The sequence below is a fragment of the Leucoraja erinacea genome, chromosome 4 (assembly GCF_028641065.1).
Source record: "Leucoraja erinacea ecotype New England chromosome 4, Leri_hhj_1, whole genome shotgun sequence".
NCBI classification, from domain to species: Eukaryota; Metazoa; Chordata; class Chondrichthyes; order Rajiformes; family Rajidae; genus Leucoraja; species Leucoraja erinaceus.
This window is the reverse complement of record NC_073380.1, coordinates 97547685-97836042: the sequence shown is the minus strand read 5'-3', so window position 1 is coordinate 97836042 and position 288358 is coordinate 97547685. Positions and strand designations below refer to the sequence as shown.

General features: G+C 42.2%; 1 protein-coding gene across 5 annotated transcripts; it reads left to right on the top strand.

Annotated features, from left to right (window-relative positions):
• Positions 1-81830: 81830 nt before the first annotated feature.
• LOC129696711 (arf-GAP with SH3 domain, ANK repeat and PH domain-containing protein 1-like) lies at positions 81831-277916 on the top strand. Of its 5 annotated transcripts, none has more exons than XM_055634834.1 (30): positions 81831-82202; positions 82734-82839; positions 119651-119777; positions 160564-160636; positions 171325-171470; positions 174857-174931; positions 180408-180457; positions 183597-183726; positions 191353-191438; positions 193384-193459; positions 194451-194537; positions 200541-200641; positions 201609-201678; positions 209659-209746; positions 215079-215127; positions 217030-217193; positions 219758-219891; positions 227288-227379; positions 231820-232006; positions 236267-236352; positions 238375-238490; positions 240046-240113; positions 244277-244384; positions 246315-246540; positions 250656-250832; positions 256687-256756; positions 262341-262399; positions 266655-267436; positions 268905-269027; positions 274595-277916. In XM_055634834.1, the coding sequence occupies exons 2-30, from the start codon at positions 82781-82783 to the stop codon at positions 274667-274669; spliced, it is 3684 nt and encodes a 1227-aa protein (XP_055490809.1). In that variant the 5' UTR covers positions 81831-82202; positions 82734-82780; the 3' UTR covers positions 274670-277916. The 5 variants fall into 5 exon arrangements, with proteins under 5 accessions (XP_055490809.1, XP_055490807.1, XP_055490806.1 ...); XM_055634832.1 differs by lacking the exon at positions 81831-82202 and adding an exon at positions 82248-82334; XM_055634831.1 differs by lacking the exon at positions 81831-82202 and having other exon boundaries at positions 82347-82839; positions 250656-250817.
• Positions 277917-288358: the final 10442 nt, after the last annotated feature.

The following is a 288358-nucleotide window of genomic DNA, read 5'->3' as shown; positions in this document are numbered from 1 at the left end:
CAGTATATGACTGATTCCAGACTGATTCCTGGGATGTCAGGACTTTCATATGAAGAAAGACTGGATAGACTCGGCTTGTACTCGCTAGAATTTAGAAGATTCAGGGGGGATCTTATAGAAACTTACAAAATTCTTAAGGGGTTGGACAGGCTAGATGCAGGAAGATTGTTCCCGATGTTGGGGAAGTCCAGGACAAGGGGTCACAGTTTAAGGATAAGGGGGAAATCTTTTAGGACAGAGATGAAAAAACATTTTTCACACATTTTCTCTGGAATTCTCTGCCACAGAATGTGGTTGAGGCCAGTTCATTGGCTATATTTAAGAGGGCGTTAGATGTGGCCCTTGTGGCTAAAGGGATCAGGGGGCATGGAGAGAAAGCAGGTACAGGATACTGAGTTGGATGATCAGCCATGATCAAATTGAATGGCGGCGCAGGCTCGAAGGGCCGAATGGCCTACTCCTGCACCTATTTTCTATGTTTCTATGTTTTTATGTTTGTATGTGCAGCGGGTGATTTCAATTACCCAATGAGTCCCAGATCTGACAACAGACGGCCAATATTGAAGGGTTAGTGAAGGACAATCCAGGGGTCCATGAATGATCATTCATCATGCATGATTTTTGAAAGAACAAAAGGAAACATTTACTGGACTTGATTTTAGCATAATTCAGAACACCTGGACAAACAAAGTTGAATAAGTAAATGTGGAAATAGTTACATTTTCATGTTGTCACAGAGATTCAACATGGAAATGGGCCGTTTGGCCGACCAATTCCATGCCAACCATCAACCACCCATTCACACTAATCCTGTATTAACTATTTTTGGTTCTCCCCACATTTACATCAACTCCCTCCAGATTCTGCCCCTTACCCACACACTAGGGGCAGTTTATAGTGGACAATTAATCTACCAACCCACATGTCCTTCAGATTTGGGAGAACACAGGAACATCCATATTGTTACAGAAATAATGTGCAGGCTCCACACAGACAGCACCTGAGGTCAGGATTGAACTCAGGTCTCTCGCACTGTGAGGCAGCGATTCTACCAGCTGAACCCCTCTGCTGTCAGTTCCTGTCAAAGGTCAGGAGACTCAAATTTGTGAGAAACTATGAACACTATTAATAATACCCACAGTACTGAAGAGCCAAAGAGCATTGAGAAGTGTACTGAGTAATGAAAAGGCTTGAACAACCCACTCAAGTTAAGTGGCTCATTAATAGTAAAATGATTGATGATAATGTCAGGTAAGGTTGGAAGTTTGCAGATCTCTCTTGGTCAAATTCTCTCATTAGTTACTGGTTGGTTTCTTTGCCACAGATGAAACGTTGTGTCCAAGCTTAACCTGTAAATTCCAGTGCAAAGCTGGTACATTTGTTGCATGGGAAATGTTTTACAGATAATTTTAGTATTGAGCCAATTCCCCAAGATAGAGTATGTCTGTATTCACAAGGGCATTTAATGGGGAAATGGACATGTTCCTGCAAGTTATATCCATTTAAAGTTACAGAATACAGGAGTGGTAGCTGTGATTGCTGACAATTAGTGATACACTTGTATATTAAGGTTTGGAAAGTAATTGTTTAGGGCAGTTTCCTGTTGCTTTATTTAATGACTGTGATTTTGCAATAGTTGTGACACCAAAACTATTGGCATTTGCAATCATTGTACAGTGAGCATGATTGTAATTTTGAGACTTGCTTGTGTGCCTGCTCTAATTTGGAAATCCCATTTGCTGCAGGTGATTCAGCACCACCAAACAGGCTTGTTATGTTGAAGTGTGTTTTTTGTGTTTTTTTAAATGTCTATGTGGGGGAAGAGGGTACGGTAAGGGGGATACCGTCCTTCAGTTGCTTCCTGGAGAGGATGCAACTATTATTCGAATAGTCCCCCCCCCCCAGCGGCCTACCTACAAGATTGGCGCGGCCTTTCCTGCCTGGACCAACCAGAGCTCCAGCAGCAGCGGCGGGACAGCGCTGATACATGGCGGGGCTGGCGATGCCTTACTGGGGATCGCCGTTTGGAACCCCGGGTGCTGGGCCTGCTGCACCGACATCGCGGAGCTGTGTTTCGTGGAGCTCCCAACGCGGGCGGCGCTGATCAACATCGCGGAGTCCTGCGACTCCGCCCGGCTCGGCCTGCGGACTTCGGGAGCCGCGGGCTCCGGTGGGAGGCGGCTGATCTGGAGGTCCGGGCCGCTGAGGATGTTCTCTGTCGGGGTTCGGCGTCGGTGTTCCATCATCCCGGCGCGAGGGCCTGAGCATCGAGCCGCCCGTGGCAACGACTGCGGGTGCTCGGGACTCCCCGACCACGGGTGAACATCTGGGAAGATCGGAGGGGAGGCTGGCTGGGCTATAGTACCTTCCTCAACTTTGGTGCCACTGTGTTGTGTTGTGGTTATGTTGTGTCTGGACCTCTGTGTTTGTGCTTTTTTTGTATTTTAATATGTTTTATTTATTTATTATTTTTTATTTTTTTATGATACTTGACTGTAAGGAAAATTCATTTCGTTGTCTCTAATATGAGATAATGACAATAAATTGAATTTAAAAAAAAATCCACTTTGTAATCTCTTCCCATAACAGAGTTTGGAATAGTCCTTTTCTCAGAGCTTCCCTGCCAGCCACATGAATGATGCGGATTGCCCAAGAGAGCTAAATCTATATAATTTGGTGCATTGGTCCGGGAGAAGACACTGCATTGGTTTGTTTTTCTTGTTCGTGGAGCTGGAGAATTTTGCATTGAGGCATTGGTGATATCGTTCAAGTGCCTTGGGATGGCTGTGAAAGATTGTCCAAGAATCAGAAGCCAATAAATGTCGGCATCCCTGCTTCCCACAAGATCAATATTGAGGTCTTTATCTTCAAACTTTCTTTTCCTCAGATAAATGAATGTTGGGCTAATATACTGAATGTAATGGAACATTTCCTCATTGGTGTTGGCCTTTGCTATGAGGTGACTCCCAAAGTATGGGAAGTGGGTCTCGTCCTTCAAAGGCTTGTCTTTGAGTTTAGTTTAGACAAGATACAGAGCGGAAATAGGGCCTTCAGCACAGCAAGTCCGCATCGACCAGTGATCCCCACACATTAACACTATTTTATCTACACACACTAGGGACAATTTACATTTATTCCAAGCCAATTAACCAACAAACCTATATGTTCTTGGAGTTTAGGAGGAAACCGAAGATCACGGAGGAAACTCATGCGGTCACGGGGAGAACGTACAAACTCTGACAGATAGTTGGGATCAAACTCGGGTCTCTGGCGCTGCAAGCACGGTAAGACAGCAACTCTACCGCTGCGCCATCGTGCCGTCATGGACCTTTATTGTCAGATGGTTATGTTATGAAGCAGGGCCAGGCTGGTAGATGGCCTTTATAACTGCAATGTGATTCAGTCTGCATCACTATATTCCTGGCACCTCGCCTCGCCATTGGAGTGGAGCTAGCCAGCTGGAGAAATTGGACACCATTCAACTTACTGCTCCACATCCACACACCAGGCCCAAGGCCACATCAATCTTAGTAGTCAAGCTTCAGTATATATACACTTAGGTGGAGTACCCAAGTTCTCGGAGGTACACGAGAATGGATCTTATATTCAATTTCCACAAAATAAATGAAGAACAAGTGAATTTCAAATTGCTCCTGGCTTTAATTAAAGTTGTCCAGTTAAAACAAAAACACATATTTAAAATATAAGGCATTTAACAGGTTTGCTTAAGATATTTTATCTTCTACTTTATTCACAAGAAGTATTTCAATATCTCCCCTAAGGGACAATAAAGTCATGGAGTAGGCTCTGTTGTGCAGTAAAATACCATGGCTGGCACTTCTCATGCACAAGACACTTATGTGGTCAGATCTTATAAATACTTACGTTAGCGATCTCCATATGTAGCGTTTGATGAGGTAGGAGTGTACAGAGATTTAGAGTTACAAACCAACAGCTGTTAGCCATTCATGAAGTGGCATCATTATTAAGGAATCACAAGCAGCACAGAGACTCAGCTAGTAGTTCTGCTGCCTCTCAGATACAGCGATTCAGATTCAATCTTGACTTAAAAGTCAAGAGTGTTTCATTATCATATTATTATTATTAATTTCTTGCTTGCTGAAGCTTTACAGTTCCATTAAGGCAACAACACAACACATCTTTGTTAGGGTGGCACAGTGGCGCAGGGCTGGAGTTACCGCCTTACAGCGCTTGCAGCGCCAGAGACCTGGGTTCGATCCCGACTACGGGTGCTGTCTATACAGAGTTTGTAAGTTCTCCCCGTGACTGCGTGGGTTTTCTCCAAGATGTTCAGTTTCCTCCCACACTCCAAAGACGTACAGGTTTGTAGGTTAATTCACTTGGTATAAGTGTAAATTGTCCCTAGTTTGTGTAGAATTGTGTTAATCGCTGGTCTGCGCAGACTCGATGGGCCGAAGGGCCTATGTCCACCATGTATCTCTAACTAAACTAAATTAAATATAGAATAATCAATCTTACAATAAATGATTTGTTTACGAGGTAACCAAAACATAGTAGTGCCAAACAAAGTGGGTATTGAATCCTAAACAAAGTCTAGAGGAGATCATTGTTGAGATAGGTTTAGTCTAGTTGATGGTTTAGTTTAACTTATTTTATTGTCACATTTACCGAGGTACAGCGAAAAGCTTTGAGCGTTGTGCAGTGTGGTTCCAGAGATTGGTGGTTGATGGGAAGCAGCTGTTCTTGAACCCGGAGGTCATGTTTCTCAGGCTCCTGTACCTTCCCGATCTTGATATATTCAAGAGAGAGTTAGATATAGCTCTTCGGACTAATATCTAGACAAGGGATACGGAGAGAAAGTAAGGATAGGTACTGATTCTGGATGATCAGCCATGATCATTTTGAATGGCAGTGCTGGCATGATGGGCCGAATGGCCTTCTCCTGCCCCTATTTTCTATGTTTCTGTTTCCTCTGAATAGTAGCAGCAAGGTAGAACATGGCCAGGGTGGTGTTTTTGCGGTAATGCTTCATGCAGATCTCTTTGATGGAGGTGTCCACCAATGTGGCAATGTCCACCATTTTCTGAAGCTTCCATTCTTGGCCGTTCAAGTTAGAGGAACGGGCCTGAGATGCAAACCATCAGTTTGCATCAACTGTACACCTGTGGAAGTTTGTTAGAGTATTCAGTGACAGTGTCAAGTCTCCTCGATCTTCTGAGGGGGAATGGGGCACTCTGTGACCTGCCAGACACTCAGTGTGTCAAATGGCTTCCTCCAATGTCAAAAGAAAATCTATAAGTCCGTACTTCCTCCAATTTTCTCCAGCTCAACCATTGTAATTCACACAAGTAGATGAGGATGCTTCAGTTTGAGTGGCAAAGTCAGAGCAGTGAAACAAGAAGAACTCTGAGAACATTTTTGGCTCACATTATTTCATCTTCAATGCAATCATCTTCACTTACAATCCAATGTTCAGGAACAGGCCATTCACCCCACATTGTAAGTGCCAAACATAATCTCCTCTGCCAATGTGTCATTCATATCTCTCCATTCCCTACATATCAATGAGTCTCTTAAATGCCACTATAATATCCGTCACCACCACCACCATCTTTTTATCAGTCAAACATTTATCAGTACAATGCTTGGAATTATTCAGTGGAATATTTGCATCCAAATGCTTTCCACATTTGTGTTTAATTCTTCTCTGTGGTTTCAGGGAAGGTAGTAATCTATCTAAAATACACGTGTTAACATCTCCAATAAAATGATAGATGAAGGAATTACAGACAAATATGTGAAGCATCTGTACACCATTACCCCTAAACATAACTCCATGATTATAGCTTCTATTAGAGCAATAGAATACACAAAATGCAAAAATAAAGAACTAAGTGGCAAAAACAGATAGGCAGTAGACAATAGGTGCAGGAGTAGGCCATTCAGCCCTTCAAGGCAGCACCGCCATTCAATGTGATCATTCCCAATCAGTCCCCTGTTCTTGACTTCTCCCCATATTCCCGGACTCCGCTATCTTTAAAAGCCCTATCCCGGTCTCTCTTGAAAGTATCCAAAGAACCGGCCTCCACCTCCCTCTGAGGCAAAGAATTCCACAGACTCACAACTCCCTGTGAGAAAAAGTGTTTCCTCGTCTATGTTCTAAATGGTTTACCCCTTATTCTTAAATTGTGGTCCCTGGTTCTGGACTCCCCCAACATCGGGAACATGTTTCCTGCCTCTAGCGTGTCCAAACCCTTAACAATCTTATATGTTTCCACTGGATTGCTAACCATTTTAACTCCCCTTCCCATAGTGACCTTTCTGACTTGGGCTTCTGCCCATAATTTCATGAGGTTTTGAGTCCAGGAACAAAGCTATCTGACCACACATAGACAGAAGCTTGGTATGGCCCCACCAAGTATTGTGTGCATTTTGGACTCCATAGCTAAGAAACAGTATACTTGCCATGGGGAGAATGCCATGAAGGTTTAGAAACTGATTTCAGGGATGGCAGAATAGTTGTATCGGGAGAGCTTGGGTTGATTAAGCCTGCATATATCAGAATTTAGAAGAATGATATATCATCGAATTATACAAAAATCTGTGAGATCTGACAAGCTAAATGTAGGGAGGATGTTTGCCCTGTCCAGAACAATCTCAAAATACAGAGTAAGAATTTAGAATTTACACAGGAAATATCTTTACTCAGAGAGGGTAGAATGTGTGGAATTCTGGATCATAAAAGGCAGAGGAGATCCTGTCACTGAATATATTTAACAAGGAGATAGAAACATGTCTCAACACAAGGAGCTTTGGGGAGTGGGGAGAAGGTGGCAATATGGTATTGAGATACAGAATCGTATCGAGTAATGGAGCTCGCTCAAAAGGCCAAGGAGCCTGCTCCTGCTCCTGCTCCTGCTCCTGCTCCTGATCCTTTTTAAAAATAATTCTATGCTTTTTCATAGTGTCCATTGAATGCCCAGAGGGCTGAGGGTAAAATAACCTGAACTGTCCATCAAAGCCTGCAGCATCTGGATAATCACTCTCATTTGTGTTGGAATCTGTCCCAGCAAGTTGCTGCCTCCTGTGAAATGGTTTTCCACCATCAGTTGCAGCTGCTACACACCTCCCCTTCAGTAGGTGTAGGCTGCCTTTAATTGGGACGCTCTATAGATTTTGCACATGCTTATGCAATAAGACCAGTGAATGCTGGCTGATTGTTGAGATTATGCTATTGAGGCTGAAGATACATGGGGGGTTGTCTTAATTACTTCTTGTCAAGCCCTCACATCCATTTACAACCAAAGGTAGACAAAAATGCCGGAGAAACTCAGCGGGTAGGGCAGCATCTATGGAGCGAAGGAATGGGTGACGTTTCGGGTCGAGACCCTTCTTCAGGCTGATGAATTTACAGCCATTCTTCAGACTGATGAATTTACCCCGTTTACAGCCAGGTCTTAGACTTCAGACAAATGTCTTACCATTGGAATCAAATTCAAGAAGGATCTCTTTGTTTACAAAGAAGGTTCCAGATTGTTTTTGCTGCTGACATTGATTAAAGGTTGCAGAATGAAATAGGTAAAGCAAAAGGGCAGACAGAGGCAAGTACTGTATCGTTAAATGTGACCATCAGCTGCCTAGCAAATAACAAAGTGGTTTATTGTGAAATCTGCTGAGTGTCGGTAGACAAACAATCCATGCTCCCGACATCAGGATTCCATTGCAAAGCATCTCAGTAAGGCAGAAAGAATGCATTTGTGTGGGCTTGCCTTGCTTTGCAGTGAACACAATTTATATGCATGCTTACTGCAGAAGTTTGAGCTACTCAATTTATCATTGCAGTTTGCCTACACAGAGCCTGATCAAAAATATTAGGCTTCATTTTCTTCTTCTTAGAAACATAGAAAATAGGTGCAGGAGTTGCTATACACCTGACCTATCAAACAAAATAATCATTGCTGGGCACATTCAAATATATGCTGTGTTTCAGCCCGAAACGTTGCCTATTTCCTTTGCTCCATAGATGCTGCTGCACCTGCTGAGTTTCTCCAGCACTTTTGTCTACCATACGCTGGTAAAACCTGGATGTTAATGATCAAGTGTTTTCCTTGCGTTTGCCTGATTCTTAACCCAATCAATGTTTTTTGCATTCTCATTCTTTACCATGATAATGCTATAACCATATAACCATATAACAATTACAGCACGGAAACAGGCCATCTCGACCCTTCTAGTCCGTGCCGAACACATATTCTCCCCTAGTCCCATATACCTGCGCTCAGACCATAACCTTCCATTTCCTTCCCATCCATATAACTATCCAATTTATTTTTAAATGATAAAAACGAACCTGCCTCCACCACCTTCACTGGAAGCTCATTCCACACAGCCACCACTCTCTGAGTAAAGAAGTTCCCCCTCATGTTACCCCTAAACTTCAGTCTCTTAATTCTCAAGTCATGTCCCCTTGTTTGAATCTTCGCTACTCTCAGTGGGAAAAGCTTTTCCACGTCAACTCTGTCTATCCCTCTCATCATTTTAAAAACCTCTATCAAGTCCCCCCTTAACCTTCTGCGCTCCAAAGAATAAAGCCCTAACTTGTTCAACCTTTCTCTGTAACTTAGTTGCTGAAACCCAGGCAACATTCTAGTAAATCTCCTCTGTACTCTCTCTATTTTGTTGACATCCTTCCTACAAGCTATCTTTTATGTACCTATCTCCACTATTTTGGTATCTGCAAACAAATGAAATATGTTTTTTGTGTGCACACACAGTAGATGAAATATTAACATCAAGCCAACCATTCAAGCAATATTCTATACACTTGGCTTTTATTCGGCATTATGTGGGGTGTGGGTGCAAAGACAGCATTTATCGTGCTTGAGAGGGAGCTGCCATTGAATTGCAGTAGTCCTTCTGATATCATCAGCACTCCCACAGTGCTCTTGGGGATGAAATTCCAGGGACAGTGAAAGAACAGAAATGGAATTCCAAATCAGGATGGTGTGCAACTTCAAAGGGAATCTACAATTAGCGGTATCAGCAGTCCTTGTCCCACTTGGTGTAATAGGTCCTGGTGTTTGAGAGGTGTTGTTGAATAGACAAGTTGATAACTGCACAGCAATTAATTTCCAAATCAAGATAGTATTCAGCTTGGAGGGGAATCTGCAATCAGCGTTACTCCCATGTAGCAGCCGTCCTTGTCCTTTGTGGTGTAATAGATCCTGGTGTTTGAGGTGCTATAGACAATAGACAATAGGTGCAGGAGTAGGCCATTCGGCCCGTCGAGCCAGCACCACCATTCACCGTGATCATGGCTGGTCATCCACAATCAGTACCCTGTTCCTGCCTTATATCCCCTGACCGCTATCTTTAAGAACCCTATCTAGCTCTCTCTTGAAAGTATCCAGAGAACCTGCCACCACCACCCTCTGGGGCAGAGAATTCCACAGACTCACAACTGTGTGAAAAATTGTTTCCTCATCTCCATTCTAAATGGCTTACCCCTTATTCTTAAACTGTGACCCCTTGGTTCTGGACTCCACCAACATCGGGAACATGTTTCCTGCCTCGAGCATGTCCAAACCCTTAATAATCTTATATGTTTCAATAAGATTCCCTCTCATCCTTCTAAATTCCAGAGTGTACAAGCCCAACCGCTCCATTCTCTCAGCATATGACTGTCCCGCCATCCTTGGAATTAACCTCGTGAACCTACGCTGCACTCCCTCAATAGCAAGAATGTCCTTCCTCAAATTTGGAGACCAAAACTGCAAACCAACTGTAAACTGGAGACCAAAATATTCCAGGTTGACTCACTAGGGCCCTGTACAACTGCAGAAGGACCTCTTTGCTCCTATACTCAACTCCTCTTGTTATGAAGGCCAACATGCCATTTGCTTTCTTCACTGCCTGCTGTACCTGCATGCTTACTTTCATCGATTGATGAACAAGGAACCCCAGATCCCATCATCCTTCCCCTTTTCCCAACTTGACAGCATTTAGATAATAATCTTCCTTCCTGCTTTTGCTACCAAAGTGGATAAAATGAATAGACAAGTTGATAACAGCACTGCATTTTGTTGTATACCATGTAGCTACAGAGGGCCAGTGGTGCAGGGGTTCTGATGGGACTGCACTCATCTAGGCAAGAGAAAAGTATACTGTCACATTCCTAACTAGCCAATGGTGGAAAGACTGAATGGCATGAAATGGGTCATTCACTGTGGGATAACTTACCTCTTGTCCATTTGAGTTTCTGGTTAATGGTGAGCTGCACAGGATGTGGAATGTTTGGCAGATTTCAAGGGCAATCATTCTCACCTTACTTCTGGAATCCAGCTCTTTGATACATGGTTCAACCAAGACAACAAGCAATGCAGTCGTGGTGAAAACCAAACTTGGGGCAGTGGAGCTTGTTATTGCAGAGAGTGAATGTTACTTGGGAGAGCTCTTACTGATACATTCCATCCCAATGCAGATGATTGAGGAACGACTGCTTGGGCAGCTGGATTGGATTTGTCCTGCTTTTAGTGAACAGTGCATACCTTGGTAATTTTCGACATTGTCAAGTAAAAGCCTTCATTGTAATACATGACTGCTTCTGTCGTGCAGGTCTTCAACATTGATTCAATCAGGATATTTTTTAGTTGAGTTTAACTTAGTTTAGTTTAGAGATACAGTACGGAACCAGGCCCTTCATCCCACCAAGTTTGCACTGACCAGCGATCCCCGCACACTAACGCTGACCTACACACACATATTTACACTTGTATCAAACCATTTATCTAAATACTTTATTTATACATCTTTGGAGTGTGGGAGGAAACCGAAGATCTCGGAGTAAACCCACCTGGTCATGAGAAGAATGTACAAACTCCGTACAGACAGCATCCGTAGTCGGGATTGAACCTGGGTCTCTGGTGCTACAAGCGCTGTAAAGCTGCATTGCTACCGCTGCGCCACCATGCCACCCTGATCACATAGCTTTTTATGGCGTCAGTATTCCCAGCTGTTTCTTGATATGTCAGTTGTATAGGGCTCTGGTGAGACCACATCTGGAGTATTGTGTACAGTTTTGGTTTCCTAATTTGAGGAAGGACATCCGTGTGATTGAGGCAGTGCAGAGACTGTTCACCAGATTGATCCCTGGGATGGCGGGACTGTCATATGAGGAAAGATTGAAAAGACTAGGCTTGTATTCACTGGAGTTTAGAAGGATGAGGGGGGAATCTTATAGAAACATATAAAATTATAAAAGGACTGGACAAGCTAGATGCAGGACAAATGTTCCCAATGTTGGGCGAGTCCAGAACCAGGAGCCACAGTCTTAGAATAAAGGTGAGGTCATTTAAGACTGAGGTGAGAAAAAACTTTTTCACCCAGAGAGTTGTGAACTTGTGGAATTCCCTGCCACAGAGGGCAGTGGAGGCCAAATCACTGGATGGATTTAAGAGAGAGTTAGATAGAGCTCTAGGGGCTAGTGGAGTCAAGGGATAAGGGGAGAAGGCAGGCACGGGTTATCGATAGGGGATGATCAGCCATGATCACAATGAAGGGCCGGATATACTCTTCCTGTACCTATTTTCTATGTTTCTATGTTTATATCATGTGGTGGTTATTGAATTGGCTGAAGGCTGCCTTTGTGATGGTAGGAAGCCCAGAAAGATCATCCACTGGGCATTTCTAGCCCATCGTAGATGTAAACGCTTCAGCCTGGTCTTTATCACTCACATGATTGACCGTGCCAACATTGTTGAAGGTGACATACACAACACTTAAACCTCATGGATATTATTTAATATCCAGTGGTCATTTCCAACAGGCAAGGCATGTTTTACCCCACAGACACAGTCAGGTAATCCCCAATGTGAACTTTTATTCGTCCTCTGCCCAGCAAGGATAATATCACAACATGCAACATCAAATCTGAAAGGTCACTGGGTCATTGAAATATTTCTCCCCTCACTTCATACAGACTATTTTACTCTTTTTCTGAGATCACATTTAACCTCCAAAGTAATTGAATGTGTATAAGAAGGAACTGCAGATGCTGGAGAATCGAAGGTACACAAAGAAAAGCTGGAGAAACTCAGCGGGTGCAGCAGCATCTATGAAGCGAAGGAAATAGGCAACGTTTCGGGCCGAAACCCTTCTTCAGACGTATACTGTGGCATCAGCTGATAGACAGACCACTTATGGTCGAAGCCTCGTCAGTGGTTACAAGGGCTGTCACATGCCGTCACAGGGTTAAGGGGATTGTCCAGCTACATAAGTATATCTCACCTTGAGATCAACCCAGTCGACAGATAGCGGAACTCAAGACAACACCCTCGTATCAGCTACAGCAGCAATGACAATTATGTTAGTGGACCAAACTTGCATGCAACACCTCAATAAAGCAACTGTTTATTTACCACGTTTGGTGCCGCTACAATACAATAGATTTAGATAATGCAACTGAATTTTCTCCCTTTTATCCAACCGAGTCACTTGTCCATCCAGAATCTCTCTGTTGTCTCACCCACAGCTGCGCCTTCACTTATATTTTTTTATATGAGACTCACTTTCCAATTATTTCAAAACCTTCCATGCTTTACCAGGCCGCTCGGAAACACAAGAGATTGCAGATCAGGGATAGAAACATGGAAACATAGAAAATAGGTGCAGGAGTAGGTCATTCGGCCCTTCGAGCCTGCACTGCCATTCGATATGATCATGGCTGATCATCCAACTCAGTATCTCTTCTCTCCATACCCCCTGATCCCTTTAGCCACAAGGGCCACATCTAACTCCCTCAAATATAGCCAATGAACTGGCCTCAACTACCTTCTGTGGCAGAGAATTCCACAGATTCACCACTCTCTGTGTAAAAAATGGTTTTCTCATCTCGATCCTAAAAGACATCCCTCTTATCCTTACTGCCACAGAGGGTAGCTGAGGCCAGTTCATTTAAGAGGGAGTTAGATGTGGCCCTTGTGGCTAAGGGGATTAGGGGGTATGGAGAGAAGGCAGGTATGGGATACTGAGTTGGATGATCAGCCATGATCGTATTGAATGGCGGTGCAGGCTCGAAGGGCCGAATGGCCTACTCCTGCACCTAATTTCTATGTTTCTATGTTTCTAAACTGTGACCCCCTAGTTCTGGACTTCCCCAACATCGGGAATCATCTTTCTGCATCTAGCCTGTCCAACCCCTTAGGAATTTTGTAAGTTTCTATAAGATCCCCCCTCAATCTTCTAAATTCTAGCGTGTACAAGCCGAGTCTATCCAGTCTTTCTTCATTTGAAAGTCCTGCCATCCCAGGAATCAGTCTGGTGAACCTTCTCTGTACTCCCTCTATAGCAAGAATGTCTTTCCTCAGATTAGGAGACCAAAACTGTACGCAATACTCCAGGTGTGGTCTCACCAAGACCCTGTACAACAGCAGTAGAACCTCCCTGCTCTTATACTCAAATCCTTTTGCTGTGAATGCTAACATTCCATTTGGTTTCTTCACTGCCTGCTGCACCTGCATTCCTACTTTCAATGACTGGTGTACCATGACACACAGGTCTCGTTGCATCTCCCCTTTTCCTAATCGGCCACCATTCAGATAACAGTCTACTTTCCTGTTTTTGCCACCAAAATGGATAACCTCACATTTATCCACATTATACTGCATCTGCCATGCATTTGCCCACTCACCCAACCTATCCAAGTCACCTTGCAGCCTCCTAGCATCCTCCTCACAGCTAACACTGCCCCCCCAGCTTCCTGTCATCCGCAATCTATCAGAGACTGCAGAATCTGGAATCTTGAGCAAAAAAAAAGGCACTTTGCTGGAGGAACGTACAGGGTCAAGCAGCATCTGTGGAGGGAGGTGGATATGTGACATTTTGGGGTCAGGACCCTTCTTCAGAATTAAAATTTGTTCCCCAGCAGACTTTGTTCTTCTCCCTATCAAATGTATTATCAATGCCCATTTCCCAAAGTTAATTTTTTTATTGCTAAGAATGCTACATAAAATACATTCATTTTGCAAATAGCTCATTTTACTATATTCAACATGTTTATTTATGAAGAATATCTGTCTAAATTGTATTTGCTTAAATACTGTTTTTGAATCCTCGCTTACAAATCCTTCCACCTCCTCCATTGTTCTGTTAAGCCATCCCACGCCTATATGGGTGAGTGTTCATCAGTCCTTGAAATCTCCCCTTTTATGCACCTCCTTCTCTTGTCCTACTCCATACTTCAAGATTTGTGGCATCTTTCAGTTGTTTTACATTTGCTCTCTAGAATTCCTTCCCATGTTTTTCTGCCTTGCTATTTCGTTATTTTTGAATGGTTCCCTTTAATCCTGTCTTTTTAGTCATGCCCTTTGTTTTTCATTTCTTGTATCCTTCCACAGCTGTTTAGCATTCGTTTACGTGATGTGCGATTTCTATATAGGTTTTCCAGACTAGGGAGTCAGTGAGACCAGTTGTTTATTCTCAGAGATTCAAACATCTATTTTGTGGATGAGGATGTTTTACTTTCCATAGCAACTTCTGAGAGCAGTGTGTTTTAAATAGACTCCAGGAAAATCAAATCCCTAGGAATATTAACAAAATAAAAAAGTTAAGTATTATACAGAATGACAAATGTACAGAGCATCAAAACATATGTCATAGGATGCATCATTCAAGCAAGCAGGGGGCAAGCAGGGGGAAATATAAAATGTTCTTGTGAATATATTATAATTCAATTCCTTGCAACCACTGGCATTCAGTTGTTGTTTTATTGGCTACAATTTCTCAGTTTACTTTAAACCAAACAGCAGATTAAAGATCATTTTTGTAGGCATCATTCATCATTGTGGAATTTGGAATACACAAATAGGGTAAAATCAGACATGCACATTGCTGAAAAAAATCAGGAATTATTATTTTTATTCACACATAACTGACTAGATCAGGTCGAGGGGAGTACCCACTGCCACGGGTACCATGTAATCCTGTGCTACCTGCTCCATGGTCGGATAGTCGGCGACTAAACTGTCTCCCCATCTGGTTTGTCAGGTGAGGAGGGGGCTGTGGACCCCCAGCAGGACCATAAACAAGACCTGTCAAATGGCGGATGAGCTCCGAGCGATCCAACGGCCATCCAGACTTCAGTAGAAGAGTTGATCACTGTCGTACATACGTAGCATTGTAAAGCACCGTGCCCGTTGATGTTTTCGATGATGGTGATGGTGATGGTGGTGATGGTGGTGATGGTGGTGATGGTGATGGTGATGGTGATGATGATGGTGATGGTGGTGTTGATGATGATGTTGATGATGATGGTGATGATGGTGATGATGATGGTGATGATGGTGATGATGATGGTGATGGTGATGGTGATGATGATGGTGATGATGGTGATGATGATGATGATGGTGATGGTGATGGTGATGATGGTGGTGATGGTGATGATGATGATGATGATGATGGTGATGATGATGATGATGATGATGGTGATGATGATGATGATGGTGATGATGATGTGATGGTGTGATGATGGTGATGGTGATGGTGATGGTGATGGTGATGGTGGTGGTGGTGTTGATGATGATGATGATGATGATGATGATGATGATGATGATGATGATGATGATGATGATGATGATGGTGATGATGATGATGGTGTTGATGATGATGATGGTGATGGTGAAGACTTACTATGTTTCTTCATTGCCATTCAGGAGTCATGTTTACGTCAGTGGTCTGAATGATGAACATACTCTCACTTTGTTGTTGGGTGGGGAGTTCCAGGACTTCGGCATTGTGATGATGAAGGAAATGCCATAAGTTTCTAAGTCAGGGTAGTGCGTGACATGAAGTCTGAGTTATAAACCGATACTGCTTTTCTGGGTTTACTGCCATAGCACCTTGATGTGTTGGTGTCAGACAATTACTCAAATCTTAATTCCTGTCACGCTTGTCCTGGAGTTCTGAAATCTGACATTAATTAGATTAGATAGATTAGATTAGATTAGATTAGATTTGATTCAATTCCTTTATTTGTCATTCAGACCTTTCGGTCCGAACGAAATTTCGTTGCCTGCAGTCGTTCACATAATAATAAACAACAAAACACACACTTAACACAGTTTAACATCCACCACAGTGAGTTCACCAGGCACCTCCTCACTGTGATGGAGTCAAAAGTCTTAAAGTCACTGTCTCTTCCCTCCTTGTTCTCCCTCTGCGCTGAGGCGATCCAGGCCACTGATGTTGTTACCCAACTGGGCGATGGTAAGTCAGTCCCGCGGCTCAACTGAGCTCCGCGGCCCGGGGTGGTCGAAGCTACCGAAGCTGCCGCCCTCCAGTCCAGCGGATGCAGCTGTTGCTGCAGGAGCTCCGGCAAGACAGGCACCAACCTGTGACCTGCGAGCTCCCGACGATGTCATCCACTGGCCCGCGGCTGAGCCCCGTAATCAGGGCGCCGCCGCCTGAATGCCGTCTCAGCCACCGGAGCACCGTCTCAGCCCCAAGTTGGGCCGCTGCCACCGGAACGCTGGAACGCCGCCACAGCCCCAAAGTCGGCCAGCCTCGCGTTGTAAGTCCTGGCTGGCTCTGCCTCCGGAGCCTCGAGATCGGTCGCAGTTGGAGGCCTTCAGCTCCGCCATTAGGCCTCAGCGCAGACGGAGGCAGAGAAGGGGGGGGGGGGATACGACAGAAAGAGATGCATTCCCCCGAAGGGAGAGACAGGGATACTGGGGTACACACATTTCCCATTAAATAAAATTGGTAAAATTGGAGAATGTTGGTTGGCACCGAAAATTGAAGGAATGGATGACGTTTCGGGTCGAGACCCTTCTTCAGACTGAAAGACACGGGAAAGGAAAACGAGAGATATAGACGATGATGTAGAGAGATATAGAACAATGAATGAAAGATATGCAAAATAGTAACAATGATAAATGATAAACAGCCGTTATTAGCTGTTTGTTGGGTAAAATCAAGAAGCTGGGTAGGGGAGGGATGGTGTGAGAGGGAATGCTGAGGTAACTTGATGTTAGTAAAATCAATATACCACTGTGCTGTAAGCTGCCCAGCGGAATATGATATTTGTTCCTCAAATTTGCATTTAGCCTCACTCTGACAATGGAGGAGACCCTGGACAGAGACCCTATGTCCTTGACTCTCCCTTTACTCTGTCCAGGGACCTCGACAGTTCTTTCAGGTTAGGCAGTGGTTCACTTGCACCTCCCCCAACCTTATCTACTGTCTCTGTCGTTCAAGATGTGGACTCCTATACATCGGCGAGACCAAACAAAGACTGGGCGATCATTTCGCTGAACACTTTTGCTTAATCCGCCTGGACCTACCTGATATTCCAATTGCTAAACACTTTAATTCAAGCTCATACATCCCTGAATATGGCAACACTGATGGTTAGGCAGTGAAGACCTTATTTGGCATGCTTAAATTCACAGCCCGAAGCACTGAATATAAGAGTAGGGATGTCTTGGTGAGACCACACCTGGAGTATTGCGTACAGTTTTGGTCTCCTAATCTGAGGAAAGACATTCTTGCCATAGAGGGAGTGCAGAGAAGGTTCACCAGACTGATTCCTGGGATGACAGGACTTTCATATGAAGAAAGACTGGATAGACTCGGCTTGTACATGCTAGAATTTAGAAGATTGAGTGGGGATCTTATAGAAACTTACAAAATTCTTAAGAGGTTGGACAGGCTAGATGCAGGAAGATTGTTCCCGATGTTGGGGAAGTCCAGAACAAGGGGTCACAGTTTAAGGATAAGGGGGGAATCTTTTAGGACTGAGATGAGAAAAACATTTTTACCACAGAGAGTGGTGAATCTCTGGAATTCTCTGCCACAGAAGGTAGTTGAGGCCAGTTCATTGGCTATATTTAAGAGGGAGTTAGATGTGGCCCTTGTGGCTAAAGGGATCAGGGGGTATGGAGAGAAGGCAGGTACAGGATACTGAGTTGGATGATCAGCCATGATCATATTGAATGGCAGTGCAGGCTCGAATGGCCTACCCCTGCACCTATTTTCTATGTTTCTATGTTACTATGTCATGTTATAACTGTACAACGTATTGTAGTACAGTATTATGTATGGTCCTGTTCAACACATTACCGGAAGGCTGAAGGGCACTGAAATGGAAGGGGAAACCTTCATCCCAGGCTAGAACGGGATGATATTGATTGATTCCTTGTTTATTCCACTTGGACAGTGTGTATATCTGGATATTGGAATCTGGCCAACTCTGTTCATCAATTCCTCTCTGCACCCTAGTTCACCTCATGTAGGAATGGACACTTAGACAAGGTAGTAGAGATTGATAATTCCCCACAGAGGTATCCAAACCTTCAAGAGCAATGGGGGAAGAAAATAAAGGAGTAAAAAAAAAATACCAGCCAGTTAAATCTGGAAATAATTAGAAGTGAAACATGAATCCTTTGTCCTCATTCTGGTTCACATAAAAAGTATTCGACCTTATGCTTTTGTTTAAAATCAGCGAGATCCATAAAACAGTGATGCTGCAGTGATTTAGTGGTGGTGATCTGATATAACAGAGTTGATGTGGACAAGCTTTTCCCTTTGAGAATAGGGAAGATTCAAACAAGAGGACATGACTTCAGAATTAAGGGACAGAAGTTTAGGGGTAATATGAGGGGGAACTTCTTTACGCAGAGTGGTGGTTGTGTGGAATGAGCTCCCAGTGGAAGTGGTGGAGGCAGGTTCATTGGTATCATTTAAAAATAAATTGGATAGGCATATGGATGAGAAGGGAATGGAGGGTTATGGTACGAGTGCAGGCAGGTGGGACTAAGGGGAAAAAGATTTGTTCGGCATGGACTTGTAGGGCCGAGATGGCCTGTTTCCGTGCTGTAATTGTTATATGGTTATATGGTTATATGGTTATATCACCAAACTTGACATTGCAGATAGCCCACTGTCCGTGATTAGCGACTATTGTTCAGCAGCAGCAGCTCACAGCGGCCTCCATTGTATCAGATTTAACAGTGGCTAATTAAGCACGTATGTAACAACAAGAAAAAGGTAGAACCAACCCTGCCCGTCCACCGTGCAATCAGCCAACTCATTATTACAAAGAAATGCAAGTTATCATTGGCAGTCTATTACCTGTATAATCATAGTCATACTTTACTAGCCAAGTATGTTTTGCAACATACAAGGAATTTGATTTGTCATACAGTCATACCAATAAAAAGCAACAAGACACACAAAATACATTTTAACATAAACATCCACCACAGTGACTCCTCCACATTACTCACTGTGATGGAAGGCGAAAAAAAAGTTAAATCTCTTCCCTTTTTCTCCCGCAGTCGGGGGCCTCGAGCCTTCTGTTGACGGGGCGATCTTGGCTCCCGTAGCCGGCGGTAGGGCCCTCTGCATCGGGGTGATCAAGCTCCAGTATCGGGGGGATTTACGCTCCCTCGCGCCGGGCGATCGAACCCCGGGTCGGGGCTAGTCGAACTTTCTGCGTCGTTGGAGCTTGCCGACTCGGCCTCTACCCAAGACTGCGAGCTCTGCGATGTTGAATTCCGCAGGCCGCGGTTGAAGCGCCGATCTGAGGCAAGGCATCGGCTCCGATTGTAAGTCCACATCCCCGGAGTGGGGCTCAAAGTCAGTCTTGAGTAAGGCCTTCAGCTCCATGATGTTAGGCCGCAGAGCGACCAGAGATACGATCCGGAAAACAATCGCATATCCGACAAGGTAAGAGAGTGAAAATAAACGTTCCCCCAACCCCCTCTCTCACCCCCCACATAAAACAAACCAGAAAACATTAACACAAACTTTTAAAACTCACTAAAAATAACAAAAAAAGATGAAAAGACAGACAGACTGTTGGCGAGGCGCGAGCCCCTGGCACTTACTCACCGATAACCTTTGTCATTGAGTTTAAATTTGTACTCAACCATGATCGCACAGCTCCAGACGTCATTGCATCCTTGGCAAAAAGACCAGAAGGCCAGAAGCAAAGGGAGAATGCCAATGCAAACGCTGGCCTTTTATGCCACCAAGGAATTATGATCAAACTGCAGAAAATGGGATCAGGGGAACCGCCCAACAACTGAATTCAGATTTGGTTGTTGGAACCCCTTCTTCTCAGGAGTTCATCAAGGAAGGGACCTTCAGCTTATTCATCAGTGAAATTTTTTCCATTATATGTGATGCCTGTATGGAATTTCTGCATTCTCCCTGTGACCACATGGATTTTCTCAAATGCTCCCACACTCCAAAGCCGTACAGATTTGTAGGTTAATTGGCTTCTGTATATTGTATTTTTTTAATTCCCTATAGTACAAGATTGTGTAAGTGGTGATCGCTGGTCGGCATGGACGCAGCGGGCCGAAGGGCCTGTTTCCACACTGTATCTCTACAGAGTAGCGATGTTCACTTATGTCAAGATGCTGTTGAGTTCTATTCATAACTCCTAAGACCCAAGGAATCAATGAATGAACTCCACAGCAGCATACTGCACAACAAAGATTATACCCAGCCTTGCAGTTAAGAATTTTCTTATGAAATCCAGATATGCATCTCCAGAAAATGAATATTTCCAATAAGAGGGTCCAGTCTCCTCCAACTAATAGCATCATGTGGGTCAACATCAACTGAAGGGTTAATGAGACCAGCAACATATATAAAGTATGTAAAGAGCCTATCAAAGGCTCAGCATTCTTTGCTGAGAGACTGTCCCTCCGGTATCCCAAATACCTTCCTCCACATAAAAGACACAATTTATAAATGTAATTAAATTCTATACATATGTTTGACAGGGAAAAACGATCTCCTGTGGCGTTCTGTACTGCATCTTGGTGGAACCAATCTGTTGCTGAAGGTGCTCCTCAGGTTGACTAGTGTGTCATTGTATTACTAATGTAATACAATAACCTTTCTACTCTTATTTTCTATGCCCTGGTTAATGATAGTAATAATCCTATTTAGAAAGAACAAACTGTTGGTTTATATAAGTGCTGGACTACCTCAGTGGGTCAGGCAACATCTCTGGAGAACATGGATAGGTGATGTTTCCAGATGGGACCCTCTTCAGATTAATTCTGAGAAGGAGTCCTAACCCAAAACATCACCTAACCATGTTCTCCAAAGATTCTGCCTGACCCACTGAGTTACTCCAGCACTCTGTGTCAATAATTCTGTTTATCTTCCTCGCCATTTCATCTCCCTACGCTGCCAACTTTAGGGATCCTTACTCCCCTGTCCCACTTAGGAAACTTGAACGGAAACCTCTGGAGACTTTTCGCTCCACCCAAGGTTTCCGTGAGGTTCCCGGAGATTTTTGTCAGTCTCCCTAACTGCTTCCACTACCTGCAACCTCCGGCAACCACCTGCAACCTCCGGGAACCGCACGGAAACCTTGCGTGGGGCGCAAAGTCTCCAGAGGTTTCCGTTCAGGTTTCCTAAGTGGGACAGGGGCATTAGACGTACGCATCAAGATCCTTCTGTTCTGAATGCAATAGCAGGTGAACAAGTATGAATAGATAGACTGCATGGTTCAGGAAACTCACAATTATTTTCGCAGGTCTACAAAGGCGGCAGTGAATGCTGGATCTTTCAGCAACGCCACAAACTTGCAAATGAAAAAAAAAGACTCATATTACGGTAACAAATAATGAAAATCTACATGAAACCTAGGTGAAAATTGAAACAAGGTTTGCTACAATATTCAGTGGAATGTTTTTAAACAAATGTGCCCTCTCTGAATTTCAGCTGCTAGCCAGATTTCTTTGCGTGGTGATTAGACTGGTTTGTATGATGAAATAAATCTGTGTGCTGCTAATTACTGAAATGACCTAACTCTGCAAAATTTCAGAGTCAGCAAATGATGTGCTGGCAGGAGCTAGTCACGGAACTGATTTAACCAAAACTACAAAAAATTAAAGCTATGATGCTGAATTAGAATGTCAATGGTGAGAGCATTTTTCTTCCAATATTATCTGTGTTGAATTTAATCATCTTAATACCTGAACAGAAGAAAATACTAATTATAAAGGATATCCCCTCAGAGTGACAGAAGGTGGAAAATGAGGCCCCAGAACACATTCTGGGATCATTCTTATTTATATTGAAAGTCTAAAACTTGGAAACAAAGCACGATTTCTAAACCAGTAGCAAAAACTAAATTGGGAGCAGAGAAAAATAATAAGAGGGTTGCAACACATTTCTTAAATCAATATAGATTTTCAAAATGAGTTTATAATTGAATAATGCAACATTGATGTGCCATTATATTTTACTGGATGTGGTAAGGAGTAAGTACATCTGAGAATAAAAGTACTTAAAGGTTGCCACAGAAGACAATCACTAAAGCAAACCAAACCGTATGGATTATTACCAAAGGACAGAATTAAGTAATAATGTTAAACGTGCATCAAACCTTGGTTACAATGCACTTGGGTTACAATGTACAGCTCTGGTTAACATATTTTTAAAGTGAGATACTATCTCCCACGAGGGTGCAGAAACAACATGAAATAATGACATCAGAACTGAGATTTCCCCTCATCAACAGGATGAACAGGCTGGGGTCTCCTTTATTGAAGAAGGATAAGTGAAGAACCCAAGAGAGGTCACTTAAATTTGATTTGATGGTCTCAGTAAACACTTGTGCTTGCATTTGAGAGGAAGAGAAAACTGAATGTGCATTAATCGTGATCTTTGCCAATAAATCAATTGAGGAACTTAAAAAAAAACATCTACCTGGTGAGTGGTGAGAATGTGAAACTCACTCTTTTAGGGAGCCATTGAGCCAAGTGGTAGAGATACATTGAAGAGGAAGCAGGCTAACTGAATGAAGGAGAATAGAGGGGATGATAGTAATGAAAGAAAGGAGACTCAGGAGTTGTATACTGTAGACACCAACATCAACAGGTCGGACTGAGAGGCCTGTACCAATTCTATACTCCATGCAATTTTAAAGGTTGCTACTATTCCTTCCTTTGTTCCCCTGTCCAAACAAAACTGGTACCAGTAGCAATTAAAATGAGCAAGTAGAACTTACCAGTGGAAGACAAGGCACAAACATGTGTGAAAAGAAACAATCTGGAAGTTAGAACATTTTCAAAGAGCTCAATGTTGCAAGACGTGATCCAATTACCTGGAGCTGAGTGCCCAGTATCCACTACTTCAGTGGCCGTGAGACCAGTGCTGCTGGGTGTTGTGCTGGATGAAGCTTCAGTGATTTCAAGTGAAGACACGATGGGGGTGATAATTGCACCCGTATGATTCTGATTGTGTATGTCAGGAGACCTATGCCTATCACAATAAAGCTAAGATGAGGGATTAAAATAATGCTGGCAGCAAGACTGTGAGAATGGGGCTCTTCAAACAATGCAATGATTTCAATTGTCTTCATCCCAGTGAATAAATTATCCATTTAATACACAGCCTTGGATCTCAAGATTCAAGATTCAAGTGAGTTTATTGTCATGTGTCCCTGATAGGACAATGAAATTCTTGCTTTGCTTCAGCACAACAGAACATAGTAGGCATTGACTACAAAACAGATCAGTGTGTCCATCTACCATTATATAAATATATACACACATGAATAAATAAACTGATTAAGTGCAAATAACGGATAATGGGCTATTAATGTTCAAAGTTTTGTCCGAGCCAAGTTTAATAGCCTGATGGCTGTGGGGAAGTAGCTATTCCTGAACCTGGTCGTTGCAGTTTACAGGTTCCTGTACCTTCTACCTGAAGGTAGCAGGGAGATGAGTGTGTGGCCAGGATGGTGTGGGTCTTTGATGATACTGCCAGCCTTTTTGAGGCAGCGACTGCGATAGATCCCCTCAATGGAAGGGAGGTCAGAGCCGATGATGGACTGGGCAGTGTTCATTACTTTTTGTAGTCTTTTCCTCACATTTCTAAATTTGGCTTAGATTATTTGTATAATATATCCAAAGTTTCAATGTTTTTAGTATCATACATTTATACAGACATATAGCATGAAAACAGGCCCTTTCATCGACCAAATCTGCACTGGCCAACAACAACCCATTTACACTAATCCTAAATTCACCCCTTATTTTCTTCTCCCCACTTCATCACCAACTGCCCCAGATTCCATCACTTACCTACACAATGTACAGTGGCCAAGAACCTATAATCCGCATATCTTCGGGATATGAGGAAACTGGAACACCTGGAGGAAACTCCAGTCACAAGGAGATATACAAACTCCAGACAGTACCTGCGATCAGGATTAAACCTAAAACGTGTGCTCTGCAGCAGTAGCTCCACAAGCTGTGCCATATAATAGTAAGATTAAATGAGAACTTACCAGTTTGAAGTTTGATCTTTATTTTATGAGGAGTTACGATGAGGGATTACGTGAAGGACTTTCCATGCGCGACATTCTTCAAAGCAGCGGTGTGGAATCACAGAAATAGTAATTGAAATAAACATAGTAAAGATAAGAAGAACTAGGATACCAGTTGACCTTTATAATTGAGGGCGGGAGCGGAGGGCACGTAATCCCTCATCGTAACTCCTCATAAAATAAAGATCAAACTTCAAACTGGTAAGCTCGTTTAATCTTACTATTTTACTTCGGAGTCACGTGAGTGACTATGTGAAGATTTTAAAGCTCTGTGATTTCAAGCCATGTAACAGTCCATGCTTCACTCACTGCCGAAGTCATCCAAGGGAGGAAGTATGTTATCGTAATTAAACATGAATCCATTTTTTAAAAACAATAACAATATTTATTTTTAAACAAAGAAAATAACGCTCCCCGGGCTTAAATTATATATTTGCAGAACTTAAAATTCTTTCTGCAAACAATGCAGGTTTGGCAATCGGCTTGTTATAAAATATTTGGAAAGTCCTTTCCGTGGACCATCCCGCTGTTGCCAGGATATGGTCCATTGGTACCTCCATATTCCTGGCCGCCGATGTTGCTGCTGCCCTGGTGGAGTGAGATTTAAAAATGTCAGTATCCACCCCAGCAGCTCCCAATACCTGTCTGAGCCATCTTGAGATGGTTTGTATCGACACCTGACCATGTGGCTTTTTGAAGCTCACCCATAGTGATTTTTCTCCCTCTTAATGCTTTCGTTGTGCTAAGGTATAGCAGTAGATGCGACATGACACATAAACGGGGGTCAGGTGGGTACACCCGGAATTCCATCGTCAGTCCTGAAGTTCCCGGCCTGCTCTGCTTGACCAGCTCCCAGATTGTGAATGTAATTTGGTCAGCTGATGTGACCATATTGTCCAGTCTTAGATAATGTAGGGACTGGACCCTTTGGGCTGAGATCAAAGCCATCAGCATTACAGTTTTCAGAGTGAGCTGTTCCAGAGACAGGGATCTGACTGGTGACCAACCCCAGTAATGACAGGATGACATTGACATCCCAGATCTGGGTGTACCTTGGTCTAGGGGGGTTGGTATTAAAAATTACTTTGGCCACCATTGGGTATGATCCTATGGACTGCTGTCCTGGTGCCTGCCATAGATAGGCTGACAGAGCAATCCTAGCACTGTTAATTGTGCTGTAACTCAGCCCTTCATCGAAGTGAAGGCTGGATAGGAACTCCAGGACGTTCGTTATTGTAGCTGTTATGTATGCTACCCCAGTCCTCGAGCAGTACGCTTCCCACTTCCGGATGTTGGAGAGGTACTGTTTCTTGGTCGATTGTTGGTAGGCTGCCGTCATCATGTCCATGGTCCTGTTTGACAGTCCCAGATCCAATAGTGGCCTTTTTAAATTCTGCAACCCAACAGATTTATCCTGTCATGGTACGGATGACTTTTGCCCATAACAGGGTGGACCAACAGATCTGGTCTTTTGTGAATGGTCATGGGTGGTTCAGTGACCATGTCGAGGACCACAGGGAACCATGGCTGTGTAGGCCAGTCGGGTACTACCAAAATACCTGAAGCAGAGTCCATTTGTATTTTGCGTAGGACCCGACTGATGAGGCAGAAGGGGGGAAAGGCATAGAAAAACAATTTCCCCAATTCAGCGAGAACGCGTCCATCGCTGCTGCCTCAGGGTCTGGTTCCCAAGCGACATATGTTGATAACTGGTGATTCAGTCGGGATGCAAAGAGATCGATATCAGGTGTTCCATATCGCTTTGCAATTTCAACAAATACTTTAGGGTTCAACATCCTTTCGGTGTTGTCATTGAATTTTCATGACCTGGTGTCTGCCACTGTATTTAGCTTACCTGGTACGTAAGTTGCTGAGAGCCAAATATGTCTGTCGACACACCATTGCCAGATTGTGTTGACCAGATCGTCACATGATATTGATTTTATTCCGCCCATATGGTTAATATAAGCCACCACTGTGGTATTGTCAATTTGTAGGCGGACAAGCAAATGGTGCATAGCTGAACAGTAAGCTTTTAGCCCATAAAACGCACCCAACATTTCTAAATAATTTATACCCAGTAATGTAGTAGTAATGATTCTTGTATGTTCCATCTACCACCAGTACTAGATATAATGTTAGTTGCTCCCCAGCCTTGAGCACTGGCATCTGTTTGTATCGTGATTGCTGGGTTACTGATAATGATGGGGCTGGAACTATGCCAAATGTTTACTTTTCACCATTGTAACTCTGAAATTGCTTTAGCTGGTAATTTCATGGGTCGATCAAAATTACCTGCATGTTGTTTTAGCGCTTGCACCTTTGCTCTTTGTAAATTTTGGTAATGCAAAGGTCCAAATTGAATAGCTGGAAATGCTGCTACTAATTTCCCAATTACTCTTGCCACCTGTCGAATAGTTGGTTGATTGATAATTATCAATTTGTTGCAGGCTTGCACCAATTCTGCTGCTTTTTCTTTTGGCAACGTTACATACATGTGGACCCCGGTTAATTGTGAATCCCAATAGTCCATAGTTGTGGATGATGTCAACTTAGATTTATCTGAATGTATGAAAAACCCCAGAGTTTCAAACAAATGTTTGGTAGCTAATACCGCTGATTTAGCTAATTCCAGGGTTTTGCACACTATCAAAATATCATCAAGATACACCATAACAATATGTTTTTGTTTTCTTAGTATTGCCAAGGCCGGTTTTAATATCTTGGTAAACAGTCTAGGGACTGATGTTAGCTCATTAGGCAACGCTTCATACTGCCATAGTTGCCCCATCCAGTTAAACTTTAGGTATCTACGATGATCCTTATGAATGGGTACTGAATAGTATGCATCTTTTAAATCGATGCATGCCATGAAGTATCCTCTGGAAATCAATTGTTTGGCAGTAACAAATGATTCCAATTTGAAATGTATATACCTGACAAAAGTATTCAGTGTTGTCAAGTCAATGATGATGCGACATCCACCATCTTTCTTGGTTTTTGTAAAAATATTTGATACAAATTCCAAAGAGTCATGTTCCGTTTTCTCTATGACTCCTTTTGTTTGTAACCTCACCAGTTCTGCCTGTCCCTCGTATCTTTTTGTGAGAGTGTAAACTCCCTGTGGGGTACATGTTGAACTGGTGGCATACTTTTTTGGATGAATTCAATTTTGTATCCCTGAATACTTTGTAGTATATATTTATCAAGAGTGATAGTCCTCCATGCTTCCAAAAATAGGTGTAACCTTCCCCCTGTTAGTACAGGCCCTGCACCTTTTATGTTCTGGAAGGAACCAGACCCACCTACCTCCATAGTTACCGGTAGAGTGTTCATTTCCAGGGTTTCTGTTTCTTCATCGGTCGAGGTGTTGCTGTGTGGGGTTGGCGCATCTTCCATGGGGTCCGCTCTGGGCCCTGGCCTAAAAAAGACCTCCCGGGATGATATGTGGGCCCCATGCTTACACCAGCTTGGAGCCCAAATACACGCCTGCTGGTGGATGCATAGGGGTGCTGCCGCCTGGGTTGTGTGGCTTTGCTCGTTCCTAGGCCTGCCCTCATGAGTCTAAGTGCTTTCAACTCTTCATCCAGATCTTTAACCTGTTTCGACAGGTCCTTCCCAAACAGCAAGATTTGAGGTTGTGAGGTCACAGATTTGCACAACCCTGCAAATTTGGGATTGAGGGCAGGTCTGATGGCATCCTTCCGCAGGCTGTTTATCTCGTACTGTGTGTTGCACAGTAGAGCCAGAGTGTCCTGCTGGTTGTTGGTCATTTCGACCCCATCCACTGAACGAGCATAAGACGTGATAGCTGATGTCAGGAGCTTCAAGATTTTCTGGAGCTTCACCTCCTGGGTTCTTATGCCCAACCCAATGTACCCCCAGATTTGGCTGTTAGCGGCCGGTACATTGAGTGAGATGCAGTTCTCCAGAGGCGTGTATCTATCTAACGCCTCATTTACTACCTGTTCTTGTAGTGGGTTGAAGGACAGGTAATCAATACTGGCCGCCAGTTTTGACTGCAACGGCTGTCCCGTTCGTGGTGTTACCGCGTAGCGGTTGACCACTCCCAGCAGCTCTTCCTGGTCCTGCTCCCCCAGCACACTGCTGTTGTCTTCAGCCATGGACTCTCTTCTTGGCCAGCCCTGCCCTGGCCCCCAACGTTCCCCTCTGTCGAGGGAGATGCGATGGACAGTGCCGTGTATGGCGCTGTTGTGGGTGTGCGTGCACTCCCATGGCGGGCTTGCCCCATCTCCCGGAACAAGTCCCACTGGAGCATCTGCTCCATCAACCGCTCCACGTGGGACAAACGGTCACCTTTGCCGCTCTCAGGCAGCGCGTCTTCCTGACCGGACTCATCGGAGTCGATCTTCTGAACCGACTTCTGCTTTGCCTTGCCTCCAACCCGCTGCGGTGGTTCGAGCTGAGCAGCTTGCGGCGTTGGGCTTGGCTCAGCAGAAAATGCGTCGGTGACAGCCCCCCACTGCGGGAACTCTCCTGGGCCATCACAGTCGGAGGGGGTGCAACCTTCTTTGGTTTTCTCCCCTTGTCCATTTGTTCTCTAGAATACAGAGCACAACAAGGGTTTTGATAATAACGACCTCAGAATAAGTTTTACATACCTGGAGGCCCCGTTTTAAACTCTATTGCGGGGACCCTCGTTCCCCCGCCCGTCGCTGTTGCACTGCGTGAGACGCTATGTAGCGCATGCATGCTGGCGGGGTCTTCACGTAGTCACTCACGTGACTCCAAAGTAAAATAGGCTAATACATAAAGATTCACGGCAGCATTCTTCTTGTATACAAAACCCAAGTCAACCAGAAGGGCGATGTAATAATGTTTTAAGCCAAGTTCCTTGGCACAAACCAAGCTCACAGCTTAGTGGGAGGTGCTGTATGGAAACATGCCCTTCAGCTCACTGAATCTGCCTGAGTTGGGAGGGAAAATTCAAGAATTGATTTACAAAGCAAGCCAGTCAAGTGTTGAAGTAAAGGGCCTGTCCCACCAGCATGCGATTGCATGCGTCACGTGGTGGCTTGAGGCGTACGGACTTGCGGGGCCGGTCCCACTTACAACCGCGGAGCCGTCTGGAGTTGTGCGGGGCTGGTCCCGACATCATACTCACCATTCAGCTGGGCAGGAGGCGGGCCGACTGAATTTGGACGTCGCATGGCGTCGGGCGATTACGTCATCACGCAACGGCATGCCAGGCAGTGACGTCATCACGCAATGCCATCAAGATGCTGCATACGGCATCAAGACACTGCGTATGGTGTTGAGACGCTGCGTATGCCCGACGAGACACTGCATACGGCCTCAATGCGGCTGTGGGCCGACAAGCCGTTGCCGCGCGGAATTTTTGGACAGTGTCAGTTTTTCTCAAGCGACCACGTTAGGTCACGCTCGCCGCATGCAGTCGCGTGCTGGTGGGACAGGCCCTTAACGCAACATGTCGGGCAACATCTCTAGAGGACATGAAGAGGTGACATTTCAGGTTAAGACCCTTCTTTGGTCTGAATAAGGGTCCTGACCCAAAACAAGCCTATGACCTGCTGAGTTACTCTATCAATTTGTGTTCTTTTCCCATTTAAATCGCAGATTAAAAAATGAAATGAGATATAGAATAATGTTAACGAGGGATTTGAAGATGTGAAGGTTCCTCAAGAGCCTAGAGTAGCGGCAAGGTGCATGCCACTGATGATATGGCAAAGGGAATTGAGACTCACCAGAGGCCTCATTCGAAAAATTGGAAAGATAACAGTTTGCAACTAGAAATAAACTAGAGCCATGGGGCAGAGGGGGGTATCACGGGGAGGGGACAGAAACCAACGAGGGGCTGGAGCCAGCGAGAGGCTGGAGCTGTGGGGCATTGCGATGGCCGTGGGTTTTGTGACTCACAGCGCGCGCTGGATGCTCTCCTCCGCCGGGATCAGATTGCCCACTTTTCGTTTTGGCGACATCTCTGAACGCGCCGCTTCCAGTCACTCCGAAAATTGTGTCCGGGTGAAGACGTCCGCCGGCCACCAACAGCATCCCTCAGATCCAGTAAAGATGCGATGGCGCAGGAAGGGGCGGACTGGAGAAGAAACATAGAAACATAGAAAATAGGCGCATGAGGAGGCCATTCGGCCCTTCGAGCCTGCACCGCCATTCATTGTGATCATGAAGAGACCAATCCGCGCGACGCTGACTGGCGGAAGAGAAGATCGATCCGCGCACGCGCGTTTTTAAAGATTTTTCAACCTCACTAACTTTTACAATATTCCACCGATTGGAACAAAACTTGTTGTATTCGCATCACAAGCGAACAGTGAGTGAGCTGGTGAAAAATCGTAGCTCTATCGCGTACCGTTTTTGAGCAAATAGAAAAACCGCGCAAACCGGAAGAGCACAAGATGAGAGATTTAGTTACGTACAGATAGACGAGAGGCATACATCGGGAGAAAGTCAGAACCTTTTTCCCAATGTGGAAATTTCAAATACTAGGATGCATAGCTTTAAAGTGAGAGGGGAAGGTTTAAAGGAGGTCTGCAGGGCACGATTTTTACACAGAGACCAGTAGGTTCCTGGAATACGCGTCTTGCAGTGGTGTAGGAAGCCAATACAATAGTGGTATTTAAGAAACCTTTAGATAGGCACATGAATATGCAGCGAATTAATGGATATAGATTCCTAGCAGGCAGAAGAGATTAGATTAATTTGGCATTATGTTTGGCACTGCCTTGGTGAGGTGAAGGCCTGTTCCTGTGCTGTACTGTTAATCCTTTTTTTAAATACCAATGAACTTATTTCATGCATTAATATTTGAAAGGCATTCTGGCACTCATTTGGCTTACAACGTTGCACAGGTCAGATTGACCTTGGTTTCATGCTGAATTGTTAATTAGCTGCCATCACCGAACATTAAATGTTCTTTCATAGTTCAGTATAATGATCTTGACAGCTAGGAAGCTATTATAACTTTAGCTGACTCAAGCTATATTTGAGCAGAAGCACTTAAATATAAAAGGATGTGATATCTTGAAACGCCCGAGTTTGTTTTTACACATCTGAAAAACTAATTTCCTTTGCTGCCTCAAAGACGGTCACACCCTTGGTACTAAAGTTTTGGTGAAGGAAGCTTCATATTTTTTACTGATGGTGAATATTCATGGTGTAAAATTTGTAAATTGTCCTGGAAATGTAAAATCAGATTCAAATGCTTTGATAAAATGTAGGCCTAAATAAACCAATTCACATCGAATCCATATGACAATATGTTTTGCAGGATAAAGCAAGATAAAGTCATTCAATACAAATAGCTGAGTTTTGCCAAAATATTTGCCAAAATATTGGGCAGCAACTGGTGCAGTTGATAGAACTATTGGCTTATGCCAGGGGAGATCCTGGTTCAATCCTGACCTCGGGTGCTGTTTGTGTAGAGTTTGCACATTCTCACTGTGACCATGTGGGTTTACTCCAGGTATACCGGCTTCCTCCCATATCCCAAGGGCATACGGATTTGTAAGTTAATTGGTCTCTGTAAATCATTTTTTGAACAAACGTTGCTCTCTGTTGGTAGAGGAATGGGCCCTCCAACCTCTCAGGCCCTCAAACTGGCTGAGGTTCAGCAAATTACAAGAATGAGGCCAAATGTAAGCTCCACCCTTCCTTCCCCTTGCCTGGGATGAGAAGTTTGGCCTGCATTTGCAGTCTAATAAACCTTATCTGATCTTTCACAAAGGAGCTTATATCTCTTTCACCTGATGGTGAGCAATACTATGCACCATTCCTGAAGCATTTGTGCATTTGCTGACCAGTGTTCCACAGGTTTAAAATAAGCTCTTTGCTTTTCAGTTCTGTGTTTCTGAACAGAATCCCAGTGTTTCATTTGCTCTCTCAATGGCCTCATTAACCTAGATTGCAACTAATATTGATGTGTGTTTCTGTGCTCCAAAATTCCTTCATTCCTCAACCCCATTTACATCCTTGTTTTGTAAGCAGTGTATGACTCCCTATTGTTCCAACTACAGCACTTCTCATATATCTGTGTTGGTGTTCATTTCCTGATTACAATCCAATTCCGTAAGGTTAATGTGCTTCTGCTTTCGATCATAATCTCGTCTGAATTGACTTCTTTATACAATTTGGTGTCATGCTCAAAATTTCAATTTATCCTTCCCATTCCCAGGACCAAATTGATTATATGAAGGATGTGAGGTGTTTGAAGGAGGATTGAATCTGACAATACCAGTGGTCTCTTTGTTGATAGTGTGAAACATAATATTACACGTCAATGCCCAGAACAACAATCTTTAACTGTTGTTGTAGAATAAGAGAGTCATACATCATGGAAACAAGCCCTTCGACCCAAGGGACACAAAAATGCTGGAGAAACTCAGCGGGTGCAGCAGCATCTATGGAGTGAAGGAAATAGGTGACGTTTCGGGCCGAAACCCCCAACTCGGTTTGTACTCGCTAGAATTTAGAAGATTGAGGGGGGATCTTATAGAAACTTACAAAATTCTTAAGGGGTTGGACAGGAAGATTGTTCCCGATGTTAGGGAAGTCCAGAACAAGGGGTCACAGTTTAAGGATAAGGGGGAAAATCTTTTCGGACTGAGATGAGAAAAACATTTTTTACACAGAGAGTGGTGAATCTGTGGAATTCTCTGCCACAGAAGGTAGTTGAGGCCAGTTCATTGGCTATATTTAACAGGGAGTTAGATGTGGCCCTTGTGGCTAAAGGGATCAGGGGGTATGGAGAGAAGGCAGGTACAGGATACTGAGTTGGATGATCAGCCATGATCATATTGAATGGCGGTGCGGACTCGAAGGGCCGAATGGCCTACTCCTGCACCTATTTTCTATGTTAACTCCTTTGTGCCGACCAAGATGCCTCATCTACCGTCACCATACTTGATTTACCTCATAAAATCATTTGGGGAATTGAGAGGGTTAATGCACGGTCTTTTACCAAGGACAGGGCAATCACGAACCAGAGGACAGGTTTAAGGTGAGATGGAAAGATTTAAGAGGAGGCTGAGGGGAAACATTTTGGACAGGGAGGGTAGTGGGTATATGGCATGAGCTACTAGGGGTGGTTGAGACATATATAATAACAACAATTAAAATACATTTGGACAGGGTCATGTATAGGAAAGGTTTAGAGGGCTATGGGCCAAATGCAGGTAAATGGGACTAGCTTAAATGAGGCATCTTGGCGAATACACATGATAAATTTACCCCATCTAAGCCCTTGTTATTGTGGCAGTCCCAGTCTATTTTGGGAATGTTTAAATCCCACACTATGACAACCCTATCAGTAAGGCCATAAGAAAATAAGTGATAGGACAGTTAGGCCACTCGGCCCATCAAGTCTACTCCACCATTCAATCATGGCTGATCTAGCTCTCCCTCCTAACCCCATTCTCCTGCCTTCTCCCCATAACCCCTGACACCCTTAGTCTTGCAGCTATCTGCAGTCCCCCAGCATATTTGTCCCTCTAGTTCCCATTTGGAGGCCTAGAGTTCAATCCCAATATTGATCACCCCCTTTTAATTTCTCATTTCCACCCATGCAATCTCACTTGACAATCCTCTCTTCCCCATTTTTCTACTTGTCTCTTGACTCTATATAGTTCCATCCCTGGCCATGTGTCTATCTTTCTGGAAATCAAATATATCTGCCTGGAGTTTGCAGTCAGTAGCAAGCTCATATTGGCCGATAGTGACCTCAATAAAAGATGCAAACTCGCCCTTAATGAACCTCCTATTGAGAACGTGAGCCAAAATACTCGGACTTTTCCACATAATTTTAAATTGCTTGCCCGGTTGGTCAAGATAATTCCTTGACTTAAGATGATGACTGAAAAACAAAGAAAAGAATGCTGTTTAAACATGTTAAAACTTATTGAAACTATCATGTATGTCAATAAACTTTTTACAACATTCAAAAAATCTAAAGCAAACAAGTCATTGGAGAGATTTTGAAGATATACCAGCCTCTTTGTTTTAATTTCCAAAGCTGTGTTGCACCATTATTAAGAAGTAAAAGCTTGGAAATATGATCTGGTTTCTCTGCCAAGACAAGTACAAGATGTAGAGAAATCCACAAAAGTGAGATGTATGTTTCCAAAATAAAGTATAGGAGGCCCCCTCAGAACAGAAGTACCTACCAAAGTAGCTCTGCAAAAATTCCTCTCCCAAAGAGTGGGTAAAAGAAAGAGAGAAGAGGGAAAATAGATCTTTTCAAAAAAAGATTTGACAAGAATTATTAAACCATAGAAAAAAGAAATCAGTTAAAGAGAAGCTTTTAAAAGTGGTGAAAGATATTATATTTTTTTAAATAGCTGTTTTGAAATCTGCCACCTGGATCTCCCTCAGCTCCTCTCTTCCATTATGCCCCTGTCCCACTTAGGAAACCTGAACGGAAAACTCTGGAGACTTTGCGCCCCGCCCAAGGTTTCCGTGCGGTTCCCGGAGGTTGAGGTGGTTGCCGGAGTTGCAGGGTGAAGCAAGTTGCCGGGAACCGACGGTGGGTGCAAAGTCTCCAGAGGTTTCCGTAGGTTTCCTAAGTGTTTCTAGCTTCAGGTTAGGGAGACCTCTCTTGACCCACAATAAATCAAGAAGGCTCATCACATCTGTCTCCTCAGATCCTGGGAACGCGCATCGGAAACCTTGGGGTGGGGCATCAAAGTCTCCAGAGGTTTCCGTTCAGGTTTCCTAAGTGGGACAGGGGGCATTATAAAATCTTCTTCTGTTGTGTGGAAACACTGTATGTCTCCTCAAACCCAGTGCAAAGTTGTCGGAGGGCGCTCAGCATCGCCCATTTATTGCCTTAGCTACAGGGATGGAACCAGCATAGTTCCGGCGGCTGTCACTCTACTCAACAACGTACCACGGTGACTGCCAATCACCACCCCCCCCCCGGACACCTATTATTATTTATTCCAATCGTTTGCTATGTCGCTCTTCAAGGGAGAGCTAAAGCATTTCGGTCTCTCTGTACTGTACACTGACAATGGAATCTGAATCTGAATCTGAATCTGAGAAACAATTTCAAAAATTCCTCTCCAGAAATTATTATACAAGAGGCAAAGGAATGGGTTATAGTTGCTTCCTGAAGGAGACATTTATCACAAATAGGAGAATATTTTTAATGTAACATGCTGAGGGAAAATGTTTAAAAGATCTTTTCAAATTAATAAGCCATGGGCAAGATTTGACAAGGTCTTTCTAAATTATTAAACCATAGAAAAAGTTTCAGAAGATCACTGTTAAATTGCCACACTATTTTGGAAGGCTTTTAAAAGATTTTTTTAAATTAACAAGTTGTTGGAAAGATATTATATTTTTTAAATAAGCTGTTTTGAAATCTGCCACCTGGATCTCCCTCAGCTCCTCTCTTCCATTATGCCCCTGTCCCACTTAGGAAACCTGAACGGAAAACTCAGGAGACTTTGCGCCCCGCCCAAGGTTTCCGTGCGGTTCCCGGAGGTTGCAGGTGGTTGCCGGAGGTTGCAGGTAGTGGAAGCAGGTAGGGAGACCACCTCCGAGAACCGCACGGAAACCTTGGGTGGGCGCGCAAAGTCTCCAGAGGTTTCCGTTCAGTTTCCTTGGGACTGGGGCATTTAAATCTTTTGTGTTAGTCTCCTCAAATAGTGCAAAGTTTGCAAGCCAATTGCCTCTGCTGGAAGCACATAGTTCTTTCATGCCCCATCATGTTCTTGTTGAGTGGGACTGGGAATGTAAAAGGTGTATGCAAATATCATCCGCGGTTTATAAGTTAGAAGAAATAATAGTTCAGTTTAGAGATACAGTTTAGTTTAGTTTAGATATATATAATGCAGAAACAAGCCTTTTGGCCCACAGTGTTAACGCCGACCAGAGATCCATGCACACTAACACAATCCTACACACACACCAAGGACAATTTACAAGTTTACCAAAGCCAATTAGCAAATCTATACATCTTTGGAGTGTGGGAGGAAACCAGAGCACGCAGTGAAAACGCACACAGGTCACGCGGTGAGTGTACAAACTCCGTACAGACGGCACCCGTGGTCAGGATCAAACTTGGGACTCTGGCTCTGTAAGGCAGCCACTCTACCTCTGCGCCACCATGCTGCCCATCTACACCCATCTACGTTCTATCCTACAGCTAGGGGCAATATACGGAAGCCAATTAGCCTACAAACCTGCATGTCCTTGGAATGTGGTAGGAAATCAGGGCACCCAGAGAAAACCCATGCGGTCACAGAGAGAACGTACAAACTCCACACAGACAGCACCCGTAGTCAGGATCGACCTCGGGTCTCTGGCGCTGTAAGGCAGCAACTCTACCACGGCGCCACTGTGCCACCCTAAATTGTAGATTGAGTGGAAGAGGGTGTGTGGAGGAGGATTGGACACAATGATAGCAGCATCTTCTTCAGCCTTCCTGCTAACAACCAACACCATCTCCTCCAGCCCAGTTAAACCATTCATTCTCCAATTTTGTGTGGCTTCTGCTGCCTTGGGATGTGACACTGTCAGCTGCAAGAGAGGGCAGGCAGGAAGGACATGTGTTTAACTGGCTAATGTGGTAGTCATGGCTGAATATATAACAGTGTGTCCACGCTGCGAGCTGTGGTTGTACGACTTGCAATCATGTCGAAAGTATGAGAGTGATGTGAAACATCTGCATGCCATTTGCAAGTCCTGGTTGAAGCTGAAGGTTAGTAACGGATGAGGCTGGTTCCAAATCTAGTTGCAAAGATACATTCACTGACCACTCACACTGCTCTGCCTTCAGGTCTCTGGAGGTGCCCTCCTAATGCAATACATCTCTGTTTGTGCCCACTCCCATTGCCCTTTCACCAAGCATGTGACAGACCTGATCTTTTGGGCATATAGGATTCACCTCTAATCTGTCTCATCTTTCATAGAAACATAGAAACATAGAAAATAGGTGCAGGAGTAGGCCATTCGGCCCTTCGAGCCTGCACCGCCTACAATATGATCATGGCTGATCATCCAACTCAGTATCCTGTACCTGCCTTCTCTCCAAACCCCCTGATCCCTTTAGCCACAAGGGCCACATCTAACTCCCTCTTAAATATAGCCAATGAACTGGCCTCAATTACCTTCTGCGGCAGAGAATTCCAGAGATTCATCACTCTCTGTGTGAAAAATGTTTTCCTCATCTCGGTCCTAAAAGATTTCCCCCTTATCCTTAAACTGTGACCCCTTGTTCTGGACTTCCCCAACATCGGGAACAATCTTCCTGCATCTAGCCTGTCCAACCCCTTAAGAATTTTGTAAGGTTCTATAAGATCCCCCCTCAATCTTCTAAATTCTAGCGAGTACAAGCGAGTCTATCCAGTCTTTCTTCATATGAAAGTCCTGCCATCGCAGGAATCAGTCTGGTGAACCTTCTCTGTACTCCCTCTATGGCAAGAATGTCTTTCCTCAGATTAGGAGACCAAAACTGCACGCAATACTCAAGGTGTGGTCTCACCAAGACCCTGTACAACTGCAGTAGAACTTCACTGCTCCTATACTCAAATCCTTTTGCTATGAATGCTAACATACCATTCGCTTTCTTCACTGCCTGCTGCACCTGCATGCCTACCTTCAATGACTGATGATTTAAAACCTTGGTATTTAAAGCCTTGAGGAACTCAGTGGGTGCAGGAGCATCTATGGAGCGAAGGAAATAGGCAACGTTTCATCCCGAAACGTTGCCTATTTCCTTCGCTCCATAGATGCTGCTGCACCCGCTGAGTTTCTCCAGCATTTTTGTGTACCTTCGATTTTCCAGCATCTGCAGTTCCTTCTTAAACAAGTATTTAAAGCCTTGGTGCCCAGAACACCCTTCCGTCAGCCATTCTCCTCACCTTTTAGGTCAGATTCACTTCCCAAAGGGTTTCCAACTCTGGGACAGCCATAGTAGAGCTTACTTTCAGATACGTAGACTGTTTTCTCATTGTCTTCAGAGAAGTGGGTGTTTCTGGCAAGGACGGCATTTAACGTCTGTCTAGAATTGCCCTTAGGAAGGCGGTGGTGAGTCAAAGTCCTCGAACTGCAGCAGTCTTTGTGGTGAAGGCACTCCCATGGCTGGGTGGAGAGTTGTGCGATTTAAAGCTCTGTGAAGGGACAGACAGACATTTCCGAATCAGAAGAGTAAGTGGAACGTGCAGGAGATGTTGCAGTTTCCATGCCATTCTGTCCTTATCCTTCTACATTGAAGAGGTCAGAGATTTGTGAGATTGCTAATCAGTTCTACCGAATTCTAAATACCAACTTTGGGCTTCAAGCTGAGACCAGCTACCATTTACAGTCATTGTCATGGAGTCATACACCATGGAAACAGCCCAATTTGCCCATGCCGACCAAGATGTCCCATCTACACTAGTCCTCCTGTCTGCGTTTGGCCCATATCCCTCTAAACATTTCCTATTCATGTACCTGTCCAAAGACTGTACCTTTTAAATGTGTTAAAAGTATCTGCCTCAACGACCTTCTCTGACAGCTCATTTCATGTGTGAAAAAGTTGCCCCTCAGGTACCTGTTAAATCTTTTCCTTCTCATCTTAAATCTATGTTCTCTGGTTATTCCCCTACTCTGGGTAAAAGACTCTTGTGCATTCACCCCATCTATTCATCTTAATATGGTATACACTTCTATAAGATCACCCTCATCCTCCTGTGCTCCAAGGAATAAAGTTCTAGCCTACTCAACCTCTCCCTGTAAAGGGCCTGTCACATGAGCATGCGACTGCATGCGGCAAGCGCGACCAAACCGGAAGCGGGGGCCGCGCGGAGGTCGAGTGATCCCGTACAAGTTGACGTGCAGTTCGAGTGAAGTCCGCGGGAAGTTTGCGCTAAGCGTACACCGTCAAGATGCTGGTAGTCCTGACATCCCAGGACTCAGTCTGGTAGACAGTCCTGACATCCTGGGATGTCAGGACTGTCTACCAGACTGATTCCTGGGATGTCAGGACTGTCTTATGAAGAAAGACTGGATAGACTTGGTTTATACTCTCTAGAATTTAGAAGATTGAGAGGGGATCTTATAGAAACTTACAAAATTCTTAAGGGGTTGGACAGGCTAGATGCAGGAAGATTGTTCCCGATGTTGGGGAGGTCCAGGACAAGGGGTCACAGCTTGGGGATGGGGGGGAAATCCTTTAAAAACCGAGATGAGAAGAACTTTTTTCACACGAGAGTGGTGAATCTCTGGAACTCTCTGCCACAGAGGGTAGTTGAGGCCAGTTCATTGGCTATATTTAAGAGGGAGTTAGATGTGGCCCTTGTGGCTAAGGGGATCAGGGGGTATGGAGAGAAGGCAGGTACGGGATACTGAGTTGGATGATCGCCATGATCATATTGAATGGCGGTGCAGGCTCGAAGGGCCGAATGGCCTACTCCTGCACCTAAGTTCTATGTTTCTATGTTTCTATGTACGGCGTCGAGACGCTGCGTATGCCCGTGTGCGGCCTCAATGCGGTTGCGGGCCGGCAAGCTGTTGCCGCGCTGAATTTTTGGACAGTGTCAGTTTTTCGGAGCCCCGCGCGATGTCGGGACCAGCTCCGCACAACTCCATACGGCTCCGGCGATCGAAGTGCGACCGGCCCCGCGAGGCCGTACGGCTCAAGCGACCACGTTAGGTCGCGCTTGCTGCATGCAGTCGCATGCTGGTGGGACAGGCCCTTCTCAACTTCTCAGGTCCTGACAACATCCTTGTAATTCTCTGCATTCTTTCCAACTTAACGCCATATTTTCTATAGCAGGGTGAACGATACTCCAAATGTATTTGGAGCCACCAACATTTTGTACATCTAATTCATCAGTGTAGTTAGTATGTGCTGCAGGTGGAGATCATACTAAAGACTCAACAAAGATGCAAAGATGCCAAACCACCGGCGCAACAGGCAAGTTGATTGCACTTCAGTCCCACTAGTTTTCGGAGCCTCCTCTATGTCAACGCCTGCTGAGAAAGAAAAAAAAATAGAAATCATGCGCCCATTGTATTCCATAGGTAAAGCAGACTTTATAGGTGAAGAACCTTTTTCCCATTTTAGGAGGAAAAGCAATGAATTCCAACACGGTAAATCAGAGATAGTCTATTTTAATTGAATCTTCTTCTTGCGTATGGTGTGCACAGCCTAAAGTTGTAGAACAACTTGTTCTATTTGATCCTATTTGATTGTGCACGCCGGGTTGATTGCATTCATTGAAACAGGGCGGACCACGTGAAGGTTGCAAGCTCCCACCCCATTTTAATTGAATAATTAACAGTTCCACTCTCTCTTCAGGGTTTGACCATTCCAATGTTATCATCAAAGCATTTTTTATCTCCCGATATTACATTGGCTTGGCAGAAGCACTTCACCTATAGTTTTAGTTGCTTCTCGTGCAGCTGGTTTCTTAGCTCCAGCTCTTTATCAGCTCCTTAGGTGAAATTCAACAAAGTGTTTGATTAAAATTCGATTCTTTCATTACCCTTCAGGATATTGTCCCAGGTATTCCTCAGGGCAATGTCCCTGGTCTAACTACCTTTGGCACCTTCATCAATCATCTTTCCTCCACCATAATTTATTTATTCATTAACATAATATAGGATCTGCTAGCAGGTCCCCTTGTACTGACTGTCACCAGAAACAGGGCTATCACTTGATGATAAACTTACAAAATTCAGGGGTTGCTAGATGCAGGAACCGATGTTTGTCCAGGACAAGGGGACTTAAGGATAGGGGGAAATCCTTTAAAACCGAGATGAGAAGAACTTTTTTCACACAGAGAGTGGTGAATCTCGGAACTCTCTGCCACAGGGTCGTTGAGGGTTCATTGGCTATATTTAAGAGGGAGTTAGATGTGGCCCTTGTGGCTAGGGGATCAGGGGGTATGCAGGTACGGGATACTGAGTTGGATGATCAGCCATGGTCATATTGAATGGCGGTGCAGGCTCGAAGGGCCGAATGGCCTACTCCTGCACCTAATTTCTATGTTTCTATGTTTCTATGATTTCACAGTGTGAGGGCCATTGGCAGCTGCTCAAATAATGAACCAGATTATGCCCACAATCATAACTGCTTCAGGCTTGGAATGGTGAGTGCAGAGGAACATTACCGCCACAAACACAACCTCTGACAAGGGTGAATCCACTCCGCTCCCATCAACATTGGGTGCTTTGACCACCGGGTGGCGCCACGATGGCAGCCTCACCGGCAGCCTGGGTGTCATTTTGACTTTTTTTGTTATTTTTAGTGCGTCTAAAATGTATGTTTTAATGTTTCTCGGTATGTTTTATGTGGGGGGTGGGGGGAATAGGGGGAAACCTTTTTCAGTGACTTATCCCGACAGAGATATGATTTTTCTACGTCGCCCCCTGTGGCCTAATGCATTTCGTTGTCTCTGTACTGTACACTGACAATGACAATTAAAATTGAATCTGAATCTGAATCTGATCTGAACCTAACAACTTGGATTGGTGCGGCCTTTCCTGGAGACCGGCCCGGAACTTCAAGCCACAAGCGCGTCGCGGACTTACCATCGCGGAGCGGGCGATCCTTTGCCGAGGATCACTGTGGAAGTGTTCCGACCGCGGGGCCTGTGGGCTTTAACACCGTGAAGCTGCGGTCTCCGGTAAGAAGAGGCCGACTCGGGAGCTCAGCTTCTTCCCACAGGCAACAAAACTGATTAACGGACTTTGCCCCCTCCCCAAATATCGTTCACCAACACATTCAACCTCGTCCAAAGCCACTGTCGGGCGGAATGTCTGTTTTTATTCTATTGTAAATTTTAGGCCCACTTTCTGCTTTTAGACATGGTAATTTTAATTTATTTTTAAAGCTCTATGTATTTATCCATTTTTATTAACTACACTGAATGGAAACTGATCGAGCAACATTTTCTCGTTTCCTCTGTGTATGCGAGTACTCAGTGAAAATGATATTAAAGAAATACTGAATGCTGAATACTGAAGTGTTCTGATCAGTTCCGATGCCGGATTTTCCATCATCCCAGAACATCGGACCGTCGGCAGAGGCAGTGCTGAGGGTTCAGAAGCCACGACCACCACGGGTGAACAAAGGAGGAAGATGACTGAATTTAAAACCTTCCATCACAGTGAGGAATGTTGATTCCAATGTGGTGGATGTTTATGTTAAATTTTTTATGTGTTGTGTTCTTTTTTACTTGTATGACTATATGGTGACTCAAATATCACTGTACTTAATTGATGCATGTGACAATGAATGGGAACTTGAACATGAACATTAAAGTGCTTTGCCACTGCCAAATGCTCTCCGTCAACATCTTGTTACTATTAGCTAGATTATCTGAACCAACCACACAAATGCTATGGATGCCAAAACAGATCAGAGGCTGGCTATTCAATGACGTTACTCATCCTTCAATTTTCCACAGCCTCTCCCTTACCTCTAAGGAACTTTTCGGAAATATGACAGAAATCCCTACATTTTCCTTCTCAAGCTGAGTCACTCTCTTCTGCCGACCAGCAACACACAGAAGATGCAGTAACTTAGCTTAGTTTGGTTTAGTTTAGTTTAGTTTAAAGGTACAGAGCAATACAGGCCCTTTGGCCTGCCGGATTTATGTCGACCTGTGATTCCCCGCACACTAGCACTATCCTACACACTAGGGACAATTTACAATTTTACCAAAGCCAATGAACCTACAAACCTGTATATCTTTGGAATGTGGGAGCAAACTAGAGCTCCCGGAGTGAACCCATGTGGTCACGGGTAGCACATACAAACTCCACACAGACAGCACCCATAGTCATGATCGAACCCTGGTCCATGGCGCTGTAAAGCAGCAAATCTACCGCTGTGCCACTGTGCCACCCCGATGTTTGCCAAAGCTTTGGATACATACAAACAAAAACACATACAAAATTGGATACCTACAGTAGCATAAGTAACTACTAAAGCCATTTATTTCTTAAGTAGATATTCCTTTACTAATAGATATATATGTAAAAAAATGTAAGAAACCCCCAAGATGAACATCAAGATATATTTTCCATTTCCATCAATGATTATTGTACCTCATCAAATGATTTTTTTTATACTTGGTGATCAGTATGCCGTTGCACTGGCTACTTTCTTTTATGAGGATGCAGTTCCAAAAGAGAATTACATCTCAATAATTGAATAATCCCGTTGTGGATCATCAGCCATTTGGTATCTGCTCTCATAGGGAGAAAAAAACCCGAATGTTTTGAGATTAAAACTGCAGCATGGGAGATACGGAAGTCATAAATAGCAGGAAGGAAGGAAGGAACATTTGCATCTCATAAAATGCTTTTGTTGACAGTCATGGTTTTTAAGACCACTCTGCAATTCGAGGCAAAAATACACACTGTGAACAACACTGTTTAATGCTCCTTTCCTTTGAGAGGAGCATATTCTCAAACTTCATAAATGAGTAAAGATCGGGTAGCATGTTGCCAAGATGCGCTGCATTACAGTCGATCATAAACATGAGTATTTGCTTGAACTATTCAATGCCAGTAAACACAAGGGTAAATATATTTCTCAGTAAGCCTACAGTGTAACCCTTTCACCGCACCCAGAAACAATATGATTACTTTTTTTGAGGTTTACAGACCAGTTTTTGACAAGACATTGGATTTTGTTTCTCAACCATAAGTTTAATTAGACAGTTTTCGGTCATAAGATGTAAAACATAATTGAATGTTCAGTAAACTCAGACCATTTAGGGGATCATACATTACAACACTGTGAAATAAAAGGAACAAAAAAATAACAGGCTAGAAGTTTAAGTGCACACTTGTAAATGTGCCATGTGGTCATAGCAGTGGGATACCAATGAGAGGAGCTGGGTCAAGGGGTCTAGTGGGTGGGTTGGAGATAGGGTTAGTTATTACTGGCCCCAAATAGGGCTTGAGGTTGCATCAGATATGTAGCTGGGTTTCGAGTCAAGGGGTGTGCCAGCAAATAGGTTTAAATGCCAGTAGGAATGTGTGGTATGCTGAGGATCCAGGGGAAGAGTGTTGTCAAGCAAAGAGAGAGACTTCAACAAGGGTGTTGATGAAGGGTGTTGACAAGAGAGATTGGGGCAAGGGGATGTCACGCTGCAAGATCAGGGGCTAGTAGGAGGAAGGCAATGGTGGAGCTAGGATTGGCCAAAGGTTAATAGGCATTGCTGTATGAGATTGGCAGAGGGTGAGTGTCAAATATTCAGGACGTAACCAATAAGTAGGGGCTTTAGTGTTACTTGGGGGGAGTGAGTGGAGAGACTCAAAGAATACAATCCAAGCATGGAGTCCCTTTAGTGGGTCCCAATCAGCACTGCGCTATAATTATAAAAATGAGGACAGTTAAAGTCTGGTCAGAGGAAGCGTACTCCACACTTCAGCAGTGTTTTGGAAACACTGACTGGAAGGCGTTTGCAGCCCAGGCCACCCTTGACTCTCACACGGACATTGATTCCTACACATCCTCTGTTCTGGACTTTATAAAGTCCACCATCAATAGTGTCACCTCCCTCAAACGGGTGACCATATTCCTGAATCAGAAGCCATGGATGAACAGCGAGGTCAGGCTACTGCTGAAAGCACGGGACACCGCTTTCAGGTCAGGCGATGCTCGAGCCTACAGTTCATCCAGGGCTAACCTGAAGAGGGGCATCAAGAAGGTCAAGCACTGCCATACGCCGACCCCCGACGCATGTGGCAAGGCATCCAGGCCATCACGGACTACAGACCCTCCAACATCACCCCCACATCCAGCGACGCCTCCTTCCTGGAGGAGCTTAATAACTTCTATGGCCGCTTCGACAGGGACAATCTAGAGACAGCCATCAAGGCTGTGCTACCTGCCGATCACCAACCCCTCACACTCACCCCCTACGACGTATACGTGGCACTGAGTAGGACTAATGCACGTAAAGCTGCTGGCCCTGACGGCATCCCCGGGCGCGTGCTCAGGGCCTGTGCTGCGCAGCTGACAGACGTCCGGACTGACATCTTCAACCTGTCACTTGCCCAAGCAGTTGTTCCCACGTGCCTTAAAACCACCTCCATCGTGCCAGTGCCAAAACACTCCACTGCGGCAAGCCTCAACGACTTCCGCCCAGTTGCACTTACCCCATCATCACCAAGTGCTTCGAGAGGCTGGTCCTGGCACACCTCAAAAGCTGCCTACCCCCCACATTGGATCCCCTTCTCCTTAAACCTATGTTCTCTGGTCTTCATTTTAACTTACCTTAATACAAGTTTAAAACTTTAATTACTCTCGGGCATTAATGTGGGACACTTGTACAGATGTGATAGAGTATAGAATAATACAGCACAGGAACAGACCTTTCAGCCCACAACGTTCAAGGCAAATGATGCCATGGTTAAACTAATCTCCTCTGCCTGTATGTGATGCATATATCTTTATTCCCTGCATATCTGTGTGCCTATCCAATATCCTCTGCAGTGCCACTCATGTATCTGCCTCCACCAACAACACTGGCAGTGCAATCTAGGCATCTACATCTCACTGTGTGAAAAACCTGCCTCACATATCTCCTTTAAGCTTTGCCCGTCTCATGTTAAAACCATGCTCTCATGTCTTTGACATTTCCACTCTGGGGAAAAAGGTTATGACTGTCTACCCCATCTATGCCTCTCATAATTTAAACTAAACCTAAATTTTAGTAGTTACTTAAGTTATGATGTTGGATGGAAGCTGCATACCCAAATCTCGTTGCAGTTATGTGCAATGACAATAAAATATATTAAATTATTATTATTATTATTATTATTATTATTATTAATGTATTACTTTATTATTCTTCAGCCTTTATTCCAAGTTTGTAACCTCCTTATAAAGCCCTAACAAGTTAGGGCTTTATGGGCTTTATTCTTTGGAGCGCCTTCAGGTTTTTAAAAGATGAGAGGGAAAACGTGGAAAAATCCAAGCTTCCAGTGTGGAGGCAGGTTCGTTTTTATCATTTAAAAATAAATTGGATAGTTTATATGGATGGGAAGGAATGGAGGGTTATGGTCTGAGCGCAGGTATATGGGACTTAGAGCTAATACCTAATCCAGTTATATGGTTAATACCTAATTCCAGGCAGCATTCTGGTAAACCTTTTCTGCATCCTCTGCAATGCCTTGACCTCTTTCCTTTAGTAAGGCAATTAAAACTGCACTCCACACTCCAAACGCTTCCCTCATGCATCAGCCACTCACCTACACCAGGGGCAATTTACAATGGTCAAGTAACAGATCAGGACATCTTTGGTATACGGGAAGAAACTGGAGCACCTCGAGGAAACTGACATGGTCACAGGCAGAATGTGAAAGTTGCACACAGACAGTACTGAGGTTCACCTCACACCAGGTGTACCTGGAGCTCTGGGTCATTGTGCTGTAGGTCCCAATCTGTCCTATATGCAGGGAATCATCAGTTGAAGGAAGAGTCAGAATGAAAAATAATTCTACTGAGGAGGGATTATGGGGAGAAAGCAGGAAAAGGGTACTGATTCTGGATGATCAGCCACGATCATATTGTATGATGGTGTTGACGATGGGCCGAATGGCCTACTCCTGCATCTATTTTCTATGAAGACAAGCCAGGGTGACGTAGTAATGTTTAAAGCAAATTATGTATTAAGGTGACATTGCACTAAGTGATAGATGATATGCAAGGGTTTAAAACTTGAAACGTTGCCTATTTCCTTCGCTACATAGATGCTGCTGCCCCCGCTGAGTTTCTCCAGCTTTTTTGTGTACCGATGATAAGCAATGCCTGTTTCAAAGGATTTATATACAGTTGGCAAGTCAAAGTTTTCACCAAGTTATATCAATCACTTGTATATGGCCAGCTTAGTGTGTCCTAGGAGAATCAACAATGTTTGAAAATTCATATTCTTAAAGGTCATTCCTCCTATATAACCCTATCTTGTCATGTGCAATCAATACCAGAGATCATTTTAAACAGTCATGGATATATGCTATCAGGCATAGATTACTGTATATATAATCTAAAACATTGTACTAACAGCCAGAAGTACCAAAGAAGAAACAATTGTGCAATTGTATAGACAGGAGTAAATTATTTTGGACTAAAAGTAAATGCAAATGGACTAAATGTCAAACTAAAAATGGAAACAATTATGAAGCCATGAGAACCTGAAAACATTGTGGAATTTAGGTCATTCTTAGGCATGTTTACAATACTATGCTAATGTTTAAGAAGGAGCTGCAGATGCCAGTTTACACTGAAGATAGACACAAAATGCTGTAGTAAATCAGCGGGTCAGGCAGCATCTCTGAGGAAAAGGAGAGGGTGACGTTTCAGGTCGAGACCCCTCATCAGACTCAGTCTATTGAAGACTTGATTCTTTTCCTCTACTCTGCGAATGTTTCCTGGATATTGCAATAATACTGAAGACAAGGAAAATGGAATTTTAAGCAAAGTCCAGCAAAATTCACATGTCTTATTCATGAAGGATCTGAGGAGTGAGTCCTTGTTAATTCATTATGTTTGTTTGTTCATTTGCCAGTTTTTGTGAATTAAGATAAAGATCTTGAAGAGCTAATGGATAATTTGATCTGTCAGGATTGCAGGCTAATTGAGCAAAGACACTCAGCTGGTAATGTCCAATGAGGCTGCCGCAAAGAGTATATTTTGATCATTGTGAAAAAATAATCAATGCCTTCTTAATACTCATAACTATTCACTTCAAACTAATTGAAGTATAAAAAACATGCCTGTGCCTATACCACAGAGCATAATCTGACAAAATTAAGACACATTTTCGCTTGCCACTGCTTACCAAAAGACCTCATCTCAGATAATTGTTCTCAGTTTTGATTGCTTTTTGACTGGTTTACAAACATAGAAACATAGAAACACAGAATATAGCTGCAGGAGTAGGCCGTTTGGCCCTTTGAGTCAGCACCACCATTCAATATGATCATAGCTGATCATCCAAAATCAGTACCCCATTCTGCTTTCTTCCCATATCCCTTGATTCCACTAGCCCCAAGAGTTATATATCTAATACATCCAGTGAGTTGGCCACCACTGCTTTCTGTAGCAAAGAATTCCACAGATTCACAACTCTCTGGGTGAAAAGGTTTTTCCTCATCTCAGTCCTAAATGGCCTACTCATTGTTCTTAAACTGTGACCCCTGGTTCTGGACTCCCCCAACATTGGGACCATTTTCCCTGCATCCAGCCTGTCCAACCCCTTAAGAATTTTATATGTTTCTATAAGATCCGCTCACATCCTTCTAAATTCCAGTGAATATAAGCTCAGCCGATCCATTCTTTCATCATATGTCAGTCCCGACATCCCGGGAATTGATCGGATGAACCTACACTGCACTCCCTAAATAGCAAGAATGTCCTTCCTCAAATTTGGAGACCAAAACGGCACACAGTAATCCGGGTGTGGTCTCACCACGGCCCTGTACAACTGCAGTTGGACCTGCTTGCTCCTTTACTCAACCCCCCTGGCTGTGAAGGTCAACATACCATTAGCTTTCTTCACTGCTTGCTGTACTTGCATGCTTACTTTCAGTGACTGATGTACAAGGACACCCAGGTACCATTGCACCCCCCCTTTTCCTAATCTGACACCACTCACATAATAATCTGCATTCTTATTCGTTCCACGAAAGTGGATAACCTCACATTTATCCACATTACACTGCATCTGCCGTGCATCTGCCCACTCACTCAACCTGTCCAAGTCACCCTGCAGCCTCATAGCATCCTCCTCACAGCTCACACCGCCACCCAGCTTTGTGTCATCCGCAAACTTGGAGATGTTACATTTAATTCCCTTGTCCAAATTGTCAATATATATTGTAAATAACTGGGGTCCCACTGACCCCTGCAGCATCCCACTAGTCACTGCCTGCCATTCTGAAAAGGACCCCCCATTAATTCCTACTCTTTGCTTCCTGTCTGCCAACAATACAATACAATGCAATACAATTTATTTGTCGTTTGGACCCCTTGAGGTCCAAACGAAATGTCGTTTCTGCAGCCATACATTACAAAACAAAAAAGACCCGAGACACAACACAATTACACAAACATCCATCACATCGCTGTGATGGAAGGCAAAAAAACTAATCTCTCCACTGCACTCTGCCCCCCCCCCCCCGATGTCAGAGTCAGAGTCAAAGTCAAAGCCCCCGGCTGACAATGGCGATTGTCCCGCGGCCATTAAAGCCACGCCGGGTGATGCGAGGTCGCACACCGGGTTCTTGATGTTAGAGCCCCCGGCGTGCGCTCGCAAAGTCCCGCGGCCATTCCAAGCCGCGCGGGGCGATGCTGTAAGGCCCCGCTCCAGGAGCTCTTCAACCCCGTAACTCGGGCGGGAGAAGTCGCCGTTGCGGAAGCCCCGAAAAGCGGTCTCCCAGCAGGGACACGCGGGCTCCCGGTGCCGCCGTCCGCAAGACCCGCAGTTGCAGCCTCCGAATCTCCGAAGGTCGGGTGGCAGCAGCGTCCACGAACGCTCCACCCGCTCCAGACTCGGCCAGCCCCGTGACGGTGAGTAGTCGGCAGCTCCGCAGCTGGAACTCCAGGTCGTTCCTGTTGGAGGCCGCTCCTCGTTGCAGCCCCAACGACACGGAGACCCGACAAAGAAAAGGTCGGGTCTCCCGTGCAGGGGAAAACCCCTTTTTAAAGTTACCCATGTCCTACCCCCCCCACCCCCCCACACACATACCCCAACCCTAAAATTGTGGAATAGCAAAAAAATACATAGAAAACTCAGACAAAAAAAATCAAATTTTAAAAACACAGAGATTAGAAACGGACTGCAGAGGCCGCTGCTGACGAGAGTCACGCCGGCCAACTATTGTCCCAACCAGTTCTCTATCCATGTCAATACCCTACCTCCAATACCATGTGCTCTAATTTTGCACACTAATCTCACTAAGAGATCAATCACTCCGCCTTGAATCACCCAATCCATGAATAAATCTTCCTGAGAGTACTGAAAGGTAACAATGGCAAATAATGTTCTCCTGAATTGAGTTAAGAAATGAAATCCTCCTTGTCAAGTGCCACAAAGCTAATCTTTCAGAAACTGAAAAGGTGAAAATGTATATATTCAAAGAAACCTGAGAGGGCTATTATTATTAATAATACATACTGTAAATTAGTACATTTCCCTATAAATTGTGGAATAGCAAAACATACTCCTAGCAATAAATAAACTCCTGCTGAGTGCCTAATGTATAGAAAACTCAGATCGATTAAGTGACATTCAGTCAAACTTTAAGGGAAGCGTTGGAGAGAGAGATAGCTGAGATTAGAAACAAAATTATGACTCATAAGAGAGAGAAGTAATTGACACCCAGAAGGAAATCTGATATTCTGAAATGTCTGTTGAAATGATTGATGAAGACACATCTTGAGAACTTGAACATTAGAAGCATATGAATAAATCAACTTAACTCTTGCAAGAGGTATGAAAGGTAATATTGATGGGTTGTGTGATTGTGTGTGTGTGTGTTCCAGAAATCATTCTGTGGAGACTGTAGAACAATGGCAAATAATTCTCCTGAATTGAGTTAAGAAATGAAATCCTCCTTGTCAAGTGGCCACAACGGCAGCTACAAAAGTCCCTTTCAGAAGAACAAATGGTAAAAGGTGAAAATGTATATATTCTGTGTAACTGTATAATTCCTCTAAGGTATGCCCTATGTGCAGTGTTGTTGGAGGTGGCAAATCAGTTAAGGGACTGTCCCACTTACACGACCTTTACACGCGACTGCCGGCACCCGTGATAGGTCACCAAAATTTTATGGCTGGTGCTGAAGGCAGTCCTCTCCTACGCATCTCCTCCTTGTCATCCCTTCCTGTACTCCACCTTTTCCTCCTCTTCCTGTATTTCCTACTGCTGCTACTCTTGCCCGAGGCTGTCAGGCAAAGACTCTGCCCAGTTGTTTTCTAATTTGTGTATAAAAAGCTGCCACTGACAAAGTAAGGGGCCTCATCTGGCGATACTAGCAAGGACTGTAGGAAGGAATCAGGGAATTCCAATCTGGTTTTAAGCATTCTTGTAATACCTCCTTGTTTAGCCACAGCTTTTATTATATTAATGCTCAGCTGCAGTGCTGAATACCAGAAGCCAGCTATGGAAGAGATAGAAATGATCGCTCAATTGTCATCCACTGAATTACTCTCTCCAAATGATGGATTCAAGCAAGCCTCCAGGATACCTTGCATTGACCATAACAAGAGGATTTCAGTCTAGGAGTAAAGAGGTTCTTCTGCAGTTGTATAGGGCTCTGGTGAGACCACATCTAGAGTATTGTGTACAGTTTTGGTCTCCTAATTTGAGGAAGGACATCCTTGTGATTGAGGCAATGCAGCGTAGGTTCACGAGATTGATCCCTGGGATGGCGGGACTGTCGTATGAGGAAAGATTGAAAAGACTAGGCTTGTATTCACTGGAGTTAAGAAGGATGAGGGGAGATCTTACAGAAACATATCAAATTATAAAAGGACTGGACAAACTAGATGCAGGAAAAATGTTCCCAATGTTGGGCGAGTCCAGAACCAGGGTCCACAGTCTTAGAATAAAGGGGAGGTAATTTAAGACTGAGGTGAGAAAAAACTTTTTCACCCAGAGATTTGTGAATTTATGGAATCCCCTGCCACAGTGGAGGCCAAATCACTGGATGGATTTAAGAGAGAGTTAGATAGAGCTCTAGGGGCTAGTGGAGTCAAGGGATATGGGGAGAAGGCAGGCACGGGTTATTGATAGGGGACGATCAGCCATGATCACAATGAATGGCGGTGCTGGCTCGAAGGGAACCGAATGGCCTCCTCCTGCACCTATTTTCTATGTATCTATGTATCTATGACCTTAATAGTGCCTCGCTCATGGTCAACCATGACCGAAACATGGAGGGAACGGAAAACCATGCCGTTCATGAAGAGATCTGAGTTCTGAATAGGATTGTTAATGAATTCATGAACCCAGGGCATACCAAGAGTGCTGGCATTTCCACAGGCTTGCTCTGCCTCAAGATCTCTGCACCAGCAAAAATGGAGGAAGTCATTTGTTCTAGAATGCAGAGCATTATTAATCTCATAAATATTTCTGTGATCCTGAGGCTAGGAGGTTGAGTGTGACAGGTACCTTGATCTTGACTGGCAGATAAAGGTGCGAGCATATAGGTCAGGTGACAAAATGTTTGCAGACTCTGCAATGAATGGCTTTATCAATGGTAATTTGGAACATTACTCTTGAATTGGCACGATAGTAGTGTGAATCCCTGTGGACTGAAAACATCTACAGTAGCGAGGCCTAAACCCTTCAGAACTACAGTCCGTACATGTGGTCCCTCATTCCTGGGCCCCAGTTTAATTAAGTCTTTAGACAAATACTGTGAATCCATCAGGTAAAAGTCATGTATAAGTGTTTCCAGGTTCTGAAGACTCAGTTGTGATTAAGAGTAGATTAGGAATGAGCAGGTAGCCACAAGGAATAGTCTGCAGCAGACTAACAATGTGAGTGGTCGTTTATGTCATATAGCTACTGAGAATGCAGCAGATTTTGAGTGGCCTGTCACATACACACTTCGGAGTTCAGTGCTAAAAATATGTGCTTACTTTACAAATGAGGTTCACGTTCAACAGGAGAACATGCAATCCATGCAACTCGACTTATGCTGCAAATTGCCTCAATGCATTTTGAGAATGATGCAAAACCAGCACAAACAATCATTATCACGCACTAGTCAAGAAAAAAAAAATCAAATTTCCATTTGTATGTCTTGAAATTTACATGTTAAGTAAGTAAGTAAGTAAGTTTATTCGCCAAGTATTCACATACAAGGAATTTGCCTTGGTGCTCCGCCCACAAGTAACAACATGACATGAATTATAGAAACTTACAAAATTCTTAAGGGGTTGGACAGGCTAGATATAGGAAGATTGTTCCCGATGTTGGGGAAGTCCAGGACAAGGGGTCACAGCTTAAGGATAAGGGGGAAGTCCTTTAAAACCGAGATGAGAAGAACTTTTTTCACGCAGAGAGTGGTGAATCTCTGGAACTCTCTGCCACAGAGGGTAGTCGAGGCCAGTTCATTGGCTATATTTAAGAGGGAGTTAGATGTGGCCCTTGTGGCTAAGGGGATCAGGGGGTATGGAGAGAAGGCAGGTACGGGATACTGAGTTGGATGATCAGCCATGATCATATTGAATGGCGGTGCAGGCTCGAAGGGCCGAATGGCCTACTCCTGCACCTAATTTCTATTTTTCTGTTTCTATGTTTCTATATGACAGTGACAGCTACGAATGACTCTAAAAACACTGAACATAAATAATAATAAAACATTAATGATAAAACACCATTGATCAAGCATGTGAACCAACAAAATACCAGATCAAAGGGAGGCTGCAGATTTTTGGCTGTTGAGTAGAGCAACTACTCGTGGATAAAAGCTGTTTTTATGTCTGGCTGCGGCAGCTTTGACAATCCGGAGTCGCCTTCCAGAGGGAAGTGATTCAAAGAGTTTGTGGTCAGGGTGAGAGGGGTCAGAGATGATCTTGCCCGCTCGCTTCCTGGCCCTTGCAGTGTACAGTTCATCGATGGTGGGAAGGTTGCAGCCAATAACCTTCTCTGCTGATCAGGCGATTCGCTGCAGCCTCCAGGTGTCGTGCTTGGTGGCTGAGCCAAACCAGACCATGATGGAGAAGGTGAGAACAGACTCTAGTCAAGTCAAGTCAAGTCACATTTATTTATATAGCACATTTAAAAAACAACTCTCGTTGGCCAAAGTGCTTTACATTTGTTATAAGAATAGTCTAAACAAACAAACTACATACATATATACATTAGCAATGTTACAAAATTTTGAGATTTTAAAAATCAAGTCTGCAATTTATCCCATCAGATAAAGCATAAAAATAAGTTTAATTTGACACCTAATTGACTTTCATATCTCAAGTATTTAAAAAGTTATGGCCATTTTCATACTCGGAAATTAGCATCTTGTTCCCTATTGATTTTCTATGGACATAACAAAAAAGCTGTGATCGTGGACAGTCAAAAGCCCATAACTTTCTTAAAAATTAAGAGAACTAAATGAAATTTTCAGTTATCATAGATTGAAGCATTCTGAAACAAATATAAAATAATCTTACTTGGATAACCTGAAATTAAAGCATATAATTAGTTAGTTACCCAATTGTAGCTAATTTCAAACTTCAATTACTAGATCTAAACGTCTATCCATTTCTTAATAAATGATTAACATTTTTAAATAGCCTAAGTGTCCAAATAATATTCACAAATAATTCACAATAAAACATGATTTTTAAATCTCATTTACATTAATTTATAGGCCAAATGGAAGGAATTTGGTGTTCAATTGCTGTAACTTAAAGTCCATTTAAATCAGCTTTCTTGTGGGATCCTGTGAACGCGCTGGTTTAGAACGTTCACATTGCAGTGGATTTGTGCCTCAAATGCCCAGAAAAATACTGCGGGATATAATGGGCCCCAAATTAGCTACTCGCAACATTAAACTTTGTATAAAGGGATCTTAAGAAGCCCTTTTTAATGTAAAAATAAACAGCCTGCCTTCCGTTTTCCCCTGTATGAGATCCGACCCGTTGTCGGCGGTCGCGGGTTTAGAGGTTAATTTTTAACCTATTATAACAACTAGATAAAGCCTTTAAAACTAAAAATAGCTCCAGCTACGGAATCGTCCAGCGATTTTTCGTTAATAATTAACTAGGCTGAAAAACCTCGATTTGAACAGCCTAGGGAAAATCGCGTTTTAAACCCGCCCCCCTCTAAACGGCGCCAAAATCGCACACACGGGCTGGGACAGATTTTCAGCGATCTTCAGGTAGGCTTTGCAACATACCTATATACATGTAGCCCTCACTCAGAGGACGTCAAGAAAGGCTTGGGAGTATAGATAAGTCTTTAGTCTTGACTTAAAAGAGTCGATGGAGGGGGCAGTTCTGATGGGAAGGGGGATGCTGTTCCACAGTCTAGGGGCTGCAACCGCAAAGGCGCGGTCGCCCCTGAGCTTATGCCTAGACCGCGGGATATTCAGCAGCCCCAAGTCGGCCGATCTGAGGGGCCTGGAGGGTGGAGTGGTGGGTGAGAAGACTTTTTATGTAGGTGGGGGCAAGCCCATTGAGGGCTTTGTAGACATGGAGGAGAATCTTGAAGTTTATACGGAACCGCACAGGGAGCCAGTGGTGAGAGGCCAGGATCGGGGTGATGTGGTCCCTTTTTCAGGTGACCGTCAGGAGTCTCGCTGTGGTGTTTTGGACCAGTTGCAGGCGGGACAGGGAAGATTGGCTGATGCCAGTGTAAAGGGAGTTGCAGTAATCTAGGCGGGAGGAGATGAATGTGTGGATGAAATTTTCCAGATCATCAAACAGGTCATCAAACCAGGTCATCACACTCTATGATGGCCGTTTAGAATTGGACCATCATTGCCTGTGGCAGATTGTGCTTCCTCAGCTGCCACAGGAAGTACATCCTCTGTTGTGCCTTTTTGACTGTGGAGTCGATGGTAGCCCCCCACTTAAGGTCCTTGAAGATGATGGTTCCCAGGAACTTAAAAGACTCCACAGATGTGACTGTGGTGTTGTTGATGGTGAGTGGGGTGAGGGGAGGGGGAGCTCTCCTAAAGTCTACAATCAATTCCACTGTCTTAAGAGCATTGAGCTCCAGGTTGTTGCAATGGCACCAGGACGCCAGCTGTGACACTTCCTGTCTGTAGGCAGATTCCTCCCCATCCTTGATCAGTCCAATCAGGTTGTGTCATCCGCAAACTTGAGAAGCTTGACAGAGGTGTCTGTGGAGGTGCAGTCGTTGGTGTAGAGAGCGTAGAGGAGAGGAGAGAGTACGCAGCCTTGCTGTGATCCTATGCTGAGTGTTTGCGGGTCCCAGATGTGCTTTCCCAGCCTCACATGCTGCTTCTTGCCTGTCAGTTGATAATTATGCAATTACTTTCCGAGGTCAGCATTCCTTTGAAAGTCTAACAATGTATTTGGGTAGGACGCCAATGAAGGTATTCACAGCAATAATGTATTCATGGACAGAACATAAATATTTAGTCTGGCTTTTCATCTCAGTGCACCATGGATAATTAAAGTGGGCATATAGCACTGAATTGTTTTCCACAAATTGGCCCAAGAATGCTTTCCTCCACAATTGGCGAGTAGGTTAATTGGCCTCTGTAACCTTCCCCTGGTGTAGATGGGTGATAGGAGGGAATTTCTTGGGCATGTCAGAGGGAGATGGATGCAGGGAGACAGATGAGATACTGAGATTGTTCTGCGTGGTTGCTTTCTATGGTGTAAGGAAATATGAAGGATGGCATACAAACCAACCACTCCTCAATAGCAGGAATCTGCCATCAAACCATACAAACCAACCACTCCTCAATAGCAGGAACCTGCCATCAGTTAGTTGACTGTTCAGTTTTTAATCTGATGTTCAGTTTTATGTCGACTTATAGTTATTCTACCAATGGTATATTAGAATGTAGGGGGAGATCGATGGGGGTTGGAGGGATGGTCAGAATAGCAGAAGGTATCTGGCAAGTAGGACATATTTGTATGTCGTAAAATAATAAAATGGAGACACAAGAGACTGCAGATGTTGAAATCCAATGAATGGAATCACTAAATCTTCTCTGGATATAGAATTGACTACAAATTAGTTGGGTCACTTGGATAATCCATGGAAAAAAGGTGTATTTTCAACAACAGAATTAGGTGATGAAATTTGTCTTTTACTGTTAGGTGATGAAATTTGTCATTACTCTCCCATGTGAGTGCATTTCTATTTGAGCCTCTGGGCCTTTGAAGTTTAAACACCAACCTGAAATATAGGCAGAAAAAATAAGAAACGTATCAACTGTGTTTGCTAACATCATCGCAAATCAATCACTTTGCAAGCCTTTAAGAGGAAGATCATTGCAGCATTGATTGACAAAGATATTATTTTTCATGAGCCTTTTGTTTAAATTATTCAGAGGGCGGAGGATGTATATTGGCATATAGTACGTCTCAAACTATAATCCTGATATAATAAACATGGATATTTATTTAACTTAAAAGCATTTAAAAAAATTAAGAATTTAATCCTATTTTTAGTGAAAAATCTGGAAGTATATTCACGGGCCACAAATGCAAAATCCCATTGTGACAGAGCCAAGGTGTCATAGGCTTCCGCATATAATTTTATGTTTAAGGATACTACATATATTTAACTCCACACAATAATTGGGGTAAAAATAATAACTACACAAATAAAATCATGATACAGATGGTGGCACAGGAACAGAGTTGCTGAGTTGCAGAGACCCAGGTTCGATCCTGACGACAGGTGCTGTCTGTAGGGAGCTTGTACATTCTCCCTGTGACCGTGTGGGTTTTCTCAGGGTGCTCTGGTTTTCTCTCACTCTCCAAAGACGTACTGGTTTGTGGATTAATTGGCTTCAGTAAAAATTATAAAATTGTCCCTAGTGTGTAGGGTAGTGTTAGTGTGCAGGTGATCACTGGTCAGCACGGATTTAGTGGACGAAGGGCCTCTTTCCACACTGTCTATCTAATGTCTAAATAGTACAAATCAGCAGAGAGAATCCTACATGTTGAAGTTGTGCTTTATTTAGACAACTTGCAATTTATTTTATTGCTTGGACGTTCTTCCTGTGACTCATTCCAGCTGTTTATTCTGCAGTTGCATGATCGTAACTAATGATAAACCATAAGAAGGATTAACAGTAAACAAGGAGGAGCAGCAGAGAACAAATACAGTTGAATGAAAATGTTTTTTTGGCCTGATGCAGATGGTAGTCCTGGAAAGAAGATCAGAATCTAGATATACGAGAATTAGAAACAGGGAATTGCTGATGCTCAGAGTCTTTTACCCAGAGTAGGGGAATCAAGGACCCATGGACATAGGTTCAAGGTGAAGGGGAAAATATTTCATAGGAATCTGAGAGGTAACTTTTTCACACAGAGAGTGGTGGGTGTATGGAACAAACTGCCATCCCATCAACTGTCCCATCATTGAAGAAACAGTTGGACAGGTACACGGATAGGACAGGTTTGGAGGGTTATGGACCAAGTGCAGGCAAGTGGGGCTAGGGTCGCCCAATTATAGGAAGGATGTCAACAAAATAGAGAGAGTACAGAGGAGATTTACTAGAATGTTGCCTGGGTTTCAACAACTAAGTTACAGAGATAGGTTGAATAAGTTAGGTCTTTATTCTCTGGAGCGCAGAAGGTTAAGGGGGGACTTGATAGAGGTCTTTAAAAATGATGAGAGGGATAGACAGAGTTGATGTGGACAAGCTTTTCCCTTTGAGAATAGGGAAGATTCAAACAAGAGGACATGACTTCAGAATTAAGGGACAGAAGTTTAGGGGTAACATGAGGGGGATTTCTTTACTCAGAGAGTGGTAGCGGTGTGGAATGAGCTCCCAGTGGAAGTGGTGGAGGCAGGTTCGTTGGTATCATTTAAAAATAAATTGGATAGGCATATGGATGAGAAGGGAATGGAGGGTTATGGTATGAGTGCAGGCAGGTGGGACTAAGGGGAAAAAAAGTTGTTCGGCATGGACTTGTAGGGCCGAGATGGCCTGTTTCCGTGCTGTAATTGTTATATGGTTATATGGTAGCTGGGTCATTGTTGGCCGGTGTGGGTGAGTTGGGCCTGTTTCCCCACTCCCTTATTCCTTTATTTTAGAAGAGAAATACAGTGAGCCTCACATCAATAGTAGGGAAGCTATGGAGAGGATTCTTTAGAATATACTCCCATTTTGAAGAGAATGGATTAATTAGGGATGGTCAACATAGCTTTGTACACGACAGGTCATGTCTTAATAACTTGATTGAGTTTTTTGAGCAAGTGATGAAGATGATCCATGAGGGATGGACAGTGGATGTTGCCAAGCACGGAAATCACAGTCAAAACATGGGGGGGAGGCGGGGACAATTTCTTGACGGCCACGCGCGCGCATGCGCACACACGTGAGGTCTTGGCCGTGGGCCCTGTGGCCGGTAACATCAGCAACTGACCTGGTTGGTGACCGACTGCGAACTCCGGCAACAGTAGCTTTGTACGCCCCGAATCGTGGGGCTTCAATCGGCCCGTTCACGGGGCCTTTCATCGCCCGGCGGGGCTGCAACATCGGGAGCCTTGATCGCCTCGACGCAGCAATATGACCACGGGGCGGTGGATGATCCCGTGGCCGATTTTAAGCTGCGCTGGGCCAGGTGATTCAAATTCCGCTCCGATCTTTGTTCCACCAGGACATCTCCCTCCTCCAATCATCGCGCTGAATCATCATGGTCGCCCCCCCTACTGCCTGCTGACCCAACGTCTCTCTCGCCCAATCGGTCATCAGTCCCACCCCACCCCCACTGAAAGCGTCAAGAAAGTGGAGATTTTGAAACATGGAAACATAGAAACATAGAAAATAGGTGCAGGAGTAGGCCCATTCGGCCCTTCGAGCCTGCACCGCCATTCAATATGATCATGGCTGATCATCCAACTCAGTATCCCGTACCTGCCTTCTCTCCATACCCCCTGATCCCTTTAGCCACAAGGGCCACATCTAACTCCCTCTTAAAATATAGCCAATGAACTGGCCTGAACTACCCTCTGTGGCAGAGAGTTCCAGAGATTCACCACTCTCTGTGTGAAAAAAGTTCTTCTCATCTCGGTTTTAAAGGATTTCCCCCTTATCCTTAAGCTGTGGCCCCTTGTCCTGGACTTCCCCAACATCGGGAACAATCTTCCTGCATCTAGCCTGTCCAACCCCATAAGAATTTTGTCAGTTTCTATAAGATCCCCCCTCAATCTTCTAAATTCTAGCGAGTACAAACCGAGTCTATCCAGTCTTTCTTCATATGAAAGTCCTGACATCCCAGGAATCAGTCTGGTGTACCTTCTCTGTACTCCCTCTACGGCCAGAATGTCTTTCCTCAGATTTGGAGACCAAACCTGTACACAATATTCCAGGTGTGGTCTCACCAAGACCCTGTACAACTGCAGTAGAACCTCCCTGCTCCTATACTCAAATCCTTGTGCTATGAATGCTAACATGTCATTCGCTTTCTTGACTGCCTGCTGCACCTGCATGCCTACCTTCAATGACTGGTGTACCATGACACCCAGGTCTCGCTGCATCTCCCCTTTTGCTAATCGGCCACCATTTAGATAATATTCTACTTTCCTGTTTTTGCCACCAAAGTGGATAACCTCACATATATCCACATTATACTGAATCTGCCATGCATTTGCCCACACACCCAGCCTATCCAAGTCACCTTGAGGCCTCCTTGCATCCTCCTCACAGCTAACACTGCCCCCCAGCTTCGTGGCATCCGCAAACTTGGAGATGTTGCATTCAATTCCCTCATCCAAATCATTAATATATATTGTAAATAGCTGGGGTCCCAGCACTGAGCCTTGCGGTACCCCACTAGTCACTGCCTGCCATTGTGAAAAGGACCCGTTTACTCCTACTCTTTGCTTCCTGTTTGCCAGCCACTTCTCTATCCACATCAATACTGAACCCCCAATGCTGTGTGCTTTAAGTTTGTATACTAATCTCTTATGTGGGACCTTGTCGAAAGCCTTCTGAAAGTCCAGATATAACACATCCACTGGTTTTCCCTTATCCACTCTACTAGTTACATCCTCGAAAAATGTTATAAGATTCGTCAGACATGATTTACCTTTCGTAAATCCATGCTGACTTTGTCCAATGATTTCACCACTTTCCAAATGTGCTGCTATCCCATCTTTAATAACTGACTCTAGCAGTTTCCCCATTACCGATGTTAGACTAACTGGTCTGTAATTCCCCGTTTTCTCTCTCCCTCCTTTTTTAAAAAGTGAGGTTACATCAGCTACCCTCCAATCCTCAGGAACTACTCCAGAATCTAAAGAGTTTTGAAAAATTATCACTAATGCATCAACTATTTCCTGGGGCTACTTCCTTAAGTACTCTGGGATGCAGCCTATCCGGCCCTGGAGATTTATCGGCCTTTAATCCATTCAATTTACATAACACCACTTCCCGGCTAACCTGGATTTCACTCAGTTCCTCCATCTCATTTGACTCGCGGTCCTCTGCTATTTCGGGCAGATTATTTATGTCTTCCTTAGTGAAGATGGAACCAAAGTAGTTATTCAATTGGTCTGCCATGTCCATGTCCCCCCTGATCAATTCACCTGTTTCTTACTGCAAGGGACCGACATTTGTTTTAACTAATCTCTTTCTGTTCACATATCTATAAAAACATTTGCAGTCAGTTTTTATGTTCCCTGCCAGTTTTATTTCATAATCTATTTTCCCTTTCCTAATTAAGCCTTTGGCCTGCTGTGCTGGACTCTGAATTTCTCCCAGTCCTCTGGTAGGCTGCTTTTTCTGGCTAATTTGTATGCTTCGTCTTTTGTTTTGATACTATCCCTGATTTCCCTTATTATCCATGGATGCACTACCTTCCCTGATTTATTCTTTTGCCAAACTGGGATGAACAATTGTTGTAGTTCATCCATGCAGCCTTTAAATGCCTTCCATTGCATATCCACCGTCAACCCTTTAAGAATCAATTGCCAGTCAATCTTGGCCAGTTCACGTCTCACACCCTCAAAGTTACCTTTCTTTAAGTTCAGGACCCTTGTTTCTGAATTAACAATGTCACTCTCCAATGGATTGAAGTTACCCATTATAATTGTTTTACCTTTGTTGCACGCATTTCTAATTTCCTGTTTGATGCCATCCCCAACTCCACTACCACTGTTAGGTGGCCTGTACACAACTCCCACTAGTGTTTTCTGCCCCTTAGTGTTTTGCAGCTCTACCCATATCGATTCCACATCCTCCAAGCTAATGTCCTTCCTTTCCATTACGTTAATCTGCTCTCTAACCAGCAACGCTACCCCACCTCCTTTTCCTTTCTGTCTATCCCTCCTGAATATTGAATATCCCTGGATGTTGAGCTCCCAGCCTTTGTCACCCTGGAGCTACATGTTGGGTCTGAGTGCTTCCCTCCTCTGCCTCCTGCCTCACACACTGTCTACTAGCTTTCTCTATTTGAGTCCCTCCCCCCAACCGTTCTAGTTTAAAGTCTCCGCAGTAGCCTTTGCAAATCTCCCCGCCAGGATATTGGTCCCCCTCGAGTTCAAGTGCAACCCGTCCTTTCTGTACAGGTCACACCTTCCACAAAAGAGGTCCCAATGATCCAGAAACTTGAATCCCTGCCCTCTGCACCAGTCTTTCAGCCACGCATTTATCCTCCACCTCGTTCCATTCCTACTCTCACTGTCGCGTGGCACAGGCAATAATCCTGAGATTGTTACCTTCTCTATTAATGAGATTGCGGTCCTTCTCCTTAACTCTCCTCCTAACTCCCTAAATTCTCCTTTCAGGACCTCTTCTCTTTTTCTACCTATGTCATTGGTACCTATATGCACCACGACCTCGGCCTCTCGTGCCTAAGATATTCTCTCCCTCCGATTTCAGGATATCTTGGGCACGTTCAGACACACCCCAGACCCTGGCACCAGGGAGGCAAACTACCATCCGGGTCTCCTGACTGCGTCCACAGAATCGCCTATCTGACCCCCTAACTATAGAGTCCCCTATTACTACTGCCCTCCTCTTCTTTTCCTTACCCTTCTGAGCAACAGGACAGGTCTCTGTACCGGAGGCCCGGCCGCTGTCGCTACCCCCAGGTAGGCTGTCCCCCCCAACAGTACTCAAACAGGAGTACTTATTGCCAAGGTGTACAGCCACCGGGGTACTCTCTAGTCCCTGCCTCTGCCCCTTGTCCCTCCTAACCGTGACCCACTTGCCTGCCTCCTGTGGTCTTGGAGTGACCACCTCTCTCTAACTCCTCTCTATGACTTCCTCGCTCTCTCTGACCAGACGGAGGTAATCGAGCTGCTGCTCCAGGTTCATAATACGGTCCCTTAGGAGCCCCATCTCGACGCACCTGGCGCAGATGTGGACGTCTGGAAGGCTGTCAGGTTCCTTGACCTCCCACATCTGACATCCAGGACAGTAAACTGCCCTGGCCCTCATTCTCCCCCCTTACCTAGGATCCAATAGAAAGTACAATAGAAAGTACAATACAGTACAGTACAATTTGCTACAATACAATACAATCAGCAGGGATCTGACTCACAATCAGCTGCTCCCTCTTGTCTGCTTCCACCAATCAGCAGCTTCCTCAAGCCCACTTGTTTTGAAATGCGAATGGAACGTTGGAACGTTACAGCGTTGGTTACTCCTCCCTCTGCGACCGCTCCAACAGCTCTTGGACCTCTGTAAAAAAACAAGCCCCGCGCTCGAGTTTTCACCCTACCACTCGGGTGTTGCTCCTCCCTCTGCGACTGCTCCAATGCCTCTTGGGCCTCTGTACCAAACAGCTTTTTTTCTCACGAGTTTTAAAATCCGGATTACAAAAAATGGGGGGTATCGATCATCCCCCACCTCTCAAAACAGGGGTGAGATGTGTCCGCCCCTGGATGTTTCCTACATGCATCTGGGAGAAATTCCTCTTCATCTCTGTCTAGAATAAGTAGCCTCTTACTTAAATATAAGATCATAAGAAACAGGAGCAGAATTAGGCCATTAAGTCAATTGAGTCCGCTCTGCCATTTGATCATGGCTGATCCATTTATTCCCCTCAACCCCATTCTCCTGCCTTCTCTCCATAACCTTTGATGCTCTAACTAATCAAGAACCTATCAATCTCTGCCTTAAAAAATAGTCAATAACTTGGCCGTAGTAATTTTGGGACCAGATCCCAAAGAGAGAAAATATTCTTTCATTTCTTACATGTCAAGCCCCCCTCAGAATCGTTGTCATTCAAATCCGTAACAGAGTGGACAACAGTGGGCGGACCTTGCGCAGATTCCTGTGGCACACCACTGGTCATAGGTCTCCACACTGAACAGTAATCAGCTCCTACCATGCTCTGACACCTTCATCCGAGACATTTTTGTGTCTTGTGGATGGTGCTCCGCTCGTTCCGCATTAACCAACCTGACCTCCCGGTGGCTCAGCACTTCAACTCCCCCTCCCATTCCGTATCCGACCTCTCTGTCCTGGGCCTCCTCCATGGCCAGAGCGAGCCCCACCAGAAATTGGAGGAACAGCACCTCATATTCCGCTTGGGGAGTCTGCATCCTGGTGGCATGAACATTGAATTTTGTTAGTCCCAATTTTGTTAGTCCTTGCTGTTTCCTCCCCTTCCTATCTCTCCCTCAGCCCTTGGGCTCCTCCTCCTCCTTTTTCCTTTCTTCTCCCCACCCCCCACACATTTTTGTATTCAGTTGTCTCACTCATCCTGGATTCTATGTGATTTAACCATCAAGATCAAGCTACCACATGGGACCTTGTCAAAGGCCTTGCTAAAGTCCATGTAGTCATGTGACAGTCCTGCTCTAGTCAGTCCTCTTAGTCACCTCTTCAAAAATTGGAATCAAATTTGTTTGGCATGATTTTCCATGCACAATGCTTTCCTGACTATGACTAAGACTGTGACTTTCTAAATGCGGGCAGATCCTGCCGTCTGAATTCCCTCCTGTAAATTTCCCATCACTGATGCTAGACAGGGACTCGTCAGTTTGTCTTTGCAGAGCTTCTTAAATTACGGCACATGAAGGTTAATGAGGTATTCATTCCAACAAGCAGGTACTTTATAAGTGATTTTGCAATAATGTCCTATCAGGATCGGTATCAATAGAATTACTGTCATTTTAAGACCGTGGTCAACTTACATTAAGGCTTCCTTTCAAGATATGATTAGGATTATGAATGAAACTGGATCGGTCTGGATAGCCTTGGGTTTAGCCCACTGCCTGCACTCACACCCAGGGTGACCAACCATTTAGTTACCAAAGATTGACACAAAAAGCTGGAGTAGCTCAGCAGGTCAGACAGCATCTCTGGAGAAAAGGAACAGGTGATATTTTGAGGATTTACTTCTCTCTTCGATGAGGGGCTAAACAAAGTGGCTCTCCATACAAAAGACGGGTCCCACCAGGAATGCCCAGGTGGCATTCGAGAGTGCTACACCATCAAAGGCTTTTAAACTATTTTTAAATATCTCTGATGGTCAGAGAAATTCTAAATAATTCAAATAGTAAAATCATTAAAAATATTTCCAAGAAGGAAAATAAATACATTTAAATAGGCATACCATTAAAACCGACAATCACTCAAAACATTCAAACAAATAAAATAAAATCAAGCCAATTAACTCCTTTGCACTGATTTTTTTAATGTCGGCATCTGGGTGCTTGACATTTCCTATGTAAAGAAGTTGGGTAATTCAATGATAATTCAATAATTCAAGGATAATTCCTTTTCCTCAACCCATTGCTACTCTACTATGTACTCAGTGGTGATTCCAGTGGTGGAGCAGAAATGAAAATAGCAGCACCTGACATTGAGATTATCTCAGACTTCTGAATTTGGGTGAGAATGTGTGGGAGAACAAGGTAAGCTTAGTCACCCAAGATTCCTGGGATGTCTGACTGCTCGTTAACGAGCCCCTGGATAGACTTGCTTTATACTCTCTAGAATTTAGGAGATTGAGAGGGGATCTTATAGAAACTTACAAAATTCTTAAGGGGTTGGACAGGCTAGATGCAGGAAGATTGCTCCCGATGTTAGGGAAGTCCAGGACAAGGGGTCACAGCTTAAGGATAAGGGGGAAATACTTTAAAACCGAGATGAGAAGAACCCTTTTCACACAGAGAGTTCTGAATCTCTGGAACTCCCCGGCCACAGAGGGTAGCCCCGGCCCCGGTTCTCTGGCTATATTTAAGGGGGAGGAGATGTGGAGCTTCGCACCCGGATCCGGCAGTATGGAGAGAAGGCAGTTCGTACGGGGGACTGAGTTGGATGATCAGCCATGATCATATTGAATGGCGGTGCAGGCTCGAAGGGACGAATGGCCTACTCCTGCACCCAATTTCTATGTTTCTATGTCATAACATACTGAGAGCCAGTGTTTCCAGGGTGAGTCTGTTTAAGGATCAACGTGCCCTTATTGATGGTCTGCATGGAAAAGCTGCAGTTTTATGAGATTAAATGATGTTTGAATGAAGCTTTGCAAACTATTTTTTTGTTTTAGAAAAGCGAAACAAATTAAATAAATAAATCATATGGCGGATATTTTTCTGTGAATAATATATATGAACATGGACTTTTGTATAAACAGATCTTAATGAGAAAATAATAATGCATGTGATCATTATAAATAGGTACAGAGATAGAGATATTTCACTTAATGGGACCATAGTTAATTTGATCTTGACCTCAGTTTCCCTTTAGTTGTCTTTTTCCCTTCATCTCTCTATTCCCCAAAGACCCGAATTCAGTCTATTCTGTTGTTGTATGTATACAATGACTTACCTATTTTTGGATAGAGGATTACAAAGCTTGTTGAACTTCTGGGAGAAATGTCTCCTCATCCCTCTTGCATAAGTGACCCCTTAGATATCAGATGATCATGACATAGAGGCAGATTAGGCTATTCAGCCCAATGAGTCTGATCTGCCATTTGATCATGGCTGATCTATTTTACCCTCTCAACCCCATTCTCATGCCTTCGTCCTGTATATTAGAGAAGCTGTTTAATTTGATATTAAATAAATATATACAACCCATATATACAACCAAGTCATTACAACCTCTTTTGCTTGTAATCATTATTTATAAATACCAGCTGTTGATGACCTACTTACGCAATGATAGTGACATATTTCTGAGTATTAGGCCATAAGATCTTAACGGTAAATCTAAATCACATATGTAGAATAGAATAGAATAGAATAGAATAGAATAGAATAGAATAGGTTTCTTTATTGTCATTGTAACATGAACCATGTACAACAAAATTTAAAAATGTCAGCCAGTCAGTGCACCATTCAAACATTTCTAAAAGCTAACGATACATACAAGGTAAAATATTAAAAGATAAACAACTAAAATAAATATCACAATGTGAGATTAAAGAACAGAGCGAGCAACTCTATTACAAAATGTAACTTAATTCAGGACCGAAGAATTAATGATTCCAAACGGGTTGACTTTTAATACCGATGGGTCAAATGTAAAAGAATGAGAGGCAGACTTGTTAATAAAGGACATGGTTAACGTAGAAGTGAAGAAACATAGAAAATAGGTGCAGGAGTAGGCCGTTCGGCCCTTCGAGCCTGCAACACCATTCAATATGATCATGGCTGATCATCCAACTCAGTATCCTGTACCTGCCTTCTCTCCATACCCCCTGATCCCTTTAGTCACAAGGGCCACATCTAACTCCCTCTTAAATATAGCCAATGAACTGGCCTCAACTACCTTCTGTGGCAGAGAATTCCAGAGATTCACCACTCTCTGTGTGAAAAATGTTTTTCTCATCTCGGTCGTAAAAGATAAGGTCCCCCTTATCCTTAAACTGTGACCCCTTGTTCTGGACTTCCCCAACATCGGGAACAATCTTTCTGCATCTAGCCTGTCCAACCCCTTAAGAATTTTGTAAGTACAGGTGCACAACCTTTTATCCGAAAGCCTTGGGACCAGACACTTGTCGGATTTCGGACATTTTCGGATTTCAGAATGGAAGATTTTTAGCATAGATTAGGTAGGTAGCGCGGGCGGCTTGAAAAGTCTGGAGCAGCTGCCTCCTCCCCGGAGACCGGGAGAATCATTGCATAAATGTTAGTCAGTTAGTTTGGAGGGATTTTATGTGGTGGTGGTGGTGTAGGGGTGAAGGGGAAACTTTAATTCTTAGTCCCCTACCTACCTGGTCGGCGACTCCCAACCTCGCGGAGCTGGGGGCTCCGTCCGGCCGCGGGCGGCGCCGGTTGTAGCTCCGACCCTGGCAACTCTACCCCTGGCTGCAAGGCGCTCCAAATCCAGCGCCGGCCCGCGGCCGGATGCCTGCAGCCCCAGCTCCACAAATGTTGGGAGTCGGCGGTGTCGCAGCGCTGGGATACCAGCGGGGAGCGAGCAATGCCTTACCGGGTCGCCGTGCGGCAAGCTCCGGAGCGCTGTGGCCGCGTTCTTCAAACATTCGCGGAGCGTCGCTGGATTTGGAACCGCTAAAAGCTGGGGGGCACCATACATACGCGGGCGGCGCCGGTTGGAGCTCCGACCCCGGCAACTCTACCCCTGGCTGCGCGGCTCCAAATCCAGCGACAACTCTATTACAAAATGTAACGGCAGCCACAGCGACCGGAGCTTAATGCATTCGGCGACCCGGTAAGACATTTTTAATACCGATGCTGGTCAAATGTAAAAGAATGAGACGGCCGACTCCCGACATTCGCGGAGCTGGGGTTAATGTAGCCGTGGGCCGCGCTAGAAATTGGAGGTCGCAGAGTAGGGTAGAGTTGCCGGGGTCGGAGCTACAACCGGCGCCGCCCGCAGCCCCACCGGCCACAGCGCTGCGGAGCTTACTGCACAGCGACCCGGTAAGGCATTGACCGCTCCCCGCCTCTCCGACCAGGTAGGGGACTAAGAATTAAAGGGCCCCCTTCAACCCCCTTCACATAAAAGCCCTCCAAACTAACTGACTAACTTTTAAGCAATGATTTCCAGAGATTCACCGTCTCTCTGTGTCCAGGGAGGTTTTTTCTCATCTACAGTCGTACAAACCTGGGGTCCCCCTTATCGTTTTTAAACTGTGGCGCCTTGTTCTGGAGCTTTGGTGCGCAGACAACATCGGAAAAAAAATGGCCTGCATCGGAGCCTCGGTCCTGGAACACCCTTAAAAGGTTGTGCAAGTATCTATAAGATCCCCCCTCAATCTTCTAAATTCTAGCGAGTACAAGCCGAGTCTATCCAGTCTTTCTTCATATGAAAGTCCTGACATCCCAGGAATCAGTCTGGTGAACCTTCTCTGTACTCCCTCTATGGCAAGAATGTCCTTCCTCAGATTAGGATTAGGATTAGATTAGTTTTCTTTTGAAAGAAGACTGTTAAGTCTAAACACCATGCTTAAAATATTTTAAATATAGACATTCTGGAGTAACAAGTTTGGAAGAAATCTGATTTCTTGAATATGAACACTGTGTAAATGACCTTTGCTGTATTTGCCTTGTTAAAATGATACTGATCCCAGCTTGGCATTTTAAAGTTGAATGATTTATAATGAATGGATGTGACTGTTAAATTCAAAATTCAAATAAAAAGATTTAAATTAAATTCTAGCGAAAGACCTTGCCCTGAAATTCAGGAAGCAGAATCCATTTGGATAGAGCAAAAAAAGAGCATGTCAGAAAACCCTAGTGGGAGTTGTCGCTAGGCAGTTGTCGATAGAGATGGGGCAATGCAGGATATAGTATCAATCAGGAAATGAGTGGTGCATGTAACAAGTATAATATTCTAATCATAGAGGACATTAACTGGTAAACTAAATTAACAATAATAGAGGATGAATTCTTGGAACATTTATAAGGTTTTATAATTTAGTATATTAAGGAACCAGCCTATGAATTATGCAATGAAAAAGTGCTAATTAGTAATCTTGTAGTTAATGCACCATTAGGAATAGGTGATCAAAAAGTGATATATTTTTAAAGAATTAAAATAAATTGTTTGAAACTGAAATCAGGCATTTGCATCCAAAACAAGCAAACTGCATAATTATGCGATATAGTAGATTGGGAAACTACATGAAAAGGAATGACAGTAAACAAGCAATGGCTGACATTAAAAAAATAAATTCACAAGTCACAATAAACAGCTGTCCTTTTAGACACTAAAATCCAACAGTAAAAGTCATCCAATTGGCTAACAAGGGACGTTAACAATAGTATTATATCAAAGGACAAGTTTGGAATGTTGCCAAAAAGGACAATAAGTCTGAGAAATATAAAAATTGTAGAATTTAACACAAGAATACAAGATTGAACTCAGGATTAGATGAAAAGTTATACTTTATAATTTACAAACCTATCTCCAATGATGTATTATTAGTAAATCATTCTATTCTTTTTTTATCTTGACATTTGGTTTATTTTCCTTCTTTCTTTCTTACTCTCTATTAAAAAAAAGACTAGAAGCAGAATCAATCCACAATTGATAATATCAATAATGTACGACTGATATACATGAAATGGTTTTACCATAATATGTTTGCTTCTAATAAAAAAAATTAAAAAAGAAAAGAAAAAAGAATGCAACATTGAAATGGAAAGGGAATAGTGAGGACATATAACCAGAAATATAGAAGTACAGTAGATATTCTTCACATATGCAATAAAGATACAATATTGCTTCCTTAAGGAATGACACTGGATAAAATATTTTGGGGCGTAATGAAGAAGCAGAGAACTTGAACAAATATTTGAGGTCTCTCTGTAAGGAAAAAGATGCAAAAAATACCTGGAGAGCATGGGAAACACATCTGGAGACAACGAGTGCCAGAAATAAATTAGCATTCATAAAAAATGTCTAGGAAAAAAAACTGACTGAAAGCCAATGACAAAATGGAACAGAGTCAATGTGGATTTGTGAAAGGGAAATGAAGTTTGTCAAATCTGTTAGTGATTTTTGAGATTGGAACTCGCAGAAGAAGCTAGAGCTAACTGTTGGACGTGTTGCATTTGGACTATCAATAAGCTTTTGTTAAGATGGTGCACATGGGGGTTATTAAATAGAGTAAACGCATTGAGAATGAGTAAATACATTGTCATGAATTGACAAATATACAGAGCAGGAATAAACAGACCGTTATTAGATTGGGATTGGGACTGCAGAAATCAGTGGCCTGGTTCACAATTTATAATCTCGTGATTTTGATGAGGAGATGACTCCAAATGTGCTGACACTAAAAGTTGGGTGGCAGTGGATGTTGCAAATGGAATGGAAAGAGGAATCAGAGGGCTATGGATAAACCAAAGTGAATGGGCAAGGGCATATTAGATGGCCTACAACTTTGACAAATATTAAATCTTTCACTTCAGCAGAAAAAATAGAAAAGCAGAATATATTTGAACTGTGAACGCTGGAAAACTGTTAGTAACAAACAACCTATTGAAAGAACTCAGAGGATTAACCAGCATCTGTGGGTGGAAAGGAATTTCCACAGCCACTCACTCATGTTGCTGAAGTCGTTGAGTTCCTCCATCAAATTGTTTGCTGCTCCAGATCTCAGCATCTGCAGTCGCTTGTGTCAGTTTATCTGGACATGTGTGCCCTTGAGCACTAATCGTTATAAGGTAATATGTATACACAGTTTTCAATTTGGATAGCAAATGGTATAGAGGCATAGAGTCTTACAATGTGGAAACAGGCCCTTTGGTACAGCTTGCCCACACCGGCCAACATGTCACATCTACACTAGTGCCATTTGCCTGCTATTCCAATTAAACCTTTTGCCCCTTACCTTAAACCCATGTCCTCTGATTCCCCTACTCTGGGCAAGAGACTGTGTGCACCAACCTGATCTATTCCTCTCATGATTTTATACACCTCTATAAGATCACCCCTCATCCTTCTGCTGTCCGAGGAATAGAGTCCTCACCTGCTCAACCTCTCCCTATAGCTCAAGCCCTCGAATCCTGGCAACATCCTTGTAAATCCTCTCTGTACCCTTTCCAAGTTGACAACATCTTTCCAATAACATGGTGCCCAAAATTGGACACAATACTCTAAATACAACGTATGCAACTGCAACATAACCTCCCAACTTCTATACTTAATGCTCTGACTGATGAAGGCCAATGTGTCAAAAGCCTTTTTGACCACCCTATCTACCTGTGATGCCACTTTCAACAAACTATGTACCTGTACTCCTAGATGCCTCTCATAAGATCATGTGATAGGAGCTGAATTAGGCCATTCATCCCATCAAGTCTACGCAATTCAATCATGGCTGATCTATCTCTCCCTCCCTCCAAACCCCATTCTCCTGCCTTCTCCCCATAACCTTTGACACCTGTACTAATCAAGAGTCTATCTATCTCTGCCGACCTCCACGGCCTTCTTTGGCAAAGAATTCCATAGATTCACCACTCTCTGACTAAAGACATTTCTCTTCATCTTCCTAAAAGAATGCCCTTTAATTCTGAGCCTCTGCTCTCCAATACTGTTCAGAGCCATACCTTTCATTGTGTAGGTTCTGCCCATGTTAGTGCTTCAGAAATGCAACATATCTCCATTAAATTCCATCAACCATTCCTCAGCCCTCATGCCCAATCGATCAAGATCCTGCTGCAATTTTTGACAATCATCTTCACTATCTATAACACCCACTTTTCAGTATCTGCTTGCTGGATAAACCAACCTAGGCATGGGAACTATAGCAAAACAACATACTGTGTCAGGACAACAACCTCTCCCTCTGGCAGCAAGATGACGGAGCTAGTTATTAACTTCACTAGGTGTGGTTGAGTATATGCCCTGATCAGTATCAATAGTGCTGGTGGAAGTGGTTGAGATCTAAGTGGGATAAGTATTACCAGTGATCTTAGTTTAGTTTAGAGATACAGCGTGGAAACAGGCTCTAGAATGTGGGTGGAAAGGAGAGCACCCGGAGAAAGCCCATGCAATCTCAGGGAGAACATACAAAATCCATACAGACAGCACCCACAGTCAGGATCAAACCCTGACTGTACTGTAATGACCCTGTCCCACTTAGGAAACCTGAACGAAAACCTCTGGAGACTTTGCGCCTCACCCAAGGTTTCCGTGCGGTTCCCGGAGGTTGCAGGTGGTTGCCGGAGGTAGCAGGTAGTGGAAGCGGGTAGGGAGACTGACAAAAACCTCCGGGAACCGCACGGAAACCTTGTGTGGGGCGCAAAGTCTCCAGAGGTTTCCGTTCAGGTTTCCTAAGTGGGACAGGGGCATTAGGCAGCAACCCTATCGCTGCACCACTGTGCTGCCCGCTGCCCAGCGCCACCTTGAAGAGGCAGCCAAAAAAGTATACCAACGCCTCCACTTCCTCAGAAGAGTGAAGAAGTGGAGCAGCTCTCCCAAATCTACAAGAAATTGCAGAGAGTTGTGGGTATAACTCAGTCCATCACACATACCGATGAGGGCCCAGCGTGGGGGAGAACAATGGACAATTGGGGAGGGGGGAGAGAACAAAAAGAGGAGCCAGCGTGCTTTGTAACTTTGTCAGTGCCATAGGTGGCTGCTATTTGTATATATTGGGTATGCAAGCGAAGAATTTCACTGTACCTAGTCACATGTGACAATAAAGTGTTCCATTCCATACCAGACTCCCCACCACTGACTCCATCTACATTTCACTCAGCGTCAGGAAAGCAGCCAACATTATCAAGGACTTTCCACACTTTTCCCAATCATTCCTTCTTCTCTCCGCTCCCATCTGGCAAAAGATACAGAAGCTTGAAAACGGGTACCACCAGACTCAGGAACAGCTTCTTACCCTCTGTTGTCAGATTTCTGACCTGTCCTTCCATAAACTAGGGAACAGTCCAGACTCTCCAACCCACCTCATTGCGGTCAATGGACTTTTTTCTCAAGAACTGTTGCAGTGCATTCAGAAAGTATTCAGACCCCTTCGCTTTTTCCACATTTTGTTACATTACAGCCTTATTTTAAAATGGATTCAATTATTATTTTTTTATCATCAATCTACACACAATACCCCAGAATGAAGAAGCGAAAATATATTAAAAATATATTTAATCTGAGGAATAGAAACATAGAAATTAGGTGCAGGAGTAGGCCATTCGGCCCTTCGAGCCTGCACCGCCATTCAATATTTAACATGCACCAGCACAGCTGCCGAGAATGTTTATCGCGCGCGCCCTATGATCTGGGCATGCGCAGTCGGAATACCGAACTTGCTTATTGGTGATGTGACAACGACTGTCTAAATGGGGGTGCCAGGTAGCGAGAGAGCAGGGTGTAACAGCGAAAGAGAGGGGGGCAGATGCGAGTGAGAGACAGGGGGAGAGACTGGACTGGCGGAGAGACATTCTGGGCAGCTGAGCTGCTGCGGGCACACAGACCCGCACTTCATCTGCAGCCAGGATCGAACCTGGGTCCCCAGCACCGCAAGCGCTGCCGAACCGCCACTGGACTGTCCAGGAGGGATGGGGCCGGCCCAGTAGCAACTCAACAGCGCCCGCAGCGCCGGAGACCCAGGCCCGGCCCCGGCCACGGACGAAACGCAGGCCTGCACACATGCAGCAGCACAGCTGCCAAGAATGTTTATCGCGCACGCCCTATGATCTGGGCATGCGCAGTCGGAATACCGAACTTGCTTATTGGTGATGTGACAACGACTGTCTAAATTTCTCAACAGCTCATTCTCACTCTAATCTACCACCCTTGGTACTTGCTGTACTCTGTTCACTAAAGACCAACCCAAGCATATTTATCAAACATGATGAGAAAGGTGGACTGCTCCCTGCCTCACAAAAACTTTATTTTAGCTCTGAGATACCTCCTCTTCCCTCCAAAAAACTTTTCACGGTATCTCGATACATGTAACAATAATAAACTAAACTACTCTAAACTATACTAAACTAAACTAAAGAAGAGTAACGAGGCGAGACAGACAGCATCTCTGGAGAGAAATGGGTGACGTTTCGGGTCGAGACCCTTCTTCAGACTAGTTAGGGAACAGGGAAATGAGAGATATGGACGATGATGTAGAGAGATAAAGAACAATGAATGAAAGATATGTAAAAAAGTAAAAATGATAACGGAAACAGGCCAATGTTAGCTTTTTGTTGGGTGAAAACAAGAAGCTGGTGCAACTTGGGTGGGGGAGGGATGGCTTCTCTCTACATAGCGTTTGCTATGTCGCTCTTCAAGGGAGATGCTAAATGCATTTTGTTGTCTCTGTACTGTACACTGACAATGACAATTAAAATTGAATCTGAATCTGAATCTGAATCTGAATCTGATGGAGAGAGAGGGATTGCCGGGGTTAATTGAAGTGAGATAAATCAATAATCATACCACTGGGCTGTAAGCTGCCCAAGCGAAATATGAGATGCTGTTCTTCCAATTTGCATTTAGCCTCACTGACAATGGAGGAGACCTAGGACAGAAAGGTCAGTGTCAGAATGGGAAGGAGAATTAATGTGTTTAGCAAATGGGAGCAGGTAGGTTCAGGCAGACTGAACAAAGAAGGGTCTGAAGAAGGGTCTCGACCCAACATCACCCATGCGTTCTCTCCAAAGATGCTGCTTGTCCCGCTGAGTTACTCCAGCATTTTGTGTCTATCTTCGGTGTAAATCAGCATCTGCAGTTCCCTCCAAAACTAAACCCTGGTCTATGACCCCACCACTGAGTATCTTGCCAGCAGTGACAGACTGCAAACCAACATTGGCAAGGTGACAAAAATGCTGTCAATGCCACCTGATCACAAATAATCTGTTCTCAGCAGTAATGCCCACCCCGTACGTCCCACATTGATTTCTCCCTCCAAGGATGCTATATCACACAAAGGGTGGTGGGTGTATGGAACAAGCTGCCAGAGGAGGTAGTTGAGACAGGGACTATCCCAACATTTAAGAAACAGTTAGACAGGCACGTGGATAGGACAGGTTTGGAGGGATATGGACCAAACACGGGTAGGTGGGACTAATGTAGCTGGGATATATTGGCTGGTGTGGGCAAGTTGGGCTGTAGGGCCTGTTTCCACACTATACAGATGCACAACCTTTTATCCGAAAGCCTTGGGACCAGACACTTGTCGGATTTCGGACATTTTCGGATTTCCGAATGGAAGATTTTTAGCATAGATTAGGTAGGTAGCGCGGGCGGCTTGAAAAGTCTGGAGCAGCTGCCTCCTCCCCGGAGACCGGGAGAATCATTGCATAAATGTTAGTCAGTTAGTTTGGAGGGATTTTATGTGGTGGTGGTGGTGGAGTAGGGGTGAAGGGGGAAACTTTAATTCTTAGTCCCCTACCTGGTCGGCGACTCCCAACCTCGCGGAGCTGGGGGCTCCGTCCGGCCGCGGGCGGCGCCGGTTGGAGCTCCGACCCCGGCAACTCTACCCCTGGCTGCGCGGCTCCAAATCCAGCGACGCTCCGCGAATGTTGGGCGTCGGCGGCCACAGCGCTCCGGAGCTTGCCGCACGGCGACCCGATAAGGCATTGCCCGCTCCCAGCTCTGCGACACCGCCGACTCCCAACATTCGCGGAGCTGGGGTGGGGGGCGTCCAGCCACGGGCAGAGCTGGATTTGGAGCGCCTCGCAGCCAGGGGTAGAGTTGCCGGGGTCGGAGCTACAACCAGCGCCGCCCGCAGCCCCACCGGCCACAGCGCTGCGGAGCTTACTGCACGGCGACCCGGTAAGGCATTGACCGCTCCCCGCCTCTCCGACCAGGTAGGGGACTAAGAATTAAAGTTTACCCCTTCACCCCCCCTTCACATAAAAGCCCTCCAAACTAACTGACTAACATTTAAGCAATGATTTACAGATGTTTAAGCGTCTCCCGGTCTCCGGGGAGGAGGCAGCCGCTACAGTAGTACAGACCTGGGTTGACCGTGGGTCGTTTCGGGTCAAGTTTGGCGCCAAACGCGAGCTTTGGTGCGCAGACGACATCTGGAAAAAATGGCCGGTTTTCGGAGTTTTTCGGTTTCCGGAACTCCGGATAAAAGGTTGTATACCTGTATCACTCTATGACTCTATTATCTTTCTGTTTTAATTTGCTTTATTTATTTTCTGTTTTCTTTGAGTTCTGTATGAGAGTTTAGCCTTTAGTTATCTGTGGAGCTGACGAAGGTATTCTAGTGTAGTCAGATACATTTATAACTGTAAAGGCACAATTTCCTGCTCTCATACAGTACTCAAAGGTTTAAATCATTTTTCTGCCAATTTCCATCCTGTTCCCATTTTCACATGATCCATACCTGACTTTTCTCATCTCCATCCCACGGTACTTAAAGAAGTGTCTCTAGAAATTGTGGACACATTGGTGATCATTTTCCAATGTTCTATAGATTCGGGATCTGTTCCTTTGGATTGGAGGGTAGCTAATGTTATCCCAATTTTTAAGATAGGCAGGAGAGAGAAAACAGGGAATTATAGACCAGTTAGCCTGACATCGGTGGTGGGGAAGATGCTGGAGTCCATAAAAGATGAAATAGCAGCACATTTGGGTAGCAGTAACAGGATCTGTCCGAGTCAGCATGGATTTACGAAGGGGAAATCATGCTTGACTAATCTTCTGGAATTTTTTGAGGATGTAACTAGGAAAATGGACAAGAGAGAGCCAGTGGACGTGGTGTACCTGGACTTTCAGAAAGCATTTGGTAAGGTCCCACATAGGAAATTAGTGGGCAAAATTGGGGCACATGGTATTGGGGGTAGAGTGCTGACATGGATAGAAAATTGGTTGGCAGACAGGAAACAGAGAGTAGGGATTAACAAGTTCAATGTGAGGTTATCCACTTTGGTAGCAAAAACGGGAAGGCAGATTATTATCAAAATGGTGACAAGTTGGGAAAAGGGGAAGTACAATGGGATCTGGAGGTCCTTGTTCATCAGTCAATGAAAGTAAGCATGCAGGTACAGCAGGCAGTGAAGAAAGTGAATGGCATGTTGGCCTTCATTACAAGAGGAGTTCAGTATAGGAGCAAAGAAGTCCGTTTGTAGTTGTACAGGGCCCTAGTTAGACCACACCTGGAATATTGTGTGCAGTTTTGGTCCCCTAATTTGAGGAAGGACATTCTTGCTATTGAGGGAATGCAGTATAGGTTTACAAGGTTAATTCCCGGGATGGCGGGACTGACATATTATGAAAGAATGGAGCGGCTGGGCTTGTATACTCTGGAGTTTAGAAGGATGAAACATTTAAGTTTATTAAGGGTTTGGACACTTTAGAGGCAGGAAACATGTTCCCAATGTTGGGGAAGTCCAGAACCAGGGGCCACACTTTAAGAATAAGGGGTAAACCATTTAGAGCGGAGATGAGGAAACGCTTTTGCACACAGAGAGTTGTGAGTATACGGAATTTTCTGCCTCGTGGAATGACGGTGGAGGCTGGTTCTTTGGATACTTTCAAGAGAGAGCTAGATAGGGCTCTTAAAGATAGCAGAGTCAGGGGATATGGAGAGAAGGCAGGAAAGGGGGTACTGATTGTGGACGATCAGCCATGATCACATTGAATGGTGGTGCTGGCTCGAAGGGCTGAATGGCCTAATCCTATACCTATTGTCTATTGTCTATCTCAGCAGATAGGTGGTGACCTATATCCATTACAAGCAGACTCCCACATCTGAAGAAAGGTCTGACCCAAAACGTCACCTATTCTTTTCTCCAGAGTTGCTGCCTAACCCGTTGAGTTACTCCAGCATTTATCTTGACCACATGAAGGATTCTTTTCCCTTCTGATTGCAGATCTACTTTTACTGCAATTCTTTGACACATGCACACTCTTGACCTCTCTCTGCTACAACACAAAACTTACTCAATTTCAAATTTGTCATGGGCTGCATTTCCATTTCATTTGCCACCTCATTTGGTACTGCTCCTGCCAACTTTCCCTTTCCCATACAGCATTAAAACTCACAAACTTTTACAGCTCTTGGCTTCCAATATTCTTCTTGATTACATAGTCCTGCCTTTCGTCTAGCACTGGCTAACCTTCCCTCCCCCACAACACTATTTCCTGTCACGTTTTCACCATCCCTTCTGATCCATTCTGATAAAGGATCCTGGACCTGAAGCATTTTTCTGTTTTTCTTTCCATAGATGTGACTGACCTAACGAGTGTTTCATCCCATTTCTGTTTTTCTCAGATGTTTGTTTCCTCCTATTCTGCTCATGTCCCCCCTCTGCACCTAGCTAGAACAAGGTTTTGTTCCCAAATCTCACATTTTAACCCCCCAACTTTCAATGGATCATCATGATTGAATAGATCATATAGCGAGGCATATTGGTGCAGCTGGTAGTGCTGCTGCCTCACAGTGCCAGTGCCAGGTTTCATCCTGACGCCAGGTGTGTTTGGGAAGAGTTTCCACATTCTCCCTGTAAGTGCAATAATTTCCTACGGCTTAAGCTAAGGCTTTATAAGGCACTGGTCAGATCACATTTGCAGTATTATGAGCAATTTTGGGCCCCGTATCTGAGGAAGGTGTTTAAGAAGGAACTGCAGATGCTGGAAAATCGAAGTTACACAAAAAAACAGCTGGAGAAACTCAGCGGGCGCAGCAGCATCTATGGAGCGAAGAAAAAAGGCAACGTTTCGGGCCGAAATCCTTCTTCAGACTGAGGAAGGATGTGCTTTCGGTGGAGAGGGTCCAGTTTACGAGAATGATCCCAGGAGTGAGTGGGTTAACATATGAGGTGCATTTGACAGTGCTCAGCTTCTACTCGCTGGAGTTTAGAAGGATGAGGGGGCACCTCATTGAAACTTAAAAGGGCCCAACCTGAAACACCCTTCATTCCTTCCACAGATGTTGCCTGGTCCACTGAATGGCCCTGGCACTTTTTTTGCTCAATTTAGCAGATTGGGCACTTAACATGTTCAGATATGGAATATAATTGAGAAACTTCAAATCAATCAGAGACAGTAATGATCTATATCGTTTCATTGATAGGCCACGTAAATGGCAGATGTCATGCTAAAATTGTACAGTATCCGTATTGGAATGTGGCTTAAATAAAGTTCTGTCACTTTCTCAGCCAATTGGGAAACACTCAAGTTCTGATAAGAAGCTCTCAGGTATCAGAAGATTCTTCCATGAGGAGTGACGTTTTGCTGCCTTTTCATTCTTCACGTGAGGCAAGAGAATCATAAAATGCGTACAATATAATTGCTAAATACTCTCTGAATCCATACATTTGAAATAATATAAATTGGAGCATGAGATCAAGGTAATTCATTTTATTCTTGGTATTTTGTTGCAATCTGAGCATTGTTGGCCAAGCCAGCATTTGTTATCCATTCTTAAATGACACAGAGAAAGTGATGGTGAGCTCTTTCTTTGAGTTATTTCAGTCTTTCTAGTGAAGGTGTTCACACAATGCTGTCAGAGAGGAAGGTCTTATATTTAGACACAGCTACAATGAAGGACCAACAACATATTGCCAACTCAGGATGATAACTCAAAGGATAGACATCCCATAGAAAGATGAAATAGGTGTAGGAGTAGGCCATTCGGCCCTTCAAGCCATTCAATATGATCATGGCTGATCATCCTAAATTAGTACCCCGTTCCTGCTTTCTCCCCATATTCCTTGTTTCCGTTAGCCCTTTGAGCTGCACCTAACTCTCTCTTGAATACATCCAGAGAATTGGCCTCCACTGCCTTCTGTGGCAGAGAGTTCCACAGATTCGCAACTCTCTGGGTGAAAACGTTTTTCCTCATCTCAGTCCTAAATGGCCTACCCCTTATTGTTAAACTGTGACCTCTAGTTCTGGACTCCCCCAACATCGGGAACATTTCTTCCTGCATCTAGCCTGTCCAATCCTTTAAGAATTTTATATGTTTCTATAACTCCCCCTTTCATGCTTCTAAATTCCAGTGAATACAAGCCCAGTCGATCCATTCTTTCATAATATGTCAGTCCTGCCATCCCGGGAATTAGCCTGGTGAACCTACGTTGCACTCCCTTTCCCTTGTATTCTTGGTACTGAATATGATGTTTTTTAGGGGTTCTCTCAGGATTTGTTGAATCTTGGTACTGCCTAGGTGACTAACAGCAGAATAATTTGTAGGTTGGTGGAGAGAACAATGGAGGTGAAATAAAAAAGCTTTTCTTCGCAATAGGAATGATTGAGGTATGGATGGCTTTGAAGACAATTAATAAAGGTAAAAATCAAGGGGTCACAGTTTAAGGATAAGGGGGAAATCTTTTAGGACCGAGATGATGAAACCATTTTTCACACAGAGAGTGGTGAATCTCTGGAATTCTCTGCCACAGAAGGTAGTTGAGGCCAGTTCATTGGCTATATTTAAGAGGGAGTTAGATGTGGTCCTTGTGGCTAAAGGGAGTTGGATGATCAGCCATGAGCATATTGAATGACGGTGCATGCTCGAAAGGCCGAATGGCCTACTCCTGCACCTATTTTCCATGTTTCTATCTTGTAATTAATTATGGGAATGTTGGATATTGGGAGGAAAGAAATTCCGCTGATGTCAGCTGTGACTTTTAAATTTAGAAGAGTTGCGAGAGGCTCAGTAATTCCTCTTCACTATCTTTGCCAAATTTCCATTCATCACTAGTTGTAAGATTGGCTACGTTCTTGAGTATGATTTGTCAAATTGCCAAATTGTGTATATTGTCGCCACTTTTTTTTTTAACTGGATGTTTAAAATGTAAAACGACAGTATTTTTCTATGCTGTTGTTTGACTTTTTGAATTGACCAGTTAACTGTGGGTCAAGTCCGAAGATTATAGAGGAACTCTATAATGTGGGTCAGGTCTATTGACACAATATCTTTCACCATCTTTATCCCATATTAGCATATATTAAAACGTAATGGTTTAAATGTGATTATTATATTCATTTAATAATTTGAAATGTGGATTAATCGTGTTGTACAAACAATGAACAGATTCGTGATTAAATCTGAAGATGTGCAGTTTCTTGGCGTGTTTTTACGTTTTTCCGATTTCCGTTGCATTGGTCGATTTCCTGGAGTCCGTCCTGTCAGCCACATCTCTTTCCATTGTATTTCGTGCCGCTCACATGGTGGATTTTCCTTCCGTTTCTGATTCCCAATTTTCCACAGAGCACAAGAAACGGATATGGACACAAATCACAATTCTCGTCTCTCCCGAGCTGGCTTCGGTTCAACAATATTTTTGTAACAGTCGGTTTCACTACTAGAGACCCCGGCGGTCGAACGCGAAGACGAAAATGATATAATGGCAGATAATCTCGTCTACAGACTTTGGTCAATTTTGGAAGAAAATCAGTTTCAATCTTGGTAGGTTGCTGAAAACGATAGGCGTGGTCTGAGAAACTGCTGCATTAGGTTAAGTTGGTGGCGGGGCACTAAGTCTTTTTTTTAATAGTCCTAAATAATGTATATCAAAAAAATGATCCGTAAATATGTATGGTATGTTTTGTTATTTTTTTTCTTTCTCTAGTTGTACCTTGAACTCTTACATTTTCGACTGAATAGACTTCTAAACAGCTATCGACGTCTAAATTGTTTTTTGAAAGTATTTGCTGGAACTTGAAACGTTATAATGTAAATAATTTCGACCAACCTATAAATCTTTAGCGGCTTGCTTACTTTCTCATCCAACATAGGCATTCGATTTTATAGCGTTGCGGGCAGAGCATTTGTTTCCATAGATTTTAACAACTCTCTCCAAAAGACAAACTTTGTTTATGTGGCTGTTATATCTGGATTGCGTTGTTCCCGTTTCTCCCAATCGCCTTATTAAATGGGCAACGAGCCCCTGTGTGATACAAGTAAGCTGCAGTTTACATCTTCACTTCGATATTGCAGAAGCCAACATCGCCGCTTCCATTCACGTATTCGTTGTGAAACAAACCATGAGGTCTTCAACTTCCAGATTATCAACGTTCTCCTCCAGGGATTCCTTATGGAACCGGTAAGGCAAGGGTTAATCACACTAGGGCCGTCTTTCCCGACAACGAGCGTGTGTTATCATTGTTTATCCGTGAACGTTTTCGAAAAGTTGTCCTTGAGTTTTTTTTAACCCCCCCTTTGGGCCAATCCCTGTTAGGCAGGACCCAGTGAATATCCGTCTGTAGGACGAGAGAAAGGGAATTGAGGAAATTGCCTACCGATGGGCAAAGTGACACAAAAGTTGCCGGGAAGTTGACATTTTCTTGACGTTCCTGAAGCTAGTTGACCAAAGACATCCAAATCAGAAATGTTTTAATTTGAGCACTGGCCGTGGCTGCGACACCTCTAGTAGCAATAACAAACACCATGCATAAAATATAATAATGCTATGATTCTGATTCCCTCACTACCTTTTTTTAAAGTTAATTTGATCTGTTGTTTCTCCGATTGAATTTTTGAAAAGATATCATGGATTGTCTGGATTTTTGTTAATCTCCCCCGAACTCAAAACATACACACACACATACACACACACACACACATTTCTTCTGAATTTCTGAAAAATTATGAGCTGCTGGAAGAAAAGATCGCGCGAAAAAGCACTGCTTTAAGTGCGTTTGAAAAATCTAAACCAGATAAATCATGTAGCGAGGTTGATAGCGCGCAAGAAAACCCCAACCTCCCACGGTGCCCTTATCGTATGCAAGCTGGTGAAATGTTTATGTTCAAATGTTATTCTGGGTCAATTTATCTCAGTCAGCTATTTAATTTGTGTGCTTGGTGTTATTCTTCCCTAGAGTGCACTTGAGAGGTCACATTCCATAGAGCTCTGAATGTAAAAGCAGACTTTTCATTTACCGTTTTTTGCACAGCAGATTTCACCCCTCTGTTAAACAATGCTAAAATAACCGTGCAGTTTTTTTTCGGGTGGAGCAGTTCGAACGATTTCTACAAATGCCTAAGTGTACGGGAATTAAAAACTGAAAGGTCGGCGTTGACTACACTTTTAATTCGTGGAAAGGTTTTCTCTTTAGAACAAAATGATGATGTGGCACTATAAGCATATATATTCACCCTTGAATTGCGTACATCCTTAGTTGATTGCTATTGTTCCTGGTTTTACATCCGGAAGGTGGCGCAATAGATTAAATTGTGTATGTGTGTGTGTGTGTGAGAGAGAGGGGGAGATACACAGAATGGGAGTTTGCACGTTGCCTTTACTTGCATGCACCAGTTAAAATAAAAATTAAAATGGTATTTTGCAGTTGTCAGGTAAAGAACGCTTGTAAATAGGGTCCTGCCTAATTTCAGAGATTTTTTTGCACTGCGATTCCTCCCACGCAATTATCATAGACATAGAAAATAGGTGCAGGAGGAGGCCATTCGGCCCTTCGAGCCAGCACCGCCATTCATTGTGATCATGGCTGATTGTACCTATCAATAACCCGTGCCTGCCTGCTCTCCATATCCCTTGACTCCACTAGCCCCCTGAGCTCTATCTAACTCTCCCTTATGTCCATCCAGTGACCTGGCCTCCACTGCCCTCTGTGGCAGGGAATTCCATAAATTCACAACTATCTGGGTGAAAAAGGTTAACCGACCTCTCGTACATCTCGACCCGAAACGCCGCCTATTCCTTCGCTCCATAGATGCTGCCTCGCCCGCTGAGTTTCTCCAGCATTCCCGTTGCATCTCCCCTTTTCCTAATCGCACACCATTTAGATAATAGTCTGCTTTCCTGTTTTTGCCACCAAAATGGATAACCTCACATTTATCCACATTATACTGCATCTGCCAAACATTTGCCCATCCCGTCTCCCTCACCAATCAGGTTGGAGAATTCTTAGCATTGCAGAGTCTGAACCAGGAAGTGTCAGGTAGAATATTTAATGCAATTTCAAATTAGATGTAGAAAGGGATGGAGAATATGACTGGATTGAAATAGGTACATTAAGTAGAAAGTTAAAAAAACATTTAAAAAAAAAACAATACTTAAAATGCAAAGGAGTGAGATAAATAGTTAGTATTGCAAAAATTATTTGGATGAAAATGTACAAGTCATGATTAGTAAGTTAGTAGATGACATTGTAGTAGGTGGTTTGGCAGACAGTGAAAGAAATCGAAGGTAGACACAAAAATGCTGGAGTAACTCAGAAGTCAAACCAGGGCAGGATCTACACAGTGAGTGGCGGGGCCCTGGGGAGGATTATAGAGCAGAGATTTCTGTGAGTACCCTGAAACTCACTTCATCGGTAGATTGGTGGTAAATAAAGTTTTTGCTACAGTGGCCTTCATCAGTCAGGGTGTTGAGCGTAGAAGTTGGGAAGTTGGTAAAGCACACGGCATTGAGGGTTCAGTATTGATGTGGATAGAGAACTGGCTGGCAAACAGGAAGCAAAGAGTAGGAGTAAACGGGTCCTTTTCACAATGGCGGGCAGTGACTAGTGGGGTACCGCAAGGCTCAGTGCTGGGACCCCAGCTATTTACAATATATATTAATGATCTGGATGAGGGAATTGAAGGCAATATCTCCAAGTTTGCGGATGGCACTAAGCTGTGGGGCAGTGTCAGCTGTGAGGAGGATGCTAGGAGACTGCAAGGTGACTTGGATAGGCTGGGTGAGTGGGCAAATGTTTGGCAGATGCAGTATAATGTGGATAAATGTGAGGTTATCCATTTTGGTGGCAAAAACAGGAAGCAGACTATTATCTAAATGGTGGCCGATTAGGAAAAGGGGAGATGCAGCGAGACCTGGGTGTCATGGTACACCAGTCATTGAAAGTAGGCATGCAGGTGCAGCAGGCAGTGAAAAAAGCGAATGGTATGTTAGCTTTCATAGCAAAAGGATTTGAGTATAGGAGCAGGGAGGTTCTACTGCAGTTGTACAGGGTCTTGGTGAGACCACACCTGGAGTATTGCATACAGTTTTGGTCTCCAAATCTGAGGAAGGACATTATTGCCATAGAGGGAGTGCAGAGAAGGTTCACCAGACTGATTCCTGGGATGTCAGGACTGTCTTATGAAGAAAGACTGGATAGACTTGGTTTATACTCTCTAGAATTTAGGAGATTGAGAGGGGATCTTATAGAAACTTACAAAATTCTTAAGGGGTTGGACAGGCTAGATGCAGGAAGATTGTTCCCGATGTTGGGGAAGTCCAGGACAAGGGGCCACAGCTTAAGGATAAGGGGGAAATCCTTTAAAACCGAGATGAGAAGAACTTTTTTCACACAGAGAGTGGTGAATCTCTGGAACTCTCTGCCACAGAGGGTAGTTCATTGGCTATATTTAAGAGGGAGTTAGATGTGGCCCTTGTGGCTAAGGAAATCAGAGGGTATGGAGAGAAGGCAGGTACGGGATACTGAGTTGGATGATCAGCCATGATCATATTGAATGGCGGTGCAGGCTCGAAGGGCCGAATGGCCTTCTCCTGCACCTAATTTCTATGTTTCTATGAAAGACATGTTACAGTTGGACAATACATTGGTGAGGTAGAATTTGGAGTTTAGTGTTGCTCACCCTACTATAGGAGTGATGCCATTAAACTTGAAAGAGTGCAGTGAAGATCTACGAGGATGTTGCCAGTATCGAGGGCCTGTGCTGAAAGGAGAGGTTTGTCAGGCTAGGACTTTATTCCTTGAAGTGCAGGAGGCTGAAGGGTGATCTTACAAAGGTGTATAAAATCATAAAGGGGATAGATCAGGTGAATGCACAGTCTTTTTATCCAGATTAGGTGAACCAAGAAGCAGAGAATAAAGGTTTAAGGTGAGAGGGGAAAGGTTTAATGGGAACTTGAGAGGGGGGCTATTTTCAGAGGGTAATGGGCATATGGACCGAGCTGCCGGTGGAGGTAGTTGAGGCACTTACTATAACATTTAAAATACATTAGGACACATACAAGGATAGAAAAGGCTTAGAGGTATATGGGCCAAATGTGGGAAAATGGGGGTGGTGTAGATGAGACATTATGTTCGTCACGGTCAAGTTGGGCTGAAGGGCCTGTTTCTGTGCTGTATGACTCGAAGTAGGCACTCACGTGACAGCAATGCATCACTCCCAGATGAGCTCAATGCTTTCTCAGCTTGCTTCAAAAGGGAGAACATTGGTATACTCTACCTTCTTGGGCCCCACAGCCTCCGATGACACTGTAATCTCAGTGATCTAAGATAATGTCAGAAGACCCTTCACGAGGGTGAATCCTCGGAAAGTGTCTGACTCCCATGGGTATACCTGGTGCCGGGTTCGGCGGGGCCCACGGCTGGGGGCTGGGCCGTAGCCACGGAGGAGTGCGGAGAGAACCCAGCGGCGATAGTGGAGAGGTCGGAGTGGCGGTCGATGATGGCGCCGGATGAGGACGGACATGTGGAAGTGAGGACGCCGCTGGCGCGGGAAGGAACACAGGAGTACCCAGCGTGGCAGGACCGCCAGAAGGAAGGGGGAAGAACAATGAACAATGGAGGACCCAGCATTGGGGGGACTGCCGTGGGGAGGGGGAGGGGGACCTGTGTAACTTTATACGTGCCTTTTATGGGTGCCTATTTGCATACCTAAGGTATGCAAGCAAAGAACTTCACTGTTCACAATAAAGTATTCAATTCAATTCACATTCTTTAAAAACTGTGAGGACCAACCGGCTGGAGATTTTGTAGATATTTTCAATCTTTCACTACTATGGTCTGAGGTCCAATGTCCCCACCTGTTTTAAAAGGACATCCATAAATATAGCATGTAATCGAAGAAAAGTAAGGTGACATGCCTCAATGACTGCTGACTGGTGGCATTGATATTCCCATTTCAACTCCTGCCGTAGTAAGGAACTGGAGGCATTACCATTTGCCATCACAACAGATCACCAGGGGATGTGATCTCGCTGGCTCTCCACTCTGCACTGGACCACTTGGACAATAGGAAGATGTATGTCAGGCATGACCACAGACCATCATTCAACAACATGATGCAGATTGTTGAATTCAGGAAATGAAAGCCGAGGATCCATGAATCGACCGGACAATTTATCGACCGGACAATTTCAAGTCCCTGGGCGTAGAAATCTGTCCTGGGCTCAGCTCATAAATGCATTCACAAATAAAGTTCATCAGTGTCTCTATTTAGAAGATTGAGGCGATTTGGTATGCCACCGAATACTTGGTGATCGTGGTGAAGAAACAGTTAGACAGGTACATGGATATGTTTAGAGGGATATGGACCAAACGCAGGCAGGAGGGACTAGTGTAGATGGGGCAATAGTGTAGATTGGTTGGCGTGGGCAAGTTGCGCTGAATGGCCTGTTTCCATGCTGTATGACTATAATCTATTGAACCTTTACAAGTGTAAAGTGGAGATTATACTGACAGTTTGTATCATAGTCTGGTTCCATACTCATATGCCCAGGAATGGAGGGGGCTGGAGAAGGAGGATGCTTTTGCCTGGTCCATCATGGATACTGATCTCTCTGCCATCAAAGGGATCTACAGGAGGCGCTACCTCAAAAGGCAGCTAATATCAACCTACACCACCCTGGCCATACTGTCATCTCACAACTACTATTGATAAAAAGGTACAGGAGCCTGAAAACCATGACCTCCAGGGTAAAGAACAATTTCCTCCCACCAACCATGAATACTGCACAGCGCTTACTTATTTCAGAAATTATAATCTATTATGAACTTTGGTTTGGTTGCACTATGATCTTTGGCTTTGCACTATTATGATCTAATATTACCGTTTATTAATTTATTATATGTGACTAATTACCTAATATTACCAGTTATTAATTTATTATATGTGACTAATTACCTAATATTACCAGTTATTAATTTATTATATGTGACTATTATTTGTGTGTTGACAAAAATCTTTGGAGCGAAGGAAATAGGCGACGTTTCGGGTCGAGACCCTTCTTCAGACTGATGTGAGATTTGGGGGGGAAGAAGAAAGGAAGAGGCGGAGACAGTGGGCTGAGGGAGAGCTGGGAAGGGGAGGGGAAAGAAGGAGAAAGCAGGGACTACCTGAAATTGGAGAAGTCAATGTTCATACCGCTGGTGTGTAAACTACCCAAGCAAAATATGAGGTGCTGCTCCTCCAATTTACGGTGGGCCTCACTCTGGCCAAAAGCTACAACAAGTAAGAATTACATATAATTATTTTTACAACAAATGTTGGTCTATCTTTATTTTAATTTGTTTAATTGTTCAGATTTAAATACAACTAGACTAAGTGGGACCTGTTGTGTCCCAGCTTCACACGGGAAGGCTGGTCCCCGAACGCAATATTCCACCTCTCCACCAATTCCCATATACACACACACACTCACACTCCACACTCCACCTCAAACACACTCACACACACACATATACACTCACACTCTCACACACACATACACTCACATACACACACACACACACACACAGACTCACACACACATACACTCACACACAATATATATTACAGTAAACTTTCTTGAATCTACTCACACGGCTGAGCGCAGCCTCTCCACTATGGGGCTTCCGCAGTCAGTGGCACTTCCACAATCAGCATGACCTTTGCACTTACCGGAAATTATGCAATCAGCACGACCTCTGCACTCACCTGAAATTACGCAATCAGCGCAATCTGTCCACTAAGTCACGAAATGAGCGGGACTTTTGGACTAAACACATGCGGACCTAATAAAGCATTTATTCCTTCCAAACACAGTCAGACCTAATAAAGCATTTATTCCTTCCAAACACAGTCAGACCTAATAAAGCAGTGCAGTTTCAAGCACAGGCAGGGCAGCAGGGCAAACAACTCATGGCATTGTTATTTCATTTCATTTCCAATAAAGCATTGCACTTTAAAGCACAGGCAGGGCAGCAGGCCAAACAACTGCCACTGCTACACGGGTGGCTTTAAACTGAATAAGGGGGGTGGGGTGTTGAATGGGACAGTGGAGGATGGAGTTAAAGGGAAAGGGTTTCTTAAATGTGTGAGCGTAGAGACCGAAGGGTGTAAAATGAGGGTAGAAGAAATAGGTAGCAAGGTGAAAAGTAAAAGTGGCAGGCAGACAAAACCAGGGCAAAAATCAAAAAGGGCCACTTTTCAACATAATTGTATAAGGGGTAAGAGTGTTGTAAAAACAAGCCTGAAGGCTTTGTGTCTCAATGCAAGGAGCATTCGTAATAAGGTGGATGAGTTGAATGTGCAGATAGCTATTAATGACTATGATATAGTTGGGATCACAGAGACATGGCTCCAGGGTGACCAAGGCTGGGAGCTGAACATCCAGGGATATTCAATATTCAGGAGGGATAGACAGAAAGGAAAAGGAGGTGGGGTAGCGTTACTGATTAGAGAGGGGATTAATGCAATGGAAAGGAAGGACATTAGTTTGGAGGATGTGGAATCGGTATGGGTAGAGCTGCAAAACACTAAGGGGCAGAAAACGCTGGTGGGTGTTGTGTACAGGCCACCTAACAGTAGTAGTGAAGTTGGAGATGGTATCAAACAGGAAATTAGAAATGCGTGCGACAAACGCAAAACGGTTATAATGGGTGACTTCAATCTACATATAGATTGGGTGAATCAAATTGGCAGGGGTGCTGAGGAAGAGGATTTCTTGGAATGTATGCGGGATAGTTATCTATATCAACATGTAGAGGAACCAACGAGAGAGCAGGCTATTTTAGACTGGGTATTGAGTAATGAGGAAGGGTTAGTTAGCAATCTTGTTGTACATGCCCCCTTGGGCAAGAGTGACCATAATATGGTTGAGTTCTTCATTAGGATGGAGAGTGACATTGTTAATTCAGAAACAATGGTTCTGAACTTAAAGAAAGGTAACTTTGAGGGTATGAGACGTGAATTGGCCAAGATTGACTGGCAATTAATTCTAAAAGGGTTGACGGTGGATATGCAATGGAAGACATTTAAAGACTGCATGGATGAACTACAAAAATTGTTCATCCCAGTTTGGCAAAAGAATAAATCAGGGAAGGTAGTACATCCATGGATAACAAGGGAAATCAGGGATAGTATCAAAGCGAAGGATGATGCGTACAAATTAGCCAGAAAAAGCAGCATACCGGAGGACTGGGAGAAATTCAAAGACCGGCAGAGGAGGACAAAGGGCTTAATTAGGAAAGGAAAAATAGATTATGAAAGAAAACTGGCAGGGAACATAAAAACTGACTGCAAAAGTTGTTATAGATATGTGAAAAGAAAGAGATTAGTTAAAACAAATGTAGATCCCTTGCAGTCAGAAACAGGTGAGTTGATCATGGGGAACAAGGATATGGCGGACCAATTGAATAACTACTTTGGTTCCGTCTTCACTAAGGAAGACATAAATAATTTGCCGGAAATAGCAGGGGACCGCGGGTCAAAGGAGTTGGAGGAATTGAGTGAAATCCAGGTTAGCCGGGAAGTGGTGTTGGGTAAATTGAATGGATTAAAGGCCGATAAATCCCCAGGGCCAGATAGGCTGCATCCCAGAGTACTTAAGGAAGTAGCTCCAGAAATAGTGGATGCATTAGTAATAATCTTTCAAAACTCTTTAGATTCTGGAGTAGTTCCTGAAGATTGGCGGGTAGCAAACGTAACCCCACTTTTTAAGAAGGGAGGGAGAGAGAAAATGGGGAATTACAGACCAGTTAGTCTAACATCGGTAGTGGGGAAACTGCTAGAGTCAGTTATTAAAGATGGGATAGCAGCACATTTGGAAAGTGGTGAAATCATTGGCCAAAGTCAGCATGGATTTACGAAAGGTAAATCATGTCTGACGAATCTTATAGAATTTTTCGAGGATGTAACTAGTAGCGTGGATAGGGGAGAACCAGTGGATGTGGTGTATCTGGACTTCCAGAAGGCTTTCGACAAGGTCCCACATAAGAGATTAGTATACAAACTTAAAGCACAAGGCATTGGGGGTTCAGTATTGATGTGGATAGAGAACTGGCTGGCAAACAGGAAGCAAAGAGTAGGAGTAAACGGGTCCTTTTCACAATGGCAGGCAGTGACTAGTGGGGTACCCCAAGGCTCAGTACTGGGACCCCAGCTATTTACAATATATATTAATGATCTGGATGAGGGAATTGAAGGCAATATCTCCATGTTTGCGGATGACACTAAGCTGGGGGGCAGTGTTAGCTGTGAGGAGGACGCTAGGAGACTGCAGGGTGACTTGGATAGGCTGGGTGAGTGGGCAAATGTTTGGCAGATGCAGTATAATGTGGATAAATGTGAGGTTATCCATTTTGGTGGCAAAAACAGGAAAGCAGACTATTATCTAAATGGTGGCCGATTGGGAAAGGGGGAGATGCAGCGAGACCTGGGTGTCATGGTACACCAGTCATTGAAGGTAGGCATGCAGGTGCAGCAGGCAGTAAAGAAAGCGAATGGTATGTTAGCTTTCATTGCAAAAGGATTTGAGTATAGGAGCAGAGAGGTTCTACTGCAGTTGTACAGGGTCTTGGTGAGACCACACCTGGAGTATTGCGTACAGTTTTGGTCTCCAAATCTGAGTAAGGACATTATTGCCATAGAGGGAGTGCAGAGACAGTTCACCAGACTGATTCTTGGGATGTCAGGACTGTCTTATGAAGAAAGACTGGATAGACTTGGTCTATACTCTCTAGAATTTAGAAGATTGAGAGGGGATCTTATAGAAACTTACAAAATTCTTAAGGGGTTGGACAGGCTAGATGCAGGAAGATTGTTCCCGATGTTAGGGAAGTCCAGGACAAGGGGTCACAGCTTAAGGATAAAGGGGAAATCCTTTAAAACCGAGATGAGAAGAACTTTTTTTCACGCAGAGAGTGGTGAATCTCTGGAACTCTCTGCCACAGAGGGTAGTTGAGGCCAGTTCATTGGCTATATTTAAGAGGGAGTTAGATGTGGCCCTTGTGGCTAAGGGGATCAGGGGGTATGGAGAGAAGGCAGGTACAGGATACTGAGTTGGATGATCATCCATGATCATATTGAATGGCGGTGCAGGCTCGAAGGGCCGAATGGCCTACTCCTGCACCTAATTTCTATGTTTCTAACTCATGGCATTGTCATTAAGGGATAACAAATCATTTATTGCAAATACATTGCAGACTCACAGTTCAGTTGATTTATAGCTTAGAATGACAGTCGTGGCCTCTTCCTCGCGATCTTGCAGAGTGACTGACTCACGTCCAGGCACCCGGGGTTTTATAGTCCTGCACCCCCACCCCCCGGAAGGGGCGTTATCTCCATTGCGGTGATTGACAGGCAAGAGGACCAACCATCTGATCTCAAAGTTTTTTAAACACTTATAACTTATTTATTTTTCATCGATGGGAAAAATCCTCGGGGCTGGAGGAGGACTGTGAGTAAGATGGCCAAAAATCACAGTGATACAGGGTAGCGTTTTTTCTAAAATCAATATACAGCACAGACAGGAAGTGGTCAAGGTGAGACTTTTAATTATATAGATAAAACAGAATAGAACTGCAAAAAAACTTATTTTTTGCAAACTAAGTACAGGCTTATCTCAGAAACTATAATCTATTATGAACTTTGCTTTGGTTGCACTATGATCTTTGGCTTTGCACTATTATGATCTGGTTACCTAGTATTACTGGTTATTAATTTATGATATAAGTGACTATTATTTGTGTGTTGACAAAAATGCTGGAGAAACTTGGCACACCTACAATTAAACACGCTTTTGTGGTCGAATGGGCAACATAAAATTATTATGTAGCATTTGAATGAGAAGGTTCACCAGACTGATACCAGGACTTTCATATGAAGAAAGACTGGATAGACTCGGCTTGTTCTCGCTGGAATTTAGAAGATTGAGGGGGGATCTTATAGAAACGTACAAAACTCTTAAGGGGTTGGACAGGCTAGATGCAAGAAGATTGTTCCCGATGTTGGGGAAGTCCAGAACAAGGGGTCACAGTTTAAGGATAAGTGTGAAGTCTTTTAGGACCGAGATGAGAAAAACATTTTTCACACAGAAAGTAGTGTATCTGTGGAATTCTCTGCCACAGAAGGTAGTTGAGGCCAGTTCATTGGCTATATTTAAGAGGGAGTTAGATGTGACCCTTGTGGCTAAAGGGATCAGGGGGTATGGAGAGAAGGCAGGTACAGGATACTGAGTTGGATGATCAGCCATGATCATATTGAATGGCGGTGCAGGCTCGAAGGGCCGAATGGCCTACTTCTATGTTTCTATAAGGGAATCTTCATTTATAACCTTTTTATATATTAACCAAGCATGTGAAGATTGCAGAAGTTATGGCCCCTGATAGTTCATTAATTAATTTTTCTCTACAGAATAAGGCTCAACAGAGTATGAGAGAAAAAGAGAGAAATTGTATGCGGGAGGAAAATTGAGTTTTTTGCAGTTCTATTCTGCTTCATCGTATTTAAATCAGAATAATGAAACTAATTAGAGTAAAGATAGACCAACATATGTTGTAAAGTGAGACTAGTAATTATAATTATCATGATTTGTGCACAAATATAGTTTAGTTTAGAGGTACAGTGCAGAAACAGGCCCTTCAGTGCACTGACCAGCGAGCCCTGTACACTAACATTATCCTACACACACAAGGGACATTGTACAATTTTACCAGGCCAATCAACCTACAAACCTGTACGTCTTTGTAGCGTGGGAGGAATCCAGAGCTTCCAGAGAAAACCCACGGAGGCCAAAAGGAGATCGTACATACTCAGTATAGACTGCCCGGAGTCAGGATCAAACCCAGTCTCTGTCGCTGTAAGGCAGCAACTCTACCCTTGCACCACCATGTCACCCCCTGGGCCACTGTGCCTTTGTATACAGTGCGTTCAAAAAGTGTTCAGACCCCTTCACTTTTTTCCACATTTGGCAGTGATTACAGTCTCAAGTCTTCTTGGGTACAAGCTTGGCACACCTGTATTTGGGTAATTTATCCCATTCTTCTCTCAAGCTCTGTCAGGTTGGATGTGGAGCGTTGATGCACAGCTATTTTCGGGTCCCTCCAGAGATATTCAACCGGGTTCAAGTCCGGGCTCTGGCTGGGCCACTCAAGGACATTCACAGACTTGTCACAAAGCCACTCCTGTGTTGTCTTGGCTGTGTGCTTAGGGTCGTTGTCCTGTTGGAAGGTGAACCTCCGCTCCAGTCTGAGGTCCAGAACGCTCTGGAGCAGGTTTTCATCAAGGATATCTCTGTACTTCGTTCATCTTTCCCTCGAACCTGACAAGTCTCCTAGTTCCTGCCGCTGAAGAACATTCCCATAGCATGATCTGCCATCACCTCCGTAGGTATGGTATTGGCCAGGTGATGAGCGGTGTCTGGTTTCCTCCAGACGTGACGCTTGGCATTCAGGCCAAAGAGTTCAATCTTGGTTTCATCAGACCAGAGAATCTTGTTTCTCATGGTCTGAGATTCCTTTGGGTGCTTTTTGGCAAACCCCAAGCGGGCTGTCATGTGCCTATTACTGAGGAGTGGCTTCCATCTGGCCACTCAACCATAAAGGCCTGATTGGTGGAGTGCTGCAAATATAGTTGTCCTTCTGGAAGGTTCTTCCATCTCCGCAGAGGAAGTCCAGAGCTCTGTTAGAGTGACCATCGGGTTCTTGGTGACCTCCCTGATCAAGGCCCTTCTCCCCTGATTGCTCAGTTTGGCCGGATGAGTCCTGGTGGTTTTAAAGTTCTTCCATTTAAGAATGACGAGGCCACAGTGCTTTTCGGGACCTGCAATGCTGCAGAAAGTGTTTTATACCCTTCCCCAGATCTGTGTCTCGACACAATCCTGGTACGGAAGTGTACGGACAATTCCTTTGACTTGGTGTTTGCTCTGACATGCAATGTGAACTGTGGGACCTTATATAGACAGGTGTGTGTCTTTCCAAATCATGTCCGATCAATTTAATTTACTACTGGTGGACTCCAATCAAGTTGTAGAAACATCTCAAGGATAATCAATGGAACCAGGATGAACCCAAGCTCAATTTTGAGTGTCACAGCATAGGGTCTGAATACTTATGCAAATGTGATATTTCAGTTATTTCTTTTTAACTACTTTGCAAAAATTTCTAAACACCTGTTTTTGTTTTTTTATTACAGGGTATTCTATGTAGATTGATGATTAAAAAAACGAATTTAATCCATTCTAGAATAAGGCTGTAACATAACAATATATGGAACAAAAAGTGAAGGGGCCTGAATATTTTCTGAATGTACTGTACTTTGGCAATTTTGGCTTTGGACAGATATAGATATCTGAAGGCTGCTGTTTTAGTTAGCTTGGTGGAAATGACACTGATTCATTACTAAAATATATTCAATAATGTGAATTTGCGAGTTTTGTGGAATAGATATAGATACAAACTAAATGCCACAGAATGATAGATTTTGTCAGTTCAAATACCTTTAAAAAAAATATGATCAGAATAAATGGTTGTGAATTGACCTCACTGGCACTGAAAATTAATCATTGGCCAGTAACAATGGTGAAGTGGAACGACATCATTAAATGCAAGGTACTACAATTTGCTAGACAACATACACAATACTGCTAATAGCTTTGTGAAAATGACATCTCACACCATACTTCCCTGTATGTCTCATGGGAAGGTTGCAGTATTTGTAACACCACAGACTTGAAATGATCGTTTAAGTGTCTTTCACGTGATTGTTGTTAATGACTGGAATCACATTTGTAGCCCAGATAATGAACAAATAACACAGTGGAGCCTTAATCCGTTGGGTTTTTGTTGAGGATTTTAACAGTCTGATTTTTTTTTCCTTACTAGCTTTCTTGCTCATTGTTAATTAAAATGATTACATTCTCTCTTTATCTATACAACATTTTTGCAACAAATTCTTCCACATTAATTTACAGTTGCTTCTCAACCCACGCACAGTTAATTTCACAATTCTTCAATTTAATTGCTTGAGGAAATGCAGTGGAGTGTCAGAGTAGGCTCTGCCAGCAATTAATTTATTTCACCTGAAGACTGAAATAATAGTTGATTTGTGACCCAAATTCTTGTGCATGCCTTTTGGTGAATATTGCAATAATAGCTTTAGTTTCAATTGTAGATTTATGACCAAGAATTGACCTAGCATCAGTTGGCATCCCATATATCCATATAACAATTACAGCACGGAAACAGGCCATCTCGGCCCTACAAGTCCGTGCCGAACAACTTTTTTCCCCTTAGTCCCACCTGCCTGCACTCATACCATAACCCTCCATTCCCTTCTCATCCTTATGCCTATCCAATGCCCATATGCCCATCCCAAAAGAGAATTTCAAACTTCCATCAGCTTTTATATGTTGAAGAGTTTCTTGACTTCATCCCTGAAACCTCCTCCTTTCATTTTTAGACCAAGCCTCTTGACCTGAACATACAAAGAATGGAAATTACTTTTCTTCTACGTACTATTATTTCCCCTTAATGGCTTGAACACTACCAAAATCACTCTCAGCCATTACATATCCAGGGAATATAATATCATTAATGTAATCTTGCCAAGCATCTAATCCTTTTGAGTCCAGATATGATTTCAGTAAATCTGTACTGTTCCCCCATCAAGAACACTTCCTTCCAATGATATGATGCCCAGAATTGTTCAAAGCACTCTTGGTATGATCTAATCAGGACTTTAGTAATATATTTTCTACCTTGTTTGGTTCTTGACCTAATTTTTTCCCTTTGTTTTACATTAATGTGTTTGACCACAAAGCTTTAAATGAAGATCTAAGTCTCCTTAGTTACTATTACCCACTAACATCCCCACCAATGACCACCATCCTGCTGTTTACAACTTTTTAACATTTAGCGATTTCACTTTGGCTCTAAATTGGATGACTTCCATCATTGCATCATACGCGGAATCTATTTGCTCCATTGCTCCATCAACTGAGACTATTAACTTATTTCCACTAATAGTGGCACCTACATTTTAGTCATCAGCATCCTTGGATGTATGTCCTTGTATTTCATCATCTAAGTCGACCGGAAGGCATTGCAGAGGGTGGTGAAAATTGCCCAACGCATCACCGGTTCCACGCTCCCCTCCATTGAGTCTGTCCAAAGCAAGCGCTGTCTGCGGAGGGTGCTCAGCATCGCCAAGGACTGCTCTCACCCCAACCATGGACTGTTTACCCTCCTACCATCCGGGAGGCGCTACAGGTCTCTCCGTTGCCGAACCAGCAGGTCGAGGAACAGCTTCTTTCCGGCGGCTGTCACTCTACTCAACAACGTACCTCGGTGACTGCCAATCACCACCCCCCCCCCCCCGGACACTTATTATTTTTTTATTCAAATTGTTTGCTATGTCGCTCTTCAAGGGAGATGCTAAATGCATTTCGTTGTCTCTGTACTGTACACTGACAATGACAATTAAAATTGAATCTGAATCTGAATCTGAATCTGAAGTCATTAATAAATACAGTAAATAGATGAAGACCCAGCACCGATTACTGCCAAAGAACTTTCTGCTACAGCCGAAGAACTTTCAAAGCCAATATTGTTTATAAGCCACGTGAGAGTGCATAAAAACAACAGAACGTAGACCATCATCCTCGACCCCGAGGGATAGCCTCAACGACTGCAGTTAATTAATCAGTCTTGTTATCTATATTACTAAAAGTCTGATCTTGGCCACTTTTGGCTCACTGTGCTGCGATTTCCGAGAGAACGCCGCTACCTACGGCCGTCATATTTGGTCACCTCGTTCAGAGCCCCCCTCCGCCTTCCGGGACCGGAGGATATTTCCTATCAATGAAAAATCAGAGAGATATTAATGGGGTTTTTTTAATTTGCCATTTTCTCTGCTGCCCCTGCTGGAGAGAGGGGGAGGGACTATAAAACCAGGAAGTGGTGTGCCTCATTCAGTCTCTGCAAGATGGAGGAAGCCAGAGGGTCACGTCTCTCTGAGCTGTGAATAACACTGAACACATGTCTACTCAACTGTGAGTGCCCTTAATGTGGTTTGAAAATGAAAATATGGTTGGTTTGAAGTAAAAATGCACTGCAAATGGTTGTTTGGGTTGAGGTAATTGGTGGGGAGGTGGAATTGGTGGAGAGGTGGAATGTTATGTCGGGGGATCAGCCCTCCCGTGTGAACATGGGACCCAAGGGGTCCCACTTAGTCTAGTATCTTTATAAATTTCTGCAAATTCACTCGGCTCAGGTGAAATTTTTTAGTATTCAGTCCTCAATTATAAACTTAGGTTATTTGCTGACAACAGGTTCTATGATAAATAATAGTTGCTTATTCATTTATGCACCAGGTGTTTTAGTCTTCCTCACTTTGCTGTTAACAATTTATCTTTAAAGTACTTAGAAATCTGTTTTTTGCAAGGGCAACTCTAACCAACAGCAGATGGTATTATATGCTTATTATATAAAATTACAGCCCAATGGCTTTGTTTAATGATTTAATACATGTTAAATAATTATAATACAAACCATAGGTAAAAAAGTTATTTAGCAATTTTTAAAGATGCCTTAAAATATTTCCACTTGATGAATTATATTTCATAGAAACATAGAAACATAGAAAATAGGTGCAGGAGTAGGCCATTCGGCCCTTCGAGCCTACACCGCTATTCAATATGATCATGGCTGATCATCTAACTCAGTATCTTGTACCTGCCTTCTCTCCATACCCCCTGATCCCTTTAGCCACAAGGGCCACATCTAACTCTTAAATATAGTCAATAAACTGGCCTCAACTACCTTTTGTGGCAGAGAATTCCAGAGATTCACCACTCTCTGTGTAAAAAATGATTTTCTCATCTCGGTCCTAAAAGACTTCATCTCGGTCCTAAAAGGTCCTAATAATATTATTAATGGTTAATTAAATACATAAATACAAATACATGGGTCCATCTGCATGCAAACACCTACATGATAGTGCTGTTTGATTATTTAGTAGTGGAAAGAGAACCATGAACGCCTGATGACTTATCCCTACCCAAAATCAGGAACAAAATGCAAGACTGTACAGTTATTCCAGCTGCGATCGGTTAACAGGTCAAACAAGCAACAATATTATTGTGTCTTGAAAGCTCAATTTCACCCCATCTAGGCATTTATCAATGGCATTTCCAGGGAAGGGTTTTTTTTTTGAAGATTCATAACAATTCCTTAAAGATTTGAGTGGATTTCCATGAGTTGGCTACCTCGTTTGATTTAATCATAGTAGGACTACCATTTCACTTCATCCAATTAACTTTCAACATACAGAATTAAATCACCTTGACTAGTGAATATTTAGATTGACTAAAATCATGCCAACCATTTGAGAATGTCTCAAGAGTCAAGAGTTTTTAATTGTCATATGTTCCGGATTGGACAATGAAATTCTTACTTGCTGCAGCACAACAGAATATGTGTACATATCAGGGGAAGAGAAAAAAAAAAGAAAATGTTCAATAAATAACAAATACAGTGCAATAATAAAATAGTCTTTTGCAGTTCAGAGCTTAGAGCTTATTCGTTCTTGCGTTTAATAGCCTGATGGCTGCAGGGAAGAAGCTGTTCCTAAACCTGAACGTTGCAAATTGCCAGTGAAATTGCATCCTCCGTTGACCTGTTGTTACGGTATGCAAACTGTAGTGACACCATAACCAACCTATCAAAGCACTTCATCACCACAGACGTTAGTGCCACTGGTCCATAGTCATTGAGGCACGTCACCCAACTCTTCCTGGGCACCGGTATTATTGATGCCCTCTTAAAGCAGGTGGGAACCTCAGACGTGAGAGGTTGAAAATGTCCGCAGAAACTCCCGCCAGTTCGTCTGCGCAGGTCTTAAAAACTTGATCAGGTATACCATCAGGTTCAGGCCCTTTCTGAGGGTTCACCCCCCTAAAGGATCTTCTAACGACCTCTGTGACTGTAATACCTTCAGGGCGAATGGGAGCTCGGGAAGCTACATTAGTGTTCTCCCTATCGAACCGTGCGTAGAACGCATTGACCTCAAGCCCTGACACAGTTGCCGATCATCCGTCTCATCCTCCAGCTTAGAGCAGGTGTCCCTTTTGGCCCTTTTGATGGCCTTACCAAGGTCCGATCTGGACTTCTTATAGACCTCTGCATCGCCAGACCTGAATGCCCGGGATCTGGTCTTCAGAAGAATGCGGATCTCATGGTTCATCCAAGGCTTCTGGTTCGGAAACACTCGGAATGTTTTTGTTGGAACACAGTCCTCCTCCTTCCTTATGAAGTGTGTAACCACTATGTTTGGATTCTTCAAGTATATTGTAAGATGTTTCGCCTGGATTCCTCTTTCTGGTGACACGCATGGCTTCACCTTTGGAAAGGTTGAACTGCATGCCCCATTGTTGTGACCACTCACCCATTGTATCGAGATCCTTTTGGAGAGCATCTTATCATCAGCTGACTTAATTGGATGGTACAGCAAACAATCATCAGCGAATAGTCTGGTCATGCTTGCGACTTTTTCATGGATGTCATTTATATAAAGCAAAAACAGATGTGGGCCAAGTACTGTGCCCTGAGGTATACCACTCAAGTCCTTGAACATTGAACATTGAGTCCTTGAACATTGCCCAGTCTACAGATTCCAAGCAGTCCTGGAGGGGTTGTTCCTCTGCCTACCCCGACCAGCTCTGTACAATCCTCACCTCTGGGGGTGCTTTCTTCAGTTGCTGCCTGTATGCAGGAAGAAGCAGCACCGCTGAATGGTTGGATTTTTCAAAGTGAGGGCAAGGGATAGAGTGATTGGCGTCTCTGATGGTCGTGTAGCAGTGGTCAATGATCCTCTGGTGCTACAGGAGACATGTTGGTGGAAGTTAGGGAGCGATTTCTTCAGGTTGGCTTTGTTGAAGTCCCCGACTATGGTGGTAAATGCCTCGGGGTAAGCCGTCTGGTGCTTGTTGACCTCGGCGTGCAGCTCCTCCAGTGCCAGACGGACGTCTGCCTGGGGTGGGATGTAGACAGCGGTCAGGATAATGGAGGTGAATTCTCTTGGTAGGTAGAAGGGGCAGCACTTCACCGTCAGGTGCTCCAGGTGTGGAGAGCAGGAATTACTGCCATGTCTGAACACCACGAAGAGTTGACCATGAGGCAGATGCCCCCTCCTCCCCCTTTCCCAGATGCCTGCGTAAGGTCCATACCATGGATGGAGAAACCTTCAGGCTGGACTGCTGAGTCTGGGGAGCTGGTGGTGAGCCATGTCTCTGTGAAACAGAACACAGAGCATTCCATCCGCTCCTTTTGGTGAAGCAGCCTCCATCAGCTCCTTTGGTAAAGCAGCCTTGACCTTAAGTCCTCCACTTTGTTTTCTAGTGACTGTACGTTGGCTTTCCAACCATATGACAATGTCTCACTGAAAGCCTAAGGAAATAAGTACCTCCTTATAACATGTATTGTGCCCTATATCCAAAACCATAAACATCAGACATATTAGATTATGGTAACATTACACTAATGCCATTGAATGAGACATTATTCAATAAACCTCACACTGTGCATTTGCTTTTGATTAAAATTCTAATATAATTCTATATTTCATCATAAATATTTAATATGGCCAATCTATGTTCCACAATTAAGTATATTCAAATGATGTGAAAATCTAATGGTAAAATATCATGATGATTTCAATAAAATAGTAGAATTAAAATGCTGATTTATGTAACTAAATTCAGGAGGACATTATAAGTAAGTATCTATTTAACTATTAAAAGTCTGATCTTGTATGTCGATGTATTTGTGTGCGTTCGTTTGTGTGTAATCACATCTATGCGAAAAAAAAACGACGTGGTAACGGTAACATTTTTACATATTCCGGTAGACATTTATCCCGTGGAGTCCAAAATCGCATTACCTGAAAATTTCATGCTTTATTTCTCCAGTTATTACTGAAAATGTTCAAAAATCTGACAAAACTTTTAATTTAAAAATGACTGTCTTTCGCTGATGATGTCACAATGGGTCTGCTCCGCGTGCCATCTTCTACGCGCTGTGAATTACGTCACCTCTCCCCCACCCCTCCCTCCTCCCCCCCGTTATTCAAAAGACGCTGCCGGAGAAGAAATCGGGCCCTGGACTGAAGACCAAAGATCATAGCTGAAGACTGCTGCGGCCCAACTCACGGTCCTTTGGTCGATGCTCGCTCGCTCGCTCGCCGTTTCGCCCCCTCGCCACCGCACTTGAGATCTTCGTGTCAGCGCTTGGTGGGAAGGTTGTTGCCACTCTCTGCCTCTGTCGCTGCCCTCTGTCTCTGCCCTCTGTCATTGCCCTCTGCCCACTGCCTCTCCCTGCTGCCCTCTGCCCTTGCCCTGTCTGCCCTCTGCCTCTGCCCTCTCTACTCCCCCTCCCTCTACCTCTCTAGCCATGCCTGCGAGCTGGGGGCAATGCGTGAGTGGATAGGGCGGGGAATGGTGTAAAAGGAGCAAATTAATAATATTAATGTGATATCGAGGGGGGTGGTTAGTGTGTGTGGGAAGCCGCACGTTGAGGGGACGGGACCCAACGGGTCCCACGTAGTCTAGTAAAATATAAAACTGAACTCCAAATTATAAAGTGAATATTCATAGAAATAACCTATCCTTGATTCTCTTGAAGAAATGACCCTAAGACAAATTATGAAGTAAATTAGTACTAAACAGGTTATTACTGGCAGAAAATACAGATCCAATATTAAATACTTACATTAAAATTTCCTTCATCAATTAAAACATTTGAAAATATTTTGTAGAATGTGCATGTTCTTCAATTCAAGATAATTTCTTTGTTCAGTGCTTCTTTATATGAGATGTGTATTGCTCATATGACCTAGTATTTTCAATTGAACAGTTTCTGCTTAATTGCATCAGTAAATTAAGCACACTGGCACTTCATGGAAGCTTTCAGTCCAGTGTGAATGGAGTGTAGACTCAGAATCAATCAATTATAAGCCTTTAATCCAGTAACTCACTATCTTCTCTGACTGTGTTTCAGCTACAAACTTTGGAAATACATGAGGAAAGGCAAATGAGGTGATAATATGATGTACATGCATGTGTAAGGGAGACAATAAACACTGAAGAAGGAAAAGACCGACACAAAAGATTTTTTTGGGATTAAGCAGAGATAAGAGAAAGAAGGTGCACAGATGATTTATTTTTCTTCGTATTAATTGATTAACACCTGACTATAATTTTATTTTTATTTTTCCCAGTACTTCCTTTTGTTATAATTATTCAATGTTTGAATAATTTAAAAATAATTCCAAAGATATGAGACATTTTTCATTTATTATGTTAAAGAAGAGTGATGGTGTGAATTTTGGAACACAATTTGCTGATGTTTGGCTTAACTATTCAAATATCAAGCGGGGTCTGTTGGTAGCACTCAGTTGACAGAGGGTTCAAGCCCTTCTCTTGAGACTTAATCATAAAGTGTTGGCTTTACACTGCGGAAGGAGCACTGCTTGAGGTGCTAATTAGATGTTTCAGTTTCTAAATTGGATACAAAAGAAGTTGCAGAACTATTTGGTGTAAGAGAGTTACCACCAATGATCTTATAGCAGATAGGATCTTTGGTTACCACAATGTCCAGGTCAATATTTATCGCTCATTTAATATCACAGATATGGATTAACATAGAAACATAGAAACATAGAAATCAGGTGCAGGAGTAGGCCATTCGGCCCTTCGAGCCTGCACCGCCATTCAATATGATCATGGCTGATCATCCAACTCAGTATCCCGTACCTGCCTTCTCTCCACACCCTCTGATCCCCTTGGCCACAAGGGCCACATCTAACTCCCTCTTAAATATAGCCAATGAACTGGCCTCGACTACCCTCTGCGGCAGAGAGTTCCAGAGATTCACCACTCTCTGTGTGAAAAAAGTTCTTCTCATCTCATTAACTGGTCATTATTGCTGACTATCTTTGGGAGCAACAGATTTGCTGTTATTTCTTACAGAATATCTATGGTGCTTGCAAGGAAAATAAAAGGCAATTATATTTAGAAGTTTCCAGGAAAGTGCTTTTGTGAGCTTTACGCAGTAATGGGGATAAACAGTATAAATATTTATTTTTGAACATGAAAGCTCATCTTTTTTCAATTTCATAAAATGTTGTCTTCCTTCCCTCAATATTTTCATTCAAGACCTTTATCTTCAGGCAATGCATTCATTTGAAACAACGAGGCACTCAGTTAAATATTTGTTGGCTACTATTAGAGATCCATCATAGTCAACTAATTGTTTCTGCTGTTGTAAATGGTTGTAAATCAACTGCTGAAATAGTGTGAAGAGAAAGTAATGATGATCATTGTATACATACATATCTTGAAATATTCAATGAATTTTGGTGATTCATTTTTTTTGTAGACTATGATAGAAACATAGAAAATAGGTGCAGGAGTAGGCCATTCGGCCCTTCAAGCCTGCACTGCATTCAATATGATCATGGCTGATCATCCAACTCAGTATCATGTACCTGCCTTCTCTCCATACCCCCTGATCCCTTTAGCCACAGGGGCCACATCTAACACCCTCTTAAATATAGCCAATGAACTGGCCTCAACTACCCTCTGTGGCAGAGAAGGCATAAGAAGGAGAATGCATTCAGTGGCATAAGATGTGAGAAATAAAATAGAATATACAAGTCAGCTGCACATAATGCTGGTGCTTTTTAGGTCAGATATTTCCCCTAGGGATAGTATGGTAGATCTGAAATTCTATGTCCTTTAAATTTTTTATCATAATGCCATAAAGGAAATAAAGAGAATGTCATATTTCTTTTAACCTTTATTAGATATTTCCCAGTGTGCATAAATCATCTGCCTGCAACCTGGTACAGCTTTGTTATAAACCTAGGGCACAGAAGCAAACATGCACTCATTCAGCAAGACAAAGGGTTGTTTTGTTTTGCTATCATTTATCAAACTTACAGATTTTTGGCCTTTTATTGAGAGTAGGTTTGCAGATAGCATTCATAACCAAGTCATTTTTTATACTTTTGGTTTTTAAGAGAGTTCCTTAGTTTTCCTGACAGGAAAATTAAGGCCATCTGCAAATCATTGCGCTTTACATTTTTCAGGTGCAAATTGTGGGGAGAAATTTAAAAGTCTGAAAGTATTCACCAGAAAGACATAGGCATATTATTCGGGTATTCTGATTTTCAGTTCTGGTACAGAATTTCTTGGAAAAGGAGTTCTGCAAATTATGTGATTATCCTCCTTCACTCACCTGCACAAAGCATCACATCAATGAGTTTGAGTTTAATGTCATGTGTACTGAGGTACAGTGAGAGTACAATGAAAAAGCATTTTAAGCATGTTCATGCAGCAGTGGCTTGCACATGTAACCTTCTTTTGAAATATATTGTGTTTTTGACACCTATACATAGCTAAGTTGCTGACTAAAATCTGCAGCAAAATGCAATGGCAAACAAAACAGATAAAAAATGAGCAGGAGCTGTGAAATCTTAAAATTGAGGAAGGGTGGTGAAGGCAATGCTTTTCTTTGACTACTATTGCCTTAACTTTTAGTTATGTTGCAAGTTCACTCTTGTGATGTGAAAAAGAAAGAGACTCCATTTGTAATTTCAACTCCAGAATGTCAATGGATTGAAATTAAGCACATTTTCATTTTGATCAGTAACATTCGGAGAGTGCAACAACCAGGTTCAGGAATAGCTACTTCCCCACAGCCATCAGGCTATTAAACCTGGCTCGGACAAAACTTTGATTATTAATAACCAATTATCTGTTATTTGCACTTTATCATTTTATTTATTCATGTGTGTATATATTTATATTATAGTATATGGACACATTGATCTGTTTTGTAGTAAATGCCTACTATGTTCTGTTGTGCTGAAGCAAAGCAAGAATTTCATTGTCCTATCAGGAACACATGACAATAAACTCACGAACTTGAGAGAAAATCAATGAAATTATTTGGTTATTCAAATGTCTGTATAAAAGGATCATTATTCTCTTCTACTGGCTGTATATGTTTGGTAGTATTTTGTTTGTTTAACTTTTACCTTCATCATTCACAAATTTATATGCTGCGAGACGGCCCAATTGAAGAGAAGATATACAACAGCATACCCCATAATGAATATCTTTTTTCAGACATACTCAACACTTACACCTGAGGGTAGTGTGCTGAAAAATATCATTGTCATACTTGCAAGGAAGGCAACAAATCAGTTAAATAAATGGGACAATTTAATCATCATTCTTTCCCTTGAGATCATAGAAATAAGCAGTTTAGCAAGGTAAAACCTTAGATATAAAAATATTGGAAAAGATTGAAAAGATGGAAGCGAAATGTAGTGACAACGTAGCTGAAAGTACTGTAATAAATTCCAAACATTCCGAAGCTAAGAAACCAAAATAAAAATTGAAAACGCTAGAAATACTCATTGGGTCAGCAAGAAGCTTTGAAAAAGAAATAGCGCCATATAATATGGAGTGCTTTAGTATTGAACAGGCCCTTTGACCTACCAGGTCCATGCTGATGTTTGCACCCATCTACCCAAGTCTCGTTTGCCTGCATTAAAGTTACAGATTTAGGACTGTGACCTTCCACCAAAACTACTCTATGAAAGGTCCAACTACAAATGTTCCCAAGCTTCTCTCTGTACAGATGCTGCCTATTCTATTGAATATTTATAGCATGTGGCGGTTCCTGGTGGTTAGCCACGTGTGGTGTGAACCATCGGCTCGAGGGTTCGCAACAAAAAAAAGGTCAACAAAATAGAGAGAGTACAGAGGAGATTTACTAGAATGTTGCCTGGGTTTCAGCAACTAAGATACAGAGAAAGGTTGAACAAGTTAGGTCTTTATTCTTTAGAGCGCAGAAGGTTAAGGGGGTACTTGATAGAGGTCTTTAAAATGATGAGAGGGATAGATAGAGTTGACGTGGATAATCTTTTCCCATTGAGAGTAGGGAAGATTGAAACAAGAAGACATGACTTGAGAATTAAGGGACTGAAGTTTAGGGGTAACATGAGGGGGAAACGTCTTTACTCAGAGAGTGGTAGCTGTGTGGAATGAGCTTCCAGTGGAAGTGGTGGAGGCAGGTTCATTTTATCATTTAAAAATAAATCGGATAATTATATGGATGGGAAAGGAATGGAGGGTTATGGTCTGAGTGCAGGTAGATGGGACTAGGGGAGAATAAGTGTTCGGCACGGACTAGAAGGGCCGAGATGGCCTGTTTCCGTGCTGTAATTGTTATATGGTTATATGAGGGGTTGGGCCACGTGACTTGGTTTGGCAGTTGGAATTCAAAGGCAGCAGTTGGAGTGGAACTCATGAGGGTTTGTTGAGCTGTTGAGTGTTGGACGAATGAAGAACACTGTTTGACACTCATGTCTCGCTTCAAGCATTCTTTACTTTCCAAGTAGCTGCATTGTTTCGCTTTTCAAAACCGAGGACCAGAACTGAGAAAGGAGAAGATAGTATCTTTCAAAGACTAGAAAATAGAGGTGACAATGTGGTAAACAAGTCCCAAAAATATTGAGTGAAATTATGTCATGGAGGAAATAAAGGAAGAAAGGTGTCCATAACATAACAGCACTGCAGCTGAGATTCGAGAAGTAATATGATTAGACAAGCGGCTTGTTCCAGCGACAAAAAAACGGACTATGGGAAATGGAGAGAAGGGAAAGAAATGGAAATAAGAGGAGGAGGGGTATGATTAGAAAAGGCAATGACAGAGAATCATGTGACTCATATCAATTGCATTAGTTAAAGGACAGGTGGAAGTCCAACGTTAAAAAGCTTAAAGAAACAGTAGTTCGGACAGCATTATTTAAAATTTAAGAATCAGAAATGTCTTCAGTGAACTTTGAAGGAAGATTCAAGGTAGATATCTAGGCACCTATTTTTTTTCATATTTAATTAGACAAAGAAAGATTCCATTCAACCTATTTATGCAGGCTGACAGATCAATCACACCAATCGCATTCCCCCTTTTATTTGCCCGTAACTTAGTATAGTTTAGTTGAGAAATAGTGCGGAAACAGGTAACTGGCCCACCAAGTCTGCAACGACGAGTGATCCCCATACACTAATGGGCCTGTCCCACTGAGGCGACTTTTTAGGCGACTGCAGGAGACTATGCAGTCGCCACGTGTTCGCGGGTGGTTGCCGGGGAGTCGCCTTCATGGTTGTGAGAAGTTCCCGCATTCTGGGAACTAGTCGCGGCCTCATTATGGTCGCCGCAAATTTTTCAACATGTTGTAGGTGGGATGCCAGGAAGTCGAAGGTTCTCGTAGGTTGTAACCGGTGCTGACCGGTGCATTTCATTGGCTCATTGGGGGAAAAAATAGTAAGCAGTAGTTTTCAGAACCAAGGATAACCGACCGGTAATGTTAAATGTTCGCCGAGCTTCACAGCCTTGTATCTCTGGCTTCATAAAAGTTGTCTCATAGACATAGAAACATAGAAATTAGGTGCAGGAGTAGGCCATTCGGCCCTTCGAGCCTGCACCGCCATTCAATATGATCATGGCTGATCATCCAACTCAGTATCCCGTACCTGCCTTCTCTCCATACCCCCTGATCCCCTTAGCCACAAGGGACACATCTAACTCCCTCTTAAATATAGCCAATGAACTGGCCTCAACTACCCTCTGTGGCAGAGAGTTCCAGAGATTCACCACTCTCTGTGTGAAAAAAGTTCTTCTCATCTCGGTTTTAAAGGATTTCCCCCTTATCCTTAAGCTGTGACGACTTGTCCTGGACTTCCCTAACATCGGGAACAATCTTCCTTCATCTAGCCTGTCCAACCCTTAAGAATTTTGTAAGTTTCTATAAGATCCCCTCTCAATCTTCTAAATTCTAGAGAGTATAAACCAAGTCTATCCAGTCTTTCTTCATAAGACAGTCCTGACATCCCAGGAATCAGTCTGGTGAACCGTCTCTGCATTCCCTCTATGGCAATAATGCCCTTCCTCAGATTTGGAGACCAAAACTGTACGCAATACTCCAGGTGTGGTCTCACCAAGACCCTGTACAACTGCAGTAGAACCTCCCTGCTCTTATACTCAAATCCTTTTGCAATGAAAGCTAACATACCATTCGCTTTCTTTACTGCCTGCTGCACCTGCATGCCTACCTTCAATGACTGGTGTACCATGACACCCAGGTCTCGCTGCATGTCTCCCCCTTTCCCAATCGGCCACCACTCCAAGGAGTCTCCACTCCTTCTCCCCCTTCTCTCTCCTCCCTCTCCCCCCTCTTTTAAAGGACTTGCAGTGGCGGATTATTATGTCGTTCAACAGATCGCTCCGTATTCTCTCTAGTCACTAAGGAGACAGCATGGTATTAGGAGAATGTTGTTTTACGCATGTAAGCTATCCATGAGACTTTCAGAGCTTCTCGAAAAAAAACTTCATAACACAGTCTTTTGATTAATAGTTGTTGTTCAATTTATTGTTGAAGAAAAACAGTAAGATACTCATCCAACCTCATTCTTAAACGCGTGCACTTTAATCTTCATCAAACTCTAGCATATCGCTTTTAAACATTAGAAAACTTCTCATGCCTCAGCATAACTCCACATGGTCGAAGGATATTCCTTCCTACCATGTTGAGCTCCAAAACTAAACTAAACTGCCAACAGCTTCTGCGCAAGAAACCCCCGCAAAACACGCCTCTGACTATGTAATAAATCCCACCCACATAATTTCAAGCTGGCAAAATTTAAAGGCAAATGCCATAATTTATGACACATAAAATTAAGCCAAATGGCCACTACAGGACTTACCGTACACTGTGCTTTAGCTATCTTAATTACAGCGCCAACCTTCCTGGTGTGTGTCTGCATCACATTGGCTTTGCACCATGTGAATTTCACTCAGGCAGCGCTCCCCCCCACTTGCCCTGTCCCCCGCCTGCATAACGGGCTGGTGAAGGAAGTGATGTGTGCGTTCCCTCTGACAGGCGCCGTTCCAGTTGCCGGTATTTCAGGCGACTGACGGCAACTTGACAGTCGCCGGCAGTCGCCTTAAAAAAACGCCTAAGTGGGACAGGGCCATAACACTATCCTACACACATTAGAGACAATTTACAATTTTACCGAAGTCAATTAACGTACAAACCTTAGATAGACACAAAATGCTGGAGTAACTCAGCGGAACAGGCAGCATCTCTGGAGAGAAGGAATGGGTGATGTTTCTGGTCGAGACCCTTCTTCAGACTGACCTACAAACTGTACATCTTTGGAATGTGGGAGGAAACCAGAGCACCGGGAGATAACCCACACAGGTCACGGGTAGACATACAAACTCCGTACAGACAGCACCCATAGTCAGAATCGAATCTGGGTCTCTGGGACTGTAAGGCTGCAACTCTACCACTGTGTCACCGTACTGCCCTATAAATGTCCCTTAACTTAATATGACACTAAATTTAATAAATGGCAGGAGCTTGAGGGGCATTGATGTATAGAGATCGTGGAATGCAAGTCCATATTTTCCTGAAAGTGGCCATAAATAGAGTGGCAAAAAAGGCGTGTAATAATGTTTACCTTTATCAGTTGGGGCATTGAAAATAAAAGTTCAGAAACATGTTACAGCTGTATAAAACTTTGGTTAGGCCACAAGTGGAGTATCGTGTGTAGTTCTGGTCATCCCAGTACAGGAAGATATGAATGCTTTGGAAAGGGTGCAGAAGAGGTTCACCACAGCTTTGGTAGAGGACCTGGATTGCCCGGCTAAAGGAGGTGCTGGAAGCAGATACAGTAGCAATGTTTAAGAGGGATTTAGACGGACACATGAACAGGCAGCAAATGGAAGAATATGGACCAAGTGCTGATAGATGGAATTAGTTTAAATTGTATCGTGGGTCTGTTTCTGTTATAAGGGTTTAAAGACGTGTCTCGACCCAAAACATCACCTATTCCTTTTCTCCAGAGATGCTGCCTGACCCGCTGAGTTATGTTCCTATTTTTTTGTGTCGGCATTTTGTGTCTATGATCCTGGTCTATTCTCTCACATGTGCATCAACCTCACCCTGACCCTCCCTCAGCTACTTTCACTAGGGACAGTTTACTGTGGCCAATTACTCTAACAACCATTATATCAATGGGATGTGGGAGGAAACCATAATGCCAAGATCATGGGAGACCTCTTCCTCCCCAGCAACAGGCGTTTGCCTGACAGCAACAGACTGTTCCAGCTGCTGCAGTCAGGCAAACGCCTCCGTTGCCATGCTGTGAAAACTGAGAGGATGAGAAGGAGTTTCTTCCCAGAGGCCATTAGGACTGTAAACTCCTATCTCACCAGGGACTAACATTATTGTACCAATTTACTATTATGTGGTGTCTTTTTAAAATTGCTGTTTTTTCATATTTTTTCTTCCCACAAATATGTAATATGTGAATATGTGATTCTGTTCTATTGTGTTTTGTAGTTTTTTTTTGCACAATCCGCAAGCATTGCCACTTTTCATTTCGCTGCACATCTCGTATGTGTATGTGACGAATAAACTTGACTTGACTTGACCTGACATGCAAATAGACAGCCCCCGAGATCGGAATCAAATCAGGTCACTGGAACTATGCACTATCTGCAATGCAATTGTGTTGCTATCATAATTTCACAGATCGTTACATCATGATGAAGGTTTGCCACATATTTTGAACCACCCAAAATTTCTAGAGTGTGCTGGTAGCCTGTCAATTTATGAAAGGAATCATGGTTTAAGGGAGTTGGTAATTAATCTCATGTTGTTACAGATGGAAATATCCATAGCCCCAGAGTTGTGCAAACTGCGATTGCACCTGTGCTCAGCTGGAGCCAGCTGTCTGAAGTATGTTTTCTCCAGGGCACTTTTTGAACAGGCAATTAGAGTGGGGAAAGAAAGCCAGGAAGAATAACAGTTCCACTAGTAGAAGAGTGGTATTCTCACTGCATGGCTTCTGATGATAATCATATTATTTATTAAAAGTTTCAGCCAAGTATTTCAAGAACAAGTGCAGTGGTTTGAAACCATGGCCAAAGAATAAAAAAGCCAGAAGGTCCATGTCACTTTGAAGGCTAACTTATGCTGTCATTTTGGTGATATTGCATACATAAAATGCAATTTGCGGCAGCTTCCCAGGTTGTGTCCCATATAATGGATCCAACATGATATGAGTGTTTTCAAGGCACCAATGGCCAATATTAACATTGCAAAGCATATTAGCAGCAGTGGATGGATGGAGTGAATGTGTTCGAATAGCTCTATATAAATAATGAGTTAACATCTGAATCTTATAGTCATTGAAATTGAATACATCATGCAGTATCTGAATTATTATGATTTTTCAAAGTATCCATAACTTGGGATAAAAAGGGTAATGGGACATTGGTCTTAAACAAATTTTAGAAAGGATGAATTATTTTAAATCTTAAAACTTTGAACGTTTTAGGAAATAAGGACTTAATTTGCTAGTTGTTGAAAAAAAATGGAAAACAACATCTCAATATAAAGGGTTTTGAACAATTAAATAGAACTTGATCTCGATCTTTTCTCGTACTTAAACTCACAATTTGGGGTAATAGGAAATTACTATGGTTTCTGAAGCTCACCCAGAGGGTTTTTGAGAATTTTAACATGACAAGGTATTGCAATATGTCACAAGTTCTGTTTGTACATATGTTCTTCCACTGTTTGTGATTGGTTCACTGAAGGGAGAACGGCAGTGGTGGAACAAAGTAGAATGTGCTGCTGGCTACACAAAAATGCTGGAGAAACTCAGCGGGTGCAGCAGCATCTATGAAGAACTGAAGAAGGGTCTCGGCCCCAAACGTCGCCTATTTCCTTCGCTCCATAGATGCTACTGCACCCGCTGAGTTTCTCCAGCATTTTTGTGTACCTTCGATCTTCCAGCAACTGCAGTTCCTTCTTGAACACATAGAATGTGCTGCTGTTGTGATGGTAGAGTTGGGATAGGTCATTGGTTTGTCTTCCTCTGACATAGTTGCCTGCTGCTGCCTTCAGCAATGTAAGCATGTCCTTCCATGCAGTTTTGTGTGTGTTTTAGACTCAAAGGGGAAAGTAGAACTGGTTGCAAGCTAGATGTGTTGTAGCAATTAACATGCTATCTAGCCAGCAAGCGGAATGCTCTTTTCTTCACCCTTTCCTTTCAGGTACAGTTGCTCAAGAGCCACTACAGTTCCAGTATTTCAACTGACAGCTGTTTGTTTAACCAAGAGAGAAATGATTAAAGAATGATGGGGGAATAAGAGGAAGTGAGGGCAATGGAAAGTGGTGGTGGGGGGAAAGAGAGGCAAAGGGAATGATTGAGGGAGGAGGAAAGAGGAAGGGCAGGGAGCAGGGAGGTAATTTTTTGACCCACTCACAACCTTTACCCCTTTCCAGATATGTTATGATCTTCTTACTTTCCCACCTATTTATATTAATACAATACACACAGTATTGACTCTCTCTAAATTATTAATGTAAATTGTAAATAGCTGATGCCTTAGCGATTCATTGAATCTTGTGGTTCTCCACCAATTATAATTGGTGGCCTGAAACAGACAGGTTATTCCTACCATGTATTTCTTGTCAGTTAACTAATCCTTTATTTGAACTGTATAACCTTCAAACAGCTACTTTTTTGAAACATATTTTCAAATGCCTTTTGGAAATCCAAATACACTATACTGGTGGTTCTCAATTGTATATCCCAAAAAGATTCTACTAAATTTGTCAAACACTATTTCTATCTTATGGAACCACCTTGACTCTGCCTAATCATATTATATTTTTCTATGTATCTTGTTACCACTTCCTCAGTAATGGATCCCAGCATTTACCTAATAACGGATGTTATTCTTACTCGCCTGCAGTTCCCTATTTTCACTACCTCTCCTTCTTAAATGGCAATGTTACATTTGTGGCTTTCTGATTCACTGAGCCCTTTCCAGACACAAGAGATATTTGAAAGGTTATTATTAATGTATCCTTAAGATCCTTGCAGCCACTTCCTTTGGAACCCAGTATTCAGGCCTTGTCCAGGCTTTAGTTGTCAGCCTGCAGTTCTATTAATTAACCCAGCACCTTCTCTACAGAATGTTTTAACTATTGTAAGTTTCTCTCCTGTTCTGATTTGCGATTAGTTTTGTTATATCATTGTGTCTTCTATTGATAAGCCATAATTTTCTTAACATTGCCTTTATTTCATTATGCACATTATCAATTTCCCTGTCTCAGCTTCTGCAGCATCTCTGGAGAAAAAGGATGAGGGACATTTTGAGTTGGGACACTTTGTCAGACTGAAAGTGGGGGGTGGAGTAGAGCTGGTGAGAAGAGACCAGGAAAAATCAGGGATGGCAACAAATGGCTTCAGACAGGGCGGTGTTCTGGTAGGCCCATTCTTTAAAGGCCTGCAGGATTCCCTGGTTGCTAATTATTTGAACGCCCCTTCCCCATACCAACCTTTCTGACCTGGGCCTCTTCTCTTGCCAAAGTGAGGCCACATGCAAAATGGTGCAACAGCACCTCATATTCCACTTGGGTAGCTTACAACCTATAAGTATGAACATTGAATTCTCCAATATTAGGAACCTATCCACAAATAGCCCCCTTTTTTTCTCTTCCCACCTGACCTCGCGCCCATATCCCCTCTCCCCCCTCCTCTTCCACCTACATTAGAGACATGGAGTAATTCAGCATGGAAACGGGTCCCCTCAGCCCAACTTACCCATGCCAACCAACATAGACCATTTATACTAGACCCACCTGCCCACACTTGACCCCTATCCCTCTAAACCTTTCCTATCCATGTATTTTCAATGTTGTTACAGTAACTGCCTCACCTACCTTCTCCGGCAACTCGTTCCATCTACCCACCACCGTCTGTGTGAAAATGGTGCCCCTCAGGTTCCCATTAAATCTTTCCCCTCTCACCTTAAACCTATGTCCTCTGGTTCTTGATTCCTGTACTTTGGGTAAAAGACTCTGTGCATTCACCCTATCTATTCCTCGTGATCTTACACACATCTCATGACATCACCACCACCACCCCCCTGGGCCGCTTGCACTCTAAGCAATGAAGTCTTAGCCTGCCTACTTCTCCCAATAGCTCCAGTCCTTGCTCTGGCTTCACAATGCACAACCCTTCTATCCTAATTTCACACATTTAGACTTTTCATCACTGGCCTTTTCCAACCATCTACCTATCAGGAATCCTCCTCACCTGTATCCACCTATCACTTGCCAGACATTGTATACACATATTGTCCTTCCCCTCCTCTCTTCCAGATTTCTCCACCACCTCCCCCCTCTCCCTCCCCATAAACACACCACAATCAGTCTGATGAATGGTCCCAAGTTTTTCAGAAAATGTTTTTGTAAAAACTTGGATTGTTTTCTTTGGAGCATCAGTGGTTGAGGTAAGACTTGATAGAAGTATATAAAATTGCGAAAAGTCAGAACCTTTTTCCACAGTGTAGATATCAAAGGCTAAAGGGGATAGTTTTAAAATAAGAGGTGGAAAGTTTAAAGGAGACGTGCAGGGCATGTTTTTCCACACAGAGTGGTGGGACATGCTTTCAGATAGGCACATGCAATCTGCAGTGATAGAGCACGAAAAAGCAGCAGAGATTAGTTTAATTTGGCATCATGTTCAGCAGACATTATGGGAATGAAGGACCTTTTCCTGTGCTGATCTACAACATGTCACCCCCCATTTGAAAATGGTCTCTAGTTCTGGATAATACCACCTTCCAGCATCATCTTTATCAACACCCCCCATAATCTTATGTTTCAATAAGCTCACATTCTGTGCATCCAGATAGACCCTTTAATTTTGTCTTTTAATCATTAATCCTCATTGCGTTCTTATTGTATGCACTGTCCATTCCTCTCACATTCTCAGTTATCTTCTCCTATATGGTTATTATGCAATACCATGCCATTTAGAACTTCGAACTATGTAGCACAGGAACAGGCTCTCTGGCCAACCGTGATGCCAATTAAAACTGCACATCTAACTGAACATATTTTATATCCTCTATTTCTAGCCTGTGTGCATGCCTGTCTCAAAGACTCTTCAAATTTCTGTTGTATGTGATTCTCAATTTCGCAAGCAGTGTTCCAAGCGTCTACTATACTGTGTAAAACACACTTGCCTCGTAAATCTCATTTAAATTTCCCCCTTTCACCTTAAAGTTATCCCCTTATTTTAAAGTACTACATTTCCACTCCACCTGAATCCTACCAACTTGTATTTCAGCTCTTAAATTTGCCAGGATGCTGGTCCCAGCCAATTCAAATTGTCACTCCAGTCACTCTACACCTCCATCCCTCACCAGGTGGGTCTCAAAGCCCTCCGTTTCTTCCTCGACCGGAGAAGCAACCAATCCCCGTCTACTGATACTCTCCTCCGCCTAGCAGAGCTGGTCCTTACCCTTAATAACTTTTCGTTTTGACTCCCATTTCCTCCAAATACAAGGCTTAGCCATGGGCACACGCATGGGCCCCAGCTATGCCTGCCTCTTTGTAGGGTACGTCGAACGATCCTTGTTCAAGACGTACAGTGACCCTATCCCCGAACTCTACCTCCGCTACATCGACGACTGCATTGGTGCTACCTCCTGCACCCACACACAACTCACTGGCTTCCTCCATTTCACCACTAACTTCCATCCGGCACTCAAATGCACCTGGACCATTTCCAACATTTCCCTACCATTTCTTGACCTCACTATCTCCATCGCAGTGGATAGACTCCTGACCGACATACACTATAAACCCACTGACACCCATGGTTATCTGGACTACACTTCTTCCCACCCTGCTTCCTGTAAGGACTCCATCCCCTATTCCCAATTCCTCCGTCTACGCCAAATCTGCACCCAGAATGAGGTGTCCTACACCAGTGCATTGGAGTTGTCCTCATTCTTCAGGGAACTGGGGTTCCCTCCTCCACCATAGATTAGGCTCTCACCAGGGTCTCTTCTATGTCCCGTAACTCTGCTCTCACACCCCATCCCCCCCACTCATAACAAGGGCAGAGACCACTTTTCCTCACCTTCCACCCTACCAGCCGTCACATAAAACAAATAATCCTCCGACATTTTCGCCACCTCCAACGGGATCCCACCTTTGGCCACATCTTCCTATCTCCCCCCGTCTGCTTTCTGCAGAGACTGCTCTCTCCGTAACTCCCTGGTCAATTTGTCCCTTCCCACCCGAACCACCCCCTCTCCGGGCACTTTCCCTTGCAATCGCAAGTAATGTTACACTTGTCGCTTTACCTCCCCCCTTGACTCCATTCAAGGACCTAAGCAGTCTTTCCAGGTGCGGCAGAGGTTCACCTGCACCTCCTCCAACCTCTATTGCATCCGTAGCTCTAGATGTCAGCTGCTCTACATCCGTGAGACCAAGCGTAGGCATAGCGATCGCTTCGCCGAAAACCTCCGCTCGGTTCGCAATAACCAACCTGATCTCCCGGTGGCTCAGCACTTCAACTCCCCCTCCCATTCAGAATCTGACCTTTCTGTCCTTGGCCTCCTCCATGTCCAGAGTGAGGGCCACCGTAAATTGGAGCAGCAGTACCTCATATTTCACTTGGGCAGTTTGCACCCTAGCGGTATGAACATTGACTTCTCTAATTTCTGGTAGTCCTTACTTTCTCCTCCCCTTCTCAGCTCTCCCTCAGCCCACTGGCTCCACCTTTTCCTTTCTTCTTCACGCCCCTACGCTCACATAAGTTTGAAGACGGGTTTCGGCCCGAAATGTTGCCTACTTGCTTCGCTCCGTATATGCTGCCTCACCCTGAGTTTCTCCAGCACTTTTTGTCTAATTTTGTGGAATTCTCTGCCTCAGAGGGCGATGGAAGCAGGTTCTCTGGATGCTTTCAAGAGAGAGCTAGATAGGGGTCTTAAAAATAGCAGTCAGGGGATATGGGGAGAAGGAAGGAACGGGGATGATGAGCCATGATCACATTGAATGGCGGTGCTGGCTCGAAGGGCCAAATGGCCTACTCCTGCACTATTGTCTATTGTCTATTGTCTAATTCAAATTCAGAACCGGTCCGAAACGTCGCTGGTCCATATTCTCCAGAGATGCTGCCTGACCCACTCAGTTACTCCAGCACTTGACTTTGTGTCTTTTTTTCAAATAACTTCCTCGTTAGGGTTAGAGTTAGTGATGGTGGTGACCCCCCAAAAAACAACCCTTTCTCTCACATCATCCTTTAAGCCGCACATTCAATTCTGTCATCTATTTGATCCTCTGCCATTATGCATATGGTACAGGTAGCAATGCAGACATTGAATTAAATAGACTATTAAATAGACAAATTAAATAGACTATTGACTATTATATCTTTAGTGATTCTGACCTTATTGCATCGCAGGGAATGGGGTCATTTGCGGACAATTTTTTTTTACCTTGGCCTTCCAGGAATGATGGGGTGGGAGGGGAGGTGGACCCTCAACTAACAAAGAAAGGTTGGAGGGAGGGAGGGAGGGAGTGGGCATTGATGGTGCTACATTCGACGCGTGCGCACTGCACTTCCTTGTGTTTTTTTTCGCCTCTTTTGGCACGTGACCCGCTACCTCGAGCCGGACCCGGACGGCGAGTGGAAGCGAACGCGTGCGGCGTGACGTGACGTGACGCGACCCGACGCGCGCGCGGGCAACCGCCGGCCGGCCTGAGCAAGCGCGATGCGCGCGCGCGCACGAGCGGCCGACTGCGGGCTTGGAGGAAGAGACGTCGGGCGCGCGTGCGCGAGGTAGCGCAGCAAACTCGGCGGCGGCGGCGGCTGCAACGAGGGGAGCTTGTGATTAATCTGCTCTCGTTATTGTTTCTCTTTTCATGTTCACCCTCCCCTCCCACACCACCACCTGGACCCTTGGCTTTTCCTTGCCGCTCTCCCCGCCCCCCCCGCCACTGTGAAGGATGCCCGATCAAATATCCGTATCGGAGTTCATCGCCGAAACGACGGAAGATTACAACTCGCCGACCACCTCCAGCTTCACCACCAAGCTACTCAACTGTAGGAACACGGCGTCCCTGCTCGAGGAGGTAAGGTCGTGTGGCGCAGTCGAGCTCTTCGGGGTGTTGGGCTAGAGAGAGAGAGCAAGAGCAATTGGGAAGGAAGGAAGGAGGGACAAGCAAAACAAGGGGGGCTGGGACTGAGAAAGGCAGCCATCTGTCTTGCTGTGTTGCAGATGCCGCTGGCTCTACTGCAGGCACGCTGCCGTGTGTGCTTTCGTTCGTTCCTCCCTGCTTTTTCTCTTGGAAGTCTGCGCATTTCGTGGTTGCATAATTCAGGTGCTGGGGGGCGAGCTTTGACCGTCGGTGATGGGGCTGGTTACATCTCTAGTAGCTGTCCAACCTTATTCCGCATCCCCTTTTAATTCCAACCACATTTCCTATTTTTAAAAAAATGTTTGTTCTTGCGGGATATTCCATGATCCCGCTCAGTTTCTGAAGGACGTGCGCGCAGAGGAATTTAGGACATGTGCCCTTTCTCCAATATTGTGTTCTTTTTTGTGTGCATGTGTCAGCAAAAGATAGACAGCACCTTTCTTCCTGTAACCCTCCCCATGTTTGGCAGAGCTTGTGAAAGACAGATTTGTAGCACTGCGTTTGTGGTGTTGTAATATTCTGGCGAAAGACTAATTTTATTATTCCAGTGTTCTGGGTATCGTCAATCTTTCCAGACTGCCCATGTAATTTTTTTCATATTAAACTTTAAAGAGCCAATTGGATTTTCTGTCACTGTCACCGAGCAATCTAAATTGTATTTTCCTTCTTTATAGTTCTTCGCATCCCTTTTTAAAAGATTTAAAGCTTTTTTAAATGGTGGTACGTGGCTGGCCTTGCGTCTTGATTGATGAAGGCTATAAAGTCTTAATTATTGCATTTCTATGATGGATTTTTCATTGTCTCTGACATTTCAGGGTTGCTATTGGTGTAGAATTGAGGTGGTAACTGGGCCTAAGGCTGTACCTTTACTCAATTCATTTCTTGGTTCGCTCAGAAAATTTTAGTATCTGCAATTTATTTTGCGATTCTTTATTTTTAAGATGTTAATTTCTTAAAATATCAAATTGCCCTTGTATTTCTAGAATCTATCATTGAGGAAGATGGGAACTAGGCTGTCAGAGGCGCTTGTGAAATGTTTTAACTGAGTGTTGACTGGATGGCATACTAGAACCCAGCACAGAACAGGCCCTTCAGCCCTCAATATCTGTCCTGAACATTCTGCCAAGGCATAATTTGAATGCTTCTGTGATTATCTTATTGGGAGATGGCATGTTATCACCATCCTTCACTTAATTAGGCTAGGACTAAAACCGCTTGCATGGAATATAATGCCAAGAAAATAACATAATGCTATTATATGTGGATTGTGGAGCAAGATAGTTGTTGCCCTGACAATATTGTTAATATTAAACTTTGTTTTAAGTGCTTTGTTCAGATGGCCATTTTCTAGTTATGTTATTTACCTAAACAGTGAACTACACAGTGAATGGTAGGGCTCTGGGAGTGTTGTAGAGCAGAGGGATCTAGGAGTGCGGGTACATAATAAGAAGGGTCTCGACCCAAAACGTCACCCATTCCTTCTCTCCAGAGATGCTGCCTGTTCTGCTGAGTTACTCCAGCATTTTGTGTCTATCTTTGATTTCAACCAGCATCTGCAGTTCCTTCCTATACATGATTCCTTGAAGCTGGCGTCACAGGAAGATAGGGTGGTCAAACCCGTTTTTGGCCCATTGTCCTTCATTGTTATAGGAAAGATGTCAAATTGGAAAGGGTACAGAGAAGATTTACAGGAATGTTGCCAGGACTTGAGGGTATGAGCTATAGGGAGAAGTTCTTCTTCTTCTTATCGAGTCCACACACAAGATTAGAAGTTGTTCAGCCAGAGCTGAACACACTTCTCGGCATCTGCACAATGATGTCTGTCTTGTCGCTTCTTGTGCGTGGTAGTGGATAGATTGGTGGAAACAGGGCCGCGACGTGACTGCTCTTTCCTTGACCCCTAGGGAGAGATTGAGCTGGCTGGGACACTATTCCTTGACCGCAGGAGGATGAATGAGGGTTGATCTTATAAGAGGTGTATAAAATCAAGAGAGGAATAAATCGGGTAGACATAAAGAGTCTCATCCTCAGAGTGTGGGGAATAGTGAACCAGAGGACAGTTTAAGGTGAAGGATGATACATTTAATAGGAACCCGAGGGGCAACTTTTTCACACAAAGGGTGGTGGGTATATGGGACAAGCTGTCAGCGGAGATAGTTGAGGCAGGGACTATTGCAATGTTTAAGAAACAGTTAGACAGGTACAGGGATAGGACAGGTTTAGAGGGATTTGGACCAAATGGAGCAGCTGGTACGTGTAGATGGGACATATTGGTTGGTGTGGGCAAGTTGGCCTGTTTCCATGATGTATGACTATTTGCATAATGTATTGAGAAATTTGAATGCTTACATTTCATCTCATAATACTTTATAGATGCTGAAATATATTTTGGTTGAACTTGTCAGTGCAAAAAGAATTCTTGATAATACGAGGTAATTGGAAAAGTAAATGAGGACAATGCTTGATGTAATTAATATAGTTTTTGACAAGGTGACTCTTGGCAGACTGGACAAATGTCAAAAGTCTTTGGGATCTAGGAGATAGTGACAGATTTACTTAGCACCAGGAATCAAAAGTGAATTGTTTTGGTGTTATGCCGGGAAGACTGCTACCAGCGGGGTGTCAAAAACACACGGTAGTCAAACCCTTGCTTTTTGTGGTGTTTATTAATTTACAGAAGGTACAAAAATTGACATTGGTTTACAACAAGTAAGTGAGTGCAAGAAAATTGCAGATGCTCAGGTCAGTTGGGCAGAAAGATGACAAATGAAATTGACTCCAGAGTTATAATGCATTTTGGGAGACATAACAAGGCGATGTTAATGCTGAGAATTGTGGAGAAACATGAGTATCTTGGACTGTGTATTTGTTGATGTTGAAAGGATGCAGGATTCATTGGGGTGCTTTATTACATGAGACAGAATATTATGGGCAAGGCTTTTACGATAGAATTGTGCACAACACTAGTTAGACTGCAGGTTTAAGTATTGCATCAAATTCTGATCATCATGTTGTTAGAAAATAAAATTTTGCACTGAAGAGAATGCAATGGATATTCAAGACTAAAATCTTAGCAGTGGAAAAAGTTAGATCAGCTTGGTGTTTTCTTAGAAACAGAGGAAACATAGAAAATAGGTGCAGGAGTAGGCCATTCGGCCCTTCGAGCCTGCACCGCCATTCAATATGATCATGGCTGATATCCAACTCAGTATCCCATCCCTGCCTTCTCTCCATACCCCCTGATCCCTTTAGGCACAAGGGCCACATCTAACTCCCTCGTAAATATAGCCAATGAACTGGCCTCAACTACCTTCTGTGGCAGAGAAACTGAGTAAAATTATAATACTGTAGTGTTCCATAAAATTAATACAGAATAAAAAGCAAGGGCTTATTTCCCTTAGCAGAGAGGCCATGGAGGTCAATGATAAACCCTCTTCATACAGAGGTTTATAAGGATCTAGAACTCACTATCTGAAAGGCTGGTATGTAGAAAAAAGCTGGAGTAACTCAGCAGGACAGGCAGCATCTCCAGAGATGCTGCCTGTCCTGCTGAGTTCTTCCCGTTTTTTGTGTCTACGGTTTAAACCAGCATCTGCAGTTCCTTCTTACACAGGCTGATATATACACATGCTTTTCATATTTAGGAAGGACTTTGATTTTTTTTTGATTGATTAAAAGATAGAGCATTGAAACAGGTCCTTCAGCCTATTGAGTCTATGCCGACCATCAGTAACCAGTTCATATAAGTTCAATGTTACCCCACTTTCACATCCACTCTCTACGCACTAGAGGCAATCTACGGAGGACGATTTGTCCTTGGGACATGGCAGCACCCTGACAAAACTAAATCTAGGATACTCGCCGTAAACCTATGTTTGAGGAAGGGTTTCGGCCCGAAACATTGCCTATTTCCTTAGCTCCATAGATGCCGCCTCACCCACTGAGTTTCTCCAGCATTTTTGTCTACCTTTAATTTTCTGGCATCTGCAGTTCCTTCTTAAACATGAAACCTATGTCCTCTGGTTTTTGACTCCCTTACTATGGGTAAAAGTGTGTATTTACCCTATTAATTTCTCTCATGTTATATTATACATCTATAAGATCACCCCTCATCCTCTTCTGCTCCAAGGAATAAAGTCCTAGGCTACTCAATTTGTCCCTATAATTCAGGCCCTCGAGTCCTGGTAAATCTTCTCTGCGCTCCTTCCAGCTTAACAACATCTTTCCTGTAACAAGGTGACCAAAATGGAACACAATACCCTAAATGTGGTCTAACTAATGTAGTGTACAACTGTCACATGATCTCCCCACTTCTATACTCAATACTTTGACTGATGAAGGTCAATGTGCTGAAAGCCTTCTGGACCATCCTATCTACTTGTGACGCCACTTTTAAGGAACTATGTACCTGCACTGGTAGATCCTCTGCTCTACCACATTCCCCAGAATCCTGTGCAAGTCCTGCTTACCAAATTAGACTTCCCAAATTGCAACACCTCGCACTTCTCTGTATTAAATTTCATCAACCATTCCTCAGCCCAACTGAACAAGATCCTGCTGCAAATTTTGATAATGATCCCCACTATCTACATTACCACCCACTTTAGTGTCATCTGCAAACTTAATGAGGAATTTTAAATTTAGTTTAGTTATTATTGTCACATACTGAGATACAGTGAAAGCTTTTAGTTGCTTGCTATCCAGTAAATGAAAAGACTACATGATTACCACAGAGTAGTTCACAATGTACAGATACAGGATAAATGGCTTAACATTTAGTGCAAAATAAAGTCCCTTAAAGATAGTTTACCTCCAATGAGGTTGATTGGCGGTCAGGACCGCATTCTAGCTGGTGAGAGGATGGTTCAGTTGCCTGATAACATCTGGAATTAAACTGTCTCTAAATCTGGAGGTATGCATTTTCAAACTTCTGTACCTCTTGCCTGATGGGAGAGGAGAAAAGAGGAAGTGTCCAGTCCATAAATGTGCTGGTGACCTTGCCGAAGCAGCATGAAGTGTGGATGAAGTCCATGGAAGGGAGGTTAGTTTGTGAGATGGTCTGGGTTACATCCACGACTGCATATTCTTGCGGTCTTGGAAGGAGCTGTTATCCAACCATGCTGTGATACATACTGATGTGTTTTTTGTGTGATATATAAAATGCTTTCTGTGGCACATCTGTAGAAGTTGATGAGGGTTGTTGACGACAAACACAAAGTGCTGGAGTAACTCAGCCGGACAGGCAGCATCTCTGGAGAGAAGGAATGGAGAGAGTTGTTGAAGATGTCGAACGTCCAAAGTCATCCAAGGAAATAGAAGCATTGATGAGCTTTTTTGACCATTGCTTCAATGTGGCTGGTCTAAGATAAATTCAGTGATATTTATTCCTAAGAACTTGAAACTTTCAACTGTCTCTATTTCGACATTATCAATGTATACCTGTACCAGGGTGTGTGTACTGTTTCGCTTCCTGAAGTCAATTAGTACTGAGTATAATTAGTAGCAATGAATGCTGAAATATTTAATTTCTGTATTAATGTTTTAACATGATAATCCATTAGTTTTCACCAGTGGTAGTGGGTGTACATATTGTCAGAAGGCACCATTTAGCTTTTTAAAAAATCCCGAGTATAGTAAATCTTTGCAATTCTCTATTTAAGATGGTGGTGGGGGCTCAGTTTGTTGTGTATTCAAGAATGGGATTGATTTTTAGATATCAAATGACACGGTTAGTGCAGGAGGGTGACACAGAAGTAAAAATAAAATCAGTTGTGATCTTATTGGCTGGCAGGAGGGGAAGAATGGCATATTATTCTCTTGTGTTTGAAGAGAATATGAGAAATTAATGTTACATTTGATTGAGAAGCATCAATAGCTTTATTGCATACAGATACAAACTTCTCAAAATTCATCACTGTGTAATGTGTACATCAAATTTGAATTGGTCAAGTCTTTTGATCAACAAATTGTGATTTTCATATATCAGCCAATTTTCTGCACAATGCATTGTATACCTGGGCATAACCAATATTCTGTGTTTGGAGGAATATATGGGCAATAAGACAATGTTGGCTTGGATTATTTTGAGGTGAGACATCAGATGTGTAAAATTTAGTGCAATAAGTATGCAGCGAATGCTGAAATTTTTAATTTCTGTATCAATGTTTTGAAGTGCTAAGCCATTAGGTTTGACCAGTGGTTGTGGGTGTATATACAGGGCTCTCACTTAACTTTTTTTCTCTGTTTCCATCCGGGCAACCTAGGTAACGTTTTAGGTTGGCAAATAACAGTTTAGGTGGTCATTTAAGACGGCTTGCATGAGGCGTGCAATAATGTGCTCGGACGAAGTGCGTAGTTACCAGTCGTAATTATGCTCAATGAAGCATTCGCATATTTCTGCTTCAAATAAAGTCACAGACTAAACATGTTCACCAATCAAGACAAGACATGCCACAATGACATGCAGCAAAATTATAATACAGTATCTCAACTCTTTTTACACGTCGCAATGAATGCAATTTCTTCCACTTCCAAACAAAAATGTGGTTGGATAATTCAGCGTATGATCAACCTCGGTGAGACCAAACGCAGCTTGGCGATTGCTTCGCACAACACCTCCACTCAGTTCGCAATAACCAACCTGATCTCCCGGTGGCTCAGCACTTCAACTCCCTCTCCCATTCCGAATCCGACCTTTCTGCCCTGGGCCTCCTCCATGGCCAGAGTGAGGCCCACCGCAAATTGGAGGAACAGCACCTCCTATTTCGCTTGGGTAGTTTACACCCCAGCGGTATGAATTCTCTATGAATTGGCTTCTCCAATTCCAGGTTTGTCCTTGCTTTGTCCTTCCTTCCCCTCCCATTCCTAGCTCTCCCACAGCCTGCTGTCTCCGCCTCTTCCTTTCTTTTTCCTGCCCCCTCCCCCCGACATCAGTCTGAAGAAGGGTCTCGACCCGAAACGTCGCCAATTCCTTTGCTCCATCAAAATTCCTTTGATTTTCTCCAGCTTTTGTGTCTACCACCCATTCACACAAGTTCTGTTATCCCACATTCCTCACTCACTCCCTACACATTAGGGGCAATTTAAGACAAGTTAATCTACAAAGCCAATACGTCTTTGGGATGTGGGAGGAACCCCACAAGCTTGCAGGGAGAATGTGCAAATTCAACACACTGCCCGAGGACAGGATCGAACACAGATCTCTGGCGTGTGAGGCATCAAGTCTACCAGCTGTGCCACTATATTTTGTTTTCCAGCGCACAAAATTATACATTGGTAACATTGGTTACTAAAAAAATAAACTTATCCGTTTTAAGTTTTAAATCTCCAAGTGACGCTTTGTCCCCCTTTACAGCTACTGTATGTTTTATTTCAGTTCAAGACTATGGGGCAATACATTAGCCATAAAGTTGCTGCCTAAAAGTGGCAGAGACCTGGAATTGATCCTGAATATGGGTCCTGTCTGTATGGAGTTTGCTTCTTTTCCCTTTAATCGCATGGGTTTTCTCCGGGTGATCTTGTTTCCTTCCACATTCCATAGGTGTGCAGGAACCTTTTTCAGACCCAACCCAAAACGTAATATTTTCCTTTTGTCCAGAGATTCCGTCTGCCCTTTTGAGTTACGCCAGCTTTTTGTGTCTATCTTCGGTTTAAATCAGCATCTGCAGTTTCTACCTACATACACATACATATACGATAGAACTTTATTAATCCCAGGAGGGAAATTGTGTGTGCGTGTGTGGGAATATATATATATATCACACACACACACAAATATACACTGTTGTCTCATTTATAACATTGTTTACAGAGTACTATGTTTACATATTCTGTTGTGCTGCTGCAAGTAAGGTTTTCATTGTTCTAACTGGGACGTGAGAGAATAAAACACTCTTGACTTACATCGCTAATGTGTGGGATAGAACTAGTGTATGGGTGATCGGTGGTTGGCCTGGACTCGGTGGGCTGAACGGCCTGTTTCCATGCTGTATTTTTAAATTAAACTAAAAACACTAAAACCAGAGGGAGTCTAAAGAAGGTTCTCTACCTGAAACGTCACCCAATTTCTTCTATCCAGAGATGCTGGCTGTTCCATGGAGTTCCCCCGCACAATTAAAGCATGGAATAGTCTTCACCCTACCATAGTTATCCAACCAGACATAACTAAATTTAAGATAGCTCTTTTTTTTCCCAAGAACCCTTTTTTACTTAAGTCCACGTCAAGAGTCAGGACAGTTTTATTGTCATATGTCCCACATGGGACAATTAAATCCTTGCTTGCTGCAGCACAACAGAATATGTAACATAATACAGAACAGGAGATAAAAGTTCAGTGTGTCTATATACCATAGACCATATATATACACAATAAATAAACAGATAAAGTGCAATAGGCTGTTATTGACCAGGACCAGAAAGCCAAGAAGCAAGAGTTACTCCAGGGAGTTACTCCAGCTCCAGGGAGTGATTCTGCGTTGATTTGGCGACCAGACAGCAATGGCGGCCAGATCTCTCACAATGCAAAGGGAGGGAGAAAGTGCCCGGCGCCGTCCAGTTACCGTGGCAGTCGCATGTGCAAGGCGGCCAAACATGTGCTGACCATGGTTGTGCGCATGTGCAGGGGGAGGATGTGCAGGTCGTGGCAGTGCAAGGCGGCTGGGCATGCCGGCGGATGAGGAGCGGATGGACAGCGGAGACCCGGACGCGGATGGTGGGCGGAGACGCAGTGTGACAGATAGAGAGGGGGAGCCCGCTCAGAGTTGAACGGCAGGTGTCCCGGGTGCTTGCCAAGCTGGGCAAAATAGCACGTCAACCAGGCAACCGTTAATTTCGAGCCCCGCTCTACGACAATACCCAGAGGCCTACCATTTACTGTGTAGGTCCTACCCTTATTCGATGTCCCAAAATGCACACCTCACACTTCTCTATTAAATTCCATCAACCATTCCTCTGCCCACCTGGCCAATTGATCCAGATCCTGCTGCAATCTTTCTCAACCATCTTCACGATCTGCAAAACCACTCACTTTTGTATCATCAGCAAACTTGCTAATCTTGCCCTGTATGTTCTCATGCAAATCATTGATGTAAATGACAAGCCATAACGGGCCTAGCACTGAACCCTGTGGCACACCACCAGTCACAGGCCTCCAGTCCGAGAAGCAACCTTCCACCATCACCCTCTGCTTCCTTCCATGGAGCCAATTTTCTATCCATTCAGCTATCTGTCCTTGGATCCCATGCGTCCTAACCTTCCAGAGCAGCCTACCATGCGGAACCTTGTCGAATGCCTTACTGAAATCCATGTGCACAACATCTACAGCTCTGCCCTTATCGACTTTTTTGGTCACGTCTTCAAAAAACTCAAATCAGATTTGTGAGGCATGTACAAAACCATGCTAGTCAGCTCTTTCCCATCCAAATGCCTATATAACCTATCCATCAGAATACTGTAGTAACGTTCCAACTACAGATGTCGTGTACAACTGTAGACAAAAAGTGCTGGCAGCATCTATGGAGTGAGGGAAATAGGCAACGTTTCGGGCCGCAACCATTCTTCAGACTGATGGGGGGGGGGGGGAAGAAGAAAGGAGAAAGGAAGAAGAGGGGCAAGAGGGGGGAGGGGGAGCGCAGAAGGGGACAGCAAGGGCTACCGGAAATTGGAGAAGTCAATGTTTATGCCGCTAGGGTGCAAACTGCCCAAGTGGAATATGAGGTGCTGCTCCTCCAGTTTCCGGTGGTGCTCACTCTGGCCATGGAAGAGGCCCAGGACAGAAAGGTCTGATTCGGAATGGGAGGGGGAGTTGAAGTGCTGAGCCACAGGGAGGTCAAGTTTGTTAATGCGGGCCGAGCGGAGGCGTTTGGCAAAATGATCGCCAAGCCTACGCTTGGTCTCACCGATGTAGATCAGCTAACATCTAGAGCAGCAGATGCAATAGGTGATGGAGGAGGTGCAGGTGAACCTCTGTCACACCTAGAACGGCTGCTTGAGTCCTTGAATGGAGTCGAGGGGGGAGGTAAAGGGACAAGTGTAGCATCTCTTGCAAGGGAAAGTTCCCAGGGAGGGGGTGGTGCGGGAGGGAAGAATTGACAAGGGAGTTATGGAGGGAGCGGTCTTTGCGGAGAGCAGATGGGGTAGATGGGAAGATGTGGCGGGTGGTGGGGTCATGTTGGAGGTGGCGAAAATGACGGAGGACTATTTGTTCTATGTGACAGCTAGTGGGGTGAAAGGTGAGGACTAGGGGGACTCTTCCCTTGTTGCGAGTTGGGGGATGGGGAGAGTGGATTTTGGGGAGAAGGTAAAATCGGGCCGTGTGGGCCTGGGGAACGATGAGGTTGGAGGCTTGGGAGGACAGGGAGCCGGAGTTGATGAGGTCAGTGATGGTTCGAGAGATAGTTGCCCGGTGCTCGTATGTGGGATCATGGTCCAAGGGCAAGTAGGAGGAGGTGTCGAGAGAGACCTCTTTGTAGAGCTTTGTAGAGATCAACGCGCCAGACTACCATGGCACCTCCTGGGTTGTTGCGGAGTGAGTCAATGGCTGTACGGGGGGGGGGGGGGGGGGGGGGGGGGGGGGGGGGCGAGAGGTTGGAGTGAGACAGGGGAGTGGAGAGGTTGAGGCGGTTGATGTCCGGCCGGCAGTTTTGAATAAAAAGGTCTAAAGCCAGAAGATGGCCATGAGAGGGGGGGGTCCAAGAGAAGGGGGTCCCTTGGAAACGGGGGAAGGGATCAGCAATGGAGGGCGGGCGAGGACTCCTTCCCATGGAAGTACGCTGTGAGGCGGAGGCGATGGTAGAAGAGCTTGTGGTGAATGCGGAACTCATTGAGGTGGGGACGGAGGGGGACAAAGGTAAGGCCTCTGTTGAGGACAGACCTTTCGGTGTCAGAGAGGCGGGGGTAAGGGGAGATGGTGAACACACGGCAGGGATGAGCGTTGGGGCCGGAGGACAACAGGTGAGTGGACTGAGGCCGAGGCAATGTCTGGTGGGGAGGGTGGTGGGTGGTCAGGGAGGAGGGGGGTATGAAGACTAGTGTGGGTGGGGAAGAGCTGGGGTCACATGGTTTGAGGTTACCAAGGTTAGGGGGACTAGCACTAGGACGCAGCGCAGTCAAACCCGGGGGAGTGGGAATTTGCAGCGTGGAAGGTTCAGGCCTGGTGCTGAGTCCAGGCTGCAGGTAAGGCGAGGGCGGGGGAGTGGCGAGGGTCGGTGGAATCGATGGTGGGAGTACGTGGGGAGTAGAGTCCGGGTCAGCGGACGGAGCGTGGGAGGTCCCGGTGGGCTGATGGTCGGTGGGACGGCACAGTTTGGCCAGCCCGGTGAGTAGGCCACGGTGCGGAGGCCATGTTCGGTGAGCCCCGGTGTGGCGGCCATGTTCGGTAGGTCTGGTGCAGCGACGATGTTCGATGGGCTGGGTGCGGCGGCAATGTTCGATGGGCCCAGTGCGGCGGCTGTACAACTGTAATAGAATGTCCCAGTTTCTATAATCAATACCCTGACTGATGGGGGCTACTGTACAGAAATCGGCCTTTACCACCCTGCTGATATGTGATGCTATTTTCAAGGAATTGTGCACCTGTACTCCTAGGTCCCTCAGCTCTGCAACACTCCCCAGGGCCATACTCTTCAATGTGAAGTTGCTACCCTCCCCAAAATGCAACAGCATTTGTTATTTTGAAATCTAGTTTTTCTAAATGCAAGATATTTGAAAACTTGGAATTTGTCATTGCAATTAAAGTTTAAATGTGGCTCTTGTAATTGGCGAAGTAATTATCGTTAAAGAAGTATCTCACGCATATCTTGAAGATTAGAAATTCTGGAATGCACATAAATTAGTAGATTCTCAAATTAAGAATCAGAGTATATCTATGGTCCTAATATTTATGTATGTTTACGGTAACTGAATTCTGTGCAGTTCTGTATGGATATTAAATGGAGATGAGTATGGTACGATTATTTTGGGTCTAATGAGTTAATTAATTGCAGAGTGTTTGTCTGTAAGTGATATTGTATTGAGTTAGCCTGCTGCGTTGGCTGATCTTCACATGACCACATTTGGGGGACTATAGAACACGACAACTAGAGCAATGTTGGAAATGCAGGAATGGGGAAGACCAAAGTCATTATATTCCCTCTCTGAAACAACTTGCCTCAAGGCATTTTGTAAAAAGGGTATTTTTAGATTGAAATAACAAGCAATTATTGAATCCTGCTGGCAAAAATGCAGGCAATCTTGTGGCGAAATGCTGGCATTTACATCTGAATTCAAATAAGCATGTGCTTCCAAATGTGGAAACCTTGAACTTATTGACATATTCCAGCTTGTGAATTTGTCAGTGTTATCTTCTGGATTCTGCAACAGCTCATTGACATGGTCCTGCACAGGATTCGTGACCATTTTTTAATTTAGACTTTGCAGCTGCCAAGGGAGAAAAGTTAAAATAAGATATCACTTTTTTTATTATGTTACAATGTCATTATCTGAATCCTTTTGTTTCGCTTTTACTTTCAAGCACTTGTTAACGGTTTTTTTAATTTCACTTTTAATAATTTTTGAATGATTCAAATGGGGAAGTTCAGAAATATTTCAAAAGCTTGACACTAAAGTTAAGGACTTGGCTTGCCATCTTTCCTGTTCATATCATCTGATTACCTTGTTGGACTGGGTCCATGGCTTTCTTCCCAAGCGGTTCCAAGTCAGGGTAAAATGTGTGACACTGGTGACCCACTCAGCAAAATCCAATCCAGTAGCTACATTTTGGGGATTAAATTGAATTACCTGGTGTAAATTCACTATTCAATAATCGGGAATTACATGTAGAGCTTTCTTTGTACTCATTGGTTTCATTAGTTTGTTTGGGGAAGTCCAGAACAAGGGGTCACAGTTTAAGGATAAGGGGGAAATCTTTTAGGACCGAGATGAGAAAAACATTTTTCACACAGAGAGTGGTGAATCTGTGGAATTCTCTGCCACAGAAGGTAGTTGAGGCCAGCTCATTGGCTATATTTAAGAGGGAGTTAGATGTGGCCCTTGTGGCTAAAGGGATCAGGGGGTATGGAGAGAAGGCAGGTACAGGATACTGAGTTGGATGATCAGCCATGATCATATTGAATGGCGGTGCAGGCTCGAAGGGCCGAATGGCCTACACCTGCACCTATTTTCTATGTTTTTATGTTTCCATCTCTTGCTATTTATTAGTTTTAAAAGTTAGGGTGAATATTTTAAATCATCTTCAATTGTGATTATAGCTAATTTTGTGCTGGGTTGGGATTTCTTTGTATAGTCTATTGATGCATAATTACATTTTGTCTATTGCAAAAGCTGTTATGATTGAACTTGAAATTGGAGTTAATCAGTGATAGAAACAGAATTTAGTTGAGATGCTGCAGTTGTCCAAGGGCAAGTGTAGACTTGCTACTCATTGTATTGAGCTAAATCAGAATTATCTAATTATGCACTTTGCAATTGTTGTGACAGCATTGTGAACAATATCTGCAAAAATTAGTGCTTGGTGTAAATAAGATGCAGTACAATGGAATTAAATTACAAACATTTTTTACTGGATTACTAGTGATGGTATAAAACAATATTGCCTTTTCTGGTTAGAGTGGAACAGAATTTTCAAGTGAGCTGTTTCCGTCTAAAGCATTTTGTTAATCTTTCTTTTGTTGAAGCTTTGTTTGAAACTGTTATAATGTTTAATGAATTCCAAAGTATGATCTTTATCATTTACACTTATACATATGCAATATGTATATACACATATACATTGCACTTATGCAATTATAAATATATTTGCACATATGTTCTACGTTTAAAACCAATGTGTTTATCATTATAGCAAACGCATTTAGCTGAGAAAAGTATTTCCATGAGTATGGGCAGAAGTGATGATCAAAGTTGGGTTGATGCAGACCAATTATAATTACCTTTGCCTTTCAAAGGGGATAGGGTGGTTCTAGTACTATACGGGAGTAAATTTGGATTAGAGAGTCGAGTAAATTGAATTTTTGTTCTTATCAATGGATATAAACATCAGTGGCTGAGCCAGTATTTGCTTCTATATCCAATTGTCTTTGTTCTAAACATTCTAAATTAAATTGTTCACTTAAAAAATACACCCCTTAACGATTTTTGTGACTTGCTATTTGTGCAGGTACTTCCAATTTTGTTTTCATTCAGCTGACCCATTGCATGTAAGATAGAGGACATGGGCATGCTGCTTCGCTAAATTATTAGAGGTTGCTAATTTTTTTTATCAGATTGTTCTCTTGATACAAGATTCAACAATACAGTGCCCTCCTTAATGTTTGGGACAAAGGCCCATCATTTATTTAGATGCCTCTGTACTCCATAATTTGAAATTTGTAATAGAAAAAAAATCACATGTGGTTAAAGTGCACGTTGTCAGATTTTAATAAGGGCCATTTTTATACATTTTGGTTTCACCATGTAGAAATCACATCAGTGTTAAAACATAGTCGTCGTCCTCCAAGAAGTACTAAAAGAGCAACCACAGTTCTGGAAAAGGGTCTTGTGGACAGATTGAATTGAATTGAATACATTTTATCAGCCAAGTATGTATACATACAAGGAATTTGTCTTGGTGCTTTGCTCGCAAGTAACAACATGACATTCAGAATCAGATTTTATTTGGCAAGTATGTTTTGCAACATACGAGACAGTAGACCTATCTATCTATTTATTTTTAAAACTCTGTGTGGGTGGGTGGGCGTGTATCATTTTGCCTGTGAAACATCTCCTCAAAAACCAGACGCCGAAACGAGAACATTTTTTTACATATTTGGTACATTATTTTACCGACTTTTTTATTAAAATTGTTGACCAATCTGACCGCTGCCCAGCTGCTGACGTTACAATTACAGTGAAATCTTCTGGTAGAAATTTTCCTTATGATTTCAAAAATCCCAAATTCTATAAAATTGGTCCATTATTTCTGAGATATTTACTAAAATTTATCACCAAACTGACATTTAAAAAAAATAATAAGGTTGCCCCGCTGCTGACCTCACAATGCCCTTCCCCGTGCCCCCCCCCCCCCCCCCCGCTCTGGATTAATGCAGCTGCTGTCAACGTGCATGAGCAGTTTTCCACGAGGTACATTAGCCCACCCACCCTCAGTTCTTCAAAAGGCGCAGAAAGATCGAGAACGTTCTGCAGCAAAGATCCTACAGCTCCGCTCCTCTATAGGATCGTTGTTCTGCTCAATCGTGAGGTCAGAGGCGCTCACGCGCTGAAGCTTCTCCGTTTTGCCCGTGCAGCTTGTGAAGCCCCGCTCCTCCCATCCCCCGCACGCCCGCCCGCTCACTCAGCTGTCGGTTTCCAGAGAATCAAGCCAGTTCTCTCTCCGTTGTTCGCAGCCCACTCACTCGCCCGGCTGCCGCCAAGTAAACCATGAGCTTTCTGCTGGGTTTGAGGTCAAGTGTTTTTTCTCAGATGCCCAAATACTAGGCTGGTGCACCGAAGATCATGGTGAAATTTTTCATTTTTGGTGAAGTTAAATAATTAACTTTGTTTTAAGCTTTTAATTAGGTGTTAGTTGTCATCTTTACTCAGCTGAAGACACGAGTTGACTTCTAAGTCAATTTCAGTTCCATTAACGTTTATCTTTCTGAAGTTCTAATCTATGATTCTCTTACATTAATCATTTTTGATAAATGTACCAATGGTTGATAAAAAGCCATCTTATAAATCCATATCCAGTCAGTTCATTGCCGTTCTCATTTTTAATATGTAATCTTTTCAAACTTCTCATACACATGTTTTATACATGTAAACATTTAGAAGTAAACATTTGGGGTTATTTATGTCCTTATTCCATGAGTCTGAAGATTATGATCTCACAGCCCTCCAAGATTTGAATGTTTAGCAAGGATGTTTAAATGCAGTGCTAAGGGTTTGCTGATAATGGGGATTAAACTAAGGTCTTGTCAGGTGGATGTAAGGTTGTATGCAGGAGTATATTTGGCCTGCCTGGTGATATGAAATATTTATTCCCATCTTTCTCATTGTTGTAATATATACAGTCAGTAAGATCCCATATAAATTAGTCAATAATTTGATTAATCCAATTGACTCTCCATGCTGTTTTACTATGTGGTTTTATGCAGATAGTTTAACTTTTTGCTTTGATCAATAAGCTGCAGTGCTTCGTTGTTTAATGATCAGTTATCTCGCTCGTTTTCCCAGTCTTGCTCTGAAGCCATTGTTTCCATTTGTTCAAGCTGAAAGAGCACAGACTTGTGTGTAGACACAAAATGCTGGACTAACTCAGCGGGACAGGCAGCATCTCTGGAGAGACGGAATAAATGACGTTTCCAGTCCAGAGATGTTGCCTGTCCCGCTGAGTTACTCTAGCATTTTATGCGTACCTTCGATTTAAATCAGCATCTACAGTTCTTTCCTACAGACTTATGTGTATATGGCAACTGAAGGGTGAATGCATGTTGGTTGTGAGGAATTCAGGTTTGGTTGCTTACTTTGGCCACAAGACTACGAAGGCTACTGAATGGGAAACATACCATGATAATAGGTGGGATAGGCTACATGAAAGGAGTGCAACTACATTTATTGATGGCATGGCGAGTTGAAAAACAGCATAACATTTGTAAAGATTAAATGTAGACAGCATTGAGCAGATTGATTATGTTATAAAATTTGATTGCAAAGATAAATTGAAAAACTTAAACTATATATCTAGTGTTTGTTGGTTACAGTAGGAAAAACATATAGCGTATTGCTTTTATGAAAAAGGAAGCATATGTCAGGTTTAAGAAGGTGGGGATTATGAGGAATATAAAGTGAGTAGCAAATAACTCAAGCAGGCGATTAATAGGGCCAGAAGGGGTCACAAAATGTCATTGGCTACTCGGATTAAGGAAAATCCCAAGGCTTTTTCTGTACGATTAAAAATAAGAAGGTGACTAGGGAGAAGGTAGAACCGCTGAAAGATAGAGGGCATCTATGCTTGGAGTAGGATGATATATTTGAGGTGCTATACAAGTACTTTGCATCTGTATTCACTAAGGAGGACTTGGAGGACAGCGGGGTCAGTATGGAGAATAAAAAAAATGCTACGGCAGTTTGAGATCGAGAAGATGATGGTGCTGAGGCTCTTGAAGAACATTAAGGTGGATAAGTCCCCAGGGCCTACTGTGATTTATCTCATGTTATTGAGGGAGGCAAGAGATTGCCATGTCCTTGATGAGGATCTTTGTTTCATCTCAAGTCACAGGCGACATCCTGGAGGAGTGGAGAGTGGCTATTGTTGTTACTTTGTTTAACGGCAGGTAAGAAGGCTATTGTTGTTCCTTTGTTTAACAGCAGGTAAGCTCGGGAAGACTCGTGAAGATTTTTCAACAAGTTGAAAAATGTCCACAAGAGCCCCGAGTACCGACGAATGGCCATTACCGTAAATCTCCGAGTTCGAATCGGGGCAAACTCGGGAGAACTCTTGGAATGAACTCGTACCATGGGACAGGGCCTAGAGGTTGAGGGGAGTCTTGATTGAAGTGTGTACATTTATGAGAGGCATGGGATAGACGGTCAGAATCTTTATCCCAGGGTGGAAATGTCTAACACTAGAGGGCCTAGCTACAAGGTCAGAGGGGGAAAGTTGAATGGAGATGTGTGGGGCAAGTTTGTTTTTTACACAGGGTGGTGTGGGCTTAGAATGCATTGTAAGGGGTGGTGATGGAGGCAGATACGATAGTGGTGTTTAAGAGGCTTTTGGATAGCCACATGGAAATGCAGGGAATGGAGGAATATGGATCTTGTGAAGGTAGATGAGGTTCGTTCAGCTAGGCATGTTCAGCACAAACATTGTGGGCCGAAGTGCCCATTCCTGTGCTGTACTGTTCTATGTTCTGTGTAACAGCAGTAATGTACGCCTTTGCAACAGTTGCCTGGGATATCCCTCATTCTGCAATCCCTGTCAAGCCATGCACACAAATCTGCTTCAATGCAGAAGAAGAAAAACTAACTAGTGCCTAACTAACTAACTAATACCAACTTAGTGCATCTATAACACAGAACTACCTAAAAGGAGCCATGCAATCTTGCAACCAGAGGGTCAAGTTCAAAATTCTGTTGTCCTGCCACATCTACTCTTAAATGATAGTTGCTAATTGAATGGTCAATGATAGGAGGTTCCATGCGCATGTTTATCTGGAAGGACCAGCTTGTGAGTGCCAAAGACAAAACTGGAACATTCACAAAAATATTCATCAAGAAATGTTCAAAAGAATATCCCATGCCACGATTACAGTGGTGTATATTTCTGCTGCTGCTGCACATTACTTCATGTGCTTTTGGTGCTATTTCAAAGTTGTTCAGCATGAATATGCACTGATCCGTGAGCTGAGGGAGGAGATAGTCGGTGGCGATTTCCCTTGCACACTTATCTTAAGTATACTCGATCTCCAGCAAAATTATGGAAGGTGATTTTGACCCATCTAGTGCAGCGGCATTTACTCGGTAAACTGTTCAGTAATGAGTTTTGCCTGGGCCTCTTGCTACCAGAGGCCCAGGCTATCATTACAGCCTTGTTTCAAATACAGATCAAAGAGCTGAATTCCAGAAGTGATGGTAACTACTCTCAATATCATGCATGACCATATTAAGCTCAGCTAATATTAAAGTTAGTAGACATCGGGGGGAAAATAAACCACAATGAATTGAGTCATACAAATGAAAATAGTTGTGGTTGTTGGAGACGACTTATCCCAGATCAAGGGCATCACTGCTTTAGGCCTATCACTCTTCAACATATACTTAATTGGTTGTCTATCTTGCAAAACATAAGAAGTGTAGATTTTTGCTGATTGCCGTGTCAATTGTGTTTGTAACTCCTCAGAAAATGAAGCGGTTCACATTTGCATGCTGCAAAATCTAGACAAATTTCAGGCTAGCATTGAGAAGTGGCAAGTAACATTTGTGCCACAAAAATGCCAGACGATAACCATCTCCCACACATGAAAATTGAGCCAAAGGCATCAACAATCTGCAGGTAGACAAAAGTGCTGGAGAAACTCAGCTGGTGCAGCAGCATCTATGGAGTGAAGGAAATAGGCAACATTTCGGGCCGAAGCCTGAAACGTTGCCCATTTCTTTCGCTCCATAGATGCTGCTGCACCTGCTGAGTTTCTCCAGCATTTTTGTCTATCTTCGATTTTCCATCAGTATTCCAATATCAGTATTTGTAAACTTGATATTGCAGTATACTACAAAACCTATCTTTTCTGGTTGGGTTTGGGATGGGGCGGGGGGACCACCCTTTTATTAACTTGCTTCCAGCAAAGACAAAGTGCTTTTTGAACAAGGGTTCCAAACCAAAACATCTGCATTCATGTTCTTCAGAGTTGGTGCCTGACCCGCTGAGTTATCCCAGTGCTTTGTGTCTTTCATAGTAAACCTGCAACTGCAGGTCTTTGTGTCTACGCTTTGCTTCCAATACTTGTTTTTCTTTGATTTTTTTTTTTGAGAACTTGCTATCAGCTTCCTTTTCTCCCTTTGGACTATTCTTATTGTTTCCATTGTACCAGTCATTTTGAGATAGAATAGAATGCCTTTTATTGTCGTTCAAACAGCTTGGTTGGAACGCAATTGCATTTTCTACAGTCTTAACAATCACAAAAAAACCCAAGACCCACACTTTACATAAACATCCATGACAGTGAATCTTCACCACCTCCCCCCCCCCTCCGAATCCTCCAATATTATGTGTATTCTTCCCTTTTCCCTGTTTTCAGTCACCTTCCCCATGCTTTCCTTTTTACTTGATTTCCCCTGAGGTGAAGGAGTAAAAAACTATTGTCCTAACTTAATTTTACATCTTTACTCTCCAACTTCAATCCACTTGAAAGGGGTTTGATTTATCAGATTTGATCTTTTAGAAATCAAATTAGGGTTGGTATCAAATGCCTGGCTTCCTGATTTTCCTTGTGGGAAATAAATGCATTTGGTATTTTTTTTTGTAAAAGATCTTTTGAATCCTAAAAAAATAATTTTAAAATTAACTTGGCAGAACAAAAACAAAAAAAACAAAATTCACCACTTTAGCTTTTCATCACTTCACTTCATGATTCAGCATTGACAAATTCTACAACCTGAAGTCCCAGAAATGTTATCTTTTAGTTTCTAAAATGTTAAAACCCCTGTCTCACGGTGCGAGTCCACCCACGAGTGATCCCGAGTTTAAAACAAATCAAACTCGTGGTAATCACGTAGAATTAACGTAGCGGGAACGTCGGAACTCGTGGACGTAACTCAGCGACTCGTAATGCTAACGGCAGGTACTTGGGAAACTTGTGAAATTCTTTCAACATGATGAAAGATTTCCACGAGTCAAATTTACTCTTGAGGTAAAAATTTTAAACTTTTAAACTCGTTGTAAGAATGTAGTAGTCCGTGAGTTTACCTTAGTGACTCATGAGTCTACCGTGGGCACACTTTTAACTCAGCGGTACAGGCAGAATCTCTGGAGAGAAGGAATGGGTGACGGGATGACGTTTCTAAAATTCTTCTGCGTCTTTGCGTTACTCCAGCACTGTGTTCACTTTTTGTCAACCAGCATCTGCCCTTTCTTGTGTATGACATTATTTGTATCCGTAGCAGGTTGATTGTCGCTCCCTTCAGTTTCCCAGGGGGTTGGGACGGGACTGGAGTTGGAAGGGAAAGGTGTCTGGGGGGGAGGAGGGAGGGGATGGGTTGGGGTGACTTAGTACGGGAGACAAGTGTAGGAGAGGTGTACTGACTGTGGGCAGACACTTTGGTAGACGCGTGAAAAGTGACCATACTGAGGGAATTCCCACGTATATGAAGCGTGAGTTCTACACGGCTCTGCCGGATGTTTGAGAATGGATTTGGTGGTTTGTACCCACTCCCCCTCCCTGCCCACTCACCCACCCACCAAGCCAGCCAGCCGGACCCCTCCTCGTTACAGCAGTGGATGGGGCAGAGAGCTGGGTCAGGGCTGGGATGGGAGCAGGGCAGATGAGGCGCACCAAAGGAACAAACAAGTTGATGGCTGCAAGGGGCAGGCGGCAGAGGTCTTGTGCCCCAGTGAGGTAGACCGCTCTTCCCCCTGTTAATGCACACACAGAAAGAGAGAGATGAGAGCAGAGAATGATCCCAGCCTAACCCAAGAGCCATGTCACCCCAGACAGATTAATGACGCCTGCGCATCCCCCCCCCACCCCAACCTCCCTCCACCTCAACTCACGCCTGGGCACCAAAGCAGCTCAGGAGGCGAACCCTGAGCTCCGTCTCCCAACAATCTGATGTGCAACTGATGTGAAAGAACAGCGGCTGTGGCCGGCCGGCACCCGGCATGGACTTCTCACACCCTCACACACGAAACGTGTGTGCGAATAAACAAAAACAAGGAATAATACCAAAGCCTGGCTTGAAAGGCAACTAAAAATATATTCCGCTTAGAACGACATCCGTCCACATTCAAAGATTTCATCTCTCGTCTCTCCGCAGTGTGTAGACCTGGCAGTAAATTCAATTAAAATATAGTAAACCTCCGCCCGCTGGCCTTCTAACTACGTGATGCGTGTTTCAAACAAATCATAAGTATAACTGCTCTGGCACTGGATGGTGTGCATTTTCCCCTCTGTAGGTCATATCAATAGATGTGGCCGCGCTGAATTCTATCTTTCACTCAAAGCCGCAGGATGGAGCTGCCTTCTTTAACACTGTTGCTTCACCGCCACCGCCTCTTTGTTGCACAATGGCAGCGAGTGCAGGGCCGAGATCCTGCCTAGTTTTTTTAAGTTCTGAAATTGAATAACTTTCAATACTGAATCAGAATGTACTTACTGTATGAGATGCTGTCCAGCTCCTCTATTTGATACTTAAAACAGGCTTTCATTCACGGTTGGCTCAAGAGTAACTTGGGAGGGGAACTTGGTACATCGCAGAAATGAGAAGTAAAAGACAAACTTAGACATACACGTGGGAACTCGTGTAAACTGATTTTTTTTTCCCCTTTTTTTTTTCTCTTCTTCTTTCACTCGGGATCACTCGTGGGTGGACTCGCACCGTGAGACAGGGCCATAACATTCCATAAAATAAAATCAAACCTATCCTCTTGAATCCATTCATGTAAATTATTGACACACCTGCTTAATTAATGCTGCCATGTAGGTTTTTAATGGATTTGTATTTGAGAGTTTGGACTAAGAATTCAGATTCGAGAATTTGAATTCATTTTTTTGGTTCAGAAAAGGAATAAAAAATTGACACAATTAAATGATTTATAAAACCCCAGCTGTGTAACTTTTCTTCCTATACCATATTTTGTAGCATAGTAAGCCACTGATTAAAATTGTAATAAGCTAAACATGTTAAGGAAAAATGGTGGTCTTGCCAGTAACCCCCCCGAATCCGTGGATGAAGAAACAAACAACATTGTTCAACAATCAGTTTCCTTGTATTTAGCTTTGAGTATCGATAAAAAAAAATCACGACCATTTGGCATTTATGTAATACCAATTAATTTACATAACTGAAATGATACTCAATCTAAAAAGTATTAATTTTCTTGCCAGTGTTATTAATTCTGAAGCACAATATTTTCACCGACGTGGGGAAATATTTTTGCATGCATTTAAGAAGGCTGATGTGAATATGTAAACCACAGGTCTATTTGAAGTTATATATTCTCCTTCAGTGGTATTGTTTTTCACAGCAGAACTCATTTAGTTTTGGGTTTGTAAAGAGTGCATTCTGGTTTGGTTTATAACTTGTTAAACCACATTCTAAACTGTCGAATTTATGAAATTAGGTTATTTACATTTTCTTGCTAGTATCTAAATCAAGAATAATGAGCTGGTTTTTGCACTCAGCAAAGAAATTAAGGAACTTGTCACTTCTACTTCTTCTTCTTGCGTATGGCGTGCACAGCCTAAAGTTGTCGGACAACTTGTTCTATTTGATCTTATTTGATTGTGCACCCCCGGTTGATTGCATTTGTCGAAACAGGGCGGACCACGTGAAGGTTGCAATCTCCCACCCCGAACTTGTCACTGATGATGATAAAAAGCGTACAGTGGAGATCACACTGACAAGCTAGCTGACACGCTGACTCAGGAACGAAAGAAGCTTCTTGTTGTTGAAGAAGCTGGAGGACTTTGCTCAGTCCATCATTGGTACTAACCTCCCCACCATTGAAGGGACTACAGCAAGTGCTGCATCAAGAAGGCAGCTAATATCAGAACAGCATCGGCCTAGCTACACACTTCTCGCTGCTACCCGTCGAGAAGAAGGTGCGACAACCTGAGAACGGTTGCCTCTAGGTTGAACAACAACCTCTTCCCGTCAGCCATCAGGTTCTTGAACCACCCAGCAAAAACCTAACCGCCACCCTTAACCATCTCAACCTTACAGAACTGCAATGGACACTACTGATATTCTATGCACTTTGGGTTTTGTCTAGTTTAAGTAGAATAATACCATTTATTGTTGTTGTTGCATCTAATGTAAACATTTAATTGTCTCGCTTCATATCCAGTGTTCATAACAAATAAATACTCTTGACTTGAGAGCTTGTATTTTGTTTGCTGCTATCTGGTGTTAATTCGAGGGAATTTTTTAAAACATAAAATGTCTTGCAAGTCTCCCGCTCTTCTTTTCACTTTAAGTTGAAGTATTTTAACAAACCTGGACTTGAACACAATTGTAAATGGGTTGATTAGTGACTTTGCAGATGATTGCTCGAGCTACGGACTGTAAGGCAGGGTATACTTTAACTACAGAAATGGGCAGAGTAATGGCAGATGGAGTTTATTCCGAGTCGGTGTGAAGTGTTGCACTTTGGGAGGTCGAATGTAAAGGAAAAGTATATGGTTAATAGCAAAACACGTGACATGATTAGTATAGAGAATGCTGCATGCATTAGGGGGTATTAGCTGAAAGGAGAGGTTGGACATATTTGGATTGGTAGTGGTAGCTGTGTGGAATGAGCTTCCAGTGAAGGTGGTGGAGGCAGGTTTGTTTTTATCATTTAAAAATAAATTGGATAGTTATATGGATGGGAAGGGAATGGAGGGTTATGGTCTGAGCGCAGGTATATGGGACTAGGGGAGATTATGTGTTCGGCACGGACTAGAAGGATCGAGATGGCCTGTTTCCGTGCTGTAATTGTTATATGGTTATATGGATTGTTTTCTCCTGAGCTCTGGAGGCTGAAGGGAGACCTGATAAAATTATGTAAAATTGAATCGTGGATAGGATACAGTCAGAACCTTTTTCCCCAGGGTGGAAATATCAAGAATAGCAGACATAGTTATACGGTGAAAGGGGCAAAGTTTAAAGGACATGTTACACAGAGGGTGGTGGGTGCCGGAAATGTGCTGCTTGGGGTGGTGGTGGAGCTAGATACGATATTGATGTTTAATAGGCTTTTAGATAAGTATGGGTGAGCAGGGAATGGATGGAGGGTTATGGATCACGTGCCCGCTGATGAGATTAGTGTGGCTTGCATCATGTTTGACACAAACATTATGGGTAGAAGGACCTGTTCCTGTGCTGTACTGTTCTGTTTTTGTTTAACCATTTTAAGTTTTTTACATTTTAATTGTTCTTAATTGTGTTTAATGTTTTTTGTAATTTTAGTTAAATAAATATGACGTGGTTTTCAAATGTTGAGTTTTTGTCAGACATTTGGAATCATTCAATTGCAATAACAACTTTCAAGGCTGATGGTGTAACCTTGAAGATAGACACAAAATGCTGGTGTGACTCAGTGGGAGAAGGAATGGGTTACGTTTCGGGTTTGAGATTGTTCTTCTTTCATTCCTTCTCTCCAGAGATGCTGCTTGGCCCGCTTAGTTACTCCAGCATTTTGTGTATCTTTGCTGTAAACCAACCTTATTGCAGTACCTTATTACACATCTGCAGTTCCTTCCTACACAGGGGTATAACCTCACTGGCTGTCAACACTATCCAGATATGAAATGTGCTAATTATTATCAGAGAGCCTGTGTAGAACTCTGAATGTTGCCAGTACATTGGGAACCTGCTTTCCTGAAGAAGACTGTCTGAGACCCTATTCAAAGAAACAGACATGCAACTGCCGAGCTCAAGTGGCTCATTGGTCAGAGCAGATCTGGTTTGTAACTGGCAGAACTGCTGTAGATTTGGGAGGAACAACAGCAGCAGCAGATTAGCAAGAGATACGACTGATTGGCTCTAGCCCAAGTGAAAGGAGAGAAGTGAGTCAGAGGGGTGAAAACCGTTGTAAACTGAGGAATTTGCTTTGTAAATTGGTAAATCAGGCAATTTATCAGTCAATTTAAGCAGGACAGCTCTTAGCGAGCGGCAGTGAGTGAGCGGCCTTGTGAGGGAAGTGCCCTGTGAGTAAAGTGAGAGTCTTCGGCGAGGAGGCTGAGGAGAGGAGACCACGCAATACGCTTGAGAGTGAGAGACGAAAGAAGGAGATGTCAGGCAAGCTGATTCAGTGCGATGCTTGCAGTATGTGGGAGGTCAAGGGCACCGCTGGTGCCTCTGGCTGCTACAAATGCGAAAAGTGCATCCAGGTAGAGCTCCTGAAGGGCCATGTTGGGGAACTGGAGAAGCAAGTGGACGACCTCCGGTTCGTACGAGAAACTGAGTCGTTCCTCGACAAGTCCTACAGTACGATTGTTACACCTAAGGTACTGGAAGAGAGAAGGTGGGAGACAGTGAGAAAGGGAGGGAAGCATGGAATGCCAACGTCCCCGGGTGGTGTACCTCTTGTAAACAGGTTCATCCGCTTAGAAGCTATTGGGACAGAAGACGTGAGCGGCAGACTGGCTTGCGATGCGAATAGGGCTGTTGAGCCAAAACCAAAAAGGCCTAAGGCAGGCAAGGCCATTGTAGTGGGAGACTCCATCGTGAGAGGTATGGACAGGGGTTTCTGCGGCAACAGACGGGATGCGAGGATGGTGTGCTGCCTTCCCGGTGCCAGGATCCAGGATGTCACGGACAGAGTGCAAAAAATCCTCAAGGGCGAAGGTGAACATCCGGAAGTGGTAGTGCATGTCGGCACATACGATGTCGGAAAAAAGGGGATGAATATTCTGCAGCGTGACTTTAGAGAGCTCGGAAAAATGTTGAAAAGCAGGACCTCCAGGGTTGTTATCTCCGGTTTGCTTCCAGTTCCCCGTGCAGGCGAGAGCAGGAACAGGGAGATACTGGACCTGAACGTGTGGCTGAGGAACTGGTGCACGGGGCAGGGATTTAGATTCTTAGATCACTGGGATCTGTTTTGGGGTAAGGGGGAACTGTACAAAAGGGACGGATTGCACCTTAACAGGTGTGGGACCAGCATTCTGGCAGGCAGGTTTGCCACTGCTACACGGGTGGCTTTAAACTGAATAAGGGGGGTGGGGTGTTGAATGGGATAGTGGAGGATGGAGTTAAAGGGAAAGGGTTTCTTAAATGTGTGAGCGTAGAGACCGAGGGGTGTAAAATGAGGGTAGAAGAAATAGGTAGCAAGGTGAAAAGTAAAAGTGGCAGGCAGACAAAACCAGGGCAAAAATCAAAAAGGGCCACTTTTCAACATAATTGCATAAGGGGTAAGAGTGTTGTAAAAACAAGCCTGAAGGCTTTGTGTCTCAATGCAAGGAGCATTCGTAATAAGGTGGATGAGTTTAATGTGCAGATAGCTATTAATGACTATGATATAGTTGGGATCACGGAGATATGGCTCCAGGGTGACCAAGGCTGGGAGCTGAACATCCAGGGATATTCAATATTCAGGAGGGATAGACAGAAAGGAAAAGGAGGTGGGGTAGCGTTACTGATTAGAGAGGGGATTAATGCAATGGAAAGGAAGGACATAAGTTTGGAGGATGTGGAATCGGTATGGGTAGAGCTGCGAAACACTAAGGGGCAGAAAACGCTGGTGGGTGTTGTGTACAGGCCACCTAACAGTAGTAGTGAAGTTGGAGATGGTATCAAACAGGAAATTAGAAATGCGCGCGACAAAGGCAAAACGGTTATAATGGGTGACTTCAATCTACATATAGATTGGGTGAATCAAATTGGCAGGGGTGCTGAGGAAGAGGATTTCTTGGAATGTATGCGGGATAGTTATCTAAATCAACATGTAGAGGAACCAACGAGAGAGCAGGCTATTTTAGACTGGGTATTGAGTAATGAGGAAGGGTTAGTTAGCAATCTTGTTGTACGTGCCACCTTGGGCAAGAGTGACCATAATATGGTTGAGTTCTTCATTAGGATGGAGAGTGACATTGTTAATTCAGAAATAATGGTTCTGAGCTTAAAGAAAGGTAACTTTGAGGGTATGAGACGTGAATTGGCCAAGATTGACTGGCAATTAATTCTAAAAGGGTTGACGGTGGATATGCAATGGAAGACATTTAAAGGCTGCATGGATGAACTACAAAAATTGTTCATACCAGTTTGGCAAAAGAATAAATCAGGGAAGGTAGTACATCCATGGATAACAAGGGAAATCAGGGATAGTATCAAAGCGAAGGATGATGCGTACAAATTAACCAGAAAAAGAAGCATACCGGAGGACTGGGAGAAATTCAAAGACCAGCAGAGGAGGACAAAGGGCTTAATTAGGAAAGGGAAAATAGATTATGAAAGAAACCTGGCAGGGAACATAAAAACTGACTGCAAAAGTTTTTATAGATATGTGAAAAGAAAGAGATTAGTTAAAACAAATGTAGTCAGAAACAGGGGAGTTTATCATGGGGAACAAGGATATGGCGGACCAATTGAATAACTACTTTGGTTCCGTCTTCACTAAGGAAGACATAAATAATTTGCCGGAAATAGCAGGGGACCGCGGGTCAAAGGAGTTGGAGGAATTGAGTGAAATCCAGGTTAGCCGGGAAGTGGTGTTGGGTAAATTGAATGGATTAAAGGCCGATAAATCCCCAGGGCCAGATAGGCTGCATCCCAGAGTACTTAAGGAAGTAGCTCCAGAAATAGTGGATGCATTAGTAATAATCTTTCAAAACTCTTTAGATTCTGGAGTAGTTCCTGAAGATTGGCGGGTAGCAAACGTAACCCCACTTTTTAAGAAGGGAGAGAGAGAGAAAATGGGGAATTACAGACCAGTTAGTCTAACATCGGTAGTGGGGAAACTGCTAGAGTCAGTTATTAAAGATGGGATAGCAGCACATTTGTAAAGTGGTGAAATCATTGGACAAAGTCAGCATGGATTTACGAAAGGTAAATCATGTCTGACGAATCTTATAGAATTTTTCGAGGATGTAACTAGTAGCGTGGATAGGGGAGAACCAGTGGATGTGGTGTATCTGGACTTCCAGAAGGCTTTCGACAAGGTCCCACATAAGAGATTAGTATACAAACTTAAAGCACAAGGCATTGGGGGTTTAGTATTGATGTGGATAGAGAACTGGCTGGCAAACAGGAAACAAAGAGTAGGAGTAAACGGGTCATTTTCACAATGGCAGGCAGTGACTAGTGGGGTACCGCAAGGCTCAGTGCTGGGACCCCAGCTATTTACAATATATATTAATGATCTGGATGAGGGAATTGAAGGCAATATCTCCAAGTTTGCGGATGACACTAAGCTGGGGGGCAGTGTTAGCTGTGAGGAGGATGCTAGGAGACTGCAAGGTGATTTGGATAGGCTGGGTGAGTGGGCAAATGTTTGGCAGATGCAGTATAATGTGGATAAATGTGAGGTTATCCATTTTGGTGGCAAAAATGGGAAAGCAGACTATTATCTAAATGGTGGTCGATTGGGAAAGGGGGAGATGCAGCGAGACCTGGGTGTCATGGTACACCAGTCATTGAAGGTAGGCATGCAGGTGCAGCAGGCAGTAAAGAAAGCGAATGGTATGTTAGCTTTCATTGCAAAAGGATTTGAGTATAGGAGCAGGGAGGTTCTACTGCAGTTGTACAGGGTCTTGGTGAGACCACACCTGGAGTATTGCGTACAGTTTTGGTCTCCAAATCTGAGGAAGGACATTATTGCCATAGAGGGAGTGCAGAGACGGTTCACCAGACTGAATCCTGGGATGTCAGGACTGTCTTATGAAGAAAGACTGGATAGACTTGGTTTACACTCTCTAGAATTTAGGAGATTGAGAGGGGATCTTATAGAAACTTACAAAATTCTTAAGGGGTTGGACAGGCTAGATGCAGGAAGATTGTTCCCGATGTTGGGGAAGTCCAGGAAAGGGGTCACAGCTTAAGGATAAGGGGGAAATCCTCTGTCATATTTATAAGATCCAAGCTCAGTGGACTGCTTAAATTGCCATGGAATGTCCTATGTTGCTTTGTAAAATTTGGATATAATTTGTTTTAGACAAATCTAAGAACCTGAAAAATTATTGGTTGTATGAAAGAGTTCAATTACAGGTTGAACCGATTTTCTGGCACCCCCGGTTCCAGAGCCTTTCTGGATTATCTGTTTTTCAGGACCAACATAGGTCATGTGTTAGTGAGCGGGCAAAATCATCTCTGGCCCCTCTCACCCTGGCCACAAACTCTTTGAATCACTTCCCTCTGGAAGGTGACTCCGGACTATCAAAGCTGTCGCAGCCAGACATTAAAAACAGTTTTTATCCACGAGTAGTTGCTCTACTCAACAGCCAAAAATCTGTAGCCTCTCTTTGATCTGGTATTTTGTTGGTTAACATGCTTGATCAATGGTGTTTTATCATGAATATTTTATTATTATTAATGTTTAGTGTTTTCTGAGTCATTTGTAATTGTTTCTGTATGTCATGTTACTTGTGGGCAGAGCACCAAGGCAAATTCCGTGTATGTGAATACTTGGCCAATAAACTTACTTACTTACTTAAACAACGATACATCCCTGGCCCATGAATGGCACCCCTCCCGTGACGCTAAAGCACCATGGAGTGCCAGAAATTTTAACACAAATATAAAATATAAACTGAATGACCCATCCCCCAGATCCTAATATTTCTCCGGCCATTTAGAGCTCCAGGTTTCGCCACCACCTCCCCCTGCTATGGAAGCGTCAGGTTATGAGAAGGGAGGGGGCTCCACGGTGAGCGAGTGCCTCTTGTCTTTGGCAGCGGCTTGAAGCAAGCACTGTCCCAGAGGCGACAACATGAGTCGCAACAACAGCCAGTGAAGAAGGACTTACTGGTGCAGACCAGTGGCATCGGTGCCTAGTTTTAAAGTGACATTAAGTGCTGGCGAAACTCAGCCAACTGAATCTGTCTGAGGAAGGGTCCGGATGTCACCTATCCATGTTCTCCAGAGATCCTGAATTACTCCAACATTTTGTATCCTTTCATTGTGTGCTGGTGCGCCTTGGGAGAGGGGTCAGAAGTCGGGGCTCCAAATGGCCATGAGACAGTGCGAGCCGAAGATTTGCCTGCTACATTCAATATCTATTATAAGGGAGTGGTTAAAACTAGGTATTACTGTATAGTCTTTGCGAAACTGTTAGAGAGAAGATTGAGAGCATAGTTGACTCTTTCAAGACGGGTACATGACCGGAAAGAACTCTCGCCACTCACAATGCCATCTGTGGCTGTTCAGGAAATTTCAACCGAGCTATTGTAATTTTGTCGGGATTTTTGTGGTGGGCAGACCATCAGTTGCTGGAAAATTGATGTTGAACCTGTAGTCGCTCCTGTATTGCTGCTTTGCATATTGAGTCTAGGTCCTATGATTCATATTTTTGAAATCTTGAGTCCATGTCAATTAACTCCTTTGTTTAAAATTCCTCTCTAATTATATTTGTGTGGGAGCGTTAAAATTGCAAAAATCAAAACTTCATCTTGTGTGGATGTGAATGTTGTGAATTGTCTAACTTCATCCTGGACAAGCCTTCGGAAGTTTGTATGTTCGATGACAGCACACTTTCTAATCTGATTAGTTCACCAGTCAGTAACCTCTGAAGGTTGGCTACCATACTTCTTAAGATTGCACATTTCTCTATAAAGTGTGAAGTCCCCAATAGTGTAGAATAGAACTTGAGTTGGAGCACAGAGAGAGATTTAAATGACTTGACTGATCGGCTTTTGCCATCTTGTCATTAATTGTGGAAGAATTTAAAGGTAATTTCAGGCATGTATATTATAGGCTTCCACTTCAGAAATACTTTTGTTATAATTGTGTTCATAGTCATTATATAATAATGGTACAGGAAAATGACTCATTGCATCCATTCCTAGGTAAAGTAATATTACTTGACGCGCTGTGACTTTGCAAACTTGCCGAGATATTTAGTTGCATAAATCTTTGCTTTTCAGCGTTGTGCAGTTGAAATTTCCTCCCCGCCCCCACCAACAAATTGTGTTGCATTACTTGGTACATTTGATAGAGTACATCCGGGATCATGACAGCCATGTGTTACTGATACATATTTTGCATCAAGGTCATATAACAGAACAACATTCCAAGTCCAATGCTTTTTTGTCTTAATCGTAGTAAAACTCCATAAAGGTTTGATTCTTTCCATTAGCTCAAGCCTATATAGTTTGTGCCATCTTGATGCCACTATCTTGTCCTGGCACCTGTTTTGGAACAGTTACGGGGTGGAGTATTTTGCAGAAGAGGGTTAACAAAAATAATTGATAGGGATTAACGGGTCACTTTCAGAATGACAGGCAGTGACTAGTGGGGCACTGCAAGGCTCGATGCTGGGACGGCAGCTATTTACAATATACATTAATGATTTAGATGAAGGGATTAAAAGTAACATTAGCAAATTTGCAGATGTCACAAAGCTGTGTGGAAGGGTGAACTGTGAGAAGGCTGCTATGAAGACGCAGGGTGACTTGGACAGGTTGGGTGAGTGGGCAGATGCATGGCAGATGCAGTTTAATGTGGATAAATGTGAAGTTATCCATTTTGGTGGCAAAAACAGGAAGGCAGATTATTACCTGAATGGTGGCAAGTTGGGGAAAATAGGAAGTACAATGAGATCTGTGGGTCCTTGTTCATCATTCACTGAAATTAAGCAGGCAGGTACAACAGGCAGGGAAAAAAGCGAATGGCATGTTGGCCTTCATAATACAAGGAGTTGAGTATAGGAGGAAAGAGGCCCTTCTGCAGTTGTACAGGGCCCGAGTGAGACCACACCTGGAGTATTGTGCGCAGTTTTGGTCTCCAAATTTGGGGAAGGACATTCTTGCTATTGAAGGGGTGCAGAGTTGGTTAACAATGTTAATTCCAGGGATGGCATAACTGTCATATGTTGATAGAATGGAGTGGCTGGGCTTGTATACTCTGGAATTTAGAAGGACGAGAGGGGATTTTATTAAAACATTTAAGATTATTAAAGGTTTGGACATGCTAGAGGCAGGAAACATGTTCCCGATGTTGGGAGAGTCCAGAACCTGGGGCACAGTTTTAGAATAAGGGGTAAGCCATTTAGAACCGAGATGAGGAAAAACCTTTTCACACAGTTGTGAATCTGTGGAATTCTCTGTGTCAGAAGGCAGTGGAGGGCAATTCTCTGGAGGCTTTCAAGAGAGTTAGATAGAGCTCTTAAAGATAGCGGAGCCGAGGGATATAGGGAGAAGGCAGGAACGGGATATTGATTGTGGATGATCAGCCATGATCACAGTGAATGGTGGTGCTGGCTCGAATGGCCAAATAGCCTACTCCTGCGTCTATTGTCTATTGTCTATATCCTGATGAAATGTCCACCTGGTGCATTCTTTTGGATACATCAGAATTTCAAGACCAAGTTATCGATACTCTTTATGGTTGGACAAGAAAATGGGGTGAAATGATTTTAGTCTAAATCTAAATTTTATTAGTTATTTAAGTATGACATCGGATGGAAGCTGCAAACCCAAATCTGTTGCACTTATGTGCAATGACAATAACATTTATTATTATTATTAAGAAGGGTGGAGCAGTGGTAGAGTTGCTGCCTTACAGTGCTGGGTTTGATGCCGACTACGGGTGCTGCCTGTACGGAACTTTTACGTTCTCCCTGACCTGGTGTGTTTTCTCCAGGTGCTTAGGTTTGCTCCCACATTCCAAAGACTTGTAGGTTTGTAAGTCAATTACCTTCTGTAAACTATCCCTCGTGTGTAGGAAAGAACTAGTGTATGGGTGATCGTTGGTACGCTGGAGGGCCTGTTTCCATGCTGTATCTCTAAACTAAAAAAAGCCAGTATAATTAAACTGAATTACTCACGCTCTGCTTTGTTTTCTTTGTGTACACAGCAAATCCCCGTTATATCAGACCATGCGGGAAGGGAATCATTATTACCGATTGCCCGCTATAACTGAGTATGGGGTAAATATTAGTTTAACCCAAGGGCGGTTGGGAAGAAATGTGCCCCCATGGTGGGGGGGGGAGGGGGTGAACCAGGTAATTCATTGGCCAGGGAGCCTGGCGCAAACGTGGGTGTGGTGCAATGGGAGACTTGCGCTGCTATGTGGTGACTGAGGCTTGTGTTGCCACTGCGACGCAGGAACATTAGCACATGCTGCATCTGCATACAACACCCCAGAATCTTGATTTGCCCGCTGCAAGCCCATTCCCAATGCAATGCTGTTCCAAGTGTTTTACTGCTCGCTCTCTCCCTGCGGCTGTTGTTTCCCTGGCTTTCGTTGGCTCCACTGTCACCCGACACCGCAAACGTACGTCTCGGTCCGCTATAACCGAAATCCGTGTTCAGAGGTCATAATAACGGGTTGACTGTGTCTAAGCATTCTATCTTCATTTTTACTATCCACCATGGGAAACACAGTTTTTTTAAATCAAAGTTTGTTGAAGGGTGATGTAGTGGAGTGTGGGCCTCTGGATGCTTTCAACAGAGAGTTAGATAGAGCTCTTAGGGATAGCGGAGTTAAGGGATATGGGGAGAAGGCAGGAACGGGGTACTGATTGTGGGTGATCAGCCATGATCATTGAATGGTGGTGCTGGCTTGAAGGGCCGAATGGCCTACTCCTGCACCTATTGTCTATATTGGAACAAATGTACATGAATGGGGTAGTGGAGTAGATAGATAAGTGATCAAGGTGAAGAGAAGGTTACAAGAAGGGATGGTGTTGACCAGGATAAAGCAAGGAAAAGCTATGGAAAAACAAATGCAGTCACTGAGGTATAGGGAGGAATGTGGATTGGATGTGTTAAGTAAAATTCTTGATCAGTGACTGGAGAGTGGCTAAGATATTTTTTTTTGTTAAAAATGATTTGTATTTGTTGACTAGAACCTTCCAATGGATTGATATGTATCCTCGGGTATTTTCTGTACATTTTGAGCAACTATTGGGGGTTAATCATGCGTCTCACAATTTCATGTTTACAGTATTGTTGTGTTTCTTTACAGCATTTCTTAATATCTACAGTATTAGGCTAGGAACCTGATACAGACAAATAATAATTTTTGTTGATGTGTACAATGACCAATGTGGGTGCGGTGAATCGAGGGGCCTATTTCTGAGCTGTATGACTGTGAAATACTTGTTACAATCCTCTAACCAATCATTGCATAATATGAATCATTACAGAACTATTGAAACATTGACTATGAGACAGACATTTATCCAACTGTGCCTGTTGTTTTTTGTTGTTAAAAACACCAGTCATGCTCAGTCTCGACAGAAACCATTCCTTGGCTTTTGCCCATCGGTCCAAGTTCCTTATCCCATATAACTTATTTTCCAAATTATTTGTGGGCACTCCTTCCAATGCCATTTACTAGATTCTGACAAATGAGCAGGAAACAATTCCCCTCTCTTTGGTGCATCTTTTGCCAATGATATTACTGTTTATCAATTCCAAACGTTACTAATGAGTGGACAAGTTATCATCATAGTTTTATATACTTTAGCTTATTTTATCCAGTTTCCAGAATGTGGTTATTGTGGCAAACAATATGGCATGTGATTCTTCATAATGGGGTCTTGTATAAACTGGCCAAATTTTGGGTTGAAACAGTGCTCTTCGATGTAACTGTTACATGGTACCTTCTAAACATTTTTCTTAGATGCATAGTTCTTAAATTCCACTTTATTTACTTGGAAGCTGCTGGATAGATTGGGTTCATAAATCCATGCAACTTTGAAGACATACTCTTTGAGATTCTTTTAATGTCTACTTTGATTAAATTGTCTTGGGCGATCTCAATCTATGCATGTCAGGAAAGTCATCATCCCAGCAAATACAGTTGAGATGGAGAGCTTGGGAGAATGGAGTAAAATCTCTACAGAAGTTAAGATTGAGCATATGACCCTCTTTTTGTTTACTTTTCACCTCGAGCCTTTGTCACCTACTCCACCTGTCTGCCAATCATTCTCCCCTTCCCCGTATATTCCTCCCCCATCTCACCTGTATCCATGTATCCATCTATCATTTGTCAGACTTTGCCCACCCACCTTTTCCAGTTTTTTCCCCTTATATTCTGGTCTGAAGAAGAGCCCTGACCTGAAACGTCATCTATTCATTCCCTCCACAGGTGCTGCCTAACCCAGTCAGTTCCTCCAGCACTTTTTTTGCACTAGATTCCAACATCAGCTGTCTATTGTGTCTTCAAGACATTAATTTTACTGTATAATTATTGTACCTAAGTGGACTTGTACAGATGAGATTTGAGGTCAAATGTGTAATCTAGTTCAATTTTTTAATAAGATTATATAGCCTACTGTCTGACCGCAGTTCAATCAAGCTCTGACAATCTGCTAACCAGTTGTGCAGAAGTCCCAATGATTTGGTATTTGGCTCAGCAGAACCTTCCCTTTCCCTTTTTAAACTCACCCTCGCCCTCGGTTTCCATAATAAAAATCACGCAAAGTGCTGGAGTTGCACAGCGAGTCAGGCAACATCCCTGTAGAATGTGGATAGGTGACCTTTCAGGTGAGTACCCTTCGTCAGACTCTCGTGGTGGGCCTGACACTTGAGCTGTGGGCATAAGGGTACAAAGGTAAAGCTGCTGTTGAGGACTAACTATTCTGCATCAGAAAGAGGGAGGTCAGAAGGGTGAAAATAATAAATGGTGGAAATGGGTTCCATACTCTCCACTGGATTTGTGGAAAGATTGTTATACTACCATGTAACATTTTTGTAAAGTTCATTAAATTTATGTAGTAAACCATGTAAAGTTCATTAAATTTATGTTGGGTTATAAATAGAAGAAGATACAATAGTCTAGAAAACCTGTGTCCCGCCTTACTAAAATTCCACTGGGTTTTTACTGGGGTTTTACTGAGTAAACATGCATTGTGTTCCAAATTAGATTGAAACAAACTTGCACTTTATGGAAAATAATTGAAGTAGGGTTAATAGCTACGCAAAGTTCAATTCCATTTGCTCCTCTGCAGATAAAAAACAACTCCTACCGTGTGTTGAGATCTAAACACCTCGGCCCACGGTCTAAATGGAATAATCAGTACATGGTGGCAACTGCCTGGTAAGAATGGCACATTTTACTTTTTAATTAGCTCTAGTTTACTTTTTAATTAGCTCAATTAAAAAGTAAACTAGAGCTAATTAAAAAGTAAAATGTGCCATTCTTACCAGGCAGTTGCCACCATGTACTGATTATTCCATTTAGACCGTGGGCCGAGGTGCTTTTTCATTTTGTGACCCAAATCACGTATCTACCTGTATTTATAACGTGTTGTGTAAAAATATTTTAGAAATCATACGTGAAACTCGAAGACCAAAACCTGCACATATTTTTTAAATATGAGGAAAAACCTCCAATTTTCCGAGTAGTAATTGTCCAATCATTGCACGTTTGACATTGAGTCGGATGGCAATTGACCAATCACTCGCTTTGTTTCATGGTAGCTAGACAGCAAGCACTCTGGGATCATGGCTGCCTCCTAATTACATCAAAACAATTGCCTGGTTTTGAAGGAATAAAGGTAATGCTGATAATTTTGTTTTACAATTGATTTATAGTTGTACAGTTATGATGTGAACTTTTAAATAAAAATGCAAAATAAAAATGTAGAGCTAGGATTGGGATTCTGGTCAGGGTCAGTGTCAGTCAGTTGGTCGGGCTGTCGGTAGGCTGGTGGATGCTGCGAGGGGTTGGTCGGGTTGACGGCCAGCCGGTGAGTGCTGCGAGCGAGTGGGCGGACTGACGGAGCTGGCGCTATGGGGGGCGCTGAAGGCAGCTCGGGCGGCATGCAGAGCAGTGCTGCTCACCACCATCATCACCATGATGATCCAGAAGGGCATGCTGGCCACACTTACGCAGCCCACAGCCGGTCCCAGCCGTGGGCAGCTCTGGAAGGGTTCCTGTTCCTCACTCTGGCTGATTGTATTCAAGACATCCTTCATGTTCTGGTACCATGCTAAACTGCAAATATAGCCAATCGACATAGCCATTAGTAAATGCCTTGCATCATATTTCAAGCGACCTTCATTTAAATTTTAATGGTTGGCCAGGCTGTCAGTTTTTCTAAAACTGTTAAACTTGTTTTTACTCTGGATTACAGTTCCATTGGAATCTGTGAAACTATCTTTTGAAAGGTCTTAAATTAATCTTGAATGTACTTGTGGGTTAGTTGTCATGGTTGTATTATTGCTTGTGTACTCGCATGTAATTGATATGACTGTCACAACACTGAGTCTTTCTCTATTATATTACCTTTCAAGCAAATAAAATTTCAGCCAGCTCAATGTGTAAACGGAATAGGAAAAATTATTTTCTAAGAATGTTTTTGAAACATTTAAATTTTAATAGTAATCCATGGTAGTTTAGAGCGTGAGCCAGTGCTATGTGTGTGCTTCTATTTCTGAAGGGAAATTACTTGTGAAGGAGGTTTGGAAACGAGGATTATGCACCTTAATTCATTACAATTTGAGAACGATAACTGAAACTCTAACTGTTAATAAATGTGTTGGCATATCAATTGCTGAGTAGCCTGCATCGTGTTGACTGATGAAGGGACCGCAGCCAGATTTGCTGCTGATGCAAAGATAGATGAGTTAACTTGAGATTTAACACTATTTTCTGACTGGGTACTAGGCAGCCTTGCAGAATCATATTATTTTTATTTTTGTGTTAGAGCTGGTCATTTTGTTTTTGCTGTAACTCATTCTCCTATTTTTCCCTATTAATTAGCAAAGCCAGATCTAGTTGGCCATGTCCCATTGCCCCGTATTTTGCAACTTTTACATTCATTTGTTTATGTTCTCACTCTATGAATGTCCATATTGCAACAGTAGTTAATTTTATCTTTCTGTAGTTACTTCCATTTGCATGAGTTCAGATGTCCTTACGTCCCATCCTATCAGTGATGCTCCCATTATCCAATCCATCCTCTCTGTATTTTGAAACACGTTTGTTTTCTCTCTCATAGCCAAAGTAATAGAAACATAGAAATTAGGTGCAGGAGTAGGCCATTCGGCCCTTCGAGCCTGCACCGCCATTCAATATGATCATGGCTGATCATCCAACTCAGTATCCCGTACCTGCCTTCTCTCCATACCCTCTGATCCCCTTAGCCACAAGGGCCACATCTAACTCCCTCTTAAATATAGCCAATGCACTGGCCTCAACTACCCTCTGTGGCAGAGAGTTCCAGAGATTCACCACTCTCTGTGTGAAAAAAGTTCTTCTCATCTCGGTTTTAAAGGATTTCCCCCTTATCCTTAAGCTGTGACCCCTTGTCCTGGACTTCCCTAATATCGGGAACAATCTTCCTGCATCTAGCCTGTCGAACCCCTTAAGAATTTTGTAAGTTTCTATAAGATCCCCTCTCAATCTCCTAAATTCTAGAGAGTATAAACCAAGTCTATCCAGTCTTTCTTCATAAGACAGTCCTGACATCCCAGGAATCAGTCTGGTGAACCTTCTCTGCTCTCCCTCTATGGCAATAATGTCCTTCCTCAGATTTGGAGACCAAAACTGTACGCAATACTCCAGGTGTGGTCTCACCAAGACCCTGTACAACAGCAGTATAACCTCCCTGCTCCTATACTCAAATCCTTTTGCTATGAAAGCTAACATACCATTCGCTTTCTTCACTGCCTGCTGCACCTGCATGCCTACTTTCAATGACTGGTGTACCATGACACCCAGGTCTCGCTGCATCTCCCCTTTTCCTAGTCGGCCACCATTTAGATAATAGTCTGCTTTCCTGTTTTTGCCACCAAAATGGATAACCTCGCATTTATCCACATTATACTGCATCTGCCAAACATTTGCCCACTCACCCAGCCTATCCAAGTCACCTTGCAGTCTCCTAGCATCCTCCTCACAGCTAACACTGCCCCCCAGCTTAGTGTCATCCGCAAACTTGGAGATATTGCCTTCAATTCCCTCATCCAGATCATTAATATATATTGTAAATAGCTGGGGTCCCAGCACTGAGCCTTGCGGTACACCACTAGTCACTGCCTGCCAATGTGAAAAGGACCCGTTTACTCCTACTCTTTGCTTCCTGTTTGCCAGCCAGTTCTCTATCCACATCAATACTGAACCCCCAATGCCGTGTACTTTAAGTTTGTATGCTAATCTCTTATGTGGGACCTTGTCGAAAGCCTTCTGGAAGTCCAGATACACCACATCCACTGGTTCTCCCCTATCCACGCTACTAGTTACATCCTCGAAAAATTCTATAAGATTCGTCGGACATGATTTACCTTTTGTAAATCCATGCTGATTTTGTCCAATGATTTCACCACTTTCCAAATGTGCTGCTATCCCATCTTTAATAACTGACTCTAGCAGTTTCCCCACTACCGATGTTAGACTAACTGGTCTGTAATTCCCCGTTTTCTCTCTCCCACCCATCTTAAAAAGTGGGGTTACGTTCGCTAACCGCCAATCCTCAGGAACCTAATACAGCAGGTCAGGCAGCATCTCTGGAAGACATGGATATGTGACTTTTTGGTTCAGGGCCCTTCTTCAGACCTGCTGAGTTACTCCAGCGCTTTGTGTTCTGCGCAAGTTTCCAGCATTTGCAGTTCCTTTTGTTGACATCTTGTTTTCTTTCTCACCCAGTTCGGAGAGAGGTTCTTTGACCTGATGTATTAACCCTATATCTCTTTACACAAATGCTGTTGACCTGAGTGTTTCCAGCATTTCTGTTCTTATTTTGGCCAGGTTAGCAAATTTTGAGGAGGACACAGTAATGCAGCTAATAGAGCTTCTTCGACCTGGAGATCATTAATTCTTTAGTTTACTACCTTTTAAATTTGGTACTTTCAATATTGCCCTTTTCAAGTTTACTTTTGAAAATACCTAAAGGTAAATTATGGAAATAATTAATTGAAAAGCTTTCATAGTATTTGTCATCTTTTTAATAAAATAGTGTTTCATTTTCAGATAGTTTGGGTTCACCTTGCTTATTAACTTGTTATTTCATTTTGCTGCTGTGCCAGTACATATCTACTGAGTATCTTAGTCATATTTCCCTGCAATCTTTACTTTTGAGATGACCCCATTTCTGATCATGTGATTTGTTCTTCAAACTATTTATTGCATTTGGAGCTTACCTTTGTTCTTTTTAATACGTCACAGTAGATCAGTGAGAAAACAAATACACCATTTTGGCATTTTGTATGGATGTTTTTAAATGTTGCGCTGTTATAAATCTTATTTGATTACCATTTGAATCCCCTTTATTACAGATCCCCTTCAGAATAATAGTTGATAAGTAGCTTTCAATGTTGAATGAAAGTCAGGGTGGAAAATGACATTCTGCAATTGTTTATTATTATTAGGTGGGTATTTCATTATATGTCATAGAAAAGGTGTTGAGATAAGAAACTTACTGTTTCTTCTCCATTGTTTCCTTTTATAGACGTTAGATTTGGACAAAAATGCACTACAAAAAGTAAAGAAATCAGCAAAATCAATAAACACTTCAGGTCAAGGTATGTTTCAGTATTTATTCATTAATAAGCAAATATATATATATATATAAGAAATGTAATTTATATCTGTTACAGCATCTAATTATATTCATTAATCAAAGAATATTGTTAAACTGTTGGATGATCAGTATTCCCCCGGTTAAATGCAGTCCATTGTAATTCACAAGGTGCTTGTTGTAAATGTTTAAAGATGATAGGAATAGTAAAAAAAAAATGAGATTAGACCTTTTAGCATAGAGGTTCTTTGGTGTTTGTGGCCTTTGAATTCTATTTATCATAAACCGATGTAAACATCAAAATATTGTTTTTCAATGTAGTTTTGCTGCAATATCATGGACAACTGGTCTAAGAAATTCTAGCCCATTTTTGATATGGAATTGGTGCAGTCTGTATGTTCGGGCGCAGGATGTTCCAATCAGCTATTAATGATGCAATGTTTGGGGAGTTTTTCAAAATATACCAGTTACTTTCTAACACCATCCCTCTCTTCCACGTCTCTAGTTGAAGACGTTGGCTGCCAAAGTGTCTTGAAATGTACTGACTCAGCCATTGTGAGCAATGCAATATACCCCTTCAATTAATTATCGGTTCCCTAGAATAGATTTATTGGGGGCTCATATCTCATACATTGAGAAATGCATTACAATCGGAAAAGCAGTGAATTGACATGAACTGCAGCAGCAAATGTGTTTCTCACATGCTGTACTTGGGATGGATCCGGTCTATTGTCTATTGAAGCAGTTGAATGGTTCTGAAATTTAATGTCCTAGTCATTCCATAATTGACTGACACTTTAAATCCACGTGACTTCATCCAGACGTGAGGAGAAGGATTCATCACTTGTAGTGTTCAGCAATCTCCCCCCACCCCCCATTTTTTTATTTGAGTGGAGACCTTGGTGAATGCTCATTCTAAGATTAATTGCAATCTTGTTAAGTATCTTTATTTATTCCGCAACATTTTCTTTATCTGGGAGCCAATACATATCTACCAGTCATGGGATGGAAGCTTGAATGAATTGCTGACAGTTCCTTTCCAAACTGCCAGAATTTTTCCTCGGCACTAAGTGTGGTTCAAGATTCCTGTGGGAATGCAGAAGTGCTCAACTTGTTGGCTGATCTCCAATGGCAATTTCGTGACTAGGCTTTGACTTTATACTCCACGTGGAGCCCAGCAGCAGAGCATGATTGCATTGCCATTTATCAGTAGTTGTGCTTGCAAAACTGCACTTGTGCCAGTTCTAATCTGGCCAAGCACAAAGGTAGACACTCATTTGACTGGAGGGGAATAGCTATAAAAAGAAGATATACATGATGTACATTTAAGTGAACGTTTTAATGTTTTCAGTTATGTCAATGTTTTTTAAGTGATTTTTCTTGTAGTAATTGTTTGAAAGTCTCATTCTATATTTAATTTTTTTTAAACATCCAGGAGAGCTATAATCAGCAGCCAAAATGTAGGAGCAAAACTTAGACAACTATCTTGTGATGAGGGTCGGGGAAGGTGGCAACAGTGTTCCAGGTTGCCCAGATAAAGGCATGACGTTGCTTGCAGGCTTGTTGTCATAATGGGGCGAGTATAAAACAGAACAGAGAATCTAGAAATACTCATAACGGGTCAGGCATCACCTGTGGAGAGAGTATCAGGATGATGATCTTTTGTCAGAACTGGGAAAATTTAATGGAGGAGTGGGGAGAAGAAGAATGCCTGTTCTACGGTGGTAATCAAGAGAAAATGGATGGCACGGATAAGTGGTTAAAAAAAGACTGTTAATGGCTGTCTTGAACAGACATAAAGAAGAGATAAACAACCATTCTGGAACTGCTAGGTACATAACATAGCAGTGGCTGGAAATCTGAAACAAAGGAAAATGCTTTGGAAACCCCACAAATGAGGCACCGTATGTGGAGAGAGAAAAACTGAGTTGCATTAGAACTGGTCAGATTGAAAAAACAGCATTTGGCATCCCTGGAGAGAGAAACAGAGCTAATGCCCCACCACCCCTCACAACCTACCCCTCACCCCAGGACCATCACTTGATCTACAGACCTCCCACCCTAGTATTTTGTTTTTACATCTGAATTGACCTGGTCTGACAAAAAACAGAAAGCCATAGCATGCCTTCGGGTAAAATGTGATATTGTTTCTTCATCTTATGCTGGACCTTGTTGGAAAAGCATGGCAGCCAAAGACAGAAGTCAGAGTGGGGTTGGATGACGAATTAAAGTGAGTGGGAACTGGAAGTTCAGATCACTTGAATCTGAACTTTGTGCAAAGTAGTCGTTAAATCTCCATTTGATTTCTCCAGTATATAAAAGATGGCTGGCGTTCTAAGCACTGACTGCTGTATGATAAATTGGAAGAAGTACAACAGAATTACTGTTTCACCTGGGAGTGTTTTGGTCCCTTGATGAGCGTATCTTTCCGTGTCTTACTGAAGGTGAAGCAGAACTAGAGATTACCTGTTGAACATGGAAGTTGGCTGAGTGGGAAGTCAAAGCAAACAAACTCTATTTTTGCTTTGGGTGGGAAGAAAATGGAACAAATCAAGTTTGTTCCTTTTTCTGCACATCTGTTCACAATTCCTCTCTTCCCACCTATTCTTGCTATAGGTGATTGTGAATTGTGAACAGATGTGCAGAAAATGGAACAAACTTGATTTGTTCCATTTTCTTTCCACCCATGGCAAGAATAGGGTTTCATTGCTTTTACTTTCCACTCAGCCAACCTCCGTGTTCAATATGTCATCTCTAGTTTTGCTCCATTGCTCAACATAACTGCTCCTCTCTCCTAATCTTTCAGCTTTTTAAAAAAAGGTGATTCATTCTTCCGTCACTTACATAGGCACTCTGCATCTTGTGTTACCTTGCAGTTGCAACTTAGTCCTTAGACTGTACACTTTCCCCAACAACAAGCCCTGGGTCACCAGTGACAAAGGTCCTTCTCAACCAGAAGAAGAGGGCCTTCAGGATTGGTGACAGGGAGGAGGTGAAACGGGTGCAGAAAGACTAAGACAGGGCAAGAACAACTACAGGCGGAAGCTGGAGAGGAAACTTCAGCAGAACAACATGAGGGATGAGGAGTGGGGTGAAGAGCATTACAGGCTACAAGAAGACCAGTGGTCTGCAGAGGGAAAGCAATCGGGACTGGGCCAATGCGCTAAACCTATTTTAATTTTAATAGATTTTATGTGGGGGTGTGAGCACTGCCCACCCTCCCTCCTGCTCCCCGACAGTCTCTCCCCCTCAATCCCCCTGGTCCATTTCCTCTGCCCTTTGCCAAGCCTGACCATCAAGGTTGAGCAGGTGAGGAAGGAGCTGAGCAGACTCCGCCCAGGCAAAGCTACGGGTCCCGATGGTGTCAGCCCTAGGGTACTCGAGGCGTGTGCCAGCCAGTTGTGTGGAATGTGACGGCATATCTTCATCCTGAGCCTGGAGAGGATTCCTGATATGTGGAAGCCATCCTGTCTGGTTCCCGTACCAAAGAGGACTCGCAACAGCTCCTCCAATGACTACAGGCCGGTGAGGCTGGTGCTCACTCGCCTGCGACCCCTGGTTAAACCCTACCTGGATCCCCTGCAGTGCGCTTACCAAGCAAAGATGGGGTTGAGGACGCCATGATCCACCTGCTCCATCGTTCCTATGCTTACCTGGATAAGCCGGGAAGCATTGTGAAAGTCATGTTTTTTTTTACTTCTCCAGTGCTTTTAACATGATCCGGCCTGCACTGCTAGGGAGCAAACTGACGAAGATGCGGGTGGATGCTCCATTGGTGTCCTGGATCACCAACTACCTGACTGGACGACCACAATATGTCAGGCTACAGAAATGTGTCTCGGACATGGACCCCACAGGGGATGGTCCTCTCTCCCTTCCTATTTACCATCTACATCTCGGACTTCAGATATAACTCCGCCTCCTGCCACTTGCAGAAGTTTTCAGATGACTACAATTGTGGGCTGCATCAGTGATGGGAGGGAAGCTGAATACAGAGATGTAGTCAATTACTTTGTTGAGTGGTGTGGGCTGAATCACCTACAGCTCAACACTGACAAGACTAAGGAGTTGGTGGTGGACTTTAGGAGGAGAGGCACATCCCTGTCTCCTGTCTCTATCAATGGTGTGAATGTGCAGTTTACCAGGGAGTACAGATACCTGGGAGTGCACCTGCACTGGTCCAGGAACGCTGAGGCCCTGTACAAGAAAGGGACAGAGCCGCCTGTATTTTTTGAGAAAGCTCCACTCTTTCCACGTCTGCAGTGAGATGCTGCAGATGTTCTACCAATCGATGGTAGCCAGTGCCATCTTTGTTGCGGTGTGCTGGGGCAACAGGGCGAAGGTCGTGGACGCCAATAGGATCAACAAGTTCATCAGGAAGGCTGGCTCCGTCCTGGGGAAGGAGTTGGATTCTTGGGAGGTGGTCTTGGAGGGGAGAATGCTCCTCAAACTACGGAGTATACAGGACAATGCAGCTCACCCCCTCCATGACACATTGGTCAACCTGAGGGTACCTTCAGCAACAGAATGGGTCCACCAAGATGTAGGACTGAACGCCACAGGAGATCCTACTTCCCTGTGGCTACCAAACTTTACAACTCATCCCCCTTCTACCTTGGGGTAGACTGAGACTGCACCCCGCCCCCCCCGCACCACCTCAATCTTTGCACATCTCCAAAGTCTTTCCACTTGTCACTTTATTTTCCTGTTTCATGTACAGACAGGATGGGTTGCACTTGAACTCGAGGGGGACCAATATCCTGGCGGGGAGATTTGCAAAGGTTTTTGGGTAGGTTTTAAACTAGAACAGTTGGGGGGAAGGACTCAAATAGGGGAAGCTAATAGTCAGTGTGTGAGGCAAGAGGCAGAGAAGGGTAGCACTCGGACCCAAAATGTAGGGGAGAAAGAAGAAAAAGATAATTAACAGAGAATAAGAGGGGGTGGGTTTCTTAAATATGTATATTTTAATGCTAGGAGCATTGTAAGAAAGGTGGATGAGCTTAGAGCCTGGATTGACACATGGAAGTACGATGTTGTGGCGATCAGTGAAACATGGTTGCAGGAGGGCTGTGATTGGAATCTAAATATTCCAGGATTTCGTTGCTTCAGGTGTGATAGAATTGGAGGGGCAAGAGGTGGAGGTGTTGCATTGCTTATCAGGGAATATATTACAGCAGTGCATTGGCAGGATAGATTAGAGTGCTCGTCGAGGGAGGCTATTTGGGTGGAACTGAGAAATGGGAAAGGTGTAGCAACACTTATAGGGGTGCCTATATGTGTTGCATTATAGACCGCCTAATGGGAAGCGAGAATTGGAAGAGTAAATATGTAAGGAGATCACAGATATTAGTATTAAGCACAAGGTTGTGGGAGATTTCAATTTTCCACACATAGACTGGGAAACACATTCTGTAATTGGGCTAGATGGTTTGAAGTTTGTAAAATGTGTGCAGGATAGTTTTTTGCAGCAATACATAGAGGTACCTACTAGAGAAGGGGCAGTGCTGGACCTCCTGTTAGGAAATGAGACGGGTCAGGTGGCGGAGGTATGTGTTGGGGAGCACTTCGGGTCCAGTGATCACAATGCCATTAGTTTCAATATAATTACGGAGAGGGTCAGAACTGGACCTAGGGTTGAGATTTTTGATTGGAGAAAAGCTAACTTTGAGGAGATGCGGAAGTATTTAAAAGGAGTGAATTGGGACATTTTGTTTTATGGGAAGGATGTGGAAGAGAAATGGAAGACATTTAAAGATGAAATTTTAAGAGTACAGGATCTTTATGTCCCTGTTCGGTTGAAAGGAAATAGTAAAAATTGGAAAGAGCCATGGTTTTCAAGGGAAATTGGACACTTGGTTCGGAAAAAGAGAGAGATCTACAATAATTGTAGGCAGCATGGAGTAAATTAGGTGCTTGAGGAGCATAAAGAATGTAAAAAGAATCTTAAGAAAGAAATTAGAAAAGCTAAAAGAAGATATGAGGTTGCTTTGGCAAGTAAGGTGAAAGTAAATCCAAAGGGTTTCTACAGCTATATTAATAGCAAAAGGATAACGAGGGATAAAATTGGTCCATTAGAGAGTCAGAGTGGACAGCTATCTGCAGAGCCAAAAGAGATGGGGGAGATATTGAACAATTTATTTTCTTCGGTATTCACCAAGGAGAAGGATATTGAATTATGTGAGGTAAGGGAAACAAGTAGAGTAGCTATGGAAACTATGAGATTCAAAGAAGATAAAGTACTGACACTTTTGAAAAATATAAAAGTGGATAAGTCTCCAGGTCCTGACAGGATATTCCCTAGGACATTGAGGGAAGTTAGTGTAGAAATAGCAGTGGCTATGACAGAAATATTTCAAATGTCATTAGAAACGGGAATAGTGCCGGAGGATTGACGTACTGCGCATGTTGTTCCATTGTTTAAAAAGGCTTCTAAGAGTAAACCTAGCTATTATAGACCTATTAGTTTGACATCAGTGGTGGGCAAATTAATGGAAAGGATACTTAGAGATAATATAGATAAGCATCTGGATAAACAGGGTCTGATCAGGAACAGTCAACATGGATTTGTGCCTGGAAGGTCATGTTTGACTAATTTTTTGAAGAGGTTACTCGGGAAATTGATGAGGGTAAAGCAGTGGATGTTGTCTGTAAGGACTTTAGTAAGGCCTTTGACAAGGTTCCTCATGGAAGGTTGGTTAAGAAGGTTCAATTGTTGGGTATTAATGATGGAGTAACAAGATGGATTCAACAGTGGCTGAATGGGAGATGCAAGAGAGTAATGGTGGATGGCTGTTTGTCAGGTTGGAGGCCGGTGACTAGTGGGGTGCCACAGGGATCTGTGTTGGGTCCACTGTTGTTTGTAATGCACATCAATGATCTGGATGATGGTGTGGTAAATTGGATTAGTAAGTATGCAGATGATACTAAGATAGGTTGTGTTGTGGATAATGAAGTTGATTTTCAAAGTCTACAGAGAGATTTAGGCCATTTGGAAGAGTGGGCTGAAAGATGGCAGATGGAGTTTAATGCTGATAAGTGTGCGGTGCTACATCTTGGCAGGATAAATCAAAATAGGACGTACATGGTAAATGGTAGTGATTTGAGGAATGCAGTTGAACACAGGGATCTAGGAATAACTGTGCACAGTTCCCTGAAGGTGGAATCTCATGTAGATAGGGTGGTAAAGAAAGCTTTTGGTGTGCTGGCCTTTGTAAATCAGAGCATTGAGTATGGAAGTTGGGATGTAATGTTAAAATTGTACAAGGCATTGGTGAGGCCAATTCTGGAGTAGGGTGTACAATTTTGGTCGCCTAATTATAGGAAGGATGTCAACAAAATAGAGAGTACAGAGGAGATTTACTAGAATGTTGCCTGAGTTTCAGCAACTAAGTTACAGAGAAAGGTTAAACAAGTTAGGTCTTTATTCTTTGGAGCGCAGAAGGTTAAGGGGGGACTTGACAGAGGCCTTTAAAATGATGAGAGGGATAGACAGAGTTGACGCAGATAAGCTTTTCCCATTGCGAGTAGGGAAGATTCAAACAAGAGGACATGACTTGAGAATTAAAGGGACAGAAGTTTAAGGGTAACATGAGGGGGAACTTCTTTACTCAGAGAGTGGTAGCTGTGTGGAATGAGTTTCCAGTGGAGGTGGTGGAGGTAGGTTCGATTTTATCATTTTAAAATAAATTGGATAGGTATATGGACGGGAAAGGAATGGAGGGTTATGGTCTGAGTGCAGGTAGATGGGACTGGGGAGAATAAGTGTTCGGCACGGACTAGAAGGGCCGAGATGGCATGTTTCCGTGCTGTAATTGTTATATGGTTATATGTATTTTGTGTTTTTTATGACTGTTGGCAAATTAATTTCCCTCCTGGGATAAATATCGTATTGTAGCTGCTGGAGATTATACAAACTATTCTTTCACCTCTTTGCTATTGAGGGAGTGCGCAGCGTAGGTTCACAAGGTTAATTCCTGGGATGGCAGGACTGTCATTTGCTAAGAGAATGGAGAGGTTGGGCTTGTATACTCTGGAATTTAGAAGAATGAGAGGGGATCTTATTGAAACATATAAGATTATTAAGGGTTTTGGACATGCTGGAGGCAGGAAACATGTTCCTGATGTTGGAGGAGCCCAGAACCAGGGGCCACAGTTTAAGAATAAAGGGTAAGCCATTTAGAATGGAGATGAGGAAACACTTCTTCACACAGAGAGTTGTGAGTCTGTGGAATTCTCTGCCTCAGAGGGCGGTGGAGGCCAGTTCTCTGGAAACATTCAAGAGAGAGCTAGATAGGGCTCTTGAAGATAATGGAATCAGAGGATGTGGGAAGAAGGCAGGAACGGGGTACTGATTGTGGATGATCAGCCATGATCACATTGAATGGCGGTGCTGGCTTGAAAGGCCGTATGGCCTATAGATAGACAATAGACTACTCCTGCACCTATTGTCTATTGTCTCTTCCCTGTGCTTAGGGACCAGAATACTCCAGGTGAAGTAATTTGCTGCTCACAGTGTGGCCTCCCCTACATTGGAGAAACCAAATGCAGCTTGGGAGACTCCTTTGCTGAAATCCTATATCCTACCCAATTTCGAGTCGCCTGTCTCTTTATTCCCCAATCCACTCCCACTCTGAGCACTGACTTTGGCAACTCATCTTTCTATAGCCCGAGGCTTGTTCAAATTCAGTTGTTTCAGACAATGTATCTTTAAAATAGTGTTAAAACTGAAAATACTAAGGTTGATCACTACATCAGCTGATGACCTTGGTGAGTCAGGGTAGGATTGGGGAATAATCTTAATCTGTATTTCTCTCTGCAGATACCTGGTCAGTTGAATGTTTCCAGCATTCTCCTTTACTTCAGATTCCACTGGATGCTGTGTTCTGTATTACAATAGCAGTTTGTTTTGCTTTGGTTGTTTTTTCTCTATTGCTCTTCTCGACAGATGAACAGTCATTAGTAAGCTGCTTTTGTCCAATCTATTTACGCCACTGTTATCCATTTCCTTGTTCTCTGTCCTTTACATACATTATTTATTCTCCCGTTCCTTCTGTTTCTCTAAATGTTCCCAGTTCTGACAAAAAAAAAATCATCAGCCTGAAAAGTTAACTGTTTCTCTCTCCACAGATGCTGCTTGACTGCTGAGTATTTTCTGTTTTTTATTTCAGAGATTTACAGCATCTGCAGTTACTTGCTTTTGACAAGGTAAGTCTGCACTACTTCCGTCTGTCAGCTGCAAGTGGGGGTGCCTTTGACTCAATGGCAAGTTCTGACCCATTAAATCAAATGACTGTGTGGTATTAATTTCTTTTTTCCAACATTAATACTTCTTTCCAAAACCATGAAGTCTGCATAATGGTGTGGTACAAGTTGTATTTCCTTTTACAAAGGAATGTTAACCCTATATTGCAAATGTTCAACGGAAAGGTAAATCTACCACATAGAAATGTTTTCCTTTCAGGTGGTGTTCTTGCCATATTTTACAAATTTGGACTGTGTTCTCTGTATTGGTGTTTTTATTTGTTTCACTTCTGTTTCGTTATTGAAACGCTCTGCTTTGCAATGGTTCTTGAGGCAGCTCAACACCACCTTCTCAAGGGCAATTAGGGATGGTCAATTAAATGCTGGTTCTGCCCGTGCAGCCCGCATCCCTTGAACAAATTAAAAAGTGCTTTACTTTGAGATTAGCATTTATGTTGGTGAGAGGGAATGTGTAATTTAACTCTAGACTGAATATCGCAGGTATTTTTCCATCGAGAGCTTTCCTCAATCTTCTCCTACTATCAGCAAAGTTTGAATCTTTTAATACACTAATACAAAAATGTGCCAAATAGCTTGACTGGGAAAGCTTGCAATGGTGGGGGATGTTGGCACCCGGGTCTTTCAGTGATGAAGAAAGATCATTCGGTGAGGGAGGAGGTATGGTTCCAATCCTAATTGCTTTTGGAAGGCTTAATAATGGTTGCTTCTAGGACAATATTCCATATCTTGTTCTATAGTGAACTTTGCATGTAGAATGATGCACATCAGACATTATAGTCATGTCAGATGTTCATTTTCGACACAGAAGTCCATGTCTAACTTCCTGGAGTGGAAAGCAGCAATGGAGAAATTCCATTCAATCCATTTTTAGTTTTTTACTGCTGATAGAAACAGCCTTTCGAAGTAAAACAGACGAAACTGCTAGTTAGAATTGTTGAATTTGTATTCCATGCAAGAAAAACTGAAGATTACACAGTTTGAAGGATGACATTTCATCTTTTTTTACTCTTGTAAGGTACTCTAAAACCGTTTTCTATTATTAACCATTTTCATTGGCTTGATTTTAGTACAAAACAGGCAATATATATCAAATTTAATTTGATCATTAATTTAACAAAATGAATGACACTTTCATATGGTAAGGCGTGTTTTTGAATGAGGTATCTAAGCCAAATAATGTCTGCTTTGCATTAATGTATGTATCTTGAGTGGGAAATACCCAAAGTGGAAATGTATTTGAAGGGTGCCATTATTATGATGAGCAAAAAAAGTTACCCAAAATACTTGCTGCATCCTAAATGTTAATAGACTGTTTAACACTTGCATTGTAAAACATATTTGCCTTTGTTTGTGATAAAGGCATAGTTTTTTTTGTGTGCATTTAGAATGTGTAAGATGATTTTGCCATTTGCGTTTCCTCTTCTTTTACAGAACATGTGCAAAATGAAGAGAACTATGCACAGGCACTGGATAAATTTGGGAGTAATTTTTTAAGTCGTGATAATCCGGATCTTGGCACAGCATTTGTTAAATTTTCCACTCTCACGAAGGAGCTTTCTACATTGCTGAAGAATTTGGTAAGATATTAGGGCACATCCTTCCTTATTTTATTAGTACCTGCCTGTTGTAATGCCTACATGTTTTTTCTAAACTTCTGATCTGTTCTTGGTCTATGATGAACCAGTGAAACAATGCTATAAATTCTCGGGGGGAAATTTGATTTCCCTTTTTATAGAATTAAACTCATATTTTCAAAAAGCAGGACTGCTTGTTTGAAATTGAATATGTATGAGCAAACCTAGTAATTACATTTTACTTATTCAGTATTCTGGATGAATGAAAATTTGAATTGGCTACAGGAAATATTCTGATGACTTCCAGGCATGTAATACAATATATGATGGAATAACGAAACCTTTGCTGTGTGGGCTAAGATGTAACATTTATGTTGTAAATTCCGAGATGGGAAATAGCTACTGGTCAGAAACAGTGGATCTTGCACTAATTAGTTAATGTTTTTTGAAGTATAAAGATTATTTTACTGATATTTGAAGCACTGATTTTAAGACTAATTTTATGGAAAAAGTGGAATGAAAGTCTCATTACACTACTTCGGAAATATTGTCCTAGTATTTCCTGCTGCGATTCACATTACCTGGGTGGCATATTTCCACCCTGATGCACATACCAAAGATGCCATTAATGGAACGCCATTAATTAGCTATTTTTGAAATACTGCTTCCAGATATTCTGTCTCATTCCTTGTTGATGCACTGTTACTTTCTGAAGGTTGATTTATGGATAGCTAATCAACCCAAGGAAAGTTCCAAAAAGATTGTTAATAGTCACAAATGGACCAAATAACATTTCAGTCTTGACTTACCCTATTTAAAGGGACATTTGCAGTCAATCTTGACATTTCAGTCGCCTGAGGTTGACTGCTCAATCTAAAACTGGTTTGGACGCAACACTGAGGTTTGACTGACCTCTGCTATTTGAACAGGTTGAAAATGCTTGTAATGGATGATTGCCTATTGGTACCGTTGCTCAATATGATCAGGGGCTTTGCAGGCATACATAAGGTGTTTCTTAGCAATTAATAAACCCTAGATTGCTATGCTCAAATCTGTCCATCTCTTGAAGCAATGCCTCTGCTGTGTCTCCCCACTATGATGATTGTCCATGCAAATATATCGACCTTCATATTTAAGCTCTTGTGCTTGGACTGCTCTGATGGTCTCAAATTAACACATTCAACTTGTTAGCCATGGGATTATTCGAGGCTACTGTTGGTCTATGTTTATCTTGATGTTTGCTGCTCCATTACCATTGTGGAGGTATGATCTTTAGTATAGTTGACTACCTCTATTTTTGCTTCTCCCTGAGGATGTGCCAGAGTGTGCGCAGAAATTTACCTTGCAAAACACCCTACACGATTTCCCAAAGTTCAAGCTTTAAATAGACTGTGCCCATGTAATTTACACTCTACTTAAAGTTCCCAATTGTCTTTATGGTATTCATTTTACGCAATATTCTGGTTGTGGTTGACTCATTGGAACTTCATGATCAGTGCTATGTATAAAGCACACCTAACTCCATTCCAGAGGAGTTAAAACTTTCTATCTTTCAATCAACCTGTGCTCATGCAGTAAAATTGGGGATAAGATCTAACCCCCTTTGAGTTTTCCTTTCCCAGAAACGGCAGCTGAATGTTGCTATGATGAAGTCACTTCAGCACAACTGCTCAGTGAAGCCCACAGTTGGCCTATTCAAGATTTAATGGTATTCTCAGCTTAATTCTGCAGCACCAGAGTTTGTTGCACAATTTTACTGACAAGCACAGGCATTGTCCAGAGGGCGTTCACTCAAGGGCAGAAAAGGAGATTGAGGATGAAGAAGGGAATGATGATGATGATGTTGATGATGATAGGGAAAGGGGTGAGGGCCATCATCAAGGTAAGAACCCCTCAATATCAAGAATGTAGAAAGAAAGTAATTTTTAAAATCCATTTCAGAGTGCTTCTACTATACCAAAGATGTTCCTGCTTCATGGTTTGCCTCTTAAGTGAAATTATGGATTTGCTTAATATGTGAACATGGGATTTATGTTCCAAAGGGTGACTCATGCAGCAGTGATTCACAGATCGTGCAGATCTATGATGAGGTGATCAATGCCAAGATGTCATTAATTGCTAAATTCACTTTGGTTTTACCTCCAGGCACAATGATCTATTTTAATGCCTGCATGAAATGTGAGGTTCCATTATGATGAGCCTGATAAAAGTACAATTTTCTGTGCCTATTTAAATATTTCATGGCCAGCAGCTTCTTTAGTTAAGCATCCTTTTGAGTAATGATCAAAGTGTCTGCTTAAAAACTAGTGCAGTTAACTATGCTAAGGATTTTGCACAAACAAGATCAATAATGCGAAGGAGCAATCAATGAAATTCATGTGATAGCACTGGGAATGTAATGTTATGCTGAGGATTAATGGACAAATCCTAATTGCTTACATGGGTCAATACCTATTTCTGTGTGCATTCATTTAGAAGTGGGAAGTGGATACCAGGTCCTAAAAGCCTTTAGCTATATTTCTCATTTTCTACATTTCGAACAGATGGTTTGCATCTGAGTTTACCTGAATAGCATTGAGTATTTTCCATTGACAATATATCTGACTTTACCTTTGTGAGTAATGCAATATTTTTTGCTGCATATAAAATGCATATAAACTTGAGTGAAATAATTTACCTGTTTTATTTTGCATAAATTAGTGCTGTGTTCTCATTTTTTTTTTTTAATGGCCTACCAGAACTGGACAAATGGAAATGTGGCTCATTAACATAGATCAGCAAAGACACAGGAGACGACAGATGCTGGGATCTTGAGCATACCATAGTGGGCTTGATGAATTTGGTGGGTCAGGTTGGGACCCTGCAGACTGATTGGAGTAGGGGTGAGAAAGCTGGAAAAGAGGGGATAGGGTCTTGCCCAGCAAGACAATGCCTAGTAAGTAATGTGTGAAAGGGGTTTGATTGGCAGATGGAGTAAGTGACAGGCAAGAAGAGACACAAGGTGTCTAGATTATCTACAGGCAGATAGGAGTTGGTCTTGATGTGGCAGAGATATAATGTTGTCCACTGCTATCTTTCTGACTAAGAATTTATGTCTTCTCCAAAACGTAGTTCGGGTATTACATTATACTTCAATAGTTGTGCATACAAAAATCTGAAAATACAAGTGAAATTTTACTTTGATAAGCTTTGTTGTGTTAATGTGAATAAAGAATACCACTATTGGGCTGACAAGAGCTTTAAGAATTTCACTGCTTGAAATTGGTGCAACCAAAGGATTAAAATAATTTTATCTTATCAGGCTAATTGCATAGCTCTCATCGTGAAGGTTGGTGATTGTATTGTAAGACCTTTTCCTAAATTTGTCTTTGTCCACATGTTTTTTTCAGTTGCAGAATCTTAGTCATAATGTCATCTTCACTTTGGATTCACTGTTGAAGGGAGACCTCAAAGATGTCAAGGGGGTAAGTGTTTGCCTCACTGAATGAAATTTCCTGTTGAAACAATTTCAAACTTCACAAAATTGGCTGTGAATCTCGTCAAAAAGTGATAGCATTTTGCGTATCAGTGATATTATTACCCTTTAAATGGTTATCAGACATTAAACAAAAATGTTTAAAAAATATTCTGCAGTGTAATGGTATATGTACAATATTTGGCTTGTTATAAAAAGGAACTGCAGATGTTAGTTTATGACAAAGTGGGACCCGTTGGGTCCCAGCATCACACGGGAGGGCTGGTCACCAACGCAATATTCCAGCTCTCCACCTATACCAATATTGCTCGCCAGTTGGGGGGGGGGGGGGGGGGGGGGGGGGGGGGGGGGGGGTTCTGTTGCGCTAGTATGGGTGTTGCGGGCCGAAGATACTGGTTTCCAGAGGGCTAGTATAGACATTGTGGGCCGAATGGATTCTTGGGCTGGCATCCAACTGTTGCAACAATTTTAAAAGCCAAGCAAAGGCAAACAATTGGGCTGCAGCCACCTGACAACCAAAATTCATTTTGTGAACACAAACTTTTTAAAAAGGCGAGGCAAACAATTGGGCTGCAGCCACTTTACAGCTGCATCGAGGGGACTCACCGTGCAATAGACGTGCATTCAGTGTTATTCGCAGCTCCGAGAGCCGTGACCCTCTCGCTTCCTGGGTCTGGCAGAGACTGAGTGAGGCACTACACTTCCGTGTTTTATAGTCCCTCCCCCTGCCGCCAGCGGGGGCAGCAGAGAGAATGGGGAGTTTTTTTAAAACATTAATATCTCTCTGATTTTTCTTCGATGGGGCAAATCCTCTTGTCCCGGAAGGCGGAGGGGACTCTGAGCGAGGTGGCCAAAAATGACAGCCGTTGGTAGCGGCGTTCTTTCGGAAATCGCACCACAGTGGGCCAAAAGCGGTCAAGATCAGACTTTTAGTAATATAGATATATTCACTAATAACTTGAGAAATATAGGATCAAATCTTAAGTGAACCTGATCACTGTGTGGAGGGGAAAAATGTAAGTCATATGTAAAAATGTAAGCGCTGTCACGTAGCGTTTTGGCGAAAATACACACATGCACACACAAGATGAGGCTTTTATAGGTATAGAGATTATTATCACGTGTACAGACGTACAGTGCAAAGCTCTGTTTTGCATGCTATCCAAACCAGTCAAACCAGATAATACTACATATCAATACAATCATGCCAAACTTGAATAGATTAGATTGACCAAAGATAGAATGCAGAATATAGTTGCTATCATTGTAGTGCATGTGGGAGGGAGGGCTGGTACTGTACCTGCATGCTTACAAAGTAAACATGCAGGCACAGCAAAGTAAGCATGCAGATAGTGCAGGCAGTGAAGAAAGCAAATGGCATGTTGGCCTTTATAACACGAGGAATCGGATATAGGAGCAAAGAGGTCCTTCTGAAATTGTACCGAGCCCTAGTGAGACCACACCTGGAGTATTGTGTGCAGTTTTGGTCCCCTAATTTTGGAAAGGAATGGAGGGTTATGGTCTGAGTGCAGGTAGATGGGACTAGGGGAAAATAATTGTTCGGCATGGACTCGTAGGGCCGAGATGGAATATGTTCGAAGCAAGTTCCAGTGACGTCAGTGAGTTCGCGGAAGCAGTCACGGACTTCATCACAACAGTAACCGACAACATCGTCCCCACGGTAAGGGTAAGCACCTTTCCGAACCAAAAGCCCTGGGTAGACAGGTCTGGTCGTGTGGCCCTGAATGCTCGCACCGCTGCCTACAATTCGGGCCTGGCATCAGAAAACATGGGCGTCTACAAGGCAGAGTCCTACCGACTGCGAAGGGTGGTGAAGGACGCAAAGAGAAGGTACAGAGACAAGATGGAGTTACAGATGGAGCAGCAGGACTCCAGAAGCCTGTGGTAGGGGCTACGGATTGTAACCAACTACCGGAGCACCCCTCCCTCATCCGCAAGTGCCGGCACCTCCCTAGCTGATGACCTGAACTCCTTTTACGCTCGTTTCGAGAGGGGCAACACCACTCCAGGTCTGCCGACTATCGACAATATCGCCAGCGGGCTGGCTACCGAAGCTGAAGGGAGGAATGTGCACACATTCTCGCTGTCCGAGCACGACGCGAGGAGGGCTCTGACACGGGTGAACACGAGAAAAGCTGCAGGCCCCGATGGCATCTCGGGGCGAGTACTGTGCTATGCAGCTAGCTCCAGTGCTCACTACATTATTCAACCTTTCCCTGGAAAAGTCTGTGGTCCCTGCCTGCTTCAAAAAATCCATCATTGTACCGGTACCAAAAAATTCCTCCCCAGCCTGTCTGAATGACTACTGTCCGGTGGCCCTTGCCTCGGTAGTCATGAAATGCTTTGAGAGGCTGGTGAAGAAACACATCTGCGCCTTCCTCCCTTGGAACATGTACCCGTTGCAGTTCGCATACCGTCCGAACAGATCCAAGGATGATGCGGTCTCCCAGGTCTTGCACACCGCTCTCTCCCATCTGGACAGCCAGAAGGGGGGCTACGTGAGGATGCTGTTCATAGACTACAGTTCAGCCTTCAACACGATTGTCCCCACCAGACTGGCCAGGAAGCTAATGGAATTGGGGCTCAACACCTCCCTGTGTGCCTGGGCCCTGGACTTTCTCACCGCCAGGCCCCAGGTAGTCAAGATGGGAGGGAATACATCGAAGTCCCTCACCCTGAGCACAGGATCGGCCCAGGGTTACGCCTCAGCCCCCTTTTGTACTCCCTGTACACACATGACTGTGTGGCTAGGTTCAGCTCCAATTCAATAATTAAGTTTGCTGATGACACTGTGGTGGTGGGCCTGATCTCGGACAACGACGAGAAGGCCTACCGGGAGGAGGTGGCTGGTCTAGCACTCTGGTGCCAGGATAACAGCCTCCTCTTGAACATCAAAAATACGAAGGAGCTGATCATGGACTTTAGGAGGGCACATCATCCGAGGACGTACACTCCATTGAGGATAAATGGGGATCTTGTGGATGGGGTGAACTGTTTTAAATATCTGGGAGTCCACATCTCCGAGGATATGACATGGGCATCACACGCCTCAGCACTCGTGAGTAAGGCAAGGCAGCGCCTTTACCACCTCAGGCAATTGAGGAAATTCAGAGTGTCTCCGAGGATCCTCCAGTGCTTCTACGCAGCGGCGGTGGAAAGCATCTTGTCCGGGAACATTACCATCTGGTTTGCGAATTGCTCTGCCAAGGACAAGAAGGCTCTGCAGATAGTAGTGCATTCGGTCGAACGCACTATGGGAACTTACTTGCCCCCCTGCAGGAACTATACATCAGGAGGTGCAAATCCAGAGCCAACAATATCATGAGAGACCCCTTCCACCCCTGCAACGGACTGTTCCAGCTGCTACGGTCAGGCAAATGCCTCCGTTGCCATGCGGTGAGAACGGAGAGGTTGAGAAGGAGTTTCTTCCCAGAGGCCATTCGGACTGTAAACGCCTATCTTACCAGGGACTAACTCTACTGAACGTTTTTCCTTCCATTATTTATTATGTAAAAGAATATGTGTGTTATGATTGTGTTTATAGTTTGTTTGGTTGTTTGTCTTTTGCACAAAAGTCCGCGAGCATTGCCACTTTCATTTCACTGCACATCTCGTATGTGTATGTGACAAATAAACTTGACTTGACTTGACTTGATGGCCTGTTTCTGTGCTGTAATTGTTATATGGTTATATAATTTGAGGAAGGACATTCTTGCTTTGAGGGAGTGCAGCGTAGGTTTACAAGGTTAATTCCCTGAATGGCAGGACTGTCGTATGCTGAGAGAATGGAGCAGCTGGGCTTGTACACTCTGGAGTTTAGAAGGATGAGAGGGTATCTCATTGAAACATATAAGATTGTTAAGGGCTTGGACACGATAGAGGCAGGAAACATGTTCCCGATGTTGGGGGAGTCCAGAACCAGGGGCCACAGTTTAAGAATAAGGAGTAAGCCATTTAGAACGGAGACGAGGAAACATTTTTTCTCACAGTGGTGGGACTGTGGAATTCTCTGCCTCGGAGGGCAGTGGAGGCAGGTTCTCTGGATGCTTTCAAGAGAGAGCTAGATATGGCTCTTAAAAATAGCGGAGTCAGGGGATATGGGGAGAAGGCAGGAACAGGGTACTGATTGGAGATGATCAGCCATGATCACATTGAATGGCGGTGCTGGCTCGAAGGGCCGAATGGCCTACTGCTGCACCTATTTGCTATGTTTCTATGTCTTTGGGTACTTCAAAGGCACTAAATAAATGATAGGAACACTAGTAAGACATGAGGCTGGGTTAGAACAGATTAAAATATGACAATAAAAACATCTAAATATTTTGAGGAGGAAGATTTTATCGCTTTGTGTGAAACAAATTACAATGAGTTGTATCGCTTGTCCAGTACAATGTTACACTATGGTAAAATTAACATTGCTGTTATACAAACAGCATTAGGATAATCCATGGGGCTATTTTAATGCCATAACAATGGCGTGCTGCAATTTCTAGGCCTAAAGATTTCGTTATCCAGGGTAATGAAGACTCCAGTGGAATTAACTGATCTGAGACACCAATGCACAGAAATACCAAAATGATGCAAAGGTAATGGTTTAAGTGACCTGGTGGATAGTGCTTTGTTGAAGTGGGGCCATGGAAGGAGCTGTTTCAGCTTTGGAAGCAATGTATGGAATATTTTTCAACAATAGGAAGCACAAAAAAAAAACATACTGGAGATAAATCAGTTGGCTACTCTGAAATGTTGCAAAATAAATTTGCACTGAAGGTGGGGATTCTGTGTTGAGAATAACAATAGTCGGTCATAAAAGATAACTGGAAATAATCTTAATGGCAAAAGCTGAACATTCATAATTTTATGTACTAACATATAAACATTATTAAAAATAATAATTCTATGTACTAACATAAGAAAATAGATTATCTGAAGGGCTGGCTCTGAAGTACATCTTTAGGCACGATCCATTTAATTGAAAACAAAAAATAAATACTTCTTCGTGTGTAAGAACTTTTCTTCTTCGTGCATTGATTTAGGTTATCTTAACTCATTCGCGTCATGTTGGAATATATTAAAATAATACATGGGAAAAAATGAAGACAGATCAAAGGAATTTTGTGTCATTGATCTGGCAACTAATTGAGTCATTCATCATGTTACTATATGCCAAGATAATTCTATAATGTTTAGAAGTGTTAGAAAGGCAGGTCTGAATCAAAGTTTGAGTAGGAAATATGCAAATTCCTGGTACATTTTCCCGTCATTTGAATACTATAAAGACTGTTTGGATGAGTTAAGATGACCTGAATATTGTTGCTTATCCATATTTAACTGGACTGCAGAATAAATCTTTCTATTTTCAACTGTACGTTTTTATTTTTCATGACCAGCTGTTACTGTGCTGAATATATTTAATATTTCAGTGAATTATTATTTTCTTTTTACAGGACCTGAAGAAGCCTTTTGACAAGGCATGGAAGGATTATGAAACAAAATTGTAAGTACTTCTCAAAATAATAGAAGAAACAAAGAAATCAATTTTATAGATGACTTAAACCATTGCAAGGCAAATGTCAATAGTTACCTTACTCCCTGAATTAGCCAATAGTTACTTTATTTCCATGTCCGCTGATAATTAAAATTCAAGTCACTAAATCCAGAGTTAAAGGTATCCTCAAAATGGCCATACCGCATTGTTATTAAAAAAATTATCTGATTCATTGACATTTTTGAAGGAAAATAATTATTGCCTGATTTGGCTTATATGATTCCAGACCTGCCAATGTGGTTGACTCTTAACTGACTCTGACTCTTAACTATCTCTACATTTTGGCCCTGACTCTTAACTATTCCTTAACATTTTCTAAGGTGTTTTTTAGAGATAGATAATAAATAATGTGACATCCACTAATTATTTAAAATACAATACATCATGTATGTAGTATCTGCCGCATCCATGAAAAAAACTAATGCGAGAGCCTCAGAAAACCACAGGTAAAAATCAAGTGAACCTTTTAATGAAAAATCATATCCGGTGGGAATTCTGTATAAATATGAATGTGAATTTCCATAGGGCATGCAGTTTTACTGCCTATCTCTTGTTACAAACACCTTTTCTGTTTCAATGAGGATTGTGGAGTTCTTCCACCAAGATTTAGATTTGATGAAACAGTGGGGATGTTCTTCCCATATACTCATACTCGTCTCTTTCTCTCTAATCCCCCTCATTATCTTGGTGCTTTTCAAATTTTGGACCCCTGTATATATCTAATTTGATTACGGAAGTGGCGGGAATCCGGAAATGGCGGCGCTGCCCAAGCAGCTGCGGCTCGCCTGCAGTCCGTCTGTCTTTTCTTTTTTTGTTTTCTTTTGTCCTGCTGGATGTATGTTTTAGTTTGTTTTTTTAGTTGTGTATGTGTGGGGGGCTGGGAGAAACTTGTTTTTAGTCTCTTCTTTCGGGGGGGATGCAACCTTTTCTTGGTCGTATCCCTGTGTCCGTCTGTGCTGAGGCCTAATCGTGGAGCTGGCGGCCTCCAAGTTGGACCGGCCTCGAGGCTCCGGAGGCAGGAGCCAGGACTTACCAATGCGAAGCTGGTCGACTTTGGGGCTGTGGTGGCGCTGCGGCGGCAGCGGCCCGACTTCGGAGCCTCGGAGGATTTGACCGCGGTCCCAGTGGACGACCGCATCGGCAGGTCCCAGGTTGGTGACCGATTCTCGGGAGCTCCCGCAACAACAGCTTCATCCGCTGGACTGGAGGGTGGCAGCTTTGTTCGTCCCGGGCCGCGGTGTTTGAATCGGCCCATTCGCGGAGCTTGGATTCGGCCGCGGGCATCTCTTCGCAGGGGGCCCAACATCGGACGCCTGGATCGCCTCAACACAGATGGAGAACAAGGAAGGAAGAGACAAGGACTTTAAGACTTTTACCTTCCATCACAGTGAGGAGGTGCCTGGTAGATTCACTGTGGTGGATGTTAAACTGTGTTCTTTGTGTGTTCTGTTATTTTATTTTCTGTATGACTGCAAGGTATGCAATTTTGTTCAAACTGGAGACAATTTGAATGACAATAAAGGATGCTTTATACATATACTTTTATACTTTATTTACTCTGCCTTTAGTGACTGTTTTCAGTTGCCTATGTATCAAGCTGGAGATATTTTTCCTCTTCTCACTATTGCTTTCTCTTTCTTTGATGCTATTAAAACTTAGCCTTTCATCAAGCTTCTGGGCATTTGTCCTGATATTTGTTCTGCAAAATTTGGAATATTAATATATTAAATAATAATATGGTTACGTATTTTGCATCAATTCATGGAAAACTCTTTGCTTTATCTGTTGCCTTTATTGCTGATTCTTTGTACCTGTTCCTTTTTTTAAAATATTACTCAGCGAGGAGGCATTGAGAATGAAAATTGACCTAAAATGTAGTTCTCACCAAATTCATTTTGCATCCCACTTAAAAATCATTGAATTTGCACATGCTCATTGGGAATCTTTATTAATCATTGTGCTATCTATTGCATTTTACAATCCCATTTTCACTGAGGTCCTCAAATCTTTTCATGTTTGAATTACTCACTGAATCTTTATCCTGTGCTGCACTGTTGCATTAACTTTAATCCTCATATTTTCCCAGAATGTCAAGGCAATGTATTATTAAGCAAATTATGTCTTCCTTTCTTTGGAATTCCTATTTTCATTCTTGTCACTTAAGGAGGGACAAGGATGTGTCCTTGAACAGTAGGGAAGCACTGGGTGAGTGCTGCACCAATGCAGTTGGGATGCTCCCGGCAAACGCTGTACAGCCGTGCTGGAGCAGACACAGCCAATGGCACGGAGCTATGCTGGAATGAACCCAGCCAAGCAAGCAAGAACGAGCCCAGCAGCTGAAGTGACCAACGAGATCGGGCCGGACAAGGACAGACAAGGACCGCCGAGATCAAGGATGGACCTGGCAGTTGATAAGAACAAAGACCCACACGGTCACGTGCAGCAGAAGCTTGGAAGCCCCCAAGACTGGAGAGTCGAAGAGGGAGCCGCTGGTTTCGACAGATGTGAGGAGTGGACTGATAGGAGAGAGAGAGCGCCCTCGAGAATGGCTGTAGGAGGCCCGCCGCCTGGGTCACATGGGAGGTCGGCAGAGTAGTGGAACCTGATCACAGGCCTGTAGGCTTCCAGGTTCTGGGGGAGCTCCAGGACTTTCAACGTGTGGACTGGACATTGGACTGTTTGTGTTTTGTGTTTGTGTTTAAATGGCGTTTAAATACATTGTGACAACTATGCATATGTGGTTGTGTAAAAGAATTTCTCACTGCTGTGCATAGGGAGAGACAATAAAGAACCTGTGAACCATTTCTTCAGAAACTGATTAATTTCAAAACCCCGTTTCTTTTAAGAAAATATGAAAAATAAATGCTAAACACTACATTTTATAGAGGTACGAATGTAGGCAATGAAAGTCAGTAATGCTCTGCTTTGTGGATGGTGCAATATCTATGTGTGATGTATTATATTTTAAAAACGTATCCAGTGTTCACTGAATCTCCAAATATTTGGAAAATCAGTGATTAGTGGTTTGTTGGGAATTTTCTTCAGGGTTTTCTTAGAAATTAGGAAAAATATCTCGCCTCTGTTTCAGTGCTAAAATAGAAAAGGAGAAACGAGAACACGCAAAGCAGCATGGAATGATTCGGACTGAAATTACAGGAGCTGAAATAGCGGAAGAAATGGAGAAGGAGCGACGGGTGTTTCAGCTGCAGATGTGTGAGGTTAGAGATTATATGTACTCTTGTCTCTAATGCACAATATTTTAGTGACCTTTTCTGATGAGACTGGCAGGTGGGTCTTTTTTTTACAAACCACTACATACACTAGGTCTCTATGTGCTCTTTATACATGGGCTCAAGGTTCTTGATACCATTCCCAATGTTCTCCACAATAGCAACTGTGGGCAAGGGGATTTTAGGAGGGATGCTGCTTTCTTCAAGGAGGTTTTGAGCACATATTTGGATCTTTCCCTCATGAAATTATCATGCACAAGCATTTTCAGTTCACTATTTAATTATTGGTGAAAGTAATGTCTAGGTGACCTTCAAGGCCACTTGGGTTGCAGCCATTGGAGAATCACTGATGTTCTAAATTGCACTGAACCACATAGTCCACCACTGAGTCCATGTTGGAAAGGTAGTGTGGTTTATGGGCAGATGGACTGCATTCTAGGGTTCAGCAAAAATCTTCATTACATAAAAGTCTATGTATCGAATGATTAGTCACCTTTATAAAATCAATGAACTTTCGCATTGAAGAGTGCATATGTGCGGGGCTTTTTCAGAGTGTGCGCATGTGCGAGGTCTCGGGCCGGAGAGACCTGTGGAATTAGCGATATTTTCCAAACGCTTTGAAGTTATGTATTACAGATATGAGTTGCTTAAATAAAGTTTAAGTAAATTGCCAGTAGCATTAAAGTTTCATTTGCATCACAACAATTTAAGCAACTCTATCTCAGAAGTTAAGCAATGTGACATTGAGATGGAGAAACTATTGAAACCACAATGCTTGGATCTGGATCCCAACTCACCTACTGCTGCAAAGGAATGGAAGCACTGGCTTTGTACACTAAATAACTTTGATGAGTGTGGCGATAATGCACCAGACAAATTCAGGACTTTAATAAGCTCTGTCTCTTATGATATATATGATTACATAGAGGAATGTACAACCTATGATTCTGCTATTGCTGTACTAAGCAGACTCTTCATTAAGATGCCCAGCTTAATATTTGCTCGACACCTCCTTGCTATCGTAAAAATCCGATGAGTCACTTGATGAATTTTTACAAGAACTTCAAAGACTTAGTAAAGACTGTACCTTCAAAGCAGTTACAGCTGATCAATATCAACAGGAACTTATTCGAGACTCTTATCAATGATTTGGTATCGCCTTTAATACGATAGACTATTAGAAAACAAAACCTTGGATTTACAGTCAGCTTACAATCAAGCTTACTCATTAGACTTGGCTCAGAAGAATTCAGATGCTTATGGCTCATCTAATGTGTATTCTGCTGCAACTACTACAGAAGAATCTCACCCAAGTACTAATATGGAGCAAGCTGGAACAATTTCTACTGATAAATGTGCCCTTGCTGCAAAAGGAAGTGTTACTTTTGCGGAGGCAATATAATAGAGAGATATGTCCTGCTCAAGAGGCAACGTAATAGTTGTGGCAAAAAGGGACATTATTCTAGAGTATGCAAGTCCACAGCAACTACTAAAAATGTGACTGCTGCCATGTTTTCTGCCTTGTCTCATGCAGCTACAACTGTATCCATCAATGGCCATACACTTAATGTACTATTTGATTCGGGCAGTTCAGAAAGTTTTATAAGTGAACAAGTTGTGTCTCGACTAAATCTAATTCCTTCAAATAGAGAAATCTCGATGGCTCTGACAACTGTCAATACTCAAATTTGTTGAATCTTGTATTGTTGACTTTATTCTGAACAAAACTAGTTATAAATCTGTATGTCTTGGTATTTTGAAAAATTTGTGTAGCAATATAATTCTAGGTCAGGATTTTCAGAAACAGCACAGATCACTTCAAATGTATGAAGGAACTATGCCTGATCTTGTATTGTCAAAGCCACCAGTATTGTGTGGTTTTTCTGCTGCATCTGTTGAATGTCCTTCATTATTCACTAATTTATCCTCCAAGTGCAAGCCAATTGCTACAAAATCAAGACATTTTAGTAAAGATGACAGAAACTTTATCCACACAGAAGTAACAAATCTTTTACGAGAAGGTATCATAGAACCCAGTTCTTCCCCTTGGAGGGCACACATTGTCGTGGTTAAGGACCCCTTGGAGAGACGTAGAAAGAGACTCTGCATTGATTACTCTCAAACTATAAACCAGTTCACGGAGCTTGATGCATATCCATTACCTCGTATAGAAGAGATTATCAATTCATTAGCTAAGTATAAGATATTCTCTACTTTTAACCTAAAAAGTGCTTACTACCAAATTCATTTGTAAGACTCAGAGAAGAAATACACTGCGTTTGAAGCAAATGGGAAATTATACCACTACCGCAGAGTTCCTTTTGGTGTAACTAATGGCTGTTTTTCAGAGAGAGATGGACAAACTTGATCTGGATGAAGGGGTGGTAAATTGGATTAGTAAGTATGCACATGATACCAAGATAGGGGGTGTTGTGGATAATGAACAGGATTTCCAAAGTCTACAGAGTGATTTAGGCCATTTGGAAGAATGGGCTGAAAGATGGCAGATGGAGTTTAATGCTGATAAATGTGAGGTGCTACACCTTGGTAGGACAAATCAAAATATGACGTACATGGTAAATGGTAGGAAATTGAAGAATACAGTTGAACAGAGGGATGTGGGAATAACCGTGCATAGTTCCTTGAAGGTGGAATCTCATATAGATAGGGTGGTAAAGAAAGCTTTTGGTATGCTAGCCTTTATAAATCAGAGCATTGAGTATAGAAGCTGGGATGTAATGTTAAAATTGTACAAGGCATTGGTGAGACCAAATCTGGAGTATGGTGTACAATTTTGGTCGCCCAATTATAGGAAGGATGTCAACAAAATAGAGATAGTACAGAGGAGATTTATTAGAATGTTGCCTGGGTTTCAACAACTAAATTACAGAGATAGGTTGAATAAGTTAGGTCATTATTCTCTGGAGCGCAGAAGGTTAAGGGGGGGACTTGATAGAGGTCTTTAAAATGATGAGAGGGATAGACAGAGTTGATGTGGACAAGCTTTTCCCTTTGAGAATAGGGAAGATTCAAACAAGAGGACATGACTTCAGAATTAAGGGACAGAAGTTTAGGGGTAACATGAGGGGGAACTTCTTTATTCAGAGAGTGGTAGCGGTGTGGAATGAGCTTCCAGTGGAAGTGGTGTCGGCAGGTTCATTGGTATCATTTAAAAATAAATTGGATAGGCATATGGATGAGAAGGGAATAGAGGGTTATGGTATGAGTGCAGGCAGGTGGGACTAAGGGAAAAAAGTTGTTCGGCACGGACTTGTAGGGCCGAGATGACCTGTTTCCGTGCTGTAATTGTTATATGGTTAACTTGTTGAACAGGAAAACCTTAAAGATACTTTCCCTTGATAATATAACTATTGCAGGAAAAGACCAAGCTGAACATGACAAAAATGTACAATGGTTTTTAGAAGTTGTACATTAAAAAAAATCTAACATTAAATGAGGCTAAGTCAATAGCATCGGTGTCATCAATTAATATTCTTGGCTATTGGGTTGGAAATTATATAATCAAGCCTGATTCAGAAAGACTCCGCCCATTCCAAGAGATACCTGTGTAAACAAACTCTCTATGAACGGTTCTTGGTTTGTTTGCATATTATGCTAAATGAATACCAAATTTTTCTGACAAATTTCAATCTTTGATTAGAGCAAAATCTTTCCCCCTTGACTCTACAGCGATTGGTGCCTTTAGTTCTTTAAAGAAACAATTGGAATCTGCGACATTGCACGCCATTGTTTAGGATCTCCCCTTTGTTGTTGAATGTGATGCCTCTGATTTAACAGTATCAGCAACATTAAATGAAGGAGGACGACCAGTGGCTTTCATGTCTCGTACTCTCCAAGGTAGTGAATTGCACTACCCATCCGTCGAAAAGGAAGCTACAGCAATTATTGAAGCAGTGAGAAAATTGAGTCATTTCCTTGCTCGCCAGCACTTCACTTTGATAACAGATCAGCGTTCAGTAGCTTTTATGCTGGATAATGGGAAACGAATGAAGATTAAAAACAGTAAAATTCATGAATGGGGGATTGAATTATCTGCATATAGTTATTCAATTGAGTACCGCCCTGGTAAAGATAAGGTTGCTCCGGGTACATTAACTTGTGCCTCTGTTCATTCTTCTGCACTCACTAATCTTCACAATGGGCTGTGCCATCCTGGAGTCACTCGTATGTTACACTATGTTCGTTTCAAAAACGTACCCTTCTCTACAGAAGATGTGAAGATGACGTGTGCTTCATGTAGAATCTGTGCAGAATTAAAACCAAGGATCTTCTGTCCTGAAGAAGGAAGATTGATTAAAGCTACTCAACCTATGGAATGTTTGAGCATTGACTTCAAAGAGCCTTTACCATCCTCCTCTCAAAATGTTTATATTCTTACCATAGCTGATGAATATTCGAGGTTTCCATTTGCTTTTCCTTGTCTAATTATGTCAGCTGCTACTGTTATCAAATGTTTAGATCATCTGTTTTCATTCTGTGGATTTCCAAGTTACATTCTGATAGGGGCACCTCATTCATGTCAAAAGATTTAAAGGACTACCTTTCTAATAGAGGAATTGCAACAAGTAAAACAACACCATACCATCCTATTGGAAATGGTCAGGTTGAGAGGTATAACGGAATCATTTGGAAAGCAGTGAAACTGGCTTTAAAGTCAAAATGACATACCAAATCGGCAGTGGGAATGTTTTCTACCAGATGCATTATATGCCATCAGATCTCTACTGTCAACTGGTACCAATACTACTCCGCATGAGCGGTTCTCTAACTTTAAACGGCGTTCTTCTACTGGTACTTCTCTGCCGTCATGGTTGACTAGCCCAGGGCCTGTGTTGCTTCGTCGGTATGTCCGATCAAATAAGAATGAGCCTTTTGTTGATGAAGTTGAACTGACTGATGTCAACCCTTCTTATGCAACTATCACGTATCAGGATGGACGTCAGTCAACTGTCTCACTTTGTGACCTTGCACCATGTCCGTCTTCTCCATCAGCCCCATCAATCCTTGATAATATTAATCGAGAGCTTCCTTCAACACTCCCATCATCCCCTATGGAAACTTCTATAAGTAATTCTAAAATTGTAAATGTAAATAACAACTTGAGTGAAGTTGATGACCAAGCAATAAATGTACCACCAGCTATTGAAACAGCATTATCTCCTGATGCTCCAGTGCTGCGACGGTCATCAAGACGTACTAAACCTCTTGACCGTCTCAACTTATAAATAGGAGGGGAGAATGAAGTGTGCGTATTTGCGGGGCTTTTCCAGAGTGTGCGCATGTGCGGGGCTGTTCTAGAGTGTGCGCATGTGCAGGGTGCGGGCCGGCGAGGCCTGCAGTATCAGCGATATTTTCCAGACGCTTTGAAGTTATGTATTACAGGAATAGGTTGCTTAAATAAAGTTTAAGTAAATTACGAGTAGCGTTAGTTTCATTTGCCTCACAACATACATCTTTTTCAATCATTCTTCATAAGGGAGAATCGCTTAATACTCCATTCATGATAAATGGAAAAAACTAAACAAGCAATGGTAGTAAATTCTCTCATGCATTATGTTTAGGTTTATTATTATGACATGTACCAAAGTAGAGTGAAATGCTTTGTTGTGCATGTTATTCAATCAGATCGGATAATACAACTCATAAATACAATCGTCAAACTCGCATACAATAATAGAGCAAAGGAGAAGAAACAAAGTGCAGAATATAGTTCTCGACATTAGTACAGCATACGAACAGGTCTTTCGGCCCACAATTTCTATGCCGAACATGATGCTAAGATCACCTCTTATTCATTCCTTCATTCCCTCCATATTTAATTTATCCAAAAGCCTCTTAAATGCCACTATCCCTTCTGTCTCAACCACAAACCCTGGCAGGCATTCCAGACACTCACCACCCTCTGTGTATATAATTTAAAAGAAAATGTTGCCCCTCTCATCTTAAAGCTATGCTCTCTAGTATTTGACTTTTCCATCCTGGGACTGTCCACACAATGACCGTCATAATTGTATATACTTCTATCAGGTCTTTCCGCAGCCTCTGACATTGCAGAGAAAACAATCCAAGCCTATCCAGCCTCTACAAGTAGCTAATCTTCCCTACTCCAGGCAACACTGGTAAACCTTTCCATATCTTCCTGTAATGGGGCAACCAGAATTCAACGCAATATCCAAATATTGCCTAACCAAAGACCTATAAAGCTGCATCATGACATCCTGGCCCTTATAATCAATATCCCGACCTATGAAGGCAAGCATGTCATATGCCTTCCTTACCATTGTAGTGCCTTAGACAATGTCCGCAATATGATACAAGTAAATCGGACAGTATCCGATCTTATGGAAGGACCATTTAGAAGCCTGATGAGAGGGAAAACCTATTCCTGAGCCAAGTAATGCGCAATTACAAGCTTCTGTACCCAGGCATGAGATTTCTCCGCAGATTTCCGCGGATTTTGAAATTCGTTAAAAAAAAACCTAAATCTCTATAATTCTATAAATGGGTTTCCGCGAGTGATGATCGAGGGCGACGATTGGACGAGATGTACGTTAATCAGCAGGCAATGGGGGGGCGGGGCATGATTGCGCGATGATTGGAGGAGGGAGGCATTGGCCAGGGACAGAAGTGGGGGGGGCGGTGATTGGAGGAGGGAGGCGTCCGGGGGGGGGGAGTGACAAGGCGAGGCCTGGTGGAGCGAGGCGCAGGTAGCGGCTGCTCTGGGGGATGGCAGCAGGACAGTGGGCACTGGGCTGGAAAAGGCCAGGGCGTGGCTGCTGGGCCGGGGCCTTGTCGGTGCCAATAAGTGTTTTAAAGCAAGTAGAGGGAGTGTGTAGGTGAGCGGAAGGGGGAGTCTGTGTGAGTAAAGGTGAGGGGACGTCTCAGTGTGAGCAGTGAGGGGGTCCCTGTGAGTGAGCAAAGGTGAGGGGGTTTCCTGTGAGTGTGAGCAGTCGAGGGGTCCCTGTGAGTGGGGAAACACCCTGTGAGAGATTAAGGGTAAACGGGCAAGAAAACAGTGTCATTGCAAGGTACAATTATCCAAACAGCTGCATAAAGGGGGCTTTTACCTCCGCCAGCGGTGTTGCCCCTTGGAATCCTACCTCGGGGCAATGACCCCTGGACCCCCATCTCTCTTCCTCTTTTTTTCAGCTTTTTCCTGTCTCATACCTGAGTACCTTTTGTCTGACCAGGGCATATTACAGCACATTTCATAGCTCTAGTACACAGCCACAAAGGGGAGTTCTGTTTTGTCATAAGAAAGATTATTTCATGAAAGTGTCGGACGATGTCTTTGATTGATCTTAGCACTATAACAGCTTGATTTTGATTTGAAGTTGTACACCATTTTTGGCTGGCTTATTTCATTAGCATTGAAGCTAGTGCTATCCTGTGAATGTGCTTTGCATTGTACAAACAAATTGTTTCACAAAAGTCACTAATAGGTTAATTAAAACAATATATTTTAATGTATCCTAATTAATATTAACAACTCTAAACAATTGTATGAATTTGTTTGTTAGACAATAATTAACTTAACATTGTAGTTGATAGGAGAAATTATTTGTATTCATTGTTTTTAATTGTCTTGCCTAGTATCTCATTAAAGTGAATGAAATCAAGACAAAAAAAGGAGTGGACCTACTTCAGAATCTAATCAAATATTATCATGCACAATGCAAGTAAGTTTCCGAAATTAAATATTCTCTTATTTTACTGTGTGAATTAATCATCCAGGCTGTTAGTCACAAAAAGCTGGAGTAAGTCAGCGACTGCCGGCGACTTGGCATTCGCCACACGGACGCCGGGGTGTGACCTGTATGATCGTGAGCAGTTTCCTCAGTCGCCCAAAGAGTCATGGCGACTGTCTGGTCGCCGCTGGATTTTGAACTGTTCAAAACTTTTTGGCGCCCGTGAGCTTGTCGTAGATTGTCTTCTCCTGATATAGATGCTGTCGTAGGTTGTCGCCAGGTGACTTAGGTTGTCATCGGTGAAGACTTCGGTGAAGTCCATTGGCGATTACCTAAGTCAACCGGCGACAGGTATCGGTGACTGAATTGTCTTCAGTTGTCGCCGACAGGGTCGTAGTGTGTCGCGGGTAGACGTAGGTTGTTTTCGGTTGTCGGCTGTGGGGTTGACGTAGGTGTGGTCAATGGCGAAAGTCTTAATGGGTTGCTGGTTGTCGTTAGCTTAACGTCGACTAGGTGATAGGTTGTTGTAGCTTGTCATTGACATCGTCGTAGACATTGTCGTAGGTTGCCGGTTTTTCGGCAACCTGCTAGGACAATGACAATCGCCAAAGTGGGACAGGCCCTTAAGTTCACACCACGATCTAAATCAATCAGATTGATGGGCCACGCAAATAGCAAATGGAATTTAACTCTGGTAGTGTGAGGTGTTGCACTTTGGTATGGGCAGGACTCCGCAGTAAATGGAAGAGCCCTGGATTCTGTTGCAGAACAGAGAGATGGAAGTACAGGTGCATGGTTCCCTGAAAGTGGCGAGTCAGGTGGACTGTGTAGTGAAGAAGATGCTTGCGTTCATAAGGAAGGATATTAAGCACAAAAGTTGGGAACGGCATAATGCAGCGAAACAAGTCAATAAAGAGACCACATTTGGAGTACTGAGTGCACTCCCAAGTCATCCAGCAAAAGGAAGGATGTTAATAACTTGGAAAGGGTATAGATGCGATTGACCAGGATATTACCCTGGTTTGCATGCTTAAGTTACAGGGAGAGGTAGGATTGGCTGGTACTTTTTTTTCCTTTAGATTGTAGAAGGCTGAGGGATGCTCTTAATTAGGTAGATAAGATCTTGAGGGGCATGGATAAAGTAAACAATCAGTCTTTTTCACAAGTAGGATTTTAAAACAAGTGGGTTTAGGCTTAAGGTGAGGGGGAGATATTTATGAGGTTCATCGGGCAATTATTTCACTCTGGGATTAGCAATCAGAGGAAGTTATAAAAGTGTGTGCAATTACAATTTTGAATAAACATTTCGACAGATACATGACAGGAAGGGTTTAGAAGGTTATGGGCTAACTGCAAGCAAATGGGACTAGCCCAGTATGCCTACTTGGTTAGCATAGCCAAGGTGGGCTGATGGGCCTATATCCATGCTGTTCGTCTCTGACTCTATTTGGGGGGAAAAAGTTATTTTTAAGAAAAGCACCATTTTCTGTCACCTTTGAATCGATTTTGGGAAACTATTTTTCCATTGGATGTCTTTCCATCGGAATCCCAGACTCGCCTGGTCCCTGGTCCTTCCTGAAGTCTCAGTCATCGAGAGATCCACCATTATTTAATGGTTCAATTATGTCAAAATGATGTCTTAATGTATCAAAATAGCTGAATGTGTGCAAATATGCAAAAGCTTGGAGATTCTATCTCATAACAGTATGTTGAGGGATTGTCTTTGCTGGCACTTTGTCAATTTCAAGCCATTCTGCTGATCTGGCAACGTGGTATTTCCTGTTTAAGTTGGTCAGTTGATGATCTAACTCAAGATAGTTTCAAAGTAAAAAGAGACAAGTGTAAACATTTACATCTAAATAAATACTGTACCAGACAAGTGATAATTTCAACATTTTACTGCTGATTACTGATTTCCAACTGTTTTTTTTTAAAGTTTCTTTCAGGATGGCTTAAAAACAGCAGATAAACTGAAACAATACATTGAGAAACTGGCTGCTGACTTATACAATGTAAGTAATTTACGGAATTGTTTTGTTTATTGTAGAATAATAGTTGAAAGCCATGTTCTATTGAAATGATTGTAATGTATATATTATTATATTAGATTTACACCATCAACAGCGAATAGTTTAAATTTGGGATAATTTACCAAACTGGTGGATTGTTAATAATTCCATAGTTTGAAAAAAAATAGTCTGTTTTGGTAGTCAGAAATTTAATGCATTAGGAAGACAAGAAAAATATTTCTTGCGACAAAACGAATACGGGATTAAAAATGATGGCCTATTAAAATAAAAGTATTTGCATCTCACAAAGCTTTAAATAGCAAAAATTACCCACTGAATTCCACTGATAAAATAAAAAAAATACTGGGAAAAGCTGAGTAAGTCAGGAAGCTTCTGTGAAACAAGAAATGGTTAATGTTTTTGGTCTGCGGTTCTTCATCAGAACTGAGAAAGAAAGAAACTTGGTAGCAGAGATGTTAGGGCAGAACGATGGATGGACTAAAGGGAATTACTCTGGAAGAAAGGCTGGTAGGCAGAAATGGCCAGTGCTACTAACAGAAAATACAATGATCTAAAGTTGGCAAATATGAATACAATTTCTGTGGGATACCGTGTACCCAGTCAGAACCAGTGGGAATGTTCATGTATGGGCATTTGCAGTGGTAACTGTTTCTTGCTGTTTTCAATTTTATTGGCTTGAGTTATTACTTTTAAATGCTATTTTGCTGGTGATGAAGTGGATACATGATTTTACACTGTTATTATACAAAAGCTTTCATGCTTTGATTAAAATTGAACCAGCTCTGAAATCTAGAAATATGTTACAAATCTTGCTAAATATAAATTTCTCTGCAACATTGATGTTACCAAGATGGCTTGTAACAATTTGTTAATTACAAAATTAAAACATTCTAGCAATCGAGACTAGAGGAATTTTCATTAAATGTTTTGATGTTGTCGAAGGAACAATTATTGTAGTGTCCGTCTTCCACAGATTAAGCAAACTCAAGATGAAGAAAAGAAGCAGCTCTGCACACTCCGTGATATGCTCAAATCATCACTGCAGATTGAACTAAAAGAGGTAGGAATATTTGAAATGCATTCCATTGTGGTCAAATATAATAAACTATGTATAATGTTCTACATAATGTTTGGGCAAAGACCCATCCTTTATTTATTTGCCTCTGTACTCCAGAATTTGAGATTTGTAATAGAAAAAAAATCACATGTAGTTAAAGTGAACATTGTCAGATTTTATTAAGGGCCATTTTTATATATTTTGGATGAAATTACAGCTGTGTTTATACATAGCCCCCATTTCTGGGCACCACAATGTTTGGGACACACATTGGAGAAGTCAATGTTCAAGCCGCTGGGGTGCAAACTGCCTTGGGCATGGACTTCTCCAATTTCCGGTAGCCCTTGCTGTCTCCTCCCCTTCTCAGCTCTCCCTCTGCCCTCTGGCTCCTCCTCTTCCTGTCTTCTTACCGCCTCCCCACCCTGCATCAGTCTGAAGAAGGGTTCCTCGCAAAAGTAAACAGAATTCTCCAAGTGCAGTTTAACCAGTGTCTGGTAACATTACATCTTGTCTTCTATACCTAATTTCCTGACAGATGAAGGCAAAAGTGATCTTCACCTTATTTTTCTGCAACCCATTTGTACTTGTACTCCTACATCTCTCTGCACTCCAGGGCCTTACTGTTCACTGTGAAGGTCCTTCCCCGGTTTGACAGCTCATACTTAATCATAATTTAACTTAATTTGCGATCCTTCGATAAACTTGCATAGCTAACCAAGATAGCTAATGCTATCTGCCATGCCACCTATTTTATGGTCCTATGTATACTGACTAATCATACTTTGTACATTCTCATCCAAGTCGTTCTGCAATAAATGCATGCTTGAAATATTTAGTGACTGCATGAATAGCTTTCTTGTAAGCAGAGTTAAGCACTTAACCACATTCGACTCGAAACATCACCCTTTTTCTCCAGAGATGCTGCCTGTCCCACTGAGTTACTCCAGCAGTTTGTATCTACCTAACTACCTACCTACCTAAAGAATAGAAATTTCATTAATTGCAACGTGTAAAAAGAGCTGAGATACTGTATTATAATTTTGCTGCATGTCTTTGTGGTATGCATCATGTCTTGATTGGTGAATATGTTTATTTTGTGACTTATATGTGACTGCTTCATTGAGCATAATTCCTACTGGTAACTACGCACTTCGTCCGAGCACATTATCGCACACGTCATGCAAGCCATCTTAAATGACCACCTAAACTGTCATTTGGCAACCCAAAAGCTGCCTAGGTTGCCCAGCTGGTAACAGAGAAAACAATTTAAATGAGAGCCCTGCATAGCCTCCGAATGAAAGGACATTCCCTTAGAAAGGAAATGAGGAGGAATTTCTTTAGTCTGTCGGTGCTCAATCTGTGGAATTCATTGCCACAGAAGGCTGTGGAGCAGTCAAGAAGGCTGTGGAGGGAGTCAATGGATATTTGTAAGGTGAAGATTACTAGATTCTAGATATGGGGAGATGGCAGGAGAATGGGGTTGAGAGAAAAATATAGATCAGTGATGATGATTGAAGGGCGGAGTAAACTTGATGGGCCAAATTGCCTAATTCTGCTCTGAAAATTTATGAACATCCACTGCCCTGCTGAATAAACCTAATAAACCATTCTCCAAATGGGAGTAAATTCTATCCTGTCGTATCCTCTCCAATAGCTTCTCTATGATTGATGTGAGGCTCAGCAGTCTCTACTTCCCATCTTAAATGCACTCCTTACACTCCAGGACCTCGTCGTTGCCTCCCAAAGATGTAAAGATTTTTGTCAATGCTCCCGCAGTCTACTCTCTTGCCTCATTCAATAATCTACTATAAATCTCATTAGGCCCAAGACCTCCTTAATCTCAAACTGTCCTTGCATATTTGTGTTCTCCACACTTATCTCTCTGTCCTCCATTTCCTTGTTCTTGATGAAAACAGATACAATGTACTTGTTTAGTGTGCAAAGTACTAATGGTACAGAATCATTGTATATCGTAAAAGTACTTAGAATACATTTAGAGACCATCAAAATGAGTACTGTAGGCTCCGAAAATCTTAAATTGAACTCACTAGCATGGCTGCCCGCATGCCACCAGATGGTTGTGTGGAAAACCTGACAAAGTGCAAATTCCCTAATTTCCTCCTGGTTACCTCGTATTTTTAATGAGCCTCTTAATGAGTTATTTCCTTCTCTTCCTCAAAGGCCCTGTCTGATTCCATCTTCTTAAATATTGCATGTGCTCCCTTTTCACTTTTTTGTAAATTTACAATCTCTGGTCTTACAACCTTCCCTTTCTTTGCCACCCTTAACCCTCCTTCCCACTGGAAGATTCAGATTCAATTTAATTGTCATTGTCAGTGTACAGTACAGAGACAACGAAATGCATTGGTTCTGAGCTTCTGAGCTAGATGCAGGAAAAAAGTTCCCATGGTTAGGTGAGTCCAGAACCAGGGGCCACAGTCTTAGAATAAAGGGGAGGTCATTTAAGACTGAGGTGAGAAAAAACTTTTTCACCCAGAGAGTTGTGAATTTGTGGAATTCCCTGCAGTGGAAGCCAAATCACTGGATGGATTTAAGAGAGAGTTAGATGGAGCTCTAGGGGCTAGTGGAGTCAAGGGATATGGGGAGAAGGCAGGCACGGGTTATTGATTGGGGACGATCAGCCATGATCACAATGAATGGCGATGCTGGCTCGAAGGGCCGAATGGCCGCCTCCTGCACCTATTTTCTATGTTTCCTAGTTTCTAAACCTCCCTGCAAGGATATTGGTTTCCCTTCCAGTTCAGATGCAATGTATCTCTGCCCCTGAAATAATCCCAAGGGTCTAAAAATCTGAATCCATGCCCCCTGAAATAGCTCCTGAGCCATGTATTCACCTGTCCCATCTGTTTCTTTCTAACCTCATATGGCGCCAGGCGTAATCTGGAGATGATTATCCCCAAGGTCCTGCTTTTTAATCTTCTGCCGAACTTCCTATATTCACTTTGCCTCGCCTCATCCCTTTCCTATCTATGCCAGTTTTGCCAACGTGCACAATGATTTCTGGCTGCTCACCTTCTCCCTTGAGAATGTTCTGCAATCTGTTGGACATCCTGGACCCTGGCACCAGGGAGACCATCCTTGATTTGAGTTTGCTGCCACAGAATCTTCTGCCTGTGCCCCAAACTAATGAATGGCATATCACAATGTCTATGTCTTTCTTTTGACATAGGCCAGGCCTGACACTGTAGTCTGGATAGCTGCTACTCTCCCCCAGGCAGTATCTAAACAATACTAAAACCTACGAAGAATTGCCCAGAGAAAGATACCATAACTTAACCTGCCGTCTCTCTCTCTCTCTCTCCCCCCTCATTTTTGAAATTCTCTCCTCTCAAAATGGTTGCTCTCCCGTTCTTTCTTCAACTTTTGAAGGTAGAAAAAATGTACATGATGATGAAAGTAAAATTATGTCATGTTAACTTTTTTATGATAGGAGTTCTTTGGGTGTCTTTAGCTTGGATGTTTCTGGTTGAAAGTTTGTATGGTTTTCTTAATTCTTAAGGGGTTGGACAGGCTAGATGCATGAAGATTGTTCCAGATGTTGGGGAAGTCCAGAACAAGGGGTTACAGTTTAAGGATAAAGGGGAAATCTTTTAGGAGAATGAGAAAACATTTTTTTACACAGAGAATGGTGAATCTCTGGAATTTCCTGCCACAGAATGTAGTTGAGGCCAGTTCATTGGCTATATTTAAGAGGGTTAGATGTGGTCCTTGTGGCTAAAGGGATCAGGGGGTATGGCGAGAAAGCAGGTACGGAATACTGAGTTGGATGATCAGCCATGATCATATTGAATAGCGGTGCAGGCTCAAAGGGCCGAATGGCCTACTCCTGCACCTATTTTCTATGTTTCAGCTCTATGTACTGACAAAAATGAAACAAAGGCTTTCCAATGAGGGACATAAAAGATTATCTGATTTTTAAAAAACTGTAGGGACAACTGGAAAGAACATTTGCCACAACAATTTGCAAGGAAAGGTTATTTCAATATAAATTCGAAATAAACTAAACATTTGACAAACTTGTGTAAATGGGAGATTGTAATATATACATTTAGTTTACTGGTATCAACCACATATTTCCAGTGAATTACTTAATTCTGGAGCAGATCTTACATTTCATATTTCTATCTTCCATTCAATCAAATAAACAGATTTGCAATCTATGTCCTAACAAAGATGCATTTAAGAAACAGCTGGGCAAACAAAAGCAAATATGAAATGGGTGGATATGCGTTCATCCACATGGACGAAGATGAGACAAAGCTTATGGAGCATCAAGACTGGTGTCATTCTTTTCAGGACCTTTTCTATGATGTCAATAGTGTTCCAAAGAATGTTTAATGCAGAAACAGCCAATTGGCACAGCTAGTATTTATGCTGTGCCTGAACACATGAAATCAGATAATGTACTTAAAATGGAAATAACATATTGCATGCAGTACTTGTGGTGCTGGCTCGAAGGGCCAAATGGCCTCCTCCTGCACCTATTTTCTATGAATCTTTAATAACAAGAAGCTTTTACAGTTTGGAAATTAAAATTGCTGACTGTTTTCCTATATTTTTTCAAATATATATTTGAAATTCAGTAAGGCCCTTTGCTTTTGTTCATCTTGCATAGACATTGTTATGTTTGTATGTGGAAATTGGCCTTACAAAATATTTTGTTTTGAAAATGTATGGTATTTATATTAACATAATCTTGTTATAACTGAATTATCATTCTAATAATTAAAACAAATTATATTTTGAGTGATACAGATGGAGTACATAGATTTGAAGGCGGTATTATTCTTTTTAGTTGCAATGTCAGTCAAGTTATTTTAATTTGCTTCTGATCAACATAAGTCTGCAACAGTTGAGTTTCAAAATCTAGGTTTAACATTTTCATGTTTCGCTGCTGCTAAATCATTTACCATTATAAATCTGACAACTGACTGTCGGAAGGTAAACCTCTTAACTTGTAATTTATTTCAGCTTATATTTAACTGATGCTTCACTTGCTTTAGCTAAATGTTGTTGATATTTTTACATGTACTTACCACTTTTCACCCTCCTTTAAATGCCTATGCCTTTCCTGAACAAAGTCTAGGAGAGTAAGTTCAAGTTTTAATTAAAATTTGCATGTAGGTTACATTACCTATATCATTTTATGTTTGAAACATATCTACATTATGTTCTCCAATTTCAAATCATTGCATTAGTGTTGCTCGACATATTAAAATAGTATGAATATTCGTGTACATGACATTGGAACTCAAAGTAATATTACAATTTGACAAATAGCTGGAAGCAAAATAATAAACCCTAGAAAAGATTTGCTATTTATTTGTCACTGGTAGATGCATGTATTTAAGCAAAATTACATTCCAAATCAAGGCACGTGACGTTCTAATCCTGGCAAATTAAGATTTTCATGCCATTTTTTTAAACATCAAATTATGCATTAATTGAATGGTCACAAATTCTACAATGTGTTTAAGTACAATTAAAGAGTTGAAAATAAATGGACTCATGATACAATTGGAGTTTTGTATAGTTATTTCTGGAGATACCCAGTATTTGTCTTGTTCCATGCTGTGCTTGATTTGTATATTGGATTTAAACCATAATAGTTGATCAATATTGCTTGCTTATTGAAGCTGAGCATCTATGCTTGATATGCATGTTTCAAGATTTTAATTGCAATTTGTTCATTTTAGCTACTGTCATCTTTGATTTAAATTATTTGAAAAATGAGGCATTGGTTACAACTATTACATTTAACTGTTAGTTGTAAATAAAAACAAACTAATTAACAAACAAGACTGTAAAAATGACTTTTAGTTGGTTAACTGAATAATACTTAAAGCTTTATTCCAGTTGCTGTACCTTGCACCCTCATTATTCTGCATGGCAATACTTTATCGTGTAACATCAGTTTTGTTCTCTTGTTTAAATTGCCATTGTGTATGCTGTTAATAGTTTACAAAACAATTGGTTTATTTTAAGGATTCTCAAAGCAGACAGTCAGGATACAGTATGCACCAGCTTCAAGGCAATAAGGAATATGGTAGTGAGAAGAAGGGCTATCTCCTGAAAAAAAGTGATGGGTATGTCAGCCTTTTTTTGATTAACATGTGTGGACTGTTGATTTCAAAATTAATGTGTATGCATTGCTTTATACTTACATAGGTGCATGGATTTATGTGCCATCTTACTCCATTGACATTTCTAGCATTGAAGCTGAGCATCTGGCACAGAAAATGTGAATATTGTATTGCAAAAATTATAAACTCTACAGATCTAGTGGATTCACAGTTAATTCAAATTTGATTTTTTGGTACAGAACGAAACAGGGATTCTTTCATTTTGGTTCCTAATTTTATTTTTACTTTGGTATTGTATGCCTATTATATAATCCTATAAGCAATGTGAAATATAAATTATTTTAGCAACATATCGTATGTTTTCTGCATCACATATTGAGCTTTAATGTTGAAAATTTAAATGGAGTTAAACGCCACAGCTTTTTAAATAGAAAAGCAGCAGTTTTGATCTTTGGTTTTCCCCTCATAATTTTTGAAATTTGAACCGTGGTAATTGGTGAGTAGAATGCAGGAAGAATCTGAAAAATGATGCAATTAGTTGGTGGAGTCCAAGGGGAATTCTAATGAGAAGCATCGCAGCTGCATGAAGATGCGCATTGGAAAGAGGCAAAGAGAATAGTAGTTCCAGAAACCATTTGAATTATGTATAATCATCGGATATCATGTTGGCCATTTTGTGTTTTGGGTAGATGGATGCTTTATTAACTAATGGTGAAATCTCTAAGAATTGTAAGGAGAAATACTGCTGATTAGAAGGACTAATATCTGAAACATGAATATTTCACTTTTCATTGACACTCACATTGATAAACACATTGATACATTCTCTAGTCTTGATTGATTTCTGGTACTTAAATCAAAAGTAGATGCAGAGTAAAGATGTATCTGTTTCTGGCTGTGGTTAATGAGATATTGTTATTAATTGTACTACATGGAGTGAAACTATTTGATTTTTTTTTTTTAACTTTAGCCTCCGAAAAGTCTGGCAGCGACGAAAATGTACAGTCAAGAATGGCTACCTAACTATATCACATGCAACTGTGAGTAACATTTATTCATATTTTCCCACACTAAAGGATTTTGGGAACTCGTCAGATATTTGGAAGCTAATTAGTTGCGTCATTAGCATATGTATTAATGAGTACTAATAAACATTTTCTGAAAATCTGAGGATCAGTGTGAACACATTACAAAGATATAAATAGAGGAGCACAATTTAATAAATGTATTTTCCTCACCAGTGATGTGATCTTAGAATTAATGAATATCAAAATATATCTGATTCATCTGGCATGCTCTGTAAAATTGTAAAGCTTAGTACACCTTTACATTAAAATCCACCTTAATACTTCCAAGAATAGTGCTACTTGGTTATGTTGTACATGATCAGAGGAAAACAATTGATTAAATATTTAATGCAAAGATACAAAAACGTCTAAACGCTTAAGCTGTTAAACCAGCTTAACTTGCTGCTGAATTGTTTGAACCTGCTTGCTGAATGAACAAAGACAACGACAAAGGACATTTATTATCACATACACCAATTGGTGTAGTGAAATTTGTCTTGCCATGCAGCACACAGATAAAGATAAGGCACAACATTAAAGAATTGAACAATAAACATAAAAAAAATCCCCCCACAATGGTTCCCACTGTGAGGGAAGGCACAAAGTCCAGTCCCCTTCCCCTTGTCCACCCATAGTCGGGCCTATTGAGGCCTCTGCAGTCGGCGCTACGGCGGCCCGATGTTTCAGGCCCTCTCGCCGGTTGATGGTGCTTCGGTGTCGGGAGAACCCTCTCAGCGGCTTGGCACACCTGAAACGGCTGCTTCCTTACTCGAGACCGTGGCTTCCGAAGCCGATAGGCCACGCTGGACGGAGCTCCACCACTGGTGATCTCGCCGAGAGATCCCAGGCTCCCGATGTAAAGTTAAGCGCCGCCGCCTGCGGCTGGCCGCTCCACGGTCCCGCAGCTCCGCGATGTTCACCTGCGTTCTCAGCATTCCGGAGCTCCAGCGCGGCGACCCGGGCAAGGCATCGCCAGCTCCACGATAGCGCTCCAGCGCTGTGCCACCGCCGAAGCCGTGTTTCTGGCCGGTCCTCTCAGGAAACGCCGTTCCAGGCCCGCTGGTAGGCCGCGTGGACGGGTCGAAGATGCAGCCCGGAGAAAAGACGCATCTCCGACCAGGTAGGGACCAGGAAGAGCAATTTCCCCCTTCCCTGGGGGAGGGGGCGGGAAGAAGAAAGAAAGAGGTGGAGACAGTGGGCTTGGAGAAGTCAATGTTCATACCGCTCGGGTGAAAACTACCCAAGCGAGATATGAGGTGCTGCTCCTCCAATTTGCAGTGGGACTCACTTGGGCCATGGATGAGGCCCAGGACAGAAAGGTCGGATTTGGAATGAGAGGGAGAGTTGAAGTGCTGAACCACCGGGAGATCAGGTTGGTTAATGTGAACTGTGCGGAGATGTTGGGCAAAGCGGTCGCCAAGCCTGCGTTTGGTCTCACCGTTGTAGCGCAGTTGACACCTTAAGCAGCGGATGCAATAGATGAGGTTGGAGGAGGTGCTGGTGAACCTCTGCCTCACCTGGAAAGACTGCCTGGGTCCTTGGATGTAGTCGAGGGGGGAAGTAAAGCGACAAGTGTCGCATTTATGAGGTTGCAAGGGAAAGTACCAGGGGATAGGGTGGTTTGGGTGGGAAGGGAGGAATTGACCAGGGTGTTACGGAGGGAGCGGTCTCTGCGGAAATCCAGAAGTGGGGGAGATGGGAAGATGTGGCCAATGGTGGGATCCCATTGGAGGTGGTAAAAATATCGGAGGATTATCTGTTGTATGTGCCGGCTGGTAGAGTGGAAGGCGAGGACAAGGGGGACTCCGTCCTTGTTACAAGTGGGGAGGGGATGGGGAGTGAGTGCGGGGTTACGGGGTATAGAAGAGACCCTGGTGAGAGCCCCGTCTATAATCGAAGAGGGGAACCCCCGTTCCCTAAAGAATGAGGACATCTCCGATGCTCTGGTTTGGAACACTTCATCCTAGATGCAGATGCGGCGTAGACGGAGGAATTGGGAGTAGGGGATTGAGACCTTACAGGAAGCAGGGTGGGAAGAAGTGTAGTCCAAATAGCCATGGGCGTCGGTGGGTTTGTAGTAGATGTCGGTCAGTAGTCTTATCACCTGCGATGGAGATAGCGAGGTCTAGAAACGGTAGGGAGATGTCGGAAATGGTCCAGGTGTATTTGTGTGCCGGATTGAAGTTTGTGGTGAAGTGGATGAAGTCAGTGAGTTCTGCATGGGTGCAGGATGTAGCACCAATGCAACCGTCAATGTAGCAGAGGTAGAGTTCGGGGATAGGGCCACAGTACGCCTCGAACAAGGATTGTTCGACATACCCTACAAAGAGACAGGAATAGCTGGGGCCCATGCGCGTGCCCATAAGTACGCCTTGGATTTGAATGAAATGGGAGGAGTCAAAGGAAAAGCTGTTGAGGGTGAGGACTAGGCGGAGGAGAGTATCGGTCGACAGGGATTGGTTGGCTGTGCAGTCGAATATTTAGGCTAGATCAGATGAACATTGGTTTAAATCACCTGCAATAAAAAAAGAAAACCAAGTTAGGTAATATTTATGGAAAGAGAAATGCAGGTAATGCTTTTATGTGGAGACATTCATCAGAGCTGGGTAAGAGTGATAAAAAGGGTGGTTGTAATTGGATCGGACAAAGGAAAAAGATTGGTTGAGGCCAAGCCAGGTGGATTAATGGGAGCAGTTGAAGGGTGATTATGTTTAAGAGGGAACTGCAGATGCTGGAGAATCGAAGGTTACACAGAAAAGCTGGAGAAACTCAGCGGGTGCAGCAGCATCTATGGAGCGAAGGAAATAGGCAACGTTTCGGGCCGAAACCCTTCTTCAGACTGATCGGGGGTGGGGACAAGAAAGGGAAAAGGAGGAGTAGCCAGAAGGCTGGAGGGTGGGAGGAGACAGCAGGGGAGCTGAGGAAGGGGAGGAGACAGCAAGGACTAACAGAATTGGGAGAATTCGATGTTCATGCCCCGGGGGTGCAGACTCCCCAAACGGAATATGAGGTGCTGTTCCTCCAATTTCCCGTGCTGCTCGCTGTGGCCATGGAGGGGACCCAGGACAGAGAGGTCGGAGGCGGAGTGGGAGGGGGAGTTGAAGTGCTGAGCCACCGGGAGGTCAGCTTGGTTATTGCGGACCGAGCGGAGGTGTTCGGCGAAACGATCGCCCAACCTCCGCTTGGTCTCACCGATATAGATCTGCTGACATCTAGAGCAGCGGACGCAATAGATGAGGTTGGAAGAGATGCAGGTAAACCTCTGTCGCACCTGGAACGATTGCTTGGGTCCTTGAACGGAGTCGAGGGGGGAGGTAAAGGGACAAGTGTTGCATCTCTTGCGGTTGCAAGGGAAAGTGCCCAGGGAGGGGGTGGACCGAGAGGGAAGGGAAGAATTGACAAGGGAGTTATGGAGGGAGCGGTCTTTGCGGAAGGCAGATATGGGGGGAGATGGGAAGATGTGGCGAGTGGTGGGGTCACGTTGGAGGGTGATTATGAAGGGTGATTATGCTTCTTCGCAGGGCAGTGGCACAATTATTGAATGCAGTACACTAGATTGGACAAAATACAAATGAATTGTTGCTTCACTTGGAAGGACTGTTAGGGTCCATAGACAATGGGAAGGGAAGAGGTGAACGGAAAGATGTTGCATCATCTGGGATTACATGGAAAGATGCTATGTATAACCTGGAGAGTCGTTGGTAGTGATGGAGAAGCGATCAGGGAGTGAAATGCTGAAAGATGGTGATGTAATTTCATTGGAATTGATGGAAATTGCAGAGGATTATTTATTGAAAGCATAGCTAGTAGGGTAGAAGGTGAAGGTTAGGGAAAGTCTCTATGCTTTATTGAGGAAATGAGAACAGCAAATAGATGAGATGTAGTCAAGGACTGTCCACTATGATAGAGGGGAAGTCACAGTCAGGAAGATGGACAACATTTTAGAGGCACTTGTGTGGAATGTAATTATTGGAGCAAATACCAACATTATGGCAAATGTTGTAGATTTATAAAAAAATTTCCTGGGAACTCAGCTCAAATGTCTAATCATCAACATTTTATAAGAAATGGAGAAGCAGAACTAGGCCATTTGAAGATGGTCCTACAAGTACGTAACAAAAATAGTGAGGACATGCTAACTGAAGAAATGTTTAATATATTGTTTAAGCACTTATAAGGTAGCAGTTAGCACACAAACACGTCCCGGCTTCCCTTTGTTCGTACCTGTACCATTTTTATTAATTTATGCTGGCAAATTGATAATTGTAATAATTAACTGACTGTTTAATGTTGCATCCTACAATCTACATTTCTGAATAATTGCTAGGCAGCGTGATGTGACTGTATGGGGGCTTGTCTCAGTAATTCTACCGTTTAGTTGAGTGGAAAAATGCATGCTTCTACCAGTAGCATTTACTGAATTCATTTATTGTTTCTCAGCGCATGGTAAATAAAATTATAATTAGTAGGTTCTTCAGTGGTGAAAATACCATTGTGAATATCTAAAATTACTGAAACAAAACCTTTTGATCTAAAACAAAATAACATTCGAGCAGTTCAAGTGAGTTTATTGTCATGTGTCCCTGTATAGGACAATGAAATTCTTGCTTTGCTTCAGCACACAGAACATAGTAGGCATTTACCACAAAACAGATCAGTGTGTCCATATACCATAATATAAATATATACACACATGAATAAATAGACTGATAAAGTGCAAATAACAGAAAATGGGTTATTAATAATCAGTTTTGTCCGAGCCAGGTTTAATAGCCTGATGGCTGTGGGGAAGTAGCTATTCCTGAACCTGGTTGTTGCAGTCTTCAGGCTCCTGTACCTTCTACCTGAAGGTAGCAGGGAGATGAGTGTGTGGCCAGGATGGTGTGGATCTTTTGATGATACTGCCAGCCTTTTTGAGGCAGCGACTGCGATAAATCCCCTCGATGGAAGGAAGGTCAGAGCCGATGATGGACTGGGCAGTGTTTACTACTTTTTGTAGTCTTTTCCTCTCCAGGGCACTCAAGTTGCCGAACCAAGCCACGATGCAACTGGTCAGCATGCTCTCTACTGTGCACCTGTAGAAGTTAGAGAGAGTCTTCCTTGACAAACCGACTCTCCGTAATCTTCTCAGGAAGTAGAGGCGCTGATGAGCTTTCTTGATAATTGCATTAGTGTTCTCGGACCAGGAAAGATCTTCAGAGATGTGCTTCAAATCTCAGTTCACACTTGAGACAAATTAATGTTATGTCCAGTCATGAGCCGAAATGCCCCAAAACACGGATTCTGACTTTTATTGTCTGTATTTAGCTTCATCTTTCTTTGCAGCATATGATGAGCGGAGGGGGTGGGGGGCTGGAGGCTAGATTAGGTGTGATTATGTTAGAGTACAGATAGTTCTGCAATAATGCAACTTTTATCTTCCGAAGAAACTTCACATTTGAGAAAATTACATTATAAACAATGTGGAAAAAGTGGGATTTAGGGTTCGAGAGCGCCAAACTCACAATAATAAAGTTGTTATTCCTGCAGGAATTTCAAAAGTATTTCAATAACCATGGGTTTATTTTTGTTATTGCAAGCTAGAATTACTAAAAACTGTCAATTTAATAGTATCATTGCATAAGTGTCAATGGAAATGATAGCTTTTCGATTTCCCTGGCCGCTTGCAGTGAAACTTACACTGTTCTCTAAGGAGCCAATGGTGTCCGATTCAAATGTAGAAACAAGCAACTGCAGATGCTGGTTGCAAAAAAAAAACTGTTGGAGTAACTAGCAGCATCACTGCAGAATGAAGATAGGTGATATTTTGTGTCAGGGCCCTTCTTCAGACTTATTGTAAAGGTGAGGGGTGAGCTGAAAGAGAAGAGTGGCAGGACAAAGTCTGGCAGATAATATGCGAATCCAGCTGAGGGAGAGTTTAATAGGCAGATGTTTAATAGGCTAGAGATGAAACGACAGAGACGAAAAGGATTGAATAATTCGAAATGTGAAGCCAGAGGAAGGAATGTAGGTGGAAAGGAAGAGGGAGGGGAGAAAAAGGTGCTAGTCCAGGTGGGGCACGGGGGAGAGAGAGAGAGGAGTGAGGAAGAAGGGGCGGGTGGGGAAAGAAGGGGGAGGGGGGTTTACCTAAACCCTCCCCCCTTCTCCCCCTTCTGATTTTGCAGGGAGGTTGCATGTGCTTGTGATGCTGCTGCAAGCAAGCTTTTAATTGTTCCTATATCTGTCCATACTTGTGCATATGACATACAGTGCATTCAGAAAGTTCAGACTCTTTACTCAGTACTTTGTTGAGGCACCTTTGGCAGCGATTACAGCCTCGAGTCTTCTTTGCAGAGCTGCCAAGTAGGTCCGTATTTTGTACGGAAATGCGATTAAAATACGGATGTAAGATTTGGTGTTGTTAAATACGGATTTTAAATACGGAGGTATTTAAAAGTGGGGTGGGGTCCCAGCACCGAGCCTTGCTGCACCCCACTAGTCGCTGCCTGCCATTCTGAAAACAAACCGTTAATTTCTTCCTGTCTGCGAACCAGTTCTCTATCCATGTCAATACCCTACCCCCAATACCATGTGCTATAATTTTGCACACTAATCTCTTGTGTGGGACCTTGTCAAAGGCTTTTTGAAAGTCCAAAAACACCACATCTACTTACTCTCCCTTATCCATTCTTCTTGTTACATTCTAAAAAAACTCCAGAAATTTGGTCAAGCATGATTTCCCCTTCATAAATCCATGCTGAATTTGACCAGTCCTGCCACTGCTTTCCAAATGCACTGCTAATATATCGTTAATAATCGATGCTAATCTTCCCCACTACCGATGTAAGGCTAACTGGTCTATAATTTCCCGTTTTCTCTCTCCCTCTCTTAAAAAGTGGGGTTACATTTGCTATCCTCCAGTCCACAGGAACTGATCCAGAGTCTATAGAACATGGAACATTGGAAAATGACATCATTTCTAAGTATCAGGCATTTGCAAATCTCAGCAAGACCTTGCTCTGCCACTGGAATACATGTGGAGTCCAGTGAAGGGCTGTAGAAGGGCCCCAACCTGAAACATCAGCTGTTCTTGGAGTCTCCTCCACTAAAGGGCATGTCCCACTGCGGGGACCTAATTTGTGAGTTTAGGAGAGTTTAAAAAAGTGTCATGGTCTTGTTGTATTGCCGAAGTAGAACATCTACTGCGACCTCCTTCGACTGTAGAGAACCTCCTACGAATATGTAGAAGACCTCCTTCGACCATGTCGAAGATATCCTTCGATCTCCTTTGACCTCCTTCGACTATGTTGAAGACTAGCTTCGACTAGCTTCGGGAAAATTGGACACCGAATAGTGGAGAGTGAAGACGACCACCTTCGACCTCCTTCGATTACCTTCGATTGCCTTCGATTACCTACGAATAACATGCCACCTACTACGACCTACTTCGACTAAACCTACGTGTAAAAAATTATCTATTTTTTTCCATGCCGACCAATTTTTACTCGCGGACAATTTTCAGCATGCTAAAAAATACTCCTCGACCAAACTGAGGTCTCGAGTATGCGGGAACGTCTCTCGAGCATGAAGGAGAGTTACATAGAACTCCTAGGACCATGTGTCGACCATGCTGTGAGTTTGAGTTGAGCGCAAACTCTTCTAAACTCGCAAATTAGGTCCCCACAGTGGGACAGGCCCTTAATCCACACAAGCTTTATAATGATTGTTAAATTTTGAAATTTTTGATTTTTGCTTGGAAAATGTTCATATTAAATTCAGCTTCAATTATTGAGATTAATAAACAATGCAAGAAAGATGTGTACAAAGCAAAACTGGAAAATAAATACTTTGAAAATACTTATTATTCCCGGTGACTTCCTTTTCAGTCACATTGATTGTCATTAATTTTGAACATTTCTTGTCATCTGAATCATTTTGATATTTTATGCTTTCTGATATATTTTGTCTCTTTAGACCAACAGGCAACCAGCAAGACTAAATTTACTGACATGCCAGGTGAAGCCCACTGCAGATGAGAAAAAATGTTTTGACTTAATATCACGTACGTTTTTTCTTATTAATTGGCATGTGAGTTAAATATTAAAATTATTTGAATGTGTAGTTTTCCTCAGTTTCAACTTTTTCTACAGATTTGCAGAGATTTTTTATAAAATATATATTTCACCGGTTTGTAATAGATATTAGAATATTTTGTCAGTGTACATGAATCTCAATTCTTTCTATGCATTGCAAGTTGTTCATAGCAAGCACAGTTTCAGCATCAGATCTTAGTAAAAAATAATTACCATAAATAATGAAAATATATCTTTGTTCTAAATGAATTGCTCTAGATTTGAAAGTTTCTTTTGAATGATTGTATGAGGTGCATCCGTGATGGACAACTTAAATTAGAGTTGGTACTGATAGAGGGATTAAGTCTAACCTACAGTACTCATCTCAAGAGAAGTACCAATTGTTGTAAAAATACCCCATATCCATAGCCTTGCAATGTGATTTATTGTCAGTATCCTCTCCCAGGCCAACATCCCCTTCCAGGCCATCGAGGTTTTGATTATGATCAACGAACCGTGGTGGGCAGGCCATATTTTCCACATGCCTACAGAACCAAAACTCTACATTGAATACTAGAATCAAGGACATTCTCAAAGTTCTCCTTGAAAAATGTAACGTTTTCACTGACCGATGGAAATCCCCGACTTGGACTGCTCAAACTGGAGAATGAACATGCAGAAAGACAGCCCATCTGATAGGAGAATAAAAGAGGCCAAGTACAAATTGTGGGTACTGATTGTGGATGATCAGCCATGATCACATTGAATGGTGTTGCTGGCTCGAAGGGCCGAATGGCCTACTCCTGCACCTATTGTCCAAAAAAAACCACCTAAAGGAACATTCAACATTCTAAACAACCCACCTCCTGTCCCTGCTGAACGCCATCTGTCTTGGTGAATCGGTGAAATTCTTTGACACAAAATTATTGTGGAAGCCAAGTTAGTGGATATATTTAAGGCAGAGATGGATAGATTCTTGATTAGTACAAGCGTCAGAGATTATGGGGAGAAGACAGGAGAATGGGGTTAGCAGGGAGAGATAGATCAGCCATGATTGAATGGTGTAGATGATGGGCCAAATGGCCTAATTCTGCTGCTATAATTTATGATCTTGGGCTTGGCAGAATCTGTGCATCCCTGTACACATGACATGAACCACCCAGAATTTACAAAAATGGATTCGAACAACTAATCCTTGACCCTGACAGTGCCTAAGAAAGAAAATAAATGCAAATATTAAATACATTTTCTTATAAATAGATATTGTAACTTTTCCTGAATCATACTCTAGTGGTGGTAATGATTTGTGATTTTTTGGAAAATAACTTCCAAAAATGTTTTATGTTGATTGGAATAGTTTGAACTTCTAATTATGTAAGGGAATGCTGTTTGGGTATCTCCTTATGTATAGGGATCATGTCCCATATTTAAATCTATCTCATATCTTTATACATAAAACTCTGATCTGGATGTGTATTTATGTTTGTGTGTGTGTTTGTTTGATGTTCATGTGCGATTCATATTTCCTCAAAAACACAACGCGCTAACGGTGAGATTTTTACATATTCCGATAGAGATTTACGCCATGATGTCAAAAATCACCTCATCTGAAAATTTGATGCATTTTTTCCCCAGTTATTTATTTAAAGTTATAGAGCTGATAACGTCACAATGGCTCTGCTCCTCGCGGCCCACTGCGCACTGTTTTCGACGCGCAGCCTGCTGGGCACTGTTTTCCAAATGCTGCAAGTTACGTCCCCCCCCCCCCCCCCCGACTCGCACTCGGCCGGCCGTCCGCAGCGCCCCGCCCCGCAGCCCAACCCCTCCCCATCCCCCCCCCTCCCGGGCTCTGGATTAAAGCCGCTGAACACACAGTAATTTGGTAGGGCTTCGAGGTCCCGAGCGCTTAGATGAGGGCCCCCCCCCCCCCCCTCTCCTCCCCTCAACCCCCCCCCCCCTCTCTCTCCCCCCCCCCCTTCTTCCCCCCCCCCCCCCCCCCCCTCAACCTCCCCCCTTCAACCTCTCCTATCCCCCCCCACTCCCTCCCTCCATCTCTGCCCCACTCTCCCTGTCTCTGCTCCTCTGTCTCTGCCCCCTCTCTCTCTGTCCTCTCTTTCTCTGACCGTCTCTCCTAACCCCCCCCCCCCCCCCCCCCCCCCCCCCTTCTCTAGATGCACATGCGAGGCGGGGTTCCCCTTGGTCTAGTGTTCTATTAAAATTCAGGACCAGGTCCTGAATTCTATGGAACTGTATTGTTAACATCCTTACAGTTCAGAAACCATCTACCTTTGAGCCAATTTTGAATTCAATTTGCAAATCTTTCCATGGAGTTTGTCTTTATTTTAACCAGACTGTGTGCTAGGCCATGTCAAAAGATTGTTTAAAATCCAGAGCTAGTTTTTTCATTGTTTGCACACTTGACAGTTCAAACCTTTTTAATGTTCAATGTCAGACAAGAGGGCATAGCTTTAAGCTGAAAGGCGCAACATTTTAAGGAGATGTGCCTGTCAAGTTTTTTTTTTTAACAGAGGTTAGTGGGTGTCTGGAAATAGTTGTTTATGGTGAAGGTGTTTAAGATGATTGTATATAGGCACGTGGATATGCAGGGAATGGAGGGGTATGGATCAATTGATGCAGTTAGTGTAGCTTGGCACATACATTGTGAACTGAGGGTGTGTACCTGTGCTATACTTCTCTTCATTCTATGTTCTTTATCCTGGTCTCTACATTTATATCGAAAATTAATATATTTTACTAGAAACAAAATAAGGAATCAGAGTGGCGCATTGTCGTAATGGGTAGAGCTGTTGCCCAGCAGCATTTATAATCCAGGTTCAATCCTGACCTCTGGTGTTGTTGAGTTGAATTTGCACATTCTTCCTTTGCCCGTGTGCGTTTCCTCAGGGTGCTCCAGTTTTCCTCCCATATGCCAAAGACGTGCAGGTTTGTACGTAAATTAGCATGTGTTTTTAAAAAAATGTTCTGTCTCCTTCTCTCTGTCTCTCTCTCTCTCCCCCTCAAACCCTCCCCATCCCTCTTTCGTATCCAACTTTTCTCCCTTGTGAATCTATCCGTAGCTTTCCCTCCTCCTAACAGAGATAGCCACCAGTACATAGTCACCTAGTTGGGTATCTCTGAATTACACAATAAGTTACTTGGCATTCCTTGGAATGACTCTTGATCCTTTCCAGACAAAATTCCTCCCAACGACTATCTTGCACTCCAAAATTACAGATCTAGGGTCATGTAAACCAGGCAAATAAACTACAAGAGTTTAGGTTAGTTTCCTGAACATTTTATTTCACACCAGTTGGATTGTGGGGAAGATGGATGATCAGCCATGATCATCTTGAATGGCGGTGCAGGCTCGAAGGGCCGAATGGCCTACTCCTGCACCTATTTTCTATGTTTCTATGAAATCTTTCAAATTCCCTCTGAGTATGATCGAATCCCTACAAATAATCTATACTATTTTTATCTGTTGCACCAAACAACCTGTGTTGAAATTTTAATTATAGTACACCGTTTAGGTTTTTTGTGTAACCAAACTCAAGGATTGAGACTATGGTGCTTGATTGCAAAGATAAATCAATAAGTAATGTTTGGTTGACATCAGGAACTGATTGCTAAATCAGTGAGAGATGTTTAGGTTTATTATTGTCATGTGTACTGATGTACAGTTTTGCATGGTATCCAATCAGATCAGGTAACTATTTCTAAATATAATTACATCAAACTCAAGTAGAACAAAGGGAACGACATAGACTGCAAAATATGACTCTCGGCATTGTAGCGCAGCAGTTCTATAGACAAAGCCCTATGCCCGCGATGGGGTAGAGATGAATAGGATAGTACCCTATCTTATGGAAGGACCATTCAAAAGCCTGAAAACAGAGGCGAAGAAGCTGTTCTTACATGGTGTGCGCTTTCAGGCTTCTGTTCCTATTGCCCGATGGAAACAGATATGATCTCTTTCGAAGGTGTACATTGACATCCACACAGGCATCTTGAATTTAAACTGTTTCTGTTGTAATACAATCTGTTTTCAAGTTAATATAGTTAAATCATTGAATAGAAAAATACACTTGAATATGCATTGATTTGGAAAAACTGAACTTTACTTTAGCTCACTATCATGTGCACCAAGGTACAGTGAAATGCTTTTGTTGTGTGCTAACCAGTCAGCGGAAAGACAATATATCATTGGGCGACAGATAGCACAATGGGCTAAGAGTTCGGCTGGCGACCGGAAGGTAGCCGGTTCAAATCCCGCTTGGAGTGCATACTGTCGTTGTGTCCTTGGGCAAGACACTTCACCCACCTTTGCCTGTAATGGAATGTAATTACGGCGGCAGGCGCGGGCACACCGCGACGCCCTGTGTCTCCCTTTCAAGGGAGATGCTAAAAATGCATTTCGTTGTCTCTGTACTGTACACTGACAATGACAATAAATTGAATCATTTCATTTTTTTTTTTTTTTTCATTTCATATGATTACAATCGAACCATTCAAAGTGTACAGATACCTGATAAACGAAATAACATTTAATGCAAGATTAAGCCAGTAAAGTCAGATCAAAAGTAGTTTGAAAGTCTCCAGTGAGGTAGATAATAGTTCAGGACTGCGTTCTAGTTGTGGTGGAATGGTTCAGTTGTGTGATAACAGCTGGGAATAAACTCCCTGAATCTAGAGGTGTGCGTTTCCCCACTTCTATACCTTTAGCCCATTGCGAGAGGGGAGAAGAGGAAGTGGCCAGGGTGCGACCCATCTTTGATTATACTGTTGACCTTGCCGAGGCAGCATGAAGTATAAATGGAGTCAATGGAAGGGAGGTTGGTTTGTGTGGTGGTCTGGGCTGCGTTCACAATTCTCTGCGATTACTTGTAATCTTGGATGGATCTGTTCGCAAACCATGCGGTGATGTATTTTGATTAAATGCTTTCTCTGACGCATCTGTAGAAGTTGGTGAGAGTTGTTGCCTAACTTCCTAAGCCATCGAAGGAATTAGAACGTTGGTATGCTTTCTTGGCCATTGCTTCCATATGGGTGGTCCAGGAGACGCTGGTGATATTTACTCCTAGGAATTTGGTTTTCAACATATTAACTTCTTCCGAGTAAATGAACAAGATGTGTGGTACCTAATGTATCACTGTTTCATTTTAAGAATTGAGAAAACTTCACCTGCATCTCCATTTAGAGTTTGACATAGCTATTCAATAGTGTCTAGTGAATGTTAATTTTATTGTTTACTTAACAGTTTTTTGTATTATATATTTTAAGCTACTTTATTCATTTTTCCCCTTCTCTTTACTCTCTCCATAGACAACCGGACCTATCATTTCCAAGCAGATGATGAGCAGGAATGTCAAGTGTAAGTTCTGAGACAAAATGCATTTTAATGCTTTTTAAAGTTATAATGCTTTTTAAAGTTTTTTTATATCTACATGAAATCATATCATTATAATTTTACAATATTAGACAAATATATTGGAAACAGTTCTTAAAACACAGCATCATGTCATTCTCAGTGCAATAAATCCTCTTCAGCACAATCATTCATTGTTCTGGGGTACAGCTAGCAGGAGGTTACGCTACCCCATTGCATAAATGGCTTGTTTCTGCGTTGACAATTCCTGGGAATTTCTAATAACAAAGTTAAATTTTATGATGCTTTATGGAAAATATATATATTTAGTTTTAGGTAGACAAAAATGCTGGAGAAACTCAGCGGGTGAGGCAGCATCTGTGGAGCGAAGGAATAGGTGATGTTTCGGGTCGAGACCCTTCTTCAGACATTATTTACATTTAGTTTTAGATCTGATCTAAATATGAACCTTGAGAACCAGGATCCATGAAATTTCAGAATTCCATCTTCACAGATTAATTTATAAAGTGAAATATAATTGTCATTCTAAAGCACGAGTTGAAGTTCAAAACATTGTTTCATGGTGGAAGCAAGAATGAGGTGTAAATATTTCACCAACAGTCTTATGTCACTATGTGTCACTAAACATTTAAAAATATATATCCTAATGTTATCTTTTACTTCTGCACTTTTTCTTGCAGTCATATCCTAATTAATATATCTTTTGTAATGGTGATTATTACGTAGAGTACGCAGCTGGGGATTGAGAAGGGCAGTTTCTAAAATGTTTAAGTTGATTCCATACAACAATTATTTATTTCCATATCGCAGTGTCAACTTAGAAAAACATGCTAATGCATTTACACAAACATGTTAAATGTAAGAGCAAGATATTAGGAAGAGTGGCCAAAGATTGATCACAAGGTGGATCTTTAAAGTACATAGTAAAATGGAAAAGGTCTGTGTAAGAGAAGGAAATATTAAATGATCTTTTAAAGCATAGGTCTAGATCGCTGAAAGTCTGCTACCAAAGGTGAAATGAAGGATGCCGTAAAGTAGAAGAGACCTTTGTTGAAAGGTCAGAGTTCATAGAAGGTAGTGAGGTGATGGGAAACATTGAAAATAAATGTGCTTGTGGGACTAGAAAAGATCTGAGATGGGATTTGGTACAGTTATAAGAGAATAAAGTTATCAAAAAAGAATTGGCTTTAATGTTCAGCCTTATCAAGTCAAGTGGAACTTGACATGGGAATAGAATACTGACAAGAGTTTTTAGGTGAAACCTGTCTGAGTTTAACTGGAAGACCACTGAAGTGGTCAACTCTGAAGAAAATAAAAGAATGGGTAAATGATGCACCATCCACTTTGCAGAACTCAAGGGAAGAATTATCCAACCTCTGTGTTGTAGGGTATCAGCTTGTGGTTGAATATGGAAGCTGAAGCAGTCCAGATTAATTTGACAAAATACTTGGGAAAGGGAATATAGTTGCTTGCTTGGTTTGGATTTGATAGTATTAAAAATGTTCTCTTATTCTTTAGTTCAACTGAAGCATTTTTACCCATTTGAGAAGAACTGTCTCACAGCACAAAAACAATGGAAGATTCATAACAGATGCTCGAGTTATTCAACTTGTTTATAAAGGCTGACCATGTATCTGCTGTAATGTTGCCATAGGAAATATGTAGGAGATTATTAGGGTCGGATTAAAGTTTTGGGAACTAGACAAGCAGTCGATCGGGATGTGGGGAGAAAACATTGTGAAGAACAGAACAAAACACACAATTTAGTACTGATATTCTCATTAACATATTTCAACTACTTAATTCCAGAAATGTCATTTTGATATGTTTATGCATTTGAGATGACGTCATTCCTGATATTTTAAAATTAGTTACATTTTTAAACAGATGGATATCAGTATTAACCAACAGCAAAGAGGAAGCATTAAACATGGCATTTAGAGGAGAGCAGAGCAGTGGGGAGAACAGCATCGAGGATCTAACCAAAGCCATAATTGAAGATGTGCAGCGGATGCCTGGCAATGATATCTGTTGTGACTGTGGAGCTTCAGGTCTTTACTCTTTTTATATTTTAGCAAATGTTGTTTTAATTAGTATTGTTATTGGAATTGTTCTGTAATTTTCAAATGTTCACAAATCTTACCAGGTAAAATGAGTAATTGTTTGATTTCATCCAGATTGATATCCAAAACAATGTTGGCTTGCAGTTCCCTTGCAATATTTTGCTTTTTGTAGCTGGCTCTTTGGTGTGAAAGCCAAGCAGGATGTATTCTACCATGCCCCCCTTCTAAACAAACATTAACACCATATTTGGATGCTCAAAACTGGTAAACAGTTCTTTCCTGTTGTATAAGGAACACTAAAAAACAGTTGCTTTAATGCTCAATCTACAAAGCAGCTCTGTTGAACTTCTGCTCCGAAAAGAATTTGCAATCCTCCCATGGATAATATAAATTTTTACCATATTTTAAAATATTACTACAAAATTGAGTGTTTTATAACAGTTCCAGATTTTGAGAGATCCATGCTCACTGTGTAAGATCATATACTAACTTGTTGTAGTTTTTTTCACAGTGATTTAGTTGGTGGCATTGTTACCCATGAACAAGGTGATTATATGTTTAAGTGTCACTCCAGGGACTTGAGGATATTTTGGTGTAATAAATGAGAGAATGCTGCACTGCCAAAGCGGATGGGTCTTAAAACAAGAGCTCTGCCTGTTCCTCTAGGTGAATGTAAGAGATCAAAAAGCTATATTTTGAAAGAGCTGAAGGCCTGGCTAATATTGATCCCTCAGCCAACGCAATTAAATTGCGAATCAACTGATCATTGCCTCAGGGCTTTTTGTGGGAGATCTCAATGTCCAAATTGATGCTGGGTTATCCTCCAATAGTGAATACTTTTGAAAAGTACTTGGCTGTAAATAGCTTTCAGACATTGGGGAAGTGTGCTTCATAAACATTTTTTTAACAAGGAAGTTAAATATAGATAATTACAATATTTCTAAAATATTCTGTGTTTACAATTGTGAATAATCTGCATTTAGTTCCCGTTTTCAATTCATGCTGTTCACTGCTAATTTTTTCCCATGCAGTTACCCTCCCCAACTGTGCTATTCTTGACAACCCCCACTGTCCCCCACAACAGTAATCACACCCTGCTGCACATCTTCTAGCTGTGAAATTATCTGTATCCTGCCACTGTTCATTCTTCAGTGCAGCTTGTTGTGCCCCAAAATGCAGTCGAGAGCAGCTGTATTTTGTTCAGAACTGAAATAAACCATTACTTCAGTTTTAAAAGTTTTGTCCATCATCTACTTACTGCCACCTGCAGGTAATACTGGTGAAATGCAATTGTATTTCCAGTTTTTGTTGTTGTTCATAACTGCTATCTTGCATCAGAAGTATTGCTACTCTTAGTGTTGCAGTCAGTTGCACTTGAACGTGATTAATAATATCTCAAAATTTAACGTATTTCAAAAAATGATGAGCCGACATGAGCTGGTGTTTTCTGCAAGTGATTTTTTTTTTCCGAACTTTTTTTAAGAATGTCCCTTTTACTAATGGTATGTCTATTTAGCTCGGCTTGTCATACATGGACTCGTGTTGACGACATCGTTCTAGACTAAATGAAGCTTTCCACCTTCCTTAATAGTAGAAATATTTTGAAATGTGTTTGGGGAGGACATCCCCTTCTGTTTTTGGTGTGCCCGCAGTGCAGACCATCAGTTATTAAAAAGTGGAAATGGTGGGCTAAAATGAAATTTATGGTGAGCTTATCCTGATTTTGCTGGAAAATCTGTATCGGTACAGAGCCTACTGGGTTGGGACCTTATGGAAATCTGACTTTACATGAAATTTCCAATAAATCTTTGAAAAAAAAATTTCAAGACATGAATAATAACAATAAAATACTGATAATTAGCTGTATACAGAATATGTTTCAATAGTTGAATTATGGGAGTGCTAGTGTTAAATTAGTCGGTATTCCTTATAATGAATGAATTGTAGGATGTGTATGCAGTGACACCATATGGGTAGCCAAAGTAAATGGTCATTTTTGACATGGACAAAGTGAGTTACAGACAGTTCTCAGGAAAGAAACCCTACGCGATCCATGGGGACTGACTGCATTCATTTTTAATTAAATTAACAATAATAAAAGATAAACATTTTAAGATTTTGACAGCATAGATTGATATAATATGATAATATAGTATAAAATCTTGCTTGATTTTACTCTGTACACAGTTATTTATGCTGAATCTTCAAGGGAGACTAAGTTGCACACGGAATTGAGTAAAATTCACTTTTATAAACAAAATATCCTCTCTACCATTTTAAGGCGGAAAACGAAAACAGGTTTGAATGAGTTGACTGAATTAATCGTGTTCCAATGAAGGCTGACAGTAGCGAAATCCAATGCATGGGCCATGATGAGAAATGTTTAAAATAGCAGAATAATGCTAAACATATATCCAAAATTAAATTGGAGCCACTGTGGGCATCTTAAAACATTGTAACAATTATGTTAAGAATTTCCATGGATTCTCTTAATATTTGCAGAAAGAATTTGTTTTTTTGGTGAATTCCGTTCTTTTGTATTTGATTTGCAGATCCAACTTGGCTGTCAACTAACCTAGGAATTTTGACATGTATAGAATGTTCAGGAATACACCGAGAAATGGGAGTACATATTTCCAGAATACAATCATTAGAACTGGATAAATTAGGAACCTCTGAACTCTTGGTGAGTTATTGAAATTATAGTGTATTCTAGAAAACTTATATTTTTTATTTTTATTTATTTTATTTAACCTTTATTTAACCAGGAGAAGTCTCATTGAGATTAAAAATCTCTTTTACAAGAGAGTCCTGGCCAAGATAATAATGCTTACATTTTGCCGTGTGTGGTCTAATTTACAATATCAGACAAATTGTGGGGCATCATTAGAGTGGTTTATTCTGCATCCATGCTCACATTCCATGTGATTGAGGAAGTGGGGACATATGATGACTGGCTGATATGTTACCGCCAGAGTTCGAGAATTACCGAAGACTGGTTCCGCCAAATTGAAACGAAAAAATATTTGTTGTTGCACATGTAAAATAATTAGATAAATGGTATTAATTAGTCTCAATCATTGCCCCCAATAGCTGATCTCTTTCCTGTTCATTCATCTCTCCACCTGCAGACTGCTAGTGGATCAGCTATCACTCGTTCTCTCCACATTTCCATCAGAATGTACTTTAATTTATGACAAGGCCATTACTATCCATGGGTTTATTGCGGCCTTGCTCAAACTCTGGCTTTAGTGATATCTTCCTGTCATATGAAGCCTTGTGGCCTGACTGCATCTTCCATCTCTCACCTTGCTCTTATTATCTATCACTTACCTTGCTCTTATTATCCAGAACATATCTCGTCTAGTTCTCCTATCCCTTAGTCATTACAACATGTTCCATTCTTTTTACCTCTCATTCAAGTTATTGTTTCTCCTGCCCACTCAAAGTTAAAGAAAAAGAACTCAATAAATATCTTAACTTTTTTCCTTTTTCATCCTCTGCATGAAATGGCTTCTCAATGTAAGTAATTTCAATACCCATGTCAAATCATTAACCTTTCTCTCCTGTCGGGGCACTGCCCTTTTGTTTTTGTTAATTTCTTCGGTATGAATTTCCTTTTACATATTCAACTCATCCCATGAGTTTGCCATCTTCACTTTCTCATCCCTCTGCTATTCCTCCATGTATTTATCTTAGGTCCATCATATTTTCCATCTGTAGTGTCCTGCAGCAACATCATCCAAAAATGATTACTTTCTATATCCACACTAAACATATAACATCTCTCACTAAAATCTCCTACCAGTGGAAACATCCTCTACACATCCACTCTATCCAGGCCTTTTAATTTTCAAATTGCATTGTTTCAACCCATTTAGCATGATGCAGTGCTGCCTAATATATTGGAGATGGTCTCACCAAACTTTGTGCTGTGGTTGTTCCTACCAATGTTATTGTGAATACAAACAGATTAATTTGGTGAGGACAAGGTCAAGTAAAATTACCTGTTGATATGCTCACTACTTGCTGAAGAGCCAGGATTTGGTTAGACAAGTCAATAGGATAATGCCCTAATCCAGAATTCTGGGCTTTTTCAAATTGTTCATATTGTTAGCAGCTCTAATTTATCAACTGTGGGAAGATTGTGGTAGTCAGGACAAGGCAAATGGAACTTAGCAGGAGGTTTGATCGCTCATGTTTGACCTGATTCTGTAGACTGAACTTAATGTTGAGGATCTAAGTGTTGCTCCCTCCCTGTCCAAATAGCATTGGGCCACTACATCTGGTGAGTTCATTAGTTGGTGGGAAAGGATGTGGTCTGACATACTGTGAAGTGTGATCTGAACACTTCTAAGATGTGTTTATGTTGCTGTTAAGATTTTTTTTTTTTTTTTTTTTTGCCAGGTTTTAATTCGGTATTTAATTTATGTTTTTAAGATATGGTTCTCTTAAAGGGCTGGACAACATTTTCAGTAAGCAATAAATGAAAAAGTTTAAAAAAAATCTGAACCAAAAGCAAAGCGTTGGAAACACTCAGCTGTTCAGACAGCATCTGTAGAAAGAGAAACAATTAATATTTCAGACTGTGACATGCTATCTCTCCATGTGACATGCCAATTTAATATGTTTTATATTGACACACCAAGTCTTTGGAGCTCCATTGTGCTACATTTTCCCCACTTGGCATATACAATATTTTATCTTTTTCTGATCCTTGCTTAGAAATCCATTTGCTTGTTTTGCATCAGGATTAGGATGTATTTGAGTGCAGAGACGGTTCACCAGACTGATTCCTGGGATGTCAGGACTGTCTTATGAAGAAAGACTGGATAGACTTGGTTTATACTCTCTAGAATTTAGGAGATTGAGAGGGGATCTTATAGAAACTTACAAAATTCTTAAGGGGTTGGACAGGCTAGATGCAGGAAGATTGTTCCCGATGTTGGGGAAGTCCAGGACAAGGGGTCACAGCTTAAGGATAAGGGGGAAATCCTTTAGAACCGAGATGAGGAGAACTTTTTTCACACAGAGAGTGGTGAATCTCTGGAACTCTCTGCCACAGAGGGTAGTTGAGGCCAGTTCATTGGCTATATTTAAGAGGGAGTTAGATGTGGCCCTTGTGGCCAAGGGGATCAGAGGGTATGGACAGAAGGCAGGTACGGGATACTGAGTTGGATGATCAGCCATGATCATATTGAATGGCGGTGCAGGCTCGAAGGGCCAAATGGCCTACTCCTGCACCTAATTTCTATGTTTCTATGTTTCTATGATTTGGGAGCTATTTTCAATGCTGACTAGGAGATATGGCTTTCTAACTCATCTAAGTCTTTAAAATTTGCTATGAACAGTTGTGGACCCATCAGAGACATTTGTGGTGGACCATTCATTGCATTTTTTCCAGTTTGAACACTTGTCAATTATCCTTGCTCTCAAATCCCTCTGCCCAGCCATTTTTCAAGTCAAATCTGTAATTTACCTTTCTTTCCATCTCATCAGTGTGCACATAGCTTATGGTAGTAAATGCCATGTACATTTGTGTGATACAAGCATAAAATGGATGTCATTGGCGCTCCCATTTGGAGTAGTATAATGACCAATGTAGTACAGTTGCTGCATTATAGCTCTAGAAGCCTAAATTCAATCCTGACCAGTGTTGTCAGTGTGGGGTTTGCTCATTTACTCTGTGACTCTGGGGTGTCTACCAGGTGTTGTAATTATCAAGTTGTACAGCAGATAAATAGGTCCTTCGGCCCAACTGATAGTCTTATTTTAACTTCAGTTCACTATCGGCTTTGATGCAAGGCCAGTGACGTGAAACATTGACTGTATTTCCATTTCTGATGTTGGCCAACCTGATTCTTCTGTATTCTATTTCAATTTCCAGCATCAGTATTATTTTGGGCAATGTTAATACCTTGGCATAAATTTGGTCACTATGTGCACTATATGTAGAACTGTAATGTTAAATGTACAAGATAAATGCAAATTGATGTATTGTTTTTGTGTACTTTGTATTTAGGAACTCTTTGAAGTATCATAACAACAAATGTGTTATACCCTCAAAAACTCCCAATATTTCCCACTATTATGAGGCTAAATACTGCACAGAATATTACAATTAAAGGAAATACAGGGTTATCTTTAACCTAGATAGCTATTTCTTTACAACTATGCATATAAACCTTAAGTGCTGTCTTTATGACCTTAACTGTGCACCTTTACATTTCAAACCACTGAGCCTATTTCCATTCAAACTCTTTAGTGATGTTTGAGGGATTAAAGAGCTGTCGAGACATGAACAAAGGCAAGAGATATAAAATGAGAAACTTCATGTTTATGAGGCTGTGGAATTGCTTAGCTGGGAAACTATTAGCATTGAAGATTAGATCTGATGGGAAAATCAAGGGGGAAAAAGTTGAATGGATATAGGATATGGGTCACTGATACTACAGTCATACAGCATGGAAACGGGCTCTTAAGCCCAACTCGTGCATGCCGACCAAGTTGCTGCATCGAAGCTAGTCCCATTTGCCCGCATTTTGCCCATATCCCTCTAAACCTTTTATTTCTATGTAACTGTCCAAGAGTCTTTTAAATTATGTTAAAGTACCAGCCTCAACTAACTCCTCTGACAGATCATTCCATAAACCCTCTAGCCACTGAGTGAAAAAGGTTGCCATCCAGGCACCTATTAAATCTTTCCCCTCTCACCTTAAACTCATGTGCACTAGTTCTTAATTCCTCTAACATGGGTAAAAGACTGCACATTCACCCTATTAATTCTCCTCATGATTTTATACACCTCTATAAGATACTACATTCCAAGGAATAAAATCCTAGTTTGTAAAATCTCTCCCTGTAGCTCAGGCCCTCGAGTCCTAACAACATCCGCATACAGTGGCCTCCATAATGTTTGGGACAAAGACCCATCATTTATTTATTTGCCTCTGTACTCCACAATTTGAGATTTGTAATAGAAAAAAATCACATGTGGTTAAAGTGCATATTTTAACAATTTTGACATTTAAATCTAGTCCGATTTTAATAATGGCCATTTTTATACATTTTGGTTTCACCATGTAGAAATTACAGCAGTCCCCCCATTTCAGGACACCATAATGTTTGGGACACAGCAATGTCATGTAAATGAAAGTGGTCATGTTTAGTATTTTGTTGCATATCCTTTGCATGCAATGACTGCTTGAAGTCTGCCATTTATGAACATCACCAGTTGCTGGGTGTCTTCTCTGGTGATGCTCTGCCAGGCCTTTATTTGCAGCCATCTTTAGCTTATACTTGTTCTGGGGGCTAGTCCCCTTCAGTTTTCTCTTCAGCATACAAAAGGCATGCTCAATTGGATTCAGATCGGGTGATTGACTTGGCCACTCAAGAATTGACCAGTTTTTAGCTTTGAAAAACTTCTTTACTGCATTAGTAGTATGTTTGGGATCATTGTCTTGCTGTGGAATGAACCACCGGCCAATGTTTTGAGACATTTGTTTGAACTTGAGCAGATAGGATGTGTCTATGCACTTCAGAATTCATTATGCTACTACCATCAGCAGTTGTATCATCAATGAAGATAAGTGAGCCAGTACCTTCAGCAGCCATACATGCCCAGGCCATAACACCCCCACCATTGTATTTCACAGACGAGGTGGTATGCTTTGGATCTTGGTATGTTCCTTCTGTCTTCCATACTTTGCTCTTGCCATCACTCTGATATGTTCATCTTTGTCTCATCTGTCCACAAACCTTTTTCCAGACTGTGGTTGCTCTTTTAAGTACTTTTTGGCAAACTGTAACCCGGCCATCCTATTTTGGCGGCTAACCAGTGGTTTGCATCTTGCAGTGTAGCCTCTGTATTTCTATTCATGAAGTCTTCTGTGAACAGTGGTCATTGATAAATCCACCCCTGACTCCCGAAGAGTGTTTCTGATCTGTCGGACAGGTGTTTGGGGATTTTTCTGTATTATAGAGAGGATTCTTCTGCCATCAGCTGTGGAGGTCTTCCTTGGCCTGCCGTCCCTTTGTGATTAGTAAGCTCACCAGTGCTCTCTTTCTTCTTAATGATGTTCCAAACAGTTGATTTTAGGAAGCCTGAGGTTTGACTGATGTCTCTAACAGTTTTATTCTTGTTTCTCAGTCTCATAATGGGTTATTTGACTTTCATTGGCACAACCTTGGGCCTCGTGTTGATAAACAGCAATAAGTTTCCAAAGGTGATGGAAAGTTTGGTGGAAAGACTAGATGCTGAGAACTATCTTCTACCTGCATAAAGGAGGCAATTTAAACACACCTGAGCAACTACAAACACTTGTGAAGCAATGTGTCCCAAACATTATGGTGCCTTGAAATGGGGGGGGCTATGTATAAACACAGCTGTAATTTCTACATGGTGAAACCAAAATGTATAAAAATACCCTTTAATAAAATCTGACAATGTGCACTTTAACCACGGATTTTTTCTCTTACAAATCTCAAATTGTGGAGTACAGAGGCAAATAAATAAATGATGCGTCTTTGTCCCAAACATTGTGGAGGGCACTGTAAATCTTCTCTGCAATCCTTCGAGCTTAATGACATCTTTCCTATAGTAGAGTACCCAAACCTGAACATAATACTCTAATCGCAGCTTCAACAACATCTTGTACAACTGTAACATAGCATCCCAACTTCTATATTCATTACGTTGACTGATGAAGGCTAATGTACCAAAAGCTGCCTTTACCACCTTATCTACAGTGAATAATCTATCTATACTCCTAGCTCCCTTTGCTGTGCAACACTCCCCAGGGCCCCACCATTCACTGTTAATGTCCTGCGCTGGATTTACTTCCCAAAATGCTACACCTCACACTTATCTACATTAAACTCCCTTAGCCATTGTTCATTCCACTTGCCCTGCTGATCAAGATTCTGCTGTAATTTTTGATAACCATCTTCACTGTCTACAATTCCACCTAGTTTAATGTCATCTGCAAACTTACTAATCATGCCTTTCACATTCCAATCTAATTAATTGCTATCGATGACAAAGCAATGGGCCCAGCACTGACCCCTGAGGCACCCCAGTAGTCATAGGCCTCTAGTCTGAAAAACATTTTTATTGATTAGCTTCAATCAGAGACAACAACAAATCAGCCTATAGGGAGGAGGTCCAGCACCTGGCAGCCTAGTGTGCCAATAATAACCTCGTCCTCAACTCCAAGAAGACGAAGGAAATCATTGTTGACTTCAGGAAGACCAGAGGTGGCAGACATACCCCCATCCACATAAACGGGACTGAGGTGGAGCGCGTCTCCAACTACAAATTCCTCAGGGTACACATCTCAGAGGATCTGTCCTGGTCCTTCAATATCACCAAATTGATCAAAAAGGCGCAGCAGAGCCTTTACTTTCTGAGGAGGCTTAAGAAAGCTCACCTGTTCCCCCAGATCCTGTCCAACTTCTACCGCTGTACCATCGAAAGCATCCTGACCACCTGCTTCACGGTATGGTACAGCAGCTGCACCGCAGCTGACAGGAAGGCACTGCAACGGGTGGTGAAAACCGCTCAGCACATCATCGGTGCCCTGCTCCCTGCCATGGATGCCCTCCACCGAAAACGGTGTCTGAGACGGGCCGGGAAAATCATCAAGGACCCCTCTCACCCTAACCATGGACTGTTTGCCCTCCTCCCATCAGGGAGGCAGTACAGGAGCCTCAGGTCTCGCACAAGCAGGCTGAGGAACAGCTTTTTCAATAACACCATTACACTGCTGAACTCAGAGTCCCATCGCTAGCTATCTTTAGACTCTCCCATTTGTATACAGTTATATGCCTATGTACCAGTTTTAATTCATCCACAATCCACACATTGTTAACCAGTATTTTTTATTTTTATTGTATGCTTATTTTGTATTTTTATTTTTACTTCTACTCTCTTGTACTATGACTATGACCAGACGCTAAACTGCATTTCGTTGTACCTATACTCGTATTTGTGCAATGACAATAAAGTTGAGTTGAATTGAATTGAATATACTTTTGAGAGAATAAATTGATCAAATAAATTGATACATTTGTTTTGCTTCTAGCTGGCCAAGAATGTAGGAAACACCAGTTTTAATGACATTTTGGAAGCCAGTATGCCGCACCCATCACCAAAGCCTATTCCTCATAGTGACATGTAAGTATATATATGTGAAAGATAAAGTAATTGAGAAACAATAAAAGATGATGATGGGGAGCATTCCTACTCTTTTACGTGTTCAGTACTTTGAGTTAAAGTATGTAATTGTTTTCAAATATGTTCCTCATGCCAGGGTGTTATGCTGTTAGTTTTTCTTTTTGTACCATTTTTCTTTGTATCAACTGGTCTAATTGGTACAGTATGCAAACATTGTGCAGAAACCTCATTGTCCTCCACTTTGGTGTGTCAGCAATAAAAAAAAACTTAATGGCCAAAAACCTCTTGGACTAATTATGGCTCGGGGGCCATGCCTAATCAAATGAGGCATTTAAAACATTTTCAGAATCAATATAAACAAGTATTTAAAAAAAATCAAAGTAATATATTTTTAGGTCATATAATACTTTTGAAAAATTACAAACATTGTTGTAAGCACAAATAGTTAAAAAATATATGTAATTTACCTCAGTCTTTCATCCCTACAGTCATAAAATAAATTCAAATGAATGAACTTGCAGATCCCGCACCAGGTCTTACCAGATGCAAAATTTGTAAGCAATGTTTCCAGTTCTCATGCTGGGGAATTCCAGCAAGGTCATCTGCAGCAAAATGGATGTCAAGTTATTGTTGTTTTAAAGTGATACAAACATAAGTGTAATTTTGCAATATTCCATTGCTTAGCGGATTTGACTACAGTTTCTCAGAATTGCCCATAATCTGGAATTCCAGGTCCCCAGTATGTTTTCCTATTAAAATGTACATGTCAAATTGATATGTTGTAGCTAACTTGATCTTTTCAGGATAGATTTGAAAGAGTTCAGTTATTTATATCAGTACTATTATTATTAGGTTAATTTTAGTTGCTGTTTTGAGCTGCTCTTAGAACTGAAACCTATGCATATTTAAAACCATATAACCATATAACAATTACAGCACGGAAACAGGCCATCTCGGCCCTACAAGTCCATGCCGAACAAATTTTTTCCCCTTAGTCCCACCTGCCTGCATTCGTACCATAACCCTCCATTCCCTTCTCATCCATATGCCTATCCAATTTATTTTTAAATGATACTAATGAACCTGCCTCCACCACTTCCACTGGGAGCTCATTCCACACCGCCACCACTCTCTGCGTAAAGAAGTTCCCCCTCATATTACCCCTAAACTTCTGTCCCTTAATTCTGAAGTCATGTCCTCTTGTTTGAAATATGTTTTCTTTCTGGCTAACCGTTGATGTACAGCAAAAGAGAAATTGTATGTGGCTTTTGGGAAGCCAGTGATTTTTCTTGGTTTTTGAGGTGTAAAGAGCAGCTCCTCAACAGTTCTAAATACCATTGAAGCTGTCAAAGAGTTGAATGCGGCTACACCTAGGAAATAAGTATATAATATTTTAACTTCGATTAATTTACAGGAGTTATTCCTGGATATTTTAAGAGGTCCTGTTCAGCACCACTGATCAGCAGGAGAGACTGTCAGGTGGAGCATGTTGTGGCTTGCAACGTGTGTAAGAGTGATTGTTACATTAACATTGTGTACCAGCAGTTCAAGTCAGTGTACCCATGTGCCCACAGCTGCCTCCATCAGATTGTGTTTGCAATACATGTCATCTCGGGGATGGTTATCTTATGCAGATTCTCAGCATAAATGGTGTCAAAACCTAAGGAATAGTAATTGATCCTGGGGAGTGTTCAATAATATGGGAATCATTTTTGAAGGTTCATCTGATCGTATGTCATTAATTTCACACATTGGCATAATTCTGTCTTGAAAATGTCATCATATTTCTGAGATGTGTTCAAGCAAACATATATTGTCAGTATTTTCAAGCTGGAATATATCTCCTTGATGAGAGTTTCTAAAACTTTATGGCACATACAATCCTGTGTCACTGCAATGCACTCCAGAAATTTGAATAGATTCTTCCTGAACTGATTGAACGTTGCATGCTTGACTTAATTGCATGGAAGCCACATGTGGGATGTTATTAAACCCTGTACACAATTAATTCTGGAGTATCCTGGGGAGAATTAGATCAAGTTGTCCCTAAGCAGCTATTGTTCAGTATTGCAGACGTATATTTGACAATAACACACACAGCCAGCAGCAAGGGGCTGCGTTTGGTGCCTTTTTGGAGTTGCTAGTGGAATGGGGGATTGGTGATTTGGCATGGGAGGTTGATGACAAACCAAAGTGATGGGATGTAACTACGGGGATTCCAGTCTACATTCAGTCGAAGGCTGATTAGTACTCTCCTTGTCACATCCACCTTTCACCATTGAGAGCCATCACATCCCCATCCCTTGCCCCAATGTATCAAATCAGGACGCTTACTAACCACCATGGTCACTATACTGCACCCTTCCTATGTTTCTCCTTGAATTTCTAAACTTGCCCGTATTCACAGGTGACGCATTTTTGCTATGATAGAATGCAATGCACTTTCATTTATGCAATTGGTAATGGTTGGCCCATAACCAAAATAGCCATTAGTGCATGTATACTACATTTTCCCAGCACACCCATTTATCTATTTCTTACCCGTCTAACTTCCTTTCATTTTTCATTTGCCATACATCTTCCAAGTGAGTACAGTAAGTGCAATTTCTAAAGTATATATTGCTTCATGAAGAGAGATGCAATCCTGGATAATATTTTACTACATGTGGCATAGTCTTGGCATGTAGATTGTAAAATAGACCTATCAAATCAAACTACTGCTGATATTTTTTCACGGGGATCCATCAAAATGACAGTTTAACAATAGAATAATGCTATATTAGCTCTAGAAGGAATGCTGCAGGTGAAATAAGAACTTGCTAACTGGCATGTGACATGAAGTATGTTGATATTACTCTATGCCTTCTCGGTACCTTGAATAATTATATTTCAATCTTTTATGTAGGTATGTTTTCAGTCTCATTGTGTTCTTTTCTGAAATCCAGAACACCATTGCACAATAAAGTGATTGTGCAGTGATATTCCAACTAAACCTGAATGGCTGATTTCATGTAGCCGGTGTTATAAACTAATGCAACTGACGTACATCGCTTAAATTGGCTTTCCTGCTTCCATCTTGATGAAAGTAACGATCTTTGCTAATTACTGGAAGTCTTTACATAAGGTTATTTGTTAGGCTCTCTTTCAAATATCAGCAAATACATTCTTGTTTGTATGCCTAGAACTTGCAAAAGTTGGTGCAACCACCATTCTGGAAAATTGTTTCCGAAATGTAATGCAATTGCTTCAGCCTCTTGATAGAAACATAGAAAATAGGTGCAGGAGGAGGCCATTCGGCCCTTCGAGCCATTCATTGTGATCATGGCTGATCATCCCCAATCAATAACCCATGCCTGCCTTCTCCCCATATCCCTTGATTCCACTAGCCCCTTGATTCCACTAGCCCCTAGAGCTCTATCTAGCTCTCTCTTAAATCCATGCAGTGATTTGGCCTCCACTGCCCTCTGTGACAGGGAATTCCACAAATTCACAACTCTGGGTGAAAAAGTTTTTTTCTCACCTTAGTCTTTAATGGCCTCTCCTTTATTCTAAGACTGTGGCCCCCTGTTTCTGGACTCACCCAACATTGGGAACATTTTTCCTGCATCTAGCTTATCCAGTCTTATATAATTTTATATGTTTATATAAGATTTCCCTTCATCCTTCTAAACTCCAGTGTATACAAGCCTAGTCTTTTCAATCTTTCCTCATATGACAGTCCCGCCATCCCAGGGATCAATCTTGTGAACCGACGCTGCACTGCCTCAATCACAAGGATGTCCTTCCTCAAATTAGGAGACCAAAACTGTACACAATACTCCAGAAGTGGTCTTACCAGAGCCCTATACAACTGCAGAAGAACCTATTTACTCCTATACTGAAATCCTCTTGCTATGAAGGCCACCATTCCATTAGCTTTCTTCACTGACAGCTGTACCTGCACGCCAACTTTCAGTGACTGGTGTACAAGGACACCCAGGTCTCGCATTTATCTGTATTATACTGCATCTGCCCACTCACTCAACCTGTCCAGATCACCCTGCAACCTCCTAACATCCTCTTCACAGTTCACACTGCCACCCAGCTTTGTGTTGTGTTTGATTGGAAAGAGGATTTAAAGCATAATGCATTAAGCATGGTTTGAATGTAAAACTCTGCGTATGGCCATTGCATCAACATTTTTTTTTCACAATAAACCTTTGAAGTGATCCATTGTACTCAAACCAGGGGAAATCTTGTCATTTTTTATCTAGTAGACAGTCTGAGCAGATCCTCATTAGAGATATTGTCAGCTCCATAATGCCTGCAATTGACAATTTCCCTTCAGATGCGACACAGTTAAATAGAATAGATACTGAAATAGAAAGCAGTTCTTGAGTGTTTCTTTTATCTCAAGAAAATCATGTTATTTAATTGCATCATTTTATTTTGTTGAAACAGGACTGCACGTAAAGAATACATCCATGCAAAATATGTAGATCATAAGTTTGCCAGAAGGTTATGCAACTCTTCTTCAGCTAAAGTGAATGAGTTGTTAGAATCCGTAAAATCCAGGGATTTACTTGCACTAATTCAAGTCTATGCAGAGGGAGTTGAACTTATGGAGCCATTACATGATCCTGGGCAGGTAAGAAAATTTAACATTGAATTCTTACGTAGCACCTCGTCCCGGTACATGGGCAGCTCAAACTCATTTCAGTCCTTATGAACGGTAGACATTTAGCCAGATAAACTAGAAAATCATTTGTATATTGACAAGCTAGGCTGGCGAGGTGTTCCAACTTCTCTGCCATACTTTGTATACAGGATTTAATACTATCCTGGACAGAGTTCCATCTCAATATTCCAATGACCACCTAACCCTAACCCTGATACCAAGGATGAGTGTGCGGAGCACTCTGATTGTAACGATTACTGCCATGAAATAAAAGTGCACTATATTCAGAGTTAATCAGAGACCTTTTCAATACTTCACTTTGCTCTTCAAGGGAATATTTTCTTTCCCAATTTCTTTCATTTTATCTGGCTCCTTGAAATATTAAAGCAGGTTTGTGGCAATAATTGTGCAAAATAACTTAAAGGAATCATTGTGTGCATAACACCAGTGACCGTATTTAAAATGTATTTCACTGGCTTTTAAAATGCTTTCCTGAGATTGCGAAGGGGGACAGATGAATCCATTTTTTCCTGTGATGCTGTTTGTAAAATAACCTGAATGCCAGAAATTAAACCTATTCCATAAATATTCTCAGTGGAAACAGTAATGAGATCAGTTTAATCTGTGGCCCCAGGCAACGCACCTGCTCCTTCTGCTCTTCACTGAACTCATCCAAAATGATTGAGAAGAGGGAAGTGTCCAATGAAACAATGCTGCATTTTGTTCACCTTACTTACCAATGGAGTGTCAAAAAACAGGTGTAGTTTGGGGAGAAGAAGAAGACAAATAGTTTAAAGAATTTTCAATTGTTGGGACATGTTTCCAGAACTTTAATGTTTTCATTGTCACCCTTAAAAGCTGAGAATCATTAGTTGCAGTTCAATCCTACCATTACCTCTGATCACCTATCGATCGCAGTTGTTGCAAGTATTACCTCGGTCTATACTGCATCGTAACTTGTTACTCAACTCATTTAATTGAAGTAGAGGTAAGTAAGGGAACCTCCTAGAGAGAAGTGCAGCAGCTGGAATTGAGGCTGACTCGGGGGTTATTGGTTATTGGTTATTCAAGGTTATTCAATAACCTTCATGGTTATTTTGAAGGTGGCCAATGAAACGTGCGTTTCAGCAGAACAGCACAATTTTCAGGGCACACAGTCCATTACATCGCGGCCTGCATATCTGACACAAAAAAGACAACGTATGTGCAACTACAATTTGCAACTGGAAATTTCTGATCCAATTTCCAGGTGGCAAAACTAAAATTTACCAACTTAGTTGTAACTAAACTAAGCTGCAACTAAATTGTTACAGTTGTTTTCCACCTGGGGTTGGGGTAAGGTAATTAACATTATCACGTGAATGGTAGTGAAATATATGCCTCTATATGTACACAATTCTAAGCCTGTATTTTTTTAGAATTTGTTCTTCTTCCACAGTATTCCCCATTAGCTTCCCTCCTTTTATAGAACATTGTGAAACAGGCCCAAATAATATTGATACTTCTCCTTGCGTTATAATACTTGAAACCCCACTTGCAGAGAAACGTTCTGCGTGATCTTGGCCTGCCTTCACCTTGGTACATCTGGACTATGATCTTGCTGTCTATCCTAGTTTTGGATAATGGGTGAGGATTCTGCAGTCAGCTGTGGGCAAAATGCAGTATGACTGCATTTAGTAATTTTAAAGCAATCTCCTTTATATACAGGGGTACAGCTTCAGGGGAGACAGGGTGAGGGAAAAATAGGAAGGGGGGTTGCATTGTTGGTTAAGGAGCATGTCACGTTAGTGGTCAGGGCTGACATTATGGATGGTTCATCTAGTGAGGCTATGTTGGTGGAGCTGAGGAACAAGAAAGGAAGAATCAACTTGTTGGCGGTGTACTACAGACCCCTGAATAGTCAACGGGAATTAGAAGAACAAATATGCCAGGAAATTGCAGACAGCTGCAGGTCAAATAAGGTTATTGTAGTAGGGGATTCTAACTTTCCCAATATTGACTGGGAAAATCATAATGTGAAGGGTTCAAATTGGGTGCAATTCCTCAAAAGTGTTCAGGAGAGTTTTCTCGAGCAGTATGTAGAGACCCCCACACATGAGAGGGCAACACTGGATCTAGTATTGGGAAGAGCAAGTTAATGAAGTGTTTGTGGAGGAGCCTTTTGGGACTAGTGACCACGATTAGGTTTAAGATAGTTATGGTTTCGGGACGGCGGGCCCACGTGTTAAAATGCTCAACTGGGTTAAGGCCAACTTTGACGGTATGAGAGAAGGTCTTGCTCAAGTTGACTGGAGCAGGTTTTTTGAGGGGAAAGGAATATTGGCCAAGTAGGATGATATTAAAAGTGTGCTGCCAAAAGCTCAGGATACGTACGTCCCCGTTTGAGTGAAAGGCAAAGCAGGCAAACGTAAGGAAGCTTGGCTGACGAAGGAAATTGAGGCATTGGTGAAAAACAAGAATGATGCATGGGACAGGTATAAGCAGCTGGGATCGAGTGCATCCCTGGAAGAGTTTTTGGAACTAGAGGAGTAAACTGAAAAAGGTGATCAGAAGGGCAAAAAGGGGCCAGGGGATAGCTCTGACGGGTAGCATTAAAGACAATCCCAAAAGATTTTATAAATACACAAGGGGGAAAAGGGTAACTAGAGAGAGAGTGGGACCTCAGGAATCAAAGCGGTCACCTCTGTGTGGAGGCACAGGAGGTGGGCAAAGTCCTCAATAAGTATTTCTCCTCTGTACCAAGGAGAAAGACAGTAGGACAGAAGAACTTGGGGCAATCACTGGAAATGTCTTGTGAGCAGTCAGTGTTATCATCAAAGAAGTACTGAAGGTACTATCATGTATGAAGGTTGACAAATCTCCAGGGCTTGATCAGATATATCCGAGGACATTGTGGGAAACCAGAGAAGAAATTGCAGGAGCCCTGGCTGAAATTTACGAGTTGTCCTTTAATACAGGAAAGATGCCGGAAGACTAGAGGGTGGCAAATGTTGTGCCTCTTTTCAAGGAGGGCTGCAGGGAAAATGCTGGGAACTAAGGCCAGTGAGCTTAAACATCTGAAAGTTAATAGAGACTATTCTGAGGGATAGGTTATACGGGCATGCGCTGATTTGGGGGAGTCAGCATGGTTTTGTACGTGGGAGGTCGTGTCTCACAAATCTCATTGATTATTTTGAAGACGTGATCAAAAAGGTCGATGAGGGCAGTGCTGTAGATGTTGTATACGTAGATTTCAGTAAGTTTACACATGGTAGGCTGCTTTGGAAGGTTAGATCGCATGGGATCAAAGGAGAGATAGCTAAATGGATAGTAAATTGGCTCCATGGAAGGAAGCAGAGGGTGATGGTGGAAGGTGGCTTTTCAGACTGGAGGCCTGTGACTAGTGGTGTGTCTTAGGGTTCGGTGCTGGGACCGTTACTGCTTGTCATTTACATCAATGATTTGGATGAGAACATACAGGGCAAGATTGGAAAGTTTGCTGATGATACAAAAGTGTGTGGTTTTGCAGATAGTAAAGATGATTGTGAAAGATTGCAGCAGGATCTGGATCGATTGGCCAGGTGGGCTGAGAAATGTTTGATGGAATTTAATACAGAGAAGTGTGAGGTGTTGTATTTTGGGAAGTCTTGCAAAGGCAGGCGGTACACAGTGAATGGTAGGCCTCTGGGGAGGGTTGTAGAGCAGAGAGATCTAGGAGTGCATGTGCATGGTTCCTTGAAGGCCGAGTCGCAGGTAGATAAGGTGGTCAAAAAGGCTTTTGGCACATTGGCCTTCATCAGTCAGAGTATAGAAGTTGGCAGGTCATGTTGCAGTTGTATAAGACGTTGGTGAGACTGCATTTAGAATATTGTGTTCAGTTCTGGGCATGGAGTTTTAAAATCCGGATTACGAAAATGGGATGGGGGGGGATCGTCCCCCACTTCTCAATACGGGGGGGATTTGCATGGCAGTAACTTGAGCTGAGTATACCATTGTAAACTACCCGCAGCAACATATTTGGTGATTTTACAAAAATATTTTTTAAATTTAAATAATTGAACAACGTCACTAATCATTGATTTCCTTAAGTGTGCCTTAATACAAAATGCCATGGCTCATGGAGGAACAGTGAGTCACTATCAGGAACTTGTGGGATTTCTATTTTGATCCATGCATTGGAGCCTGGAGCCAGTTGTCAGTGGAAGCATTTTGAAATGCACATTATTAATGTGAATCATTATTTTCAAATAGGAGCCAGGAGAAACAGTGCTTCATTTAGCAGTACGAACTGCTGACCGGACTTCACTCCACCTGGTTGACTTTCTTGTACAGAACAGGTAGGAAATAATTTGGTAGTTAAATTCAAAGCTTTCTCATAAAGGAACATTAAAAGTAAAAGCAGGAGTAATAAAATTCAATAATAATCTTAATTCTTAATTCCACTGAAGTAAATAAATCGACCTCAGCCTTTCATGTGGCCCACCCCAAGAATCACTCATGAATCTTCCCCTTACTGCCTCATGGAAAATATATACTTATATTCTTTAAGCACACCACAACTGTGTGTAATATTCCAGTTGTGAGTAGCAGCAAAGTTTGCTCTATTTCTATACATCATCCATTTTATAATAAAACATGCCACTCCATGTGCCTTCCTAAATTACCCGCTGTACCCGCATGCTAACTTTATGTACCAAAGTGGGTAACTTCAGAAACCCCCTTGTTATACCCCATCTGCAATCTTTTTGCTTATTCACTTTACATTTTTTAACTGCATTTGAAGACTTTCTGTGTCATTCTCACAATGTAATTTCCCACTGTAAATCATCAGTAAATTTGCTAAACTTTATGTACCAAAGTGGGTAACTTCAGAAACCCCCTTGTTATACCCCATCTGCAATCTTTTTGCTTATTCACGTTACATTTTTTAACTGCATTTGAAGACTTTCTGTGTCATTCTCACAATGTAATTTCCCACTGTAAATCATCAGTAAATTTGGATATAATGCACTTGGTGCCTTGACCTTAGTCATTACTATGAATTGTGAATAAATGAGGTTCAAGGATTGAATGATTGATATGACATCCCACTTGTTGCAGCTTGCCAAACCTGAAAATTAACTATTCATGTATTTGTTTCCTCTCAGTTAACAAATCTCCTATCCATGTTAATATATGACCTTTGATACCATGAGCTCTTGTTCAGCAACCCTAATCCTAGCTCCAATGCATGGCATGTTATCACATATCTTTTAGAAATCCAACTCTAGCATATATAGTGGTTTCCAATGTTCCAACCAGCTGTTACAACCTCAATCAACAGTCAATTCTCTAAATTTGTTACACAAACTGAAACTTCAGTTTGGGCGATCCAAGTCCCCGTAGCCGACGATCGAACCCCTGTCGGGGTGATCAAACTCTCCTGCTTCTGGGCGGTTAAAACTCTCTCCGCAGCATGGAGCTCCCGAGCCGGCCTCTTCTCACCAGAGACCGAGGGTTTTACGATGTTAAAGTCCATAGGCCCTGCGTGATTGGAGCTTCGATCCCCGGCAAAGGGATAGCTAGCTCCGCAATGTTAAAGTTCCGCAGACCCCTCGCTGCTTGTAGTGCCGGGTCAGTCTCCTAGAAAGGCCGCCAACTCCACAATGTTAGGCCGCAGTGGGGACAGAGGTACGATACGGAAAAAAATTGCATCTCCGTCCAAGTAAGAGATTGGAGAAAAAAAAGTTTCCCTCAACTCTCCCATACCCCCCACATAAAACAAACCAAGGAACACTAAAACATACTTTTAACATATACTAAAAATTTAAAACAAAGGAGAAAGGACAGACAGACTGTTGGCGAGGCAGCTGCTGCTGGTGGCGCCACCTGCCCATATGCTACATTTATTTTACGACTATTTCACAAATGAAATCAAGAGAAGAATTGTATTCGAGTAAAACCAGTCTTAGACTAACAAAATAACACTGAAGCAGTCGTGTGTTTCCAACAGGCAATACAAAAAGCTACCAACAATCTATTTTGAAAACATTTGCAACTGACTTGGGAAATTATTATCATGTATTTATCTATCTATATACTTTCAAAACTCTGTGTGTGTGTGTGTGTGTGTGTGTGTGTGTAATTTTTACATCTTTTGGTAGAAATTTTCCTTATGATTTCAAAAATCCACTCCTCTATAAATTTGGTGAATTATTTCCCGATATATTTACTACAATTTATCACCAAACTGACATTTTTTAAAGAATATATAGGCTGCCCAGCTGCTAACCTCACAATGCCTTTCCTCGTGGCCCAATTTTAATATAGTTCATACCCATTTGGATAAATAAAAATAATATCCTTTTTTTCTTGTACAGTGGCAATCTGGATAAACAGACCACAAAAGGAAACACAGTTGTACATTACTGTTGCATGTTGGATAAAGTGGAATGCTTAAAGTTGATTCTTCGGGGCAAACCAAGCTTAAATCTAGGTGAGTGTTTTTAAATGCTTGACTATCAGTAGTCACCTGGAAATGAGTCACTTCAGCATTCAGTCCACATCATGGAGAATTAAAGGCAGCTCATAGTAATATTATTATTGCAATATGTAAAAACACATATCTAAAACATAACGGATCAATAAAATAATATTTCTTACTCTTCCGGTCAACCTATTTCATTCATTCTCTGTACATTTATATCTTAATTAATGAACTGCAGTGTTTATCTTTTGTATTTATTCCATCTATTTTGCAGATGTTTGGTAAAAAAAGTATTTTAATTGGGCCTAGGCACCATCTAACAGTTTTTACACTAATTGCAAGTTCAGATATGGTAGGTTGTCAAACTGGCCGATCACAAGGATCAACAGGTCCCAGATAGTCAGGATTGAAAATGTTTCGAGCTGTATTTTTCGTTAATTATTTCTCCCTTCCTACTTTCTGCTCTCTCTCCTTTTGATTTATGTATTTTAGACAGCTTCAGCGTATACCATGAAGAAATAGGAAGAGCCACATGAGCATTATTTCTTACATCGTCATATTCATGTGTCAGAACTTTATTGTGGGGAATCACATCTGGTTATTCTTTCCCACGCCTCCAGTACAAAAGGTGTCTTTGAAAAATGATTCAGAATATGTAAAAATCTTGTGAAATTTGGCATTTTTAAAGCTTTAATCGCAAATAACGTGTCAAATATAGGATGAAATCTTCATTGAGGCTGGTCTCTGCTAGTTGAGCCTTTTTTACACTTTTAATCAGTAAAGAGTCGAGAATAAGTCGAGAAATAAAGCATGAAATGTTCAGGTAAGGTGATCCCGGCCTCGTCGGGAAAAATGTGAATCGGAATATGTAAAAATGTAATCGTTACCGCGTAGTGTTTTTGCGAAGATGTAAAGACAACCACATATACACGTATACTCACGTACAAGATCAGACTTTTAATAAGTATATGATATAGATAGATAGATTCTTTGAAGATAATTGGTATGTTTAATGAAAGGATGCTTTCAAAATGTTTTGCCAGTGAAAATAGGCAACTTGTGTGGGAAACGCAACCAATCCCAGTTGAAGATTTGTGGAGGATGGAGCACTATGAGATTAAAGTTTATTTACATTTATGAGAAAGTAACAGAATAATGCCACGACTGCCAGCAAAACCGATAAATGAAAGTGTTAGTGGAAATGGCTATCGCACTAAAGGAAATATATATTTCAGGTCTTTTGGTATGGAATGAATAAATTGAGATAATGACTAATTCAACTACTGTTATTTAGATGGGGTTTTTTATCTGGCCCACAAATCAGTCAAATTGTGATAGACCAGGTAGATTACCACAAATTGTATATGATCTTAATTTCAGAGATAAACCAAAATAATGAATGATAGTTAATTTTAATAGTACAGTGGTAAACCTATCATCACTATTATTAATAACATTGTTTTTCTATACAGCAGTTTTGTAAGGGAAAAAAAATGTATCGGCAAGTTAATGTTTATTTCCAAAAATGTACTTTAAATTTACACTAGCTATAATTTTATTACAGTAAACCAGAGTGGTGAGACAGCTCTTGATGTAGCGAGAAGATTGAAGCGGGCACAATGTGAAGAACTGGTAAGAAAGACGCAGGGTACTGATTTTGGATGATCAGGCATGATCATATTGAATGGCTCAAAGGGCCGAATGGCCTACTCCTGCACCTCTTTTCTATGTTTCTAAAGTAGGTGGCAGTGTAGATAACGAAGATAGCTGAAAAAATCTGCATCAGGATTTTGATCGGTTGGGCTGAGGAACGATTGATGAAGTTTAATACAGATTAGTTCATGGTCAATGGCAGGGTTCTGGGGAGTGTTGCAGAGTAGAGGGATCCAGGCGTGCAGATACATAGGTTCTTGAAAATGACGTCAGAGGTAGATAGGTTGGTCAAGAAGGTTTTTGTCACATTGGCCTCCATCAGTCAGAGTATTTAGTGTAGAAGTTGAGAGGTTATGTTATAGTTGTACAGGACATTGGTGAGACCATGTTGAGAGTATTGTGTTCAGTTTTGGTCACCCTGTTGTAGTTAAACTGGAAAGGGTGCAGAGAAGATTAATGAGGATGTGGCCAGGACTTGAGGGTCTGAGTTACAGGGGGAGAGTGAGCAGGCTAAGACTTTATTACTTGGAGCTCAGGAGGATGAGGGATGATCTTATAGAGGTATATGAGATCATGAGAGGAATAGATAGGGTCAATGCACAGACTTTTACCCAAAGTAGGGGAATCAAGAACCAGAGGACGTAGGTTTAAGGTGAGTGGGGAAAGCTTTAACAGAAACTTAGGGTCAACTTTTTTTTTACACAAAGGGTGATAGGTATATAAAACGAGCTGCGAGAGGAGGTAGTTGAGGCAGTTACAATCACAACTGTTTGAAGACAGAGGAGATTTACTAGAATGTTGCCTGGGTTTCAGCACCTAAGTTACAGAGAAAGGTTGATCAAGTTAGGTCTTTATTCTTTGGAGCGCAGAAGGTTAAGGGAGGACTTGATAGAAATCTTTAAAATTATGAGAGGAATAGACAGAGTTGACGTGGATAAGCTTTATCCATTGAGAGTAGGGAAGATTCAAACAAGAGGACATGATTTGAGAATTAAGGGACAAAAGTTTAGGGGTAACATGAGGGGGGACTTCTTTACTCAGATAGTGGTAGCTGTGTGGAATGAGCTTCCAGTGGAAGTGGTCGAGGCAGGTTCGATTTTATTATTTAAAAATAAATTTGATGGGTATATGGATGGGAAAGGAATGGAGGGTTATGGTCTGAGTGCAGGTAGATGGGACTAGGGGAGAATAAGTGTTCGGCACGGACTAGGAGGGCCGAGATGGCCTGTTTCCGTGCTGTAATTGTTATATGGTTATATGGACAGGTACATGGATAGGATAGGATCAGAAAGATATGTGTCAAACGCAAGCAGTTAGGACTAGTGTAGATGGGGCATGATGATTGATGGGGCACATTGGGCTGAAGGGCTTGTTTCCACACTGTAAAACTGTGATTCTCTGAAGTGATTTGTTTTGTTGCATTCATTCTGGTCCATATAATTCATCGTCCTGTGCTAAATTTGTGATTTTGTGACATGAATATTAATAATATAAATATTCTTTGCCTTGTACATTGGCCATGTTATTGATATTCTTTAAAACACAGTTCCCTCCCTGCCCCATTAGTTTTCTTCAGGTTTTAAAGCTCTTCAAATATGTTGCCCTGACATAATATTTGGTTATAGTTATTTACAATTGTTGCACACATATATGGTCTCAAATGAATGCAGATATGTTGCAACCAACAGACTTGTATACATTAAAATCAGAAAAGGCTGGAAAAACTCAGGTCAGGTAGCATCTGTGCAAAGAATTGAATTGAATAACCTTTAATAATCATTTACAGGAAATTACAGTGCCACAACAGCTTCAAGACAGACATAACACCACACATTTCCTCAGATAGCTTCAATACTTAATAAGTTAAAATACAATGAATGAATACTAAAAAAATCCAAAATTATTTTGTGCATCATAAAACCTTATAGCAGCTGGTATACAAGACTTCCTATATCTCTCCGTTTTGCACATTGGTGCAATCAGTCTCTGACTGAAGATGCTGCTCTTGATCACCTTCAGGGCGTGGAGTGGTTGAGTGGGGTTGGTCATTATTGAACCTAGTTTGTTCAGAGTTCTGGCCTCTGCCACCTGCTGGAGAAGCAGTCAATGTCTCAGACCTGGGACCCTTATTGAACCTACAATGTAATATGTCATTACACCAATGTACTATAACATTAGTAACATTAGTGCATTAGGACAAACCAAGAATCTGCATGGTAGGCAGCTCTGGAAGGTTTGATTGCATGGGATCCAAGGAGAGATAGCTGAATGGGTAGAAAGTTGACTTCCTGGAAGAAAGCAGAGGGTTGCTTCTCTGACTGAAGGCCTGTGACTGATGGTGTGCCTCAGGGTTTGGTGCTGGGCCTGTTACTGTTTTTCATCTACATCAATGATTTGTGTGAACATACACGGCAAGATTTGCAAGTTTTCGGATGATACAAAAGTGGGTGGTTTTGCAGATAGTGAAGGTGGTTGGGAAAGATTGCAGTAGGATCCTGATCGAATGGCCAGGTGGGCTGAAGAATAGTTGATGGAATTAAATATAGAGAAATATGAGGTGTTGCATTTTGGGAAGTCCAACATGGGTAGGATCTGCACAGTGAATAGCAGGTCTCTGGGGAGTGTTATAGAGCAGTGGGAACTAGAAGTGTTGGTGCATGGTTCCTTGAAGGTGGAGTTGCAGGTAGGTAAGGTGGTCAAAAAGGCATTTGGCACATTGGTCGCCTTCAGTCAGTATTATTAAAGAAGCTGGGAGGTCATGTTACAGTTGTATAAGATGTTGGTGAGGCCGCATTTATAGTATTGTGTTCAGTTCTGGGCACCTTGTTTTGGGAAAGATGTTATAAAGCTGGAAAGGGTAGAGAGAAGATTTACAAGGATGTTGTCAGGGCTAGAGGGTCTGAGCTAAAGGGAGAGGTTGAGTTGGCTGCAAATATTCCTTGGAATCTGAAGGGTAACCTGTTCACACAAAGGGTGGCGACTGTATGGAACAAGCTGCCAGAGGAGGTAGTTGCGGCAGGGACTATCCCAACATTTAAGAAACAGTTAGTTCATAGATAGTTCAGGTTTAGAGGGATATGGACCAAACGCGGGCAGGTGGGACTAGTGTAGCTGGGACATATTGGCCGGTGTGGGCAAGTTGGGCCGAAGGGCCAGTTTCCACACTTTCACTCTATGACTCTATCTGCGCAGCTCTGTTGGGAAATATATTCACAGGCATCTTTAACCTCTCCCAGTTGCATTCTGAGCTCCCCTCCTGCTTTAAGATTATCACTGTCATCCCAGTGCCTAAGAAAAGTATGATAGCACAACTATCATCCAAAGTCTCTGACAACCATAATCAAGAAGTGCTTTGAGAGACTGGTGTGTTTGCCGACTGTCTTAAATAATCTTTCCCCCCTAAATAAAGGGACTGTCCCACTTACGCAACATTTTCGGCGACTGCCGGCACCCGTCAAAGGTTGCCGAAAATTTTCAACATGTACAAAATTCAGCAGAGACCAGAAAGACGCTACGACTCTTTGGGTGACTAGGAGACCTCTCATGAGTTGCGGATGTCACCAGGGGGCATGTCGACAGGGGGGTCGCCTGTATGGTCGTGAGAGGTCGCCAAGGGTCGCCTGTATGGTCCTGAGAAGTCTCCTAGTCACCCAAAGAGTCGTAGCATCTTTCTGGTCGCCACTGAATTTTCAACATGTTGAAAATTTTCGGCGATTTATGATGGGTGCCAGCAGTCGCCGAAAAGTTTGCGTAAGTGGGACAGGCCCTCAAGATTAATTTTGATGTGTATCAACCTAAATTTAGAGAATGGAATGCATTTGTAAATTATACCAATGATTTGTATAAAAGGTTTCACAAAAGAGAATATCTTGATATCTAATTGATACTAATTTTTTGAAATGTGTAAACTACTTTAAATGACATGTTAATATATCACATTCCTTTTTAGGTTTGCTTTCTTCACCTAATGGACTACCAAACAATCTTAAAAAGGAATGTGGTGTATTTGTTCTTGAAATAATCTTGCTTTTTCTTCCTCTGGAAAAAAAAAAAAATTTAAATGTTAAATATTCAAATTCACATGTTGACTGAAATCACATTACATGCATGTTTTGATGTTTGATATTTTACATTGGTTTCAGATCGGTCAAGCTGCTTTAGGAAAAGTTAATCCTCATGTTCATGTGGAATATGAATGGCAGTTACGACAAGAAGAGATTGATGAAAGTGATGATGATTTGGATGAAAAGGTAAGACATAGAATGTGCAACACAAATGTAATTATCTTTGTGTAGCAAATCTCAATTGGGCGACAAGCTGGTCAGCGATGATCTCGATCAACAATGCATATCCACCGGATTACCATAATGCCATTTAAGCCCATTGAGAACAGGCTGATAAAGCATCACCTCGGCATATCCACATCCCCACCCCCCCCCTCCCTTCGCATATCCTAATAGCTTTGTTCCAAGCATAACGGTGGTAAAAGTCACATCTGCGTTCACAAGGGGAGACTCAGAAAGCAGCCAGCCTGAATGGAGTCCTTGGACAGGTACTGAAATTGTGTACTAATCAACTTGCCACAGTCTTCACTGATATCTTCAACCTCTCATTTCAACAATCTTCCGTCCCCCATCTACTTTTAAGAAAGCCTCCATCATTTCAGTCCCCAAGAAAAGTAGTGAACTGTCTCAATGATATTTCCCAGTAGCTCTGTAATTGACTATAATGGAGTGCTTTGAAAGGTTGGTAATGGCCCGCAATAGCGCTGATCTTCCGGACATTCTAGATCATTTAAGATGGCATACAAGAACAATAGTTGAATGGGGAAAGCCATCTCCCTTGCACTGCATTCTGCCCTAATATAATGACAATATAAACGCCCTGTGTCAGGATGGTATTCATTGACTATAACAGCCTTCAAAAACTGAATATCAAATAAGCTCATCCTTAAATCTCTGAACCGTGGCCATGAGGCCTCCATCTGCAACTGGCTTCTGGGCTTCCTGATCTCAGTTAGAATTGCTCGTAACATTTCCTCCACCCTGACCCTCAACACGGGTGCCTTCAGGGTTGTGTGCTCGGTTCCTTGTTCGACTTCCATGACAGTGTAGCCAAGTACAATGCCAACTCCATCCTTAAGTTCGTCCATGTTGTTGATCAATGTTGTTGATCAAAACTACAACAATGAAAAGAAGTATGGAAAAGAGATTGAGAACATGGTGTCTGAACAACAACCTAGCCATTAACATCACAAAGACATTTAATATACAATAAATCGACTGATTTCAATTGTGACTATAGTGAATTGTAATTATTTATCTAAACTGTCTGCTCCATCCACCTGAGTTGATAGAGGAGTTTGATTATATTGTCTGGGCTTGATCCAGTAAAGGAAAGTGGGTTATGAAAATTGAACCTTGGTTTCAGAATTTGGATATCTTTTTTCCACATAAAGTAATAAAATGGATATATATTTTGAGTGCTATAAAGACCACGTGTTAATATCAGAATCAGTACTCGAGAAATGCATCCAGAGAAAGCTCTTGAAATGCACTTAAGATTGTGCAAAGGGACATGATTTGCATATTATAGGTATGATAGTATATACTTCAATATAATATTTCTAGGGGGACAGTGTTGTAATGGCTGTTAACACTTGGAATACTGTGTACAGTTCTGGTGCCACATTATATGAAGGACATGATTGCACTGGAGAGGATGAAGAGGAGATTTTCCAAGATGCTGCCTTGGATGGCGCGTTTCAGTTATGAATTCAGAATGAAAAAACTATTTTCCTTTGAGTTGAGGAGGCATATGGTGAATAGTAGGAAATCTTTCATCATAACAGTAGTGTCTAAAACTAGAGGGGTGTAATTTTGGGTTAAGTGATAATAGGTTTAGAAGGGACCCAAGGTAGAATTTTTGTAACAAAGGGTGCTTAGAATATTGCCCAAGGGGCTGATGGAGGCAGTTACTCTCACTACATTTTAAGAAGTAGCTAGATGATCACTTGTATCTCCAAGGCATCTGGACCAATTGCTGGTCATTGTGGTTAGTAATAGATATGATGCTGGCATGGATATGATGCCAAAGGGCCTATTTCTGTGCTCCATGACTATGATTAATCCTAGATTTGGAGTTCAGTTGAATTTACTCTTTATTTTTCTGTTTCATTAGACAAGTCCAATAAAAAAAGAGCGTTCTCCAAGACCTCAGAGTTTTTGCCATTCTTCCAGTCTTTCTCCACAAGATAAGCTAATGATTCCAGGACTTGGCATTGCAAGGGAAAAGCAGCGACTATCCTATGGGGCATTTAGTAATCAACTATATGGAAGTAGCACTGATTCTCCAACATCACCAGCCGTTGATGCCCCTCCTCTGCCTCCCAGGAATCCAAGCAAAGGTTGGTGTTTTTTATAAAAGATATTTTCTGGCTATTGTGTGAATAATGATTTGTATATTTAACTGTTGATTCAAATTGGATATGTTCATTCAATAATACAGAACCGGTGACTCTTATGGTGCTATTTTCCCCCATTATCATGCTATATGCCTTTGCTATATTTCTAATTCTGCATTAAACATTGATTATAATTCTTCCCTTTGCTGTTTAACACAAAAACTTGAAACATTTGACAGTGGCTGAATTTCCAAATTCAAAAATGTAATGGTAAGTAACATTGTAAGATTCAAATAGGAAGTGTTAACTTTCTGTTTTGTCATTGATCATATTTATCTTTCCAAAAATGGATTATGAACATGATAATATAATAGTAATACTTATTATCCGTTATTATGTTTTTTACTGAGGTTACTGTACATGTCAAGCCGGTTTTATTCGTCTAAGGTTACTGAACATGTATTGCTGTAGCAGAGTAAAAATAAAGGTTTGTTAAATGGTGCATAAAATGACCTATTTCCCCTCGGTAATAGTATTATCGAGGGGAAAATAGCACTGAATTGAATGAGAATTTTGAGGTATCCACCCTTATCAGACATTTTGCAGATCAGTTAAAATTTTACACGTGAGCTATTGTTTTCCAATTATACAACAAAATAAGGTAATCTCCAATAAATAATTGAACCTCATGCCATGTGCTAATCAGACTTTTTGCATGACCTTAGTAATTATCCATTGTTCTTTCAGCATGCATTTCTGCATCACTCATTCTATTGCATTGCATGACTTCTGTTGACTCGTTTCAAACATTAATATCAAACATTTAACACACAAATTACCTGATATTATCCCCAAAATTGTCTTTTTAAAACCTTTTTTATAAAAAAGAAAGAAATAATTCAAACATGTTAAATATTTGTAATCACAAAGTGAACCACCAGATGGAGCTTGCTTTCCGTAATTCAAACTACCATATTTCTGTGGGAATATTGGCAGTCAGGAAGAAATTGGCTTTGGGGGTAATGCTTTCTCAGAATGGTCAATTTTCCTTCAGCATTACCTTTTGAGAACCGGAAGGCAGGTTGATGGTGCTCCTGCAACATTTTCATACCCTGTTGCAATCGGCCAAGAGTGTCCTCATTTCCCATTGCCAGCATGAGTCTATAAGAGAAATAATCACCGTGACAATGAAGGGAAGACACCATCAGTTAAATGATTACTGTTGGACCTGAGATGTCAGCTGATGGCATTTGCACTTCTGAATTAGTAAATTGAGTCTAATTTCCAGTACTGGGACGTATGCTTGTTGTACATTTTAGACAAAGTTTCACATGTCTGTAAAGTTGCCATGAAAGATGCCATAGGACAACAAAAAAAAGTGTTTTTGAGATCCCTGGTGCCCCGACTAATAACTATACATCAATTAAAATTGCCTTTAAGCTATTTGGCCAAAGTCATTTTGAACTCCGTTATCAGCTGTTCGTACAACCTTGCTGTATTTCTTGTTTGAAACGAGAACCAGCCCTTCAAAAGTACTTAATTAGCATTAAGGTGCTTTGGGTCTCCCTGATAGGGATGTGAAAGATACTATATTGATGGAAATGGTTTTGCTCTTTATGAATGTGGCTTGTCATTAGGGGAAATACTTGTATGTAGCGTACACTGAGTTGTGCGTTAAACATAGAAAAACATAGAAACATAGAAATTAGGTGCAGGAGTAGGCCATTCGGCCCTTCGAGCCTGCACCGTCATTCAATATGATCATGGCTGATCATCCAACTCGGTATCCCATACCTGCCTTCTCTCCATACCCTCTGATCCCCTTAGCCACAAGGGCCACATCTAACTCCCTCTTAAATATAGCCAATGAACTGGCATCAACTACCCTCTGTGGCAGAGAGTTCCAGAGATTCACCACTCTCTGTGTGAAAAAAGTTCTCCTCATCTCGGTTTTAAAGGATTTCCCCCTTATCCTTAAGCTGTGACCCCTTGTCCTGGACTTCCCCAACATCGGGAACAATCTTCCTGCATCTAGCCTGTCCAACCCCTTAAGAATTTTGTAAGTTTCTATAAGATCCCCTCTCAATCTCCTAAATTCTAGAGAGTATATTAAAGAATGAGGCAGACACAAAGTTTGTCCAAAATACTGGTTCTTTATTCTACATTAACTCTCCTCACTCACCAACATTGTGCGCGCGTGCGATTAACCCTTAAATACTCCCCAGGGGCACTCCTGACCAAACCGTGATCCCTATCCTTCGTCACCGGGGCAGGTGACCCCCCCCCCCCCCCAAGAGCCGAAGGTTATGTACAGTGCGTGGCCCATCACCCAGTGCCGCCACATGTAAATGTTTCTATTGAGAAAGGAGTGAGGTAAAAATCTCTCCCTGTTGATTGCAAGATAGAGCTGTCCGAGTTATAGGTGGAACAATGAACCTTAACCAATTTACAATTTTTGAATTACTTTGGAATAACCTAGGTAATATATTCATTACCTATTTAAGCTAATGAAGTTGTTCCTCTTGTGCCACAAAAGCCTCTTGAGCACAACAATAACAAAATGGCACTATTGAGTGTTAAATTGCAGTATTCTAAAAATATTTAATTAAATTAGTTAAAATGTTAGTTTCATCTTGTGCGTTTAAATTGAATAGCATTTAAATTTCTGGTTCGGTAGTATTGTTCATTCTTTTGTAATAATTTAGTCCCAAACTAGAACTACCATTTTAAAATGCCTGTGGCCTGTAAACTTTTACAGTTTAAGTTATGCATGTAATTTAGCTTTTCTGGAAAAGGCATGAAAGTTGATGGCGCATAAAATCTCTTAGATTATGAGACCATTGCATGATCGGAGGCTTCCAGCAGGGAGTCACATTTGCAAGATGCATGGATGGGAAATTTAAAGCTAGAATGTTATAGCCCTTTCTCTCACTGGCAGTTGTTTCTTGATGAGATGTAGTATTTCTATATTTTGATGTAAGGGAGAGATTTTTACATTTAATCGCCATTCACAGCGTACTCTGCATATGCCTTATCAGTGATTTCAGCCAACAAGTGACTTAATGTGTATAACAGCAGATACATATCATGCCTAGGCTAAAGCATTGTATATCTAAGATAAATCTATCTACTTTGAGTGCCAAGGGTGCTGGTTGAAGAATGTTTATTGGCTAATTTGTTGAGGAAATCTTAGGTGCTCATGGGTTATTTTACAACCACCAGAACCGACAGATATTTTATGTATTTCTAATTACAGAACAGCTGTACCCAAGTACTGTGCTGAATGGCCCCAAAGATAAAACGGCAAAACCTGCTGTGACACCTGAAAGGCCTGTCCTACTTTCCAGAGTTACTCACGAATGTCCTTACCGAGTTCGTAGGAGGGCGTAGAGTCCGTACATGTATCGTAGCAGCTCGTTATGCCAGCCGTACTTGGGGCATCAGTTAAGTCGGGACGTTTTTTCCAGCCTGACAAAAAAGTCCATGAGTAAAAAGATAGTCGTGAGGATCACAAAAATCTAGATTTTTTTTTTTAAGGGCCTTTCAACTCAGCAGAGGACTCGGGAAACTGGGACAGGCCCTTAAAGCTCCAAATTGTCATTCAGAAATTTCTAATAAACCACTTAAATTTGTATGAAAATGCAATTATTAAAATCGTTTTGTGGTCTCACTGACAAGAGCACTGAGAAAAGCCACTCGGTAGTAAAATAAACCAAAGTTGGTTTCATTGTGCAAAGGATAGGAAAGCAGAGGAGGGGAGGAAGAAAGTTATTGTTTTTAGGAAGCAATCTTTTATTTGCAAACCTATTTTAATATTTAGACAGACTGATTTTTTTTTTTAAATTGTGTGTAACTTTTCTTTTTATTATCCTAAATAAAACAAATTTTGAAAAATAATTTTGTACCGGTAAAGTCTGAACCGGTAGGTATGAGCTTTGCATTTATAATTATACGATCATTTGCAACTTTGAAGTGTTTGCTTTCTGTCCGTCAGTTTTACATTTGTAAATATTTTTACATTTGTGTTTGATCATCCATTATATCGTTATGCTTGCGTTCATGACTGTTCTTAACATATCATGTAGTAAGTAGTCAGCTATGTTTTTGTGCTTCTCCAGCTCCACATGGCCCAGTCCCTCCTTCAGTCCTTCCTGTAGGTCCCCAGGTTACAACTGGCAGCTCCACTCTGTCAAAGAAGAGGCCTCCGCCCCCACCCCCTGGACATAAACGAACCTTGTCTGACCCACCAAGCCCGCTACCTCATGGTCCCCAAAATAAAGGTCAGATTCCTTGGGGTGAGTTTTTCTTGTTTTAAATTAGTTGAGTTGTTGTCGGAAGCAGAAGATTGTGTTACTGTTCGCCAGGATTGGAATCTTTTATTAAACAGGGAAACTGGAAAAGTGAATTATTTCTCAATCATTGCATCCTTAAATTTAACTATTACTTGCAAGGAAAACAAAACATCTGAATGCATTCATACTTCTTAGTAATGAAACCATTGTATTTCTGTACTGCAATCTAAAGATTATCATCCAATTCAATGTCATTTCTCATTGTGTTATTCTGTATTCCATTTCCTCCCTATCATCATCACCACTGGCCATTGTTCAAAGTATTCTTGATTGTTGTCTTTTTTTCTTTGATGTATTTCAACATAACTTGGGACAAATCAAATGCCCTTGATTTCAAGCCAAACACTGGAAATTCCTTGCATACATTCCAGCTGGTTTTTACTATTTAGATTAGGAAGGTAAAATTTCAGTCAGTGCACAAAATAAAAAATACAGCTAGCTTTGCATTTTGTTATACAGGTGGATACAAAGTATTTTGTCTGCTTTTGAAAAAGCCCTGTGGAGCCATGGAGCTTATTATCTGATGTTTCTGTTAAAAAGCAAAGTACAATTTGTAATCCTTTTATGCATGGTCATTGGCAAGACTAGTATATTTTGCCCACTTCTAATTGGCTTCACTAGGCATCAGGGCGTTGCCTTTTTGATTCACAGCCTGAGGACAAGTACTCACAAAGTGTTAGTTGTAATGAGTTCCAAAAATGTAATGAAAGTTTGGGGATGTATTTCCAGGTCAGGGGCAATACATTTCCAAGTTAATATGCCAAATATCTCAGGGAAGAAGCTGCAGGTGGTGATACTGCATGTGGTGATACTGCATGTGGTGATACTGCATGTGGTGATACTGCATGTGGTGATACTGCATGTGGTGATACTGCATGTGGTGATACTGCATGTGGTGATGCTGCCATGCATCTTCTGCCTTCTTCCAGATGACTGAAGTTGTGGGTTGGGAGTTGCTACCTTTGGTCAAGAGTCAAGAGAGAGAGTCAATTTAATTGTCATTTGGACCCCTTGAGGTCCAAACGAAATGCCGTTTCTGCAGCCATACATTACATACAAATAGACCCAAGACACAACATAATTTACATAAACATCCATCACATTGCTGTTATGGAAGGCCAAAAAAAACTTATCTCTCCACTGCCCCCCCCCCCCCCCCCCCCCCCCGGTGGAGTGCATCATGTTAATGGCATACAATCTACTTATAATGCATGGTGGTGAAGAGGATGAATATTTATAGTGCAGAATGGAGTACTAATTAGGCCGACTGCTTTTCCGTGGATGGTGTTGCGCTTCATTGATGATGAGCTGCTGATTCACAGCTGTATTAACGTGGGTTCAATCCTGCCCTCCTGTGGGTTGCACCTTCTCCCTTTGGGTTTTCTCTGGGTGCTCCATTTTCTCCCCTATCCCAAAGATATGCAGAATGGGCACTTTATTTTCCCCTAATTTGTAGATGGGTTGTCAAATCTGGGAGAGGTGGGTGGGATGGGAGTGATTGTTGATGGGAATGTGCAAAGAATAAATGGGATTTGTATAGAATGGGCACGATGGATATGTGAGGACTATTGAGAAGATTATTAAGCAGATCTGCCGGAATCTTGGTGTTATAAGTCAGAACTTTTTTTCCCCCATGGTGGAAATATCAAAGACTAGCGGGCATTGCTTGAAGGTGAGAGGAGCAAAGTTTAAAGTTGATGTGAGGACAGGGGTTTTTTTACACGGAGGATGGTGGGTGCCTGTAACATGTTGATAGGGTGGTAGTGGAGGCAGATACAATAGTGACATTGAAGAGGCCCTTGGACAGGCACATGGACATGCAGGAATGGGGGGGGATACAGATCATGTGCAGGCATAGGCGGTTAGATTATCTTGGCATCATGTTCGGCACGGACAATGTTAGCTGAAGGGCCAGTTTGTGTGCTGTACTATTCTATGTTCTAAAATGGAACACGAACAATATGGTGGTGGAGCTACTAAATTAATTGACTAATAACCTAGGAACCTGGATTAACGACCCAAAGACATTAATTCAAAACTTGTCTTGGAAGTTCAGTTGAACTGAAACCTAAAAAATTGTTGAGTAAAAATGATCGAGAGGAGGAGATCAGAGAAATTTAATCTGTTTTAGAGTATATATGACCTTACAACTTCCAATGTGGTTGATTCTGTAATGGCCTAACATGTCACTCCAAAACACATCGGGATGGACATTGTTGGGTTTTGAAGCCCAGATTTTCAGAAGAGAATCAAAAATGTTCAAATGGAAGAAATTTATGCCAACTGGCTACTTCTTTGGTCCATTGTGAAAGATATTATCTATCCAGAAATCGATGTTAAACAGGACAATAGGTGCAGGAATAGGCCATTCGGCCCTTCGAGTCAGCACCGCCATTCAATGTGATCATGGCTGATCATTCCCAATCAGTACCCCGATCCTGCCTTCTCCCCATATCCCCTGACTCCGCTATCTTTAAGAGCTCTATCTAGCTCTCTCTTGAAAGTATCCAGAGAACCACCCGTGAATTCCACAGACGCACAACCCAGTGTGACTTGAGCAATATGGTGGTGGAGCTACTAAATTAATCAACTAATAACCAAGGAACCAGGATTAATGACCCAAAGACATGAATTCAAAATTTGATGATGAGATAAAATTGGATATGAATGTGGATTAGATTTGTTTTTGGATGTTGACAAGGGGCATTGGGAATAGGCGCCGAAGCATCCTCCACGATATGCTCAACATCAGTGCTCCGCATGGATGCATTCTCAGCCCCCTTACTGGACTCCTATACTCACAAGTGTGGCCAAATCCTGCTCTAACTCCATTTAAAGTTTACAGACCATAGTGGGCTAGATTTCAAACAATGACAAGACAGATACAGGAATTTTTTTTTTTTTCAATTCAATTTAATTGTCATTTGGACCCCTTGAGGTCCAAACGAAATGCCGTTTCTGCAGCCATACATTACAAACAAATAGACCCAAGACACAACATAATTTACATTTTACATAAACATCCATCACATTGCTGTGATGGAAGGCCAAAAGAACTTATCTTTCCCACGTACTCTCCCCCCCCCCCCCATGTCAGAGTCAAAGTCAAAGCCCCCGGCTGGCGATGGCGATTGTGCCATTAAAGCCACGCCGGTGATGCAAGGTCGCACACTGGGTTTGGTGTTAGATGTGCGCTCGCAGAGGGGCCATTCCAAGCCGCGCGGGGCCGAATGCATCCTCCACTCCAGGAGCTCTTCAACCCCGCAACTCGGGAGAAGTCGCCGTTGCAGGAGCCCATGGATGCGGTCTTCTCCAGCCCCCCGTACTGGACTCCAGTTGCAGCCTCCGAATCTCCGGAGGTCGGGGCAGCAGCAGCAGCGCTCCACCCGCTCCGGACTCGGCCAGCTCCGCGACGAGGTGAGTCAGCACCAGAGTCCCCGGTCTTCTCCTGTTTGAGGCCGCTCCACATTGCAGCCCCAACCGTGCAGGGAGGATTTAAAAGACCCCCTCCCTCCCACCCCCCACACACACACACACCCCAACAAAAAATAACAAAAACTACATAAAAACATAGACAAAAATAATAAAAACGCGGACGGGCTGCAGAGGCCGCTGCTGACGTGAGTCGCGCCGCCTACCGGATCGCGCCGCCTACCAGGAAAGAGATGGAAAGCCTAGTAACAAGGTGTCAAGACAACGACCTTTTCGTCCATGTCTGCAAATCAAAGGAGTTAGTTGCTGACTTTAAGAAACGAGTGGCATACTCAATCCATTCAGTATTAATGGTGCCAAGGTAGAGATAGTCTCTCGCTTCAAGTTCCTCAATATAAATATCACAACAGTTTGTCCTGGACCAACCACATTGAAGCTAAGGCCAAGACAGCACAACAATGCTTCTGAAGAAGTTTGACGTCGCCAAGGACTCGTACCAACCTCTACAAATGCACCCTAGAAAGCATCCTACCTGGATCCATCTTAGCTTGGTTTGGCAACAACTCTGCCTAAGACTGCAAGAAATTTCAAAGAATTGTAGATGTAGCCCAGTCCATCACACAAACCAGCTTCTCCCACACCGGCCCACCCCCTTCGGTTCCATCTACACTTCACGCTGCCTTGGGTAAGCTTCCAGCACAATCAAAGACTGTTTATACCCTGGCCATTCCTTCTTTTCCCCTTTCCTGGTGAACAGACGTACAAAACTTTGAAAGCACTTACTGCCAGATCAAGAACAGCTTCTTCTCCATTGTTGTCAGACTACAGAGCGGGCCTCCCATTGTCTGAGAGTAACGTCCTGATATTCCAATCTACCTCACCAGGACCTTACACTTTTTTATCTACACAAATTTCTCTGTAACTAATGCTAGAATGCTATATTCTGCATGCTGCTATTTTTATTTGCCCTGCTTATTGTACTTGGCTATGGCTTTATTGTAATCATTATAGTATAACTTGTCAGGATGGCATGCATACAATGTTTTTCACTATCTCAGTACACATGACAATAATAAGTCATACTAATACCAAATGTAGATATCATCCTGAAGGGCCCAATGCAATAAAACTCTAACTGCTTTCTATCTGACAGTTCGGAAATCCAAATCATTCAGCATCTGGCTCACCAGGTATTGTTTGCTAAAATTCCCATGAACTCACCAGACCCCCCCTCCCCGTCCCACTCTCTATTACACTTGCCAGTACTATTTATTTTCTTTCAGGTGCATAGCAAAGGTTAGTTGTTGAGGAAAGACTGTGAGATCAGCAAAATCCCAGGCTGGCAAGAGATTGTGGGCGATGAGGATGTGTAATACACCATGGATGGAGAATTTAATTTGTCACTTTGATTAGGGCTGCTTCAATACTATGACAGTCACAAGACTCATTGGCGAGATTTGAGGTCAGAATTGCAAACAAGAATGGGTAAGGGAAGAAATATGCAAATCTGAGAAAAGGATGTTGGAGAACAGTTGGGGATGTGAAATAAATAACTGTTTGCTTTTTTGCTTTGTAGTAAATCATTTTGGAGATATTAGCGTTTTATTTGGTTTTCTAATTGGGTTATATTCACAATACCATCCTGTGACAAAAAAACTACTTGTAAAATGAGCATAATTGTTAACAACACAGCTGAAAGAATATTGATTGTTCCCTTTTATGCTTATGTCCATAAACACGATGAGTCTTTTGGTGACATCTCTTTCTCAATGGAATGATGTTAAGGATGGTCCCTCCCATAGGAAACCTGGACATAATTGTGTAATTATGGGTGAAACAAATATTACTGTAATCAATCTTGACAAAAGACCTTTATAAAGATATTGCAGAACCTAAATCATGAGGTGTCATGTGTGTACATCAGAAGTTAATTTATCTATTAATTTCACTGTTATTACGGCAAAATCAATGCTATTGATTTGCCAGCAAATTAGTTTCTACATCAAACTCGCCGTTTATAAAATAATATTAATACCATTTTTTAAATAACTGCTGGAAAATGTATGAAGATGCATTATAATTTGATGCGCTGCTTGTATTTCGTGTTGGAATTAATAGTGATTAATGCACAGGATGTTCATTGTTATGCTGTCGTCCATCATATTTCAATTACTAATGACATTACCTGGGTTACAAAATATGCATTCACATTGGAAATGCTGAAAAATTTGAATTAATCGATAACCTGTATTTTGTGGGGTTGTTTAGGGGTATTTTGTATGTTGGTGCTTTTTTGATATTAGGATTTGCATCCATATTTGAAGGTTTGTCAAGTAAGCTTCTGTTTTCCTGTCTACTCTCTTAGGCATAGACTCTGGTCCCACACTGACAAATCGATCAGGAAATAAGTTTGAGGGAATGCCTCAACAATCAAAGTAAGTATATATCTTTGAAAATATTAACTGCGGGTGCTGGTTTACAAAAAAGGTACAAGTGCTGGAGTACTCCAGTGCTTTGTGTCGTTTTTGTAAGTATAGACCATTACTTTTACGCAGAGATGACTTTTAAGTGAAATTATGAGTGAATATCCGCTTGCAAATAAAAAGAGCAGTGCCTTGGGTTGAAGATATCCATCATTTATTACATGACCTTGGCAAGTACATTACAACAAAGATTGGCGAACTAATATCAGAAACTACATTACTTGCTGAGGACTAATTGCTAAGATTTTAAAAGAAATAGCTGCCGAGATTGAATGCATTTGTCGTGATTGTCCAAAATTCATAAGTCTAGAAAGATTCCAGTAGACAACAAAATGGCAACTGAAAGACCCTTGTAATAAACCAAAAGCAGCAATCTGGACCAATTCATTTAATGTCTGTTATTAATGAGGAAATAGCAGGGCATTTAGTAAATAACTAGATTAAGTGGGACCCATTGGATCCCATTCTCACACGGGAGGGCTGGTCCCCCAACGCAATATTCCTCCTCTCCACCAATTCCAATATGGTGGCCAGTGGGGGGGGGGGGGGGGGGGGGGGCTTTCTGGAGCACTAGTATGGGTGTTGTGGGCTGAAGAGACTGGTTTCCAGAGGGCTAATGTGGACATTGTTGGCTGAATGGATTCTTGGACTCGCAGTTCAGTCAGTCACGGCTGGTGGGCTCGCAGTTCGATCACTCACGGCTGGTGGGCTCGCCATTCACTCACTCATGGCGGGTGGGCTCACTGTTCAGTCACGGCTGGTGGGCTCACAGTTCACTCACAGCTGGTGGGCTCGCAGTTCACTCATTCACGGCTGGTGGGCTCGCAGTTCAATCACTCAGTGGTGGTCGGCTCGCAGTTCAGTCTACTCTCACGGCTGGTGGGCCCGCATCGTTCACTCAAGGCTGGTGGGCTCACTGTTCAGTCACTCACGGCTGCTTGGGCTCACAGTTCGGTCACTCACGGCTGGTGGGCCCGCAGTTCACTCATGGCTGGTGGGCTCACACACACACACACACCACACACACAAACACCCACACACACACACACACACACACACACCCTCCAACACACACACACACACACCAACCAACACACACACCCTCCAACACACACACCCTCCAACACACACACACACACACAAACCCACCCACACACACACACACACACACACACACCCACATTGACCCACACACACACACACACAAAGACTCCAACACACACACACACACACACACACCCTCCAACACACACACACACACACACACACACACACACACACACACACACACACACCCTCCAACACACACACACACACACACTCACACACACACACACACACACACACACACACACACATACACATCTCACACACACACACACACACCCTCCACACACACACACACACTCCACACACACACACCCTCCATCACACACACACACTCCATCACACTCACACACACGCACACACACACTCACACACACACACACACACACCCACACACACACACACACACACACACACACACACACACACACACACACACACACACACACACACACACACACACACACACACACCCTCCATCACACACACACACACACACACACACCCTCACACACACACACACGCACACCCTCCATCACACACACACACACACACACACACACACACTCACATCACACACACACACACACACCCTCCATCACACACACACACACACACACACACACACACACACACCCTCCATCACACACACACACCCTCCACACACACACACACACACACACACACACACACACACTCCACACACACACACACACACACACACACACCCTCACACACACACACACTCCACACACACACACACACACACACACACACACACACACACACACACACACCCTCCATCACACACACACACCCTCCATCACACACACACACACGCACACACTCACTCTCTCTCTCTCTCTCACACACATACAGGTATCTCTCTTTCTATATCTCTCTATCTCTCTCTCCCTCTCTCTCTCTCTCTCTCCATCTCTCTCTCACACACACACACACACACACACTCACACACACACACACTCCATCTCTCAAACACACACACACACACACACGCTCCCTCTCTCTCACACACACACACACACTTCCAAACACACTCCCTAACTCACAAAACACACACACACACACACACCTCCATCTCACACACACACACACACACACACACACACACACACACACAGCGCCGAACACTCGGGTTCAATCCTGACCACGGGTGCTGTCTGTACAGAGGTTGTACGTTCTCCCCATGACCGCATGGGTTTTCTCCGAGATCTTCGGTTTCCTCCCACACCTCAAAGATGTCCAGGTATGTAGGTTAATTGGCTTGGTATATGTGTAAATTGTCCCTAGTGCGTGTAGGATAGTGTAAATGTGCAAGGATCGCTGGTCGGTGCGGACTCGGTGGGCCAAATGGCCTGTTTCCGCTCTTTATCTCTAAATGTAAATGGTGGGCATAAACTCTTATGTGCAAATTAATGGAATCATTGGATGATTTTGCTATTTGTTGTAAGGATATACATTGAAAGCAGTTCAGAGACAGGTCACTTTGTTCATTCCTAAAAGAGCTCTTTCTGTGAGGAAACATTGAGCAGGTTGGACCTACACTCTGTAGTTTAAAAGAATGTGAGGTAGCCCACTGAGATGAGATGGAATTTCCTGTTCCCCAAATGTGGTGACAGAGATAGATAGGATGGTGAAGACACAAGAGACAGGAGATGCTAGAATCATAAGCAAAATACAATCTGCTGGTGAAACTCAGTATGTCAGGTAACATCTGTGGTGGGAAATTGACATGCTACCTTTCGAGTTGGGACCCTTCAGTGGTCTGATGAAGGATCCCGATCCAAAATACTTCTGCTTTTCCATCCACAGATGATGCAAGACCCGCTGAGTTCCTCCAGCAGGTTGTTTTTTTATTCTGAATGGGCTGATCGCTGGGGTGTAAATTGGGGGGACAGCACCTCATATTTCATTTGGGTAGTTTACACCACAGTGGTATGAACATTGACTCCTCTAACGTCAGGTAGCCCTTGCTTTCTCTCTCCATCCCCTCCCCCCTCTCCCTCCCAGTTCTTCCACTAGTCTTACTGTCTCTGCCGACATTCTTTCTCTGCCCTGCCCCCTCCCCTGACATCAATCTAATTAATAATCTTGGTGTATAGGGGGATTCCAAGAAAAACGTGAACATAATATGAAATGTTGCATTATTTTTTAAAACGAAGTAAAGAAAAGGCCACGAAGGTCAAATGAGGATCCTATATAGGCTGTATGTAAATAGTAGGGCCCTGGAGATTGTGATAGAGCTAAGGGACCTAGGGGTACAGGTACACAGTTCCCTGAAAGTGGTGACACAGGTGGGTAGATAGACAGGATAGTGAAGACACAAGAGACAGTAGATGCAGGAATCTTGACGAATAAACAATTAACTGGAGGAACTGTGGTTTAGGCAGCAACTGGAGGGAAATGGACAGTCGACAAGTTGCTGTTCCTGAATCTGCTAGTGAGGGAATTCAATATTCTGTACCTGACAATATGGTGAGAAGAGGGTAAGAACAGGATGGCAGAAAAAGCTACAGAGGCAGTGTCATTGCGAAGTTTAAGATGCACTTATACAGCCGTGTGAAAATGAAAGGTTTAGAGGGATATGGGCCTGTTTTCATGCTATATGATCCGATGACAGAGATGGACAAATTTATAATATAGAATAAGGAAATAAAGGTGAAATTAAACATATTTTGTCTCTGTCTTCGCAGAAGACCCTCAATACCTCCCAGAACTAACAGGGGAATCAAGAATCCAGTGCAAATGATTATCTGGATATATCTGGTAGAGTAGCTTATGCAGAACTAGTAGATGTGTGTTTGGCTTTTTAGATTTGCCATAAAAAACATATCAAATGCTGTTCATTGAGATCATGTTTCATATATTAGTTTTTTTTTTTCCCCTTCCCCCTCCTTGCCCACCCTGCTAAATACTCGACTTCCATTGGCCAGGTTCTCTTGATTGGTAAGGGAAATAGAAGGGTTAGCGTTTAACAGAGTTGCCAAGTGGTACAGATTTTCCTTATTTTGTACAGAATACGGAAAATTAGAGTACGGATGTATGGTTTTGTGTTGTTAAATACGGAGTTTAAATAGAGAGTTCAGTTCAGTCTGAAGAAGGGTCTCGACCAGAAACGTCACCCATTCCTTGAGCATTGTCAGTTTAACACGTGGGAATTTAAACTAAGAGCTGTCGGCTACAGAGCTATGGGTTCCAAAAATAGCGCTATCGGCTGGAACGCTATGGGTTTTAAACAGTGCTATGGGCCACAGCGCTCTGGGTCACAGACTGTTCAGGAAAATTCTCGTATAACAATGAGTCTTTGGAACTCACTTTCTCAGTGGAAGTTGAGCCTTTGATTATTTTTCAGGCAGTGGTAGAATTCTGCATAAGCCCAGTGGTGAAAGGTTACCAGTGGAATTGCAGTTACATTGGGATTGGCCTTGATTTTACAGAATGGTGGGTGGGCTCGAGAGGGAGGGAGAAGGTGAGAGGGTGGAGGGAATGAGGGAGCGAGGAAAAAAAGGAATGAGGAGAGAGGGAGGAAGAGAGGGTGGGTGGGAGGGAAAGGAGAGGGAGGGGAGGTAGAGAGAAAGAGAGAAGAGAGAGAGTGGGAGGGAGGGCAGGAGGAAGGAGGGAGAGAGGGGAGAGGGTGAGGGAGCGAGGGAGGCTTCCAAAATGGTTTCTACATCATCATTTGGTGTTAAAAGCAGGAAGCAGCCGTTCAAACAGCAGTATGCAAAGAGATGGCAATGAATGCATTGCCAAGTATGGTGCGTAGAAGACATGTCAATTGGTAGTAAGGTTATGCATTATTGTACTCTTACATGGATATGACTGCACATTTTAAAAAAAACATTTTTTCAGCAAAATGGTGTAAAAATATTGATTTCCTCAGCAAAATCCTGATTTTCAGGCACTCAAATACTGAAATGCTCTGACAACTTGGCAGCTCTGGTTTAATATTGTGGCCATTGTTTTTGATTTAAGATTAGAACCAATCCAATGAGCAAAGGAACAAACTTGTTCGGCACGGACTTGTAAGGCCGAGATGGCCTGTTTCCGTGCTGTAATTGTTATATGGTTATATATGGTTAACTATCAGTTTTGGTTTCTGTCCAAATTGCCCGCAAATATTATCCAGTTCTGATTCGCAATAGGCAATACCCTTTGCCATTCTGGGCCATGCTGATCAGGTGGGAAGACTGTTGGGATGATGCTGAAAGAAACAGCATAGTCTAAGCACCAGGCAGCTCAGCAGTCAGCAGACAATACGTCCATTCATTGCGAACAAAATATTTGTGTTTGAGAAATATGCTGGAGAAACACAAAATTAGAGTTTCAAGAGATTGCATTCCTTTAAGCATGCTTTTACAGGATTCATAAAAAGTTAATATTTTAACTGTTAACTGTTTTACTTACACAGTACTGGATCCACAAAAACTGCCTTAGGCCCTCGAGTGCTTCCAAAACTACCTCAAAAGGGTAAGGTTAATAAGTGTGTTGCATTCAGATGTTTCATCACATGTTGTACTATTTTTCCATATTTCTTCCTACTTCCGAACTTTTTTCACTAAATGCATTATTTTGCTATGCATTCTATCTGTATGGAATTAAAATCTAGTTACCTAAAAATTTTGCATCTGGTATAAGCTAGCATCTCCCAGCGATGTCAAGCTTGCCAGATAGTTCCGATTTCACTTCTGTGGAACACATAGAAAATAGGTGCAGGAGTAGGCCATTCGGCCCTTCGAGCCTGCACCGCCATTCAATATGATCATGGCTGATCATCCATCTCGGTATCCTGTACCTGCCTTCTCTCCATACCCCCTGATCCCTTTAGCCACAAGGGCCACATCTAACTCCCTCTTAAATATAGCCCATGAACTGGCCTCAACTACCTTCTGTGGCAGAGAGTTCCAGAGATTCACTACTCTCTGTGTGAGAAATGTTTTTCTCATCTTGGTCCTAAAGGATTTCCCCTTTATCCTTAAACTGTGACCCCTTGTCCTGGACTTCCCCAACATCTGGAACAATCTTCCTGCATCTAGCCTGTCCAACCCCTTAAGAATGTTGTAAGTTTCTATAAGATGCCCCCTCAATCTTCTAAATTCTAGCGAGTACAAGCCAAGTCTATCCAGTCTTTCTTCATATGAAAGTCCTGACATCCCAGGAGTCAGTCTGGTGAACCTTCTCTGTACTCCCTCTATGGCAAGAATATTTCCTCAGATTTGGAGACCAAAACTACACAATACTCCAGGTGTGGTCTCACCAATACCCTGTACAACTGCAGTAGAACCTCCCTGCTCCTATACTCAAATCCTTTTGCCATGAATGCTAACATACCATTCGCTTTCTTCACTGCCTGCTGTACCTGCATGCCTACTTTCAATGACTGGTGTACCATGACACCCAGGTCACGTTGCATCTCCCCTTTTCCTAATTGGCCACCATTTAGATAATAGTCTACTTTCCTGTTTTTGCCACCAAAGTGGATAACCTCACATTTATCCACATTATACTGCATCTGCCTTGCATTTGCCCACTCGTCCAGCCTATCCAAGTCACCTTGCAGCCTCGTAGCATCCTCCTCACAGTTAACACTGCCCACCAGCTTTGTGTCATCCGCAAACTTGGAGATGTTGCATTCAATTCCCTCGTCCAAATCATTAATATATATTGTAAATAGCTGGGGTCCTAGCAGTGAGCCTTGCGGTACCCCACTAGTCACACCCTGCCATTGTGAAAAGGACCCGTTTACTCCTACTCCTACATGAAGGGTCCATGTGCTCAAAATACATCTTCACACAACTCATACCTTATGAAATTCTACATCCGATGGAACACCCACTTCACGCACATTATGACTCAGAAAATAAAAGTCCAAACATAAAAGCTCATGCTAAATTTTTTTTTTAATGTATAAATACTTACACTTACATCAGCACAGTAAAAAAAAAATTCCCACAATGTGGCTTGCACAAGCCTCCTTCCTTAACGCTGAGACCTTCCAATAAAGTATGGCCCACTAAACACCACAGCACTTGTGCAGAAACCCAGTAGATGTGTTTGCTGTCTGGAACTACATGATAGAGCGCTTCACTTCCTTATAGCCCCTGTCAATACAAAATTCTGTTTGCACAATTATATTCAGTTATTGCCAGGTTCTCTATACTATCTGTTGCACCCTCGCTTTCTTCTCCTGGGGTGTATTATACTTTCTTCTTCTAATGCCAAAAGATCTTGCACCCCTCAGCCCTAACATGATAGTATGGCTCTTTGTCACTATCACTAACTGCTGGCAAATCTTTAGACTATTGTTCCTTTTTCCCCACAGAGTTAATCATCCATAGCCATTAGTGCCAAATGTTACCAGGTTTCATAAGACTAATTTGATTTTCAAGCATTGCCCCTGAAATTAAGATCCAAACACTATATAAAGTATGTAAAAACTATATAAAGAGTTTGAAGCACAAAGCAAACAGTGTACAGCTTTCAAAACGTGATCAGTCTGAGGAAGGGTCTCAACCCGAAACGTCACACATTCCTTCTCTCCTGAGATGCTGCCTGTCCTGCTGAATTAATCCAGCATTTTGTGTCTACCTTCAAGCTTTCAAATAGTATGCAAGCAAAAGCTTTTCACTGTACCTTTACAGAGTTACTTTACAGAGTTGACGTGGAAAAGCTTTTCCCACTGAGAGTAGGGAAGATTCAAACAAGGGGACATGACTTGAGAATTAAGGGACAGACGTTTAGGGGTAACATGAGGGGGAACTTCTTTACTCAGAGAGTGGTAGCTGTGTGGAATGAGCTTCCAGTGAAGGTGGTGGAGGCAGGTTCGTTTTTATCATTTAAAAATAAATTGGATAGTTATATCGATGGGAAGGGAATGGAGGGTTATGGTCTGAGCGCAGGTATATGGGACTAGGGGAGATTATGTGTTCGGCACGGACTAGAAGGGTTAAGATGGCTGTTTCCGTGCTGTAATTGTTATATGGTTACCTCCCGTACACATGACATTAATAAACCAAATCTAAGAAAGAATGACACTACTTCAGATACCATCTTTAAGCCTCTCAATTTCTAAGAATGAATCTCACACAACTGAATACTTCAAAATGTGGTCACTTGGTGTAGATGGCATCCTTAGGTCCCTCATATAGTTGATGATAATTGGTCCATATTTGCTGTCCCACCTCACAAAGGTGTTTGGAAACTGAGGTGGGGGGGGGGGGGGGGGGGGGGACATCATAGTTTTGAGGCGATTGCTAGAAAGGGTCTTAAAGTGAACAAAAATGGCTATCAGAGCTCATATAAATAATAATTTTAAATCACTGTTTTTTTGTTATTTTAAGTAAATTTCTTGAGGAACTCTGGGCCAGGAAGCACCTGTAGAGGGAAATGGACAGATGATGTTTCGGGTTGAGACCCATCTTCAAGACTGTTGTTGGGGGGGGGGGGGGGGGGGGGGGGAGGTGGGGCAAGTGATGGGCAAATGAAGGTAAGAAGAGGATGTGGAAAAACAAAAGGCTGCAGATGGTGGAATTTGATAAGAAAGGAGGGCGTCAAATTGAAATGTGTCAAGGAGGATGCTGGGTTTTTTAGGAACGTGAGTTGGGGTGGAAATAGGGATAAGGGTTGGTGATGAACAGGAGGAGATAAAGGAGTGGTAAAGAGTTAGATGACAGGCTACAGGGGCAGTGGGATGAATAGTGTGCATTGGGAGAACCTGGATTCATCAGAAGGAGAGAGGTTTACCTGAAATTGGGGTATTTGATGTTCATACCTTTGGATTGTCACTACTAAGCAAATATGGGATGTTGTTCTTCCAGTTTGCAGCTTGCAATGGAGAAGGACAATGACTGACAGGTCGGTATAGGAAGATGAAGGGGAATTAAAGTGGTTGCAACTGAGAGCAACTGGCCCTGCTGGAAGAATACTGTGTGAAATGATGCATTTGCCTCGTCTACACCTGGTGTCACTGATGTAGAGGAGGCCACATCAAGAGCAACAAATACAATAGATGAATTTAGAGCAAGTGCATGTCTCACCAGGAAAGGCTGTTTATGTCCCTGAATGAAGATGAGGGAGGAGGTGCAGTGACAGCTGTAGCATAACTATGGCTGCTGGGGAAAGTGCCTTGGGAATGGGAAGGGTGTGTGGGGAAAGATGAGGGAACCAAGTAGCCATTAAGAGTGATTTCTGTGAAAAGCAGAAAGGGGGGGGGGGGGGGGGGGGGGGGGGGGGGAATGCAACTCATGTTGTAGTGTCTCAAGATTCCATATGTCCAGTCTCTTGTGTCTTCAATAAAAAATCACTACTCGAGTTGACATTCACATCCTAGTTTCCCAATTCTGCCGTCATTAAATTGTGCATCTCCTCATAACAGCATTTCATATTGAGAACATTGTGAATCAGCAGGAGAATGGTTAGCTTTCTGTCATGAGATATAGAGGGACAGTAGACGCAACATTTCTCAGTTGAAAGAAAGCTGCAGTACCGGGAGAAGATGGTATAGTATATGTGAAATAAAAGTTTATGTATTTTATTAACTGATTTTCACTTTGAAGCACTGGTTTAATATTGTTTATCCTTTATTGCATTTCTGATGTTTGAAATTAAATCCATAGTTCTATATTTGATACTGTATGTTAAATAAGTTTTATTTCCTGCTTAGTTTTTTTTTAATTGTTGCGAAATTCATTGCCTAACTAATCACATCGCCCATCTTTACTGCTAGTGTCCCTGAGAAAGATTGATAGCATTCATCACAGTTCAGTTGATAAATCGAGTTCAGAGACTTTCCAAAAGTTGTCGCACTCTATGGACCTGCCGCAGAAGCCACCTCCAGGGGACCTACCGCAGAAACCGCATCATGGTGACCAGTCCCAGAAGCCACATCATGGTGACCAGTCCCAGAAGCCAGCTCCGGGGGACTTACCACAGAAACCACATCATGGTGACCTACCACAGAAGCCAGCTCCAGGGGACCAACCACAGAAACCACATCACGGTGACCTACCACAGAAGCCAGCTCCGGGGGACCTGCCCCAGAAGCCACATCATGGTGACCTGCCCCAGAAGCCACATCTGCCCCAGAAGCCACATCATGGTGACCTGCCCCAGAAGCCACATCATGGTGACCTGCCCCAGAAGCCACATCATGGTGACCTGCCCCAGAAGCCACCTCCGGGAGACCATCCCCAGAAGCCACCTCCGGGAGATCATCCCCAGAAGCCACACCCAGGGGACCTTCCCCAGAAGCCACCACCTGGAGAACTGCCCCAGAAGCCCAAAGATCTTCCACCAAAGCCACAGCCAGGAGAAATCCCACTAAAATCCCATGTAGAAGTCATTCAAAAGCCTCAGTCTGGGGAGGTATCTCAAAAGCTTCAGGCTGAAGAATCTTTTCCAAAAACACTGATTGGAGACACACCACAGAAACAGTCAACTGATGATACAAATGATACTTCATCCAACCTAGCCGGGACTCCCGTGCCTCTGCCACGTAAGATAAATACAGTAAGTGTACCTTTTATTCCACATATTGAATTTAATTAGAAATCCTGCATTTAGAGAGTGAGAAAAATATAAACAGGAGTCTCAATGACACACTTACGGCTTAAAAAAAAACATACCACCTCTCTGTATAGAAAATAATCTGTCATTTTGGTTGTGCAGAAATTTGTTGGATTCTAGTACTTTTGGAAACTTCACTGAGTTCTGCCTTCTTCTGCCAATTAGGTCTCCCGCTAACAAGAAAAAAATGTATCTCTAGTTTGGTTAAACATTGATAATTTTCAAGTTCGCAAATGCTGAAGTAATTTAGTTGCACTGTTGCTTTTACTACCTGTTCCTCTGACTCTGATTTGGTATCAGCTAAGTCTTGAACATCTTTAGTCTTTCAAGAGAATGTTGTTAGATTGGGAATTCCAACATTCAGACTGAACAACAATGAATTAATATTTAATTCTGTAGGACAATAAGAAATATGGACAAGCGCAAGTGTTTCAGCACCTTAAGCTGCTTTACCATTCAATATGTTCATGGCGGGTCTCTCTTTCCTTATCTTAAGGATTCCCTTATTGATTAAAAGTCTGCCTCAGTTTTGAAGATGTAAATAGGTTTCATAGACACACAATCAAACAGCATGGGAATAGGCTATTCAATTCGCCATGTCCACAATTACCAGTGGACCCCCATCTACATTAATTAAATTTCCAACATTTGACCTGCAGCCTTCAAGGGCTAGGCAATTCAAGTACTCGTCTAGACACCACCTAAAAATTGTTAGTGACTCTGATTCCAGGTACACTCCACTCTCTGGATGGAAAAGGCCCCCCTCAAATCCTTTCTATAATCTCTCAAAAGGACACAGTGCCGGAGTTACTCAGCGGGTCAGGCAGCATCTCTGGAGGGCATGGAAAGGTGATGTTCGGATCGAGACTGACGAAGGATCCCGACCCGAAATGTCACCTATCCATGCTCGCCAGAGAGGTTGCCTGACCTGCTGAGTTACTCCAGTAATGTCCTTTTATGTATTAACCAGCATATGCAGTTCTTTGACGCTCTTTATCTCTTACTGGTTACCCTAAATCTATGTCATTGAGTTTTATTCACCTGATCAAAAAAGCAAAGATTCCCGAATTCTACCATATCAAGACCCCTCGTCTTATTGCAGAAGGCAGACATGAGCAAAGAGCCCACTTCCAAAGTCTCAATTACGCCACAGACTGCCCAATCTGTTGTGTATTTCCAACGCTTCCTGGTTTATTTCAGAATTCCATATTCTGCAGTGTTTTGCTTTTGAATTCATTTTGTAATTTTTTATATGCCAAGATTCTGCAAGGTGTTGCATCATAAAAGGTTCCTTCACCAATTATTTACAACTCATAGATATTAAAGAAACTAAAGAAAGGTTGTAGTTGTTAATATTATGACAGAAGAACACTCAAATTATACTCACAATCAACACGGTTTGCTTTCATAGGCGAAGAATAAAATCCGACGAGTAAAAACTATATATGACTGCCAAGCAGACAATGATGATGAACTTACCTTTATAGAGGGAGAGGTGATAGTTGTGACAGGTGAAGAGGACCTAGAGTGGTGGGTAAGTGGTTTAAATCATTTGTTTTGGAATATCTAACTTTGATTCTTTTTTCATTCATATCTCCAATTTGTAATTGGAGTAACTTTGAAACTATTGCTGTTTGTTGTTACACTGGCAGAAATCTCATAGCAGTTTATGGATTTTGTGCACGTGCAATTAAACATAATCCAGACAGTGTTATCCAGCTCATCTGCAGTCTTCCCTGTTGCATTATTTGCTGGATCTGGAACTTAAATTATAACACCTAATATCACTAAAAAGCTAGAACCAGCAATGGTTACCATGCAACTGCTGTACTGAGTATAAAAACCCCCCATCAAATTAATCGCTGCCCTTCAGGGAAGGAAATCTACCCACAACATTGGTCTGACCAACATGTACATCTGGAACCACCAATGTGATTGACTTTTACCCATATTCATGTTTCAGAAGCAATTAGCAGCAGAAATGATATGCTCTCATTACCAACAGCATCCACATTCCATGAATGAGGAAAACGATGATTCCTCGATTTGATAAGGACTATTTACAAGCAAATTGGATAACATTTTCTATAATTTTATACCTTGTTCAGTAGAGTGACATTTTAAATAATGCACTAAATCATCATGGCTGCTGGGCATACTCTGTGACTCTCCAAAACTACATTTATGTTTGGAGACTAATTCTCTGAGTAATTGTTGAAACTTTGTGGAGTTTTTTTTAAATATTCTTTATCTCAGGATGAGGACATCACTGACTAGGCCAGCATTTACTGGCTGCCCCTAACTGTTCTGTGAAGGTGGTGCTGAGCCACCTTCTTAACTCATTGTAATCCATCTGGTGAGGCCACCTTTGTCAAATTAACGGTGTTCCAGGACTTAGATCAAGCAATCGTGAATAAATAGTGACATTATTACCAGTGAAATGTAACAATAAAAATAACATTACTGCACAGGATGGCGTGTAGTTCAACATATTTGTTGGGATCATGTATTGGCCAGATTGAAGGATAGTGGTGAACTAGATGAGTATTAAGGGGCTGTCTCACTTGCATGCGATTGCATGCGTTTGGCCCGACCAAACGGAAACGGAGTTCGCGCTAAGTTTGCTCGTGACGTAATTTGCGTCATACTTACCAATCAGCTGGGCAGGAGGCGGGCCGACTGAATTTGGGCATCGGGCGGTGACGTCGTCACGCAACGCCACACCGGGCGGTGACGTCATCATGCGCTGTCAAGATGCTGCGTATGCCACCAAGACGCTGCGTACGACCGCGGGACCAGCCCTGCACAACTCCGCGCTTCTACGTGGGACCGGCCCCGCGCGGACATACGGTGCCCGTACGCCGCAAGCGACCACGTTTGGTTGCGTCAAACGTATGCAATCGCATGCAAGTGGAACAGGCCCTTTAGTGACATTCTGGTAATGTGGTTAGGTCATAAGGTCATGTGATAGGAGCAGAATTAGGTAATTCGGCCCATCAAGCCTGCTCCCCCCTTCAATCATGGCTGATCTATCTCTCCCTCCTAATGCCATTCTCCTGCCTTCTGCCCATAACCCCTGAACCCGTGACAGTGACATACTGCCACGGAGACTAGTATTATTATAGTTCCATGCTCACTTTAATTATATCAATTTAAACTGCTCAGCTGCTAAAGTGAAATTTGAACTTCTATCTTCAAATCATTGGTTCAGAATCAAAACTGCCAGAATAGTACCCAGCCACAGTGCTACAATTTCCCTCCATGCAACCAAGTTTGGTAAAGAAAATATTTAAATGTTGGGAAGTGTTATAACCATATAACAATTACAGCACGGAAACAGGCCATCTCGGCCCTACAAGTCCATGCCGAACAATTATTTTCCCTTATCCCACCTGCCTGTACTCGTACCATAACCCTCCATTCCCTTCTCATCCATATGCCTATCCAATTTATTTTTAAATGATACCATCAAACCTGCCTCCACCACTTCCACTGGAAGCTCATTCCACACCGCTACCACTCTCTGCGTAAAGAAGTTCCCCCTCATATTACCCCTAAACTTCTGTCCCTTAATTCTGAAGTCATGTCCTCTTGTTTGAATCTTCCCTATTCTCAAAGGGAAACGCTTGTCCACATCAACTATGTCTATCCCTCTCATCATTTTAAAGACCTCTATCCCTTAACCTTCTGCGCTCCAGAGAATAAAGACCTAACTTATTCAACCTTTCTCTGTAACTTAGTTGCTGAAACCCAGGCAACATTCTAGTAAATCTCCTCTGTACTCTCTCTATTTTGTTGACATCCTTCCTATAATTAGGCGACCAAAATTGTACCCCATACTCCAGAATTGGCCTCACCAATGCCTTGTACAATTTTAACATTACATCCCAACTTCTATACTCAATGCTCTGATTTATAAAGGCCAGCACACCAAAAGCTTTCTTTACCACCCTATCTACATGAGATTCCACTTTCAGGGAACTGTGCACAGTTATTCCCAGATCCCTCTGTTCACCTGCATTCTTCAATTCCCTACCATTTATCATGTACGTCCTATTTTGATTTGTCCTGCCAAGATATAGCACCTCACACTTATCAGCATTAAACTCCATCTGCCATCTTTCAGTCCACTCTTCCAACTGGCATAAATCTCTCTGTAGACCTTGAAAATCTACTTCATTATCCACAACCCCTCCTATCTTAGTATCATCTGCATACTTACTAATCCAATTTACCACACCATCATCCAGACCTTTGATGTACATGACAAACAACAGTAGACCCAACACAGATCCCTGTGGCACCCCACTAGTCACTGGCCTCCAACCTGACAAACAGCCATCCACCATTACTTTCTGGCATCTCCCATTCAGCCACTGTTGAATCCATCTTGCTACTCCACCATTAATACCCAACCATTGAACCTTCTTAACCAACCTTCCATGAGGAACCTTGTCAAAGGCCTTACTGAAGTCCATATGTACAACATCCACTGCTTTACCCTCATCAATTTCCTGAGTAACCTCTTCAAAAAATTCAAGAAGATTAGTCAAATATGACCTTCCAGGCACAAATCCATGTTGACTGTTCCTAATCAGACCCTGTTTATCCAGATGCTTATATATATTATCTCTAAGTATCCTTTCCATTAATTTGCCCACCACTGACGTCAAACTAACAGGTCTATAATTGCTTGGTTTACTCTGGGACCCCATTTTAAACAATGGAACAACATGCGCAGTACGCCAATCCTCCGGCACTATTCCCATTTCTAATGACATTTGAAATATTTCTGTCATAGCCCCTGCTATTTCTACACTAACTTCCCTCAATGTCCTAGGGAATATCCTATCTGGACCTGGAGACTTATCCACTTTTATATTTCTCAAAAGCGTCAGTACTTCCTCTTCTTTGAATCTCATAGTTTCCATAGCTACTCTACTTGTTTCCCTTACCTCACATAATTCAATATCCTTCTCCTTGGTGAATACCGAAGAAAATAAATTGTTCAATATCTCCCCCATCTCTTTTGGCTCTGCAGATAGCTGTCCACTCTGACCCTCTAATGGACCAATTTTATCCCTCGTTATCCTTTTACTATTAATATAGCTGTAGAAACCCTTTGGATTTACTTTCACCATACTTGCCAAAGCAACCTCATATCTTCTTTTAGCTTTTCTAATTTCTTTCTTAAGATTCTTTTTACATTCCTTATACTCCTCAAGCACCTCATTTACTTCATGCTGCCTATAATTATTGTAGATCTCCCTCTTTTTTCCGAACAAGATGTCCAATTTCCCTTGAAAACCAGGGCTCTTTCCAATGTTTACTGTTTCCTTTCAACCGAACAGGAACATAAAGATTCTGTACTCTTAAAATTTCCCCTTTAAATGTCCTCCATTTCTCTTCTACATCCTTCCCATAAAACAAAATGTCCCAGTTCACTCCTTTTAAATCATTTCGCATGTCATCAAAGTTAGCCTTTCTCCAATCAAAAATCTCAGCCCTAGGTCCAGTTTTGACCCTCTCCATAATTATATTGAAACTAATGGTATTGTGATCACTGGACCCGAAGTGCTCCCCAACGCATACCACCGCCACCTGTCCCATCTCATTTCCTAACAGGAGGTCCAGCACTGCCCCTCCTCTAGTAGGTACCTCTATGTATTGCTGCAAAAAACTATCCTGCACACATTTTACAAACTCCAAACCGTCCAGCCTTTTTACAGAATGTGTTTCCCAGTCTATGTGTGAAAAATTGAAATCTCCCACAATCACTACCTTGTGCTTACTACTAATATCTGCGATCTTCTTACATATTTGCTCTTCCAATTCTCGATCCCCATTTGGCGGTCTACAATACACCCCTATAAGTGTTGCTACACCTTTCCCACTTCTCAGTTCCACCCAAATAGCCTCCCTAGATGAGCCCTCCAATCTATCCTGCCAAAGCACTGCTGTAATATCTTCCCTGACAAGCAATGCAACACCTCCACCTCTTGCCCCTCTTGCCCCTCAATTCTATCACACCTGAAGCAACGAAATCCTGAGCCCTCCTGCAACCATGTTTCACTGACCGCCACAACATCATACTTCCAGGTGTCTATCCAGACTCTAAGCTCATCCACCTTTCTTACAATGCTCCTAGCATTAAAATATGCACATTTAAGAAACCCCCCCGCCTCTTATTCTCTGTTTATTTCCTTTTTCTTCTTTCTCCTCTTGTGTCCGAGTGCTTCCCTTTTCTGCTTCCTGCCTCCCATTCTGTCTACTAGCTTTCTCTATTTGTGTCCCTCGCCCCAACCATTCTAGTTTAAAGTCTCCCCAGTAGCCTTATGTTATGATAAGGTCTCACTGAAGTTTTGTAATAATTCTGGGAGCAATAACTATTTGGTGAGGGAAAAATTTAATCAATCAAATAATTTTCAAAACTACATATAAAATAATGTGTATTGAACTAGTTTCACTGCTTAAGTTTCTATAGCAAGATTCAAAATACTGATAACTATCACTTTACGCAGAAAAATTGACACCAAATGGCAAAAGCTAGCCAGCCAGACGCATATTTAGTTTTAATGTTTAAGAAGGAACTGCAGGTGCTGAAAAATCGAAGGTAGACAAAAGTGCTGGAGAAACTCAGCGGGTGCAGCAGCATCTATGGAGCGAAGGAAATAGGCAACGTTTCGGGCCGAAACCCTTCTTCAGACTGATCTGGAACTTAAATTGCCTATTTCCTTCGCTCCATAGATGCTACCTCACCAGTTGAGTTTCTCGACCACATATTTTGTTTATTTAGTTTAGAGATACAGGCCCTTCGACCCACTTCGATCCGGGCCGACCAGTGATCCCTACACATTAACACTATCCTACACCCACTGGGGACAATTTTTACATTTACCAAGCCAATTAACCTACATACCTGTACGGCCTTGGAGTGTGGGATGAAACCGAAGATCTCTGAGAAAATCACTGGGAAACATCTGAATTCCGTACAGACGGATGCAACATATGTCCTGAAGGCAAAATAGAAAATTGTTTTTTATTTGTGTGCAGCTTAATGCTGCATTTGACATTGAATTTTTGCATTTCTTATGTTGACAGATTGGTTACATCGAGGGGCAGCCGGACAGAGGTGGAGTCTTTCCAGTCTCGTTTGTGCACATCTTATCTGACTAAGCACCAATGGATTGACATCACATTCTCAATGGTGGATTCTTCCATTTGACAAAGTAAAACGGCTGCAGCTACCCTATCTATGTGCATACTTTGTACATAAATGATCAAAAATTATTTTATGCTCACCTAGTGAGGTGACTGTATAAATACTGTGTTATTTGCCTTTGCCAGTATTATAGTAGCCTTGGAACCTGGCACGCCTTACTTGGTGTACTACAGTCATCCATGGCATCTAGCACTTATTAATCTTACCTATGCTATAGATAGGATATATCTCCTGCCTGCTTATCAAATCATAAGCAGCCACTGAATAATTTAACTATATAAGCTTTTATTCTCAATATCATCTCAGTATTCTGAACAAAATAAGAGTGGTTTTGCTGAGGATACAGCCAGGTTTCAGTTTGCACTGATCCTCTTTGTTCTTCTCTTTATAACATGGATGCTGTGCATACTGTTCTTAATGTACTCATGGACCTATGTGATTTTAATTGTAAGTGGTCGGACAAAGATACGAGAATGAATGCTTGGGGAATTTGTTAAAGTTTATTTTACCTCAGTTTGAGGCAACGTGTAGAGAAATCCATACAAGGATTTATTGCCTGTTACATCTGATTAGCAATTTAATAAACTAAATTGGCCTTTCGGCAAACCTATTGAAAGTTAGAGCTGAGAATTTTCAAGTTTGTTGTTAGAATTTTAGAGCAGTGCTTGCTTACCATTTTAACAGATAGGTTGTTGAAAAAAAATTGCCTCTTCAGCATCCATTCACACTTAACCTATTTATTAGATTACAAACATTTCATTGCAATTTATTAGTTGAATTTTTAACAGTAAAAATTGGAAGACTAAAGTACCTATATGATTTATATACTGATGGAATTACAGGACACCAACATAAACACATCCAGTCTTAGCTGTAGTAGAGGGAACATCAATGTCCTGCCTCAGAGATCAGTGTCCTGTAGTTAACATATCATCAAGGGGCATAGGGGAGTTCTTTAATAGTTGATGTTTATTCACATTTAACTTCAAGTGGTATATGTTGCAGGCAGCAGTTGTACACAGTGAAAGTATACAGTTATGTTTTGAATATTAAATGACATGTTTACATAATTTGGAATTGTGCATCGACGATGTACTTCATTAATTTTCCCTCCTTTCTCCTATTATCAAAGTACTTATTATACATGCAAACCATAAATTGGAGTGTTTAACTGCAAGAAGGATGTTGAAAGCCGTTCATGTTACATCTCTTGAAATGTACTTAACCTGTGAATGTAATCATTGTATGGATAATTAATCATTTGCGGATTGGGAGACAAGTGAGCGATCTTACCAGTTTTAAAATATATCTACATATTCAACTTGGCTACTTGGGCTCTGTGGTAGAGAATAAATTGCATTATTTGCACAAATGTGGAACTGCTTGGGGAACAAAGTGACAGTGCATCTTGGGTTGCTTAAGGCGTTAATGACTACACACCTTCATATTCATTATTGATATTCAGTTATTCAAACTTGTATTAGGGACCCAAAAATAATATAGAACTTTGAAGAAGTTTACTTGCATTTCGATCATTTCCAGGAGAAAGGGTAGGTCTTGGTGTTTCGTAGAAGCATTCAGTTAATCTCAACTCTAAACAATAACTGTTTTCTTTAAAAAGGATGTTATTTAATTCTTAAGGTACATAATATCTGTAAGTAGACTTAGATAAAAAAGGAATAAAAACTTAAATTGCATATGATGTGTTACCTCTGAGACAAGACTTCTCGCCTGGTGCTGCATTGGTCTTGAATTATGTTAAACTGTTGCCATATTCCCATCTCCATCTTTCACAAATATTCATGCCGACAGAATGAGTGGTTGGGTTCCAATTCTTCCACCCCACCTCATCCCGCCGTTCCCAGCAGCCTGAAATTATTTGTCCTTAGTAGGTGTGAACAAGCTATTGACAGTAGATTTTGTGATGTATTCATTGCAAACACCGACACAAGATACTGGGTCAGATTGGCAGAATTTGATTTGCTCGAGCTTTTCATACAAACCATAGAAATGAATAATAGCTAAAATTTAACATGGTAAAGCATATTCAGTAATTGAAATGACTGCAATGTGCTTAAAGCCACAATTGTATGTGGTTAATTATTCAAATGGATTTATTTCATTTTAAAACTGTTACATGTGCATTACTTATAATCGTATATGAATGATAAACTAGATTTTTCAGTAATGTATCTCTTTTATCTTGGATTAGGCTCCCTTAAAAATATATCATGTAAATCAGCTGGTACTATCAACCTACTGGATGTAAAGGTGTACAGTATGACTGCAGCTTACCATATCATGTATTTGCAGTTTTTTTTTAATTATGTACAAGAATTGCTGTGGGAAGATATTTTAAAAAGCAAACTTGTTTGTGTTCAGATATAATATTGCAACATAAAATCCTGTGATATGTTCCAAATGTAGTTATTTTCTCTCATTCCTATCAAAGCGATGAAGTATTTAACATGAATGCTGCTTCCTCAGTGCGTTCAATACCCAATGACAGTTGCAAAAGTCACTCACAAATATGGAAAACAGCAGTTGTAATCAATGCCAATATTAAAATGATTATTTAACTAATGCTCTATCAGGAGTATTATCATAAAACTTATCAACAACATTAATTGTTTTCAGATAATGGAGGAGGGTAGAATATGCCTAGACATTTGAATGATACTGTAGTAATAATTCCGGTTTACTTAAACATTACACGTGTTAATTGGTAGCTGGAACTACTATGGAGTCTCACAGTAGTATGATGTACAATGCACGTTGAAATTCTTGCTGACATTGAACTACCAATAATAGTAAAGTTTTACAAAGTAACTGAATTCTATAATTCTAAATCTGTGAAAAAAATAATTATTTCTTGATTTTTAAGAGCTTTGGGGTATGAGGGGAAACATAGAAACATAGAAAATAGGTGCAGGAGGAGGCCGTTCGGCCCTTCGAGCCAGCACCGCCATTCATTGTGATCATGGCTGATCGTCCCCTATCAATAACCCATGCCAGCCTTCTCCCCGTGTCCCTTGACGCCACTAGCCCCTAGAGCTCTATCTAACTCTGTCTTATATCCATCCAGTGACTTGGCCTCCACTGCCTTCTGTGGTCTGTGGAGTGTGGTCAACAAGAGAAAGGGAAATAATTAATTCAGGTTTGCCAATAAATAGATCATTGCTTTCTCAATTTGAGTGTCCTGATCAACATTAAAAACTAAAGGAGACTTTAATCAACTTTTAAAGGATGTGATTTAATTCTTAAGGTACATCATTTCAGTAAATTCATTTAGATATGAAGGAATAAATTAAATTGAATATGACATTTTGCCAATTGACCAAATATGGATCTAATAACAAAAGCTCCCAAATACGTTGCAGCCAATTTATCTTAATTATATATTTCAAATATTAGAAAAAATCTGTTCAAATTATTTAGATAGTAAAATATTAAAATGAAAATTCAACACGTATTGTTTATGGTTAACGTGAGCACTCGGCCATGCTTTGGGATTACAGAACAGTATGTGCTCGGAAATATTCTATTCAACATTTTTAACGTGCAGAAAACAGCAGGCCTACCATTTCCTGATGCATGTTTAGTGGATAAGAGCCTCAATCAAATTAATGAAATCAATCTGATTTGATAAAATGCTACGCCCTTTGTTATCAATGGTTGACACAAAATGCTGGAGGTAAGTCAGCAGGTCAGGCAGCATCTCTGGAGAAAATGGATAGGTGATGTTTTTGGTCGAGACCCTTCTTCATTTGTTATCAATGTTATTGTTATAGTGGCAGATTATTATATCGTTCAAGAGATTGCTCTGTTATCTCTCTAGCCACTTAGGAGACAACATGGCATCAGGAGAAAGTAGTATTGTTACGCATGTGAGCTCTTCACGAGACTTTCAAAGCTTCTCGAAAGATAAATCTTCAAGCCAATCTTTTGATTAATAGTTTCTTTACTGTTGAAGAAAAACAAAAAGACATTCATCCAACCTTCTTCTTAGACTCGTACACTTTAATCTTCGTCCAACTCCGGCATATCGATTTTAAACATTAGAAAACTCCTCATGTCTCGGCAAAGCTCCACATGGTCAAAGGTTATCCCTCCTAACATGTAGGGCTCCAAAACTAAACTAAAAAGTTACAGCTTTTGCGCAAGAATCTCAGCAGCAAACAGGTCTCCGACTACGTAATAAATCCCACCCACATCATTACGGGCAGACTAAATTTAAAGGCAAATGAAATAATTAATGACACACAAAATAAAGCCAAATGGCCACTACAGTTACCCAATGCAACCTCTTGCTAAACCACATCTAAATACATCTTAAATGCTAAAGTATACTCCAGCTCATTTAAATTCCTTCTCATTTTCAATCAGTAGAATACAGTTAAAGGCTACTATAAGTTTGGCACCTGTTTTTTTTTTTGTTTGTTTTTTTGTTTATTTTATTAGAAGTTAATACAGTACAAAACAGTACAGTGGAACCTAATTTTAGGTGCCAACTATGTCATACCGTAATCCATTCTATGTACAACCTCAAGTTTTATGTTTTGAGAAGGAAGTAAGCAAGACAAGAAAAAGAAAACAATAGGAAGGGGAAAAAGAGGAAAAATAGATGGTAGAGAATAGAAAAACGTGAAGTGTGTATATAAAAAAAAAAGAAAAAGTGGAAAGTAGAAATAGGAGAGAAGGCCCCTTAAAAGAGAAATGTTCAAATCTTTATTCGGAGATGTAGATCTATCCACGGCATGAACTGAAATCAGCAATCTTTACGGTACCGCTGCATCACATGATTCCAAAAAGTCGATGAAAGGAGACCAACTCCTTAAGAATTGGTCATATTTATCTATTAGTCGGAGTCTCATTTCTTTAAGGCGTGCTATGTCCATCATATTCCTAATCCACATTTTAACGGTTGGTATGATTGTATTTTTCCAAAATTTAAGTATCAATTTCTTTCCAATTATTAACCCATAATTAAAAAAAACATTTTGGTCTTTATTTAAATTGATATCTTCTACTATTATTCCAAATATAATCCATTCCGTTTTAGGTTCAATTGTGGACTTGAAAAGCTTTGTAAATATATCGCTCCAAAATTTATTCAACTTTGTACATCCTACAAATGAATGTGTTATATTAGCGTTTTGAAACAAACATTTATCGCATCTGGGAGAGACGTTTGGATAAAATTTATTCAACCTCGTTTTTGAATAATATAGTCTATGTAATAATTTGAATTGAATTAAATTATGTCTTGCATTAATAGAACAATTATGTGTGTTCATCAGATACTTGTCTCATCTATCCTTCGAGATCTTTATCATTAGCTCATGTTCCCAATCTTCTCTTAGTGCTTCTGTTGAGGGTAATTCTCTATTTAACATATTATTATAAAAGTTGATATTAGTTTTTGTGAATCAGCCTTAATTCATTGCTTCTTCTAAAGGGTCTAAAAATATAGTTTGAAATCTATGTATATATTTCTTCATAAAGTCACATATCTGTATATATTTAAAATATTGATTATCCTTCAGTTTAAATTTTAGTTTTAAATGTTGAAATGATAACAGTTTACCCAATTCATACATATCCCCTACTTTCCTAATCCCCAGTCTATCCCATTGTTGATATGTTTTATCGATGAGAGATGGTTTGAATGCGGGGTTGTTCAATAGTGGGGTTAGTACTGATAGATTATTTAATTTCAAGTATACTTTTATTTGTTTCCAAATTCTTATTGTATTGTGAATAATTGGGTTCTTCTTATATTATACTATTCAATTTTATCGGTGAGAACAAGATCGTTCCTATATCGTGCGGATAGCACTCCTCTTTCTCCATTCTTATCCACTCCAACTGCTGAGTGGAACTATCCAACCAGTACATTATGTTCTTAATATGCACTGCCCAGTAGTAATACATAAAGTTAGGTAATGATAAACCCCCAACTTCTTTAGGTTTACACAAATGCTTTTGTTGAATTCTGTGTGCTCTGTAATCCCATATAAAATTAGTGATAGTAGAATCTAGTTTTTTGAAAAAGTATTTTGGAATATATATTGGGATCGCTTGAAACAAATATATTAATTGTGGTAAGAAAGTCATTTTTATAGCGTTAATTCTACCTATCAATGAGAGCGGGAGCGTTTTCCAAAATTTAATCATATCATTCCGTTTATTTTATAGTGGCATAAAATTGGCACTAAATAATGATTTGTGTCTTCTCGTAATTTGAATACCCAGATACTTGAATTTTTCTGTTGCAATTTTGAAGGGGAATTTTAGTGTCTCGAATCCTGTGGTTTTAAAGACATAATTTCGCTTTTATTCCAATATATTCTATATCCTGAAAAAAAGCCGAATTCCTCAATTAATGTTAATAATGTGGGTATACTTGTTTGTGTATTAGTAATATATAAAAGGATATAATCAGTGTATAATGAAATTGTATTCTTTGAGTCCTTAGTGTTATATCCGTGAATATTCGGGTGACTTCTAATCCTTTCGGCCAGCAGTTCTATCATAAGGGCAAATAGCAATGGTGATAAGGCACAACCTTGCCTATTACCCCTTGATAAGTAAAATTTTGAAGATAGCATATTGTTAGTTAATATTCTTGCCGTAGGTCTATCGTAAAGTAGTTTAACCCATCTAATAAAATTCTCTCCCGTATTAAATTTTTGGAGTACCTTGTATAAATACTGCCATTCTACCTGATCAAATGCCTTCTCTGCATCCAGCGTAACAACTGAAATATCTTCATTGTCCTCATTGTGAGAGTACATTATATTGAAAAGCCTTCTCAAATTATTAAATGATTGTCTTTTGGGTATAAATCCCGTTTGATCCGTATTTATTAAATTGTTAATATAATTATTTAGTCTTCTAGCTAGAATATGTGCTAAAATTTTTCTGATCCGTATTTAGAAGTGAAATAGTTCTATAAGAACCCAGTTCATCTAATCTTTATCTTTTTTTGGTATAAGCGTTATTGTTGCTCCTGCTAGGGTTTCTGGTAGTTTATTTTCGGTATAAGCCTGCTTGTATAAATTGAATAATCTTGGTACAATTGACTCCTGAAATCTTTTATAAAATTCATTACTAAAACCATCTGGTCCTGGGGTCTTCCCATTTTTCAGTGAGTTTATTATTTGTTTTATTTCTTCACTAGTAATCCGTGCTCCTGTTTATGTGCAACAAACTATTGATAAAATGGGTAAAGATGGCCATGCTATGCCAACTTAAGCAGGCCGTAAGATGGCAGTGTCTTTTGTGCTTTTAATTAAGCTGCTATTCTTGTATTTCAAGCTGGATCAATTTAAATTATGAAACTGAGCTCAAAATGACATTTTAAATTTTGATTCACTGGATTTGCCTTAAACAAATACTTTTTTTACCATTCATTTTTTGTATGTACGTCATGGGGCAAATGTCCTGTTCCTCACTTTAGCACTGTGTTATCAGCATAGATGGAATTGAACCATCGATAAATTACTGACAAGACAATTATAGCTGGTCTGGGAACCAAGTCTTTTCTACAACAGAGTGCGCTAATGTTTTTTTTACATTGCTAGATTTATTTATTTTTAATTGGAGGTCTGCTTTAGCATTAAACCCATAAACATTTTCTAATCCTTGTTTTAATACAAGCACATTTAAGCAATACTTTCTTTTTCTTCCCAGCCAAACAAAGTGTACTGTTTTTCTAAAAAAGATTCTAAAATCTTTTAAAATGTGGAATGTTTCAGAAGTGTGAACCCCTTCATCTACCCCAAGATTGTTTTTGGCTTTGGAATTTGATTTATTGTTGGCATTCACATCAGGGTAAGGAACTGGATAAGTGTACATTGTAGGCACATTACTGCATTCTAACATGCCATAGATACAACATTTTGGTTATGCCTGTCTCATAGCTATGCAGATCCAAGAGATAATCTCTGCTCAATTTAAAGACCTGTATATAAACTACAATTATCATTGTGAAGCATAAACGTTGAAACATAAAAGCTTGATTCATTCTGGACATAATCTAATAAATTCCAATTGTGTTTCAATGTGGTTTGAGGATTTTAGCTATACATCCTATACGAAATATAGGATTTCGTATCAATATGCATGAATTGATATTTATTTCCTAAATGACAATATAACATCACGATCTCTAAAAAGCAGACATTATCATCAAAGACCTCTGTATCAATTAATAAGTACCATTGCTGTTTGGAATTAAGACATCCATATTGGTATTCCACAAAATAATTCTAGATTAATAAGAGAAGTGTGGGGTAAAAAAACAGTTAACATTGTATCATGATGTATCATCTTAGTTCCTGTGTTTCTCTTGCTTCTCCCCTTATAATACTGGCTTTTCACAAAAAAAAGCCGATCGTTAAAAATCTGTCCATCTCTGGTGACAAACAATTTTCAGAACTAACATCTGCCTGTTAATTTTCTGATATTTATTCTTCTGGGTAAGAGAGGTACTCAAAATTTGAACGTGAACTTCTGATCATTTTGTTGCAATAATGGTTACATAACTATGTTGTATGAATCTATAATTTCCATTGAGTGCTTCTGATATGGTGGGTTCTTTGCTTTTGTTTCGGGTCGAGACCCTTCTTCAGATTGAAAGTCATGGGAAAGGGAAGCGTGACTTTTTTGCATATTTTTCATTGTTCTATATCTCTCTACATTGTCTATATCTCTTGTTTAGGAAGGAACTGCAGATGCTGGCAAATCAAAGGTAGATAAAAATGCTGGTGAAACTCAGCTGGTGAGGCAGCATTTATGGAGCGAAGGAAATAGGCAACGTTTCGGGTCGAGACCCATCTTACTAGGCACGGAAATCGATATCAAACATGGGGGGGACCGGGGGACACAATTTCTTGGCGGCCGCGCGCGCATGTACACACTCATGCACACTCGTGCGAGGCTTTGCAGGCTTCAGCCATGGGCCCTGTAGACGGTAATTAGTGATGGGTGCCAGCAGTCGCCGAAAAAATCGCGTAAGTGGGACAGGCCCTTTAATTTCCCATCGAGTCTTCAGCGCCCACTAGTGGAGATGCAGGTGCTTTGTGATGAAAGCATTGAAGCTTTTCCCTAAGGTGGATTTCCGTCTGAAATGTAGCAAACTGCATTGATCGTGATTGACTCCAGGTGGCTATTTTATTTGAAGAGTTAAAATGTAATGGCAAGTATTATAAATGGCACATATAAAAGAAAGCTAACAAACCAATGAAGAAACCATCATTGTTGGTATAATGTTTTGTAGCACTCATCACCTGTTTGTCCTCTGGTTTAGTTGTGAACAGGTGTGTTGTCTTGTGGATCACTGAAAGAAATTACCTGTTAAATTTAATGTGATTACTAACAATCGAGAATAACTTTTATAAAGCGCGAATTGCTACAATATTATATGCATACCATTCAGTTTCTGGAAAGTTAGTTTGCCACTTGTGTCGTGGAATCATACGGAGAAAAATCATGGGTGACGTTTCTGGTCAGGACCCTTCTTCAGACTTCAACCACTAGAGCTGCTGCCTCACAGCCCCAGAGACCCGGGTTCAATCCTGACTTTGGGTGCCATCTTGGAGTTTGCCCATTCTCCCTCTGACCATGTAGGTTTCCTGTTCGAACAAGGGTCCTGACCCAAAACGTCACCCATCCTTTAACTCCAGAGAATCTGCCTGACCATCTGAGTAACTGCAGCACTTTGTGTCTATCTTAATGTTTGGAATTTTAAATAATCCTAACATCAGACGGGAGCTCAGCCCCCATGCCCACAGCCAGCGTGGAGAAGCAGCGCTAAATCCAGCTCAACTCTGACTGTCTCGCCGGGTTAACCTACAGCTCTGCTTGGACTGACGGGACACCAATCCGGAGCGTTGGAGTAAGTCCAGGTAGGGCTGGTGGGTTAACAGGCAGAGTTGAGCTGGATTTAATGCTGCTGCCCTGCCCTGGCCGTAAACCTGGGCCGTCGTTCCTGTAAGTCCAGGCAGGGCTGTAGGTTAACCTGGCGGGACAGGCAGAGTTGAGCTGGATTTAGCGCTGCTTCTCCATGCTGGCTGTGGGAATGGGGGCATCGCTCCCGTCGCCGCTGGCCACCCCCGGGCGTGGGGGGGGAGGTGTGGTCCAGTGGCGGTTCGGCAGCTATTGTGGCGCCGGATACCCGGGATTGATCCTGGCTGCGGATGAGGCGTATGTCTGTGTCCAGGGCAGCCGAGAGTGTTTTTTGCTTGAGACCTATGACCTGGGCATGTCATTCAAGCTCCGCTCTAAGATCTTTGCTCCACGGATGACTCCCTCCTCCACTCGCCGCGTAAAAATCCTCAGTCCCATCCCCCTACTTCCGCTTCTGACCAACACCTCCCTCCTCCAATCATCGCGCCGAATCATCATGGTCCCCCCCCCCCCCCCCATTGCCTGCTGACTGACGTCTCTATCGTCCAAACGGCACCCTCGATCATCAGTATCACCCCCATTGTCTTGCGGAAAGCGGAGATTTCACAGTCCGGATGCCCACCTCTCAAAATGGGGGTGGGGGGGGGGGGGGGGGGACGGGGACATGTGTCCCCGGGATTTCCATCCCAGCTTAAGACTGAGGATGGGGGGGGGGGGGGGGGAAGGGTGGGGACAGTGGGCTGAGGGAGAGCTGTGAAGGGGAGGAGAAAGCAGGGACTACCTGAAATTAGAAAAGTCAATGTTCATACCACTGGGGTGTAAACTGCCCAAGCGTAATATGAGGTGCTGCTCCTCCAATTTACGGTGATCCTCACTCTGGCCATGGAGGAGGCACAGGCCAGAAAGGTCGGATTTGGAATGGGAGAGGAAGTTGAAGTGCTGAGTCACCGGGAGATCAGGTAGGTTAATGCGAACCGAGCGGAGGTGTTGGGCGAAGTGATCTCCAAGCCTACGCTTGATCTCACCGATGTAGAGCAGCTGACACCTAAAGCAGCGGATGCAATAGATGAGTTTGGAGGAGATGCAGGTGAACCTCTGCCGCACCTGGAAAGACTGCTTAGGTCCTTGAATGGAGTCAAGGGTGGAGGTAAAGCGACAAGTGTAGCATTTCCTGCAGTTGCAAGGGAAAGTGCCTATATCTCATGTGACCTTCCGTCTGAAGAAGGGTCTTGACTAAACATCAACCATTCGTTCTCTCCAGAGATGCTGCCCATCCTGTTGAGTTACTCCAGCTTTTTGCGTCATCATAGGAATAGTGTATCCCTGGAGGAGAATGCTTAAGAAGGAAGTCACAGGGGGTAAAAAGGGCATTAGATAGCCCTGGTAGATAATATTAAGGAGAACCCAGAGAGATTTTATAAATATTTTAAGGGAAAGATTAGAGAATAGGGTTCCTCAGAAACCAAAGTGGTCATCATGTGTGGAGACAAGGCATGAGCAAGGTCCTCACTGAATATTTCTCCTGTGGAGAAAGATGTGAAGACGAAGGAATGTTAATGGAGAAGTCTTGAGGGTAGACTATTTCTGCTGAGGAGCTGCTGAATGTGCTAAGCCATACGATGGTAGATAAATCTCCCGAGCCTGATCAGATATATTCAAGGACACTGGCAAGCTGGAAAAAAATGTATGATTCCTGGCTGAGATATATGAATTTGACAGGGGTGAACTGCTGGAAGACTGGAGGGTGACTAATGTGCCTCTATTTTGAGAATGGCTGCAGAGAAAACGTATGCGGATGTTGCCAGAATTCAAGGCCCCAAGCTACAGGGAAAGGATAGGCAAGTTAGGACTTTATTCCTTGGAGAACAGAAGGATGAGGCGTGATCTTATAGAGGTATATACAATCATGGAGCTGGATAGATAGGATGAAGGCACAGTTTTTCCCAGCGTAGGAAACGAGCTAAAGGGCACAGGTGAAAGGGAAAAGATTTAAGAGGAACCTGAGGGGCAACTTCTTCATGCAGAGGCTGAAGGGTATATGGAACAAGCTGCCAAAGATACTGCAATGAGCAATGGGTTAAAGGCAATAACTGGAGTGGTTGGGGGAGGGTGTTTGAGGGATTTATGGTGTAGGTTTCTTGGACCTGACCATAAATAAATGATGTCTCAGCTATTTGTACAAATCATTTGTCATCTAATGAATTGGATTAACTTTATAAATGTGTCACATCATAGGAAGAGGCTATTCAGCCCATAGTGTTTGTGCCAGCTCCTTGAAAGAGCTACTGAATTAATCCTATTTATGTCCCCTCTCTCCATAGCCCTGCTAACTCAAAGTACATTTAGAGCAGTAGGGAGTGATCTTTAGTTTTGTCTTCATAATGCCCATGTTTTTATTTCCAATTAAAGTAATGTTATGAGTAAACCCTTATGAAGACGGCACCTTTTATCCATGCCTACATTCAAAGGTAAGTGTTGACTGAAGACGACTTTGCCTGTTAATGAAGAGTTTGAATGTGACATTACTAAGAGGACCTTTATCGCTGGTTAGTTTCAGACACAACTTGTTACCTGCGTTGAATACAGATTAAACTGGCAGCCCCACAGTGCAGAAAGATAGACCCAAAATGCTGAAGTAACTCAGCGGGAAGTCAAATACGTTGGGGAGCCAATGAAACTTGTTCAGGTTACATTAAGAGGGGAACGTATCTTAGAGTTTGTGCAGTCTGAAAAAGAGGGCAGAAGACTGCACAAGTTAAGGTGGAGATATGGTCTCTTGGTAGTGAGGTTGTTGTCAATGAGAGGGGAAGCCACTTTGTGGACCATTTTGGTAAAAGAGTCAAATTATAAAATGGGAAGAAGTCCAGGCAATTGCTAAAAATTAAAGAATTACTTAATTGCAGTGGAAATGTAAATTTGCTCTTCTTGAAAAGGCAACATTTGTACAGATTCCCCATGTGCACCTTCAGAATATTTAACATGTTATAATGGGATATAAATGCTTCATACTCATTGCACATTTTCCAGCACAGTTTTGAATAAAATCAAGAGGTCCCACAAAAAGAGCAGTATTTTATATTCATATGGATAATAAAAGCATATTGGATTATATTTAACTCCGAAGAAGGTAAGATTCCAATATAAAATTAACACTAGTATGTAATATTTTCCCTGTTAATCTACAGGAGCGATTTTACAACCCCAGTGTCGTTAACCCCATAAAATAAACCCAATAAATGTGCCTCCTTTTTTTAAACAGTATGACTAATAATCATTAAATTATGGAATTAAATTACATTTATACCACCAAGCTTTTCAAATTCAGAAGAAATAGCATACTACTGCTATACTGTTCTGATGTATCAATAGACAGGTGCAGGAGGAGGCCATTCGACCCTTCGAGCTAGCACCGCCATTCAATGTGATCATGGCTGATCATCCCCAATCAGTACTCCGTTCGTGCCTTCTCTCCATATCCCCTGACTCCGCTATCTTTAAGAGCCCTATCTAGCTCTCTTGAAAGTATTCAGACAACCGGCCTGAGGCCGAGAATTCCACAGACTCACAACTCTCTGTGATAAAAAGTGTTTCCTCGTCTCTGTTCTAAATGGCTAACCCCTAATTCTTAAACTGTGGCCCCTGGTTCTGGACTCCCCCAACATCGGGAACATGCTTCCTGCCTCTAGCGTGTCCAAACCCTTAACAATCTTATATGTTTCAATAAGATATCC

Excerpts from the sequence above, each read along its gene's own strand:
- LOC129696711 (XM_055634830.1), top strand. The coding sequence starts at position 82,613 with ATGTGGCTGTTATATCTGGATTGCGTTGTTCCCGTTTCTCCCAATCGC. Across the intron at positions 209,747-215,078 it reads ATGTTTTGACTTAATATCAC|ACAACCGGACCTATCATTTC; the intron begins GTACGTTTTTTC and ends CTCTCTCCATAG. Across the intron at positions 217,194-219,757 it reads TTGTGACTGTGGAGCTTCAG|ATCCAACTTGGCTGTCAACT; the intron begins GTCTTTACTCTT and ends TTTGATTTGCAG.